Source organism: Rhipicephalus microplus, chromosome 4 (assembly GCF_043290135.1).
Source record: "Rhipicephalus microplus isolate Deutch F79 chromosome 4, USDA_Rmic, whole genome shotgun sequence".
NCBI classification, from domain to species: Eukaryota; Metazoa; Arthropoda; class Arachnida; order Ixodida; family Ixodidae; genus Rhipicephalus; species Rhipicephalus microplus.
The window spans coordinates 110,119,402-110,407,759 of NC_134703.1; the positions used below are offsets into that span (position 1 = coordinate 110,119,402).

A 288,358-nucleotide genomic window follows, 5' to 3' on the forward strand; every position below is an offset into this window, starting at 1 on the left:
CTTGGAACCATTGAGGGTGCCTCGCTCAATCCCAACGAGGAGGCACACTCGGCTGCACGAGGTTTGACTGACCGTGTGCCGGGTAACGCGTCATCTCCTGGGCGACCTGAGCCTCTCTGCTCGTACAACGAGATATGCAAGCACCACTATCTGTCAAGAAGACTGCTGCCTCTACCACACTCCTCGCTATGCAGGGCCCAAGCTGTTACTCTCCGACTGCTACAAACAAACACTTACCCGAGCCCTGCGGCACTGCACACAATGTACCCTGAACGGTTTCCAAGCCCGGACTGCCCCCTGTGTGGTGGTTATGCGGACTTCGAGCATGTACTGTGGGGCTGCGCCTCTGCCGGTCCCCCTTTCACCCAAGAGGAAATGAAGCGACTCATTAAGGCCCAGGACCAGACCTCTCAAATCCTGGCCGTCCAGAGGGCCCGCGCGAGGGCCGTCAGGTTTAACCTGATGGTCCCTGAGTGGGCCTAGCCAGGTGACGCTGAGTTTACTCGCGTCTATTGTGGACCGAATAAAGTTGTTTCACTCACTCACTCACTTGCCGGCGAAAGGCAGCCGGGCACCTTTAAGTTACGACAACCACTAGGATTGGCACCTTTTTGCGAAGACAAACCGAAGAAAAGGAGATTCAGGAAAAAGGTGCGGGGGAGACGGGCTAAATGGAGATAAATTTATATTGGACAATACAAACCATGTTAGGCCCTTGACATGCGCTGCAGTTTATTGTAACGTTCCATGTTTTCCTCTACTGCGTACATGTATCTGAAACCCAGCCTTGTGACTAGTCTATTTGACGGCATATACCCATCACATTAACGTGATGTTTTGCTCATGACTGTGATTGTACTACACAGAAGAGGAAGCGCACGTGCTTCTACCAGGCCAGTGATAATATAGACACAAACTAACGTTGAACTGCACGCAGTTCGCATGCGAGGAAATTGTCGGGTATTCATATATATTTCCACGTGCAATCACAGGCGGTTGCCCGAGGGTGGCCGAACCCCACTCCCTCCTCCTAGTCGTGTAAGAGCAGGAGTAGGGGTGCAAAGTAATCGATTTATTAGGGAGGCCGGTGCTGTGACGAACCTGCAACCCCCCGGATGGGAAACCTGAGCCAAGCTTATGTGTGCAATGACATATTTCACTCCCATGATTGTTGTTGTTTTTTCATCTTAAAATGTGGCTTACTAGTAGTGTAAGAGTCCTGGTAATTTATGATAAATATTTGCCGTCGTAGTTTCTAAGGCTCGTAAAACACCACTCAAATAAAGAAGTGCCATATTATGAGTAGCGCTCCTACTATGCAGTGTGCGTTTCTTTCGTCCTCGTGTGTAGCGCTGCATCAAGCATGCAACTATTCTACTACTATGGGACAATGAGCCAATGTCCATGGTGCAGACGAGAAACCGGTCCGTCATCTAAGAAAAATTATGGACCATCTCCCCGAAGGAAAGGAACCGTGTTGGGATGCGAAGCAGGAGCGGTGTGCACGCCGTTGACCCGGTTTAAATGGGCTTCGATGTGAGTGCTGGAAGAACGGTTTGAAGTGAGACTCTACTCGAGTAAACGTTTCTTTGAAAGGCAAAGACACAAAAGGTGGCTTGGGTTTCGTGAAAATTTCATTGCTAATAAATGAGACGAAAGAGTGTTTCCACTCGAAGTGCGGGCTGGCGTAGTTAGTGGTGGAGTGGGTGAAGGGAGAGAGGGAAGTGTGTTGGGAGTGGGCGGAGGAGCAACACCAGCTGGGGGTGTTGAGAAGACCGTCACCGTTCGGTCACGGCCGGGCTAGACGGCACCTGTGCGCTGCGCGCATCCTAGGTTCGGACAACCATGGCGAGGGGAACGTGGTGCGGCGCGTCGGCACGGAGGCACGGAGGCACGGATGGACAGCGTTGCGCAGGCTACTCGAAGAGCTGCATCACGTTTAAAAGCTAGCTGAGCCGGTCTAGGAGAGAAGAGTTAACCCTAACGACCAGTCGAGTGCCATCAGCAGTTCTCATTGTCCGGCTTCTATTTGCAGTACCAGCGTTTTTTTCCACAACTGTTGCGGTCTGTGTCTCTTTCTTTCCTTGTATCTCTCTATTCCTGTCAATCCACGCTGTTTTCACCTGGTATGAACAAACAACTTGCACCAAATGTGTTATTTTTCCGGCAACAAATTTGGAGGTCACCGCACTGGAAGTTTTGAAAGATTTAGCTGATCGAATCGCACAGCCGCGGACAGAATGATGAAAGAGTTGGCGTCGCCTCCCCTGTTGACCCTGACTACAGAGATAAGCGAACAATAGGGCGGGGAGGGGGCAAACACAGCGTTGTCAAAAATTATCGTGTTAGTGCCTGGGACTCCGGCCGCCCACGTGACCATGCTCTTGCGATGTTTTTTACTCCCAGCTGCACCTGTTGAGAATACAAATGAACGCGGAAACGTGTCTTGACAGCCAACTTGAAGTACCCCGTCTGAAGTTCTACTCGTTGCTGAAGGACGCGTGGGTTTTTCGACAGTTCAGGCTGAGAAGCGGGCCGACGCCGGTGGTACTTGAGAGAGGGCCGGAGAAAGGCAGCTGCAGTTGCGGACAACTCTCTGTGGCAATGAAGGGAAAACTACGGGGGTGGTGGCGGGTGGGAAAGGGGTGGACTTACAGCACATGTTGTCCTGTGGGAAGAAGTCCGGCTCGACTTGCTTTTCAAATGCCGGCCATGTTCGAATAATACAATGGCATAGAATTCGCTACGTCTTTTACACAGCCATTTATGTGTGAAATTCCCACACAAGCACTTTCGGTAAGTTGTCGGAACAACTCAGCTACATTGAGTAGAAAGGTTAATATATCTCGCCTAAAGATGAAGGTGCCATTGTGACTGTGTAGTGCGCCTAAATATTCGGAGCAATCAAACATGCAAAAAAGCGAAATGGCTCTTCATGACGCAAAACTAATATTATTATCTCCTTGATTCGTGTAGCGTGGCTTTATAAGCAGCATGCAAGATAAAGTAATGTTTTAGGGGCGAAGCTTTTTATAGCAGCACCCGTTCGTCCCTCGTAGCCGTTGTAGTAGTAGTGTGTAACACATATACGTTTTGACCTCCAAGGTGATGCCGGTGAGAGGTTTCTTCTGTGCGTTGTTGCACAATAAAAGATTGTGGTCAATGTACATGCCAATAGCTGCTAAGGAGGAATGAGCGACAAGAAAATTTGGCTTTTAGTTAACACACGCTGCAAACTTTTTATTGTTCAACAACGCACAGAAGACAAGAAAGGGTTGCTACGTAATACTCGCTGGGCGTAACCTCCTAGGTTTTAGAAAGGTTTAGCGAGCGTAGGGCCGCAGTGCCATGAATACAGTGAACTTGTATATACCATGAACTCGAGGTGGTTAAAGGTGGGAAGTAGACACGAAGCGCAACCCGTAAGAAAGTGTGCGTGTGCCCCCTCTCATTCAGTCCTTGGAATGTCCGCTGGATGGTGGTGCTTCTATATGAGGAATATATGATGAAAAGATGCGAGATGATGTATACTTGGAGTGTTGAATAGGTGGACGAACGGACACACAGACAGATGCATGGACGGACGCATTGATGGCTGCTCGGACGGATGGACGCACGGACGGACGCAGGAGTGGATGCATAGACGAAGGCAGGGACGAACGCACAGATGAACGTGCGGACGCGCGAACATACGCACGCACGGACGGGCGGATGGACGCATGGGCGGCCCCACAGACGCACGCATGGATGGACGGAAGCAAGAACGAATGGACGGACGGATGCGTCGCCCCACTATCCATCATTCGCTCCGTGGATATGCTGCCATTTTTTTTATTATCTGCACGCAGAAAACACAAACGCATTTGTGGGACTATATTCTTCAATGGCGGCACACGCCCACTTTGGTTCCGTAGCCTTGTCTTCATTGCCACAGAAAGTTGTCCCCGAGATTATGTCGTAGCAACAGAAGTCTTCGTAGTGACACCTGCCATCCGAAGATTCCACCTACGCTTCGCATCAAACACAACCTCCATGTTATTCCAGACAGCCGTTTCTACAACACTCTACGGGAACGGCGCGTAATACTACATGCGTACGCGAAAACGTCTTTGACAGTGCGGCACATGCGTGCGGTACTTGAAAGAAAGTCGCAGCGTACGTTCTGCATACGCAGCCCACGCAACACCATGCTGCTGAAGCGGCTAAATGGCGCCCAGTGCCTCATAGTTTGGCACTATCGTACCAACTTCATCTACCGACGGCAACCAGTGCGAAATGCAACATGCTGCATTTCGCGCCGATGCGTTACCCAGACAACACTGTGTCTCCTTCTTTTCGTGACGGAGGGACACCGGACGCGCTGAAACGCGCATGCATCAAAGCAACGCAGCGCGACGCCCGCCTGCGAGTATATGGCGTGCAGGACTGGCACCTGGCGTGGCAACGCCGGCATGACGTGATGACTCGAACGCCGGCGAGAACGCGCACCGCGTCCCGTTTAAATGTATTGCCGCCTTGACTGTGGCATGTAGTCATGTTCTCACATGACACGCATCTCATGATTATTATGTTTGCACCAGTCACATAAGTTGGTCATCCATTTGCGTCACGTAATACCAAATTTGGCGTATGTGAAGTTAGCGAAACGGCCGCTGCGCATAATCAGTGTGGCACGTAGTCATTTTGTTACATGAAACGCATGTCGTGATTATCATGGTGTAATGTGTGATTTACCTATGTCGTCCATTGTCGTCGCGTAATACTGACTTTGGATGTGAAGCTAGTGAAACGGCCGCAAGCGCATCATGAGCATGGCATGTAGTCATGTTGTTACATGACACGCATGTCATAATTTTCATGTTAGGGTCTTTCGTTAGTGTTCACCATGCAATCATGCCATACCATACCAGTTTTCCAAGATGCCATGTGAACGAAACCACCGCAAGAGCTGCAGGATTATATAATGTAAATCATGACATTCATGGCATACATGTCATGATTTTCTTGTTATGACTAGTCAAATATGTTTTTCATACAGTCATGTTGCACCATATCACGTTTAATATCAATACCATTATCGAAACGGCCAGGAGAGCTAAAAGTCGTAGGCGGCAAGATAGATAGATAGATAGATAGATAGATAGATAGATAGATAGATAGATAGATAGATAGATAGATAGATTTGATACGCTCAAAGTCGCTCAATTTCGCTAAAAAATGCTTCGCATTTAATATGCAACATGGCAACAAGTGACTGCCGAGAAGATCAACTCTAACCAACAGATGGAGTTGTCATTGTTCGAGCATGGAATAGGTAGTGAAGAAGTCATTATCCACGTAAACGTCTATATAACTTACCTTTTTGGACCCTCGGTGGCCATTGTCGTGCGGTCGCCCTTCTGTGTAGACATCATGACTGTCACACGATGGTCTGTGCCGTGCCTCGGTACGTCAGGAACACAATTAATCGCTGCACTGATCAAAGACTAATGCTGATAGACCCGCGGTCTTCCGCGCTTTTCCGATTGAGGCAACGCACTGGCCATACACGAGCTAGCCGCCTCGACTATACAGACGTCGTCACGTGGCCAGTGACGTAGCAAATATTAGATGACGGAGGCCATGGGGCACCTTCTATTTGTCAGGAGGGGCCAACCGGCCTATAGCAGACGGTCCGCGTTCTGAGCCAGGTCCAGCATGTGGGCGTTTCTGAAGTTTGGGCAAACACAAAGGATACTTGCCATGAGAAACAGCGGTGAATCGTCCACGCTCGTGTTTGATATCCGCGTTCGCTCAAGTGTAGTTTGCTTATATATAGTAAGTTGTGTCACTATACGGAAGTATGTAATGAGCCCTATCGGGCACTAATGTGATAGAAAATGTATAGGATATGTTATTCGAAAGTTGCAGGTTTAAATGCTGCCAATGGAAAGTCTTTTCGTTCAATTTTCTTTCTTCACAATTGAATAAAATCTTGGTCTGGACGTCCCAAAAGCACCATATGATTATGAGAGACGCCATAGTGGAGGGCTCCGCAAATTTTTGCCATCTGGTGTTCTTTCACGTGCACTGACATTGCACAGTACATGGGCCTCTAGCATTTCGTCTCCATCGAAATGCGACAGCCGTGGCCGGGATCGAACCCGCGACCTTGGGATCAGCAGTCGAGCACCGTAGCCTAAATTCTACCAAAGCTGACTCTACAAAATTGACTCTACGACTCTACGACTTGACTCTACGATTGACTCTACGATTGACTCTACAAAGCTGACTCTACGATTACTTCTAGCCAAGATCACCTATACTTCGCATCACCTTATTGTCTGTTAAGGCCCTTGGCTGTTGTGTCTTACAAAGAGAACAAGCCTTACCGATTGCAGAATTGGAAATTAGCTACCAAACCACTGTTGAGGTCGAAGTCGGTCGGTGATGTGCGGTGTTGCAGCCATGGACGGATCAGACGGCATAGCGAACGCTGTCAATATAGAACGGGCAAACTGCCCGAGGTCACTTGTGTCTTGAATCATGTGATATTGGAAGCAGGGGAGGAGGAAGGGAAGAAATGAAAGGCAGGGAGGTCAACCAGACGCACGTCCGGTTTGCTACCCTGCACTGGGGGAAGGGGTGAGGGGATTAAAGGAGAAGAGAGAGAGAAGTGAAGGGCAACGTGTATGTTGGTGGGACCTTGTCCATTGCACGCTTATAAGCGGTCGCGTAGTCCGGTCGTCTTCAGAAAACTTAGCAGTGCCCGCGTCGCTTTGCTGGCCAGCGACGTGTAGAGCCATGAGCCAAGTATCTTCTCTTCGGAAAAAGGTCTACTGTCTAGTGTCTCCAACGTTTCGCGTAGCAAATTGCGTTCGCTCGCAAAACGTTCACATGAACACAGTAGATGTTCTATTGTCTCGTCAGTGTCGCACGATTCACATCGGCAGCTATCCGCCATTCCTATGCGAAAGGAGTACGCCTTTGTAAAAGCTACTCCTAACCACAGGCGGCACAGTAAAGTTGCATCCTGGCGGGAGAGGTCCGATGGAACTTGAAGCTTTCTCGATGGGTCCAATTTGTGTAGGCGGCGGTTCCTGACACTGGGGTCACTCAGCCAAGTTTCCGACATGGTGTTAGCGAACGAGTGAAGGCCCCTTGCAGCGTCGGTTCTCGACAATGGAATTGGGGTTGTCTGGGCGTCCGCGTGGGCGGATCGGGCAGCATTATCAGCAAGGTCATTACCGACAATACCACAATGTCCCGGTAACCACTGGAACACCAAGTCATGTCCTTTCGATAAAACTTCGTGAATCACTTCTCTTATTTCATTCACTAGTTGTTGGTGCTCCCGCTGTCGTAAAGCTGATTGCAAGCTCTGAAGGGATGCCTTGGAGTCACAGAACACAGCCCATTTTTGAGGTCGGGCCTCCGCAATATAAAGTATAGCAGCACGTAAGGCGGCAAGCTCCGCTGCTGTGGATGTTGTCCTATGCGACAGTTTGAGCTTTATAGTGACCTGGTACGCCGGGATGACAACAGCACCTGTGGAGCTGTCAGCCGAGACCGATCCATCGGTGTAAATGTGGGTCCTGTGACCGTATTTTTCGTTGAGTAGAGACAATGTCACCTGTCGTAGAATAGAACCACTGTTGAATGATGGCTCTTGTTCGTTATTCCCGGAATAGTGAGGCACACCTGTGGTTGTTGTAGGCACCACGGGGGTGACGCTGGTCTTGTTGCGGGAGTGAAGCCAAAAGGGAGGCATTCTCTATGGGCAGAAATAATCTTTGAAAAGATCGCGTGTGGTCTTTGAAGTGGCAACACTGCAACATGGTGACCAGGAACTCGGCAGAGGTGTCTTATGTGGGCTCTCAAATTGTCAGTGGTGATGTATGTTCGAATTGGATGCTCCCTTGCGATCATAATTGCCCCGTAGGTTGAGGTGCATCGCGGCAATCCTAAGCACACGCGTAGTGCTTGTCCTTGTAGACTTTCGAGAGTGCGGATGTTCGTCTTGCACGTACTTGCCAGTAACGGCAAGCTGTAGCGCAAAAATCCCAGAAACAGTGCTCTGTATAGCTGCATCATTGACCTTATAGATGCGCCCCAAGATTTTCCGCAGAGGAACCGCATTATATGGACAATGGAAGTTAGCCTTCTCTTCAGGTAATTGCAGTGGGCACTCCACGAAAGGTCCCGGTCAATGATCACACCCAGGAAGCGATGGTTCTTCTGGTATGGAATATTTTGTCCATTGATGGTAACGGGGTATTGTGTCATAGCTCTGCGGGTAAACGCAACCAATGCACATTTCTCCGTTGAGACGGAAAGACCTTGCTTGCGGAGATATGAGCATGTCAAGGTGGCAGCCTGCTGGACTCTTGCACGTACTTGTAGACGAGTTACAGCCGAAGTCCATAGACAAATATCGTCAGCATATATGGATATGAGGATGGTACTTGGCAAAATTTCACGAAGTCCTACCATCACGAGGTTAAATAAAGTGGGACTTAATACGGCGCCCTGAGGGACGCCACGGGAGATATAGTAATTGGTGGTAGGTCCATCTGAGGTTTGTACAAAAAAGGACCTTCTTGTCAAATAATCCTGGATCCATTGGAACATCCGACCACCGATTCCAACAGCTTCCAACGAGTCTAGGATGGCTTTATGTGTTACGTTATCATAAGCCCCTTTGACGTCGAGGAAGAGTGCCAGTGGTATGCGCTTGAGGCTCTTCTGTTGCTGGATAAATGTTGTGAGATCAATCACGTTGTCAAGAGATGATCTACCTCGCCGAAAACCCGTCATGCAGTTTGGGTATACGTTGTACCGCTCAAGGTACCATTCTAGGCGTGTAAGTATCATCCTTTCCATGACTTTTCCTACGCAACTTGCGAGGGCAACAGGGCGAAATGATGTCAAATCAAATGGTGACTTTCCTGCTTTGAGTAGTGGCACAAGTCTACTTATCTTCCAATCCTGGGGAACATTGCCCGCCAGCCATGAGTGGTTGTAATAGCTTAACAACTGTCCCCTTGCCTCCTGTTGAAGGTTGGCTAGAGCGGCGTAGGTGATGCCATCGGGTCCTGGTGAAGATGATCGTCGGGAAGCCGCCAAAGATGCGTCAAGTTCTTCTATAGTGAAAAGATTGTCCATTTCGTAGATGCGGGGTTCAGGGATAACACTCCTAATGGTGCCAGCAGACAAGGCGGACACACCGGCGATTCGCGTACAAAACTCATTTGCCACTTCAAGTTGGGTGTGGCCTGAATGTAGGGCTAAAGCCATGAAAGGATGTCTTTGTTGGGGAGCCGAGCGCAGGCCACGAATAGTGCTCCAGATGCGGGACAACGGCTTTCGGGGATCCAATGATTCGCAGAATGATTTCCAGCGTTCCTGTGCAAGTTTGTCTAAACGTCGTTGGACTTTTTTTTGTATGCGTCGTGCCAGCCTCAAGTCGCATATTGCTTTCGTCCGCCTGTATCTTCTTTCCGCCCTTCGGCGAAGCGCGCACAGTTTTTCCAATTCAACGTCGAAATATGAACGCTTGCCGGTGAACGGGAGGAGACAGGAAGCTTCCCTCATTGCCTCTTTGATGACATCCTCCAAGTTCTGGTCAGGGTCTTCACGGCGTGTATTTTCCATGAGTCGCTGAAACTTGAACCAATCAATTCTTCGTATTGTGGTCTTAGGAAAGGAGTTAGTAAGACCCCTTATTCGCATATAAGTTGGAATGTGGTCACTCCCATGCGTTTCGATGTCTGAAAACCAGTGCACTTGCGACCGGAAGTTTCTGGATACCAGAGTCAAATCGAGGCAACTGCTGTACGTAAGGCCCCGCAGGTATGTAGGACTGCCATCATTTAAGAAACATAGGTCATGCTTGGAAGCGAATGACACGAGGTTTCTTCCTTTAGCGTTGATCGTCGAACTACCCCAGATTAAGTGATGTGCGTTGAAGTCTCCAGTTATAACCCACGGGCCCGTAGTTGTTGTCAGTATGTCTCGTAGTCGGCCTTGTTCAAATCGTCCGGATGGTGATATGTAGACACCAATGAGTGTGAATGACACTTTTTCCTTTTTAACACGTAAGCAGACATATTGATTGTCATCATGCGGTTGAACTGCATGATGCACATAAGTGAAATCTGTGCGAATGTAAACAACCACCTTGCTGCGTTCCTCGCACGTTGAAGAAACGAAAGATTCATACCCTGATAGTTTAGGACCACCGCCCTTGCCTCCCAGACCTAAGGCGGCCAGCGCGGTCAACAAAACAACGAGCTGCACAGTTGCAGATGAATCAGTTTGGCCTTCATTGCCGAAATCACAGCCACCTGCAAATCCCAAGCGCACATCGACAGTCACATCACTCCAGCCAGCCGCTGACAAGCTGCCTGAGGAGGACACAGAAGTCATCAGAATGTTCCGAACACTGCTGGATGCCATGCGAACGCTGTGCAGCAGCCTGAAGTCTCCACTCGCTCAGAGTGCACTACAAGTACTGGATGCTCTAAGTCCAGTATTTGCAAGTCTCCAGTAGCAACCATGGCTCGACCAATTTTCTCCTTCCGCAACGAGGTCCGACAAGCGTCGATAATGCAGTGGAACGCGAGAGGCCTGAGATCCCGCATCTCTTCGTTCCGTCAGTATATGTTCATGAATCGTATTCCTATGATAGTTATATGTGAACCAAACGTGCAACAACCTCCTAAACTATCAGGGTATATTGGAAGCATGTGACCAATCCACCTGCGAGCTGAGGCGTGCATGGGCCGTTGTGACCGGCCCAAGCTTCGTAAATCGAAGTAGCTCAGCCCACACAGATTACCTTGAAGGTATATGAGCGTGTCAAACAGGACGAAATTCACGTGCTCGCTTCCTTGTTCTTCGGTTGTTGGCTACTGCCCAATACGGCACATCGCGAGAGAATTCGACTGACAACAGGGATGAAAACATAAAGCAGGACAATTGAGATCCAGTTTTGAATTCTTCGCGAAGTTAGAGACCAAAGTACCCTTAACTAATTTTGCGCGTGGGACAGCGTTGGCTGGGACAGCTGTGCTTGTTTTCCACCATCGCTTGATTCGACGGTGACCTCCAGTATTAGTAGCGTAAAAGTCGCAGAAATTTCTTACGTGCAACGCAAAGGAATAACACAATCGATCCAATATAATCCAATGATGTGGTCACCAGGTTGAAATAATGAGCTAATAATTTGGTGATACATTGTGCGCTCTGAGGCATTAGGTAGAACACCTCTTTGTATTGCCATTGTATAATCGTTCATTGCTCGAAATGCTTGTGTAATAATAAAAAAGAGACAGTGCGCTTTTGTACTGTGACCTAATATGTATATTTTTTACGCTGAGCAGTTTAACAAATAAAGTTGTTTGACTCACTCGCCAAGTTGAAGAAGTAACGAGTAACGTGACACTACATGTTAATGAAAAATGGTAACGTAAGTGCGTTACTCGTTACAATTCCAAAATGATTATGAGTACGCTACTAAGTTACCGAAAAATGGTAACGTGTCGTTGGCAATGGCGTTACTAGTAAGGCGTTACCAGTCACACTGGACCATATGGAACACGCAGCAAGCAGAAAGTGGCCGAACAGGCAAGGAAGCCTGTACACCTCCCAGAATTCTAAAATGTGTGAACCATAGTTATGGCTCGGGCAAGTCCACATCATGTGAACCCAAATTGCTGCCTACACACAACTTGCACTGGTACCCGAAAGCTTCAGGGTGCCAGTTGCTGTAAAATACGGGGTGTGGAAAATACCCCTGCTCTCACTTTCACAACAGAGCCCCGCCACTGTGTTATATAGTGTCGGAGTCAGCACATGGCCCGCTGTCCAATGCGTGCTGTTTCAGCGTGCTTCTTTCCTATAACTCTGCAAGCAATACTTTTTTGCAGACTAGTTGGTTCATACTTGAAAAATTGAATTGCTGCACAAACTTGAAGAAAAAAACAAGGGAGACAGGAAAGAGCGCCGCTTTTTTTGCGGCGCCTTTGCTTTTGTGCGCATCGTGGAAGCGCAGCGTAGCATGCATATATTGGCTTCAAAAAACGACAATAAACAGTTGGTACTGCGTTCTTTCCTGTCTCCCTTGTTTTTTTCTTCTAGTTTGTGCAGCAAATCAATTTTTCAACTCTGCAAGGTCCAGCACACTTGTGGATCGCTTGAGGTAATTTCGGTTCAAGAACGCTCGTTTCGACCTACCGGCAACTATGTGTCTCGAACAGCAAAGTGATTTGTATTCGCAACTTCCAGGTACTGCGGCGCCACTGTGAGGTGGCGGCCGGAAACTCTGATGAGATGATTGAAGTTTTGGACCGGCTTCAAACAGCAGTTATAGTGCTTAGAATATACTGCAGTTGTCACTGCTTGTTTTCCCGCGCTCGTGGTTCTGTTGCAACGTTGTGAATGACTTTGATACTACCGGGACCCTTTGAGTTTCTCAAGTGAAAGAGAAAGTAAAAAGAAAAAAAAAACTGACTGATTTCAGTCGACAAAAGCCGACTTATTGTGAACCTCGATGCTCACAAGTATCACTTTCAAGTTAGTGCCCCAAAACATCTTGAGTGGTTAAGATGGTTTAAATTAACAGGCAAATGACCAGAGCCCTTGAATGTATGTGAAACCTACTTTTTGTGCGATTACAGCAACTTCCAGGTTTGCAGTTATCGCGCTTCGATGATCTGCTCGACACTTTCGCTGTGCAAAAAGTACGAGAACTAAATTAAGGGTGCGTTCCGCCTCAAGAATAGAATGAAGGGACCGGCTTCAAAACGTTCATCGCATCATTACACATCGGAGGCGTCTTCGAAGTGCCTCCATGACCTTCAGATGTGCAGCCATTTGTGTTGAGTTTTACTTGCTGATGGCGCTTTTTTTTCGTTTCTGTCCCGCACCATGCTATCTTTAGAACTTCTCGTACACTGAAAGATAGAATAGTAACGAGAACGTCCTTTCTTAAACGTGAAAATTCTATTTATTAACACTGGTTTAGTTCGCGCTACTTGCCGAATTCATTCTCTTGATATTAGGTCGTTGTTATTTTAGTCAAGAAAGCACCCTAAACTCATATTGCCGGTAGTACGACATGGTGCTTGTGCTTCGTCCTTGAAAAGAACAAAAAAAAACATTTTTGCCAGCTTACTCTGTTTTGTGCTTTTCGGCGAGCTTAACAAACTTTGCACCGAATACAATTCGAGCAAATCTATAAGACGAAGCGCGTCTGCGAAAATGTTTCTGGCATTACTGAGACTCCCATTGTAATAATTTTCCAACATGACGCCAGGAGTTGCGCGTGACTACGCACAACGCCTGGTGAAGAGCGTACGTGTGTGCCGCATTTACAATTTTGCGCATATTTATCTACCCAATGTGCTAACCAGAATTTTTTCCCTAATATATTATCTTAGCACTCCCATATTTTCTCAAAAACATAAATCGAAGAGCCACCGAAGCACGAAAAATTGCAGTCCTCGCCAAAAGTGTATTTTCCGGTATCTTCTCTCTCCGGGCGATCATCTCAACCACAGCCATGTTGGATGTACACTCGCGCCACCTATAGGTCGTGAAAGTTGCCAATACACTTGAGGACGTGTAAAAAAATAAATAAACAAAGAACAAGGCTATACCTTTCAACTGTGCCGCTCCTTCTGTGTTCAGTTTATGCAAACGATCGCAAAAACCAATTTTCTACCTCCTTAATTCGAACAAAACAAGAAATGTAAACGAGGGCTTTGCGAGTAACGCAGTAACAGCGGACAGGTTTAAGTGGTTCGAAGGAGGCCTAAAATTACAATCACTACTCGTGAGTTTGAAGCGGAGAGAATATAATTAAAAGAGGAAAACGCTGCTGCTTAAAAGAGAGAATGGGAAATGAAGCAATCGAGTGCATAATGACCATTGACGGTGCTTTTGGAACATCATTGTTGAGCAAAGTGCAATGCAGAAAGTGGTACCCGCGTTTCCGGGTCAATAATTATAAAAAACAAAAGTTGTAAGGAGCCTCACTACTCGCTTTATGCAAATTTTTTCTTTTTTCTTGGAGCCTAAGCAGGTCAATTACTATGTTCCTGCAATCTTACTTTTTGCCTGGTCGATGCACGTACGTGTGGAATAGGAAGCAGCTTGGTCCACGATACGATATATGAAATAAAATAACAAAGAAAATAATAAAGCAGAAAAGAAGTAAGCACACGATTTAAATATGGGCCCCACAATGCTGGGAGTTTCTAGAGGTGTTTCTAAAGTTTGCCTATCTGTTGGCCAGAAAACTGCGAGCCACTAACAGCGGCTGAAGCGTGCGAGGATGCTCACAGAGGCTAAAATATAAATAAATAAAAATATTTCTGGTCGAAAAAAAAAGAATGTGCAGACTTGCGGCGAATCAAAAACAGCTGAAGCAAGCAATACGGAACCAGTTTTGGGGATAAGAAGCTCGGTTTTTATTTTTCTCCTTCGGTTGAATTCATTGCTTCTTTTTTATATGGCTAGCAGTGTTTGGAAGTTCTTCAGGGCCCTACGCCAGCCACATCACTTTCAACCCGATAGTTCTGGTTTAGATGGCGGTGGTGCAGAGGAATTGAGATCAAAGGCTCGGCTGTTTCGGCCGAGGAGATCCTGAGACATATAGAAGAAATAAAGAAAGTTAAAGCTTCTTCATGCGGTCACCTAAGATATCTAGACGGTGAAAGTGATCTTCCTGTTTTTTTTTTCTCGGCCTACTGAATTTACTTGCGTAATGATCGTACTTTCTTTTATTTTTCCTCAAAAAGATCACCGTGAAAGAGAGTGTGATGATTACGCGAAGTAAAAATACTATAGAAAAGCTAAGTTGTTGGTCGGAAAGAAGGAACAGCAGAGACCGGACAGCCATGAGATGCTAACAAGTCTCGAACGACTTGTATGATACCCTACACCGGAGAGATGGGTGGGGGAGTTCCAGAAAGACAGAGGGAGAGCAGAGAGAGAGAGAGAGCACGTGCACACAAACTTGCACACCTCACCAGACCCATAGCTAAGAAACTTTTTCGGGGAAAAAAAGGGGGGGGGGCATTGGTTAAAAGCCTTAAAAACGCCGATTTTCATTACTTTTCCTCGGTATGGAATGTCCCCTCCCACCGAATTGCAAGAAAAGCTTAAGCCCGTAGCCCCCCCTCCCCATCCCGCCCCCTGAATATGGGCTTGCACTTCACAGTTATTACAAACCCGTCAGTTTGAAATCGCTGTCACGGTGGAAACCATTCTGGATAGTCGGTCTTGGAGGCCATCGTTGTTAAAGGCGCGGAGGGAGGTACTGTTTGAAGTCATAAGTTTCAGGTTGCAACTCTTACGTTCGCTATCGTACGCATAACCGAAGAATCACGCTGACTAAGACCTACCTCTATATAAAAACCAGGCGTCGACTTTGCGTTGCACTAATTTAATCACGAATAGCATTCGACATATTCAGGAGATATACAGTGACAAGTGGAGGATGGGTGATACTAGTAAACCGCCCTTTTGGGCATTTCCATTGCATTTATTTTGGCGCTTGCTACTCATATAATAATGAAAGTTATACTTTCATGTGATGCACTGTTTTTGCAAGAATGTACGTTTCATTTATTTATTTATTTATTTATTTATTTATTTATTGTCAATGTGCATGCAAAACGTAACTCGCTGTGCTGCCATGAGCCTTCCTTTGTAATGGGGATGGCAGGCTCGTCACGCTGTCGAAATACTGCTTTTATTCACTGCTCCTCTGTTTTGCAAGGAAAAAAAACTAGGTTGATTGACTGATGTAATGATGGATTCGGTTCAGCTATACCAAAGTAACTTTAGCCTAAAACCACATCATGCAAGGAAAAGGCAAATAATTCGCCGCGAACGATTTGAAAAGAGCTACTTATCGCGCAAAAATCTACTTTAACGCAGGAGTTTCGCCTTCCCGCCGCCAAGCACCACCATCTTGGAATGGATCTGAAGTTCTAAGTATGTCTTTCCGTCGTCGGCGTCTTCGCACGACACGGCTGCATCAGGACGCGGGAGAAAAACGACAGAGGTTGGTTTAAAAAACATATCGTGATGTGCGCAAGTCCTATGTACTAATACCCCCAAGCCTGCGTCCTTGTTTCCTATGAATGTATCTGCACCTCACGTGGTTTTTGACCTGGCTCCGTGAGCGCATAGGCTTCGCATGCTTTCTGCACCTCACCTGTTTTCCGAGAATAGCCTAAGAGATCGATCAGCCTTTGACCAAGCGATGATGCTGTGTGATGATGCCGAGCAGAGATGATGCCGAGCAGCGATGATGCCGAGCAGAGCAAGCAATTGAATAATCATGACAAAAGAAGTGGAAAAATAATGAATTTTCCGTTCTTGAAAATATTTCAATTTGAGTTAGAAAAATGTCACTCATGTGCGCAAGCAAGTTAAAATTATCATCGAGTTGTTTTGTGTAGCGCAAATAGGCACAATACGAACAAAAGCACCTACTTTTTAACATTGTCTTCAAGGCAGTGTTCATTCTGTTGAAGGCACGTTTGCCAACGCACGATTAACGTTACTTGTTGATTCCGCCAAGGTAGGTTTGATTTTTACTTCAACACTCGACCATATACGTATGCACAAAGAATGGGGTGTCAGCCCCTCACCCCAACCTGGTTGGTCGCCTATCAGAGAAAAGGGGGGGGGGTTGCAAAATCTGTCCCATTACTCGAAATTGTAGTTTGGGAGAGTCACTACGATAAACCTTTGCCCCCCTCGTCCACCCAGCTGGATGAAGAAACCTCCACATGCTATACACTTCACTCAAAGCCATCAACAAGCGTGCCTTGGTTGACATGGCGATAGCTAAAGCAACTATATTTGCTAAGGAAACGCAAATAAGACAAAAAAGGGCAAAAGAAAAGCGACTGGAAATTTCTACCAGTGACTATGCGAAAAAAAATGCAAATCCAGTTATTATAGGTGGAACTGGTAACTTTGCCTTCACGTGATGATGAATTTAGCACTACATGTGTTGAGAGCACCGATGGTTGATTTTAGCGTTTCGTAAGGCATCTAAAAGCTTTCGCCCTAATGACTTGTATGCTGGTTATGCCGGTATTTGACGAGGATGCGGCCAACGGGTATACAAGGATGCAGAGAGAGAGTCGCGCCCTTTGCATATACGTCGCCTCTAGAACGACCTTCATAAGGAACGCGCGTTGATATATAGATGACGTAGGCTGTACAGCAGCTGTAATCCTTGTAAATCCGGATTACGCTCGGCGTTGACCCCCTCGTAGTCCGTTTAATCTTGTCTCTGTAGCAAACAAGCTGCCTTCGGCGATCGTGGCGCCTACCGTAGAGCGCTTGTTTACCCAAGGTTTCTTGACAGGCGCGCGCGCTTCTGAAGGCGGACGAGCGAGCTTTCTGCAGGCGTGTGTACATTCCGTGTCGGCTCGTGTATTGGCTGCCCTCATACAGAAGAGGGTTTAGCTTGTGGTCCCCTACCAGAATGCATTGAAACAAATAATTTTTTCTCTATACATCGCAGTTCACTCAAGTATACAGTACCAAAACATGAAACACGCGAAATTTGTATCACGCGAAATTGCATTAAGTTTACTATATAGGAGAAATTTGACGAGCAGGTGGTGTCTTCACACAATGAAAAACTTCTAAAACAGGATGTGTCGCTGGTGCTGACGATACGACAAGTGGTCCTGGCATCTACAAGGCTGCTCTTGCCTATCCAAGCTCTAGCCCACTTTTGTTTAAATTTCTCCTAATATTAACGTGTTTCTGTTTTACTCACCCAATTTCGCACGCCTGCGTTGCATACATTCAACCCACATTGGGAGTGGGTGGCATTGAATAGGTGTCATGACCACCGCCGTGGTCTAACGCTCAAGGTGTCTGGAGTGTCCGTGATGAGTGTAGAAGAAGCGACCTATGGGCACTCCTCTTTTACACTCGAGCCTCCACGAGGTGTAGACAGTAGCGGTGGTTAAGCGATACGTCCAGTGCCACCTACTTCATGGTGGCTCTTGTCAGAGGAGACGTGTAGACATAGATATTTTTTGTGGAGCGGGGACGAGGGAAGGGAGGAGGGGTGGCACTTATTTTATTTTGGAGGGGGTACCACCTCGAAATGGTCTCTCTATGCCACGCCGAAAAAAAAACTCGAGGAGGGCGGCGGAAGATGGTGTGCCACTACCTGGCAACGCCCCTGGCTCTTGTGCACTACTTTTGCAGGAGTGCACAGGGGTTGACTGCCAGATAATAAAATCGTACAACACTTCTTTAGCATCGATGAGTCCAAAAGTTTCTCATGAGACTCACCTCCTCTACACTGTTCGACCACAAAAACCACAATAGCTCAACGGAACGTGTTGTTTGACTATAGTTGGTTTATAGTGAATAATTATTAGGAACGCAATCCACATTGACAAAAAAAAAGAAAGGAGACAGGATACGGCGTCAGATTCACGCCATGTCCTGTCGCCTTTCTTTGTTCTTTCTATCTGGGTTGCGTTCCTAGTATTTATTCAGCATGAACCACGATCGGATGGAGCCACGTAATGTGTACAGGACGCAAAATAACTCTTCTAAATTTTGTTGTACAGTTTATATTACAAAAATCAGTCTATATCGGTGTATCCGTTTTTTCAAAGACCATACACCTCACGGTGAAGATTGACGTGAAGGCTAAAGATGTGCGGGATAGCATACGGCAGCTACACACAAAGAGACACACTAAACGCCACACCTTCCAATTGATACTATTGATGGGATCTACCTTTCACAACCCACAAAACACAAGGAGAAAAAACCTTTATCTCTATTTAGTGCTTAATCATGCAAACCTCCTATTTTTTGTTCGATATGTAATGTACTTTATAATACACGCAAGTGCCTTTTCTATTGATTAACACCAAAGGTGTACTCTCCGAGAAATAAAATGTTTTGATTCCCTTACGAATACTCTTTAGGGGCAAAGCTCATTAAAGCGGCACCCATTCATCTCTCGTCGTAGTAGTAGTGCGTAACCAGTCTTACACTTTGATCTGCAAGGTAGTTCCGGTGGAAAACTTCTCCTGTGTGTTGTTCAACAATAAAAAATTCGCAGCGTGCGCGTTAACTAAAAGCCGAATTCTCCTGTTATTCCCAATTAGCAACCATTGGCATGTACATTGAGAACTATCTGACATGAAAGGATTGCTACGTTATACTCGCTGAGCGTAACCTCCTTGGTTTTAGAAAGATTTAGCGAGCGTTGGGCCGCAGTGCCATGAATACAGTCAACTAGTATATACCATGAACTCGAGGTGGTTAAAGTGGCAAGTAGACACGAAATGCAAGCCGTCACAAAGTGTGCGTGTGCCACCTCTCGTTAGTCCTTGGAATGTCCGCTCGATGGCAGTGCTTCTATATGCGGAATATATGATGAGAAGATGCGAGATGGTGGTACTTGGAGTGTTGACTAGATGGACGAACGGACACACAGACAGATACATAGATGTACGCACGGATGGCTGCACAGAGGGATGGACGCATGGACGGACGCAGGGGCGGATGCATGGATGAACGCAGGGACGGACGCACGAATGGACGTGCGGACGCACGAACAGACGCACGCATGGACGAGCGGATGGATGCATGGACGGTCACACAGACGGACGCATGGACGGACGGAAGCAAGAGCGAATGGACAGACGGATGCTTCGCCCCACTCTCCATCATTCACCCTATGAATATGCTGCCATTTTTAAAGACGATAGTCTTTCTTGGGGACGTTCGACGGAAAAATTTTGGTCTGTCTGTCTGTCTGTCTGTCTGTCTGTCTGTCTGTCTGTCTGTCTGTCTGTCTGTCTGTCTGCCTGTCTGTCTGTCTGTACAATTGTCTGTTTGTCCGCCCTACTGATACCTCAAACGGCACCAAACGGCCAACCCCATCCGCATCGCCCTCCAATATTGCTTAAGGTTTAGCGTTCATAGTTGTGCGATTGTCAAATAAAAAGCAATTATTGCTCATATCTGAGGCGCCACACAACGCTTCGATGTTTTCTATGTCTGCCTTAATGCTAGAGGAAGGAAGGAGGAAGGAAAATAGGAGGGAAAGAACAGCAGGCAGGTTAACCAGCCGGTTTGCTACTCTGCGCATGGGAGGGGGATGGAAGATAAGAAAGATAGAGAGCAGAGGCACACACAGGTAACATTAAGGAAAGTAGCGTTTAATCGTGCTGCGCTGACAGTGCAATGCGATGCTCAAAAAGGTGTTTGCAATGCTTTGCTAAGACGTCACGGTGGTGGCACCTGCCCGTGGCTTTGTGTTCTACACTTTATCACCTCTGAGACTGGCGCGCATCTTTCTCCGTGGGCTGCACGCTTTCGTTTCCGAAAGCGTGCAGATGCCAGACACAACTGCCAGATGTCACTTGTGTCTAACATGCCTAGATGCGTCGTTCGCCTCCACCACACGCTCGAGGCACTCTAACGCAGTGCCTGCAGATTACTATTAACCGATTTTCTTGCACAGAACGTCAAATAAACCTTTTTTTCACCCTCTCCAGACGCAAGACGATCGTATTTCAACGACATTTACAGTGTAACATGTAGATTCGGGCTAATTTTTTTATTTCTTAGCCTTTATTGAGGGCAATATAAACTTCGCGTACAATGAAAACTGGTGAAAAATTGTGGAACTCATTCAGAGTCACTCACAAAATATATTTTGAGCTTTGGGCTTACTTGGACTTACAAATATCAAAGTACTACTCACCCTCACTCACTCTGACTCAGACTCACGGCTTGGTCGAAATGAGTCGACTCGTGACTCCGTTAGTCAAGAATTGGATTTTTAGACCACACTGTCTGTGATCTACCACGCTAATACCCCACAGAATCGGGGTTCTTCTTAGCACCTTTTAATTTAGTACCTTCGGGTACGAGTAATGCGCGTTTGCAAACCCATAAGGACATTTGCTCGAGAGAGATGACCACATAAGATTTCTTTATCAAGAACTTCCCTTGGAGAGTTGGTGGAGGGGAGGGGGGAGGTCAAGGCACGCCACTAGGCAATTCATGCCTCTCATCAACAAATATTGAAATAGTGTATGAACGATTCTGTTTTCGAATACGTCTGAGTAGACGTTACTATGAACGTGAATCCAGGAAAGGCTGATAGTAATGCTTAAAATGAATAGGTAAAAGCCTGATAGATCATGGGTGATATATGTGTTGGGAAATTGCGTGGTGAAACGTATTGTTGAAGAAAATAAGACGCCGCTCTTACACGACTTCATGCGGTATACGTCTTGCACGGGTGCCTACGTGTGCGCGCATTAGCTTACGTTTCCTCACATTTCTCACCTGTTTTTATCAGGCGTAATAGGCCGGTAAAGATTAACTGCGGTCGTTGTTTCACCGTGAGGCGCGAGAAGTTTCCTATATAAGTTGCGTTGGTACGAAGCTCACTAGTTCACGTCATACATGGCGTCCAATGAAGAACGCCATGTATAAGCGCCTGAATAAACGCCGTCTAAACCCTGATGTCGTAATATTTTTTGTTGTGCATGGTTCGTTTTTTTTTACGCTCCGGGTCTCAGTGCCTCGCTCCGTTGGCGGCGTAAGCGATAGAGCAAACGAGGAGCCACCTCGTGCCAGTGAGATTGAGATAGCGTGCCTGTTCGTGCTTGTGACAGCGCAACGCATGCCTCTCCGACCTCGCGTGTACAGGCATGAGAAAGTGGATTGACCTGCGAAACTTGGGCGAAGACGTGCGTTGATCGAAAGGACACTGCGTGGAACGCCGTCAGCGATCGGCAACGAAAGTCGGTGACGCAAGTTTCACCACGTTACGTAGACGCATTTTATACTGCCACTCACGTCGTCTACATGCATGCGCATTTGCTCAGTTTGCAGGGAACTGAAAACGCCAATGTATCTGCGGTCAGAGTTCAGGAAGTTCAAGGTGAAACGTCATAATTGACCATTTGCCGAAACCTGCATGGTGGCTTTCCTGCAAGATCATTTTCCAACCAAAAGGGAAAAAGAAACTCTCGTGCCCTGAATGCTTTTCTCACTCACTGTGCGTTTACCACTCCTATTCCTATGCAGGCACGAGAGGGCGACAAAATCACTTTTACCCTCAACAATAACTTTTCGGTTGTCCCACCTCAAAGGAAATCTCAGATCGCCTGGCGGGCGAGACATTCGTCGTTCTAAAGAAGGGAGTGGGGGGAAGGCAAGAACATAGCGAGTGAGAAAAGCAGTCTAGGAACGACCCCTTTTGGTTGGAAAACAACCTTGTAAGAAAGCCAGCTTGAAGATTTGCACAAATGGTCAATTGTCGGTGAATTTTGTAGGAGCGAAGCCCCTCATGGTCGAGGCTTGTCCATTGGCGTTGGCCTCGGCGTTGTGCGCCTTAGCCACCGCTGACGATGATGATACTGGTGACTATGAACAACAGGCACGTTCCAAGCCACACATTCTCTTTCTGCCATTAAGGCTCAGCACATCGAAGATGCCCACTATACGTCATGAAGATAACCAATGAGGTGGTGACGATAATGATGATGATCCCGGATAATGACTGGCTTGCGCAGTAGATGACGTCTAGATGTTGTTGCTGTATGATGCATTTCGTAACAGTGCAAAAACCTAACACTTACCAGATGAACTAGCCCAGGCTTCGTATTTGCCAACTTCAGGTCAGATCCGATACCACAAAGCAGTAATAATAAAAACAAAACAAAATATTCGACTCAAAATAATAAACCATTTGTGAGCAATAAAGAATGTATATAAATGCACACCGCTTACCACTCATTTACAAGCGCGAGTGGTGAATGCCATGGGTGATTCACAGTAACACTGAACGATCTTACTGCTTCGCAAACTCATCATCATGCACTTTGTGGACTTGCCATGACTGTTTTTGTTATCGTTACGGAAACGAGAAGGCACACTGCGAGATACGTGCCAGGTTGAAATATCGTCCATGGCAATAAAAGATTGCGTGGCACGTCTGTTATCTACCTTGTTCATGAGAATACACTGCAAAATAAAGATAAATAGCACAGTGCCAAGTGAAGTTGAGTTCCGGCCTCCATGATTCAACTAAAGGCGGATTTGATTGATTTGTGGGGTTTAACGTCCCGAAATCACCATATGGTTATGAGAGACACCGTAGTGGAGGGCTCCGGAAATTTCGACCACCTGGGGTTCCTTAACGTGTACCCTAATCTGAGCACACGGGCCTACAACATTTCCGCCTCTATCAGCAGCCGCGGCCGGGATTTGATCCCGCGATATGCGGATCAGCAGCTGAGTACCTTAGCCACTAGACCACCGTGGTGGGGGGCACAGATAAAGGCTGATCAATAGAAACGGCCATCGTTGCGATTTGAAAGTACGGGCTCGGAGATCTTGGCACAAGCAGTGTTAAGTACAGAAGCAGTGGTTAGAAGAGGAACATATTTACAGCGTATTCACAGCTTCTAGCCGGCTACTTTCGACATCATTTAACTCAGGAAGGGCAAAGCACTCCATACACTCGCGGACAACTTTTCTAGGTAATAAAGGGACAGATACAGAGGTGACGCTACTGCACATGCGTACTCCACTGCAAAGCAGTCCAATTCGGCTCGTGTTTTGAATGACGGCCGCGTTCGAATAACAACACTGCATACGATTCTCTACTTCATCTTGGACAGCTATTTTTGAGCAAAATTAATGAAAATCTCCTTCTCCGAGTCGTAGAAATAGCTGGAGCGTGCTCAGCGTTCACCTAAAGATGAAGACGCGATTTCGACTGTGAGCTGCACGCAAAACGTGCGACGTTCTAATATGTGCAAAAACGCTAAATGGCAGTGTACAAAGTAAAAACAGTTTGAATGTTTCCTAAGTGTGTGCTAGATCTTTTGCTGAACAGTGTCTTGTAGGAAATAAAGTAATGTAGTTTTTTCGTGAGTTTTCCGCTGAAGATACGGTGGCAGACATCCACTTTGGTTCCATAGCCTTCTGTTCAATGCTAAGATAAGTTGTCCGCGAGTGTAGACATTTTTAACTAAGGCACCACCATACTGCCTAGTGTTCGGCAACGTCCATGGTCTAGCAAACCACTGACAACCTCCGTATTTTTATGGAAGGTATTTGTGAGAATGCAGTCGCAGTTTCTTTTTCGTTCTGCCTCGCTGAAATTTGTATCATGTGATGCATTCTATAGGCCAAAAATAAGTATTTGAAACACCCTGAAAGGTTTTGATCCTTTCTGGGTCAAATATTAAGCCCCCACTGCAGTGGTCTAGTGGCTAAGGCACTCGGCTGCTGACCCGCAGGTCGCGGGATCGATTCCCGGCTGCGGCGGCTGTATTTTCGATGGAGGCTATTGGCTCGTGTGCTCAGATTTGTGCGCACGTTAAAAAACCGCAAGTTGTCTGAATTTCCGGGGCCTTCCACTACGGCGTCTCTCATAATCATATTATGGTTTCGGGATGTTAAACTGCACATCATCATCATAATCATCATCATGATCAAGTATGATGATATGTTGGTATGCGACTACGCGAACATGTAGAAAGTGGTCGATGTCGTATGTTTTCGGCCCCCTTCGTGTTAGAATAGTGTGCGAATATTTCGACTCGTTGTTGCAGGTCAAACAAGTCCTGATAACCTACAAAGACCCAATGAATTCTTTCCCTGGACTCTTTATTTCAAAGTTTATTTTTCGCACTTGCGGTTTGTTTATGTTGTCGCAGCAACTACACTCTTAGAATAAAAGTAGTACTTGGTGACATTGGGGTAGTAACGGCTTGTCACATATGTTGCAACTCTGGTAGTAGGCTTGTCACACATGTTGCAACCCTGGTAGTAAGCGCAGTTAGTAACGGCGAGCATAGTAACAGTTACCACCTTTGCTGTTACTACCAGCATTTGCAACTGTTACTACCGTAGCCGTTACCACTCATGGGTAGTAACTTTTAAAGATTTCAAGAAAAAAGTAGCAACCGATACTACCCTGTTCATTTATCTTGGCATTGTTTTTCTTCATGATTAATGTTGATCAATCAATGTCTCATTACTACATAGCTTTGGGTAATCTTGCGTGGTGTGCAATGAACGCGAAGAACACAGGCTTTTTTTCTTTACTTCCGGCTAAACTTCACAAACGGGTTGCTAAGATAAATATATTGCAATTCACAACGAACAATACAAACACTTGAAAATAACTAAGCCCATCAAGCATTACTATAACACATCGCGCCCTAGAATTCCTTCATGGTCAGTAGGGCTTCTACCCTTTCTACCCATAAATCTACACATTCGTCTGTTCTTACTACCTCGAGTAATCTTGAGATGCTCTCTTTAAAATACTCTCTTGCTGGTCTTCTGTCTGGATCACAATGAAATCCAGCCATTCTAGAGCGCCATATACTGTGCAAGGCAGTAATCATCATAAAATCGAAAGGTAATCCATCCTCATTTTCTATTGCCAAATACCTGATCCCATGAGGGTTGAACGGGAACTATTTTTTGATTGACCTTTGTAATACGTCCCAAAAATAAACTCCTTCCCAACAGTGCAGAAAAACATGGTCAATAGTTTCCGGTTTCTTACAGATTAGACAGTGAGATCCCCAAGGCATATAAAACCCACGCTCCTCTAGGAAAGTTCTCACAGGAAGTGTTCCAGTGTGTAATTTGAAAAAAAGCACGTTTTCGCACTTGAAGCTGCTGGCATATTTTTGACTCGTTTAAGTTCATTCTGACCCTTGCGTGCTGTATATAGCGCTCTGTACAGTGGGATGGGGAGCATCGTGTCCCATAAATCTTTGTACAGTCTATTCTTTTCAACAGACCACAGATAGTCAGTTGAAAAACGAACACACAAAAACATTACTCTGGCCACAACTTCTTTCATGTATCCTTGCACAGCCCCTGTGGAAACATGAGTGCTCACAACAAACTCGGGCAACAGTTTACTTAGTCTTGTTTGACACACTGTTTGTAGGAAAGGATCTCTTGTCTCGCGAAAAAAGAAAAACCTATTTACTAACTGCTTTATAAACAGATGTCCTAGCCCAAGGCCTTCACACTTCACCCGTCTAAACAAATTCGTGCGACTGCACCTTTCCCAGTTAGACCCCCACACAAATATTGCAAACAGCCGATGTAATTTTTGCACATTGACCCGGGAACAGTACACCACCTACATCTCATACCACATCTTAGACACAAAAAACCAGTTGCAAGCAGTAGCCCTAGCAAACATGGACAGATATGTTGCATTCCACCTATTCGCTTTCTCTTTAATTTCTTTCGTTGGCTGTGTCCAATATTCATCAGTACATTTGTATGACTTGAGTGGTACTCCGAGATATTTACCTGGCGTTCTTTTCCATTTAATGGCTGCAAAAAATTCTGGTGTTGAAGGCCAATATCCATGCCAGAAGCCGAGGCATTTACCCCGGTTTATGTGGCTTCCTGTAACTTCGGCGAAAGATTTAGAAACTCTGATTGATTTTTCAATACCTTCAAAGGAAGTGCTACAAATCGCAACATCATCAGCGTATGCGAGTAGTTTGACCTCTGAAGATTGTTTTCTAAACCCATTAATGATGTCATTCTGCAATATGGACCAACATAAAGTTTCAATATAGATGCAAAACAACAGTGGACTAACAGGCAACCTTGACGCCCTGAGCGCTCAATTCTAATAGGGGGCCCAATGTCTTGTTGATAATTAGTTTCGTGCTACGATTCCGATATGCCAATTCTACTCCATCAATAATTATCTTACCAACTATAATGTGCTTCAATACTGCAAACAAAAGAGCGTGGGCAACGCAATCAAACGCTTTCTCCGGATCCAGCTGGAGTATGGCCACACGAGCTTGACTGGCGTCAACACATTCGAGCACGAATCGCAATTTATGAACGTTTGTAACTATGGACCGACCTTTGATTCCACATGTTTGGTGTGGACCGACGATATCTTTTATTACTGACTGAAGTCTAGCCGCAATAATTTTCATTAATATTTTGTAGTCAACGTTTGTCAGTGCGATTGGCCTGTACGCTGTGACGTGCCTGAGCTTTTCAACCTCGTCTGCTTTCGGAATCAGAACGGTACGCGATTCACCAAAGGATGGTGGTAATTTCTTTTCCTCATACGCCTCATTAAAAACGCCCCCAAGTATTGAAGACAATTCACTTTTAAAACATTTGTACCACTTGGCACAAAGACCATCTGGTCCTGGAGATTTCCCGGGATTTAACTTATCAATAGCCCATTCAACTTCAGATGCAGATATACATAATTCCAATGCGTTTTCACTTCCTCACTCACTTGCGGCATGCGTCCTAAATATTCTTCTTTAAATCTTTCTATGTTTACCTGTCTACACGCAAAAACATTTTCAAAATGACTTGAAAATACGGATAAAATGCTGTCCGTATCGGTTACTTCGTGACCATCCTTCTCTATTTTTTTGATATAATTCCGTCGAGTGTTCGTTTTCTCCACCCCTAACGCTCTTTTGGTTGGCGTCTCTCCAGCCGCTTAAGCCTCAGCCCTAGCACGGACGAGTGCACCGCGGTAGCGTCCCTCGTCATGCAGTGCAAGTTTCTGCTTATTATTGCGTATGTCACTGTTATACTCTCCCGGTTGTTTGCACTCCAAGTCTATTAGTCTTTCCAAAGTCTTTCAAGGTTCTTTTTCTTTCTTTTTTCTTTCGTAACTCAATGTGCAAGAACGATCAATAGCTTTTATGTTTATTCGCTGCTTGAACTCTTCCCATTGTTCTGCAAGTTTAGCTTCATCATCCATTTTTATTTCATTGACGCAGTTCATTACCTGATCTAAGAAATATTCGTCGGTGATCAAAGTGGAATTCATCTTCCACAGCTCCCATGAGAAAGTTCCACCTTTTGATTTCTCTCCCATATCACATTTAACTAAACAATTATCAGTGAAGTGTATTGGGTAGACAGTATATGTCTTACAGTGGGCTATTAATTCAAGCGACACGTAAATGCGATCAAGGGGCGCATGGCTATTCCCCTGAAAATGTGTGAAACGTACATCCCGCGTACCCTACATACAGCTGCCCACGTCTTCTAACTCAAAAGCAGTAACTACGTCCGATAGCGTCCTACTACATTTATCGTAATTGGCGCGTCCGTTTGCTCGGTCCCGCCTGTTGAGGACGCAGTTAAAATCACCAAGTAATACACATTTCTTTTCCAAATTGAAGTTCTGCTTTAGGCTTGAAAAGAAAAGTGATCGCTCCTCGCAAATGGTTGGTGCATAAATACACACTGTACGCCACAGACATTCATTGAATACAAAATCACAGGAAACCAATCTACCAGACGGCCAAGAGAAGGTATCTTGCACTTCCAGACCCGGTAACTTCTTAATAAACAAAACACAGCCTGCAGACGTGCCTATTGCTTGACTTACAATTGCGTAGTAACGCGCCGTAAACCTCAGCACCATGCCCTGGGTCTCCTCCTCACCATCTACTTTTGTTTCTTGTACAGCTAGTATATCCAGATCATGATCCACGAGCAGCCTGTAGACTTGGCTCTGTTTCCGCTTGGCAGCAAGACCTCCAATATTTAACGTTGCCGCTCTAAGTTTCGGTGCAAAAGCCATGTCCACACAGTGAAGAAGTTAGCCTGGGGCGTGATGCTTACCTTCAGCGTCTAGCATAGAGCTAGACATCTTCGGAGCCTCCAGGTGAACCCGTGCCACTGGAGGACAAGGTGGCCAGTGTTTGTCCAATATCGGGTTGGGACGCAGCCTTGTGCTGCTGCGCCTGAACGAAGTCGCCTTCGCAGGTGGCCCCTCTTCATGCTTTTCACTGGACACCTCACGCCGTCCTGCCGACTGCTCGCAGGGCTTTTTGCTTGACGCCCCACCATTGATACTCTCGCACGACACTGGAAATTCGGTTAATTCCACCGGCTCAGGCTCCTTCGATGGGGTGCTTGTAATGCCTTCTTCGGTTTGACCGGCTGGCTCTAGAGTAACCTCCCCAGATTCTATGTCTGCTTGGGCTAATGGTTCATCACCACCAGTCGGTGTAACTGTACCTGTTGAAGCTTCTGAACCTTTCGCCGCGTCTTCAGCCTCGGTCACGTCCATCACCAACTCTGCTGTGTCTTCACCTTCAGCTGATCCTATAGCCGATGCGTACGTGCACATGCACGCGTCTTCGCTGTGGCCAAACCGCCGACAACGCGAGCATCGGGGTACCTTACACTCTCTTCTAACATGACCGGTACCTTGGCAGCGCAGACACTGCATTGGCCGACCAGGTGCAACCACAAATGCCAGTTCACCAGCCACCCTGATTTGATACGGGAGGTCTTCAACCTTCACGCCACTCTTGAGCTTAAGAAGCACAGTCCGTGTGATTGACCCCTTGTCGCTGACTCCTTGAACACGCCAATTCTCCCTGGTGACATGTATGACCTTCCCATAAGCCGCCAACGCCGTTCGCACGTCTTCATCGTTGACGCCATACAGCAGCCAATGAAGACGCAGCCGCACCTGCTGATCCTGGGGGTCTACGAGGATGCAGCGTCGACCCTTGACTTTGAACTCCTTCACGTCCAGCAAGCGTCTCGTAGCGTCCGCGTTGTTCATGCTGACTGCCCAGACATGATTTATCTGGTAGGCCCCCAGTGCCAACACCTCCGGCAGCAGCATTGTAGGTCTAAGGGCGTCTCGGAAATCTTCTACTCGATACGGTCTACCACGCACATTACCGTGTAAAAACACAGTGTTTTGCACGACGCGTCCCTTGGACAGTGGTGGCAAAATTATCTCGTATCCTGCGTCTTGCTCTTCGCTCTTCCTGTTACCACGGCTAGTATGTGCCGCAAACGCCGCTCCTACGGAGCACATGATTCTTGCGTGCGACGCGTGAGTGCCGACGAAAAAATGCGAAGAACACATAGACCTAAGATGTTCACTATGTTTTTGGTTTTGAGTAGTTGAGCATGGTGCTCTGACGGCGGCGCCGGCCTCGCTACGTTTGCTACTTTTACTTTTACGACTGCGCACAGCAAAACTCCAGACTTGCTGAAATAAAAAAAGAAGGCAATGAGCAAGGTCGTCAAATGTACGATGAAGCAGTCAAGCGACACAGAAGCAATAAAATTGGAAGGAAGTAATGCGACATACTATTCAAATCGGGCTGCTTGCTACATGATGCTGGGAGACCACAGGGCAGCTGTAGATGACTGCCGCCAAGCCTTGCAGAGAGATCGACACAATTTCAAGAGGCTGCTGCGTGAGGCCAAGTGCTATATTGCACTAGGGAACCCAGCTGCTGCATTGAGGAACCCCCATTCGCGGCGTGTGGTGGATCCCGAGAATCCAGAACTTTTAGTGAATTGAAAAGTGCAGAGCTTCTGCAACTTTTCCTGGATGAAGGCGATAAGGCCTACAAAGCACAGAACTATAAAAAGGTCATCCACTACATGGATCGTGCATTGCAGCAAGCTGTTTCTTCTTCTGAAATCGAAATCCTAAGAAGTTCACTATTGTACACGTGGGGTATATATAGCCCCTACTTTGCAGATGCATATCTGGCACAGGGAAGCATTTGTCGTTCTGAATGAATTACAGCAAATGTGTATCTAGAACACTATGTCATACTACCTGGCTATGTGCGTTTGGGGACGTAGCACAAGACTTTTAATCAGCCTTACTCTAAAAAAATTATGTCATATCTATGTAATATAAATGGGCCACAAAAAGAAATTATTTACAGTGACCGAAACAAGGTACCTTACTCATTAATATATTCTCAGTGCATTTGAGTGCTTCACGCAGCTAGTATATCAGCGTTTAATAGGTAATAATCGTTTTTGGGGTTTGACGTGCCACACCAACGATAATATTTGGAAAAACGCCGCAGTGGAATAATTGTTACCGTCCTCCGGAATAATTGGAAACATCTTGTTATATTGATCCGCCAGTCTAGTATATGTTCTGTAATTTACTAAGTTTGTTGTTATTGTCTATTAACACGCGTATAGCACTTGCATATGGTTTGTTAACTTGTACTTCTTCGCTTCGACAATATCAAAATGACATTTACTTCTCTCGGTTCCGTAATTTAAAACAACTTCCTTCTTGATCTATGAATATCTCCTGCGTAATTTTTCACTTTAATGAAGATACGTTGAGACGATTCCTTTCAAATACTATCAGAATCGGAATCACACACTGTTTTGCATTAAATAGTCCGCAGCCGGGTAGCAAAAAGGTTGTAATAGAGCAAGATAGGTAGTCACGGATGCAGTTACTAACTGTTCACTAACATAGGTAGAAATCAGGTCGCATAAAGTTAGTAAAGGCTGCAGCTAGTAACTGTTTACTAACGTAAATAGTAAACAGGTTGCAAAAGGGTAGTAATGGAAGTGTGGCAGCTTGGGCTAGTTGGTATGGCATGACGATAGTTATAGCGCGAGAACAAAAGGACGACACAGAGACAAGAAGGCGCTCTTGTCTTTCGTGTCCTTCCTGTCTCTGTGTCGTCATTTTGTTCTCGCGCTATAACTATCGTCAGGTAGTAATCGTTTGAGAAAGGTAGTAAGCGCTGCAGTTACTACCTGTTTGCTTGTAGTTGCTACCTTTTTACTAACTTTTTTCTAAGAGTGTACCACTGTACATCCGGTGAATCGAGAGTGCGCAGTCTCGATTTCGTGGCGATGATGGCATCTGCTTATTACTCAATGACCATTCGTCTGTCTTGTCACTCGACATTTAGGTGACCCCTTATTAGTCATTCAATTATTTCCCATGGGTGTGGACGAATTCACATCTGTTTACAGGTAGGCACTGGCACCTAAAGAACAATGCTGATGTTCAACGCGTTCATTTTTCCTGTTCTTTTGAGAGTCAAGGCATTTGATTGGATTTCGGTGGCCATAAAGTGAAAAGAGTTAGAGAGTTTTCTATTATTTTTTTTTGCTGGTGAAGTATGAAGAGCGCTCAGGCTCGAGCCCTTGATCGGCTCAAAAGGCATTTTGACCTTAATTCTTTAATAACTTCGGCTGCTGGTTGCACTGTTTATGCAAAATTCTGGCTTTCGTTTGCAAAGCTAAGCAGTGAAATCGAGTAACAGAAACGCTAGACAACCATAACAGCGTCGCCTTTGTCTTGACAATAAAAGAGAATTAAGTACGTTTTGTCTCATTGCGTGACTTTTTGGTCAAGGTCCTTAACCATGTGGAAATCACCTTCCTTACGTAGCTATTCTACACATGTGACAGAAGTCTTTTTTTTTCTTGATTATTCGGCTTTTATATTGCACATTGTGTACGATACATTACTTCGTCGTACGTAAGTTGCACTCTCACGATAAGGATCTTGGTAAGTCATTTTCTTGTAGAGCTCAGCGAATATTCGGAAGGATGATGTGGAACGCCAAATAAATGCGTCATTCTGGTTACCGCACTGTGGAGTGAGGGGTTTCTCGTCCCTGTTAATACAGTGACATCAACATCCGTGATCACCACGATCAGCCGAGCTATGTGGCTAATTGTTTATACCAAGCACATCATACTAGAATACCATATTAAAACAAAGCAAAACAGCACAGGTGGCTGCTCGACTGGTGATTATATGTTTAGCATTTAAATAGACTGGGCCGTACTTGACCGCTTATGTTTGGTCGCCAATCTAACCATGCTCGCTTGTTATTTAAATGAGTGGTACACTGGGCGATTAGGGTATGCTGTGGCACTTGCCGATATAGAACTAGCCACGTTACACAAACAATGTACCATGAAGCCTCAGCAACCAAAAAGGCCACGCGTTTGGGGATGTGTGTCGCATACTCAATAATACGGCCATTTCCTTTTCTTTAGTTGTTACAACATCCAAAAATGGCAAAGTGGTTCCTCTTGACGTTTGGCTGGCTGAAATTGCAATCAGAGAGAAGATAACTGCAGTTCGACCTAAAACAGACTTAAATAGTTTGCGATTTCCACTCACTCAAGAAACAGACCGTCACACTTTGCGTCCTCGGCACGAGCCAGAAAGGAAAGGGGAAAGAAGCGCTAGTTGCCTCCTCGCCCGCTCACACGAGGCATTTCTTTTTTGTTTTTGATCGCGTTTTCCTCTTAGAAAGTAGTGCACCTTCCTCTGCTGCAGTCGTGTGTTGACATCGATCTTGGCGTCCCTGCAGCTGCACAAACGCACAATGTGCTCTACAAGAAGCAGAACGACGTTTGTGCCCGCTAGCACGCACACGAGAGACTTTGCAGCTAATGGAGCCGGTATGCAGCACGGGATGTCTTCACTCTGCGCCACTCGCCCCATCAGTGACTGACTTCGAAGTGGTGGCATTGTTATTGCTCAGGTTGCCGCCGTCAGCAATCCCCTCATCCTGTCTGTCTGCGCGGAGTGATGTTGCAGCGATACTGGCGACATGGCTTTCCCTGACTGGTTGGTTTCTGAGAGCCTTGAAGAGTATTCAAACGGGGGAGAAATCATCGAGGAATGAAGGTGAACATGGTGGCAAGCAGTGCGAAAAAATAGGGCGTACGCACAGGAAGACGGACACTACGATCGAGTTACGGTGTCCATATTTGTTTGCGCATGCTCCCTACGGCTGGGGATGTTTCACTTCTGAGAGAAAGAAAAATAAACGTTTATTTAGAAAACTGTGTTCCGAGCGAGGCCTGGTGTCACCCTAAGGTGGGAGGGTTCCCTAGTCCAGAAACCCTCTGGCTTCGACTGCCCCCTTGGCCCAGGCGACGAGTTGTCGCTGGTCTTCCAGGTCCTCGAGGACGAGCTTTGCCTCCTACGTTTTCATTAGGTTTCACTTCTGATAAAACTTTTTTGTTGAACGTCAGCGCTTGTGCTCCTTTTTTTGCTCCTGTGAGTCTGTCTTGTTTTTTCGCGCTCAGGCTTTCTGCCATTGATCCATACCAGCTGGCCCAGCTATTTACATTTCAGCGACAAAGACGAGGCCCATTGGCGTCATGTCGCGTGGCGAGTTCCCCACCATTGTCCGCTGCTCACACAGGCGAGGCCCACGGAGAGGGATACCAGTGTTATTAGACTACCCTAGTGGCTTTTAACGCCATTTTCACCAGCTGCTGACGGCAAAACCATTTGCTGACGGCTGCCACTGTCAGACGGAGCAAGTTTAACATTCCAGAATGTTCCCGTCCCGCTCAGGATGCGGGAAGTGACGCTGAAAGTCTCTAGATGCTCGCCGTGCCTCAAGTCACTAGATTTTTCAAATCTAGAGAGTTTAATTGTGGCTGCTCGCTAACCCATGGCGTCTTCGTCTCGTGATCCACAATTCTCGCTTCGCTGCAAGGATTTATCTATTTTGTGAATATCCATTTAGAGCAAGCGTCAGCGTATTAAATAAAGGCAGACACCGACTTCGGAGGACCTCTCGAGTATCGACATCACCTTACAGCAGCTGTGATATTCAGAAATGAAAAGGACGTTTTGTTAGAGCAATGTTACTATGAGTAGCAAAGGGCTTCGAATCGGTCACACTTCACATATGTTTGAACTTTCAAGAGCTTTGAGCGCAAAGTTGATTGATGGGGGTTTAACGTTCCAAAACCACCATATTATTGAGAGATGCCGTAGTGGAGGGCTCCAGAAATTTCGACAACCTGGGTTTTTTTTTATCGTGCACCCAAATCTTAGCACACGAGCCTACAGCATTTTCGCCTCCATCAAAAATGCAGCCGCCGCATCCGGGATTTGATCCCGTGACCGCGAAGTTATAACGCTTAAAATTCTTCCGTAATGGTGCCCAAGCAAGGGTTATCCAGCATGAAGATAATGAATAAAACAAATTGGTGAAATGACCTCATTGTTGTACGTATTACTTCGGCCTGCCATTATTTTTGCGCCAAGAAGTAAGCTTCTGTGCTGTCATCAGCTGGAATGCTCGAAAACGTTTGAAGAAGAAACAGTGGTTTTCGATGGCAAAGCCGTCGTTTTGTCTAAAAACCAAATTAAGTTGCTATCTTGAGTTGCGTACAGCACAACTACTTTGTATTTGGTGTTATAATTGTACTTGGTGGGGAATTTCTGTCCTCCTCACTGCGTTTTTGAATCATTCAAAATGGAAGTAAAACTTTAAAAAAATTTTTAAAACTTTCACTGGAGTGCGCCCGTACATCATGCCAAAGGAGGTCCTAAACACTTCTTTGCATTGCTTCGCTCAAAGAGTTAATCAGTGATCTCCCCTGTTTATCGTATGCTCTTTGGTAGACACGTGAGACGCTCGACTTGCGATTAACGGATTAACGATAACCTAGATAAGCACCCACAACCTGCCACTTTGCTGCGTTTGCCAGTCAGCTAATGAGAGTACCTCCAAGTGAAACAGATGAGTCCGACAGGCCTGCAATTTTCGAAAGAAGCATGAGCAGTAGGCAAGATCGCGTTAAAGGAATGCGGAACGAAAATGAGAAGAACTGGCGCAAACTTCAAAATTCTATGAGAAAGGTGCTACTGCTGTTCCGATAAACGGAGTTGACTTCCCCTATTTTTGAACAGTTGGTGGTTTTTTTTTATGAATTGACAGCACGTGGCGGCTGCACACGAGTGGTAACGTCACAATCGAAGTAAGTCACAGGGTGCACGTAAAATCCCTAGATAGTAGCATGTGCTTCGTTCTTCTTGATTTTCTTTCTCTACCTCTCCGTGCATTCCATTATCACCCTTTCACAAAAACACTATTCTTTACCGCATGCAGCTGGGAATGCTGTTCGCTGCCGGTGCTGTTAGTAAAAGTTCTGGGGACTGTAGGGGGAACTGAGGTGTCGAGAGATGCAGATGCAGGCTGGTATTGTTTGCCCACCTTGCCTGTGTGCGTGACTTCAACAAATTTCACCCACGGCCACCTGGATCCACGGCACACACGGTGCCCCGACTCAGGCAGAGGTTTGTCACCTTCTCTGGTTCACGGACTTGACTGCTAAATTGGGCAGGCAGTGCGTGAAAACGTTTACTTGACAGGTTTGCTCAATACTTGAGTCTCTGTCACGCAAAACGGAAATTTGACCGATGTTCGTGTTCCTTACAATCCTGCATGTTGACGATGCGAGGCTGAGCTCCTTCACCGTGACCTTCCTTTTCCGCTTCTAGTTTACCTTTCATAAGATATCTGATTGCGAGAAAATGGATTGCATCAGCGTGGCACGAACGTGTATAAACATCGCAACATCGGTGCCTTGAAAACAGCTGCATGCGTCGGGTAAGAAAAAAAATAGTTGACCACGACACTATCTGTAATCTAAATAAGAAGGCACGCGAAAGCGCTTTAATACCTTCCAGATTCGTATGCACAATTCGCCATGTGCTCCATGGCAACTCAGGCAATATCTGTCCAATCTAGTGGGGTACCGTACGTTCGTATCAAACATCACAGGGGGAAGAGCAATTTTCAATAACCGTACACTCAATACCCTGCTGGGTAATGAGCCTTGGTAGTGACTACAAAGAAATTTGTGTCACCCTGAAATTTATTCTCAGTATTACTATCCTCTCTTGTCAGTGTTATAGTCCAGCAGTTTTATTATTCTTCTGGTCAGACTTTTCGTGGTAGTTCAGATAAACAAATCAAGTTTATACTTGTGTGCTGTTTAGCCAGTGAAATATATATGAAAAATATTGCCTCAGTGTAACCCTGCAATATATATCACTGAATTGAAATGTTGCAATACGGCGCATATAAAGTTCCCGTAGAGCTGCTTGATGTTTTATTCGTACTAATATTCTGGCTTGCTTTGTCTGGCTTGTTTTGCAATGCCGACGGTGAGATCTCCGAAGGAAGCCTGACGTAATGCAAACCCCTGAGTCAAAAAAAATTTCGTGATTGAAACAATTGTCTGATGCAGTTTTGGCCACATGTAAAAAAAGAAAAAATAAAGATGTGCCTGCTACACATGCCCCTATAAAGCGAGAAACCTTGACACAGATTTAATGCTATAGCATCATTGGCAGTTCACAAGTGAAATGTTGCACAGTGTGGCTTTCAAATGGACTGTAACTTGCGAGACACACTGGCAGCACAGCCTGTCTGTTGAACGAAAAAAAAAATATTTCACGCATCACTTCTGTCATAAACTTGTCCGATACAGAGGATTGGTTCATAAAGTAAAGGTCGTAACCCAAGAACGTTAAAATGCCCCTTTTATTTCGCGCAGTTTTTGTAGGAAAGCAGACATTCACTGCAGTTTTGCGATCGCCTGATTTATTTACGACTTCCTACGCTGCGGCCGACCTTCAACATTGGGACGACCGAGCAGACGTACAGCAGTAGATATACGGCAAAGAATATTTTAACAGGGAGCGATTTCGCTGTCTCCGCACTATGCGTAGCCTTGGTTGCGTTGTGTTACATTGACAATACAAAAGACGGGGCCTTGACAATGATTGTCGGAATAAAATAGGGTGATACGGTTCGCGGGAGTCAATAATAAAGGGTTGTCAAGTAACGCAGGAACAGCTCGTGTAAGAGCTGCGTATAGGACGATGTTGTAACATCTGAGGGACGCTTCAGATTACCGCACAGCCAGTTCTTCCATCGAAATAAGCATTGACTAGCGAAATGTGAAAACACAAGAAAACCACTTAGAAGAGATTGTTTGGTTTGATTTCTTACACAAGCGGACAGTACACGGCACACGTTCGTAGACGCGCCACAGACACACGAGCAAGACAGACGCACGATCGTAGCAAGCCACAGTCATTGGCCACTTTATAGCACAGAATTTCGCAAAAGACAATGAGGCCGAATTACGTCTCAAGTAAGCTTATGAGGCTTAAGAAGTGTAGCAGCACTACTGCTCGTTGCCCTGTTCTGTAACGTCTGACATGGTCGGCATTTCAATGTAGCCTCCAATAGATTGGGATGGTCTGTGAGAAGAATGAACTTGCACAGTCGCGAGCGGTCGTCTCTTTACGCTCCAGCAAGGGCTCTCACGCAAAATGGGTTTCTAGCTCTCCTGACGATGATAATCATCTCAAAGAGCCCTTCCAGTCATCCTATTGCGATAATAAAAGTACTTTTTAAAGAAAACTTGTTGGCTGAACAACTGACGAGTAATAGACACTTCATGAGTTCCGAAAAGAGACTAAACTCGGATCAGCAGGTATACAAGCATCAGATTTAAAGGCAGAAACAAGAGTTAAATGAGAAGTACTATTAAGTTTCGGAAGTTTGGAGTCTTATATTGCATGAAGTTGGAGAAGCTGATTTCTTGTGCAGGCAGTATATAGGTACTTTCGGAGGGGTCCCGCTTTTTAAATAATTTACAGATACTGCTGGCTCGCATGTTAAACATATCAGTAGTGGTTACAAGCAGTAGTGTAAGCGTTACCCATAAAAAGTAATTATATACATGACACGTTACCCTAACAAAAAACGAACGCGTCACCGCCATACGTCCCGCCTCCAATAATAATAAAAAAGGTAACGGGCTACCGTTACCGTTACCGAAAAGAAGTAACGGGCAATACCTCGGACGTTACTCTGCAATCAAATGATTTAATTAATGGGTATTTGCTGCAGAAAACCCACAATAAATTTTTTTAACATTTTCAGTTCATGTTTCGCATAAAATTCCGAATTTCAATAGGAATTAAACCCGAATTCTCATTTAACGAGAAACCCCACATATCTATCAATCAATCATTTAACGAAAAATATTTGTAGAAATGTGCAGCACCTATAGTCGGGTAAAACTTTGGAAGGCAGGAGAGGCCCCGCCCAGGTCAGCAAAGCGTAGCAGTCAATTCGCTTCGCGACTAAAGAAATAGTCCCGCCAAAAATATGACTGCTTCTAAAACACCTATTTCGATAATCAACGTCCCTCGCACATCATGCTCGATTTGAGAAGTGGCATAGAAACACATTGAAATACAGGCCTATCTGAATTAAAACACTATTGTTCCCTGGTTATCGTTGGCAAGCTCAAAATGCTCATTTGGGAAGTTGGATGCTGAGCTATCTTATCATACTGCGCCCAACGATCAGTCAGTTGCGCGCTAAGCTGGAAACAACAAGGGCAGCATGTTCCCTCTGTCGGCAGAGTCACTAGCACTGCAGCTCATGACGTCACCTTAAGTACGCGCGCCTATTAGTAGGGGCTCGTGTCAATCCACATTTGAGGGCGAAAATGCCGCTGCCTTCTAAAGTTGTACCCGACAATAAGTAATACTATGGTAGCTTAAAGATTCCTGCACAGCTACACACGATGGCTTCTGACTGTGGCACATGGTGAAGCTTAACACACTATAACATTCAATCATCCATGACTTCTGCAAAGAAAACATCACTGAACCCTAAAAAAAGTTACAGAGATCAATCTTTTCGCGGTTCAAACGGCACCTCTATTGAAGATCTTGGAAATTAAACCTAGTAGTGCTTGGCCTCCGAAAATGTCCGGCGTGCGCCGGCACAATCTCGGAGGCCTGCATTGATGCTTTTTTTTTTTTGAGAGTAGGGGTGGAGGAAGCAGGAACATCTCCATAGTTAGGACATGATAGACCTCTTCGTTTGCACCCGTCATCGCGTTTTGGCCCCCCAATGATCAGGCTACGTGCCTCAGCGATGCCGTTGCGCATACGTAGACTACCTACACGGAGAAGACCTATCGTAGCGGCGGGCTTGTGCTAGCAGCGTTGACGAACTTTTTTTTGTAGTAAATATTTGTTTAGTCACGCCAATAAATATTGGGGCGTAAACACTTTTTTGCTTCCTTCAACGTCCATAATTACCGCAAAATTTTGCAAGCGTTTATGTCAGCTTGTTCAAGATCAGCGCCTGACTCACTCATGACTTCAATAACCCGAAATGTAGCTGCCGTTGGAGAGAGAAAGAAAATAAAATATGTTCTCAAAGCGAAGTTGAAACGAAGTAGATACGTGTTATCAAATGTGTAGCAAATATTATGTGGAGCAATTATCTTAAAATATTTAGACATTTTCTGGCAGTATTTCTTTAGCCTCACCACTTTCAGACAATATTAAAACTCTTTGTTACGCATATATTTCATGCACTAAATTTGTTCCTCGTAACAATAATATGTGTTTTACGCCGTCACGAACGTTCTAGAAGGACGAATAATAAAATTGGTTCTTCTGTGTTTGAATATTTTTGATATTTTGTTTATACGTAAATTATTCGCCTAAAAAGAAAGCTATGTTCATCTTTTGGCTACGGAATGGTACGTGCATAAGGTATAAAGTATTGTATCAATTTAAAATATTCTTCCTGGGTGCTGTGACAATCTTCCGTGGAATCATCTGATCGTATGCGATGACCATAGTTTGGAGGAACATATCAAGGTAGCGTTTCTTTTTTTCGACGTGTCACGTCCAGTCCGCCTCAGTGGAACAGTGGCTACGGTGCTCGGCTGGTGAGCCAAAGGTTGTGGGTTCGATCCCTGCTGCGGCGGTCGCATTTCGATGGAGGCGGAGTGGTAGAGGTCCGTGTACAGTGTGATGTCAGTGCACGTTTAGGATCACCAGATGGACAAAATATTCGGAGCCCTTCAATACGGCATCTGTCATAATCGTATCGTGGTTTTAGGACATCATACCCTGATATGATCAGTATCATGTTTCACTTCATGGTGTCTCGCAAATTCTCCGTAATGGGCGAAATTCCGTTTCAGACTTTCGATCGGCAGCGCACCTTGAAGACCAGCTCTCTCCTGAATTTTTCAGGAATCCACAAAAAGCCGCTTACAGCAACGGGATTCTAAGTCAACGACGCAGAACTATAGTCCAATTAGCTGAGGTGCTCGTTCACGCTATGTCATAATCAGCGAGTGTACTCTTTTTTCACTGGAACTTGCGAAGGTTGTATTTGTGTTGCCGCAGACTCTCGGGGAAGTTTTTTGCTTCTCCCACGAACGAAGTAAGCAGTTGTAAATTCGCCCTTGAGTTGCCCCGTTTCTTTCTTTCTCTATTGAGTTTCTTTTATTGCAGCATGCAAAAAAAGTTTACACTAATTTCGTAGTACCAAGTGTCAAAATCAGTACGTGGTATGGAGTAAACTGGCCCATACGCTTTCCCTTCGGAAAGCCTGTCTTTGGGGCATAGAAAGGAACATGTGCAAGCAATACCCCTACTGCAATCCAATTTCTTGAAATGTACGTCCGTAAGTTCCTCGTGGTGTAATCCACAGATTTCTTCAAGCTTTTCGGGGCAATGACCCAACTCTTACAAAAGAAAGTCAGCGTGCCTTAAGAAAGTTGTACCCGCGATTTCCACAAACAAAAGCGACTGCACCCACGCTTTCTTTACCCACGCCTGGAAGGCCGATACAGCAGTTCCACGCCGCGACAAAAGAATTTGTCAGAGCGAGCTGTGGAAAAGTGGCATGCAAGAGGGTGGTCCGGTTTAACCTGACCGTCTCCGAGTGGGCGTCGCTAAGTGGTGGGGGTCGTGGTTTGAAGAAGAAGGCGCCTGATTTCTGATGCCCTGTAGGGAGCATGGCACAGCGCCTGTAGCTACGTGACGCGCTGTGCTTATTATAGAGCTAATAAAGTAGTGTCACTCAATTACAAGATGAAAAAGTAGCAAGTAACGCGACACCACACATTGCCGTAATGTGTTGAGTTAAGCATTGTACCCGTTAGTTCCGACATTGTAGCTAGTACGTTACTAGTTAGCACAAAAAGTAACGTGTTACCGGTAACAAGATTTTACGGTAAGCATACTCCCTGCTTTCCCTCTTTTTTTGTGCAGCGAAGAGCAGGTGGATAGTCTTCTTACCTCGGGTTGGTCGCCTCTCTTGTTTTCATGTAAATTAGGCTAACGAGTAAGTTGTAACGCGTTACCGACAATACTGACTTAGAAAGGCACAAAGAAACAACAACTAAGAACGAAAACATGGAACGAAATGTTGGACCCTTATTTTGTGAACTGTGCATGTGGTTGTCGAAAGATTAAATGATGACCGCACAGCGTCGCTAACGTCAAAGAGAATTCACTGCAGCTAGTCAAGCGGATATATTACTAAAGCGTAGTCCATCGAGATGCGAAATGCCGAAGTACAAGAAAAGAGACTGACAACGTCTCTAAATTTGATCGTAGCCTTGCTTTTCATGTATATAATACTGATGAAATTATCGACTAGCAGGCATGCAAATAAATGTGGCTGATCCCTCTGATACAGGAATCGGTATGACTTATAAACGTGAAACGTGTCTTCACAGAAGAATATCACTGTTCATTACACAGAGATATATAATGATGTTTTGTGGCTACAGCACCATTAGATATTGATGCACCCTTGTTGAAACCTGGTGGTACATCTCCACCACGACAGTTAACAACCCGCGACCGCTATACACTTTCCGGAGATACTGCACGCAACTGAGCATCGCGCAAATCACACTTCAACCCTAGCGTTAGTAAACCATGCGAGCGAAACCAAACGAATTTTCATTCTAATGTTTTTTAACTCATGGTTTGCTACAGTGAAGGAGCGTGATTTGCTGTTTGGCGGCCATCCTGTGGATATGTGCTTGGCAAGCATCGTCGTGTTGGCGAGCAGCATCCTGCTGATAGGTCGCTTCAGTAAAGACATACGATTATTTCGGTCCTGCATCGGTGTCTGTATGACAGCCAGTTGACTTGAAATGCGCTCAACCTCACAAAGGCGAGAGACTCAGCTTGTTCCGCAAATGCGCGAAGGCCTCCCCCTTCTCCCTGTAGTGCCCATTGGTGCACCGAACTCACATGCGCGACATTAACCCGTCGACCCGTGGTATTAATGCGGCGCCTAATGTCACAGTTCTATTATTGCACTCATAACAGTAAATGGTGGAAATATACCATTGTTGCAAACTGAAGCTGCACGACACGGCAAACGCAAGCACAATCCGGAAGACGAGGCACGTAACTTACACCAATACAACGCGAAAGACGAAGCAAGTAACTGCGTCGTACCCGAGTCAAATCAGTGCGTAGAGCACGTCGAAATAAAGGACTGCGTTTGTAGTCTGCGAAATCAGCCGAAGAAACCTTGTCGTAGCTGATCGCGGAGACAACCACACACTTAGTTTCAACTAGGGCGAAAGCCACCAAAGTGGCATTGGTAGGCGCTGATACCTTGGGAGTCTTCATGTGCGTGCACGTGAAGGCTACCTGCTGATGCCGAAGCACCCGTTCGAATGTTAGCATCGAGGCGCCGCACTCAGACTACCGCTGCTTCCTCTACCGGTGTTGGTTAGTGTCTTAACGCAGTACTACTATTCTCCGCTGTTAAGCCGTGGCACCACCCCGACAAACGAAGAGGGCGAATACACAGCGTTGGCGTGTGATACATATTTGGTACGTCCAAGGAGTCTCTCGCATATAGCTCAGCTGTCTAAGCGCTCGCTTCCTATTTTCATCGTATGTTTCATTCCCGGGTCTCTTTCTTCTTGTTTATTTCTTTGCCCGCTGTTCGTTTAATTTTAAACAACGTCATATCCGTGACAAAAATACGACAGTGAAGTCTTTGTGGACCCCAGTATAAAACACTTTCGTTTTAAAAGCAGTGGATCTTGCATTTAATTTCTCTTAGGCACCGTGAATTTCTCTTAGGCACCGTGTTCACTTTTGTTGACATCCCAGAGAATAAAACAGTTGTTGAATCGACCATAGTCTATTGATCTCACCAGTCTTACTTTCGGCTCTTCTGTAGTGATAATTCTAAACCTCTGCACGCAAAACATGATAACAATAATTATAACTGGTGGGGTTTGACGCCCCAGACCACGATATGAAAATGAGAGATACCGTGGTAGAGGAATCCGGTAACTTCGAGTCTCTATAGCCAAAATCTAGTACACGGGCCTCAAGCATTCACGGCTCCGTCGAAAATGCGGCCGCCGCAACCGGCATTCGACCCCGCTACCCTCACGCAAGTCTAATGAACGACTGCCTGACGATAGTTATAGCGCAAGAACAAAACAACGACACAGAGACAAGAAGGACACCTCCTTCTTGTCTCTGTGTCGCCGTTTTGTTCTCGCGCTATAACTATCGTCATGCCATACCAACTAGCCCAAGCTGCCACACTTCTAAGAACAACTGCCGTATCGTCCCGAGCAAGCACTCCTCTCCTTTCATCAGGAGATTTATGTGAGGCCTCTTCTCTTTCCCTACCAATCCGATTGTTTTGTTCGCTGCTTTTATTCACCCAACCATGTCGAATGAAAACAGTGAGTGGCCCCGTCACGGTGGTCTAGTGATTATAGCACTCAACTGCTAACCCGAAAGTCGGGGGAGAGAATCCCAACTGCGGCGGCTGCATTTTTGGCATCGGCGTAAGTGTTGGAGGCCTGTCCACTTGGATTTTAGGGGAACGTTTTAGGTGCGCGTTAAAGAACTTCAGGTGGTCAATATATGCGGAGCCGTCCACTACGGCGTCTCTCATGATCATATCGTGGTTTTGGGACGTTAAACCCCAGATACTAAGAATATAGTCAACAAACGCGTATTCAATAAAACATTTATTCACAAGCACAAGTGTCTATTTTTTATTATTAGTGGCTGTTGCGAAGCCGTCTTCAATTTTGATTCACGACCGAGCAAAATTACCCTCCCCTCTTTCCCCACTTCCTAGAATCTTATTGAATTAGCCGTCACCGTAGAGGGGTGGCTGCTCGAGATTTCGCGGTAAGCATGCTCCAACCTTTCCTTCATTTTGTTTTCCTCGGGCTGGTCGCCTGTTTATTTTCGTGTAACTTAGATTAATTCTCTGCCTTTGGTCCTATAGAATTACGTTTATGAGAATAAGGGCGGAATAATGCTTATGGCGCTTGGCACATTGATTTGGGTAGGTTGACTTGTCTCCTTTGTGTGTTTGTATGCAACACAGCCCATCCGGGCGACTTTTTCGCAGAAGGTAACGGATGTTCTGACGTGTCTTGTCTGGCTAGGGCTCACATGGTTGAAAAAGGCATAAAAATTGGGAATCATCAAGAAGTCAGTTTAATTTTTTATCTATTGTGGGTCTTACATTCATATACGAGTCGACATTTAGTTTTCCCTGCAGCCTTGCTAACAAAATATAGAAGCAAGAATGTTTTGTATTACACCCTCAATTTACAACTATCTGTTCTCTTACGATGTATTGCATTCCTTTTCTATTCCTACACTGTACTTTATAGTTGTGACAACGGCAAAAGTCTCGAGAATATTTTCGATGTTATATAAGTTCAGGAATAAAATGAAGCATACCTAGTAACCAACAAGAAAAAATACAGAAAACAGAAACGCATAGATATGACTTCAATGTACGATCGCTGAATTTGAGTAACTCGATATTGCGTCGCGGACTTCTTACGCACGCTGGCCGAAAAATGCATCAATCTTTCAATATTAACGCGTTACCCGCGGAGGATCAAACGCCGTATGTGTTGCTGTTCAATAAATGGAAATGGGCACGAAGAATTGCGCAAGCCGGTAACCTGCAGCCGTGTCGTATGCAGTTGCGAATCCTTGTCGCAATCCTCGGTAAATTTCAATGCAAGCAGGTGCACGTGTCGACACAGGGGGCCCGTTTCACAATGCTGAATTTAGCCGTGCGTGTATATACTTCGGATATAAGTAATGTTGTTAAGCTCGTTTAGCAGTCATCCTACGAATTTCTCTCTGTTTCTTTCTGTTTATTGTGGGGTAATTCCAGGCAGTTTTTTCTGAAGAATAATTCATGTATCTTATTGCAACAGAGCGTTCACGCGCAGCTTAACACCAATGGTAAGCTTTCAGTTTTTCTTGCAGTACATTGTCGCGTGTTCCGTAATGTGAGGCCTTCGCCCTTCGGGCGTACTGAAATATCAGTACAGAAATGTTCACAAAATCAAGGTTCTTCTCCGTGAACGCATTTAACAAAAGCTGGCGTCAAAATCAAACTGTGGACGTATTCAAATATTTAACTCACGGTTAAAACGACTGGATAAAAGAGCAAAGCTGTTGGCGTCGAGGTATGCTATGTGTCGTGGACAGAAAATTATTGTCATTGTGAACCAGCACGCATTCAGTCACTGAGAGAGCAAGTGGTATACAGTTGGTTAACAAGAGGAGCTGCAACATCCCGCTCCTAATCGGTGTTCTTAGACCGTGTATGCTCTTAATCGTTAATCTCTAGCCAGCTAATCTGATGAGTTGGGGGATTTGTCTTACTTTAATGGCACATAGGCACTGTCTGTTTTACAGCAGAGCTATCACGGTCGAGATTTGCCTGTGGGTATAAAGAGAAAGTGATATGAAAATGCCCATAAATTTGGTAAAAAGGAGAACAAGCATATTCTTGTCCATTATATGCTTGGCTAAGTATATGCTGTATACTATATAGTATGGTGTGGTATAGCATGGTATAGTACAACAAGTGCCATGGAAAAGAGAGAGATGAGTGCACACACACACACAAACACACAAAATCACTGCCCGAGCGCTCCGCACAATCGGTCAACCAGCAAAACCTAAAACATGCGTCCCCGGTGTCTCCTCCAATCTACTCTACCGGACGTCGCACAAAAGCCTTCCAAAATTACGAAGTACAGAAACCCAAGCTAGGTGGTATACTGCACTGTAAAATAGAGCAAAAAAAAACACTAGCGCTGCAGGAAGAAGATAATAGGAGCACTAACTTTAAATTGACGTTTGCCTTTTCGAAAGAGAACATGTATACATAAAAACACCCGGTCATGCGCAGACCTACTAGCTATGTGTCGATTCATTGCGCAGATTGCAAATGTATGACGTGTTTTGATGAAACTACCATTACTCTTTGAAAACAGTGATGAAACTGCTATAGAGATATAGGAAAATATTTTAAATTTCAAGTTTTTTTCACAAATGCATAAGCCGCTTATGTTTATCTCCGTCCGACAAGGAAACAGGTTTGCTGGCATAAGGGCTGCGAGAAAAAAAAAGAGGAAGTGAAAGTGCTCATTATGTTTATATAGTTTTCGTGTTGTTGGACAGTGTCACTGCGCATCACCAGATGTTTTCTTTTATATATGTTATCTTTCTGAAATAGAAAACGTCAGTTCAAAGTGAGCGCTTGTGTTATCTTCTTCATGTGTCCTAGTGTTTTTTGCGCTATTTTACAACACTTTCAAAATCATTGGTTACATGTTCGTGGTTCTCATAACAGAGTTAGACATATTTGGCATGGGCTCATGACAGCGTTTATTTTCTGAGATGCCGTACATTGTGCCTCACGTAATCATGGTAATAGGTCACAGTAATGATTTATTAAATGAATTTTGCGATGCGTTGAACTCAGGTTGTTCTCAAACCACAGGCGGTCGCAGCCGACGCCAATGTGCCGCTGGAGAAAGTACCGCTAAAAACGGTAGTTCGCGCCAGCGAACGCGCTCCCGCCGTCGTCACGTGGACGCCGCAACACCACTTGTTCAGCACTGGCAGTGTCACCTATATAGGTAGAGAAAAATTTAGGTGCCTTTTTGCCTACTTCAAGAACCATGTTCGGCATGGCGTTGTTGCAAGCATTTAACATCGCGGGCTAACACAGGATCCACCCGCCACGGCCACTTGCCTTCCCGCTCGCGATTCAGCGTGTCTTTGAAGGCTGCCGGATTATCAGTGCGCTGTTGCTGCCGGCACTCGGCTTCACTCACTCGCTAGATTACGTGCTGACCAAATTTCCCCGCGATCTCCGACGACAGCGCAGCTCTGGCCGACTGGCAGGCTCTACGCCATCTCCTGACGCCGACAAGAGCTCTCGCCGAGTGGTGGGTGCCCCGTCCTCGGACTCCTGCGAGCGTGTCCGTCTTTCCTATCTCTTTTTTACTTCCGTATGTGGCTGTACTTGCGCTCTCTGTATCTCTATAACTTTAATTCCTATCCTTTTAGTCCCTCCTTACCCACATGCCCCGTGAGCTACTGTTGAGGTGTGCTCCCCATGAGAGACAGTTACGGGGCTCACTTTTCTTTTCATTTAACAATCACGCCCTCCCCTCTCTCTCACACACACACACACACACACTCGGCTTACTGGACCTGCTTTCGTCGCTGGACTGCATGCACCATCGGCCCGGCGAATGCAAGCTCTTAAGCGTTTCCACTGTCGGCGCTCTTCAAGAGTTGTCCGTGGCATGCCATGTGGAAGGTTTCAGGAGAAACTGATGCGCACTTGCACGGTGCCATGATTACGACGAAATGAATGACGTCACTCACCACGCAGCCAATAGCGCGCGTGCTTGGGTGCCACGCTGAGAATAACGTAACTTGAATAACTGATGCTTCACGTGTGGCGTGATTGATGCACTCATTCGCCTACGCTGCACGCTCGAGGAACTCTAACGCAGCGCCTCTAAAACACAACTCACCGATTTTCTTGCGCAGAACATCACATAAACGTTTTGTTCACTCTCTCTAGAAGCAAGACTATCGTCTTTCGACGACATTTGCGGGGTAACAAGCACATGCAGGGCCACTTTTAAAGACGATAGTCTTTCTTGGGGACCTTCGACGCAAAAGTGTTGGTCTGTCTGTCTGACCATTTGTCTGTTTGTCCACTTTTAACGGCACTGGGCACTTTAAACGGCACCAGAGGGTATCCCAAATGACCGACCCCGTCACCAGCGCCCACCAATGTTAATCAAGATTCAGCATTCATACTTTTGCAATTGTAAATTAAAAGCAATTATCGAGCATATGTGATGCACCATAACAATACGTATATATTCTGCATGTGTGCCTTTTACTACAAAAGGCATACATAACTAATTTTAAGGACCGTGGCGTTTATCACGCTGCGCTGACCATGCAGAGCTTGCACGAAAAGGCGAGTGTTCCCAACGCTTTGCTAAGACGAGACAATGGTGGCACCTACCCTTCGCTTTGCGTTCAACACCTTATCACCACTGAGATTGGCGTGAGCACCGGTCTCAGAGCCACGCGCTTTGTTTTCTAAAGAAAACTGCCAGATGGCGCTCATGTCTCACGTGTGACGTGAGACAGCGGAGGCGCTCATTCACCTCCGCTGCACGCTCGAGGCACTCTAACGCAGCGCCTACAGAATACCATTCACCAATTTTCTTGCGCAGAACATCAAATAAATGTTTTGTTCACTCTCTCCACATGCAAGACTGTCGTCTTTCAACGACATTTGCAGATTACATGCAGATTACATGCTTCTCCGTTCCGTGCAAGCGTTGCAAAGTAAGCGCAGCGTGATAAGCGCTACGGTCCTTAAATTACTTATGTAAGCATTTTATAGTAAGAGATGCATATGCAGAATATGTGCGTGTTGTTATGGTACCCCAGACATGCCCAATAATTGCTTTTTAATTGACAATTGCACAAGCATCAACGCTCAACATTGAGCAACATTTGTGGTCGCCGCGGATGGGGTCGGCCGTTTCAAGTACCCGATGCCGGTAAGAGTAAACAAACAGACAAATGTACAGACAGACAGACAGACAGATCAAAATTTTTGCGTCGAAGGTCCCCAAGAAAGACAATCGTCTTTAGAAATTGCTAGACGCGCATGTGCATGGATTCAGGTGGTAAAAGTTTCCGTAGCCTTTCAGTAATGCAGCGTCTCTCATCAATTAATATAGCGTTTGGGCTGCATAACACCAGACAGTTATCATTAATAATAATAATAATAATAATAATAATAATAATAATAATATTAATAATAATAATAATAATAATAATAATAATAATAATAATAATAATAATAATAATAATAATAATAATAATAATAATATAATAATAATAATAATAATATTATTATTATTATTATTATTATTATTATTATTATTATTATTATTATTATTATTATTATTATTATTATTATTATTATTATTATTATTATTATTATTATTATTATTTTTAGTTGTAGTAGCAGTAGTAGTACATGTAATATGGAAGTTGCAGAATTATCACAACTGTGTACTTTGTGATTATTTGTATAACTCTTTTCTATGGGCTACAATGCAATTTTTGAATTCTTTTACTCGGAAGCCGAAGTTTATTTGTAAATGAGGCAGCCAAATGAAGTATTGACTGAATCGTTACAATGTTGTTGGTTCCCCTTGACATGGCTATCATGGCCGATATTTTAGGTTTTAATCAATATACTCTCGTCAAGTACAGCAGTAAATTCAGTGCGAAGTGCCAAGGGGAGATATATTTCTTGTTTTTGTCTTCACACGTTCTACGTATACGTGTAGTGAAGCAAACCACATATGATACTCATTTGATATTCAGCCATTTTCTCTCTTTTTTTTTGATCCGCTTCGGCTTCACCTCAGATAAAAGAAATAAGAACCTGTCAGTCTACGCTGGACTTCGATACGTAAATGCACACCTAACTGCTTACGAGACGTGGCTGAATCAGTGACAAAAATACTTAAAGATCAATAAAGGATAAAAAAGAAAGCATAGTAAAGCTTGCTAGCTTAAATATTTCATACTGCCAATATTTCACGAACTAAGCCTTCCCAGAGAAACACGCTTAGTACAAGGATCAGCCACGTAACAGCATTCGCTGCCTGTGGAAATATTTCTGCTTCGTACAGTAAGCTGCTTGTCAAGACTGCCAAGGGATTACTTTTGCGCATCATTAGCCGCGTTTCACCGCTTGCACCGCTGTTTCATTAGCGTAACAGTTTTACGTTTCTTCTTTTGACAGAAGGCCTTCAGTTGAAATTTTGTGCAGCACAAACGAGAAGTTAGATTTATTGGACGGATGTTCGCGTACTCGGGAATGCTCTACACGATTCCAAATAGTCTAAGAATTGGGCTATTTCAGGTGTAACCATTGCTAAGTTGCGATCCTCAAACGCCTAATCTATGGGTGGTCTCTTTGATCATATTCTGTTTATAACATAAACTAAAACAGGAGCCCCCAGGCACTAAAGTTAATACATATAAAACATTGACTCGTCCTTGAATGGAATACGGTAAATAACAGTCATTTCAACATGCCTCGTCGTATGCATCGTCGCAAGGCACGCAAGCTCGGTGATGTGCCAATATGTTCTATATCACGACCGATCCCAGCATACGCCCACGCATAAAAATATAATGTAGGAAGTACGACACCTTAAATGTGGCCAAACAAGAGTAAAGATAAAGGCCGATCGGGATGACGCTTGTCATATCCTGGCGCTGCTTTTGTCAGCCCTAGACAACGGGCTGAATAGAGCGCCGTCGGGAAAACGGTGTCCCTCCGAATTGCTGTCCCCTGTTCGGCCAATCATTGACTTGGCGGCGGGACACGCTTTGCCTCGGGTTAACGCTAAAGGCTTTCTTTTCTCTAGGGAGGGGGTAGTAGAGAAAAGGGGAGTAGGAAAGGGTGGGAAGACAAGGCTCTATATATTGCCGCAAGCATGACCGAGGACGAGGATAGCGCGAAGCTATAATCCGACGTCCTGTCAGAAGCACCGCTAGCGTCAGTACGGGCCGGCTGTCGAGAATAAACGGAAGGTCCAACTAGACGGGCATGTTATACACCGGCCCATGTTTAAGGCAGTGCCCGAGACGCGGTGTATGAGATAAACAGTGTGGACAAGACAGGTTTTCTAACAGGGGCCACCGCATGTGCGGAGCTTCATGTGGGAGTAGAGTTAACAAATCGGTAGGCCACCGCGTTCTAACAACGCTACTGGGAATAAGCACCCCGTTAAAGGGCTCGTTGAGCAGAAATTTTGGTGTTAGCGTCGGCGTCCGCATCGATGGTTGAGAGCGAAAAGTAGTCATCTTATGCGCGACCGATGAATCACGAACAATGCAAGTAAAATAAAATAATGATTGAAAAACCTGAACTAGAGTGCTGACAAAACCAGGGTTGTTTGGGTCTTAGTGGGGATAAAACCCGGGTCGTTTGGGTGGCAAGCGGATGTTCTGCCACAAGGCCACGCCTCTGCTTGTGAAAACAGTGAAAAAAACTTCCTCTGCTTGAAAATGCAGTGAAAGTAGCTTTCATGCTTCACAAGCACACGCATCCTGTATACATGCATCAAAATTAAACATGAAATACTGCAGTAATGATTTGTGGTACAAGCGTCCATTGCCAGCGGGCGTCAGAGTATGTGATTGTCACAATGGCACCGCGGTTAAAAGCCGGTACCCTACTACAGAAAGCACACACGCTACTACGCATATCCCCTCAAGGTCATGCATAGTGGGTAAATGCAAAATCGAAAATGTTTCACGCAATAAGCGTTTGAAATAGCAACAGGATGTCGCTATTGAGTTCAACTCCTAAAGCGAAACTTTAGGGCTCCCTAGAGAGAGAGAATAAAATGAGGGAAAGGCAGGGAGGTTAACCAAAAAATGGAGCATCCGGTTTGCTACCCTGCACTAGGGGAAGGGGGAATGGGGAAGAAAGATTGGAAAGAAAGCGCAGAGGGAAATAGACGCGCGCGAAAAAAAAGGGGGGGGGGGAGCTGGGGTGCTACAGTCTATACAATAGGCCGCTGCCACGCAAAAAGTTCAGTAGGGCCTTCACTGATTTTCTGTGAGCGCACAAATCATGTCGTCTTTCCAGCACTGATTGTTCAGACAAAGGTCTGTCGTCAAGGCGAGCTAACGCAGCAGCTAGTAGCCGTCTTTGCACGCTGTAACGAGGGCAGTGACAGAGAACGTGCTCTATAGTTTCATCGCTGCCGCAATGACCGCAAGCAGCACTGTCTTCCATGCCGATTCGGAAGGCGAAAGCTTTGGTGAAGGCGACACCAAGCCATAGTCGGCAAAGCACCGTTGTCTCGAGTCGGGAGAGTCCAGACGGAGGCCGGAGTCGACGAGACGTGTCCAGTCTACGCAGTCGCGTGTGCCGTAAGCACTCAGTGTTCCACAGAGATTTTAATTCTGCATCAGCGATTTTTCGGATGGTCATTGCAGCATCAGTCCTTGAAAATGGTATAGATTTTTCTTCACCATCTTCGTGTGCTGATCGGGCAGCTGCATCGGCATGTTCGTTGCCCAATATGCCGCAGTGACTTGGAATACACTGAAACGTGATTCTGTGTCCTTCGTCGAAGAGGTGGTGAAGCAGCTCTCTAATTTCCAGCACTAGTTGTTCATGAGGTCCCCGGCGTAAGGCGAATGTCAGACACTGTAGTGCTGCCTTAGAGTCCGTGAACACGCTCCATTTCTTGGCTTCTTGGTGTTTAATGACTTGAATTGCGCTACGTAGAGCAGCAAGTTCCGCAGCTGTCGATGATGTCTGGTGGGATAAACGAAACTTCACCGTTGTCGCAGTTGCAGGAAAGATCACCGACCCTGCAGACCCATCCACTTTAGCTGAAGCGTCAGTATACAGATGAGTATGGTCACTGTATTTCTCATATAACAAGAGAAGAGAAAGCTGCTTTAGCGCTGGAGACGAGAGCCGGGCTTTTGACCCTATGCCTGGAACCGTGAGTTCCACATGTGCACAGGTCATACTCCATGGGGGAGTTGAAATCCTCTATGGAGTTGTATATCCCGCAGGAATGTGTGTGCGATATGACAAGACTGTCTGGCAGAATGAGGCACGAGGTCGGGCTTCTGGCAGTGAAGCTAGATGATGGGCAGGGGCACGAATAAGATGCCTCACGTGTGCTCTGAGCACTTCCATCATGATATGCGTCTTCAGCGGGTAGTCATTAGCGATCTCGATTGTCTCAGCTGATGATGTACATCGCGGTAGCCCCAGACAAACTCGCAGAGCCATGGCCTGGATGCTTTCGAGAGTCCGAATGTTGGTTCTACAGGTGTTGGTCAACACAGGCAAACTGTAGCGCAAATAGCCAAGAAAAAGCGTCTTGTACAATTGCATCATTGCATGTACTGAAGTCCCCCAGGTTTTTCTTCCGAGATACTTGAATAAGTTAGCAATTTCTGTCAGCCTCTTCTTCAAGTGGGCCACATGTGGGCCCCAGCAGAGGTCTCTATCAATGAATACGCCTAGAAATCTGTGCGTCTTGACATACGGTATGACTTGGCCATCGATTGATATAGCGTATGGTCTCATTGGCTTTCGACTAAAAGCAATCAATGCACATTTCGCTGGCGAGAGTTTCAGACCCTGGTCCTTGAGGTACAATGATATCAACGTCACAGCTTTCTGAAGTCTTGCGCGTACCTGAGGCCTTGTCACGCCAGATGTCCAGACGCAGATGTCGTCAGCGTACACGGATAACTTGACCACACTTGGTAATCGTTCTACCAGACCAATGAGAACGAGGTTGAAGAGGGTTGGACTCAAGACGCCACCTTGCGGGACTCCACGATGCGTTGGGTGTTGGGAAGTTGGACCATCTGCAGTGTTCACAAACAAGGTCCGCCCTTGTAAATAGCTGCGTGTCCAACAATACAGTTGCCCGCCTAGGCCCACTGACTCAATGGCTTCGAGGATGGCGTCATGTAGAACGTTGTCGTATGCTCCTTTTACGTCAAGGAACATGGCTGCAGATAGTCGTTTACCTGCCTTTTGTTGCTGGACATATGTGACAAGATCTATAACATTGTCGATCGAACATCGGTGACGGCGAAAACCAGCCATGGCGTTCGGATATATCTCATAGTATTCCAGGTATCATTCAAGCCTGGCCAAGATCATTCTCTCCATTACCTTTCCTGCGCAACTTGAGAGTGCGATCAGTCGGTAAGAGGCAATGTCCAGGGGAGATTTGCCAGGCTTAAGGATCGGTACCAAGCGGCTAATCTTCCAATCTTGCGGAACGACGCCAGCTTGCCAGGAATCGTTGAAGATGTTAAGGAGTGCTTCTCGTGCCCGTTTACCAAGGTTGCACAGCATCTTGTATGAGATGTCATCCGGGCCAGTTGACGACGACTTATTACATAAGACGAGCGCCGCATCGAGCTCCTGTGATGTAAACGGTAGATCCATTCGTGGGTCCCGTGAGTGAGGGATTTGATTCACTGTATGTAGGCTTGTGTACGCTGTCTGGCCCACGGTCATAGCGCAGAAATCTTCTGCTACCTCAATTTCATGCCGGCGATGAAAAAGTGCGAGGGCTTTGAAGGGAAAACGCTGCTCTGGAACAAAACGTAGGCCTCGCACAATTCTCCATATCTGAGACAGTGGTTTATGAGGATCAAGCGACGCACAAAATTTCCTCCATCGTAGGGTGTCTAATTTGTCAAGGCGCCGTTGTATCTTCTTTTGGATGCGCCGGGCTGTCCGTAGATCGTCTGTAGAATTGGTGCGTCGGTATCGTCTTTCGGCACGACGGCGTATCGCACGAAGTCGCTCCAGCTCGAGGTCATATTCAGAATACTTCGAAGAGCGTGTTATTGTGCGCGTAGTCGCATGTGCAGTTTCCTTAATAGCTTGCTGAAGACCATTGGACAGGCCTTCTTCACAAGCATCCTCAAGTTGAGTCTTGAACACACTCCAATCTATTCTTTGTGTTGTGGTAGAGGAGTACGTGTTCGAAATACCTTTGATCTTCAGGTAAGTGGGGATGTGGTCGCTTCCGTGTGTTTCAATGTCCAAAAACCACTTTACCCGTGTAGCAAATCGGCGTGAAACAAAGGACAAATCAAGGCAGCTGCTATATGTAGTGCCTCGTAAAAACGTAGGACTGGCATCATTCAGAAGGACGAGACCATGGCTGGAAACCAATGATGCTAGACGTCGTCCCGTTGAATTAAGCCTTGAACTTCCCCAGATGGGATGATGCGCATTGAAATCCCCGATGATAACCCACGGACCCGGATGTGCCCTTAATATGCCGTCTAGTTTGTTGGCGTCGAAATGACCTGATGGGGATATATACACGCCTAGAAGTGCGAATGTCCATCACCATCACCAGCGACGGCTCAAGAGATGCTCCTGCTCTCGTGCCCATGGACGAAGAACGAACTGCTGGCCCGTCTGGCTACAGCTCAACATTTGTAAGCTCCGCAAGGAAACGAGGCTCTTGGTGCAGCTCCAGTGAAGACACGGACATCTACTCAGTCGACAGCGACGACTCATCAGATGGCAGCTTCGTGTCTGTGATGAGCCGCAAGGCCAAAAGGAGGCTCATCAAGACGTCATCACCAGCAAGCACGTCAACCGTGAAGGCAAGGAATGAACGCTGGCCGCATACCATTCTCTTCATGCCCGTGGATCCTTCCGCCAGCCTTCGAAAATTGAACAGGCAAGCCATTTCCAATGTTCTTGAGGGAATAGCACAGAATGAAATCAAAGAGGTCCGGCTAAACACACGTAAGAACGTTTTAGCCGTTGACACAACACATGCAGATACGCTGGAGAAGCTTCGAATGATGACAGAGTTTGAAGATGTCAAAGTACGAGCGGTCGTACCGATGACTGGAACCTGCACTGCAGGTGTCATTTACGACATTGACTTGGCAATCCCAAACACGGATCTGCCCATTCTGATAAAACCAGCGTACGAAGGAGTGGTCATTAAGCATATAAGCCGCCTCGGGAACAGCCGCTGCGTTAAGCTAGTCTTTGAGGGTGACTCAATCCCTACGCACGTCGGTAGGACATTTCCGGCATGTGGTACGGCATTTTGTCCCAAAGCCGCTTCAGTGCCACAAGTGCTTCAAGATCGGTCATGTCAAAGGCGTCTGTGCAAACTCCACCGTATGCCCCCGGTGCGCGGAGGCGCACACGGTAGACACCTGTTGTGCAACAACTTATAGGTGCGGCAATTGTCGAGGTACGCATGAGGCCACGTCTAAGGAATGCCCAAGACTCAAGAAAGAAATGGGTATCCTGAAAGAAATGGTCAGGGATAACTCAACCCATAGAGAAGCTTCACAGAAAATCCGGCGTCGACGTCGCCACCGACGGAAGCGCTCCAGTCATGGTGATATTCATGCACCACTTCGGTCTACACCACCATCAACATCTAGTAGAAAGCCAGAGAGTACAAGAAAACCTCCACCGAAGCCTCTCTCCCCTGAAGACTGGCCGGTGCTTGCGAACGCACGGCCTTCCGAGCAGCCTTCCCGCTCTCTGCTCCCAGTGAAAGCCAAGGCTGCTGATGACGAGGCTCCAAAAGCAGATCGTCAAATTATTCCTATGCTGCGATCCATTGTGAGTGTCATCAGAAGTCTTCTGACAAGCATCGACACGCCAACTGCTAGGAGCGGCCTACAGGTGCTGGACGCGTTGAGTCCGGTCCTTGCAAGCCTCCAGTAAAGCCATGGCCGACAATAACAAGTCGTTCCGTCAGGAGGTCAGAGAAGCGTCGATCTTTCAATGAAACGCAAGAGGTCTGAGATCTCGCATATCTGATTTTCGCCAGTTTGTTCATCTGCACCGATTTCCCGTCATGATTATATGTGAACCGAAATTATCGCACCCAATCAGATTATCCGGCTACGAGTCATTTTTCTCTTCAAGTGACATCGAAAGTAGCAAAGTTGTTGTATTTATTCGCCGGGAGCTAACTTACGTCGTCCAGCCAGTGCAACCTCACGACAGCAATCAGTATGTGTGCTTGTCTGTTAAAAAAATAGGGCTCCCTATTCTTCAAGGGTGCGATACGGGCTTCATAAAGGCGATGAAGCCCACGGGACAGCTTGGTGCATCAATAGTTTGAAGACAAAATGCTTGTGCTTGCTATATATATATATATATATATATATATATATATATATATATATATATATATATATATATATATATATATATATATATATATATATATATATATATATATATATATATATATACATTTAGCGTTCTTTCGTTTTTTTCTTGTCAGACACGATATAATGAGATATAAAATATAAAAGACAATACTGCAAGGAAAGCATAGGAAAACTAAGTAACCTAATTGTAATGGAAATGTGAAGAAAGAAACGTTGATCAAAACTTGACGAGCCGTGAGCAGGAACCGACACTGAGAACTTTGAATAACGCATCCGATGCTCTACCAACTCAGCTACCACGGTGGTCGTTCCCCCACCCACATTATTGGATGTATATTTGAATTAAACTTGGGAGTGTCAGTCAGCGCCACCAGCAGCCATGGCTGCAAGTGTGGAACATTCTTTATCAGCCTGTTTGGCGTCACGTAGCACTTGAATCTATTGCGAGCTTGCAGCTCACCAATAATCCCTCGCATTTGGCAGTCATCGTCGAATAAGTGACAATTACTGCAACTTTGCAATTTTTCAATGTTAGGTGGCTTGGTGAAAGAATCAAGAACTTCGGAATACTAATTTTCCTCCGGTTTGGTGAAGTGAAGGGAGGGAGGGGGTCGCGGTGGGTTAAAAATGTTTCACTCCCCATGAAATGCATGTTTTGCACGGGTACATAAGTAGCAATTTGTAATACTATTCTCGTACACGTAACTCTGCAAATAGTTATTTCAAGTATCGGTGATGTCTGTGATATCTACTATGCCAGTCATTGCCGAAACTTGTTGCGAAAAACCTTTCTTTCGAGTGCTGAATAATTATTCACGTATCACTGAAGCTGCGCGGTACTGCATAGGCAGATAGATGTGATATTTGGCGGAGGCAGGGTTGCTTGCGCTGTTTCTAACGCCAGTGGTCATGGGTCCATGACTTTTGTGGCGCGGGTTCCATATGGCATCCTTCAAAAAATGGCGTCATGATGCGATACCAACCAATCTGATTTGCCGGTAGACCTTTGACGCTTGCATCTGTTTTCAATAATTGAAAAACCAGCTATTTTTTTTCCTGTTTGTCCATAAACGCCACAACGATTTGATTGATAAGTGGGGTTTAACGTCCCAAAACCACCATATGATTATGAGAGACGCCGTAGTGGAGGGCTCCGGAAATTTCGACCACCTGAGGTTCTTTAACGTGCACCCGAATCTGAGCACACGGGCCTACAACATTTCCGCCTCCATCGGAAATACAGTCACCGCAGCCGGGATTCGATCCCGCGACCTGCGGGTCAGCAGCCGAGTACCTTAGCCACTAGTCCACCGCGGCGGGGCTAAACGCAACAACGGGCCACTGCTTATGTTTGCGGCAGTGGCAGGAATCGTACTTTGCGTGCCATTTTTTACTTTAGCATTACATCTTGAGCTTTGCAGCTTACGAAAAGGCCACGACCTGGAGTCATTAAAAGTTGAAATCGTCTTGGAAGTTCTAGCGGCTTAACGAAAATCCTCTTCCACAGGCTCGACATCACACGAGCGTGAAAAAAAAACGTTGAATGTCGTGGTTGCATTGTTTATTGAATTATTCCTGTACCGAATGCATATTCCGTTAAAATAATGATTTGAACGTCTCACGCCTACTATACCGACCACGGCGAACGAACGTAATACACGCCTAACAGGAGAGGCTCAAATCAACTACAGTGCGTGGAACGGCCCTCAAGCGAAAGTGAAAATAAATGGATACAATATTTCTTAAAGACAAAACAAACAGAAAAGAACATCAATTTGAGTTAGCCGTAAGGCTCACAATAACAATCTAGGCCTAATGCTGTAGTTGTTTTGTAGCGGTGTATAGAGCGTGGTGCACGGAAATATTTGCACAAACAAAAACCGAAAGCAAAGAACGTCAGCTTAGAACAAGCCAGGGAAAAAACGAAGAGTGCCGTAAGAACACAAGTACTTTGAATTGTTCATGGCGTGAAGCATACCAGAAAGTGCCGACTAAGCTAGACAAAAAAAAAGAGTCCTGGGTCACTATAAAACAAGATCCCACAGTCGAATCTATTCTTAAGGGAATCTGAGGAAACGAAATTTTCTCGCTTTCTAGGGCCAATTTTTGAACCACTGTTTTCATTTTCTTGTTTTGTTCAACAGCTTGGATGCTTTTTTGCGGTGGCTTGGTTTCTCGCATAGCGTTGCCGTCTGAGTGCTCCCAAAGCGAATTTGCCTGATCAGCGGGCATTGAAAAAAAAAAAACGGGATTTGCTTTTGACTCGAAGCTGCGAAGTTTGTTTAATACGGTGTTTTTATTTGCGTCAGTTTAGGCTACATAGAGCTCTCCAGAGAAGTCAATAAAAACGCAAAAGACAACAACCGATCACCAGTTCGTGCAACAAAAATGTGCGCATGTAGAACAAATTAGAATGAATGTGACATGGTTCTTGCGTATATCGACTGAAATGCTGCCAAGTGCTCGAATGCAGCATACAGAAGCTTCTACATCACAGAGCAAAGTCATCCTTTATGTTGTTCAAACAAACCTGACTATGCTTTTTTTTAAGAAACGCTACACAAGTCGCCTCGAAAACCGTTTGGTACACTTTTATTTCTATGACAAAAAATAAATATATGCTTGGGAATAGAAAAAGCTGCTAAAAATTTACTTACTATACGGAACATTTATTCGGATATTCGAAGTGCCCGCAGAGAAAGAGAGATAAAGAGAGAGAGAGAAAAGCAGCAGTTTTATACACACTATTGTCACGGTAATAAAATTAGTACAAGTAACAATGCGGCAAACAGCGGAACAGCTTCGATCGAGCAGCGCAAGTTCATCCGCGTCTTTATTCAGTTCATCCGCGTCTTTATCTTTATTCATCCGCGTCTTTATTTTTGCGACGCACAAGTTTTGATGAAACTAGCCACACAACAGCCAGATAGATACCCACTATGCGCCTGTGCCATTACTCCCCCTCTCCAAAAGCATCGACTCGATGTTTTCAAATAAAAGGTTGAAGGTTGAGGACTCCTCAATGCTTAGGCGTAAGACAGAGGAGCAGCTTTTGCTCGCATTGAGAGCAATGGTTGGGTCACATTCTTAACTTCATAGCGATTGATGTCACCAGAATTGTCACACATGGGTGAGTAGGAGTGGGCCAAACTTTGTGAGCTCCTCGTGGACCACACTCTGCAGAAGCTCGCGGAGTGCTGCTAAACCCTGTCCACAGGTGAAATGTGACACCGCGGTGACAGAAGCTTGGCGGCCATACTGCAGAAAGCGTTGCTGAACGGCTCGTTCTATGGTAGTAGCTTCCGCGATGAACTCATCGTCAGTGGTTGGGAGCTTGCGTATGAGTCCAGCAAAAAGTTGCTTCTTGACACCTCGCAAGAGGAATGGAAGTTTTTTTTTTGTCTCAAGCGCGTTTGAACAAGCGTGGCATGTCTTCCACAAACATAGCCACGTTTTCATTTGGCTTCTGAACACGGCTCTGCAGAGCCTACTCGGCTTTCTTTTTCTTTCGGGATTTACAAATGCCTGGCGTGACTGTCGCTGAAATTGTTACCAATTGGTGATACACATTTCATGGTTTTCATACCAGGTACGAGCATAGTCTTCAAGTGCAAAATATAAGTAGTGAAAGTTCATTGGTTTCATTCGTTGGCGGCTGTGACCTGGTTGAAGTGGTCTAGCCAGTCATCCTCGTCATCATGGAACCGCTTCGGAATGATTGCTTCGTACATGACGCTTGCGGTGGATGTAAGTCCATATATGCCACTCTTTTGCGTATGACTTGCCGTTGTGGTGGTCATTCTTGCCGAGATCAAAGGATCAAACTTAGGAGGTAGTCCTAGCAAGCGGCGGCTCTGGCGAAGTGCCGGATTTTTCTCCGAAATCATTGAAATGATGGCAGGAGTTCGAAGCGGCTTGAGTTCAAAGTTGTGCATTGGGATTGTACTCACCAGCTCTACCAGCTTGTCACGGTAATAAAATGAGTACAAGTAACAGCACGGCAATCAGCGGAACAGCTTCGATCGAACAGAACGAGTTTGTCCTCGTATTTATTCAGCCGAAACCCTTCCACACGCAAAAGTAATGATGAGACTAGCCACGCAACAGCCTGATACTTACATCTGCCTCTGCTATTATGCATAGGTTACCGGCCTATTGGTGTTTTCAGAGATTGTAAGCTAACTTGCAGATATCGTACCTGCATTTCATTTTAGTCTGGCGAGGTGTTCTTATGCTTTGCTATATAGAGCTGGCTTAAAAAACACATAATGCAGCGAGACACACAGAAGGGAATTGGGATCTGCTGCTGGGACCTAATGGCTTCAACGTATACGCTACAGAGCACTACGTCGTGAGCTTGATTCCTTGCGGCGACACTTCTAGGCATCAGAATTTGGAAAAGGAACATGTGCGACCATTTTATTGCTCACTGTGACAAAATCAATCAATAAATCAATGAATCATTCAATAAGTAAATGAATACCTTGCCAATAAATTAATTAATCAATCAAATCATTATCCAGCCAACGAACCGACCAACCAGTTAACAAATAAACGAACGAAAGAATGAACGAATGAATGAATTATTCAATCAATCAGTCGATCAATCAATCACTGTAACACTGTGAATATATACGCGCAAGGAAGCAATCGAAGAACAAAATATTTCCTGCAAGAAGTGGTTTCTATCTCGGATGCCACCACCCCATCCTTCCTAATAAAATCGCTGCTATCCGTCGACAAGCTCGATTCAACCGAATTCACATTTATTTTAACAAGAACTGCGCCAAACTAATGTAAGTGTAATATGAAATATGTATGCCGCGTCTCAATAGCATATCTTACAGACACCCCGTTTCATACAAACAATAAGTAAAATTAGTCATGCTTTCTTTTTCAACGCTGTAACATTAGTAGCTCTTCCCTTTTTAATCCGGGTTGTAATTCGAATAAGCTGTAAAAAATAAAAAAAATCTTATATGAAACAAAACCTGCACTTCTTTTTTTCTAAAGTCGCCAAACCTAGACACGGACGGCACATTCAGGCACGTGTCCTTCATGTGATTCATCAGTCTGAAAGCTTTCGTTTTGCAATAACAACGTAAAACAACTGCTGTAAATGAGCCTATAAAACGAAGCGTTCACTTTATGAACCACTTTTGCAGCAGAAGTAGTGAAAGCGCGAGCAAGTGCACTCTTTGTTACATGTGCTTCAGTCGTAACGCATACACCACCAGTTAAAAAAAGAAAAGAAAAGGAAACGGTGGCAGATGACGTATTTTACGCACAGAAGAAAAACTTTGACATCGAAGGACAGCGTGACGAAAGGCAAAAACAAATGATTTGTATTTCACTGCAACGCAGGTTATTATTACGAATAGCTTGGAGGCATGGGTACAGCTTCAGTGTACTAACTAGCGAGTCAGGTTATGAACAGTGATTGTTTCCTCCTTTGAAAGTAAATGAGAATGTTCGTAATAAAGAATGATTGAGAGTGCCTTAAAATAACTAGAGAGAAGTGCACCAGGATGAAATAAAGAGTTGGTTATTGTAGACGTTTAAAGCAAAATAAGGGAGGTGTAGCCCTTTATTATGTTCGACGTAAATTGCTAGATATAACCAGGAAATTACACTTTAGCGTCTAGTTTTCTGGCTGTAGCTACCGATTTAAGGTGGCATTTGATGAAGTGTGTGGAAGTAATTGATCCGATTCTCGATGTGTTGCTACGAGCATGCGTGCGAACTGACAACACTGCTCCCATGGCTTGTTTACAGGGACAGTTTCGTAGCTGACGCTGTCTAACGTACAACCTGACTTGAAGGTGGGCACTTATTTCGGGTGCCGGTGCTACAGTACGGAAAGTCGGCCAAAGATTTAGCTATTGTGCATGAGGGGCAGTTTTTAGGGGCGAGGCTCCTTATAGCGGCACCCGTTCGTCCCCCGTAGTACGTAACAAGTATAACATTTTGACCTCCAAGGTGGTGCCGGTGAGAGACTTCTTCTGTGCATTGTTGAACAATAAAGAATAGTGCTCAATGTACATGTCAATGGCTGCTGATGGGGAATGAGAGACAGGAGCATTCGGCTTTTAGTTAACGCGCAGGCTGCGATCACCATTAGCAGCCATTGGCATGTACATTGAGCACTATCTGACTGAAAAAGTTTGCTACGTCATACTCGCTGGGCGTAACCTTCTTGGTTTTCGAAAGGTTTAGCGAGCGTTCGGCCGCATTGCCATGAATACAGTGAACTAGTATATACCATGAACTCGAGGTGGTTAAGGGCCAAACAACGGAACGTTCCTTTCCTCAGTAAGGAAGCCTTCATTTTTGTGAGGCCGCCTTATGTCACTCTGAAAGCTTCCTCACTAAGGAGCCCTCGGTGAAGGCTTCCTTGGCGCTTCCTCAGCTTAAGGTTGCTTTGGGGCTACCTTCGTGCGCCCTTAGGTCCGCTCCTTGCCCTGAACGAGCGCTTCGCCTCACAGCTAGCCCACGTGATGTTTTCGTTTTCGAGGCTACCCTCTCACCCCACCCCTGTGGGTGGTGGTGGTAGTGGTTAGAAGATGAGAAAAGGCACCTAATTTCTGCAACCCGGTCGGGAGCACGGCGCAGTGCCTAACCCCTGTGGGGAGACGCGAGCGGCGAGCGTGCGTGCACTGCACCACGGAGGAAGAAAAGGAAACCTGTTTCCTTCCTCCGTGGGGCGTTTCAGTGTTGCTAGAATGCACCATGTTTTGCGCTCAACTACGGTGGCTTTTCACATTCAGTAATCGTAGTTTGAAGAAAGCGTACACGCGTCTCTTGATTAACACTTCAATTTGGAAGTGATGTGGTGACCCAACTTTTTTTTTACATAATAAACGCTTGTGAGCAAAGCTTATATTCGATAATCTCGAACGCAGGAGCGCAGCAACCATTCCTCCCGCGAGGACGGGTTAAGGGAGCTTTCAGAGTACGCTTGCTTCCTCCGTCGGTACTTGGTTGTAAGGAAGCCTCACGTAAGGAGAGGACGCGGTCGAAGGAAAGGAACGTTTTGTTGTTTGGGCCTTAAGGTGGGAAGTGAACCCGAAGCGCAAGCCGTAAGAAAGTGTGCGTGTGCCACCTCTCGTTTAGTCCTTGGAATGTCCGCTGGATGGCGGTGCTTCTATATGGGAAATATATGATGAAAAGATGCGAGATGGTGGTACTTGGAGTGTTGAATAGATGGACGAACGGACACATAGACAGATGCATGGATGGACGCATGAACGGACGCAGGGGCGGCTGCATGGACGAACGCAGGGACGGACGTACGAACAGACGCACGCACGGACGGGTTGATGGACGCATGGACGGTCACACTGACGGACACATGGATGGACGGAAGCAAGAACGAATGGACGGACGAATTCTTCGCCCCACTCTCCATCATTTACTCCGTGGATATGCTGCAATTTTTTTGTGTATCTTAATCATACGGCTGAAATAAGTTTCACTGGAATTAAGGACAAGTGTATACTCATAAAGCACATGTCCACAAAGCAATCTTTTGCAACTTCGTTCTATAATATGGCGCTGACAGGAAAAAGAGTGGCCTCTGCGCACAAAAGCCAAAGTTTTGGCTGACTGTGCATAATGTCGTGGATTGGCCGGAAAGTGAGTGTTTCAAGATTGCTTTAAATGAGTAGTATCTAAATTTTCTAAATATAATTGGACTTAGGCCTGTATCCAAGATACGTGAGATCTGCCGAAATTTCATCTTTCACGGAATTAGTGCCACTGTTTCTTTTCGTCATTTGTGCCATCAGGTAAAAAAAAAGAAAGATTAGAGAGAGAGAAAGAAGCCGCCCCAATAAATTGCGTTCTTTACGTAGCTTTTCTCATTTCGCCGGCACTCAAGCCCCCTGTCTTCTATCCCCGCTCATTGCCCGGCTGCGTTTAGCCGTAATGATTTTTTTTTTCGCTCCGAAAGACCACGTTATCCCAGCTCTGAAGAACTCGCCTTTGTCTTTCTGTGTTCATTTGCATTTCTAGAGCACGTGGCTCTTGTTGCACACGCAGCTCTTGCGGTATCCCGAGTCTTCTATCTCGTTCTTCGCCTCAGCATGCACCTGCTATCACGCGGAAAGGTTTCTTCGTTAAGAGTTTTGTTTCTTGTTTCTATATCCTACACCCCTTAATGCGCGTTCTGTCGCGCACTGGCAGAGGAAACCAGATGTAAATCTGGCTCTTTCAGCTTCGCTGCTTTTAATGGAAAGACTCTCCCACGTGTTGGTGGTATAGCCGCAGCGGGCCTTCCCCATCCCAGACCGACCAAGTCTTGCTTTGTCATTTGGACACGACTTTTCCTATTTCTCCGTTACCGGAAGAAAGAACGTTCTTTTCTTTAACTTTGTGGGTTTCGTTGTCGCAGAGTCGGGAGTGCGAAATACTGTGATTTTTTCTCGTTTTCTTTGCATTATTACGATTCAAGTTTAAATTTTGGCGCAGCGATCTTTGTCACGTTGAATGCGCATGTAAATATTAGATACAGAAAGAAGTATTGCACGAAAGTATAAAGCAACCACTGTCCATCATTAGCCACGACTATGAGGAGCGGCGTGAAACATTCCAAGGTTGGCACACTAACACAGCTGCACCTTGGAACATGGATACACGCCTTGTGCATTGCTAATTTTTCCGAGCAACATCGAGTGTCTGTCCCCTCAGATTGAAGGGGATGCGAGGTTTTAGGCTTCAGAAATAGCAATTTTGTGCCCCTTCCTCGCAAAACTCGTAGCTTCCACAGCATTGGCCTTCCGTTGTTTAGCTTGGGCATTGTTTTGAACACATTCGGTTATTTCTGTTAACGCAAACGTAATGATGCTAGGCATTTATCACTTCTTTGCAAAGGTATTTTTGTTGCGTGTTTTCTGAGAGTCGGCGCTAATAACGAGCACGGCAGCCATTCCCCCCCCCCAATCTCAGCTTATAAACCTTTTAGCAAGTGATCGAGGTGCTGGGTATTGATACAATAAAAGCAGTGCTAATGCCAAAGAGTTGTTTACTCGAATTATTTTTAAAGACGATAGCCTTTCTTTGGGACCTTCGACGCAAAAATTTTGGTCTGTCGGTCTGTCTGTCTGTCTGTCTTTCTGTCTGTCTGTCTGTCTGTCTGTCTGTCTGTATGCATGTATGTATGTATGTATGTATGTATGTATGTATGTATGTCTGTTTGTCTGTCTGTCTGTCTGTTTGTCTGTCTGTTGTCTGTCTGTCTGTCTGTCTGTGTGTACATTTGTCTGTTTGTCCGCTCTTATCGGTTCACCGTTCTCTAAACGGCATCAAACAATACCCCAAATGGCCGACCGCATCCGCAGCGCCCACAAATATTGCTCAAGAATCAGCGTTCGTACTTCTGCGATTGTCAATTAAAAGCAATTATTGCGCATATCTGAGGCACCATAACAACACGTCAGTATTTTGTAGTGTGTCTTTATAGGTATATAAAAGGTATGAGTGAAAGACAGAGAGAGAGAGAGATAAAACGAAGGAAAGAAAGAAATCGAAAGAAAGAAACATAAATATTTTTCACGACGCGGAATCGTTAGAACCAGCGTACCCGTGATCCGAAGGCTACTTAGGCACGCTGAAAAAAACGTAGCATAGCCTTACGTTGTGAAATGCATCACCGTCACATAAACGAACAACGAGGACGATGAAGAGGATATGGAAACGTGCAAGCACGCGTCCAACTCTTTTCGATTGATAGATAATTTTTTGGTTGACCGCCAAACAAACAGAAAAACAGGCAGATTGACAGAAAGACAGACCAAAGTTTCTGCGTTCAAGTGTTCCAAGAATGACTATCATCTGGAAAAAAGGAAAAAAAAAGAAAAACGGTGCGCACATCAGTATGACAGACCACGCCAAGCTTCACTTGCCACCATGTCCATGCTTGTGAAAGGGCTGCAAATATTTTATTCTGTGCTCCCATGGCAATTTCTCATTCACCGACAACACCATCGACGCCGCCGCTGGATCTTCTGCAACACTGGCTGAACGCAATCGCATAGGGCTTGCCACAGCGTATACCCGCCATCCCCTAGTCGACACAGCCTGCGAGTCACTTGTGGCACGTGCCTGCATAATAAGGGCTGTGTTTTTCAGGTATGTGACTGGTGAAAAGGTTTCCATGGCGTAAGCGACAAGCAAGTCACATCATTCTGGTCATGACTTATAGAAATGGTCATTGCCACATAATGATTCTATAGATAGATAGATAGATAGATAGATAGATAGATAGATAGATAGATAGATAGATAGATAGATAGATAGATAGATAGATAGATAGATAGAAGTTGTCAGAGTACCTTTTCGCAAAGAACTGCTTCACATAAAAAATCGACTGTGTAGTTAGTGGTTAAACTTTCACGACGAGCTGACACCTGAAAACGCAGGCGTGAAGAATAAATATGGGAGGGGAATACGGGGTTATATAAGTGGACCAACGTTTTAAACCCAACTACATACCCGAACGAATCTCATTCTTTGTGGACGGTGCAATCAGTCTGAAAATGAGTGGACAGGACACGGACAGGTTCGCTTAATGGCATGGGTGATGGACAGCTCAATATTGCCGGGTCCAGTGGTCACTGAATAAAACAAAAACCGGTATTCGCGGGAATGTAGGGAACAGACATTCATATACTGTCCCTATAGTTTTAGGAAAGGCCTGACTTCTACAGATTAAGCTGTCTAGAGGAGCACAGATGGGCACGTAATGAGAGGCTCTGCATCTAGAACTGCGGCGAGCGACCCTTTCATCGAATGTACTGCATTACTTCAACCTTTCTTGACCCTTTGCTTGACAAAAATTGTATTTCAAAACTATTTTTGTGGACAAGTAACAAGAAACCTCGCTGAGAAAATAATTTTTGTTTTGTTTATCATGCTGTGGCTATGTGTTAGTGAACCTTTGCCTCTCAGAAAAGCGTTCTACCTCTAAGAGCCCAAGACATTGTGCTCTAGAGAAGAAGATAAAGAGGGATTCAGGAAGCTAGAAAGTGAAACAAGGAAAGACCTGGAGATGCTTTCTAGATCGATCCCTAATCTTAAGCACACAAAAATGAGCTTCAGAAAGACACGCTGTATTACAACGTCACTGTATTCTGTTCTATATACGATTATATATAGGAGGAGCTTTGATATATTGTTCAATATTGCACAGCTCTTACAGTGTTGTGGCATGTTATTAAGCTTCCAGTGGCTACATAGAACCCATATTGGTTCAGCGAACTGGCAGCGCAGGCATGGACAATGAACGAGGAAGAATCGCAAAACACATGAACCACACTACTCGCGTGCTTTCCGTTCCGGTGCTCCCACTTCGCTGAACAAAGATTAATTATCAGCTATAGCCCGTCTGTCGCATATAGTGCACTTCAGCAAAGTGTGGCCGGAATACTATACTGAGTTAACCATGGCGCCTTGTCTACCATGTAGTCCCCTTCTCTACATTATACCCTGTTTTGATGTCTTCCTATCGATGTTAGCGCTTTAATAGCTGTAATTTGTAGAAGTAAATATTCGGAGCTTTACGAAGCGACCGTAGTAGTTCATACGATCACTTCTCGCCCGTTTTTGGAAGAAAGGGTGTCAGGACACTGGACGAGACGGTCCTCGACACGCAAGACATTGAGAGCGTCGTTGCATTTTTGTTTTGCAAACAAGTGGTCTCCGAATTGCACTTTATGCCGTGTCGTTATATTACTCTTTCATATTTTTTACTACTCCTTTTTGTGACAATTTTTCTGTCATATTTTACTTTCCTTACCCCTTTCTGCAGCGCTTAGCATCCATGGTTACCAAGTGCTGCAGCCAGTTTTCTAACCAGCTGCAGCCGGTTTGAAAACTGGCTAACCTCCCTGTGTTTCCAATTTTCTTTTACCCTTCCTGCTTCTAATAACCATAATTAGTTTGTCTTTCATTCCTATGGTATTACCAAACGTCGACAACTCATAATTTTTGTAGTGCTCTGAAACTTTTAATGTTGCTTGCCCTGTACTGATATTTCTATCATATTTTTACCGAAGAAAAAGCTACGGACACTTCTGTAAGCTTCATATACCACAAACAACGTGTTCCTTTACTTTGTCGCTGTTCTTCTTTGCAATCACTACTCACCTTTCTCTCACGCGAGGCAGTCAACCAGGCGTTCGTCTACTTAAGTTGTCTGATCGTTCCTGTTTTTCTATCCATGACATAAATCTCTGCGGGGTGAAAAACTGGTTCTGTAATTCATCACTACCTATGCCACATACGCTTCTGAAAGGTAAGTGCAGGGTGTGCATTGGACGCAAGGACATGCATTTAATAATCGGGACGACCGAAAATCTTGCTGTTGATGGAGCTAAAACAAAAGTGTAGGCGACGTCCTGGTTTTGGTCGGAATAAATCTACGTTAGTTGGGAAGTTCGTCAATGAAAACGAGTTTCTTTTCAAGTATTTCATTTCTTCATCTGAGCCTACTAGCATCATTGTTTAATTCGTCACTTGATACGAGGCCGCTGGCAGCGTGGTACTGTTGACGGCATACTACACTATAGCTTTATTTATTATGCGTGCTTTCAGGTCTATATATCATGGCATTGGTCGGTGAGAACTTGCCGCAAGTATTGTTTACGTTCGGAACATGACGTGAGGCGTAGCTGTTTGTTTTATTATATGCCGGTAAGAAGCAACACATTAGTGTCTGCGGGTGTGTCGAGAAAACGGCATTCACTCCTAGCTTTCATTGTATTAAAGAACAATTGCAGCTTCACTGCATTGGTCGTACAGACTGACACTGATTGCCTTTTTTTTTTTGCTCATAGAGGGCTGTCCTTTATTAAAGGGGTTTCCAATGGCGATGTAGGTGTTCCAAAATAGGTGTTCCTGTGACACGCGCGTATAAAATATACAGCCGATGCACAGCAATGTGCACCTGAGCAGTGAGTGTCGCTGCTCGCTGCTGTACACCCACGCATCCATTGCTTTTGAAATGCAGTGGTTTTTTCGCTCTTCGCTTCCATGATAGAGCAAAATGTTATTGGCACTGAAAAGTCTGCTGTATATGCAGGCTTTACAATCCCAGGTGAGGTTTATTGTGAAATAAGATAAATTTCACAACACCAATGCATGATAAACAAAGCCACAAAATATAAGCTGTTTTACTACCTGGATCAACCTAACACAACAAATGAAACAAAAAGTCACAAGAACAACCATACACATGGACACATTGCTGTATCCGTGCTTACTTGATATTGGTGTGGTTTTAATTGCACGTTAGTCTTAATCTCTTATGCCAGTCGCTCTGTGCCAAGTCATCTCACTTATTTAACTGGTGAACTCCTGACAACTATATTCTATTATCGATATCATAAGTTATAATTTAGATGTACAAAAAAATAAAATAAATAAATATGTAGAGAAACTGAACCAGCTAGGCGTTGCGGACACCGATGAAACAGCAAGACTGATGGCATTCCCCTCATCAGAGTAACACATTTCGATGTTTTGCAAGTGTTTCAGATAAAATCTATTACTTGTATATAATAAACACTCCTTGTTAAGCTCCGAGGTGGTAGTATAGCTACCAACGTTTATAATCACGTGACAGTGGAATGACTATGCTGTCGCGCACCACTTGTTTGGCAAACTGCTGCCTTCTTCCTGTTCAGTGAAAGTTGTGTGCAGTGGAATTGACCCAATTTTTGCGGCACATACGCGTTGATGATGATAGTTTTCTGATAGTCGATGATAGTTTTCTGATAGTTGGTGATAGTTTTCTGATGATGATTGTTTATTTGAATATCTCACTGGCCACGCAGACATCCGTACACATATCTGTTTGTTGGGCTAACTCCTGCCTTCATTTTTAGTTGACCTGTGGTGAGTAGCGGCACTTAGCGAAGGTGTATGGCAGATACCCGCTTATTCTAACCACAAGTGTTACCATGGATCCTGGAATTCAAAAGGCTCTACCGTACGGTAGTCAAAGTGGCCTGTATAGAGTAGTGTAGGAGAAGTCGCCTGACTCATGCGAAGACATGACTTGAAGCTACTACTAACCTTTTACATCCCTTGCCCCTTTCTCCTGCCTATTTCCCACCTAATCCTCTACAGCACCCAAAAGTCGTCCTTTTTTTAATAAGGGTCACATTCCAAGAAGAGCTTCGCCGTTGTAAATAACACGCAGGCCTACGCTACTCAGGTTAATTGAACGAAGTTTCATATGTTGCAGAAGACGTTCATTCGACCACTTCATCTAGTATTCTAATTCAATGAGCGCTAATACCTCACAGTTACATCACGAGCAAATATAAAAAAAAACATTCTATCGCAACATGATCTTCTTGTTTGGTTTCCCACGACAGCTTTCACACGTTGATAATTGGCACTGATGGTCGTCTTGAGCGCCTAATACTCTAATAGAATATCTGGCTGCTCTTCTCAGCGTACCCAAGGAGTGCTATGAATGTCATGAAAGGCGTCAATAAAGAAGTGTGCTGGAAATTAGTGTAGTTACAAATAATTGGCTCCTCTTTCTCTATTACAGCCCTCGTGAAGCTGTGCCGCTTAATTGCTTTCTTGCACGACTTATCAATAGCGCGTATGAAACCTTCGAACATATCGATGAATCTGCCCGTGTACTTACTCCGGAACATGTTGCGTGACATTTGAAACCACGTCCACGCTATTTAGAGAAACTCACGAAAGCCTTTCGGGAAAAGCGACTGTTTTTTTGCGCTTTTTAACACAAAACTCTTTTATGCAGGGCTTCATCACGGCTTCGCTGACGTATTTCCGTCACGGAAAGGCCAACTGCAACGAAATTTTACTTGAACGGAAACGGCCATAAATTTGTAGGTAAGTTACGATAACTACAGTGAAAAATATCGCAGTCGTGTATTTAATTTATAATTGGTGCTCTAATTGCAAGCAGGCACACGACGTGGAGCTCTAGCGGTGTGCCCAGGCAAATCGGACAGAACTGGATATGATTATTACTACAGAACATCGCCGCGTCGCTCCTTGTGAGAAATCCTTTCTGCCACTGAATCGCTCTATGCGTTTGTGCTGCCTATCGAGACAGCGCGTTCGAAACGCGTTCGTGCTGCATTGTAGTCGATGGCAAGTCCAGTCAACTAGCGTTCATGAATACGGTGATCAGACACTGCTAACCCACGGATGGGAAGCCCGCACCAGTGTTCGATAAGAGGCATGTTCACGCAGATTTCTTAACATAGAAAATACACAAACACTAACGGGCGCATCTGCGATGTGCGTGCTCGAAGTGCGCGGAGCAGACGATTTTTCTGTCATCCACGTCACTTCCGGTCAGCCATAATGGCGTCGTTTTTTCTAGTTTCGGTCTCAAAAGCAACGTCGTTTCCAATCTTTTTTGTAAAGTAAGCGCTTGTATTTCGAAGGTGACACTCGGCAGGCAGCACCAAGGAGGTTTAAAAAAACCTCCTTGGGCCGCACCAAGATGTTTTAAAAAAGAATTGCTGGAGTAGAAGCTCCCGCAATGATTTGCCAGCAGCAGTGAAGCCAGGTTTTGCCATTCAAAGATCTCAGAAACATGCTATTTTCTGTTGGTGCCCACTTTGACATCAAGCGGCTTTGATTTGTTGGTCTAAAGGCTACGTTAGTTATAAATTAAAAGATATTTGTTTCCGAAGAAATAATCCGCAGAGACTAGTATTGGTGACCTAATGTATAATGAAATTCACATTGAAATTGAGGCTTTCTAAAGAAAACTAGTAACACAAGGACGCACTTCAAGCAATATTTGGCCTTAAAATATTACCAAGTTAAATTCGTTAGACGTGTGAAGAAAACGCTTCTTCAGCGAGGAGCATCTCGCCGTCCACCGCTTATATACACAGACTTAGAAACGTCATTAGTAGTGAATGGATATACATCCGAACCTATCGAAGTAAGTAGGGGAATTCGACAAGGCTGTCCCCTCTCCGCAATTATCTTTGTATTATGCATAGATCCATTATTGAAAAAAAATCAGAAATGCACTTCGATACACGGTTTTCCTCTTCCAGGCTTGGGTGAAGTGAAAGTAGCGGCATTTGACGATGATATCTCGTTGTTTATTTTGAACATAGATAGCTACAGAGCCTTCTTGCGAATACTTCACACGTATAGTTATTCCACCTGTCGGGAGCACGTCTTAATGCGAGAAAAGGCAAGGCATTGTGCTTTGGGATGCACATTAAACTCCTTGGACAATTTGGACACCCTGACGGCGTCCAAATCGTCCAAGGAGTTAAAGCTTTAGGTGTAACTTTCCTTTCTACTGGCGAGGTAGCCCGCACCACATGGAAAGAAATCCAACACAAAGTGGACAGACGCACTGAAGTCACCAGAACATTTCAGCTACCTTTTACTGAAAGGGCTTATCTAAATAAATCCAGCATACCAGCGCAACTGCTTTAAGCAGCCAGAATTGCTCGACCACCTCGTCGGGTTTTGCTGAGAGTGGCTACTACGTGCGGCTCCTTTTTTTTTGAGATGGCCACGCCGAAGCGGTCGCTAGAGCCTTGGTCCGCCTGCCAGTAAAATGGGGAGGGCTCAGTGTACACAACCTTGATGTAATGTGCCGCATGTTGGCTCTCAAAAACACCTGGGTACTCTTAGAGAACTCCTCGTATCGAGGCAGGCAACTTGTAGTGTATCTGCTAGGAACCTCCAGAAGACTTTTTGGTTTAGCAAACGACACGGGACCAGCTGCTGAGCAGCCACCAGCGTACTACACATGTTATAAAATTTTTGCAACAGTGGCGAAATGATTTTCCAGTTGAAGAATTTACGGAAATGTCCCCTACCGACATGAGCGAACTAATAGCATTTAAAAGCCTATCTGAGGAACAACGCCAGAAATGCCGGCGAAAAGACGTTGGACTCTTACAAACGCGTCTCTCCCTTCCGAAGTTCGTGGCCGAAACTGGCTTAGGGAATAGGAGGCTTTATTAACAGCCGACCGCCTTGCGGCGTGGGGCGTGGCGCCCTCCGCCACATGCCCGCAGTGCGGTCGCGTCGAAACACTGAAACATGTCTTCCATGAATGTATAGTAGCGCGTACCTTTTGGCGCATGGTTACCAGAATGTTCCAAATAAGTATGCAGTGGAAGTCTAGCCATAGGAATACCTTCGTCGTACTCTTAATGGCTATCGGAGCCTTCGTCTTTTGGGAACGAAAGGGAATAGCCTGCCTGAGGGGACGCCCCCGGAGAGCCATGTTTCCCCTACTACATCGGCTAATAAGCATAATGCTTATGCATCTTAATGCAGAACTAGTCATGCTGGGAGGGGAGGATTTCCTCCAACGCTGGTCTACGCAATTTATTATCGTAAAAAACAACAGAGTGTCCACGCCTTTCCTCCCCTATTGAGGAGGTGGGCTAGAACTTGTACCACTGTGACATTACAGTGTGTATTTTCCTTCTCTTCCTTAGAAACATGCCCTTTTGTGAAATATTGTTCTTGAGCGTGAGAGCAAACTGTCTCTACAGGTGAATGCTAAGCATCACCCTACACTATGAATGACCACCCCTTGTTTGTTCACATAGCCTTACTATTTATTTAAGTTTATTCAACTCGATGTCATGAATGTCATGTCCCTGTTGTACAATTTTGCATTGTACGTCACTGCATATGCAATAAGTTCTTTTCGCTGTATATAACAGCTTGCATTGTACGTACGCATTGATCACCATTCTCCAATTTTATGTGTGCACATAAGCTGTACGTCTCACTTGAAGTTGAATGAAGGAAGTAGATACACGTGATACAGCAACGTATTCATAAAGCGCTGGACACATATGCGAATTCAGATGCGATTTTTCGTACGGCTGTTCGTGCCAACAGCCACAACCGACAGACATCCTTCCGGCGGCATGCGGTGACGATTCGCACGTCACGCGTACATACAACTTGCTCAATGTAGGCATGCGACAACCGCACTGGTCTGGCTGCCACAGCCAATGGCAGCGCGGGAGCGCGACAAAGGGCGCCACTAGTGAGTGCCCATCGCAGGTTTGATCCTCACCGATCTGATGGCCCCGATTGCCCTGATATTGGTGGATATCGTTGTGGCCGGTGACTTAAAAAAACATCGGATAAACTGTTTTTGACGCGAAATAACTCATGATCGAATAAAGTTAAGTTTGAAGTGTAATATTTCAGCAAGGAACGTTTGTTTCAGAACCACCAACGAGATATCGAGGCGTGACGGAAGGCCATTTCTCAGGTAAACAAACAGTGACACCAGCCGTCTCGGTGAACCGGCCCGCTTTGCGGCCACCTTCGCTCGAGATCATCGAGAAAACATTTGCATGGTAAAAGCGTAATATAAGTGTAGAAGTTTTACGGGCGAAGCTTCTAAAGGCGTGGGTCTGTCCATCCCTTGTATGTATGTATGTGACCGCTTATTGTTGCACCTTTGTCAACTACCCACTACTTGGTGCTTGCAAACATCCCATTACGCCTCATCACCAATCCACCACGACCGCGACCATAAAGCAAATACTGTTGGGAAGTTGCCAATATTAAATGCAAAATGGTCGTGTTATTGTATCCAGGTGCGCGTTACAGAACCATAGATTATACCACAGCGTCCACCCCTTGTTTGTACGTGAACGCCTATTGTTCCACTTTTGCAAACTGCCCACTACTTCGTCCTTGCATACATCCCACTACGCCCAATCACCGATTCACCACTTCACCAACCATAGAGTCATTATAATGAAGGGGGAACAAAAGCGACGTGTCGCTACCACTTACGAATAATAAGATTTTGTGTATAAATATATACAGTGTTTGTCACGTCTTTGATGTTGTAGTGGGCGATATTCACGGATGGTTGACGGTTTAGCGATGAAACCCTTCAGCGCTTTGCCTCACTTATAACAATTCACTCCTTGGATATGCTGTGATATTTTTATCGTGTTGTCAAAAAAGGAACTCTCGACACTGGCCTAATGTTGGAAGGCGAGCGACGCTAACGTCGACCTAGCTAGGCCTATACGCTCGAAGTCGTGAATCAATGTGGGCGGCGGATGTGTTTGTAGCTCGTTAAGGCGTAGCTTGTTGATAATATTATTAAAGAATGGAGCATGACTGCGTGAGGTTGTTTTCTTTTTTGCCTACCAAAGGCGATACAATGTTTTCTAGGAGCGTGCAAGCTGAGGTGCCGTATGTGGGCGGAGCTTGAGTGCTGGTGGCTTGTTCGCCCCATGTGCCGTGAATTGTCGTACGCGGAGTTCCGCATCACTCACTTGATTGCATACCGAATCACACCATGTGTCCAGTGCGTCCTTTTATTCTAGTAATGCTAAATTCGGTAAGATTAATTCCTCCTAGTGCTAGTTCAAGAAATAGGGCTATTGTATAGCGCTCCTGAAGAATGATAGTTTTTTCTCAGGCCTACTGTGTTGTGGTTGCGTCATATGTTATGGCTATAGTGTAAATATATAGAATGCATTCCTAATGGCGATATTTTTATTGACGCAGATTGATTGATATGTGGGGTTTAACGTCCCAAAACCACTATATGATTATGAGAGACGCCGTAGTGGAGGGCTCCGGAAATTTCGACCACCTGGGGTTCTTTAACGTGCACCCAAATCTGAGCACACGGGCCTACAACATTTCCGCCTCCATCGGAAATGCAGCCGCCGCAGCCGGGATTTGAACCCGCGCCCTGCGGGTCAGCAGCCGAGTACCTTAGCCACTAGACCACCGCGGCGGGGCTATTGACGCAGATTGACATTCAGGGCAAGAAGTTGCCGAGTTTGGAAACCTAGTTTACCGTATCAACTTTTGTCGGTCGATGCATAAATCTTATTGAATACGTTTTCATTCAGTATTCGCCTTATGCATGTGTAGTGAATAGCGTATGAATGCTTTATTGTTATTTGGTCGGCATCTTTCAGAGCGATAAGGGCCGTTCGTTGCAGCTTTATCACACAATAGTAACGGCTTGAACATCGAGCATGCCACCATGACGCTGTTCAAGGGTTGCGATGTGCGTCGAAGCTTCTTCCACTTTTCTGCGAAGAAATTCAATTTACTAGAATGTGACACACATTTCACAAGTGACAATGCCGGGAACTGCAGTTTTCGTCGAAGATTGTGCCACTTGATGTTGCATCAGATGCAGGAGCCGGTAGTCTAAATCACATGTGTAGACAAAGAAAAAGTCGGCAGATCCCACGTACAGTGGGAATCGACGATACCAAAGCACGAATAAGGAAGTTTGATATGTCACCTTAAAACCAGCACAACGTTACGAGGCGGACGTAATTTACACCATACATGACTTCCCTGTCATAATTATCACGTTTGGACGTGACATTTATTTTCGTTATCTATTCACGTCACCTCATACCAAATTTGGTATACATGGAGCTAGCCAAACGGCCGCGACCACTCTTTTAGCGTTGCATGTAGTTAAGTTTTACATGACACGCATGCCATCATTATCACGTTTAGACGTGTCATTTACATTCGTAATCCATTCACGGTACGTAATAGCACATTTGGTATATGTGGAACTAAAGAAACGGCCGGGAGCATGCTATGAGCGTAACAAGTAGTCTTGTTTGACATGACACGCATATTATGATTATCATGCTTGGACGTGTCTTTACCTTTGTCGTCTATTCACGTAGCGCAATACCAAATTTGATATATGGGGAAATAGAGAAACGGCCGCGAGCACGCTATGAGCGTAGCATGTATACATGTTTTACCTGACACGCATATCATCATTATCATGTTTCGACTTGTCATATATCTTCGTCGTCTATCGACATCACGTGGCCCCGCCGGGGTGGTGTAGTGACTAAGGTACTCAGCTGCTGACCCACAGGTCGCGGGATCGGATCCCGGCGGTGGCGTCTGCATTTTCGATGGAGGTGAAAATGCTGTAGGCCCGTGTGCTAAAACTTGGGTGCAAGTTGACGAACCCTAGCTGGCCGAAATTTCGGGAGCCCTCCACTGCGGCGTCTCTCTTAATCATAAGGTGGTTTTGGGACGTTAAACCCCACATATAAATCAATCAATTGACATCACGAGATACGAAATCTGGTATATGTGAAGTTAGCAAAACGGCTGCGAGCACATCATGAGCGTGGTATGTTGTCATGTTCTTACATGACATGCATGTGATGATTATCAAGTTTGTACATGTCATTTACCTTCGTTGTCCGTTCGCGTTTTGCAAACTAAATTTGGTATATGTGGAGCTTGCCAAACGGCCCCAAGCGCATCATGAGTGTGGCATGTAGTCATATTGTTACATCACACGCATATCATAATTATCATGTTTGGACGTTTCATTTACCTATGTCGTCCGTTCGCGTCCTCTAATATCAAATTTGGTATATCTGAAGCTCGCGGAACAGCCGCGAGCGCATTATAAGCCGTGGCATGTAGTCATGCTGTTACAAGACACGTATCTCATGATGATCATGTTTGCACCAGTCACATACCTTCATCATCCAATCACATCCTGTAATACCAAGTTTAGTATATGCGAAGCTAGCGAAACGGCTGCGAGCGCATCATAAGTGTGGCATGTAGTCTTGTTGTTACATCACACGCATGTCATATTTTTGGTGTTAAGGTCTGTCGCTCGTGTTTGCCGTGCAGTGATGTCGCACCATACGAGTTTTGCATCGTGTCAAGTCAGCGAAATCACCGCAAGAGCAGCAAGACCACGAAAAGTAAATCATGACATTCATGAGATACGTTTCAATATTTTTATGTTATAACAAGTCACTTATACTCGTCATACAGTCATGTTATGCCATACCAAGTTTGGTATCGATACCATTATCAGCCAGGAGAGCTAAATGTCGTAGGTGGCTAGATAGATAGACGGATAGATTATAGATAGATAGATAGATAGATAGATAGATAAATAGATAGATAGATAGATAGATAGATAGATAGATAGATAGATAGATAGATAGATAGATAGATAGATAGATAGATAGATAGATAGATAGATAGATAGATAGATAGATAGATAGATAGATACGCTCAAAGTCACCGAAGTTTGCTAAGAAATGCTTCTAATTTAAACAAACAAACATACTCTTAAACAGGGACAGCGAAAAGAGGTGACGACTTTCACTATATTCATTGACTGATATGTGGGATTTAACGTCCCAAAGCCACCATATGAATATGAGAGACGCCGTAGCAGAGGGCTCCGGAAATTTTGACCACCTGGGGTTTTCAATATGCATCCAAATGTGAGCACATGGGCCTACAGCATTTTCGCCTCCATCGGAAATGCAGCAGCCGAAACCGGGATTCAATCCCGCAACCTGGTGGTCAGCAGCCGAGTACTGCTTCATTCATGTTGTCCGAATAGAAAACAATTATTGTCGCCGAGTGTGTAACAGCGACTCATTGACTGGTGGGTTATCGTAGGTTGAAGTACTTAAAAAGCCACTCACAAGGCCCCATACCAAATTTTTAGTTAGACCATTGAAGTAGTTGTGTTTCCGGGGAGGAACATTTGCCACAAAGAGTTTTGAATCGGTTCATTACGAGCTGAACCCCCCCCCCCTCCTTTTTCTTTTTTGAAGTGGCGCGAAATGAGGATGAGAGGAGGCGAGCTCAAAACCTTTGCCACACCTCCGAAGAGCCTTCGCAAGCCAAATCTCTTCCCTACCTTCTCTGGCATACGACCAAGAGGTCACGTCTGCATGGCATGCCCGAAGAAGCTCAACCCCCGTGGAAGCGAGCTGTGTTTATTTTAAATGCGAGGCATTTCTTGGTGAACTTCGGTGACATTAAGCGTATCTAGCTATCTCTATAGCCGCCTATGACATTTAGCTCTCCTGGCCGTTTCGATAATGGTATCAATACCAAACTTGGTATGGCATAACGTTACTGCAAGAAGAACATATTTCACTAGTCATAACATAAAAATTATGACATGTATGTCATCAATGCCATGACTTACATTTCATAGTCCTGCAGCTCTTGCGGTGGTTTCGTTGACATGGCATTTTGCAAAAATGGCATGGTATGGCATGATTGCACGGTGAACACAAGCGACAGACCACAACATGAAAATCATGACATGCGTGTCATGTAACAACGTGACTACATGCCACGCTCATGATGCGCTCGCGGCTATTTCGCTAGCTTCACTTATACCAAAGTTTGTATTACGAGACGTGAATGGATGACAAAGGCATGTGACTGGCGCAAACATGATAATCATGAGATGCGTGTCATTAAACACCATGACTACATGCCACGCTCATAATGCACTGGCGGCCGTATCGCTACAGGTTCACTTATAGCAAATTTGGTGTTACGGGACGTCAATGGATGACGAAGGTTTGATACTGGTGCAAACATGAAAAAACGTGAGAGGAGCGTCATGTCACAAGACTACATGCTACGCTCAAGCTGTGCTTGCGGCTGTTTCGCTAACTTCACTTGTGCCAAACTTGCTATTACGCGACGCGAACAAATGACGTAGGTAAATGACAGATCGAAACCTGATAATCACGACATGCCTGTCATGTAACATGACTACATGCACAGTGATGATGCACTCGCGGCCATTTCGCTATAGCTTCACATATGCCAAATTGGGTATTACGTGACGCCGATGGATGATCGGGGTGTGCGACTGGTGCAAACGTGATAATCATGAGAGGTGCGTCCTGTGAGAACATGACTACATGACACAGCCAAGGCGCAATACTTTTCGACAAGACGCGGTACGCGTGCTGGCTGGCGTTCATTTAGTCCCGTCACGCCGGCGTTGCCGCGCCAGGCGCCCGTCCTGCCTTATACTCGCACGCGCGTGCCGCACTGCGTTGCTTTGACGCATGCGCGTTTCAGCGCATTCGGCATCCTTCCGTCACAAAAAGAGGGAGACGCAGTGTTGACTGGGGGTGATTCCACCAGAGATCGACACGGGTCCAAAAGTTGATATTTTAGATTTCATTGAGTATGTTATATTTCGTGCACCTCTCACCAGGTAGCCCGAAAGTCAACTTCGTTTTATAATTAACGACATAACTTACGAGTAAAAAAAATCAAACTTCACCAACACGGAGGCACCAATTTCATCACCTGTCATTTTCGAAAATCGCAGATGCAATAAAAGGACAGATATTTTTTACCTGAAATGCATGTCTGATGAAGAATGAATTCATATGGTTTCAAGTTTGTAGACCTTAAGAAAATAGCTTTTAAAGATGTCTAATTTTGCGACAGTATAAAATAAGTTCCGTATTCCCTTTTTTTTTCTCCGAAGGTAATTCAAGCAGTGTTTTCAAACTTGACACGTTTTGATGATATAATGTGCTCATTAGGTACATAAATTATTGCTGCCGTAGGGCAAATGTAAATTTTTATACATTGCCTAAAAATTCTCATATTGGCAAAAGTGTATTCCACTGAAATTTGAATATTAAAAAAACCATCCTCGATTTTTCTTGAGATCTCGTAAATAGACAACCGAAGGCCATGTTGCAGAAAAACATGTTGCATTATTTTGTTTTTAGTGACAATGTTCGTGGTACAAATCAGAGCTTTTCGAGAATGCGCTGATAAGTTGAGAAATCTAGAAATCGGAACGGGAAAGCGGCAATAAGATTCAAACGCGAGTAAACGTGACCGCATTTGGTGAAGAAAGGCTGTTTTAGTAGATAGGCGCAACTATTTTGAACATGGTATTCTACAGTATCTAAATTCACTCTTATACGTAGAGCGCTGAGACTTCTAATATGTGGTGCCTCTCCATTACTGACACACAGATGGAGCTGCGGTGACGGCCATTTGTTTGCAACACGTTGGGTAAGAGAATTGAATGCTGAATGAGTTCATAAACGATTCATAAGAAATTTTTATCATTTGGGGCACGAAGACTGCCACATTAGACTGAAGAACACGCTTTAGGGCAAGTTGTCATCCGTCGTCTGCTCTACAGATGAAATGCTGTGCGCCGCATCTTGGAGGCAATGCTTTAGATTATATGGTTCAAAGTAGGGACAAAGATTACGCCTCCCGTAATTTTATCGACAAAAACATTGTGAAATTCATTTTAACGTACTATACTTCAGTTTTTCATTCGCACTGTGGATACTTGTGCGGAAGTATCCGCAGTTCGAATTCCGCACCTGATTCCGCCACGCGTAGCGTTGCAAATTTTGACAGACGTGATACTGAACACCTCATCTACGCATTTCGCTTGTCAGCTGAAAATTATCAAATCTGGTGAGTGGCCCTTCACTTTATAATGTCAAAATACGTAACATTAGCGCTTGTATATTGCAGCGCTGCGTCATTGCATTTTGACCCATTCTATTCAGATCAATAGTGGTGACATACGGGTTTTGACTCGGTCCACATAGATCGGATTAGTTGTGGTTAGCTTAATTGTCGTGTTTCAGTTGCCAATATGTACTTGTTCATTTGCATTTGCCACATAAAGAGCAGGCAATAGGCTAACTGAGAGATTCGGTAGCTCAACCTTATTACGCTTCCCTCTCATTCGTATATTTAATTATTTATTTATTTATTTATTTATAGTACCCTCAGGGTATAAATATTCTTATTACCATGTACATATTATTATATATACATAGTAAACAAAAGAATGAACACTAGTAGTACGAAGTAAAACTGGAAGCATTAAACCGTCTTTATACAAGAAGTACAAAAAATTATAATCTAGTAAAGTACAATACGCAGAAGAAACAAACATGTAGAGCTACAGAAGGCTTGATAAGAAATTTTTTTCGTGAAGTTGTATCAGTTATATCAGTTACGAAGGCTGGTAAGTGATTCCGATTCCCTGCAGTTCTGGGAATAAACGATTGCGACCCTGCAGTATTTGAAAAATGTGGTATGGTAACCTTATGATGATGATGATCAAGTCGATGTGAGCGGAATTGAGCTTAGAATCTCATCGAGGAATGAGAGTGGGGTTCTGCTAGTAAATTTTGTGAAAAATACAAATGCGTGATTGCTTTCTACGGGTTGCTAGGCAAGAGAGATCAAAAGCAGCCTTTATGTTTGTGATACTGGCATTGCGGTCATAGTTAGATGAGATAAAGCGAGCAGCGCGGTTTTTCACCGACTCAATGCTTTGAAATAATGTAGAGCAATACGGATCCCAGACAGATGAGGCGTATTGTAGTTGAGGGCGAACGTGTGTAGTATAAAGCAACAGTTTTAGTGACGGTGGGGCAAGACAGAACTTTATTTTCAAGTAACCTAAGGTTTGGTTTGCATCTGCTGATACGTAATGAACGTGATGTTTCCATGACAAGTTGTTATATATTTAAACGCCAAAGTAGCGATAAGGAGCCGTGGTTTGCAGGGGAAAATTGTTAAGGGAATAGGAGAGAGAGGTAACATTGCACCTGGTTATGCGCATGCTGTAGCATTTCGCGACGTTCAATTCCATGTGCCATGTGCAGCACCACTGTGATATGGTATCCAAATCATTTTCTAGTGATGTCAAGTCTGAGTCGCTGGTTATTTTCTGATAAAATACACATGCAAACAAACAAGCTTGAGAATTGATGTTAGTAGGTAAATCATTGGTATAGATCAGAAACAAAAGTGGACCAAGGACTGACCCTTGAGGTACGCTGGAACCAACTGTTGCCAATGAAGAGTCAGAGCCGTTGGCTGTAACCTACTGTACATGTAAAAAAAAAACTCACTAATCCATGCGAGTACTTGAAGGTCAATATTAAAAGCACTTAATTTATGTAACAGTAAGAAGTGGTTAACTTTGCCAAAAGCTTTCGCGGAGTCTGAAAAAATACAATCTAGGATAAAGCCACAGTCAACATAAACATATAGGTCGTTTGTGAAGGTGGTTAGCTGGGTCTCTTAATCTTGCCATCCTAGTCTGGACATTTTTATTTGAGTGGTTCGCTTTTGTTGTAACTCTTATGACTAAATAGGATAACGACAATATGGATATGGGTATAGTGTATTGAGCAGACACACGTCGGTACATGGCTTTTATTACCATTGAGCGAATGTGAAGTGATTTTCCGTGTTTGGTTTGTTTAAATTTCACTGCGCCGAGGCCCTAATGACAGAAGCTGACCTCATATACATTCTATCTCTACTTTGTCCCGCTTCTGATTTACTGCGCTAATAGCGTGCGTCATTAGAGATAAAACAAACACCAGTGCAATAATTTCAATATTGTTCTTCGCTCCTATCATCGGACCACTGGCAAGTTGCTTTAGCAGGCTGCTCGAAACAGGATCTGGCGCATTTACACACGCAACTCGATGAAACGAGATTCACGGTTGTTCCCTCGTCTCGCGTTAAAGAAATTATGAGGATTCTGTGTGGCTGAGGGGACCGAGTTAAGTGGATAGTGGAGGTGTTGGCAGCGTGAAAATCAATACGGCGCCTGTTCGTCGTAGAGCGTCTGCATGATTTCGTCTTATCGAAACAAGCTTGAGGCCCAGAGCGTTAGGCACTTGGGTACGTGTAGCTATCCCGAGCACAGCGCTCAGCCATTCGGAAGTTATTCGGATCGACTCCGGTGTTTAGCAACGTGCTCTCACAGATTGGGCAAACCCACGCAGTCGAGCCGAGAAAACGAATTTCGCCAGGCACGCGTATACGGTATTCGGGCATCCCGATTCGCAAGCTCGCGGCGTGAATGGCATTCAATCACGCGCCCTTTCCACAGGACCTCTGGCGTGCCACTATGCGATGCTGCACACTGTGTTAAGTGTAGCAGATAGGAGGTTCCATAACTACGAAATAGGGGATGAATAGCGTGAAGGCCAACATTTCTTGTATGTGAGGTTGCACGACGCGACCTTTTGACCTTTTGATCACCGTGAAAAAGCTCTCATATATAAGGGATAGTCTTGATGCAGGTTCTATAGTGTTGACTTCGTTTATCTACAAAGCCTACACCTTTTTAAATGCGCAGCATTTCCTAGCGACCTTCGCCGACTTTGAATCTATCTATCTATCTATCTATCTATCTATCTATCTATCTATCTATCTATCTATCTATCTATCTATCTATCTATCTATCTATCTATCTATCTATCTATCTATCTAGCTAGCTAGCTAGCTAGCTAGCTAGCTAGCTGACTTTTACTGCTCCTGGCCATTTCGGTAAATGTATCTACACCAAAATTAGTATGGCATAACATGACTGTATGACGAACATAAGTGACGAGTCATAACATGAAAATCATGATATGTATGTCATGAATGTCAATGTTTACATGTCACGTTTTTGCTGTTCTTGTGGTGCTTTTGTTCACATGGCATGTTGCAAAACTTTTATAGTATGACATGACCTCACGGTGAACATAAGTGACAGACCCTAACGTCACACGCCACGCTCATGGTGCACTTGCAGTCGTTTGGATTACGGGACCTGAAATATTAAGAAGGTATATGACTCGTTCAAACATGATAATCATGAGATGCTTGTCATATAAGAACGTGGCAACATGCAACGCTCGTGATGCGCTCGTTACCGTTTGGCTAGCTTCACATATACCGAATTTTGTATTACGTGACGTTAACGGATAACGAAGGTAAATGCACGTCTAAACATGATAATCGTGACATGCGCGTCATGTAAAAAAGGACTACATGCTACGCTCATAGTGCGCTCGTGGCCGTTTCGCTAACTTTATATATACCAAATCTGGTATTACGTGACGTGAATGGACAACGAAGGTAAATGACATGCACAAACTTCATAATCTTGGCATGCGTGTCAGGCTAAACATGACTACATGCTACGCTCATAGAACGCTCGTGGCCGTTTCGCTAACTTCACATATATCAAATTTGGTATAACGTGATGGTACATTTCCTATTGAGAGAAACCTCACGACGTGGCTCAAAGGGTACGAACATTTGCACGCACAGATATACGTCAATTTTTCGGGAGGAAAAAAGGTGAGAAGGGTTCAGTGTGTCACTGCTTGGCTACGCTATTGCCAGAAATATAGCGTTGGCAATAAACGCACAAACTTAAAGTCAGCGGTTGTCCTTGTCGCACATCTTTGGAGTTTATGTGGCCTGCATTCGCGTTATCCATGTTAAAGCGAAAAAATGCAACAAGACCTAAAGTTTGAAACATTGAAGCACCTCGTTGCAATGAGTCACAGTAACTGAAACACAGTAAATGAAATACGCGTTCTGGTTTGACTTCGCGCGAGCTTAATGGTCTATTGAGGGGTCTACATGAAGACGCTTTTATTTAGGTTCTACACAGGTAACACGCTCGCGAAAAGCGTAGTAGCCACGTCGACCCAGAGTGATGAATGGCCCACGCACCGTGCGAGGCGAGCTGAGCTTTGGGGCTTCGCACATCCGTTGCTAACAAAGGCATTGTTGCTCCACGCAGTCGACGAAAGGTGGGCAACGGGGAACGAGAGGAAGAAGACAATTCATAGCTGGCACTTTTGTGTACGCGTCAAAGTGAGAGCAACGTGAGGAGAATAAGGTCTTTTACGCGGGCTATATGAATACGTAAGCCAGGATTACAGAGTCCATTCGTGAACCTGAGATAGCGGGGTTGTCGACTGCAGATGTCTTGTGAGACGCGTTTTGAAGATGTGGAAGTGTCTTTAACGCAAAGCGAAAGTAGGAAAAAATGCCGCCTGCATCTTTCCCTGGGAAAATCCGAGTAAATGCACGGCAAAACGGTGGGGATATCTCCGTGAATGTTGCGTGATTGGGTATGGTTTGGGAATGCTTAATTGTTATTTTATCCTTAATATTCTTATTTATTCAATTGAATGAGAAGCGTTGCCTTCAGCGTCTCGTGAAAGCCAAAAAAATACGCCCTTGACTGAATTCCGAACGCGTGATTCAGTGCCTACATTTACGCAGTGGCCAGTGAACGGTTGCACAGCGCGAGCAGTGGTTTTAGGGGTGAAGCTCCTTAGGCCGTGGGTTGTTTTCTCCTCTGTAGTAGCAGTAGTATGTAGCCACCTCTAGTTTGAGTTAGTCAATAGATATAAGCGACTTTCGAAAGGGGAAAAGGAAGAAATAACACAGTTCCATTGCTGCCTCTCTCTCAATGGAGGGCAGCTCCACAGTTCTACGCAGGAGATAGGGGTAAGGGGGTATTACAAAGGATAGGGAGGAATTAAAGGTACAGAGATAGACAGAGAAGCAGGAAGAGGGAAAGGCGCAGGGACAGCCACATACGGAAGTAAGCAGATCATAGGAAAGATGGACATGGTCGCAGAAGTCCGAGGACGGGGCACAACTCAGCCAGAGGTATCGTCGGCGTCAGGAGATGGCGTAGGGCAAGCCAGTCAGCCAGAGCTGCGCTGTCATCGGATATCGCGGGGGCACAACAGGTCGGCACGAAATCCAGTGAGCGAGTCCACAGGTGTTATTGTGTGTATATGTGATTGCGTGTATATGTCCATCCGTCCATTCGTGCGCAGACGGATGGACGCTTCGCCCCACTTATCACCGTTCACTCCGTGGATATTCTGTGATTTTATTTTACTAGCAGACGCTGCCTGCGTTGGCCGTTGAAGCAAGAGTGGGGTAAGGGAGTGACAGTTAAGTGGGTGTCTTTCTAAGCCGGCACGAGACGCGTCTCGGCAGAAGACGCGAGCATACGCAGTGGGGGTGTGGACGGTGCCGCCACTGACGCCGATGCGCGAGAATTTTCGGCTGAGAAATTGTGCCCCGCACTTCAGCAACAGCCCGGCCTGCGCGGAACGCTCAGCGCTGTCACAGAAATAGCTGGATGAGCGGCCTTTCAGAACCTTTGTAAAGCTTTCTTCTTGTAAGCACCATGTTACAAAGTGCTGCATCATAAAATTACCCATGCAGTTTGTACCCATCCTTGCTATCATACATTTATAGAGTGCATATGTTTCGCAGTCCTACTACAGTATCATGCGTTACTAGCGGGTTATCAGACCATTTAAATGCAGCTGTATTTTCTCCGCCTTCTATTCTTCGCATACAAGGAAATCTTAAGTTCAATTCACTTTAGGTCGTGCTAGCTCCAAGTGAAAGGTTCATCTTTTCGAAGCTGTATGCCTTGTAGTGCCACGGTGCAACCAGGATACGGTGTCTGGCCATGATGTAGCTTACATGTCAGTGAACAAGTATGCAACGAAGCTGTTATGTTAATTTAGGTTCGGAGAGTGCACTAAATGCTTAGGTCATCACCTTGGATAAATGCGCAAAACAAACACAAATACTCTTACTCGCTGGAAACTGGATGGGTCGCAGGTGTTTTTACCTTCAGTTTCTTGCATTACATGACACCGAGAAAAAGTCATTGTGAGATGTACTTTTCATATGTGCAAAAGTAGGTAAAATTCAATTCGAAGAGTACTTCATTTACGCAGTTATTGCTCTTATTTGGACCACGCATCAGCGAAACTGATACATCCACATAACCCATGAAACTTAACGTTTCACTGCCTCTAAACTAACTCGTCGTGGTATGTCAGTATTCAAGTTTCTTCTGCGTAATCAGATAAACCATTCTTCATAGCAAGTCTCCAAAGTATTTTAAGTTCAATACAGCCAGAAAAAAAATATACGTTTTTGCTGTTTTACGTTTTACTGAGGCGCAAACAAGGGCTCTCGTGTAATGCTGCACGAGGACTATGAGTGAAAGAATGTATTGGGTGGCCAAATTAGAATGTAGACATGACGCGCTCGAACTGCCACGTGTGAAGCGTGTATACCCTGTCGTGTGGCAGTCAATAATAAAAGAGATTCGAAACTCCTTGAATATAAGCATAACTTTAGGCATCACAAGAGAAGGCGTTAACGACGAAAGGAAGAACCAGATAAAGTTGAGGCGACGGGAAGGAAGTTTAACCGGCACATAAATATAAAATTTACTATATTACTCTAAGTGAGAGAGAGAGGGATTAATATAGGGAATAAAAAATATGAAAAAGCAGGTCTGCAAGATAACAGAACAAAAAAAAGAACCAACTCAGCTATGACTGTGTAATAGTCACTCAGCGATGCTTATTGACAGCAGAAACTTCAGCAGCACTATCGCTCACACTGCTAAAGTGCGAACATTCCAGCATTCTACGATTCATCGCTTACAGAGCCGCTGGTCATCCAGTCATGGCATTGTTGCTGAGAGGGACAGTCTCTGTGATCTGTAACGAGTGCGATGACAACCCAAATATGCAAGGCTTTCGTTGCGGCTTTCATGATCACAGGCAGCTAGCCCTGCCGGAAACAGCTACCATGATTCGGTAAGCAAAGGTGTTCTTGAGTGACATTCATTAAAATCAGTAAGTAATATAGAAAAAGCTATGATTCTCTGAGCTCATCCGCATTCCCCAAACGGCAATGAATGATAGGTCAAGGTATTGTGTTAAAAGCATAATCTCCCATCCTATTATAACAATAAACAAAATGATCATAACGACCTTACAAACCGATCTATGTCATACGCACACACACAAAAAAACGTGGTCAACCCTTATAAGGAAACTGGTTTTTCAGTGGAATGCTACACCAGTTTATTATTATTTCGCAACAGTGCATTTTAAAAAGGTGTGTTTTTTTTTCTATTCTAAGCTAATACTGAAGAATATTTTGCGATATGTTTCGCCAATGACCAAATATTCCTCAAGGATTGTAATCTTCCCGTATTAGCACTTCACATTCTTATTGTTCCTTCTAGGCAACTTTGGCGAAGAAACAACGGAGAGGAAACTATATAAAGTAGATCTATAGCTTTAGAGTTAGATACAGCAATAACGACACTTCTTCCAGCAAACCTGTGGAACGTATGCCCAATAGAAGCGTCGTGCAGATAAAGCCACATTCTCCTTTGTGCCTTCTAGCCGTCATGCTGCTTTAATCGTCCATGAAGCTGACATGAAGCGCATCTGCTGCAAGCGATTATTCACATCAGTGAAAGAACTGTACTCGTAGTCTGTGAAATCAGCAGATAATAATTTAATTTAGCTAACGACACGCTAATAAATATTTGATCATGCGACGCACATACGCTCACCCGCAACGCTCCACTTTGTGCGAAAAGAGATCAAAAAAGCCGCCTTGTTGTATGCAAGGTTAATCGCTCGTGAAATAGGAGCGATTAGGGGTGTTAGGAAACTTCATGCTACCCGCTCCGGAAAATCGAGGGCTGAAAGGAGATGAGGGGGCACATCACCACACGCGGTTCGACGTGGCCCATTCTACTGGAGGGCATCCCACGTGGCATCGTGCCTCCTTCGTATTCCTCTTCTAACGTTCCCCTCCTGAAATGCTTAACGTTGCATTGCTGGGCGGGCAAATGTTCTGGGTCAACGAATCATTAGCGGAGCGTGGCAAAAACCTTCGAGGATTGTATCATGGCTTCCTTTAAATAGGAAAAAAAAGTAGAGCGAGTGTTGCGACATAAAACAGTTGTGAAAGTACAAAGAAAGAGAACCTTGCAGTGTGTGGCGAGGAAGACGATAAAGAGAGAGAGAGAGTAAGGAAATGAAAAATAGGGTGGTATGTGCGTGACTCGGCTGAAGAGAAGTCGCAGTGGTTATAAATAATGACGCACGGCTCTTTGCGGTCGCCGACGAAAACGGGGTCCCGTAATTTGGTGCCGGATTCATTATGCGTTGGCAGATGCCAGCCGCCCGGACGCAGAGGCCTCGCGCGCATTGTACCGGGGCAGAACAGTCACAGCATCGCGTATTGTTGGCCTCCGGAGGACGGCTATGACAGCCTTCAGTGCGGCTTCACCAGCGGGCTACTCGGGCGCGCGATAAGCAGGCGAGGCACGCAGCCGAAGTCAAGAGAGGGAGAGAAAGAGCAACCCGTGTTAGGAATGTAGTGGTGTGGCAAGCCAGCGCCAGATCGTTTATTGCCTTTCCCTCGCAAATTGGGCCAATTTTAGAAGTGTCAAAAGCATCGGGATGCTCCGAGAGCTAGTGGCGCGTGCTGCTAATGGTATGCGCGAGAAACATGCCCGCGCGAACTCGCATGCACAAAGATGGCGCGCAAGCTAGAGGCACGCTCAGACGCGGATACAAACGCAGACTTGCTAGAGGGGGCACGGAGTGCGTACTGGGAACGAAGGCATGCGTACTTCTCACCAGCGCGCCATTTGGCGTTCCCGAACCAGAGGCGTAATGACGGCCGTGCAAATTAGCGGTTCGAGCTCCGATGCGCCCATTCCCGCTGCCTGTAGCGTGAACCGAGGAGAAGCTCGAGAAAGTTATTGCGCAGCTGGCTTTATGCGGCAATGTACACCTGTCAACGTCCCTATTCTAATAACAACTTCCAGCTGCCATGCAACTTCTTAAACAACTGATCTATCTGTGTTGAGTGCGTTGCTTTGTTTTTGAGACCAACGTATAAGTAAAATAAAGCCGTATTCCGTAGCTCGTAGATGTTTTCCTACAGACATTTCGGTCTTGTTTTTTTTTCTTGCACTGTTCACAAGTGTGATTTTTAAAAGAATATGTTATTTTAATACGGAAACATGCCTTTCTGGTTGGGATACGATACTCTTGTGTGCATTGCCGTAAATTTTACTTGCCACAGTGTTTACGTACATATGGGGCGCTACGCAGGATGGCTTCAGCTTCTAGGGCAAACGAGTTTGCTCCGAGCTTGCTCTGTGGCAGTGATGGCATCAAGACAGTGCGGAGCACGTGGTAGGTACCGCTAATAAAAATGGCTACAAGATGGCAAGTGGCGTCAGTTACGCATGTCGGGAATTCGCAGCGGTTATCAAAGAAACACCACGTGCGTAAACGGGTACGTACACATCAGCGCCACCACTCAGTCAACATTTGAGCAGTGCAAGACCATCAGCATAATTGTTGCGCTCTCTTTCCCTAAACTCAACACGGACCTCCCACAGGGGTGTTCGTGGGTGTTCTTACTCTTTCGGGCAAGGTGTTTTGTTCCACCTGCTGCATGACAATTTCCGCTCTCGAAGCTAACAAGGGTGAACACGCAACACTGCCGTGTCGATTGTTTCGTTTCTATTATATGTTGCAGATAAATATAAGCACCGGTTGTCTCCAGGGGCGCTCGCACCATGGCCGCAGCGCAGCCCTGAGCGGATACATTGCGAGTGCATTCATATTGACTGCGATACATACTAGCCATGCCGTTATATATCTTCTACTTCGGCGTGTGTGTGTGCATAGTCTGCGCAATAAAGCTAATAGATAAATCGTGCCGCTCAATGGCTTAGCACTGCTCCTAGCTCGTCAAGAGAAGAATTGGTGGGTGTACCGGATCTTCGCCGTGGGCGTCTGTTAATCAATCTGATTGACGCGTGGAGTCGGATACGAGCTAGTTGATTCTGAGAAGGCTCCCGTTCAACTCTTGAATGTCATGGTGCCAGTTTTGGTGCAAAAGCATTTGATGCGGTGGACGCTAAGCAGCAGTTTCATTGCATATAAAATAATCTCGTCATCTTGCACTTGTACAACGCTGGAGCCATAGAGTAGCTTGCAATAACCTAGCTTCTCCCGCTTTTCAATTCGGACGTCTACTCATTTGCTCAGAAGTGAAAGCCGCATCTGCTCTGTAATGTTTAATTATTGATTGATTGATATGTGGCGTTTAACGTCCCAAAACACCATATGATTATGAGAGACGCCGTAGTGGAGGGCTCCGGAAATTTCGACCACCTGGGGTTTTTTAACGTGCACCAAAATCTGAGCACATGGGCCAACAACATTTCCGCCTCCATCGAAAATGCAGTCGCCACAGCCGGAATCGAAACAATAATATTTAATTATACTAATCACGAAAGGCTTGATGAAAATAGCTCTGCATAGTTTAATAAGGCTTCAAGGTAAGGTTGGGTTAAGGCAAGGTTTCAAGGTAAGGTTAAGTGGTAAGGTTTCAAATAAAATGGAAATCATTATCTCTGGTGCAATTAGCAATGACATCATTAGTATAGAGTAGTTTGTCGTAATTCTTAATAGCAAGATCCTGATAGCGTATTAGTAAGTTCTAAGTAGCATGGTTAAACTTGGGTTACTTGTAATTAACGTCGCGGTAATTAGAATGATTTAGTTAGTTCATCAACAAGCATGTTTTAGTTTGCATAGTTCTAGCACTACATGGGTTCAATACGATGCCCTTATAAAGCTGTGGCGTAATTTCCTTGGTCTTGCCATGACTTAGTCTAATTACCTTAGTCATAGCATGTCCTTGCCTAGCTGGCCAACTACACCAGCCAGCCAAATAGCTAATTAGCTGGTTGCACTTGTTCGGGTGCAGGCAGACGATGCATACGAGAAAAAAAGCGTGCATCGGCTGAGCCTCGCGCGAGAATAACGCCTCCTCTATTTTATCAATACTATCCAGATGCGCCCGATCAATGCCTTCTAGATAACTCCAGGCCTGCTCACTGTATCTGCGTGTCTGCCTTGATCTTTAACGTCACCCTCTTGTGACCGGCGTGTTTCGCCGCACAGGCGTGCCTACGCTTGCTCTCGTTGTTCGACAGACATGGATTGGCAAGCCCTACAAACGTTTTTGTGGTGTGCCGGTGTGCTTGATGGCGACTCGAGAAGTCCATCTTTTTCTGTGTCCGTTCTCTGTAACCTGCTGTGTGAATATGTGATATGTTTTGTGCACTGGACATTCGCAATATGTACGGCTGCAAATCCTAACATCTTGGCGATGCTGCTTGGCGAACTGTCGCGGCAAAGAGACCAAAGTTGCGAGCGTTCTCGTTTTCTAGGGACAACCGAAGAAGAAAATGGGAGCGTGTCGTTCGTGAAGCTGATGTCGACATTCGTTTTCTTCGTGACCTGAAGGTACGTGTGTTTGTACTGCCTATTAATAATTGGTTACGAAGGCCCCATCTCCACCATGTTTCATTCTTGCTCTAAAATTAAGGTGATGTGCGTGCTTCTGACTTGTTGGCGAAAGACTTGGCATTAAAATAACAAACGCGCGTGGCAGTAGATTTTACAGGTGGTTTTCCTTCGTGGTCGGTGAACAGTTTGATATTGGCGATTAGCGCTGCCGACTTGTGTTGCTTATGTTCAGTTGGTTCATAAAAATGGAAGCCATGATTTAATGCAACAGTTTTCAGCATAGTATTTTCTTACCGGTATTCATACTACTTTACTGCGGTATTATTGCAGCCAGCACCTTAGCACAATATGTTTCCTTGAATTGAAATTTAAATGAGTGTCTACACTTACGTAAAGTGCTTTCTTAATCGGTTTTTATTTGTGATATTTCTACTTCAAGCTACAATATTTAGGAACCACTACCAAAAATATACCATTAAAGAACCGGCAGTGAAGTAGAAGCGCCCATGGGAACTACACGGTTTATTATAGACCATATACTAACATTTTTTCCAGGACCTAAGTTATACGACCGACTGCGCACCACTTCGAGAGTGCCTAGAGCAAAAGAGGAAACGCTGCTTCGTGTCGGTCACTAGAGAGTTTGGTGAAACTTAACATTTTGTTTTCTCTTTTAATGATCATGACCATGACAATGCGGTGAATAACATTCGTGAGGCAGCAGCATAAATTCTGCTGAATAACTACGTGTCTATCAAGACAGATGTTCGAAAGAGTACAAATAAAAGCACAGAAACTTTCCAAATGAGTAGTACCAGTTTCTCTGCATGCTTTACATAGTGTGTGTGTGTGTGTGTAGTGTGTGTGTGTGTGTGTGTGTGTGTGTGTGTGTGTGTGTGTGGTGTGTGTGTGTAAATAAATAAATAAAGAATGAACAAAATTAACCTTATTTATTTGGTTACTTTCTTGGTCCATCAAGTTTTGTACTTCTAGATCGACCACACGGTCGATATATAGTGTACAATGTTTGACCTTTTCGTGGAAGAAATGGCTCACACGTGAATTTCTAAATGCTTTGAAGCGCAATAATTCACCTAAACCTGCGTTCTCTTTAACCGAAAAGGCAAAATAAAGCTGTTAAGCATGTAAAACTCTCCGTGAAGGCTTTATCTCTTATCGAAAGAGTACAAATAAAACTACAGAAACTTTCCAAATGAGTAGTACCAGTTTGTCTGCATGCTCTACATAGTGTGTGTGTGTGTGTGTGTGTGTGTGTGTGTGTGTGTAAATAAATAAATAATGAAGAAAAAAACCTTATTTATTTGGTTATTTTCTTAGTCCATCAAGTTTTGCACTTCTAGATTGACCACACGTTCAATCTATAGTGTACAATCTTTGACCTTTTCGTAGAAAAAATGGCTCGCACGTGAATTTGTAAATGCTTTGAAGCGCAATGGTTCACCTAAATCAGCACCCTCTTTAACCCAAAAGGCAAAATAAAGCTTTTAAGCATGTAAAACTCACCGCGAAGGCTTTATCTCTTATTGAGGGACGATGGTGGTGAAGTACTTACAGCCTCATGTATGCGCTCTCGCTCGGGCAAAACGAGTGACGTCACGGCGGCAGTGAGCAGGCCTGATAATCTTCTAGGTGGCATTCCCCCGATACAGCTGTTCACTATAGCCTCTCCTCTAGACCTTTCCTGCTCTCGCTCATCGCCTAGTCTTCGCGTGTGCTTTGCAGTAGTGGAGGAGAGCACCCCTCATGCAGTGTCTCACGACGGAAATCATATGAAGTAATTTTTTCTTCATTTATGTACAGATACGTGGGGCGGCGTCTTGCATTTCTCGTGTTCACAATATTGGCAGTCGCACTGGCTCTGTAAAGCATACAAAGGGGAAGCGTCACTACAACGTTACTTATGCAGTGCTCTGTGATGCGTTGGCGGCATTGCTTCGAGCCACTAAGAAGGAGCAAGACGGAAGAAATTTGACAGACTTGCGATATTAGAGTGCGAAACATGTGTCTTTCACATCTGTAGGGGAAAGTGCTGAGCAGCATGTGTGACGCAAGCAGCGCTACCCCTCATGTAGCGTCGCATCACGACCACCCCTTGACTAATGTGGACCGACAGCTGCCGTTGAGAAGCGACCGTTTGCACTGACATTCAAAGAACGAAGAGGCCTTGGCTAAAACGTACAGGCTGAGGCCTCAGGTTTACCTGTGGTGGCCATATTGCGAGGCGCTCGGCCGGAACAAATCTCAGAGGCCACCATGCTGGTTATATTGAAACAGTCTTAGTACAGACATTAAAAGCTTCAAATATACTTAAATAGCTCGTGCCTCGAAAAAATATCACCAGGGAACGTTTCTGGCACTTTGAATTAATGAGTGCACTTCTACCATCAGTGTAACAAAAAACCAATGAAAGATTTCTCTGGTTACAAAACAACCCCCAATTATTCCCGACCATCGTTGGCACGATGCCGGGTTCTATCGCAACCAATGAAACGCAGGGCTCCTAGCGGTGGATTGCACTTTTTTCGCACCGTTGCCCATTCAATTGGGGGTGTCGCTTAATTGAATCCCGGCGGCGGCGGCTGCATTTCGTTAGAGGCGAAAATGCTGTAGGCCCGTGTGCTCAGATTTGGGTGCACGTTAAAGAACCCCAGGTGGTCAAAATTTCCGGAGTCCTCCACTACGGGCATTTCTCATAATCATGTGGTGGTTTGGGGACGTTTACTCCCGCATATCAATCAGAGCTCTGAAGGATCCCGAGTTTTACCAAGCTCGGGCGATCCTGCATAGCGCTTCTGATATCATATATAGGTTAAGTGTGTTTAGAAGAAGTGGTTAAAAATTTAGTTTTGATACTTCACTATAGAAGAGCAGAAAGAGGTCCTGTGGGCCTCAAACTTCATGAGGACTGGTTGTCTTGCAATAAATGCCGGCACCAGCCAGGCCCCGGTGCACACTTTTTGGAATGTGCGTCCACATAGGATGTACAGGCTTTCACGGATATTAGAAAAGTGCCAACTTCCTTTGAATAGGTCATAAAGGACAAAATTGGATTCAGTGTATGCGTGTGCGTTGACAGCGCGAAAGTGTTACCCAAAACATTTGGCTCAAATAGAAAGTGAGCCACCGTAGCTGGCAAAGCAAGTAACCACATGGCATACACATGGGGCAAAAACGATTCAGGCAAGCGCTATTGCCGCGCTAAGGGAACGTAGCATACAGTCCACAAGGAGTCCTTATGATGAAGTCTAGACGACAAATAACCATAAGATATCATCGACGCAATAAGAAAGCTTGTCAAAAGAGCCGGTGTAACAAAATTCATATATATATACCAAAATCACGGTGTAACAAGCAACTGTAAGGAGCAGTGAATGCAACAAGTAACGTTTGCATACAGCCGGGGAGGAAATAAAGGTGGAAAAATACAATTGCCACACATAATAAGGCGTTCCAGAGAGTTTGCGCAACAAGAAGTCACACCATGAAGTCGGAGCAGAAACAAACCAGGACAACATAGTTGACGCAACAAGCAACCACATCATATTATTGGCACGCAAACAAAGCAGGCCACTATAGTTGAACTTAATCAAAAGCTCCACTCGCGAAAGAAGAGGCAGCGGGTTTTCATGCTGCATTTGCGTCGAACGAATAGTTGAAAAATTCTGGAAATAAAGAGCTGCTTACAGACTGCGGGATACGTAAACGAATGTACTGTTAATGACGGAAATGCAGTGTGGATTACATAAACAATGTGACCTTAAGCAAACATTGTTCTGTGGCTACCTAATAAAATTACGGAATCTATATCTGACGCTAGGCGTAATATTACCAAAAGCCACCGCAGAACTTTGAATATGGTTTGTTAAAGAAAGAAAATTTGTGCCTTCCCATTTCTTTGTTGCTGAGCATTGTTCTATTACTAAAGCCATTATTCAATAACCTCTTGCTTAATATATTTACGCTCGCACAAGAATTTTAAAGTTGTCTGTTTACTTTAAAAAGTGCATCAATGACGGCCCCGAAGTGCCATGATATGAGACTTCACAGCTGAATGCTTCTCAGTTTAAGACGAAATGTGCCTCTGCAACAGCAAGATACTTTTTATTTCTTAGAACAAAGTAAGAGAGTACTTTAAAGTGTTTGGCTTGGGGGAACAGCCTTTTACACAGCACATTTGAAGTGAACAAAACAAGCAAATAAAACACAGAAAACACAGATGAGCAACCTCACTATATTATTTTGTTTTCTTCGGAACTTGAAGGATAAAAACATGTGAAATTTATTCAGTACCACATGAAAAATTTTCGTTCACAGCGTTGATTATGCACATAATAGAGCCATAAAATTATTCATTATTTTCAGTTGCCGGGATCAATAGGCGTTGAATCATTTCTCGGCTTTTGTTGTACAAAGTGGGCCTTGTTCTGAATCATCGAAACATTTTAATGATAATCAAATAACAGTGGTAGACCTTCGAGACAGTCTGTAAAGAAACCCGCTACAAACTCGAGAAAAGTGCTGTTCTACTTTTTGAACATCTCTTGGTCCATGTAGAGGAAGAAAAAGAAGTTTATATTGCTCTGAACACATGGTGAGAAGTGAAACACATGTGCTTGTAGTGTGCTACAGACAACAGTATCGCTTGTGATTGCCCCGCAAAGCGAAAAGAAAAAAACAGCAAGTTCCCAGAAGGGTGTGCTATATTTTTGAAGGACATCCGTCACGACGATCGAAGAAAGCCAAGAGGATAAAAAAAGAATAAAAGGACTTATAAGTGCTCTTTGACGTTTGAAGAATCGCGTAACAAGATCACATGGAGAAAAACAACCTTTGGTGGTGCTTTGACAGGTCAGTAAAGGAACTTCTCACTCCGAGACGAACTCTCACAGTAATTTCGAGCTTTAAAGCCGATTCTGTATTGTCAGTTTTGTTTCACGGTAGTCGATTCTAACAGACGCGCAACAGTAGTGAGAAGTATCGACTTTGGGAGTGTCAACGCACACGGAAAAGTACCGTCGCACTGAGTGTTTCGCGTTCTTTTTTTTAATAGCTATGCTATCGTCAGTGCGCCCCCACAGTATGGCGACAAAACACCACTGGCTGTTTACAAAAAAAAAAGCGTAAGCCGACTTCGGAGCGAGACCAAATGAACCAATGAAGTACGTAAGATCCCAACAGAGTTACGACTGTATTGTCTTGCCCTGCAGCTATCGCAAACACTGAGTTCAACTGCTGAGCGGAATCAAAGATTCTTAGCTTATTTCTGCAGTTCGCAGCAAAAGTGGGGCCCAGATAAGAAGTAAGAAGTAGATATCAGTGTTTCTTTGGCCTTCCCTTTGACGGCGCTTACCCTCTTTAACGAGATCCGAGTTACACAGATTATTCCTTCAGGGTAGACAACACGTATGAAACCTAACCTAGCAGAGTAGTTACCTTGAATACGGATTCCAAAGAAAGGCTGGAAACGGAAGAGGGAAGCTTACGATAAAAAATTCGTAAACAGGGGTGTGTGTGTATTGGAGCCGGCGTTTCGACAAGTGTACTTTGTATTTTTAAAGCAGCAACCTTGATAAACTTGGAACCTTGAAAAAGACCAGTCCACCTGTCAAATCGCCAGCTCCAGCACAGACAGTCTTCTTTAGGAATTTATCTCCAAAATATACGGGGTAACTTGATGTCATGTTCAGTTGTTTTCGTGTATTTGAAGCCCGAAGCATTTCAAAAGCTGTTGCCTTACGAACCTGCACCGAACACACAGTATTTTTGGAATTTGTTCCGCAAGTAGCGGTCAGTGGAAATAAGTAAAAAAATGGTGTAAGTGTGTTAGTTTGTAGTTATAAGTATTGATTGGTGTTTTCTAATCTTTTGTTAATGTGTATTTGTCGACAAGTCACCGGAGACGTTTTCCGAGCTTACAAAAAGCACCAATATCAATTTATCAGTGAGCCTGGCACGATCCATAGTCTTTAGATGGAGGCGAAAATGCTTTAGGCCCGCGTGCTCACGTTATGGTGCACGTTAAAAATACCCAGGGGGTCAAAATTTCTGGAGCCCTCAGCTATGGTGTCTCTCATAATTATATGGTGGCTTTTGGATTAAACCTCACATCAATCATCATATGAATCAATTTAAACAGGACTGGCCAACAACGCTACTCGCGACGAATGTAGAGAGCTTCGATGAAATCATTGCTGAACATTCTCGGTAACTTCCCTGTTATAGTGTGCCAAAATAGCGTTTTCCAACGTGTTAGGCGGACTTCGTGATCACCCATTGTCGGAGGAAAGTGTCCTCTAACACTGGCCGAGGCCGCCGCTATCTCAGAAGGCTTTCAAAGCGTTGTTAAATTTTGAAAGGCTTTAAAAGAGTGTCATATTCTTCTTGCCTTATACTTTTTGTGTTCTGTCGGTTTCTTAACGTCTCTCTTTTGCTATGTTTATTCCCTTAAGCTCTATTTTCATACCAAGATCAGCTGGCCTGAGATTGATGATGATAATAATGATGATGATGATTCCTAGAATACTGGCGCACATCCACAAAGGGGGATCAGCCAAAAATCTGGCGGCAGGATCGAGAGGAAGCTCCCAGCCTTAACATCTATTTCATCTTCCTCCTTCTGTGGGATATGGCTAACTGTGATCGCATTCTATCTTTAAAATAATTGTTACGGGTCCAAAGTGGGGTTTTGTTTGCATCTGGAAAAGTCACAAACGCATATTCCAGTGTGCTAGCCTAAAAAATATATGCCATATCGGTGTACCACGCTACGCATATTCAGCAGAAAGCAGTTCAGAGTGAATTGACGTGTTATTTCAATGTTTCCGAGTATGTGCCACGCATATGAACATTAGAAATATAACGGGACGATGCGTCAGTCATTTCTACCTAATTATGCAGACAGTACGCATATTTTTCCGTTTATATGCAATTTATCCGAATGATATGGCTTTTGGATTGCGTGGTTTAGTTCCCTGTTGGCACGTGGATTAAATCGACAGTGTTTCAATGAACTTGCACTTCTATGTTAAAATAAGCACTTTTAACTTATGTCGCTTAACGCCCGTAATGTATGTGCTTAATGTTAAAAACAATATATTCAAAAGCATATAACGAAATTTTCGCCACGTGTCATTCCCTAGAATTCTTTTTTTTTACAGGAATGAGGTTATGGCCATCGAGAGCTGAAGCCGTTGCCTACTGTGGATTTAAATTCCGCAAGTAACACTTTTTATACTTCATCCCTGCACAAAATAATAGCTCGGTTATCCTAGCTTATCTTAAAGACACGTTTTCGTAATCCGATTCTTTATGCAAGGAATGCACTTAACGTAGTGCAATTTCAGACAGAGCAAAGCGAGCACTTGCAGTATTGCAGTGCGTCATATATTTCAGGACCAAGCCCTTGAAAATTGTAAAATTTCTTGCCAAAAGTGATAAAATAGAGTATTTGGTAACTTAAAAATCGTGTCATCCTTACGAATTGACTGGACAACCTTGAGAAGTAGTTATATTGCAAGTCTGCTCACACTGGAACTAATATTCACACAATAACATCAACTCTTTCGTAGCAAGATCCTTATTATTCGGTTTTTCAAGCTATATCTACATAGAAACTTTGAAAAAAGGATAATACGCTATTTTAAGCTTGTTCAAATAAACTGAAGGATTTATTCCTCTGCGTAATCAAATAATTGCAAAAGAATACGTAGCAAAGAATCTTTAGTTTGTTGTTTATTTCAAATATCTTTCCGCCTTGATGTAACAGTAGAACCGGAGTTGAGTTATACGCTGCTTCAAGCGACACGAAATGATGCATTCATGTGCACATTCCCTGCAGTACACTTCCGATACTATATTTGGAATCCCTGTAAAACTGGGCCATGCCTGGGCAGTGCTGTGGAATACGACCACGCACCTGTGCGGCTGCTGCTTCTATTGCGTCAGACGGGACCACCAGGCTAGGGGAGAGCGCAACAGCGGCCACCGGCGCGGCAGCAGTAGTAGCAGCAGCAGCATCAGCCAACGGCCGAGGCTGCGGCGGCGCTCGCCCGCTCCTCTTCCCGGCGGGATCGATTCGAACGCGAGCGCGCTCGGGCCCCGGGCCCGCGCACTTGCTGAACGAACCCCGCTCGGGTCTTGACGCACGCACAGCGCGCGCGGACGCTGCACTGCCACTCGCGGATCGGCGCGCTTACCTGCTTGTCGGAGTCACAACCGCGCTCCTCCCGCCCCCACCGCTGAAAACGAGGAGTGGGCAGTGCGCCTTCCCACTGCATCTCCTAGCATCTCCCGCCTCCTTGGATACCCGGGATTACCTGATGAAGTGTTTGAGATGTGACTTACACTTGCCTCGGTGGTCGATTTGACTTTGTGCGGGAACGGATGCAGAAACGACGCAGCTCTCAAGCGCGCGTCAAGGTGTGAGCTGGTTTAATGTAGCCTCGAGCTCCTTGGCTGTCTGGGACGTTGTATGAGTCTTGTCGACTACAGGAGATAAAATGCCTCAGAGAGTGTCTTAAAAATATAAAGGTGTTCTTGACCTCATCTCGGGGCACCTTTCTTCCTGAACAACCAGGATACACAGAAAACAAACATCATTTGTGTCTCAGATCGTCGTGCAACCTAATTCTAAGTGCTGGAATACACCTGAATTTGAAACGGTAACCAAAGGTCTGATCCTGAAGGCATCCTGTTGGATCCATCCTGTTGGCGCCCTTCCATAGCCTGGAGACTGGGACACTCTTGCAAAATCTGGAGTTTCAACGTGTGAGGCAGCATCTGCAACGTCAGCTGCGACTGAGTGAAAAATTTTCAAATCAGGCACCCAAGAAGCCTTCGCAGCATTGTGCAACGAAAAGCGCTCTCAGCGAGCTCCACTGTGGCATCAGTAGCGCCACTTCTATTTCGGGAGGGCGATTTTTCCCTAAACGACGTCTTCTGCATGCGGCGGGTGCTCCGTGTGCTAAACGGCAGCTGGAGTCTACGCTGCGAGGCTCGCGGCCCATAATTGGTCGCTCCTCCTCGTCCCTCGCATTCTTACCTACGAAATACTAGTGTCTGCCTGCATAAACACCTGTAAGTGACAGTAGGATCTCCACAATCACATCTAAGCACCCAGCGAAGAGGATTCAACATCCTGGAAAGTTCGTGAAAGTGCGCGACGACGACTTGTGGAGTAACCGACGACGGATCGACATATGAGTGTGTGTTGTGCGCGGAGCAGCTTCTGTGTGAACGAACGAATCGCCTGCAACGCCTCTAGATCATTTTCCTGCAGCAGAGTTGGTGGTACCTTCGCTTCGAGTGTCTCGCGTGTTCTAGCCTGGGTTGTGAACTCTATTACTTCCTAAGAAAGAATGCCGACTAATTATTTACTTTCAGGGTAAAGTGTAGCCCCCGAGGAAGAGCTATCGAGACAGGACAACTTGCTGGCAGCGATTTGTTGCAATATAGCCCCTGCGCTTTAAGAGTGTTTGGTCACCACCACTCGGGTTTCTTGCAAGCACTGGAACGGACACAATCGGGTCTCGGGTGTACTTAATTAGGCCAGCCCTCCAAAACATGTGCTTGGCGCTCACTTGCGGGAGCACGTTTTGGCCAACGGCTTCTCTTTGAAAGTACGTGGAGCCTGTGCAGTGTAATATATAGGGCCTCATAGTAACCCTCTGCAAGCTTTTTCCACCCTTGCGTTCGCGTAATAGCAGCGGAAGGTTACACCTCTGACTTGTAGGTGCTGGCTTGTGTCCCAAAAGCCACTGAAAAGCACTACTCGTTAAAAACTTTTGCTCCAGTTGGCTTCTCCCCTCGGAGTTTGAGCCGGTGATTACCAAAATATTACGAATGGTACGTACACTTCAAAAAAAAAAAGTTGTTGCTGTCCACGAATAATATGCTCTCTCTGGGTTGAAAAGGGATAAATAATCACTTCAAGGCTAATCTGCTGACAAAAAACGATTAGTTATAGCTGCCTTCACTTGCATTGAATATCTAGTAGCTGCCACCGGTATATGAATAAGCAAGGGCAGTGGTTCGTTAGCTACAATTTCTATTTTTTCGTTAACTCGTGTAATTTGTTGTAGTCACTGGTGTGCAGGCATAGTAGTGATTGTATTTTGCGCCTTCTCAGGTGTATCCTTACATAGAAGAGTTTTGCGTCCTGCAAATACATTTTATTTTATGTTGAAGCACTGTAGTCACTTTTATTCGCTCTTTAGTTTACTAAACCTTTAAAGCACAAAGGCTATGTGAACCATCAATACCAGTTTCTGAAGACAATTCTGTAATAGTTTCTCCACTATCAGCTCAATATTTTTTTAAATCATAGCCAGTTATGCCCCTCTCCTTTAGGATACATAACATTGATCATTCGCTCTACCGAACGAAGTTGTGCAACGATATTTTGAAGCACGTAATATCGGATGTGCTCGCGGCCAAGCAGCAGTACCTAGCAATTTCAGACATTTATTCGTGTAGTCACGTAGTGCACGTAAGCGTTTCTCAAACTGCAGTACATTAAGAAAGGTGAATAGCGATAAATTTGGGCGTTACAAGTGCTTCGGAGAGTTTCGAATGGCCAGTGACCTAAACTATTCGTACCCGATCAGCGAGCCCAGACTGCGTGACTTGTCCAGCTTTTGAAGAAGAGAACGATCCATACGCGCGTGGAGGAAACATATCTTGACGTTTTGGCTGAGGAGCCAGGAAATCGAAACGTGAACGTTACGGTGGCATCACTGTAGCTGATCACGGACGTCACACCGAAGAGACCCGTTTGAAGGAGGGAACATATTGCCGAATATCAAGGATAAGAAGCAGAAAAAAGTTCGAAGCATTCACCGGTGAACCGACGCGTGTGCGTTGTGGTTGTGTGTTCTTTTGTGTTTTTGCTCGGTTGTTGCTCCTCTTGAGTGCGTTGCTCCGTGCGTAACGTGTGCACTGTGCTCCTCTGTGCTGCAGTGCATCAGTGCGTGAAGTAGTCACGTGCCCGGAAGTGCTTCGAGAGAGACGACACGTTTTATCAATCCACCCAGACGGCCCCTGAGGACGAGACTGCAAAACTTTTCAAGCCTGGTTGGCCTCTCCACCGTTCGCAGGAGTTATAAGAGCGGGAAAGGTGGGGGCGGAAACGCCAAGTCTGCAAGGCCCAAGCGCTATATATGCTCAGCTAGGCGAGCCACGCAGCATCCTTTGTTGTGCAAAAAAATTAAGATACAAAGCAAAGCTATTTCCAGCATTCCCTCCTGCCAAGACTTCCACTTTTTTGTGAACTCTCGGAAGTACTTGAAAAACTGATTATAAAAACAATTAAAAAACAATACGAGAGGCTTCGCAGGACGTATCTGAACTCTTCGTTCAGCTTTTCAGGTGTGTTAGTGAATACATGGCGTAACCTCATGTTTTCAATGTAAGCGATCGCTCATCTAGCACACGCAGTAAGGGAGTTAGATGGAGTGAGACACTGGTGTCTCGGGAATATCACACGCAGCTCTATTATCTCGAGGCAAACGTTTTCTGAGAAGAACTGAAAGAGAGATGCCTCGAAACTTAAAAAGCAAAGTGCTTCTTTTGAAAAGCACAGTCTGACTGAAGGAGCGAAAGATCCGAGAGCGATCATTGAAATTTGTCACCCGCAGCGATTTCGCAAGATTGCTTTGTTGTAAGGCAAAGATATTTATTGCCTGCAACAGTTTTCTCCGCGTACTGCTTGTCACGATTTGGATATCAGCCAACTTTTCTCCAAGCTTTTGTCGATAAGGGTGATGCGTTATTGATCTTATTCACGTACATTGTTTAGCCAGTGAAGAGAAAAAAAAAGAAACAAGTCGGAATCTTGGACGTCAGCTACATGCCAAACCATAGTGACTCTTGAAGGCTACTTGAAACTATGGAAGGCGCTGAGTTAAGACGAAGCGCATTAAAACAAACGTAATCAACAGCCCTGATGTAACATACGTACAAAAGCTTTTCTTTTTACTGGTTCATTGCTTAGAAATAGGAGTCAGAATTCGTATGATTTCTTTTACAATACAGTGAACAAAGTCCGGGCAAAAAGGGTTAGAGAATGTTTGGAGAAGGTCTAGAAAGGGAGACTGGAATCCGCAGCTAGTCTAGTTGACGTCAGCAACTGCTGTTGTCTCGCAACTTTACAATCACAAACCGAGGCAGGTGTTTGTCTCCGCTTTCGGCTGTGAGGAGAACAAAGGCGCAAGTGAACAGCGCAAAGCCAGGTTGGCTGGAGAACAAACCGGACACCCGTAAAATCTCCGTCGATAAAAATATATAAAGATACATGGAGTGAGCAAGCTAGCGCAAACGGTCTAGCTGAAATCGATAAGAGCGAAGGTCTGAGCGAATAGTTTTTTTGCCTCCCATTTAAGCGTTTGAAGGCTGCACGATAAGTGTTGCTGTATTCATTACGACTTTTTATTTGCCTGCATGTTGTAAATTTTATATCCTAAACCAGAAAGCCAGTGCGCACTATTTAAGGGAATAAAAATACAAAGCGAAATTTATAGTAGCAGCTTTACAGACATAAAGTAACGAGAATGAATCGACTCCATATATCTTACAATATTTCCTTTTCTTTTGATTTTTGCAGATATTAGCGACAGGTAGGCACTTATCTGCTTAGGTTGCTGTGCCTTGAAGGAAGCTCTGAATCATCGTTACTTTTACTGCGCATATAAGCTAATTTCGTCACTACAGCCCAGAGAATCCAGCTGTATTTTCTGTACACATGTAATTCGACTGCAGTTTCTATACATATTTTTTAAGTAATAGAGGTAAGGTGCACGCAAACAGCGGTCACTGCTCACAAAGTGTATATGCGCTTGGTAGGCGCATTATTTCTTGCAGCTCTTCTAGGAGAACACTAGCAGAATCCAGGAATTAAGATACAGTGATCTGAGAGACACAGTAATGAGGAGGTATAGGAAATAAAAAAAACGAGTTGAAAAAGGAAGTGCTCAAACTACGACGGACAGGTTCGCGTAATCAAGACGAATAACAGCTGCGAACCCTTCTCGACAGGAAGTGGAAACAGGAAAAAGGAAGCCCTGCGGGACGAGCTTTCTTTCTTAAGTTTGCTTTTCGATCGTTTTTGTTCTTCTTCATATTATCAAGATAAACGCGCAGGAAATGCGCTGAACAAACTATTTTTTTATTCCTTAAGGAAAAGAGGCGCGAGATTTTACGAGGGAAGTGGACAAAGGAAATTTATCAATGCTTTTCTCTTCATAGCGGAATCAGGTGGCCTTAAAGGGGGAAGCATATTAGGGAACCAAGACAGCCAGAAAGCCGAAAAACGTTGTCTGTTACGGAAGAAGAAATAAGAAAATAAATGGATGGACTTGTTATCAGCTATAAGTAATACCTTGCGCTAACGACGGAAATAGCGCCTCAAATCTACGAGCAGATTAGGGAGGGAATATTGATTTTGTGATTATTATTGCAACGTAACTGGACGAGGCGGATGAATTCAAAGAATAAGATTTAGAAGGTAAAGAAAAAAAAAACACAAGACAAACATAATGCGTGAATGGTTCGCCTGAAGTCTGTTTGAAGTAGGTTTTGTGAAGAAAATGACACGTAATTGCACGGTAACGACCTCATTTCGGTCATCTCTCGTTTAGACAAAGGCGAGAGAGATAGCGAGCTATCAAACGAAAGCGCCAGCAAGAAAACGGGTCATCAGGGCTAACGCACTAAACGCTTGGGAAATAACGTGACTCGCAAAAGTGTGAGCGTACCTCCCCCCCTCTCTCCCGAAGTGTCGCCACCACCAGAAACGGCAATTAGGTTTTCCTCCCAGGGGTGGCGTATCTGCTAGAAAGGCGGATAACAGAGCTGCTGCTGTTAATCTTCGCGGGAAAAACTTTGAGTCAATCAGCCTAATCGACGCTCTAGAGCCGCCAGAGGTGCCGGTGGTTGTAATGATCATTGATTGAAGAAAACTGCGTGAAGAGACACCGATGGTGGTGTACTTGGAACATGCTGATGGAAAAGGGTACTTCAGTGCTGCCGTCTTGGGGAATCGCGACTGGACGTGACCCGCATCCTCCCGTCGCACAGTTACAGAACAACGAGTGTCGCCACCACTTAGTGGAGACCACGAGGACGACTACCGAGAGCGAAGTTTTATGACATTGCCGCCGAGCAACCACGTCGATCGAAAAAGCGCCCTCCGAGGAGAAGCGGAGCAGGAGTTTTCCCTGCGTGAAAGCGGCGTCCATTTGCATCGGGGAGCGATGAGCTCCCCGGCCATCACCGTCAAAGCTGCTGAAGACTGCCCGAAAGTCGCCAGTGCCCAAACACCCAACTCGGGACACGCGAAACCAAAGATGCCCAAGGCAGACGAGTGCCGCATCGTAATCACCGACTGCGACGGCGCCGAAGACGCCACAGACAGAGACAGCCGCGTCGCCGCCTGGTTAGGACAGGACGCCTCCGCGGCATCGTCAGCCATCGAAGAAGGCGAACTGTCACGCTGCGACAGCCAGCCGCGCCGTCACCACAAGCACCGGCACAAGCGGCGCCAACGCAAGCATCACCACCACCGTCATTCGTCGACCCACAGCCGGTCGTCCCGGTCGGACGAGCCAACGGCGAGTCGCTGCCAGAGCAGCAGGCTCGTGGTCGAGGTTGACGACGACTTCGCGTCCGAGTGCGACACCATAGCCACGGGGCGCTCCGAGGGCGCCTGGTCCGGCTTGGCACCACCCGACAGGGACGAGCGAAAGCGCAAGAACAAGAGGAAACGAAAGCGGAAGCGAAAGCCCGGCGAGGAAATCGACGAGGACGAGGACAGCCAGGATGGAAGCGGCAAGCGCGACAAAAAAGCCGAGATGATTGTGGTGACTGTGAGTGCGGTTATACTCACCATCGCCCTGCTGCTCATCGGTATTACCCTGGCACTGACGCCTAAGATCGACGAGATGGGTGAGTGAGTCAACGTTTACGGTTACATTTATTTGTAAGAGCTTAATATGGGAAGCAAGAGTTGGGCAATAGAAAGTTTGCAAACACGTCACTTTTGGTGACTTCGTTAGAGCTGCCGATGCAGGTATCGATTTTGGCTCGTGATACAAAAGCTTCTATCTGACGCAGGTGAGGTGGCAAATGTCGGTGATATATAGAACAGCAAGCTTTTAGAGAAGGTAATCAAAAATCACTTGCCTAAAAATAGTCCTGTTGAACTGTTCTGCGTAAAACAGTAGTCATAAACTGTAGCGTGCACGCAAAAAGTAACGCATCCTATGCAACAATATAAAGAGTATTGAGGTCGCAATATTCGAAGTCAAGCCAAAATTTTTGCGGGAAACTTTCATTTCTCAATTAGCCATGATATTTTATTTCTGTAACTTCCTCTGAAACCGGCTGAACATGGGAGCGTACTGGTATCGCTAGACTTCGTGTTTGCCATTTGCAAACATTTATCAAGTGGACTACTTAGCGTCATCATTTACGAAGTATCCTGTCTGTAGCTTGTGTAGACGTGTCACTGTGCTAGTGATAGCGTACGCATCATGCTTTGTAGATTACACGTGGAGACACAGAAGCACACGAAACAAAGTGGCAAGTCATACAGCTCGGAAAGACGAAACTCAGTTTGCTAAACTTTAGAATGTTTGTGAATTAGAACCAGGGCTGAGGGTACTTGCAGGTCGAGAAGACAGAGACTTTACTTTCGTAAATCGAGGAAGCCATAGCTGTAGGACCTCTTCCTTGCAAAATTAGTGGAAGTGAATTAGGAGCTCTTTCAAGTAACACAATATTGTTTAAACGAAGTTCTTTCAAGCAAGGTTTTCACAGAAAAATGTATTTTCTGCAATGGCGGATGAAGAAGAATAAGTTCTGTTGCTTCTGCGCACCATGCGCTCAATATTTTCATTCTTATAGGCAAATCAGTACGTTTTAGGTTATGTCCAAAAGCGTTTGTTATAGTATGTTTCTTTGAAGGGGTATGGCAAAAGACAATATAATGACGAGATGATGTTTCAGAGAGCTTGTGCACATTTTGCGTTATAAAAATTTTTGATATTGAAATAAGCACAACTGAAAAATGAAACGGCTGGGATTCTTAGTGGTTTGCAATTCACGGTGTTTCTATTACGCAATGTTTGCTCAGTTCGCTCGGTTCTCATTCAGCGTATTTGTAAGTGTGAGTACACGTTTAGTGTAGACACGCTTAAGCGTATTGCGATAGCGTGTGATGCGCCGACTGTGGTATGCTTCTGTTTGACCTACGTATGAAAACAATATGTCAAAAATGAGAAAAAAACGCTGGATTTTCATTAAGAACAAATTTTTGAGACTGCACCGCAAGAAATGTTTCTGACAGACACGTTATCCGGTTACTTGTGCACCAGTAGACACGCATATTTTTCTATTTTGGTGGAAGTGGTGGAAGTGCCGATTGCTATCGTATTAGAGCTCTTCACCCCAGTAGTGAGGCGACTTCACATATTCTATATTGCCCGTGGGGCAATACATGCGTGCACATCTCGACCGAAGCGAATGAATTGGGTTATTTTCCTTCCCTAAGGCACGATTTGGTTCGAAAGTACACTCTTCGTACTCATTTAATCGCTTTCACGCGCTGCACGACAAGAATACTCCGCTGGAAGAGGACAAGAGAACGTGATTCCCGACATGTTTTCAGTATAACACAAGACGTTTGAAGAGATAGTGACGCTGCTGTGCATAAATACAAACGGAGTGCAAGAACCCAACAACTTTCGAGTGTGGCGAGATGAGAGGAAGTAGTGGTGTCGCAGGGGTCAATCTGCCGGTCGGAGTCAGCAAACAGCACGTTTAGCATCTCCGGCATTGTCGTGTCAGAACCGCCGGAGACAATCACAGTCCGTTAGCAACAAAGCATTGAGCACTGGTACTAAACGCTTGGGATATGTGAGACACCAGCTTAGCCGTAATGAACGCACATTGCCTGAAACAGGTGGGCTGGCATGTCCCTGAAGGGTGGAGTAACATCTTGTCCGTGTACTCTCTGGCCTGTCGGGCGTTGTTTTCTTACAAATACAGCAGGGAAGAAGCAATAAAGTACCACTAGCCGAGCAGCTATCGGTTCTCGGCCAGCGCTTGTCTTGTTTCCCTGAAGTGTTTTTTTTCCTTTTTAGCGCTAAATTAAGAAGTCAGCTATCCCTACGTTCACAATGCTTTCTTAATTTTTCAGTTGTGTATGATGTAGGAATGACAGAAATACGCCTAGTATGCTTCTGCTAGAATATTTGTACATTGAGAACACCCCCGGTGCCATAAGGGGCCCAGGTTAAGCCTTATACGTCCCATGTATTTTTCGGAATTTGAAGGTACCGTTCTACAAGTGACTAAAAGAGATTCCAAATCATTCACATATCATTTCCTTGGCACATTTTCGCTTCTTCAATTAAAACAAATTTAGTGAAAGCTCACTAGGGTTGGAATTTTGGTCCATATCTATCCATCTATATGATCTAAATGTTATGTCAGTTTGCGTCTTAAAAACTTGCTACACAAAACTGTGAAGTGCTTATTTCGATTCCAATTCAGTATTTGTGTGCATTTATGCAGAATGAATGAAAAAAATATCAACTTTTTATCGCAGAACTTTTTAGAGGTAATGATTACTACATAATAAAAACGAGGGCTTTAGATTATCTGTATTAAAGTTGAAAAACTACTGAAAGGCAAACCAGGTTTGCGTAAACACTATACAACTTCTTTAGTATCAGCAAGCATGGTAATGATTATAAAACTAAATTTCTCACTTCGGGGCCACTCGCCTTGCTTGCCTTGCTAACTTTCAGAGATTGTGCAGCTCTGCACGTGATGTAGTATGGATTGTGGTCAACATTTTCCCGTACATTGAGTGTACTTTGGCCAAGCTTCGAACCTAATAATTTCAGAATTTTAACTCGTGTGATACTACATTTGTTACACAAAAAACTGTATCAAATTTTGTAATTCTTTAGGTTCTGAAGCCCAAAAAAACACCGAAAACATTCTTCGACGCAGTTCTCATTAGCTCAACACTTTCACTGCACAGTTTGCATCGACAAGAGAACTGTATTGGTCGCCACGAAATTTCGTACTCGCCGAACTCCTTCTTTGCCCTCAACATCTTGCTTTATCAGCAAGCACGACAGAGACAAGGTGTAATGAACCTATAATCTGCACGTGTTCGAACATACGCACTCCGACGAACAATGAGATATAAACAGGCGAACAGCCGTGTGAACTGCTGCAAGCTGACTGTATGCCATGTTATTTCTGCATGCCTCAGAATGCTCTTAGGTTTGGTGTTCTTGCTCATTGTTAATTTTACGTAAACATCTTCGCAATTTTTTTTTTCGCTGCAAACATTGTTAATATAAAGTAGCCAAGGTAGTATGAGCCTTAACCTCTCCTCAGCAAGACTGCTACAATAGAACAAAAGAGAGCAGGACAGCATATTTGGACTGCCTTAAAACTTACCTGACAATTTCATATACACAGCTGTCTTCGATTGATCTATATGTTGGGTTTAACGCCCCAAAATCACCATATGATTATGAGAGACGCCGTAGTGGAGGGCTTCGGGAATTTCGACTACCTGGGGTTCTTTAACGTGCGCACAAATCTGAGCACACGGCCCTTAACATTACCACCTCCATCGGAAATGCAGCCACCGCAGCCGGGATTTGAACCCGCGACCTGCGGGTCAGCAGCCGAGTACCTTAGCTACTAGACCACCACGGCGGGGCTGAGCTGTTTCCGGACAAACATTTTGCCTTTCATGCACAAACTTTTTTTAAATAAAAAAATGAGCCTAGGCATAGAGCACATACGAGAGGCTCCTTCTGAGTGTTCATATGCGCGTTCACTAACTACGTGCTTTCAAGAAAAAAATAGTTTTCGGCTACAAACAATACTTCTTCAGAATAGAACGAATGTGGAAAACACCCACAAAGGGGCACCCTCGAATTCTAAAGAAAAAGAGTGGTGTTTTCTGTTAAACTTTCCCGCACCATTCCGCTTGTTGGGAACCCTTTCCGCTGTGTGCTGTCTTCGCGACGCGACTGCAAGAAGGAATTGATGTGAGAACACAAGCAGTGAACTCCACTGTTTGCATGAAAAGTCTATTTAAAAGTTACAGAACCGGGTTATTTCCCCCAGAAAATTATGGGTGAATTTGGATAGGCCTAATGTGGTCGCAAAACCATCGTTTTCTTGGCTAGCACGCCGCACAGATATTGTTTATGTCTAGGTTCATTTTAAATACGGAGACCCAAGTTTACAAACGGCGCTGTCAAAAACACGCGTAGTCGTTTGAAAAAAAAAAGGATAGAAAGCGTGCCGTCAGCTGGTGTGGTGTCATGACATGAAGAAGCTTACAAACAGTGTAGCTAGTGTGAGCCTCAAAAACGTGATCGGAATGCTTGGTGGTTCTCGCTTTGATGCTTCGGTGGGTTTCAGTGGCGATTGCCCTAGATTCTTTCCCGGCACAACTTCCGAAAAACGACGTGCTTCCAGAAATAAAGGAGTACGCATTCGTGAAAAATGTCGAAGTGCCCACAAACACAAGAGTACACTAGCTTTTATAATATATCAGTAGGATCACATATGTGCTTTGGGATGCTACTCGAATGCGTATAGGCCGTTCTCTTCTTCCTTCTTTTCTTATTTCTCATTACTAGTCGATTGTGTAGCTTCCATCCCGCCAAGCCTCCCTGAAAGCCTTCTGCCCTTCACGTGGTTTTCCCATACAGTATATCAGTAAGTCTTGCGCTAGTGTCCATGGAAGCTGCAACGTATGGCACTTCAGCCAACATGGTAGTGAGGAGTGATGCATGAACTTCTATAACGTTTGTTTTTTCGCTTCCCTTTGACTCTGTGTCGCCGTCAGCTATTCGAGAGACAAACTTCGGAAAGCGTTGATAGTTCGTCTTCGCCGCTTTGACCTTTTAAAAGCGCACATCAATTCAAATGGGGTCATGAAGTTCACAATCATCTATTCTTTTGTTCTAAATAAACGCCAAAACACAGCAATGAACAAAGCCACAGGCGTGTTCGAAGCCACTTGCTCGAATATTAAGCTGCGGGGGACCTGAAGATTTGCCGGCTTCCAGACTGTTGTGTAGAGCAAGAGACGGCATGTCCGAAACACTTTAATTAAACATGGATTAAAAAAAAACAGAAGACTTCTCGCCCCCGAGTGATCGGGAGCTCGTGAGGAGCAATGGCGCTGATGATGAACAGTGTCGGCTAGTCTGGCAAAGAGGAAGTTCCAACATAAGCAAATCCTTGTACTAGCGCTAATTTTCGTGGGGGATGTACAATTGTAGTGCCAGTGTTTTATTTAGTAAATATTGACTCCATGGTTTGACAGTGCCTCCGTGATTCCCCCATACTTGACCAAGCAATTAAGTCATCACCTGACGTCATGTTTGGTGAAGTCATAGCCCAGGTATCACGAAGGCATAATGACTTTGCAGATATTCGCTATCCGTGACGTCACAATGGTGTCAAATGATGACGTCCTCACGCTATGATGATTTTTTTGCAATATTTCGTATGGTCAAGGGCGTCAATGGTCACACTTCACGTTTGATGAGGCAGGTAAAGCTTTCACCCTAATAGTAAAGACGACGAGACTCGGGAGCCATTGTAGCATCAAGTCAGCTTCTCCATTTAAGAAGTAGGAAACGCTTTGACAGTGACTTGGATTCACGTAACTTTAAGACTGACCCTTTTTGAAAATTGTTTCAAAAGTGAGCAGTTATTCTGAAGGATTAAGAGTCGAGCATTGTGAGCGCTTTTAAAAGATGTGTCAGTAGTTTGTTTGGTCGTACGTACCGGTTGGCGAAGCATAATACAATCTCAACATAGACTATGTAAATGTCACGTGCCACAAAAAAGTGCTCACGTTATTTTTTGAATGATCGAACTTTTTCATTTCTGAACTGTACAAAAATTAAACGTCAGTGGCTTCTGTTTGGGGGGAACAATGTTTCTCTTTTTTTTTATTCTGATGGAATACTATGAAGTTCGATGAAAGCTATTCTGCACTCATCTTCTGATATATTTCAGTTGTAGTTCTGTAAGAAAGGAAGTTCATTCATTTTCTTGAGGATCTTGCTTTATTTTTCTAAAGAAGTCTAGCCTGCACATTTGGCACACAACAGAGACGTGTAAAAAGGCTCAATTTATGAGGAACTACGAAAGCATATAATGAATCTTTGATAAGACGCTCCGGTGTTTACATTCCGCGTGCATGACGCAACATACACAATTATCAAACAGCTTAGGAGTTCGTCAACAGAATATGCTTACGTCGCCACAAAAGGCACCAAGTATGCTATAGTACTATGATAGATAGGTCTTATGTAGAATATGTATATAAGTAAAAAAGAAATATGATGAACACGCAAGACAGAAGTGGTCTATCACTAGTTCAAGGAACCTTAAGTGTCTTTGAGATTCATGGAAAAAAAAAACGCGTGCCCAATATTATCTGCTCTATAATATATTGACTACGCTTGTATTCAATGTTGTGAAATACGTTACACTGCAGTAAAAGCGAAGTCTTCATAAAATGTTGAATTGTGTTGTGGTCTAGGAGAGCAGACTTGGATTTTAAAACATCTCGATTGTTCAAGGCGAAAAGACATAGAATAGTAATTTGCGATGAAACAACCATCGACAGTCGCTGAAGAACACCTTGTTAGCACGTAGATGAGCGAAAGTTCAGAAAGGTTTCGTCAATAATTTTTCTAATGAATTATGTCAGCGCCTTCGTTCTAGTGAGTCAGAGATGGCTCCGCAAGTTCAAGTTTCAAGCACAGTGAAGAAAATTTGATTCATGGTATAGGTTAACATCGAATTAAATTTGAAGTACTGAACATGCAATGCGTCGAGAATCTTACATTTTTTTTTATCTCGACGATCGTTTTCGTTGAGAGCTGTCGTGGTGTTCTGTGGGCGCCTTAAGACTGCCGTTTCCTTTTATAGTACACGTCTGGCGAAAAAGAAAACAAAAAAAAACTACTTCGCTGACTACCTCCACCAGAACGAAATTATTGAGGAAGCTTTGTCTTAGTGGTACCAAGTCCGAATGAAGTGAAGAGCTTGGCGGTCTGCTTTATTGCTCGTTACTTTCCTCTTTCTTTTTCCTCTACTTTGGGTTTTCTGTGTCGTTTTGTCTTCGTTTATTTCAATTTCGTTGTTTTTCTTCTCTTCGATTGAATATCGCTTTCTATTTCTTTCTTTTCGATTTCTTTGTTTCTTCATTTTCCAGTCCTTTGCTATACGATATTATGCAAGGCTCTACTAGCGTGCTCTACTGCCTGCACAGCCGAGTGAGTGGTTCAGACGCATGCCTCGAGTCGTGGGTACGGGGTTTTTAATTCTGCTCCACTTTAAAGTATTATGGTAAATTTTCTTTTTCTCTTCCTCCAGCTTTTGTCTTTGTGTACTTGTCTTCGCTCCCATCAGAGTTATCGCATCTTACGCCGGAACAATCGGCGCACGTGTTCTGAGAGCGAAGCGGTAGTTTTAAGAGGAGGATGAAAAGAGTTCTGGCCGGTTCGTGATGATGATCCTTCCCATTTACCCGTCGCTAACCAATACTTGGCTTAAATGGTTCCGCCGTTAAAAAACGCCGGCCCTGAGCAGAACGCGCCGCAACGCCAGAGCGAATGTTTGTGGAGCACTCCACATGAAGGCCTTTGCAAGCTCTTTTCGTGGGCGAGTACAGCAGCGAAAAAAAGGGAAACAGGTCGATTTTATGGTTGATATATTCTGATCCATTTCTTATAAAGCTCATATTGATGACCACTGGCTGGATTAAGCCGACGAATGCGGTATTTCTAGACATAAAAGAATGTGGCTATGAAATAAAACACGCTTTTCATCACCTATGTATAGCTATTCCTACCAGCCATCCGCATCGACTTCTTTCGTAAGCCAATTCACATCCAGGCGCAAGGTCGCTTACTTCATAAAGTTGTGTTCGTATTGGAATTTTTCTAGGAATACACTTTGTTAAGTTCGCCGCCAGTTCTGGCCAAAATGGCCATGGTCTAATGCACAAGACGGTATTACTTCGTAAATTATTTTTTGCACTCACAAGCAGGTCGTTACGGGCATTACTGAACACAATTCGAGCTAGAACGCAACACAAAAAAGTAACTATGCGTCCGCGTTAGTTCAGAAGGAGTACAAGGTTTATGCGTCGATCAGATGTTCTCAGTGGAATTTCCAAAATGACTCTGGTCGTGGAGGAAAGATTTCTACGGCACACCGTGCTTGTTAAACTTATATATCTCGTGGATTAGCAGGATTTCTACTCGAAAATTAGTGCAGATGCAAAAGCTGGTCAAGAAACGAAATTCGATAAAACGGAGCTGCTTAACTGGCTGCGATGTTTGCATCATAAGTGGGAATTGCTACTATCAAATGCATCATTGTGTTTGGCACATTTGCATGTGAGCTAACAAGCTTGTGTGGTGCAGGTTGATATAAGCCCCACGCGGCTCGACCAGTTTTACGCTTAATCGCAACATTGAGTGCATTTATTTGCGTTTATATTTATTTATTTTAGTTTTGAATTCTTCAGCATTTTGAATGGCGTAATTTGGGTACGTTGTGAAGATAACTGAGCGTACTTTAAGCTTCTATGCAACTGAAACTCTTAGGGAAATGTTTGTAATCAAAAGAGATAAATGAAACTGGACAACAAGGAAAGCATTATCATCGAAGTTCCCATATAAATGTTTGCGGTGTTTTTCACCATTGCGTGTGCACCATAATATGTTTTAGCGTCACACCACCAAATAGACTGCTTGGGTGTCTATAACGTGCAATTTGGGTTAAATCTAAGAGAGCACCAGAACTTCAATATTATGTTAGGAAATCACGAATTCCAAATATTATTGTCAAAGACCTTGAGAGGGTATGGAGCCAGAAGTTATCATCATCCTTAGTAATGAACTCCAAAGAGGTAGCCCAATTCTTAATTAAGGTAACTTCTTGGTCGTGGCGAGACTGTTACGTCGGTATAAACAGTGGCTTTTCTATCATTTATACTTTTTTTTTTCCTTCCACAGTACAGGGTTGGTTGCCGGGCTCAGCTCAAGTTAACCTGCCCGCCTTGCTTCTATTGCTATTTTCTCTCTCTCGCTCTTTCGCTTCATCATACTTCAGGGTTCAGTGTAGATGCTAGAAACCTGTGTTATTCTTTGTCGTGTGACATGCTTTTAGTTTGTGTAAACAACAGGATAGAAGTTCACAACTGCGAGAAGTGTTTTCACAACAGATTTTGGTGTCTCAGTAACTGCCTTTCTTGCGAGCTTGAATTTATGTGCTCACCGTCAACAGTTACTGACCTGAAGAGTGCGTGCACAGGCCACTGTAGAAAATCTCTGAGCACCTGTACTGTGTTCCATTTCTTTGTGTGTCTTCAACTGCACCTTTGAAAACACCTTGGAATGTTTCGTGGTAAAAAACAAAATTTTGAGTTTTTATATAGTTGTATGTTTTTTGTATATCCACTAGGTGTGTTGACACAATGGTACATGTCAGGAAAACCAGAAAATGCGCTGTTTCTTTGTGACTTTTTAAAGTTTATATGTGCTATTCAGTGCTGCCTTCATCGAGATGCAGCACAATTTCACCCAGAAAACCACTTTTTTGTATTTCTCTTTGGCTTTGTTGGTGCTATAGCTGCACCGAAATGTTCATGCTTTGAGCTCCGAAAATAAATTGAACGTAAGCCGTTCTTGTCTTTGGCGTATAAGGTGCATTATCATGGAGTAATTATTTCACCTTATCATTCATCAAAGAAACGATCCTAATTGCGTACTGCCGCAGGTGTCTTCATATCTCAGGTACAGCATTATTATGCTTTTAGCACAGAAGACGCTATTCACGCGCAGGCTTGGTTCAGCGAGACGTAATTACTATTTAATAAGTTTGTGCTACTCGAGTATGAGTTTAACCATCACTTTTCAATATCGTGTAGTTTACCCAGTTCGCTCACATTATTTTAGGAACATAAGCGCGAAGGATTTTCTTTACAAATAACTCTGGCATGCATGCGCCGCCTATGGAGAACCTCCTGAACAGCGCAAAAGTGGATGACGGACTGAGGTTTCACACTATTTTCTTGTAATGAATCACCACGTAGCTCCTTACACACACGCTGCTTCAAATGCGTTTACCCGCAGAGCTATGACACAATACCCCGTTACCATCAATGGACAAAATATTCCATACCAGAAGAACCATCGCTTCCTGGGTGTGATCATTGACCGGGACCTTTCGTGGAGTGCCCACTGCAATTACCTGAAGAGAAGGCTAACTTCCATTGTCCATATAATGCGGTTCCTCTGCGGAAAATCTTGGGGCGCATCTATAAGGTCAATGATGCAGCTATACAGAGCACTGTTTCTGGGATTTTTGCGCTACAGCTTGCCGTTACTGGCAAGTACGTGCAAGACGAACATCCGCACTCTCGAAAGTCTACAAGGACAAGCACTACGCGTGTGCTTAGGATTGCCGCGATGCACCTCAACCTACGGGGCAATTATGATCGCAAGAGAGCATCCAATTCGAACATACATCACCACTGACAATTTGAGAGCCCACATAAGACACCTCTGCCGAGTTCCTGGTCACCATGTTGCAGTGTTGCCACTTCAAAGACCACACGCGATCTTTTCAAAGATTATTTCTGCCCATAGAGAATGCCTCCCTTTTGGCTTCACTCCCGCAACAAGACCAGCGTCACCCCCGTGGTGCCTACAACAACCACAGGTGTGCCTCACTATTCCGGGAATAACGAACAAGAGCCATCATTCAACAGTGGTTCTACGACAGGTGACATTGTCGCTACTCAACAAAAAATACGGCCAGAGGACCCACATTTACACCGATGGATCGGTCTCGGCTGACAGCTCCACAGGTGCTGTTGTCATCCCGGCGTACCAGGTCACTATAAAGCTCAAACTGTCGCATAGGACAACATCCACAGCAGCGGAGCTTGCCGCCTTACGTGCTGCTATACTTTATATTGCGGAGGCCCGACCTCAAAAATGGGCTGTGTTCTGTGACTCCAAGGCATCCCTTCAGAGCTTGCAATCAGCTTTACGACAGCGGGAGCACCAACAACTAGTGAATGAAATAAGAGAAGTGATTCACGAAGTTTTATCGAAAGGACATGACTTGGTGTTCCAGTGGTTACCGGGACATTGTGGTATTGTCGGTAATGACCTTGCTGATAATGCTGCCCGATCCGCCGACGCGGACGCCCAGACAACCCCAATTCCATTGTCGAGAACCGACGCTGCAAGGGGCCTTCACTCGTTCGCTAACACCATGTCGGAAACTTGGCTGAGTGACCCCAGTGTCAGGAACCGCCGCCTACACAAATTGGATCAATCGAGAAAGCTTCAAGTTCCATCGGACCTCTCCCGCCAGGATGCAACTTTACTGTGCCGCCTGTGGTTAGGAGTAGCTTTTACAAAGGCGTACTCCTTTCGCATAGGAATGGCGGATAGCTGCCGATGTGAATCGTGCGACACTGACGAGACAATAGAACATCTACTGTGTTCATGTGAACGTTTTGCGAGCGAACGCAATTTGCTACGCGAAACGTTGGAGACACTAGACAGTAGACCTTTTTCCGAAGAGAAGATACTTGGCTCATGGCTCTACGCGTCGCTGGCCAGCAAAGCGACGCGGGCACTGCTAAGTTTTCTGAAGACGACCGGACTACGCGACCGCTTATAAGCGTGCAATGGACAAGGTCCCACCAACATACACGTTGCCCTTCACTTCTCTCTCTCTTCTCCTTTAATCCCCTCACCCCTTCCCCCAGTGCAGGGTAGCAAACCGGACGTGCGTCTGGTTGACCTCCCTGCCTTTCATTTCTTCCCTTCCTCCTCCTCCTCCTCCTCCTGCTTCAAATATCTGTAATAATACCAAATTTTCAGCTGTTGTGTTCACTTTGAGCTCACTGTAGATCGGTGTTACGACCTCTGTGCCTTCGAAAATCTTCGCTGTTTGAGGTTAGGTTTCGACTTAAGGCAAGTGCGCTTTTGTTTCTCTCTTCTTTCGTACACTTCAGTGGTAAAGTGCTTACGGCACTACGCTGTGGACCCGAAGGTTGCGCGTTCGATGACAACTCAAGTGATCAAATTCCCATAGAGGTAAACTGCTAGAGGCCCTTGCATACTACGGGATGTCAGTGTGCAGATAAGAACACAATATGGCTGAAATTTTCAAAGCCCTTCACTTGGGCGTGCATATTAATCAGGGTTTTTCACGTCAAACCCCAGATATCGTTATTAATTTTTTTTATTTACTCGTTTGATCATTTTTACACATTTTAGAATTGAAATATACTTCACGTGCTTTTTAATTGTTGCCTCCTTTTATGTGAACGCTGTGAGAAGAGTAATAAAGAATGAGACCTCACGAGTTTTCCTAATCTACCGGTTAATGAAATTAGAACAACCACTTTATGTTTGAGGAAAAATTATGAAAACCAAACACTCACAAGCTTTTGTAACAGAAAAAAAAAACATGAAAAGAGCGTGAAGATGGGGCCTTTAATTTTTTGTCTGTGATCTCTAGAGCGTTAAGGGTATATTGGCATTCTCTGTTTATGCGTTGCGTACCATGCACGTTCCCCGGTGTATTCACGTTGTGTGCGTCTCGTTGAACATTCATGCACTCACTACCAAGGGAATGCGTTCTCCGCCGAGACCACGAAGACGCTTCGTCCCAGTGGCAATTTCATAGAGTGCAAGAATAAATCAGGAGATGGCGGGAGACGTTCTCGCCGCCACGATTGCACGCCCGAAATTGTGCAGCGAGGACGGTCTTGCAGTCGAACTGTATCATTAAATTACTCTTGCCATTTACTCGTCGTTTACGCAAGAAGATGGAGGCGTCCAGCTGAACGAAGGTCGCGAAATGTAGTCGGTTGCGAAATGCCCGCCCGTGTCCTCGCTTTGCGTGCAGGCGGTGCGAAACGGCGAGACCATGATTCCTGACAACGGCTGATGCTTGCGCAACAAGTAAAATAATGGCGGCGAATGGCGGTGACAAATGCGTACGGATTATGCGAGTACCAGACGCTGCGAAACTCTACGGCGAACGGAAGCAAACGCATCCATATTAGGCAAACTGCAAAGTGTAGAAGGTGTCACTGCCTGCTGCTTGAAATGTATGAGCTTTGGCAGATGTTCCTTCTGGAAGTGTTATAAGCAAAGTGATACTTTTAGAATCTCTTATTTCGGTAAACTTCATCGGGTGTGTTTCGTGCCGGATATGTTTCTGCAAGCAAGAAATTTAAGGAGTGGTTGTATAGCTTTTGTAGTTACAGGATCAGTGAAAGGCTATCATGGGCGCGCGCACAAACAACCACACACACGCACGCACAGACATACGCACACAGGTACACACACACACACACACACACACACACACACGCACGCACGCACGCACACACACACACACACACACACACACACACACACACACGTGCAGACACACGTGCAGACACACGCACACAAACATCCGCACAAACACACACATGCACACAAAAACGCGTGTGCGCGTGCACACGAAAAAAAAATCCTCGCAGAGACACACTAAAAGCTTATAATACACCTGCACAAATGGTGGGGTTTCATTATTCCATTGATTGATATGTGGGGTTTAACGTCCCAAAACCACCATATGATTATGAGAGACGCCGTAGCGGAGGGCTCCGGAAATTTCGACCACCTGGGGTTCTTTAACGTGCGCCCAAATCTGAGCACACGGGCCTACAACATTTCCGCCTCCATCGGAAATGCAGCTGCCGCAGCCGGGATTCGAACCCGCGACCTGCGGGTCAGCAGCCGAGTACTTTAGCCACTAGACCACTGCGGCGGGGCGGTTTCATTATTCCAGAAACTTTTGCTATGATTCACTTTAACCAGCCTGACAGCTTTGTATAGAAGGTCCTTTGAAATTGTAGGCAACTTCAATAGGCAACTTGTTAGTAAACAGAAAGCGCTGTTACTTCTTACGTATGTCTACGAAACACATTCACTAATTTTAATATTAATATCGGCAGTTTTACGTACCGAATCCACGATATAACTATGACACACGCCGTAAATGAGGGCTTCAAGAATTTAGATAATCCTTTGTTCGCTTTGTGCCCTAACGTCGCACAGTACACAGGCCTGTAGCATTTCGTCGCCATTGAAATGTTGCTGCCACAGCTGGGATCCAAACCACCACTTTCTGGTCAGCTGAGCAGCACAGTAACCACTGCTTTACCGAGGTGGACCCCACGGATTTCGGCCATTATTACATCCGCCATGATCTGGTAAGGGCTCTGCTAGGATTGATCAGACACGATAAAATCGAGAGGCAAGAGAAAGTGATGCGCGAGCAAAAATCACGATATTTTGAGCACAGGATGTATTCTGTACAAGCTCGCATAAAGAAAGGGAGAACATGGAAGAGGCAGGAGTTGGCAATCTAGAAAAAAGTAGAAGGTAGTGGGGAAAGGCATAGCAACTTTCGAGTCAGAAAGAGCGTGACCCGCACGTGTCAGGTGTTATGCATGCGGTAGCAGAAATGTGATGCCGAAGCAAAATCTAAAGATATTGTGAAAAGGAAGAATGGATTCTCAGTGTGCGAATGCGAGTACATGGAAAGGAAGTCGTCTCTCATCGACCTCTTCAGCGGGTGGTGTTATCTTCTATATTTTTGCGGGTGAACACCACTCCAATCGGCCATAGCTAGTTGGAAGCCGTGACGTGACGGCTCCCTCAATGGATAGCTGGCGGGCCTGCCACCATCTTTGGAAGCGTCAACGAAGTCTTAATGTGACACACTCAGCATTCATGTCGTTTTTTTTTCTACGAGTAATGAACTCACCTTTCGTAACACAGACCACTACAGCTTGCCTAAAAATTAGGTTTATGGGCCCCCTGTGCCGAGTGACGAAAAAAAGCAGGATGCCGCCGATGTGCCAATCGGGCAGTGCGGGACAGCAGTACGGTCCTATGTGCAGTGGCAGAAGTACATAAATCGAGGTTGTGGAGGATGTAAAGTGCGTTGTTTCATGCGCTTAGTTGAGAGTGAGAGAGAAGAGAAGAAGAGGAGACGTAGGGAAGTTAACCAGACAAGCATCGTCTTAGCTGCCCCGCATCAGGGATTAGAGAATGGGGATTAAAAATACGCTGTCTACCGCTAAAGGGATCCATGTGTGGATGCGAAGCAGCGGGTAGATTGTTCACTTGAGTGAGATATGATGATGAGGATGATGAAAACTTTGTGTACAGAGAAGACGCGGGGAAGAACCCGCACCCCCGTGTCTAATTTCACGTAGGGACCGACAAGGTGAGCTTGGTGGCCCGTTCACGGACACACTGGGTGGCCTGGGATTGGTCGTTAAGTTCGAGGCTGCGCAAGAGTACAGCCTACATGGGCTCTCCGAAGGCGGGGCCGATGGCTTCACATTCCACAACACATGGTTCAGTGTTGCTAATAGTCCAGAGGCAGGACAGTCCGCACTGGGAGACCGTTCGGGATATATGGCACGAAGAACCGCATGGCTAGATTCCACACAAACTTGTAATAGCCTAAGGATAACTGCCTGTGCCTTGCACAAAGCAGGGTGTTGAAGGTGGAATACCTGTCATAACAGGTAGAACTGTTTGCTTATCTCATTCAATGTGAGGAAGGGTTGCCTATTTTATTAATAAAGAGCTTGGGCTGACTCTACCGCGAACAATGGCGGTGGCGTTGACGCTGGCGCTGATATGCGGCTTTGCGCAGGGAAGAATGAGGCCTACGCGCTCCGTCGTTTTATAACGCGATACTACAGTGTCACCCCCAGCGGAGTAGGCAGCTTTCGCATCACCTGTCGTGCGCGCCGCTACGTGAAGGATTCCTTGAGGAGAAAAAAGCCGAGTGTTGAAGAGGAGAGATGGAAGGGGACCCGCATAGGCCGTGCGGTGTGGACGCACGTGAAGGGAGGCGAAGAGAGCGTAGGATAGTATAGAAAAGGGGAGGGGAAACGCCTGCACAGTGGAAGGTCGGCGCCGTGAGAAGGAATAAGTGGAGGACGAACACAGGCCCTCTATAAGCTGCTTCACATTTAAAACAGAACTAGAGAGGGAGAGCACTGCACGTACAATGGAGTACAGTCACTGGCCAGAGCTTCTCTGACGTGAACAACTGAAACGTTCTGACATGCGACTGGGAAATCGCGGCCTTTGAGAGGGCCGTGGGCGAGCTGCGATGAATACTGAATCGCATCGCTGACAACACTAGATTAAGAACCTCCAGCTGTTGTAGGGAACTTCGAGCCGGCAGAAAGACCGCTATTACGGCTGAGTCTAGGCACCGTAGTTCGTCACTTCGTGTTTACCTATGGCGTTGCCGTCCGACCACTCCACAGCACGTTTTTGCACACGAGGCACCGATGCGTGGAATTCCTCATCCGTTTTGTGGCTATGTGCAAGCTGCAGCTACTGTCAGATTAACGCTACCACAAGCTGTCTCTTTCGTCTGTCTCTTTCTTCTTCTGCGTTTTGTGGGCGCTAAAAATTATATCGTGAAAGTAGTTTGAAGTTTTGATTAATGGAAATCAGCTGCCTTCGTAATGACTAAGAGAACGGAATAATCAAAATGAAGCCTTGTTTGCCGGCATCACAGCTATCACTACCATTCCCCGTTTCGCTATCTTTTCCCCCTTAAGATGCAACTTAGTGAAGCGACAAAGTTTCCTGAGCTAGCAAAGAAGGTCAGTTTTGAAAGCGTCAAAGTTTGGGGTGGCTTAGCTGCACGTATCCAAAGTCTACGCGGCTTGTAATCTCTAGGAAACGTATGCGATGGTGTGTCGCAACCGAATATCTTTAAGTGATGGCCTTCAGTTAAGCAGGCAATTTTCGCCCAATGATGAACCCTCTGAAATCCAAGACCAACGGCGGCTAAGCTCATGCAACACTATAGGTAATAAGTTTTGCCGACGTGCCTCCATCTTTCCCCATTCCTCCATGTACTGTAGCAAAGCGGGTTCACCCTAATTGACCTCCCTGCCTTTCTTTTGTTTTTTCTTTTTCTTCGCTGACATTTTATATCAACTACAGTTGCAAGCGAGTAATGCCGACAGCAATCAGTAGAGACTGCGGCGACCGCACGAGCGCGGCGTGTCAATACATACTGCCATTACCGTCTCTGGCGGCTACTTAGGCGCTACGCACAACCCAAACTCACTGAAAAAAGCTGTTTCTCATCCATGTTTTATTTTTTCGGGGGGGGGGGATCGCTTCGTTTTTTGTCAACTTTAGCGGGTAAACTCTCATTCTATTACAAAGCGCCCTTTTTAAGTTATCGTTTCGTATCCTTTTAAAAATATTGCTTTTTCTATAAAACGTGCACTTTAGGTTGTTCATGCTAACCCACCTTCGCTGATGTACATGTGAAATGCTTGGGTGATTTCCCTCTGTTTATCAGCAGAGCACGCAAGCAATTTTGTGTCTTGAAACAATGCTTTTACATTTACATTCTGCGCCGAGAGAACCCAAGTGATCAGGGTGGACAGCAGCGTACAGGAGTTGAGTTATTCTCTCTAATGCACCTCCCAGTCCTATCTATGTACGTACTTCCTATAGCGAAAGAAGCGACAGCCGTACACAATGCCATCTGAGCATTCAAGTAACTTGCTTCTGTGCTTCCGCTTCACATTGCGACCTCTTTCCTTCCTTCCACTGTCACATTTACTGAATAACAAGCTTTTTGGGCTTATTCGGCGCCGAAAAAGACACCTTCTTCATAATTTACCTCACTCTTTCTTCGGTCTCTGATACTTGACTGCACAACAACAAATCAGGTCGTGCCAACAAGTCCCCATCGCAGCCCCATTAACTCGGCGTAGTAGTGTACAGTTGATTTTCAATTTAGCGAAGCCACTGGAATCCGTGAACTTGGTCGGTAAATCTGGAACTTCATAATATCGAGAACGAAACTTTTCAGTCCTTTTGGACATAAAATAGTATCGCACACACTCACAAAAGCTTCCACGTCAGTGTATCTGCCATTAACTCCCACCTGCGTGCGTAAGAAGCCCGCAAGTGAACACACCACCTCTATCGCCATCTGGTGTGACTGACTCAAACCCCGCAAAAATAAAGGCGCAGTTTGTCGTCCCGTTCAGTTTCAGTTTGTAGTTTCATAAAAACTGAAATGAGAGTACCTATGCAGCTTATATTGTACCACTGCTACCATAGAAGTGAACTGTTGTACATTCTAGGCACCACAAAAGCAAAAAAAAAAATCATGTTTCTATGCATCTTCCTTCGCCGAATTACTTCATGAAATTCTTTTCGGAGACAAAGTTTGTTTCGTTATCTCTATTTCATAAAAGCACTATTTCGATGGGCAACGGCGGACGTAATCCAAAACCTTCCCTAAATAAAGAAATTTGTAAAATTGAGCTTCAACTGTATACCTCTGTGTAGTAGTTTGATTGAATATGATGTATAAAATATACATACTCATACAGATTCCTGGTACTTCTTCCATACTCCGCATGCATTTCCATGAAAGGTCTTAAATACGGCTGATGTATGATATCTGCCCATGCACCTCACTTGTCATAAACACAGAATCGTACAGTGTTTCTAAAGAAAACTACCACTTCTATATACTTAACTTCGCCACGCACTCTTTAAAATTACCACTAGTGCACTTTTGCGTAACCAAATTTCACCTATCAAAGGCTACAACTGAGGCAGTGCACGCTTTACAGGCAGCAAAAAAATGAGTTGGCTTTGTAATAAAATTGATTAAATTGTGTCTATATTAACAATATTTAGCGCTTTCATTCCAACACCACAACATTAGTACAAGGCCCACCGAAGTGGAGGTCTACAAAAATTTCGACCATCTGCTGTTTTGTAATGTGCGTCGACATTACGCAGTAGACGGGCCTTTACGATTTCACCTCTATCTAAATGCGATCGCCCTGGCCGGGATCGAAGCTGTGCCTTTCGGGTCACTAGTAGACCACCGTAAGCACTGAACAACCGGGGCAGACTGAACTATGTTAACAAGAATTCACTGGCTACGAAGAGTTCCTGCTTAGCACGGTTACTGGTTCAATCTTCTATCATTGCACTTGGTGCTTTAATGACATAATTTACTCGCAGGTTGTGTTGCAAGCCAGATTAGTTCAAAATATTGAAATAAAGGTGATGTCGATTTCACGAATTTTTTGTGCCTTCTAAATAGGTATGAAAGATAGTGCTGCTTGCGATCATAGAGGCCGAGATGACACAATAGAGCACATATTTGTGTCACTACCCTTGCTAGAGCGCACACAGACTGCCGCTCGCTGCTGCGTTAGCTCGCCTTGACCACAGACCCTTGTCAGAAAAGCCAGTGTTCAAAAGCCGACACGAACTGTCTCCGCACGAAAAATCAGTCAAGGTCTTTTGAAATTTTTGCGTGGTAGTGGCCAATTGAATAGACAATAGCACCCCTACTCTGTTTTTTCTCGCGTTCACTATTCGCCTTCCTTCTCGTCCTTTTCCCCCTCCCTATAGTGCAAGGTAGCATACCAGATGCTACAATTCTGCTTTACCGCCTTGCCTTTATTTCAATTCATTCTCTCTCTCTCTCAAAACAAAAGCATACCCTAGGAATAAGAAATCGTAATAAAACCAAGTTATACGCTTTTATTTTTTTACTTTGTTTACTAATAGGCCAATAATTGTCTCCTCTAACATTGTACTTATGAAGGATTTTACAATCTTGGGTATTTCGTGTACAGTGTGCATCAGACACCTATTTCCCGTTAAACGGAAGTCAGAAGCAGCGGTGCGGCAGTGCATGAAACTCCCACAAGTTTGGTCATATGCTATACGTTGCAGCGTACTCTACGCCAGAGTGTAAATATCGCGCTTTTCGCGCCATTTCGCCCAACTGTGTCCCGTAAATGACACAAAACCTCCAGTCTCTTGTTATTCGTTTAGACAAAGGAACAACCGTATTTGTTAGCATATATACTCATGTAAATGTCAAAGTTGGGAGGTATTTCAACAGAACAAAATCAACTTCGGAGTTTATTTTCAGAGGTTCATTCTAGACAAACTTTATGAGTCTTCGTTTGTTAGAGATGGATACCCAGAATGTACTTGAAACGTGATAAAGTATTCAAGCCTACTTATAAATGAGCCGAAATCTGGACGCTTTCTGATCAAATTAGCATACGAAGCGTTTCGTCGAGATAGCGCCGCCTATTCATCAAAGTGCTCAGCCATTCAAATATCTGGACAATACAGCTGTGCGAAGACGACTAGGTTATACTTTCGTAATCAATATTTGCCATCGTAAGTGGCAGGGTTCACTTATAAAAATCAAGAGCTTGGCCAAGGTTTTGTGAGTTACCTATGCCGTCCTAATGAATATTATTGTAATTTAAATTGTAATTTCAATGAGAGACGTGCTCTTACAAAGCAGTTTTCACTCCATCAACAATGCAAAGCAAACGGGCTTCGTTGAATGCCTAAAAGAGAGAACCTTTTGAAAGTATGTTGAATGGGCAAAAAGTTCAAGATATAATAACGCGCACTTAAAGGCGCTATTTGTCCCACGTTTTCTTGAGAAGCGAACGGTCCTATTTTCGCTTTTGAATTCAGTTTGTGTCGACCATTTCTCCTTGACAGACGCAGCCTATGTCTTGATTGTTTTTAAATGCACACAGAACGTAGCGATCAAGTAAAAGCTAACATTGCTGGAACTTCGCGCTTAGCAAAGAAATGGTGCCAAATACTGCAGACTTCGAGTCGGTGCCATGGGGCACGCTAAATATTCAATCAGGTGCAGGCGCCATATCTCTGATTCCTAATGACATTGCACTTTTGATAAAAAGTGAATGGGTAGGTTTACAGCAAATTTGTATACCTATAGACAGGCGTGGTTTTGTCTACAATAAAAAAATAATACGCATCTTTACGAAGTGAATGAAGACAAGTAGCCCAAGCACTGATCAACCACCAACTAGTGCAAGTAAATGACAGACAGCGCGTGTGTGCAGTATTAAGAATTCTTTAATGGTCAATACTCATAAGTGATGGAGGGTGCTGCATTCCGTTTTGCCTTCTTTATTACCGCTTTGTATCCTGTGAAAAGTAGAGTGAATGGTTCTTAGATATGATCTAGCCTAATGTTGACAAAGACAAGAACTATGTACGTTTTCTGCATGTTTAGGCATATGCAGAGGGGTGAGTTTTCTAGGTACTTTGCGAACGCGCGAGTTTTTCAATTCTTGAGTAAGCCAACCTTCTACAAGAGCTTGCTTTTCAGCTTTTGCTTTATGTAGATGTCAATGGCTGCGTCGTAGGGTTTGTCTCCACGAAGGCACTGCACCATTTTCTGAACGTGTATTATGATAATGACCATTTGATATTTGATTCAGTACTGCCCATTGTTGTTAATTGAACGCATAGTTTATATGTACGGAAGCCGCGGAGTAAATAATCGCTGCTTCCCGAGCTCTCGACTTCAGAGTAGCGTGTTATCTGCTTAGATGTTGTGCCACCACGTGTCGGGCTTTGATCCCAGAATTGAAAGATTGTGGTCAGCATTACCGCATTGCCGCTGCTTATCTAACTCTCACATCCAGGTTAGCTTGTTTTCTGCATTAGTGTTTTCTTTCCGCGGGCGAGAGGCACTTTCACATTGGCTTTCATTCATACAGAAAGAAAATGTGTAGTCTTCAATGAAATTACTATTCATCATCATCAGCCACAGCCCAAAGTCCACACCTTATAGATTTTTAGCGGGCACCTCACATGTTAGCTGAGTGACAAATTACATAGTTACATAATGGGTGCTTCTCTACTTTACGAAATTTACTGTGGTCGTATAGCGGGCACGTTATATTTCTATGCTTGACGACGGACAGTGCTTAATGGACAAAGGACAAGCTCCGAGTCTAAGGAGCTTCGCCCCTAAAATCAAACAAAATGCCAGGCACCTAAACCACGAATTGACGTTTGCATCAATTTGCTAGCGGATGCACGCACTTCTTTCATTCTAGCCTTGAACGCTGAAGAAGGGTATTCGATGAGGTTGAAAGGCAATCCCAAGGATGCTTTCACTGTAGACTCGTGGACAACTGCGGCAGCCCAACTGAATTTTGACCTCTCGATGGTTTAGGGGTCTTTTAAGAATTGAGAACAGATGGTACAACTATCATTATTATAAAGCATGCTTTATCAAGTTCTTTACATGTTTCTTAAAATAAAACCATAAAAAGCTGGGAAGCTGGGAAGCTGGGAAGCTGGGAATCATAAAAAGCTGGAAAAATCATAAAAAAAATAAGCTGGGAATTCGAACTGCTTGAAAGTGACCCAAATAAGGCATACAATTCATTTTTTGGTAAAATGATTGCTGGTTACGATGAAGCCTTTCCGCAACATAGTGTTACAAAACGACCTGAAAAAATTAGGGAACCACGGGTTAATGCTGCGCTTCTCACAAAAATTAAAAGAAAAATCAAATGTACCACAGATTTGTTAAAACGTGGAATATAAATTAGTTAGCCGAATTTAAGACTTATCGTAACCAAGTAAATTCAGAGCTAGAAAAGCGAAGAAAAAATATTACGAAAGGGTTTTCTCGCGTAATATATACGAATCCAAGAAAAATTTGACAAGAAATTAAGAAGTATGGAGCGAATGCTACTTGTGAAAACTTACAAATCTCTTCGGTAAATGGTGCTCTTACAGACGGTGAAGCTGCGAGTGCCCTAAATACTCTCTTTGTTGAATGCTGTAACAGCAATTCCTTTGAAAATTCCGAGTTTGTAAGACTCGCTGTAACAAAACAATCTGTGCCAAATTCTTTTGTAATATTTCCTACGACTGCAGGTGAAGTTGAAAAGGTAATCAGTAGCTTTAAATGCAATACAGCTGCAGGATTTGACGGTATACTGGCATCTCCCATAAAATATGTATTGGATATCATATCTGCAGTCCTAGCCCATATTATCAATAGAATGTTTGAATGAGGAATTTTTCCAAGCAAACTTAAAATAGCTCGTGTCTCTCCAATTCACAAAGGGGGTGCAGACAATTCTGTAAACAATTCCCGACCTATTTCAATACTTACCACTCTTCTCAAAACTTTTTCAGGCTGTTATTAATTCACGACTGGAAGGTTTTTTAAATAAGTATGCTGTAAGTAGTACATCTCAGTATGGATTTCAGAAAAATAAGTCATGTGAGAGTGCACTCCTCAAAATAAAACATCAAATACTACAAAACATTGAAAATCGTTTATACACGGTTGGTTTATTCTTTGACCTCCGTAAAGCATTCGACAGTGTGAATCATGAAATACTGTTATCTAAACTTCATAGCTATGGGATACGCGGTACAACGTTAGATCTTATGCGAAGCTACTTACCGGATCGTTTTCAGTAGTTTCACTTAATCAGGTGACCTCTCCATACCTAAGAGTACAGACTGGTCTACCGCAGGTATCCATACTTGGCCCGGTATTTTTTAAAATATACATCAATGACCTCCCAAGATTTCACCTGCACCGAACATAGTCATGTATGCGGATGACACTAATCTTTTCTTTTCAAACTCATCCCTACATTAGATTAAAAAAATGATTATTCAGATTTATTATCTGACTGGCTGAAGTTAAACAAGCTTCAATTAAATATCAGCAAAACTAAGCATATAATATTTAAACAGATAAATAAGCCAATGCCTGTCGAGATTACAGTTTTATTTAAAGGAGAGCAGACAGAACAGGTAACAACGCAAAAGTTTTTGGGGGTATGGTTTCAAGAAAACCTCTCTTGGGACAATCATATCAATAAACGCAGCAGCGACCTCAGTAAAGTAGTAGGCTCTATGTATAAAATTAGTAGTCTTAACACTAAACACTAAAGAAGGCATTAACACTAAAGAAGGCAATGTACTACGCCCTCTTTGGCTCAAAACTTAGCTATTGTGCATTAATATGGGGAACAACAACTGCAAATATTACAACAAATTAATGAAACTCCAAAAAGGGCAATGCGAATTATCGAAAACTATTACGGTAGACCACGACATTTACCCACACACAATCTTTTCGAGAAACACTCGTCAATCAGAGCAAATCAAATCTACTATTATAGATTACTTTTGCACATAAAAAAAGCACAGGCTCCATGTTAGTAGCCTGCCCGTTTCTCCCCCTCGATATCAATTACGCCACTAAAAGAGTATGCCACCACTTATGCGAACTAACTACTGGCGTCAGGACCTTGAGTATTAAGTACCCCGGCTATTGAACATTGTTGAACATCATATAGATTTTCATGCACCCCGCTTTAAAAAATTTTTAAAGAATTTTCCGTTACATTCCACGATAACTTATCAATAAAATATATCTGTCTAATTTTCTACGTGTACCGCATATACAGTTTGTGCTACAATTTGAAAGTTCACAATTTAATGCGTATAAGTATATAATCTTGGAGTGTCTGTATATGTTTGTTTTCATGAAGAGTTTTCATGTATGATGTCTACCTCTAATGCTTTATTTGCAGTGACAATCATGTACATGCATGTTTTGATTTTGCTGGTTGCTCTATTGTTTCTATACTCGCATAGCATGCAAACATGTACACGCATGCCGAATGCGCATGGGAGTAGGAGCCTCTGTCAGGCAATACGGCCTTTAGCTGATACACCTCTTTCTGTTTTAGAAAGAAATAAAAATAAACTTCAAACTTCAAACTTCAAAAATAACAATAAAACAATCACCTCAAGACACAAAAATAACATAAGAAAACAACATAAACAAATAACAATAAAAAATAAACAAATAAAACCGCATTCTCAAATGTAATGTGCCTGCTAAGAACAAAACAATGGTAAGACCCTCCTACTGATTTCTGGTGAAGAGTAGGTTGAGGATCCTCTGTACTTCATACGAGGCTTTTGAACGATGATAAATGGCTCTTCCTTTCTCCCGGGTGTGTTTTCCGCTAGAATACATGAAATGAAGACAGGCCTAGCAACTCAATAAGTTCATTGATTCTTAGTTTGTCTTAGACAACAAAAATTTAAAAGACAACGGTGACTGCAACGCTTCACAAAAAGTAATTATATATATATATATATATATATATATATATATATATATATATATATATATATATATATATATATATATATATATATATATATATATATATATATATGTTTAAACAGATTCCTGCTACTTCTTTCAACGTCCCAATTCATTTCCAGGAAAGGACCTAAATATGTCTGATGTACGATATCTGCCAATGCAGCACAGTTTTCATAAACCGAAAATCATCGAGTGTTTTCAGAGTGAACGACAACCTAATGATACTTACTTTCGTGACGCATTTTTTAGAACAGTCATTGGAAAACTTTTGCACAAGTTTGCTTCACCTTTTAAAAGCTAATACCAAGGCAGTGCACGCTTTACAGGCAGCCAAAAAAAAGCAAGTGTTTCAGGTTTGTTTTGAAATTTGATTCAATTTTGTCTATACCAACGATATCTACTGTTTTAGCAGCAACACCACTACATAATACAAGGCAAGCCGTAGCAAAGGTGCACAGAAGCTTTGATTATCTGCTGTTCTTTAATGTGCACTGACATCACGCAGTACATGGGCAACTACCATTTCACCGCCATCAAAATGCAATCGCCCCGGTTGGGATCTAAAATAGGACTGTTGAATCAGCAGTCGACCTCCGTAAACACTGAACAACCGTGCGAGACTGAAATATGTTTGTAAGAATTCACTGGCCGTGGAGGGCTTCTATTGAGCACGGCCTGAATCTATGCGGTCGTTGCTTTATATATAGTCGCAGGTTGTGTTGCCATCTACATGAGTTTCAGGTATTGAAATGAAGGTGGTGTCGTTTTCACCATTTTTTTAACTTTCGAGTCGGCATGCAAGACAGGGATCTTTGCGGTCATGGCGGCTGCAATGAAACGACAGAGTTGATTTTGTGTTAGTTTCCGCACTACAGCGCACATAGACTAGCTGCTGCGCTAGCCCGCCTTGACGACAAACACCTGTAAGAAAAGTCAGTGCTCGAAAGCCTACACAAACTGTCTCCCGACAAAAAATCAGTCCATGTCTTTTTGAACTTTGTGGGTGGTAGTGTTCTGTTGAATAGGCAATAGCACCTCCACTTTTTTCCCCGTTTACTATTCCCTTCGCTTTTCTACTCATCCTTTTCCTCGTCCCCTAGTTAGGGGTAGCATACAGTATGTTACATTTCTGCTTGACCTCCTTGCCTTTCCCTCAATTTATTCTCTCTCTCTCTCGCAATAAAAGCATGCCCTAGGAATAAGAAATGATTGGAACAACTAGTTATACGCTTTTTCATTTTTTTTGCGGAACAGGCCAAATAGTGTTTACGCAAACGTTACTCGCGAATTATTTTACAATGAGTACAATCTTGGGTAGTTCGTGGCAGTGTACATCAGACACCCATTTTCAGTCAAACAGACGTTTTAAATTGCGGTGCACCAGTGCAAGAAACTCTTAGAACGTTGGTCATATTGTACACGTTTCCGTGTACACTACGCCACAGTGCACATATTGCTCTGTTCACGCCATTTCGCTTTACAGCGTCCCGAAAATAGTGAAAAACATCCAGTTTCTTATTATTTGTTCTAGACAAAGGAACTTACATATTTGTTGAAATATATCTTCATGAATATATGAAGTTTGAAGGAAATTCAACAAAAAACAGAAATTTAGAATAAAGTTTGAGAGGTTCACGCTAGACAAAGCTTAAGCGTATTGAATTCTTAGAAATGTACGCAGCGAGTGTATACGGAACGTGACTAATTACTCAAGTTTTTCTAGAAATGGGCCAAAATCTGGGCTGTTTTTGATAAACTTTGCATACGAAGGATTTCGGTGAGATAGCGCCATGTGTTCACCAAAGTGCTCAGCCTTTCAGATATTGGGACGAAACTGCTGCGCAAAGACAACAGCGTCATACTTTTCTAATCAATATTTGCCATGGTAAGTGGCAGTCTTTTCTTGCAAAAGGCAAGGGTTAGGCCATCGTTCTTGTGAGTTATCTGTGCCGTCCTAAAGAGTAATGCTGCAATTTATTTGCAAATTTAACGAGAGACACACTCTTATAAAGCAGTTTTGAATTCATCAGCAATGCAAAACGAATTGCCTTTTTGGAATTCTTAAAGGAGAGAACCTTTTGAAAGAAAGTTGAATGGGCGAGAAAAATACAAGACATAATAACATACACATAAAGGTGCTCTTTTTTCCACCTTTTCTTGATAAGTGAACGGTATAATTCTCGCTTTCGAAATAAGTTCGTGTCGACCATTTATTTTCGACAGACGCAGCATATACCTTTGTTGTTTTTAACTGCATAAGCAACGTAGTGAGCACGTGAAGACTATTATCGCTAGCACTTTGTGCTTAGCTGCGAAATGGCACCTAATTCTGCAGACGTCTTGTCGGTACCATGCGCCACGCTGATTTTTAAAGCAGGTGTTTGCGCCATATTCCTGATTCGTATTAATATTGCACTAATAATAAATAGAGAATCGGTAGCTTTACAGCAAAGTTGTATACCTCTACACTGCACTGGTTTTGTCAGCAAAAGAAAAAAAACTGTATCTCTATGAAGTGAATAAAGACTAGTGGGCAAAGCACTGACCACTCGCTCACTTGCACGAATGAGACACATCGCGTGTGTGCAGTATATACAATGCTTCATCGGTCGTAATGTAGTACGTTTTGTGGAGTTTTGCCTTTAATTTTGCCTTCATTATTACCGCTTTGTACTCTGTGAAACATAGAGTCAATAGTTCCTCGAAGGGATCTAGCATGAAGTTGCCAGCGAAGAGTTCTGTGCACGTTTTTTCTGTATTAAGACATATGTGAAGGCTGGGGCTTTGACGTACTTGGACAACACACGAATGTTTCATTTCTTAACTAAGCCAACCTTGCACATGAGCTTGCGTATCAGCTTTCACTTTATGTGCATATCGATGGCTGCGTCCTCGTGTACGTTCATAGGATGACGTTGCACCATTCTCTGAACGTCGGTCGGGTTGTTGACCATTTGCAATTTGACTCCATACTTCCCATTGTCCTGACTTAAACGCCTAGTGCACGTGAACGGGAACCGCGGAAAGATTATTTGCTGTATCTCGAGCTGTCGCTTCCAGAGTAGTTTGCTCTCTGCGCAAAAGTTGCGTCACCACGTGTCGTGATTTTGCCTCAGGAGTAACACCTTGTTGACAGTGTGGCCGCTTTGCCGCTGCTTCTTGAACTCTCGCCTCTAGGCTAGCTTCTTTTCTGCATTAGTGTTCTTTTTCGTGGTTCAGGCACTTGCACGTTGGTTTTCATTCATATAAGAACGAGAATGTGTAGCCTGGAATGCACTGACTCCTCATTATCATCAGCCACAGTACAAAGTCCACACCTTACAGATGTGTAGCGGGTACATCGCGTGTTAGGAGAATGACGAATTGCATAGTGGCATAGTGGGTGCTTCTCTACTTTACGAAAGCTACGGTGGTCGTTTAGCGGGTGTCTTTCATCTCTCTGCCTGACAACAGACAATGATCAACAAACAACAGACAAGCCCAGAGCCTAAGCTTCGCCCCAGAAATCAAATAAAATGCCGGGCCTCTAAACAACCAATCGCGTTAATCTGCTAGCAGATGCACGCACTTCTTACATTCTCCGCTTGAACGCTGAGCAAATGCATTTGGTTAGGCCGACATAAGAGCTCAGGAACGCGTTCTCTGTAGGCTTGTGAACAAATGCAGCACCCCAACAGCATTAGGACCTCTGGATGGTTTAGGGGCCTTTTAACAATTTAGGGCGAATGATGCAACTTTCATTGAATTTAGGCATGCATGATTACCTCAGTATTTCTTTCAATAAATAAAACTATAACAAATAAAAATAAACGAATAAAACGAAATAAAATAACGAATAACAAATAAAACAATAACATAACAAAACAAATTTACACGAATAACAAAACCAATAAAAAAATTGCAAGAACGAATAAACTAATAAAACTGCCTGATGCTTTATAATGCCCCCATTAACAGTGAAATAATGGGAAGATCCTTCCACTTATTTCTGGTGAAGATTAGGTTGCAGATATTTTGCACTTCACAACACGTCTTGGAACGACACCCAACAGTCCTTCCTTTCCCCCGCGTGTGTTTCCCGCTATCATATATAGAAGATAGAAGCCTAGCAAGTAATGAAGCTCATTCTAGTACTGTTATTTGTAGACCACGGAAAAAAGGACAGTAGCGTGAATGCAATGCTGCACTAAAGAAACAAATTACAAATATATATATTTAACCCGATTACTCATAGTTCTTTAAACATTCCTATCCAATTCCGTGAAAGGTCCTAAACATGAATAATGCATGATATCTGCCCATGCAGCTCACTTCCTATAAACAGAAAATTATACAGTGTTTTAAAGGCGAACTATCAATTCTTTCTACTTATCTTCGCGACGCATTCTTTAAAATGACCACTGAAGCACTTTTCCGCAAGTAGGCTTCACCTTGCAAATTTAATTGTTGAGACAGTGCACGCTTTACAGGCAGCTATACAAAAGAAAGCCTTTGGGTGTTGTAATAAAAATTTATTCAATTATGCCTATAATAACCATTTCTAGCGTTTTTGTCCCAACACGAAAACAAATATACGTTGCGCGCCGTAGAATGGGTCTGCAGAAATTTCAACTATCGGTAGTTTTTTAACATGCTCTGACATCACACAGTACACGGGCACTACCATTTTACCTCGATCCAAAGGGGATCGCCCTGCCAGGGATCGAAACTGCGACCATCGGGTCAGTAATGAACCACCTTAAGCACTGATCAACCGTGGTATACTGAATTATGTTGATAGCAATTTGCTGTTTATGGAAGGCTCCTACTGAGCATAATTACTGGTTCAATTTTGTTATCAATTAGTTTGTTACTTTATGAAAACACATACACACAGGTGGTGTTGTCAGCCAGAAAAGTTCAAGCTATTGAAATTAAGGTGGTGCAGCTTTCCACAAGGTTTTTGCCTTCCAAATAAGCATAAAAGACGGTGCTGCTTGCGATCATTCTGGCCGCGATTGAACGATAGAGCACATTCTGCGTCAGTGCCCTCGCTACTGCGCACACTGATGCTGCGTTAGCCCGCCTTGACGACAGACACTTGTCAGAAACGTCAGTGCTCTAAAACCCACATGAACTTTGCACAGAAAATCAGTCAAGGCTTTATTGCACTTCTTTACGTGGCCATTGAATAGGCAATAGAACTCCCTCTATTTTTTTTCACGCGTCAACTTTTCTCTTGACTTTCCTGCCATCATTTTCCAATTTTCCCTGCTTTTAGTGCAGGGTAGTGAACCAGATGCTACAGTTCTGTTTGACCTCTCTGCATTTGTCTCCAAATATTATCTCTCTGCCGAATTGAAAATATAACCTAGAAATAAGAAATCATTGTAAAATGTTATAGACCTTTCTTGAGTAATTAGCCAACTGGTGCATACGGAAACAGTGTGCTTCCTGAGAAATTTATATTCATTGATGGTTCGTGTACAGAGTACAGCAGACACCCATTTCCCATTAAACAGACATTTTGAATTGTGGTGCGCCAGTGCTAAAAACTATTAGAACTTTGGCCATACTTTACAGGTTGTCGCGTACCCTACGCCACAGTGTGTATATAGCGCATTTCGCGCCATTTCACTCAACAGTGTCCTGTAAATAGTGCACAACATCTCTTCCTTTGTTATTCGTTTTAGACAAAGCAACTTTCATACTTGTTGCAATATATCTTCATGTAAATGTGAAAGTCTGGAGGTATTTCAACAAAAAAATTATCTTTAATGTTTAACTTCAGAGGTTCACTCTAGACAAACTTTAAATGCCGTCATTTCTTGTAGATAGATAGACCGAGTGACAAATTAGTCAAGCCTTCCTGGAAATGAGCTGAAATCAGGACCATTTCCATGAAGTTTGCATACGAAGGGTTTCTGCGCGATAGCACCACCCAATTCTCAAAGTGCTCAACCTTTCAAAAATTGGGAAGAAACTGCTGCGCGAAGACGACGAGTTTCTACATTTGAAATGAATATTTGCCCTGGTAAGTGGCAGGCTTCGCTTATAAAAGTCCAGTGTTCAGCCATGGTTTTGTAAGCTGTCTATGTCGTCCTAATTATTATTATATTGTAATTTATATTAGCAAATGCAAGCAGAGACGAGCTTTTACAAAGCTATTCTAACTTCATCAGCAATGCAGAGCAAACGGCCTTTTTTGAATTCTTAAAACAGAGAACCTCTTGAAAGTACGTTGAATGTACAAAAAGAACAAGATATATTAACGCACCATAAAAGGTGCTCTTTGTCCCACCTTATCTTAGAGGTGAAAGGCCTGATTCTCTTAATTGAATTCAGTTCGTGTCAAAGATTTCTCTTCGATAGACGAAGTGTATGTAGTTATTGTTTTTAACTGCAGACGAAACGCAGTGAGCACGCCAAAACTATTATCACTGGTACTTTGTGCTTAAGAGAGAAACGGTTTCAAATACTTCAGACTTCTTGTCTGTGCCATGCGGGACGCTAAATATTCAATAAGGTGCGGGCGCCATATCTTTTTTTCGTAATGCCACTGCACTTTTGATAAATAGGAAATGAGTAGTTTACAGCAAACTTGTATACCTATAGACAGGAGCAGTCTCGTCTCATTGAGAAAGAAAAACGCGCATGTCTACGAAGTGAAGATAAACTAGTGTCCCAAGCACTGATCGACCACCAACTAGCACAAGTAAGTGAGAGACAGCACGTGCGTACAGTGTATATAAATGCTTTATTGGTCATGACACATAGACTTTGCTGAGCTGTGCATTGCGTTTTGCCTTCATTATTACAGCTTTGTATCGTGTGAAATGCAGAACCAATGGTTCTTCGATAGGATATAGCTTGAAGTTGGCAAAGACGAGGTCTATGCACGTTTTCTCTATATTTAGGCATATGCAGAGGGGTGAGCCTTGTAGGTACTTTGACAGCGTACGAATAATTTATTTCTTGACTAAGCCGACCTTGTACAAAAGCTTGCTTATGAGCTTTCAGTTTGTGTGCATGTCGATGGCTGCGTCGTCGGTTGTGCTTCTAGGAAGGCAATGAACTATTTTCTGAACGTGCATCGGGATATCGCCCACTTGACATTTGATTTCGTACGTCCCGTTCTTGTATTTTAAACGCCTGGCGCTCACTAAGGAGCGTCACGGAGCGATTATTTTCTGCTTCCTGAGCATTGCCTCCAGGGTAGCCTGCTATTTGCGTACACGTAGAGCCTTCGCCTTTCCCTTAATTTATTCTCTCTCTCTCAAAATAAAAGTATGCCCTAGAAATAAGAAGTCCTAATAAAACCAAGGTATACGATTTTCTTTTTTTGCGGAACACGCGAAATATTGTGTGCGCAAACATTGTACTTATGAAGTATTTTACAGTCTTGGGTAGTTCTTGTACAGTGTACATTATACACTTATTTTCAGTCAAACAGAAATTTGAACTGGCGATACGGCAGTGCACGAAACTCCTACTATCTTGGTCATATGCTAGACGGTGCCGTGTACACTACGCCACAGTGCACATATTGCTCTGTTCGCGCCATTTCGCTCAATAGCGTGCCGTAAATAGTGAAAAACACCCCGTTCATTGTTATCCGTTCTAGAGAAAGAAACTTCCGTATTTGTTAGAATATATATTGATGTGAATGTGAAACTTTGGAGGGACTTCAATGAGAAACTGAAATCCGGAATTCAACTTCAGGGAATCAATCCAGAAAAACTTTGTGTATTCAATTCTTAGAAATGGATGCACCGAGTGTACGCGGAACGTGATAAAAAATTGAAGCCTTTGTGGAAATGAGCCGAAAGCTGGGCAGTTTCCGATCAAATTTGCATAGGAAGGATTTTGGCGAGATGGCGCCCCCTATTCATCAAAGCGCCCAGCCTTTCAAATATTGGAATGAAACTGTTGAGCGATGACGACAAGGTTATACTGATGCAATCAATGTTACCATGGTAAGTGGCAGGCTTCGCTTATGAAAGTCAAGTGGTTGACCACAGTATTTATGAGTTCTTTGTGAATATAAAAGAATGATATTGTAATTTAATTTGCAATTGTAAGGAGAAACGCGCTCTTACAAAGCAGTTTTGACTCCATAAGCCATGCAAAGGGAACGACGTTTCTTCAATTATTAAAGGAGAAAACCTTTTGAAACCACGTTGATTGGGCAAGAAAAAAATGACAAGATATGATACCATGCCCTAGAAGGTGCTCTTTAACCCACGTGCTCTCGACAAGTGAACGGCCTGAATCTTGCATTTGAATTCTGTTTACCTCGACGATTTCTCTTCGACAGATGAAGTCGAACAGAACTTTATTTATTGTTTTCAACTGCGCACGCAATGTATGAAGCACCTGAAAACTACGATTGCTGGCACATTGCGCTCAGCTGCGAAATGGCACCAATGGCTCTTTGATGGCACTGAGCTTGAAGTTGACAACGACGAGGTTCATGCACGTTTTCTCTAGATTTAGGCACATGTAGATGGGCGATCCTTATAGGTACTTTGACAATTCGCGAATGTTTCACTTCCTCACTAGGCTGAGTTTGTACAAGAGCTTGCTCATCAGCTTTCACTTTGTGTGCATGTCGATGGCTGCGTCGTCGCTTATGCTTCTAGGAAAGCATTGAATCATTTTCTGAAAGTCTATCAGTATATTGACAACTTGACATTATTTGATTTCGTACTGCCCGTTGTCGTAATTTAAATGCCTGGCGCTCATTAACGAAAACCACGGAGCGATTATTTACCACTTATCGAGCTCTCGCCTCAAGGATAGCTTGCTATCTGCGTAGATGTTGAGCCTTTGCATGAAGCGATTTCATCTTTGCAATAACACACTGTTGTTTTGGGACGTTAAACCCCACATATAAATAATAGTAACACACTGTTGTCAGCTTTAGCTCTTTGCCACCGCTTCTCGAACTCTCGTCTCCAGGCACCTCCGGGCTAGGTTGTTTTTGCGTTAGCAATCTTTTTAGTAGATGAGGGCATAAAGTTTCGTAAATATACACCTGAAGAAAATCTGGCGTGAGGGTGTATGGCAGCTGCAACACATGGCAATTCAGCGAGCATGGGAATGGTGGGTAGTTCACGAATTTCTCTCATCTTTGTATTTCTGGCTCTGTGCTTGTTCGTGTAACTTGGAAGTATTTTCTCATGGAACAAACATCCGCAAATGTTCAGTGGTTGCGCATCACCAAATTTTAGGTTTACTATTTCAAATCGGGTAACAAAGTTCAAACGGGTTCGTTGTTTAATTCGAAACAAAATCGAAACACAGCAGTAAACGAAGTCACAAGTGAGTTTCACATCCTGCAAGCACGAAGACTATGCAAATCTATAGACTACCCATTATTGGCATGGTCAATGAACGATCGCAGTGCCAGAGTCCCCTCTAGGTGATCTTCGAAAATTATTTAGTTGAGGGTGCTCTCACCTTCGTTTTCGTAAATGGCATAAAGAGAATGTGTGGTCTATAATGCACTCACTCTTCATAGTCATAGCCACCGCACAAAGTTGACATAATGCCTTAAGATGTGCAGCGGGTAGCTCGCATGTCAGTAGAATGATGGATTGCAAAGTGGCATAGTGCATGCTTCTCTACTTCACAAAAGTCGCGGTGGTCGCATAGCGGGTGCCTTCCATTTCTGTGCATGTAAACGGACAATGCTCAACGGACAAGAGACAAACTTGCACCCTAACGTGTTTCGGCCCTAAATCTAAACAAAACTCCAGGCACGTAAACCACCAATTTATGTTCGCGTCCATCTGTTAGCAGATGCACGCGGTCCTTAAGTTTTCATCCCATACGTTAAGGAAGGGCATTCAGGGAGGCTGACAGACGTGCCCACGAACGCGTTCACTGTAGACTGATTAAGAAATGCAGTTTCACAACTGAATATTGACCTCTTGTTAGCATAGGGGCCTTTTAACAAATGAAGGCGAATTTGATGCCTTTCTTTCGAATAAGGCATTTAGCATCAGACTCAGTATTTGTTTCAAAAAATAAAACCAGGATACACGAGTGAAACGCTCATGCTGGATGATAATTGCCTGCTAACAATGAAACAATGGGAATACCCTCGCTCTCATTCCTGGTGAAATATAGGCTGCATTTCTTTAGCACTTCATACGAGATGTTCGAATGGCGCCAAACGGTCCTTTTTTTTTCCTCCGTGTGTGTTTTGCACAATCATATATGAAAAAGAGACAGGCTCACCAACTCATAGAGTTCATTCTAATACTGTCATGTGTATACCACAGAATATAAAGACACTAGCATGAATGCAACGCTTCACGAAAGGAACACATGATTAAAAATATACATTTAAATAGACTCCTGGTACTCCTGTCCCCATCTATTTTAATGAAAGGTCCTAAATATCGCTGATGTACGATATCTGCCCATGCAGAACAGTTTTCTTAAACAGATAATCTGCCGGTGTTTCCAAAGTGAACTACCACATTTTTGTAGTTATTTTTGCCACGCAATTTTTGAAATCTTCACTGGAGCAATTTTGCGCAAGAGGGCTTCACCTTTTAATAGCCAGTGCTAAGGCAGTGCATACTTTACAGGCAGCCAAACAAAAGAAAGTATCTCATTTCTGTAATGAAATTCGATCCAGTTATGTCTATACGAGCGATATCTATTGTTTTAGTACCAACACGACAACATGATTTTAAGGCAGCCGTAATGGAGGTACAAAGGAGTTTTGGTCATCTGCTGTTCGTTATAGTACTTGACATCACGCAGTACACGGGAATCTACCCTTTCCCTTCAATATAAATGCGATCGCCATGGCCGGGATGGAAAGTGCGCCCTTCGGGTCAGCAGTCGACCACCGTGGGACTGATCAAGCGTGTTAGACTGATACATGTTTCAAGAATTAGCTGTTTATAGATGGCAGCTACTGAGCACGGCCACTGGTTCAGTTCTCATGAATAAGGAACATAGCAAATAATATCGCCCACAGTACGATCCACAAAGGCGTATGCCTCGAGAAGTCATAGGGACCGCCTTCGCTAGACGAAAAAAACGCATTTTGTGCTCATTAGAATGCAACGATAACGCGAGGAAACGAGCTCGAAAGAAAAGGCTTCTTTGTATCCGTTCCCAGTCTGAAGCACCTGTATTGTCGACGAGCTTGAATTCTGAGCACGCCGCTCTACTAGTTTCGCACCAGGCGCACTTTGCTGGAACATTGCCCACAGGAAAAATTGCGAGGAAGAAGTTGGGGGTGGAGGCTACGAAGAAGTACACGCCGTTCAGCTCTCTTCAGTGTAACCACACGCGCCGAAGTGGTGGAGCAGTCGGAAAGCCTTCCTTCCGCTTTCCAACCCCTTTTACCTACCCTCTCGTGCCGTTGAAAATCGATTCTGCTCCACAGTCGTCGTCGCGACAGAAATTGTTCATGGGTTGTGCGCTCGAACCACGACATAAATAACGTGCGTCGCTCGCTCTTCCACCGCTTCGCCTCAGCAGTCGTCTCTGGCGAGAGAGTGGCTCGCTTCAACAGGCGATACAGCAACTGGCTCACTCGTGGGATCGTCCATATTCGCAATCGAGAATCGTAACCACCACAATCAGTGCTACTTTTCTACTTCCTCTTTTATCTCTTTCTTCCTTCACGCTCCACTATCCTTTCTCGCTTTGCTCTCTGATGACGCACGACGATCCCCCGAGTTTTGGTGCTCGGGCCTCGGCTCAAATGGCCCATGAAATCATGCCTAAACGATTGCCATCGTCACTGTACGAGAAATGACGCCGCAGTTCTCTGTGTTGCTTTGCTGGAGGGAAGCCCTGACTAGGAAAGAAGCTTGGTATCAGCATCTCATGTTGTCACAACAGCTATAGCTCTAACGGCTTCTCTCATTTTCTGCAGGCCGGACCGTCCGCGTCACGAGGAAAGCATGACGACGCATGGCCATCGATGGCAGTGACATTTATGGCTGGTGGCCGTCGATCTAGATTTGTTACGGCCATCTTATCAGTGCTTCGTCCTGAGTGTTTTTTGAAGACGTAACTCATCGAGGAGTCATGGTAGCTCCTCGGAGGGCAAGAAGTGTCACTATCCGAACATTGTATTGCGCACGCTCTATGTTTTCTTGCACATAAAATGATTTGGTCAAAATATACTGATTAGCTAGACACTCTGGTTTACCACACGAAAATTCAAGTTCGTGATCTACTGGTGGCGACAATATGCTGGTGTTCTGTACAGTAAGTAGGAAAGGAATGAATTTGCGTTGGTCAGATGGGTTATACAGGTTGCATGTAGAAGCTAAATTATTCAACATCAAATATTGTTATGGTGGGGCACAACATGAACCAGTGCTATGTTCGCCGAGGATGAAGGTGACGAGTAAACGCTAGACGTTTTCGCGTGGGGCTCATCGGCCATATCGCCTGGCTGACAATTCGTTGAGTGAATAAATCTGCATCTCGCCTTCGTCACATTTGGTGAAGGTGCTACGCGCACTACGTCTCACAACGGAACTTCAAAGCGGCTGTTATTGGAAGGGTCACTGTTCAACAATTACGGAAAATACGGCCTCTGCCTTGTATTGTAGCGTCTATACCTGCATGCTTGGCAAACAGACATAAAATCGTTTTTACGTTTATAATCACGCTGAATCATTTACTAGTGGCTTTTTGAAAGTTGGAGAAGCAAATATTTATTTGCGTTCACTATCACCCAAGTGTTTCATGACAGAGTTTTTTATCTATGGCTCGATGCCGTACATTTGATGGTTTAGTCGTGCATGAAGATGCACCAAACTTTTTGTTTCAATAGGCACAGCAAGAAAACACCAGTTCTTTTTTTGTTGAATAATCTTCATACAAAAATGGGGCCGTCTGGCTCTGTTATCTAGGGCACACACATTTCTGATTTACATGCGTGTACATAAAACGCTGTTTTCCTCAAACACCAAATGAATTCCGGTTCACGCTGTTTTAAAAAAGTGCTCTCTTTGTACACTCCTTTGAAATAGAATAGTGTGATTTCCTAGGCTGTGCAGCGTTTTGCTTGAAAACAATACGCGTCCGAGTGGATACTTGCCTAAATATTGTGTGCGCATGAGTGTGCGTTATTCCCTCGAAATATGTGGAGAAGTGCCGTCTCAATATACTAAATCTCATTTTAACCGCCAGGTTTGAGCTTAGTGCACCATTGCATATTAAGTGGGCCAAGCAGTACGAAAACTAGATTGGATAAACATTCAGTCTTTTGATGTTTGTAGCTTAGCTACGTGTGCATCAGATGGTAGAAAACTCACTTTGGTATAGTTGAATCACCCGTGGAGGAGGAAGGAGGAAGAAAGTTTAAGCGGAAAGACAGGGAGGTTAGCCAGTTCTTAGACCGGCTGGCTACCCTGTGCTGGGGAAAGGGGTGAAGGGGATGATAGATGTTAAAAAGAATTGTTGCGAAGAGAGGGAGAAATTACAAAAAAAATTGCGACAGAGGAAAGGCAACATTAAAGAGTATAAGACACTAAAGTCTGTCTCTGAGGCCAGTTGTCCGCAAAAAGCGCAGCAAAGCTTTCAAAGCCTTCTGGGCTGAGGATGGGCTTGGCCAATGACCCAGAATCCTTTGTTCCGACAAAAGCCGATTGTCTAGTCTATCCAGAGCTGCAGTGAGTTCTTGTCTTTGCACGTTGAATGGGTGCACTCACACAGAAGGTGCGCGATGGTTTCTTCGCAACTGCAGTAAGTGCATGTAGGAGAGCTGGCCATCCCGATGAGATAAGAGTATGCGTTCGTGAAGGCCACTCCAAGCCACAGGCGGCATAGAAGAGTCTCCTCAGCTCGAGATATCCTTGGGGGAAGACGAAGCTGCAGATCGGGATCCAAGTTATGCAGGCGCGCGTTTGTAAAGTCTGTCGAGTTCCACTGTGCCAATGTGAGGTCACGTGCAAGCGAACGAAGTCTTGTAGCTGCGTCGGTTCTTGAGAACGGGATGGCTGTGTATTGGGTACCATCGTGTGCAGATGTAGCGGCCTCATCTGCGCGGTCATTGCCATATATACCGCAATGGCCTGGTATCCACTGATACACTATGCTGTGCTGTTTTTCGGTTGCTTGGTGATGAAGAAGCCTTATTTCAGCTACTAACTGTTCATTGGGTCCATGGCAAAAGGGTGATATAAGACATTGAAGAGATGCCTTCGAATCCGAGAAGATCGACCAAATTCCCGAAGGTTCTTTCACTATAAACTTCAGAGCTGCACGGATGGCTGCAAGTTCTCCAGCTGTCGACGACGTCAAATGCGATGTCATGAATTTATTTTGTGATGTTCCTCGCGGGAATAACCACCGCCCCTGCAGAGCTTACTGAAGACACCGAGCCATCCGTGTAAATGTGAAGGCGTCCGATGGCCTCTGTAGTGTATAAAAATACTGATAGAAATATTGAAGCGAGTTTGAGGCCTTGCTCCCGCTTTGCTTAAGGGCATTGTAAACACCGCGTTGTCTCTTTTATTTTCTAGACTTCAATAGAACCCTTACGCTTTGCTTTTGAGCTCAACCTTATGCCCTGCGGTGCTCCACTTACCTAACGGAAAACCGAGTTAGTTAGTAGGTAGATATATGTGCCGGTTAAGGTCACTCGAGTTCTCGCAAACTAAGAGAATTCTCAACAAAATTACTTCCCCTTTGTGAACATGGTAAGATAGCATGAGCTTATCTATCTAAAAACATTTACGTAGTGCCAGGAACAAAATTATACATAGAAAAATATAAATTCTGATGGAAAATTTTTCTATCAAGATGCCGTTTTGCGAGAGTTTGCAGTGAAGCAATGCAGTTGCAGGGAAGCACGGCTGATTCTCGAAGACTTGTTTTAGCATACCGTTGTTCCAATCGGTGAAGCATTATTCGCCACAAGATGCGAGAACCTCGGTAAGTTTGTGCGATATCCTTTCATTTGTCTAGAAGCGCGTCTAGCACCATTGTCCAGCAACTCTGACCGAAGGGATCTTAACATTCGGGTGAAATCTTAGATTGCAGCGTATGTGCAGCCCACACTGATTACTTATTAAGAAGTTTCTATATGTCTTTACACTGAATATTCTCCTCTTTAACCAGGTAATGTATGTACACTCGACATTAAATTATCACGGACTTCAAAATTATCACGGGAACGATACCTTCAGCAGCCTTCTAAACTTTCAGCTAGGACAAATCACAACAAAACGTTTAGGCAGCCACCTAGCCACATTAATGCCCACAAGTTCGCTCTCTTTCCTCGCGCAATTTTTCATTGGAACGCATTACCTGCGGAAGTAGTGAATGCTGCCTCAACGGCTTCATTCACTCAACAGATAGAAAAGATTAATTTCACCGTATAAGTGATGTATGCTGAACATAGTGTCCTTTGAGTGCAAATCATCCGGCTACAAATGTTGAAAATATTCTTAGTTGAGCGCAGTTTTGTTGAACAGCGAGAAATTATATTTGACTTTTCTGTACTTGATAGTTATGTATTCTTTGATTTATGCCCTGTACTCCAGTGTATTACTAGTTATTGCTTGAATGTATTGTTTGTATCCCACTCCTGCATGGGCCCGGGTAGGGCCTGCAGTATCTATAAATAAATAAATAAAAATAAATTTCAAATGCTGTTATTCGACGAGGAATCTTTATTGATGAAATGGCTAAGCTATGAACCTGGTTCACCACTGTGGCGTCAGATTACACTCACAAAAATAGTCTTTGTGCGAAAACCGATTCTGGCGAATCTCACAGAAAATGACTGCCGGAATTCATCTTGCCACTAAATGAAAACGTTCAGCGTATTCACTCATGTGTCCGAACTCCAAATTTGTTAGTGCACATGCGATCAATTGTTGTTGCTGCCACAAATGTGGCTGTGGTACGGGAAGGAGAATGAATGAATAAATAAAAAGGCAAGACACAAAAAAGGAGCTGAATTACTTTGACGGTAGCAACAACTTTAGTTCTCCAAAAGCAACTAAAGTAATTAAAACACTACTCAATATACCCCAGTGTTCATGCAATGGTATATTATTTACAATATTGAACACACAAAAGCGCTTGGGAACACCTTGTTGTGCGAAATAACGTAACCGCTACGCAAAATAGTTGTGATGAACGCTCTGTCAGTCATGTATAAAACATGCTATCATGCAAATTGAAGTAAATTTGAAACGATATGTGCTTAATAGGGCGCGTATAACCACTTCAAGATTGGAATGAAACAAAAGATATTGGTATAGTCACGAAGTAAATGATGAGTTGGCGAAGCAGTGCGTTCATTTAGGGTTATTGTAAATCACCAGTGACATTTCCCACAAACACACGTAAATGAGTGACATGATAGGGTACAGTTGTATACAACGTTTAATGGTCATATTGGTATGATGCTGAGATCTGGATTTTGTTTCGCCTTCATTATTACTGCTTCGTAGTCCGTCAAATTTAGTACCAGAATATCTCCTATCATATCGAGCCTCAATTTGGCAAAGACGAGGTCTATGCACGTTCCTCGGGGGGTTGTATGTTGCGTCCAGTCATAAGGAATGCATCGTGCAGCACATCAACAAGTCATACGCTCTAAAAGCTAGCCATTTTGCGTGATGTCAACGTTAGTCTCCGAGAAGTACGAGTTCCTGAACCACAACTCCTCTTGGCGTTTTTGTCCTTTTGCTGTCGCTTCCCGCGCAAAACGTTTGTTTTTATCAAGGACATAAAGAGAATGTTCGATGATCGTCTTTGTAATCGGGTACCTTGCATGTGCTACCACGCCCCTTCTTCATCGTCAGTAGTGTCATCATCATCGCCGGACAAAAAAAAATCAACAATGGGCAAGCCTAGAGTCAAAGATGCTTCGCTCCCACCCCTACAAAAAAAGTAAAATTGTAGGACGAACCACTTGCATGAAACTTGTCGTGTTATATTGAGGGAAGCAAAACCTCTGCTCGATGTGGATACATGCGGTAAGCCGCGATATATCAGAAAAATATACTGAGGTAAAACTACGATGTGCAACAACTCATGAAAAACAAGCTAGTCTGATAGTATTCACAAAAATACTTGACTGCGGATATAGAGGCCCAAGACTACAAAGATGAGCCAGATGAGAGAACTGCGTCTGAATCCGTCTTTTGCTATGTTTGTTCTTTTTTTATTCTTTGTCACGTGACCTTCTTCATTAAATTCCTCGTTCACTCGCTGCTAGCAACCGCTTCCTCAAAACGCTGTTTGTTTCTGTTTTATCTCAGTCGCCCCAGACTATGTTGGTCGCCCTTTTAAGCGTATGCATATTGTTTTCGTTATTTCGCCGCTTCGAAAGGTCATGGTCCGAAAGGTTGGTGAAGCTCTGGGCGTGCTGAGTCTCCCCCTCATCGCCTCATTTATTCAAAAGGTTCGTCCATTAATGCAGAACGTGATGCGCTCATGGTCGACAAAACCTTCTTCATTCTTTTTCTTCATCACGGAGAACACACAGCTCTTTCTGGTTCCTTAATGTTTCGGAAAATAAAGTTCTGACAGCTTCGTTCGATTCGTTCGCAGTAGGAACAATTTTCTCAAGCTAAGTCTTGTCGCTCGAGCACATTCCACGCTTAAAAATTGAGCTGCACTCGCAGCTGTTTGCAAGTACCGGCCAGACAAATATTGAAAAATAAAACAAAATAAATATATTTTAAGTTTGCCGTGACCACTAGCTGTTCTTTGCACAAGTTCCTATTTAACAACTTCGCCGAAAAAACTTGTACTGCTGTCATTTTAGTAATTTTAATGAACAACGTTCACTGCGAATGGGCCTACCTGCCGGGTAATGAGGTTTGAACAGCAGAAAAATAGATAGATAGATAGATAGATAGATAGATAGATAGATAGATAGATAGATAGATAGATAGATAGATAGATAGATAGATAGATAGATAGATAGATAGATAGATAGATAGGAGAGCACACTCAGTAAAGTGACTACAGCCTTGCGTGCTCGAATGACTAAAATAATACTCCAACTGATTTCAGTGATAATTTCAATAATATACGCAAGGCATGCGACGTGCAATTGGAATACACTATCCGCAACGCACACACCTCAGAACATAGAGAAAGTAAAATATTGGCAGATCCCACGTACCCTCGGAATCGATGATATGCGAAGCACGAATTAGGAAGGTTAATTTGTCACTTTAAAATCAGCACAACCTTACGAAGTGGACGTAAATTATGTCGTACATGACTTCCATGCCATGACTATCTTGTTTTGAAGTGTCATTTACCTTTGTCGTCCACTCACGTTACGTATTACCAAATTTCGTGCATGTGGAGCTAGCAAAACGGCCACGAGCGTGCTATAAGCGTAGCATGTAATTATGATTCACATGAACATATCATGAATACCATGCCTGGACGTGTCATTTACCTTCATTGTTCATTCTCATCACCTGATTCTAAATTTTGTATAAGAGGTGCTTGTGAAACGGCCGCGACCGCATCATGAGCGTGGCATCTTGTCGTGTTCTCACATTTCATGATTATTTCAGCATTTCATGATTATGATGTTTGTGCCAGTCATATACCTTCGTCATTCATTCACGTCCCGTAAAACAAAATTTGGCATATGCGATGGCGTAGTTATTACAGCATCCGCCTTGCATGCAAAAGTTCCGTGGTTCAAATCCCGGTGCCGCGCAGTTCCAAACCGGATAAAAAAAATCCGCGTGGTGATGGAACTGCATTAAGAGGCCTGCGGTGCGGCCTCACCGGTAACCATCGCCGGGAACGCCCTCCCTCGCCAGAGAAGGATTGGCCACACTGGTGCAGTATCTGGCCACTACCTGCCACATGCATACGTCAAATAACTCATGGCCCTCAGTCCCCAGCAGCTGCGAAGCAACTGACCACGGCGGCGGTCAGATCTGCAACGCAGCAGAGGGTGCTGAGAATCTCTGGATCCGTACAGGCCGCCATTGGAACCTGAACTTGGCAACGTGTATTGCTAGAACCTTGTCTAGTGAAGGAAGTCTGGCAGTAGTATTCGAGGAGCTAGAGGGTGTTAAACGGGATATAATAGGGCTCAGTGAGGTTAGGAGGACAGATGAGGCCTATACGGTGCTACAGAATGGGCACGTCCTTTGCTATCGGGGCTTGGCTGACAGAAGAGAACTAGGAGTGGGGTTCCGAATTCACAGAAACATAGCTGGCAACATAGAGAAATAATATAGCGTTCATGAAAGGGTGGTAGGTGTCGTAATTAAACTGAATAAAACATACAAGATGAAGGTGGTACAGTCTTACGCGCCTACATCCATCCATGATGACACTTCAGTTGAAAGCTTCTATGAAGACGTGTAATCGGCAATGAGTAAGGTATAAAAACACAGTATACTATACTGAAAGGAGACTTTAATGCAAAAGTAGGGAAGAAGCAGGCTGGAGACCACGCAGTAGGAGAGTATGGCATCGGTACTAGAAACGCTAGAGGAGAGCTACTAGTAGAATTCACAGAACGCAATAATTTACGGATTTCGAATACCTTCTACCGAAAACGAGAAAACCGCAAGTGGACATGGAGGAGCCCTTATGCCGAAAATAAGAACGAATTAGGCTTTATAAGAAGTGCACACCTAGGCATCGTTCAGGATGTGGAAGTGGTTGGCAAGGTACGATGCAGTGACCATAGAATAGTATGCTCTCGAATTCACCTAGACTTGAAGAAGGAACGACAGAAACTGATACGCCAATCAGTGAGCTAGCACTGAGAGGGAAAGTACAGGAATTTAGAGTCTCGCTTCAGAACAGATACTCTGCTCTTAGTGAGGAAACCAACCTTAGCGTAGATACAATGAACGATAATCAGACGAGTATCATTACGGAGTGTGCAGTGGTAGTTGGAGGCAGGGTACTTAAACAGAACACGGGCAAGCTTTCCAAGGAAACGAAGAATGTCATTAGGAACCGTCAAATAATGAAATTCTCAAGTACAACAGACAAACTAGAACTGGCAGAGTTTTCGAAATTGATTAATAGGCGTAAGGTATGAGATGTAAGAATGTATAAGATGAAGATAATTGAACACGCTTTGAAAAACAAAGGAAGCGTCAAAGCAGTAAAGAGAAAACTTGGTATAGGCAAAAATCAGATGTATGCCCTAAGGGACAAATAAGGCAAAATAACTACCAATATGGATGGGATAGGTAAAATAGCGGAGTAGTTATACATAGATCTGTACAGTAGCCGGGACAACGACGACCTTAACACTATATGAAGTAGCAGTTACCAAGATGACACCCCACCAGTAATGATAGAAGAAGTCAGAAAAGCTTTGGAGAGCATGCAAAGTGGCAAAGCTGCTGGTGAGGATCAGGTAACATCAGATCTGCTGAAAGATGGAGAACAAGTTGTGATAGAAAAACTAGCCACCCTGTTTACGAGGTGTCTCCTGACGGGAAGAGTACCAGAGTCTTGGAAGAACGCGAACATCATCTTAGTATACAAGGCAGGAGATGACAAGGTCTTGAAGAATTACAAGCCAATCAGCTTGCTCTCTGTAGTATACAAGCTATTTACAAAGGTAATTGCTAACAGAGTAAAGAAAACATTAGAATTCCATCAACCTAAAGAACAAGCAGGATTTCGAACAGGCTACACAACAATCGATCACATTCATACTATCAAACAGGTATTAGAGAAATGCTTAGAAAATAACCAATCATTATACATAGCCTTCATAGATTACGAGAAGGCGTTTGATTCAGCAAAAATATCAGCCGTCATGCAGACACTGCGGAATCAGGGCGTAGATTAAGTATATAAACATTCTGGAAGAAATCTACAAGGGATCAACTGCTACTATAGTGCTTTATAAAGAAAGCAACAGAATACCTATCAAGAAGGGAGTGAGGCAGGTGAACGCAATCTCCCCAATGCTATTTACCACGTTCCTACAGGAGGTTTTCAGAACCCTAGAATGGGATTAGTTAGGGATAAAAGTTAATGAAGAGTACCTTAGTAACCTGCGCTTCTCCGATGGTATTGCATTGCTGAGTAACTCAGGGGATGAATTGCAACTCATGATTACGGAGTTAGACAAGGAGAGCAGAAAGGTGGGTCTTAAAATTAATCCGCAGAAAACGAAAGTAATGTATAACAACGTCGGAAAAGAGCAGCGCTTCGACATTGGTAACAGTGCAGTTCAAGTTGTATAATACTATGTCTACTTAGGGCAGGTAAAAATCGTGGAGCCGAACCACGAGAGTGAAGTAACTAGAAGAATAAGAATGGGGTGCAGCATATTTGGCAAGTACTCTCAAATGATGACAGGTAGATTGCCACTATCCCTCAAGAGGAAGGTATATAACAGCTGTATCTTGCCGGTACTTTTCTTCGGAGCAGAAATTTGGAGACTTACAAAGAGGGTTCAGCTTAAGTAGAGTTCAACGCAGCGAGAAATAGAAAGAAAAATGGTAGGTGTAACCTTAAGAGACAAGGAAAGAGCACAGTGGATTAGGGAACAAATGAGGGTTAAGGATATCATAGTTGAAATCAAGAAGAAGAAGTGGACATGGGCCGGGCTTGTAGCGCATATACGGGATAGCCTCCGGTCATTAAGGGTAACTAACTGTATCCCCAGAGAAGGCAAGCGGGTAAGGGAGAGACAGAAGATTAGGTGGGAAGATGAGATCAAGAAGTTAGCGGGTATGAATTGGCAGCAGGGAGCACAGGACCGAGTTAACTGGCGGAACATGGGAGAGGCTTTTGTCCTGCAGTGAACGTAGTCAGGCTGATGATGATGATGATGATGATGATGATGGTGATGATGATAGAGCTAGCGAAACGAACGCGAGCTCACCATGAGCGTCGCGTGTAGCCATAACTTACATGACATGCACTTTATGATTTCCACGTTAAAGGGCGTCAAACTGCATGGCAAACTTATGTTTGCCATGCAGTCATGTCATGCCATACCAGTTTTGCAATATGTTGTGTGAACGAAACCACCTTAAGTGTAGCAAGACAATAAAAAACAAATCATGACAATAATGACATGACATCCACTGCAACAGTAGCAAGACCATGAAAATAAATCATGACATTCATGGCATATATGTCCAGATTTTTATGTATGAATAACCAGTTATGTTTGTTCTACAGTCTTGTTACGGCATAAGAATGTTGCTATAAATGTCATTATCAAAACGGCCAGGAGAGCTAAAATTGTGGGTAGATAGATAGATAGATAAATAGATAGATAGAGAAATAGATAGATAGATAGATAGATAGATAAATAGATAGATAGAGAAATAGATAGATAGATAGATAGATAGATAAATAGATAGATAGATAGATAGATAGATAGATAGATAGATAGATAGATAGATAGATAGATAGACAGATAGATAGATAGATAGATAGATAGATAGATAGATAGATAGATAGATAGATAGATAGATAGATAGATAGATAGATAGATAGATAGATAGATAGATAGATAGATAGATAGAAAAATTGACAGATCCCACGTATAGTAGGAGCCGATGTTATGCGAAGAATGAATGCGAAAGGTTGATATGTCACTTTAAAATCAGCGCAACGTTACGAGGTGGAGGGAAATGATATTGTACATGACTTCCGTGTCACGGTTATCATGTTTGGATGTGTCGTTTACCTTCGCTGTCTATTCACATCATGTGATACCAAATTTAGTATATGCGGAGCTAGTGAAATGACCGCTAGCTTGTTATGAGTGTGGTATGCTGTCATGTTTTTACATGACACGTGTGTCAGGATTATCATGTTTGCACCAGTCATATACTTTCGTCATCCCTTGACGTCACGTAACACCAAATTTGGAATATGCGGAGCTAGCGAAACGGCAACGAGCGCATCATGAAGGGCCCAATATACTCCTATGTAGCGTTGACGCGGGCGCACGCTGGGCACAGCGACGCTACATTAGAAAAACGCGAGCACTCTATAATCTGACGCCGTGCGCGACCGACGCGACTAGCGTCCATCAGCGCGGCCCGACGACAACCGGCGCGAAATGCGACATACTGCATTTTGCGCCGATGCGTTACCCACAGAACACTGCGTCTCCCTCTTTTCGTGAAGGAGGGATGCTGGACGCCCTGAAACGCGCATTCCTCAAAAAAACGCAGCGCGGCGCGCGCCTGCGAGTGTATGGCAGGACCGGTGCCTGGCGTGTCAACGCCCGCGTGACCAGACGAAATGAACGCCGGTGAGCGCGCGCACCGCGTCGCGTCGAATTGTATTGGCGCCTTGGCTGTTGCATGTAGTCACGTTCTTACATGACACACATCTCATGATATACACGTTTGCACCAGTCGCATACCTTCGTCATCCACTGACGTCACGTAATACCAAATTTGGCATACGTAAAGCCAGCGAAGTGGCCGCGAGCACATCATGAGTCTGGCTTGTAGTCATGTTGTCACATGACACGCATGTCGTCTTTATCATGTTTGTGTGTCTCATTTACCTATGTCGTCTGTTCGCGTCGCGTAGTACCCAGTTTGGTACATGTGAAGCTATCGAAACGCCCGCGAGCGCATCATGAGCGTAGCATGTAGTCATGTTGTTACATGACATGCATCTCATGTTCATCATATTTGCACCAGTATTATACCTTCGTCATTCATGCACGTTCCCGTAATACCAAATTTGATATGTGAAGCTAGCGAAGCGGCAGCCAGCGCATCATAAGCGTAGCATATAGTCCTGTTGTTACATGACACGTATCTCATGATAAACATGTTTGCACTCGTCACATACCTTCGTCATTCATTCGCGTATTGTAATACCATGTTTGGTACCTGTGACGCTAGCGAAACGGCAACGAACGCATCTTGAGCGTGGCATGTAGCCATGTTGGTACAAGACACGCATGTCATGGTTTTCATGTTAGGGTCTGTCGCTTGTGTTTGCCACTCAATCATGTCATATCATACCTGTTTTGCAACATGCCACGTGAACTAAACCACCGCAAGAGATGCAGGACAATGAAATGTAAATTAATACATTCATGAAATCCATATCATGAATTTCATGTTACGAATAGTCAAATATGTTCTTCATACAGCCATGTCATGCCACACCAAGTTTGGTGTTGATACCATTAGCGAAATGGCCAGGAAAGCTGAAAGTCATAGGTGGCTAGATAGATAAATAGATAGATAAATAGATAGATAGATAGATAGATAGATAGATAGATAGATAGATAGATAGATAGACACGCTTAAATTCACTGAAGCTCACCCAGAAATGATTCGCATCTAACAGCTATCTGAGTGGTGTTGCACCTCAATATCGAAATCAGCTTCTTTGGGTTTTATGTACGGCGGTACAATACTTAGTTTACACACACCTTGTTGAATTTGGTCCTGTGGCCAAGGTGCTTATCTTTTGTTTTTGAGACTGCGGGGATATGGGGGATGAAAGAGGACGCAGAAATTCAGCGTTTGCAAGTTTTGGTTTGTTGAATGAAGTTTTGCCTGCAACAAAATATGAGCTTAAACACACAAAAAGAAACAGTGGATTGAAATTGAAATTTTTTCGCATGATTTGAAAAGACGTTTTTTTTCGTCTTTTCAACATAACCTAAGGCTGGCATGTCTCATAGTGAAATTTTTAAGACATGTGGCCGTTAACAAAGTCATTACTCTTGCCTCTCACAGCCTAATGTACTTTGACATAGTGCGACATAGATGCCTTCTCGGCTGTTTTAGCGAGCCTCACTCATATTAATATGCAAGCGCATTAAAAAATTTCGGCCACAGTCCTTCTATGGGTAATATTGAAATGGTAAGAAATATTGTGGAGGCAGAGGGGAGAGTTCCATAAGACTGGCGAATTATGCATTGTAAGCTACGTCGTACTGCCGGAGGTAACATGTAAACAGACGAGAATCATAGCTGAACTAGTAATTCATTCAGCAATTCCGGTACGTAGATGCTTTGAAGAGGTTAGAGCTTCAAATTTGTGTTTCGCGCAATAATTTCATACGCAAAAGCTTTTTCTCATAAAGGCTGGAACAACGTCGTCGACACTTGCTGCCGCCTTCTGAACAGATGTGAGAGCCAGCCAGTTAAGCAGCTCTTTTATCGTCGAGTACAGTAAATGAATTTCGACACTCTTCCACTTCAATCAATGGGCTTTACCACCAGGTTATTTCTTTCAAAACTTTGTATTCTTCTTATTTTTTGTGAAAACATATGGGAACTAGACGCAGTGGTGTTGGGTGCTCTGCAATGGAGTGAGAAAGAAAAGATTATAAATATGTTTTTCCCCTTTAAGTCACTTTAGGCAAATGTTTCAATTACTACCTAACTTTTCAAATAGCTAATAACCTATATTTTCTCAACAGTCCATATTTTGTCAAGTATAATAAGAAAAAAAAACAAGCAATGTAGCAACACGAAGTATATACGCCTTAGGGTAGACTTCCAACATGAAGCGCTAAGAAAATTCGCTTGCATAAAAAAAATTGAGGCGGAGTCACAAACTCTTAAGACCCACGTAAAACTTTAAGGTGCAAAGTTCATCCCTGCAGAACTTTCTTACGATTGTTTTCCTCCGCTAATTTTTAAATGCGAATTGTACTTCCGCAGCAATCCCAACATCCTCCGTATGCTTCTTCAGACCGGTTTTACCCATACCTTGTATTTTTATTATTACAAATACGTGGGGCCTATTTCAGCAGTGCTAAGGTATTACAGTCTCCCGTGCCTATTTAGGCCTCGCTTTACTCATCTGCATTTCCCTAAGCTGTGAATGCTCAGGTGCAAGAAGCAGGCTCAAATTGATTAGAAAAAATTTATTGCCACAAACGTCAATAACACTCAACAGAACATTTCCGTCTTAGACATACTCTAACGATGATGACAAGACAGACGTCATTTACATGAACATGGATATGAGATGACGTTGAAAAAACATGTACATTCGATGGTTCACACAAACACAACCACAAAATACTTCAAAGTAAACAAGAGACAAATAAAACATAAATATGTACATTTTGCATATTTACATGTTGGCATGCCATTTCTGTCGGCACATCGACAGATCAGCCTACCAATACCAGGCCGGCCGAAAGACAAGTTTCACTCGTCCGTCATAGACCGACACAAAAGGGCAAGACCAGTGCCGAAGAAATTCCTCTTCACCGAGGAAGAAGAGCTCCTCCGACAAAACAGACAGCAGCTCCGAGTACAATCGTTCTAGGATCGGGTAAAGCGCGCGGCGGCGGCGGCCCGCTGCAACCGCCTCGCAGCGGTTGCGCCAGAGGCAGAAAGCGCCGGCAACAATGAGAAGACAAGCGAAGCGGCCTCGCGAACAACGCCCAGAAGAAACGAAGCGATTTACTCTAAGGCAGTGAAATCCAGCATGTACGGCTCTCCAAAAAACGCGAGCAATGATACAATGCCTCAGAAAATGCTGATTTGTTTCCCGAAGGGAGCAGTTCGGACAAGTTGCTGACTGGACTATTCTCCACCTTTCGAGGCGGTCGAGAGTGGGAAGTACACCCCATCCCAGGCGCCACATGAAGTCCCGAAGGTGTCCAGGCAGAAAAGAAGCCGTTAAGGAGCTCCAAGACACCCGTCTAGAGCGAGCACGGCGGGCTGGCGGGACCAACGGAAGCAACAAAGCAGCAGTTGTCTCAACTATGTGGTTGTTCAAAACATCTATGCCAGGACAGCTCGACTTGACATGGCGAAAAAATGCAACAGTTGTTGCATAAAACGCAGGAAGTGTTATTGACTGTGGCCCCCTGTTAAGTTGCACATTAGGCATCAAATGGCGAAGGTGAGTACCCAGAAAGTAATATGCAAGCGTTCGTGCGGGAGATTCCTCCCCTTGCACTAGGCGCAAAAGGAAACGCAGTGCCAGCAGCCGACAGCGTATGGACACTGAAGGGAAAGCAAAGCCTCCTTGAGCACGCTGCTGTCCCAGTGCCGCGCGAGAGACCAACTCAGTGCCGCCTGACCAAAAAAAGGAACACAAAGCAGACTGCAGTGATCGCACGATACGTAAAGATGGTTGCACGACGTGAGAAAGGTACCAAATGCGACCGCAAAATACAGTCTGCGCAAGGTACCTCCGCTCAAGAAGCGGGAAGTCGAAATCCCGGGCATCCTGAATTTTCAGTCTTACTTCCTCGAGAGCGTTTAACCAAACAGATTCGCAAATGCCGTAGTGGTTGTATGAAATACCTAAAATACGAAGGGACGCGGCCGGCTGAATGGGAACACTGGCGCTAAGCCTGGAGTTTGGAGAGCCAATGAAGAAATACCGGGATTTGGAGATGTTCAACGCTGCACCTGAAATGTCGCCATACTGGGAAAATACATGCAGGCTGCGTGAAAGGCTATCTTCATCTGAAAGGTACAAGGTTATATCATCAGCGAAAGCTGTGACTTTCACGACACCGCTACCAGGAAGCGGAAGACCCCGGACACGTGAATCCGCATCAAGAGCACGCAAGTATGGCTCAAGGCTGAGGACAAATAGCACAGGAGACAATGGACATCCCTGATGGACCCCACGTGTTATAGAAAAGGCAGCACTTTCCCAACCATCCAGAACTAGTGTGCTTTTCAGACCGGTGTACGTATTTTTAATCATTTCCACAAACGAATGAGAAAAGCCGAAGGCTGTGAGCACATTAAAGATATACGTGTGCTCTAGTCGGTCAAACGCTTTTTCCTGGTCCAAAGACACAAGGATACCACGCGCAGATCGCGACAAAGTATAAGCTATGATATCCCGTGTGGTATATGACAAGCTGTGTATTTCTCGTCCAAGCACTGATAAAGTCTGGTGATAACCTATTAGGGTGTTCAACAGACCCCTCAAACGTTGAACGGCTACCGCCGCGAATATCTTATAGTCAACGTTCAGGAGCGTGATAGGTCTCCAATCTTCAGGATTAACAGAGGAAGCATCACCCTTTGGAATAAGCACAATGCGTCCATCTCGAAAACTTGATGGAAAGACACCGTCCTCGTAGCATCGCCGGATTACCGCGGTAAATGTAGCACCAATCTCATCCCAAAATGTCAAGTAAAACTCAACAGGTAAACCGTCTGGCCCTGGGGCCGTTCCACGTTTCATAGATTTCAGTGCCGCCTTTACCTCATCAGCCGACGGAGGGATGTGCAGGCAATCTGCAGCTTCTTGAGGAATACGGGGCAAACTTTTAAGCATTGGCGGTGTTTCATCACAGTTAGTCCTCATGGCCGAACACGACATTGCTTCAAAATGCGCCAAGAAAACAGATCGATCACGCGCAGGAAGCCGCTGCGCAGGTGGTATTTGTGCTGTCATAGAGACAGGTGGCTCTGATTGCCCAAAAAAAGGAATGTCTCGCGTAGCGCAGCACCTCGGGATGTGCACATGGGTTGTGTCTACAGCGCCATGCTGCTGCCGCCAGAGACGAAGCAGCAGTCAAGCGCTGAAAGCGTTCACGCAGCTCACGCTGCCACGCTCGCATCAGAGGAGAAGGCGTCTCGGCGCGCAAAGCAATGCGCAACTTCATCGCGGTATCAGCAAGCTCTTCAGAAACGCGTCGACGAAGCGAACGCCCCTCCACTGCGCAGCGCAGGCGCCACTGTGTTTTAAGCGCATCCCAATCTTCAGGACCAGACGCCGTGAGCGACACACGTATTGCGCGTGACAAATCTGATCTTGAGCGCGCGTCCTGCAGGACGCGAACATCAAGACGCCATGGCTTTTCTGAGAAAGAAAATGGAACTTCGAGCTTCAAGACAATAGGCCGATGATCAGATATGTACACAGGAGAATGTGGGAAGGACGGAACGCATAAATCAGAGACAAACGCCTCTAACGCTCGTGGGATATAAGCCCGGTCGAGCCTGCTGGAGGATCGTCCACGTCGCCATGTCCAAACAAAGGTATTTCCGTGCACTACATTGTGCGCGTCTAGTAATGAAAAGTGGTGGACAAGGCGGCGAAGCTCGCGTGAATTCCAAGCAGACCGGCCCCAGCCAGGACCTTGTACATCGGTTCGCGTATTTAGAACGCAGTTGAAGTCGCCAATCAAAATGACATCACGACCGTCAAGAAAAAACACATCCAGGTCTCTAAAAAAGTCATTAGACTGTCCAGCTTGCGCTGGCCCATACACACACAGTATCCTTAATCTGAAAGAAAAGTAGCTACAGTCTAAAGCCAAAACCCTGCCCACGCCATCGTAAAAAGCATGATGATCCCTTAATAGAGCTCGGTTAAAAATAATAATACCTACTCCCGTAAAACGAGATGTAGCAAAAGAGAAATAACAATCTAGGTTGAACCTTCGTTTAAAAGCAAGCACGTCGGATAGCGAGAAAAAATTTGTTTCCTGGAGGCACAAAACATCACAATTTGCAGCGCGGGCGACACTAATCACTTCAGCCTGCTTTGCCGGACTGCGAAAACCCTGAACGTTCAATGAAATAATATGCAATGTAGTAGCCATAATAAAAAGTAAAGACTAACCTGGACGCATAGTTCTAGACGGTGTCCTGGAAAGTGTCCAGGGGACACTTGCTCGACCAAATTACAACGCACTGTTCGACCCTCCAGAAGAGGGTCGAGGTTTTTTGGACCGTTGGGATTTACCACGGCCATCACTGCGTTCATCGGAGCAAGAGCTGGAAGTGTGCCCTCGCTTTGTTTCACGTGGAGCTCCCAATTCAACGTCAAAATCGGCAAGGCTAGACAGTCCGATGCTACTATCCAGTCCCAGGCTGAAGCCGTCTTCCGAAGACGTGTCCTGAGGAGGTAGGGACTGAGCCGCCGGCAAGCTTGGATCCACATTCTTGATGCTGGCAGCACTGTCCGCGTCTCGGCAGTCCGGTGTAGGCACCCTTTGTGAGGGCGATTTTTTACGTGTACGACGCGATGTCGAAATGGTCGGAGCGGCCGCAACAGAAGAGGCTGTGGTGTTTTCGCCACTGTTTTCCAAAATAACAGGGGTCGTAGGGTCAACTCCAACAGCAGCAGCCTGATAACTGGGGTCATTTGTGCACTGAACATCAAGTGGCGTCAAAGAAGAGACGCCGACGCCGTTTTCAGGGCAGTGCGTTGCGTCTTTCGAAGCGCACGGTTCCTGCACCAGCGGGGAGGCCGACGCGCCAAGCGTCGCATCGACAATCGCGCTTTCGTTGTGCGCTTCGTTTGAAGGAACTTGTAGGGGTGAGGCCAGCACAGCGTCGGTGACCTCCTCTGCGTCCCCCGAGTCGGTAGTTGGTTCCGTTGCCGGTGTCAGTGGTGGAAAGGCACCAGCGGCAGCGTCTGAGTAAGAGCGGCGGACAGGGCAAACCACAGTTGGGTGGCCATCCCCGCAGCGTCGACATGGGCGGTCACATCCTTCACTAACGTGACCATGCACACCACAGCGACCACAATACGGTGTTGTGCACTGGGCTCGTAGATGGTCCCCTGAGCCGCATCTTCGACATACACGCTGGAGACCACGGTAGTCAAACGTAGCACGGTGACCGGAGATGCGCAGGTAGTTCGGCACAGGATTAGCGGCGTTCATCTCCATTCGAACATACCGCGTTCCAGTGAGTACGCCGCGTCGCCCGCTCATCAAACCACTGGTGACAGTGAGCACCTTGCCATATGGGGATAACGCTTGGACGAGAGCTTCGTTTGAGACGAACGATGGCAGGAACAGGCAGGCGACGTTGGTCACTTGTGGGCCAACGGGAACGACTTGAACACGCTCGCCGCCAATCACCAGGCAGCCAGCATTGACGATTAGAGACATGGAGGCCATGCTCTTAACGGTGACTTGGAAGTTTCGAGCTCCCTGATGCTGCACGCAGTATACCTCTGAGAGGCCGACTATTGAGGCCGTCGCATCAACGACGGTCTCGGCACTAGTCCCCGTAGGGACAACAACGTCGAAGACAAGCGCCTTCGAAGGCGTCCAAGACGCGACGGGCACCATGACTCGTACTGACGGACGCCCCTGACGTAGAACGATCAGGGACGTCCTTACACAGGCTTGGTTCAGTGTGCACCGTATTCATGATTTGGAGCCAGCTCCCACGCATTTATTTGCACAAAAAAGGTTCTTCCTAGCAACCTATTGAAGAAGAGCCAGTTTCAAAGCAGGGCTGGTTTATCATGCCGCCCAAGAAAAGATTCTGGGGCAAAAAATTACGCTAAAGGATAACGAAGTTGTGCGACACCCACCCCTGCGCTGCGCTCTATTAGTTTTGTAAGTGCACGCTCCAGTTCTCCTAAACACCTGGCTACCTTTCAATGAATTGAGAAGCAAAGGGAGACTAGAGGAACGAACAATAGTCAAGGAGTACGTTCTTTTCTGGCCTATATAGCGCGTGTTGAAAGCCCCGTTTTCGCCACAGGTATTGTGGTGCGCGTATTCATCGGCTGCTGTTTGTATAAACAGCCGCGCTCACTAGCATCGTGTGTTCTTGGTAATGCGTGTTTATTCCGCTACTTTTGCATGAATTAGCGGAGCGAAGAAGCAGTGGGCTGGGAAGAGCTTTGAGCCGCTTGCAATGGCGCAGCATGCGTAGTTCGACTCTCTCGGGAACTCTCATGGTACAGCTGTGTATGAGGGCTTACTTCACCAGTTAGAATGAAAAAAAAATGCAAATACTTGAAGCGTTTCAGGGCTATGCGCTGGTGCACTCGTATTTTCTCCCCTGTGCTGCGGCTGGCTGAAGCGACGATGAATGTAGAGCCAGGCTTAAGCAGGTTAAGTTTATTTGGGTCAGGCTTTGTTCTCGTGGCGTTGGGATTCGCTGCATATTGGGAGCGTATAGCTACAGCACGAAACGAAGATTAGCTTTCCCCCACTTGCTCCACCAGGACAATGCAGTTAGAAATTCTACTTCACGGCCGGCGCTGCAGCGCTCTAAGTCACCGTGCGCGTCCCGCAAGCGCTAATCCTGCCTCTCGTGAGTTTGTGGGAGCGCGCCGTTCTTCAGGTACGACACCGAATGACAATTTTTCTCATAATATTTGCACACTATTACAGTCAATATGGTGTGGCAGTAGTGTTGGTTTGTGTTCACGCAACGTTTATTTTCTAGGGCGAACGTGAAACCAAGAACTAGACTTTGAAAAACGTGTGTTTGAACAACTTTTGACCAAAACAGCTTTGACAACATGTCTGAATATTTTTTATGCGCAGGCTACTGTGTTATTTGAAGTACTAATATGAGAAGTACTGATAAAACAATTATTTTCATACCACATTTGTCTCTTTCTGATGCAGCAGTTTAGTGTCATCTTTTATGTCGTAACGAACAAATGGGAATTTGGTAGTTTTATGAAATATTTCACGTCTTAATCCCTCGCTTAGTTTACCTATCTTGTTAACCCTTCACGAAGTGATTTCTACCGTAAGACTAAAGAGACGCGTTTGTATATCGCGTGATTATGTCTAATGTTCCACACGTAAAACATCAAAAGGTGCTACTAACAATGCAAGAAGAGACTGCAAACAAATATATTTCACGATTAAACTGTTTAAACTGCCACAGACATTTCTTTTCTGCTTTTTTGGGATGGAGGAGGAGTGGTGGAAAAACACGTACTGTGCGCTATGAGGGCACGTTAAAGAACGCCAGATGGTCAAAATTTCCGGAGCATTAGACTACGGCATCGCTCATAATTATATTGTCATTTTGCAACAATAAACATCAGATGTAATACTACTACTACTACTACTACTACTACTACTAATAAACGGGTCAATACACATGACAAATAGCATAGAGCTCAAAGGGTGCCCTTGCCGTACCCCTCTGGTTGCCCGTATCCTATCCTTGACTACACCATTGATGACCAGGGTACTCGTCATGCTGCCGTACATGCTACGAAACAGTTCAATCACACCTGACTGAAAACCGTACATACGTAGCGCTGCGAAAAGATACTCGTGTCAGACCTAGTCGAAAGCGTGTTCCTGGTCGAGCGAAACGCAGAGCTCCGGTATTTTTGTGTGCTGCATGTAGGCCAACAGATCGCGGGAAAGCGTTAATGCGTTAAAGACTTTTCTCCCTATGACAGAGCCTGTTTGTTGACTGGGAATTATTGCTGGCCACCAGTGCTTACGTCTGTTCACCAAAAGTGCTCAACAGAACACGATCTGTGTTTAGAAAAAGTGAATAACGATTTTGAGTACTATGTACTCTACTAGGGGAAAGCATAGAGCCGTCCCGTGCAATCTCAACTGAATGAAGAACCGTGTGTTTCGTAAGAAGCTGAATGTTAGTGGAATGGTCTCACGCCTTGCAATGAAGTACCTCAGTGCTTACTCAAGGTGAACAACTACTGTGTACTTACACCTCTCATAGGCGTGCAGGAGAACCAAAGCATTAAAGTCGAAAAGTCATGCTTGGTAGGTTTCCTGCGCATCCTTTTAGCTAAACATTGCGAGGAGGAAAACTAAAGCATATATGCGGCGTATAAATAGTCCTTTCTGTTTCGTGATAAAGCTGTAGACCACAGGTCCAAACAGTTTGATGAGAATGACAATACAGCATGTCGGACAAAATAAAAAATTGGCAGCATATTCACAGGGGGAATGATTGAGAGTGGGGCGAAGCATTCGTCCATCCATTCCTTCTTGCTTCCGGCCGTCCATGCGTCCGTCTGTGTGACCGTCCATGCGTCCATCCGCCCCTCCGTGCGTGCGTCTGTTCGCGCGTCCATCCCTGCGTTCGTCCATGCATCCACCTCTGCGTCCGTACATGCGTCCATTCATGCATCTGTCTGTGTGTCCGTTCGTCCATTTATTCAACACTCCAAGTACCACCATCTCGCATCTTTTCATCATACATTCCCCATATAGAAACACCGCTATCCAGTGGACATTCCAAGGAATAAACGAGAGGTGGCACACGCACACTTTCTTACGGCTTGCGCTTCGGGTCTACTTCCCACCTTTAACCACCTCGAGTTCGTGGTATATACTAGTTCACTGTATTCATGGCACTGCGGCCCAACGCTCGTTAAACCTTTCTAAAACCAAGGAGGTTACACCCAGCGAGTATAACGTAGCAACCATTTCCTGTCAGTGCTCAATGTACATGCCAATGGCTGTTAATGGGAAATGAGAGACAGGGGGATTCAGCTTTTACTTTCTTACGGCTTGCGCTTCGTATCTACTTCCCACCTTTAACCACCTCGAGTTCATTCATGGTATATACTAGTTGATTGTATTCATGGCACTCAGGCTCAACGCTCGCTAAACCTTTCTAAAACTAAGAAGGTTACACCCAGCGAGTATAACGTAGCATCCCTTTCTTGTCAGATAATGCTCAATGTACATGCCAATGGCTGCTAATGGGTATCGCAGCATGCGCGTCAACTAAAATCCGAATGCTCCTGTCTTTCATTTCCCACTAGCAGTCATTTTCATGTACGTTGAGCACTACTTTTTATTGTTTAACAACGCACAGAAGAAATCTCTCACCAGCACCACATTGGAGGTCAAAATGTTATACTAGTTATATAATACAACGGATACGAGAGATGAACGGGTGCCGTTATAAAAAGCTTCGCCCCTAATTGTTAAGCACCTTGTACTTTAAATGACGCTTAAGATCGGAGCTACTGAAGAGCCTATGCATATCCCTGATCTTTGTCCAGAGATCAGGGATATGCATAGGCTCTTCAATATCTCCGATCTTAAGTGAAATTTTTCTCAGAAAAATTGATGTAGCACTTCAAAATTACTTTAAATGGCTTAGAGTGAAGCCAACGGGACGGCTTTACGCTCTCCCATAGTAAAAGCACGTCGTACTCTAAATCGTTACCCCCTTTTTGTAAACACAAAATAACATCTGATGTTTCACTCTATTGGTGTCATCGCTTGACAGATTTGGGGTGGCCGACAAACTCTGCGCCGGAGCACTCCATTCTGCCGGAGGGCAACGGAAGGGACCTATTGGACACACGCACTTCCTCTGAATTCTTGCGTCAGTGGGCACGCTGGGTACAGCGACGTAACGCTAGCAACGCGCGAGCTCCGACGTGAGCCGCAACTGTCGCGACCGGCGTCCGTAAGCGCGCTCAAAACAAAGTTGACACCGTCTCAAGTCACGAGGCGCTTGCGACTTCCGGTCTAATCCGCGGATTTTCGCGGAGTAAGAAAAGTTGCCCCGTGGAGTGAATCTCGCTATGAAGCTGCTTCAGGTCTGCCAATAGAACATATAGGGAGCACTCTCTCTCTCTCTCTCTGCCAATGTAGTCGACTTGCTCCATGTGAAGCAAAAGAAAGTATTGCGAAAGTGCCCCGAATCTGCCAATGAATGGAACGATAAGATGGCGGTTGACCAGGGAGGTTTTAGACTAAGTTTCCTAAACATACACTAGAGAGAGCTCTGGCGTTATTGTCCGTGGAAGCTGCAACGCATGACGCTTCCGGGAGCATGGTAATTAAAGGTGGTACATTGGTTTGCCTTGTCTTCGTAATTTGCGTTCCTTCTGGCATCGCGTTCATTAGAGCTGCTTTGTCACAAAACAACAATGGGCAAATTTTGACCATTAGGCTTCGCCACATTGACCTTTAGGATGACCTATTCAAATCAGCTCACGAAGTTCACGAGAGTTTGTTCTTTCATTCAAGACAGAACCAAAACGTAGCAATAAAGTAAGACACAAGTGCATTCGCCAGCCGCAAGCCCGAAGACTAGCAAATGCATGTGATACCCACAATTTTCATGGCGTCTGAGTGATCGTTCTGCCAGAGTGCTTCTCAGTTAATTTTAGGAAACTGTATTATTTTGGTTGTGGAGTATCAGAGCATGTCTTGCTGGGCTGATGTCCCACGGCATAGGCACTCACACTACGCATGGGCAGCTTTCCTTTTAGGGGCAAAGCTCCTTATAGCGGCACCCGTTCGTCCCTTGTTGCAGCCGTAGTACGTAACCAGTCTTACGCTTTGACTCACAAGGTGGTGCCGGTGGGAGATCACTCCTGTGCGTTGTTGAACAATAAAGAATTCGCAGCGTGCGCGTTAACTAAAAGCCAAATTCTCAAGTCTCTCCTTCCTAATTAGCAGCCATTGGCATGTACGTTGAGCACTATCTGACAATAAAGGGTTGCTATGTTATAATCGCTGGGCGTAACCTCATTGGGTTTAGAAACGTCTAGTGAGCGTTTAGCCGCAGTGCCATGAATACAGTGAACTAGTATATACCATGAACTCGACGTGGTTAAAGGTGGGAAGTAGACAAGAAGCGCAAGCCCTAAGAAAGTGTGCGTGTGCCACCTCTCGTTTGGTTCTTAGAATGTCCGCTAGATAGCGATGCTTCTATGTGCAGAATATATGATGAATAGATGCGAGATTGTGGTACTTGGAGTGTTCACTAGATGGACGAACGGACACACAGACAGATACATGGATGGTCGCACGGATGACTGCATGGAAGAATGGACGAATGGACTAACGGAGGGGTGGATGCGTGGAAGAACGCTGGGACGGACGCACGAATGGACGTGTGGACGCACGAACAAACTGACGCACGGACGGGCGGAGGGAAGCATGGACGGTCACACAGACGAACGCATATATAATGAAAAGATTCGAGATGGTGGTACTTGGAGTGTTGACTAGATGGACGAATGGACACACAGACAGCTACATGGACGGACGCATGTATGGATGCATGGACGGATGGACGGATGAACGGAAGGAAGCAAGGGCGGATGCATGGACGAACGCAGGGACGGACACACGGATCGACGTGCGGACGCACGAACAGACGCACGCACGGACGGGTGGATGGACGCATGGTTGGTCACACAGATGAACGCATGGACGGATGGATGCTTCGCTCCACTCTCCATCATTCACCCTTTGGATATGCTGCCATTTTTTTCTTCTCTCCATCAGCTGTGCGTTACATTTTCCATTTCTCACCTGGTGGTGGTAGTGGTTAGAAGGAAGAGGAAAAAGGCACCTAATTTCTGTCTGCCTTCAGGCGACACGGCGCAGTGCCTTATAGGGGTGGGGGGAAGGAGGAATAAAAAATTGCCCGCAGCTTCCCTCGGGGGAACACTGAGGAGGATGCGGAGCATATAATTGGTTAACGGGGTGTTAAAGTGCGACTTACTTGGGTCGATGGCTAAATTGGTTAACGTGGTTGTGAAATGGGGTGTTAAATTGCGACTTACTTGGGTCGATGGCTAAATAGGTTAACGTGGTTGTAGGAGGGGTTGTTAAATGAGTGAACACGTACACACGTATGCGAAAGGGCGGCGCTGGTCGAAGGGACGTCAATCATTGTGTTTGTGGATTCGTTGGAATTCATTTCACCGCGACCTTGGACGTCGACGCGCCGTACAAACCAACCGACGAGCGGCAACTGAGCGAGCGAGCGCCGACCTTGAGTATATATACAGCGCGACGGCGCATGCACTGTCAGCTGTCGAATGTTCTCGAAGGAGAAACGCGCGCGGCACAGATGGTGGGCGACGGCGCGACGGCGCATGCGCGCGCGTCAGCTGTCGAATGTTCGAGAAGCGGTGCGGACGGCGCGGACGGCGCACTACAAGGCGCGACTATAAGATGCTTCCGCATCTAAAAGAATATAAGGAAAACAGACGAAGAAGTAGACAAGCAAGCGACGGAAAAAAGAAGGAGATAGGAAAGTGGGGATCCGGTCGAAGCAGTCCAAGGGCGGGGTGCATAATGCGAGAGCTGCACGGCGTCAGGAGACCTCGGAGGGCGAACCAGTCGGCGGGAGCTACGCTGGCGTCGGAGATCGCGAGGGCACAACCGTCCAGCTTGAAAGCCTGCGAGCGAATCTTTCTCACCTACCACCTGCTTGCACTTATCTTGCGTTCTCGCTTCTACTGTCAAGGCACATGCGCTGCTCTCCTCTCCTAGTCTCCTCTTTTTCAAGTGTGAATACAATACTCCTCCCCTACTTCGTCCTTTATGCTCCACCCTTGACTCGGCTGGCAACGCCGACGCAGGCAGCGTCTGCTATACTCGGTGACAATTTTCTGTGACAGCACAACCAAAACTTCGTGGGCGGAGCTTCTGCACATGTGTCACTACACCAAGTAGTCTGTTTTTGTGTGCTTTTGGTTTCGGTTTTGCAAGCGCATCCTACGTGTACTTGTTTTTTTGGACAACCACCATGCAATAAATGTTACATTTATTAGGGAGGCAATAAATAAAATGCTCATTTTTAAAAGAAAATAACACGAAGCTTCTTTGGAGTGCTGAGACTTATTTCAGAAAAAAAAGGGATGGTCGAGCAGGTACTGGGCCATTGTAACAACGCAATGCCAAGAAATCATTTCTGAAATTCAGTGCATGCTTCGTCGGCATCATTCTTTACTTTCTTTTAGGGACGCAAGAACTTTCTGAAGACGCTCATGTTATTTTTTACGGGACGTGAAGGCCTTAATAGGAAGTAGAAATCTTGGCACCGATCATTTATGAGCACGCGTCTGATTTTAGTAAACCTAAGCGGATGAAACGCAATTTGTACTGGGCCAAAAACATTGTTTCTGCACAGTCAACAGGGTAATAAATATGAACGCGTCTGTTTCCCAGGCAAATTTTAAGAAACAACTTTCTCTGCAGACGCAGACGGCAGTGCTGTTACGGTACGCCATATTCAGCGTTATCATATCAACAATTTTAGGCAGCTGAAACACTGACCACGTATGAAATGCAATTTAGGAAAAAGGTGATTGGTTTTACGTACAGCTTTCAATCGCACTTTTTCTTCCAAGCAGCGGGTGTTGCTGAAGACTGACAGGTCACCGGTGTCACTTTCTAGGCGGCTATTGTGATTAGAGTCCCACTTACGCTGATTGTATCATTGGCAATCAAATTCTGGGTGATTGAATGTGCTGAAAACAAAATATTTCACGACGAACTGCTGCCTTCGTTTCTCCCTGCTCGATGAATACGGAGCACCTAATAAACACGCACTAAAACTTACTGTCAAGCTTCGAGGTGAACTTGCTACAACCGAGCGACGGCATTGTTGATTAGCGGGGCAGCGAAAAGATGAAATGACACCTGAAACCAGAAAGCTAGAAACAGCAAAAAACAAAAACCTACACGGGTGATGCTTCCTAATATCATTGAAACAATCTTGAACATAATATTCACATCTTTTATTTCTATATTTCTCATTATGTTACGCTATATACAAAAGATAGCGTTCGTGGACTACATGCAGAAGCGTAGTAAAAAGAAAAATTGGCCCTGAATCTGCATGTTACACTGCAATGTTGTCGAAAGACGATAGTCTTGCGTCTGGAGAGAGTAAACAGAACGTTTATTTAATGTTCTGCGCAAAACAATTTGTGAAGGGTATTCTGAGGGCACTGCGTTAGTGCCTTGAGCGTGTAGCGGAAGCGAACGAGCGCATCGAGGCACGTTAGACACGAGCGCCATCTGGCAGCACGAAAACGAAGGAAGGCGTGCGCACCGGCGGAGGACGATGCACGCCTGTCTCGGAGCTGATAAGGTGTAGAAGGCAAAGTGACGGGCAGGTGCCACGACCGTGTCGTCTTAGCAAAGGATTGGAAGCACTTACCTTTTTGAGCATCACGCTGCACTGTCAGCGCAGCGTGATAAACGCTACGGTTCTTAGCATTCCTTGTGTGTGCCTTCTCTAGTACAAAGGCACACATACAAAAAACCGACGTGTTGTTATGGTGCCTCAGTTATGCGTAACAATTGCTTTTTGACTGGCAATCGCAAAAGTATGAACGCTAATGCTTGAGCAATATTGGTGGGTGCTCGAATGGGGTTGGCCATTTGATGCCGTTTGAGGTAATCGTGAAGGGTGGACAAACAGACAAGTGTACAGACAGACAGACAGACAGACAGACAGACAGACAGACAGACAGACAGACAGACAGACCAAAATTTTTCCGTTGAAGGTCCCCAAGAAAGACGATCGTCCTTAAAAAGGGCATGCGTGTGATTCCTAGCCGTAGCCCTTCTGCCACAGAATGTTGTCGCCGAGTGTAGTCTACGGTCACTCCTCCCCCCCCCATGCTCTCCCTTCTCTCTCCTCTAGTCATCCCTCCCCGCGAAGTTTACACCCCATCGCGCATGCGCACCCCCTTTTCTCCTTTCCTACGCTGCTCCTAACTGTCAGCTCGCAACGCGGACGCAGGCAGCGCCTGCTAGCGAGTTTCTGGATTAAAAATATTATGTTATCGCCTGCTAAAGGAAACCATGTCCAGATGCGAAGCAGTGGGATGCTAGCGATTAAACTGGGTAATGTTGGTGGCAAATTATATATTCAATAAAAACAGACACACAAACAGACAAACAAACAAACAAACGAACAAACAAACAAGGGAGGTATGCAGCGACCACCTCATAAGAGGACGGCACCTACAACTTATAGGTGGGGATCCCTAGCACATGACGCCAATGGCGTCGGCCACTGGCTAGTCTCATCGAACCAAGGCCTTTTGGGCCTGCAAGATAGAGCAGCCAAAAAGGGTCGCCTCCCACTCCTCCCAGGTAGTGTTGGGGATAAGGATTATAGCAGGGTTGCAGGGACAGGCTCACACGATTTGGTAGATGTCTGAAGACTTCTACCCACAGTGTGAGCAGCTGCCGAAAAAGACGGGATCAAAATGTTTGAGGGCGGCCAGGCACAGCATAGTGTTCGTGAAGAGTCTTAGTAAAAGCCAATCCTCCGCTTTAGGTCTTTGGATGGGCGTGGATAAAGGCCGTGATCAAATTTGTAATAGTCCCCAATTTCGCGGATAGAATACACCGGATCGAATTCAAGGTCTTCCTGATTGGGGGAGGTGAGTGGGAAAGCCCGGATTAGAGAGCGTGGGGGTGGTGGCATTGGCTGCATCATTCCTTTCGAGTCCCATGTGATCTGGCGCCTAGACTGTAGGCCGTTCTGCAGGGATTCGCTAATAGTCAGAACGTTGCAATAATCGGTATACCAGACACGCGACACAGCCGTTCCCAATCTTTCGACAGGCCCCTCGAGAGTTGGCGATGATAATTTGCGCCCTGAGGTGCTAAGCTGCCAATGGGATGGCGGTTTCTCCCCGGTTATCATGCCCCGAATTGAAACGTGAGCCCATTTACTGTTTAGTTCTCGTGTATGACAGCGGCCGTGTAGAACACAGAGACCGTGTCACACACAGCGGTCGTGTAGACATCCCCGTAGAACACGCCGGGTTTTGATTCATAATAGCGGGCCAACATTCAGCCCGTGCCAGGTGTTTCCATTGTGGTATTCTCTTGTCATATTGTTCGAAGGGAGCATCTCCACTTAAATGAGAGTTAAACGTAGTTTTCTGTGATGTGGATGTGTTGAATGTGTAGGTGGTCTATAATGATCGAGATGTGCGCTATAATAATAATATTCGCAAACAATTGACCATGCTTAGCATTTTTACAGTTTCTTTCGTCTTTATTGGTCCTGTCGCTTAGCTTATGATGACACGCCTGGAGCCAGAAGATATTAATTAGGAAGAGCTCAAGTGGGATAACATACACCAGGCATGTTCTAAAACAGGATATATTTACTACCTTCCGCTGTTTTTATTCCTACATTTTACTTTCGTGAGATATACCACTCACACAATTCTTTAAAAAAATTGAAAAAGAAAACATGACTAACCCAATAATAGCCGATATTGACCCAAACAGATAATGAAAGCGAGGAACGAATGGGTAAATGCATTTGTTGTTTTAATTGATGTGAAATAATAACAAAGAAATATAAAGTCTTCGCAAATATTTTGTTTTGCCGCTATTAGAAGCCAAACTCACACGTCCAGAATTAGGCGCACTTTTGTTTAGCAATCACGTTACCATGATATTTGTTTTAACATTTCCATCCTTGTTACTTGTGCATGCATACAAGATATAAAAAATAATCTGGCAGTGTTCGCATGCGGCAATCATGGCCACAGTTCTGACTGCGGCATCCTTACTATACGTGTGGTTGTACAAAAGCAGTTTGCTTGAAAGTACGCGTACATTTTGTTTCAGTTTTCATCACTCCCAAAATGATGAACATTAAAAAAAACCATCGCCATAGCTCAGTAATGCAAAACAGGAGATGCCTGAATAAAAAGGCTGTAGATTAGGTACCCACGGTCGCCCTCCAAACCACTGCACAACACGTGGAGTGCGCATACCATTGCACACGCAAAAGCGAGCACTACAGTGGTGGTAACAAGCAGAACTTGACAAGAAACAGGAACTATTCACAGCAGCGTCTCAGCAGCAAGTTCTAGGTAACTCAACAAACAAAGAAGCGAAGTTGCGACTGCATTATTGTGTTAGAGCGAGAGCATAGTGCGGTAATGTTTTGAAAAGCGACGCTGTGCAGCGCGATCCCCCCGAAAATCAAAAATCGAAACAAAAACCGCCAAGCACACGAAAAGAAAAAGCGCCAATATTTTTGGGCAGTCCGCTCAATCGCTGCCACTAGCCGTGCACAATCGCCCTCGGCCGTAAGCGAGGCGCAACAACAAAGGCGTAGCTAAGTGCCAGGCGCGCTACGCACTCGCAGAGCAATATAAAAAAAAGTCGGGATAGTTTCTTCCGGAAAGCGAGCTACACAGTCACTTTTTCTTTATATTTGACTCCCATCTCTCGTCGATGGAGAGATGCAGCGATGTGGTCAGCAGTCACGTCTCCTTGTTGAAAGGCCACAGCGAACCATGCCACCATTGCGGGAATGAAAGAAAAGAAAGAAAGGCTTTACGCTACGAACGCGGCTACGACGAAACAAATGGCCAGTTGTAACGGCAGTTCGTGACGCCGTTAGCCAGTCGCCACCACCGCGGCTGTGGTGCAAAGTAGTGAAGCACAGCTTCAAGGAGAGTGTCTCGTACGCGGCTCGCACGTGTGCGCGAGTGGGTACGCCGTTAATCGATTTACATATTAAGAGAGCGTCTTCTTTTCTTTTTCTTTTACCTCAATGCCCCGATCTCCCTCCTGCGGGCTCTTATCCCGTCCGTTCTCCTTCCCGTTAGCCTGAGACTCGCTCATTACCAGGCTTCCTTATTTTGGCCCTCTTTGGGTCAGCCCCTGGAGAGCCTTATTTTCTGGTCTGCGCTGTCATGCAAAAGCAGCGACGCCTGTATTGGTCAGACGCACCTATGGAGGGATTTTGCGAGTGCCTCCGTGCGAGGCCAGGCTTTACATTTATGCTTGTGCACTTGCGACCCCGCTACGTTTATTTTCTCGCTTTCTTTCTTCCCCGTCACTTTTTCTTTCGCGTTATCGAATCTCGCTTGAGCTGCTATCTCACATAACAAGGCGAAACATTTTCACTTGCTCTTAAAGTTTCTTTTTTATCCAAAGCATGCCCCTTTGGGCTCTGTGCAGTGGGCTTTCCTCTTCTGTACATTTTCTTTTCTTTCTTTAGATTTTGCCTAACTTTTTCGAAAACGGTAAACTTGTGGCAAGCTCCTCGAGCCTCAGGTGGTGTTCCGCGCTAATGATTTTTAATAAATACTGCGTGTCTGAAGACGTGCGTTCTAACTGTCTTGTTTCTTGGTATGACCTCCAAGACTGCTCGTTAGTTGGCTGAAACAAATAAATGAAATTTTGGTAATAGCCGGTATTTAGCCGGTATGATTTAGCCGGTATGAAGGTATACCACGACCGTACGAAGGGTGACGCTGGTTCAGACCCAAAACGCATAAGACAAAACGCCGAGTAAAATTTGTTCATGAATACACAGGCAGTAGAGACGTGCTAGTTGAGAACGGTAAGCTGCAAGACCCGTGTCTATATTTAGTTATTGCCATCTTCGAACATCGAGTGACATCACAGCCGTCAAAACAAGTTCAAAAGCTCCGGATGAACAATTTTTACCTTGTACAGTGACACTGCTTTTGCATTTTTTTGTATTCTTCATACTATATCGCGTTTACTTACAACAACGAAAACCACTAGATTGAAAGCTTAGCAGTGTTGCGATTTGTATTGTCTCAGAATGGTTACATTGCTTTAAAACTAACGTACTTTGCTGTATGTGTGGGTAGGTGTGTGGTGTCTAGAACTTCGGTAGACTGAGTTAGACGTTAAATGACTGAGCTACACTCGACCACAACTTTCTGTGGCAGCGGGGCCAAATTTACCTGGGCGGAGCCTCTGCACAAGTGTTACTACGCCAAGTAGTCCATTTTCGTGCGATATCGGTTTTGGTTTCGCAAGCGCATCCAAGATGTACTTTTCCGCCCGACCACCATGCGACAAATCTTACATTTATTTGGGAGGAAATAAATAAAATGTTCATTTCTAAAGCGAAAATACATGAAACTTCTTTGAGCGTTGCGATTAATTTCAGAAAAAGAAAGGTACGGCCGGGCAGGTACTAGGTGACTGCAACAACGCAAAGCCAAGAAACCATTTCCTAAATTGCAGTGCCTACTTGGTCGGCATCATCGTTTTCCTTTTTTTAGAGACGCAAGAACGTTGCTGAAGACGCTCACGTCATTTTTTTTTTTGGGGGGGGGGGGACGCGAAGGCAGGGACGACAAGCAGAAATCTTCACACCAATCGGTCATGAGCGGACGTCTGACGTTCGTAAAACGAAGTTAGTGGAACGCAATTTTTACTCGCCCGAAAACGATGTTTCTTTTTTAACAGTCAACAGAATAATATACTTGAATGCGTCTGTTACTATAGGCAAAGCGCAAGGAACGATTACTTCCGTAGACACCGACGGGGGTATTGTTACGGTACGCAATCTTCAGCGTTATCGTATCAACAATATTAGCCAGCAGAATCACCGACCACGTATACAACGAAATTCAGATATAACGTCATTGGTTTTACGTACAGTTCCCAATTGCACTTTTTCTTATACGCAGCTGCTGTTCACAAAGACTGGCAGGTAGGTGTCACTTTCAAGGCAGCTATAGCGATTATAGTTCCACTTTCGCTGGTGATATCACTCTCACACAAATTCTCGGTGATTGCATGCGCCGGAGAGAAACTATTTGAAGACGAACCGCTGTTTTTGTTTCTCCATGCTCGGTGAATACAGATCACCTAACGAACACGCACTGATGCTCGCTCACAAGCTTCGATGTGAACTCGCTGCAACCGAGACACGCCATCATCGTTTGCCGGGGCAGGGAAAAATTGAAATGGCTCCAGAAAGCCAGAACACTAGAAACAGCAAAGAACGACAAACCCTACACGAGTGATGCTTCGTAATAATAATTAGAACAGTCTTGAGCATAATATTTACATCGTTTCTTATTATATTTTTCATTATGCTACGCAGCATACCAAAGTAAGCGTTCGTGGACTACATGCAGAAGCGTAGTAAGAAAGGGCGCGCTTGGGCTTTGTAGCCTTGGTTGTACTGCCACAGAAAGTTGTCGCCGAGTATAGTGTCTGCCTTTGTCTACGGGAGCACACTGCGATGTAAAACTAATGCAGTGTTTAACACATTTTTTAGGGGCAAAGCTTTTAAAGCGGCACTTGTTCGTCCCTCGCAGCCGTTGTAGTGTGTAACAAGTATAACATTTTGATTTTCAAGGTGGTGTCGGTGAGAGATTTCTTTTGTGCGTTGTTGAACAATAAAAAATAGTGCTCAATGTACATGCCAATGGCTGCTAATGGGGAATGACAGACAGGAGGACTCGGCTTTTCGTTAACGCGCACGCTGCGATCCCCATTAGCAGCCATTTGCATGTACATTCAGCGCTATCTGACAAGAAATGGTCGCTACGTTATACTCACTGGGTGTAACCTCCTTAGTTTTAGAAATGCTTAGCGAGCGTTGAGCCGCAATGCCATGAATACAGTGAACTAGTATATACCACGAACTCGAGGTGGTTAAATGTGGGAAGTAGACCCGAAGCGGAAGCCGTAAGAAAGTGTGCGTGTGCAACCTCTCAATTATTCCTTGGAGTCCCCTCTGGATGACGGTGCTTCTATATGAGAAATATATGATGAAAAGATGCGAGATGGTGGTACTTGGAGTGTTGATTAGGTGGACGAACGGACACACAGACAGATGCATGGATGGACGCATGAACGGACGCAGGGGCGGATGCATAGACGAACGCAGGCACGGACGCACGAACAGGCGCATGCGCGGACGGGTGGATGAACGCATGGATGGTCACACAGACGGACGCATGGACGAACGGAAGCAAGAACGAATTGACGGACGAATGCTTCGCCCCACTCTCCATCATTCACTCCGTGGATATGCTGCCAGTTTTTTTTAGCACGTTGACGCCCAAGTTGCAAACATGCGAGCAACACAAAACGTTTGATTACTCCCCGCGTTACTGATTACCACCACTGAATCCTCTCTCGCAATTCTTCTCCATTCATCTTTCAATTCGACGTGGCTGTCGCAATGGCGAAACAAAGTTCCACGCGCATGATTGGTGATACATGGCACAAACTGTGGTAACAGCGTGAAACGCAGAGTGCATTCTGATGTTCCCACGCATTTACGAAATTAGAATTGAATGTAAGGCGCCCGCAAGCTGGAAGGTTGCCCCAGGTTGATGGCCACGTTTGACACAACCTTCATCTTGGTAAACAAAAAGGGTCTCCGCATGTACGTGCAACACACCGATAGCACCGTGTGTACGTACGTTTTTTGTCAGAAAAACGACAGCACGAAATAAAGTACGGTGCTCTGTGTGGTGGCTCAAAGCGAAAGCTCTAGCTGCTGGAAGCGATGTTGTGGAAACAATAGCCCATGGAAGTGGCAGAGTTCACGTCGTACATTGGAAACAAGAATAGTAAGGGTACGGTTGCTGGACGCGGTGGAAGGAAGTCACAATACTGAGAAAATATTTTACATAAAAGAATAGAAGGCAGTGAGCTATGTGGGGAAGACTAGCACAATTGTGGAGTCTCGGCCTCCAAATGTATCGCAATAAGCGACTCAAGGTTGAAGATTAAGCTTTTCATCGTAAATCATACGCGATCAAGAGAACGCACCAAACAGACTCGTTCGCGCACACGCTCAATGTAGCATGGCACACAACAGTATTCTTCGGCTGGAGAACAAAAAAAAAAGTGGTGGTCGAAGGGAAGGTACCTGAAAGGAAGATTAATGGCTGTTCTTTCGAAGCGAGCGCCGTGTGTGCGTTCTGTGTAGGTATTTCATTCTGTCGATTCTGCATGGTTTACCTGCCATGAATTTCAAGTTCCTACGTTTTAGTTTCTTCCACGCTACAAATCAGGACTTTTCTTTTTTGTTGCCATAATAAGCTTTGTGAGTGCATACGAAAAAGAATTATGATCAGCACCTCAATAAGTAAAGTACGGCGTGCGTTTGACATCATACAAGTCACGCTACTTTGTATTATTGCATTTTATCATAAAAAAAAACAAACAGCTAGAGCTTAGCACTATGATCGGTGCGTGGATTTCTATAATATGGCTCAAGCCTCTCTTCCATTGGTGTTCAAGGAAGAAAGTTTAGGCGGAAAGACAGGGAGGTTAGCCAGTTCTCAGACCGGCTGGCTACCCTGTGCTGGGGAAAGGGGTGAGGGGAATGATAGATGTTAAAAAGAAATGCTGCGAAGACAAGGAGAAATTACAAAAAAAACTGCGACAGAGGAAAGGCAACATCAAAGAGTATAAGACACTAAAGTCTGTCTCTGAGGCCAGTTGCCCGCAAAAAGCGCAGCAAAGCTTTCAAAGCCTTCTGGGCTGAGGATGGGCTTGGCCAATGACCCAGAATCCTTTGTTCCGACAAAGGCCGATTGTCTAGTCTATCCAGAGCTGCAGTGAGTTCTTGTCTTTGCACGTTGAAATAGGTGCACTCACACAGAAGGTGCGCGATGGTTTCTTCGCAACTGCAGTAAGTGCATGTAGGAGAGCTGGCCATCCCGATGAGATAAGAGTATGCGTTCGTGAAGGCCACTCCAAGCCACAGGCGGCATAGCAGAGTCTCCTCAGCTCGAGATATCCTTGGGGGAAGACGAAGCTGCAGATCGGGATCCAAGTTATGCAGGCGCGCGTTTGTGAAGTCTGTCGAGTTCCACTGTACCAGTGTGAGGTCACGTGCAAGCGAACAAAGTCTTGTAGCTGCGTTGGTTCTTGAGAACGGGATGGCTGTGTATTGGGTACCATCGTGTGCAGATCTAGCGGCCTCATCTGCGCGTTCATTGCCATATATACCGCAATGACCTGGTATCCACTGATACACTATGCTGTGCTGTTTTTCGGTTGCTTGGTGATGAAGAAGCCTTATTTCAGCTACTAACTGTTCATTAGGTCCATCGCGAAAGGGTGATATAAGACATTGAAGAGATGCCTTCGAGTCCGAGAAGATCGACCAAATTCCCGAAGGTTCTTTCACTATAAACTCCAGAGCTGCACGAATGGCTGCAAGTTCTGCAGCTGTCGACGACGTCAAATGCGATGTCATGAATTTAATTGTGATGTTCCTCGCGGGAATAACCACCGCCCCTGCAGAGCTTACTGAAGACACCGAGCCATCCGTGTAAATGTGAAGGCGTCCGTTGTGCTTCTCTTGCAGGAAAAGTAATGTGGCCTGTTTCAGGGCTAGATGCGAAGTAATATATGGGACTGACGGGCTGGCCTGATGTAGAAATCTCCTGCTGCGCAAAAAAAAAAACAGCTTGCCGGCAGCTACAAAACATGTCACGCCACTGTTCTTTGTTATTCTGGTGGCCCCACTAATCAAACAACCAAGAGCGCTAGAAGTAGTGATGCCATGTTGGCGATGCAGAATATAAGACAACCAGTAATCAGTGAGCCTCAGGGAGAACCCTAATGATATTTCCAGGTTTCTACTAGTGAAAAGCGCGAAATAATAATGACAGGCGCTGTAGTTGAAACTTCAGGTTGACTTTGGCAATGTGGAGTTTCTTAACATCTACGAAAACCTAAGTGTTCGGTGAGTCTTCTTTATTTCCCTCCCCATCCTCCACCCTCTCTCGTAATGAGCGGCTGCTGAGCTGTAAGAAAACGCCCAGGTAGTTTACCACGACGACTTGCAAGCGAGACATTGTTGGTAGTGTTCAATTTCATCTGCTGGTGATTGGCGCTTATTAGGGATTTGTTAGGCTTGGTATGACTAACTATGTATGGCCATTCCTTATACTCATGCTGTTCCAAGTTCCTGTGTTATTAAAATTGCAGAGTGCTGTATTTTTGTGGCACCTGTACTCATGATTGACGCAGCCGTAAACCTCTTCGCCAAGTTTGGAGTAGTGATGCCGTGATGCAAGGCCCCAGCACAATTATACCATCTTGGTGCCATAAAATCTCTGTCTATTGTCCACAATTCAAGGTAAATTATTAGGTTATTAAAGACTTTTAAATATTTAAATTAGATATTAAGAACACGTTTTTCAAAGTAATACAAGTAGCAGATAAAATGATTAAAATTCATGTGGATCTGTTTTAAGACTAACCATGGTCACTGAAAAAAACTATACTAGAGCATTTGTAAAGACCTGATGCAACAAATATTGTTAAAATTGCTGTTCTTTGGAGAACATAATGGAATATTTCCACTTATTTATTTTTAACGTTTCACGAAATGTTGGGGATTCTCGTCAAGCATTTCAGATGTCTTCCGGGATTTTGTTTCTTGGGACACAAGTTGTGTGTGTTTATATTATGGCTCTTTACTAGGAAACACATTAGGTTAAACTGGAAACCATGTAAACACATTTATGGTTCTTAATTCATACAGGAAGCAGTGCGACAAATCACGAACTAATGCGTTCAGCCACGTGCACGTATTTTCGGAAACAATTGTACGTGCTCAACCAGCTGGTGCATAGTGTATCACAACACACAAGGCTGCTCAGCCATGAACGAGAAAAACAACAACAAACACGAAAAATAAAAATATTCTACTTTGCCTGAATGCCACGCAGAGGGGTGTAGGAATCAAGCAAACATAAAAAACTGTGCTCGCTTGTGTGCGTGTATGTAAGTGCGTGCGAACGTGTGCGTGCGTGTGCTTTTGTTCGTGCGTGCTTATTTATGTCCGCGGAAGGAACTGCATATAATTCAGTGACCTGGCAAACGTGTGCTACTTCATTAAAATAGAACGAAACGTTTTACGTACAGCTCTCATAGCCTAGTTTGGTAATTAAGTGTCAGCTACGTACCTCGCCTCATGCGTACTTTGCCAATTAGATGCGCACTAATGTGGAGGGTTTCATGTTATAGCGTACGCTCAAGAGCTCAGGGGAAATTTTCGAGAACACAAAGACAAAAAAGAGCAACCGATAGGCGTGAAAAACAGAAACAAAAAAAAGAGAGCGCGTGAGACGGATGTAGCATTTCATAGATATGGAGAAACGAGTGAACAAATGTGAGGAGGGAGGCAGAAAAACCGCCTATGGGTGGCACAGCGCAAGAGCCACTGCATAATTAACAGCTGGAACATGGCGAGCGCAGAGCCTGTGAAGCCGAGTAAGTGGCTTCGTGAGCCTTGTGGTGTTCTGCTTTCCATTCTCTCGCGCCGCGGCTCCTCTTGTCATTGTTGTTACCTCTTCCATCATCCTGTCCTCTCGATTGACAGATTAGCTGCATAAATGGAGGAATGATAAAAGAAAAAAGAGTCACAGCTTTGCCGCAAAGGCGCAACAATGAACGTGAAAGCAACAAATTGGAAGGTGACGCGCAAATAGCAAGCAGATCGAAACATGCCATGCGTTTCTCACGCACAGATGACGTACGAAACGTACTCACAGGTACATATACAGATAACGCGAATAACCGTATCATTTGTTACTTCGCTGTGTCGGAAAAGCGTGCCCTTTTCGCAAACGTAGGCTGTGCAACGATTGGAGTGACCTTTGTGCGCCCCGTAACTGCAACAGAATCGTTGCAGTCAAACCGACCGGCAGCCAAGACGTGTGATCCTCTCCGCCGGGAGATAAGGATGCTCGAGAGATTGTCCACTCCCCTCCTCTCCGTGGCCCAAAGTACGCGTGAGAGATGAGAGCCGCCGCACGTTCTTGGCGCCGTCTTGCTGAGAATGCTGAAAACACGATAGTTACTCCCCTCCCCCCACCAACAGCGGTAAGTGGTAGGTATAAAGAGCTTGCCATTTGAACATTGAAGGAAGTACCTCTCGGTGGCTCAGGCTTCGCGTAAAAAGTTATACAAAAATCTAATGGAAACAGTTCTCCCTGTACTTCTATATAGAACATTATACCGTGTTGGCCCGGGCCAGAATGTCATAAACCATGTAAAAAATGGGGGTATCACCTGGAGCGAAATATTTTTTCTCTAAATTGCACACTGGAAACTCACCCGTGAAAACGTGGATGCAAGAAAAAGGCTTATTCATTCCTTGAGGCGATGAGTGTCTTCCCCGAAAAAATCCGAAACAATGAAACCTTTTTTTTTTCATTGGCTGCTGGAATGCAGTCTTTTTCTGGGATGTTCTCCAGAGGATTTTGAAAAAGGATCTGCCTCTTGTTGTCTATGGCATCATATATCTTACAGTATCAAATGAAAAAGAAATACCTTTTGATATATAGTTATGTTACTGGGCCCTCACAGTATATAGCTATACAGAATGGCGGTGCCCCATGCTGATGTTAATGCACTCCCGGTTCGACAATACTTCTTTCAATCTGTTTTTTCATTCTTGGAATCACAACAGGTTCAACAAGATGTGCCCGAATGGCTTCAAGTATAAAGCCTTCTACAAATGAAGAAATTTTAAAAAGCCTGATAACATTGACGCTTCTTAATTATTTTTTTCGTTCAAGTTTGTGCTTTGTTTGATGTATATTTGTTTGGGAATGTTGTATGTGCACAGGCAATAAAGATTAAAAACACATGTCTGTGGCTCAGGGATTAACGCCTCGAATTCACGAAGGAGAGGTGCCACGTTCGATTCCGTGGGCCAGAGTCATTTTTTTCTGGATTTTTTTCTTTGTTGCGTTTTCATATTTATGTATACGTATACATATACAGTGCAAGACGTCGACGCCGACGTCGAAAACGACGCCGGCGGCGTAATCCAGCCGAGAGTGTCTATATAATTGCTATCGCAATAAAAAAGTAGGTAGCTACACAGGAACACCTTTCATTTGTGCAAGCAATAATGATGTTGAAAAACTGAGCGGTGGGGTTGGATGATCAGGGTATTAATTGCAGGAACATTTATTACATTTGAGAATCTGTAGAATTATATTCATAGAGGTTCATTCTAGTGGTTTGCTTGCTTCATAAGTACTTCACGCGCACGTTATGCACGTGAGCAATGAGAGCCGAATTCCTAAATAGAATAGCTTACTGTTTTCGAGAACGATACTCGTGCAAGTCGCATAGACAATAAGTAAATAATTAATAAATAAATACCGTCGAGTTTAACACTAGTAGAGAACCACATGAGAGGCTAAGATACGCATGTGAAGAGTGATAAGGTATTGCAAAAGATATTACTTGTTTGTGATGTGGCTATACCATACCACAGCGCCTATGGCGGAGCGTTCTTGTACTTAAAGTCAAATAAACAGACGCTTATGTACTATTTGTGTACCATCACTAGGAGAAGTGTGCTTCCTTGTCTAATTCTTGTTGTTTTATGGTTCAACATTGGCGGTACGTTGGTGGTTGCTTAGCAACTGTTTTCTATTTAGCTGCTGAGGCACAGGCAATGTAATTTTTTTGGTGAGTTAGGTGCTGCTGTTAAACTCCACGAACACAACAAAGCACTCCGCTACATTGTCTGGTGCAGCCATGCGTTACGTTATGCAACATCACGCTGTTGTTTAGGACGTGGCTGCTAGGAGCCACACTGCACAGCATTCTCGTTTTCGCAGTGATCCGTATCGGAGGGCGCTGGTGCATACAACAATTTCACGGATGCGTAAAACTGTGATTCATTGTTTAAACTAGCAGCGCTTTCTCTAGTTTTCTCCTTAAATGTTTATTATGTAATGTATTTTATCAAATTTACTAGAAAGTTATTTTGTGAAGGCTTTTTTAACTTATTTTTTCTCAGGCCTTCGGGGTTAAATGTACGCATGGCCGCGTCGCTAGCAAGAAGCGCACCAAGGGTTGAATTATTAAAGATAAAGTGAATTGAGAGAGAACAATCTTTTCTTATAAGGTTCTTGTAGATAGATTAATTTTGTCACGGCTTGCGTTGCTAAATAATATCAACTCAGTGAAAGACAAAATTTGAAACCGATTTAAAGAGCTTCACCCCAAGGCACGAAGAAGAACATAGCTCACTCAACTAGACCGTAGGCATGTTGTTTTGTTCTTCAAAACCACTGGCCGGTGCAGCACGTGTGTTATAGTGAAATTAAAAGGACACTGATGAAAGAACGCCAGGCCTGCTCGGTAGGCGCAGCACAGTCCCAGCAAAAGCTAGAAGAGCGGCCTTGCAAAGCCTTTTCAAAACACTCATTTTGAAACTACTGCAATCACACTTGCTTGGTACGCAGTAGGGCATTACTAATAAACTTTTGGGTATTAGACCGGCATTCACTATGCTATTTTCCGTTATTATTCTGAGAAGTGTGGTATCCACTGAACACTGTCAAGGAATTTTATGCTGATTGTCCATGCAGTGACTGACGGCGATGATGAATTATGGCTGAAGTGGGTATGCGCCACAGTTATAGGGCAACAAGAACAAGCTTTTGTGATGATTTCGAGCATTGCATGGTCCACTGGTTATGCTATTTGCATTGTGCGACAACTGGTTGTTCTTTCGCTGTTGTAAAACAGTTTATAAGCTGTATTAACGACATTGCTTTCCCGACATCAAGCCTGCCTAAGGCAAGTTTGACAACAAGTCACAAGCCCTGGTGTAGCTCAGTTTTTTTTTTGTGGTAGAATACTGGGCTGGCACCAGGCGGACCCGGGTTCGAGCCCCACTCTGCCATTGGTGCTATGTCATGCCTGCCTAAGGCAAGTTTGACAACAAGTTATAAGCACCGGCGTAACTCAGTGGTAGAATATTGAAATGGCGCCGGACATGGGTTCAAGCCCATCTGTGTAATTGGTGCAAGGTTTTTTTTTCTAATTTCGCGCGATGTGGTTTTTAACACCGGCTGTGGCGGCGGTGGTGGCGGTGGCTGCAGCGGACAACTGCACGTGACCCGAAAAGTGATCTCATAACAGCTTTCGCTATAAAACCTGAATTTTCATGCATTCATCAATTGCAAATTAGGAATACCGAAAACACCACTGTTACCACGAGAAGATGCTTGGTAGGCGAGAAAACGCGTGAAAAGAAAACGTAGGTGGTGGCGTCACATTTATATTCTAGCCCAATAAACCATGGTGTCGGAGATTTTAACAATGTCTACTAGGTCATACGTAGTTGATAAGTGGCACGAACGAAATGAAACATACTCCAAGGTGGCCCGTGTAAGAACGTACCAAGTTTCAGCAAATTTCGTTACCGGCCACGGTGGTCCAGTAGCTAAGCCACTCGGCTGCTGACCCACCCCACGGCCGCGGCGGCAGCATTTCCGATGGAGGCGAAAATGCTTGAGACCCGTGTGCTTAGACTTAGGCACACCTTAAAGAACCCCAGATAGTCAGAATTTCTAGAGCCCTCCCCTGTGGCGTCTCTCATATTCATATCGTGGTTTTGAAAAGTTAAGCCCATATATCACCTTTGCCATCGGCAAACTTTATTGGCCAATGTCGCCAAAATTTGAAAAAAAAGCACCGTTTGACATTCGTGACATCATGCGTGGTGATTTGAACAAAAAAATTAAAGATTAAACTTTCACCTTGATTTTCTCTTCTTATTGAATCATATGCTTATTATTATGAGCATATGGCTGTGAAATTGACAGGGTTCTTATAGTAGAGTTTATCAGCAGAAGTTGATTCTTTGTTTCATTTTGGTATCTCTTTAAAGTGACGGTTTTAAACTGTAGCATGGCTCGGCTTTTTTGCATAAGAGTTGAAAGTGTGCTCACTTGGCCATTTGGCTCATTGATATTTATATTTTTAGAGCACAAAACATGGGTTCACGTCATTATTTTTCTCATGTGTTTGTTTTGTGCGATGAGGGAGTGAACATGGCCTACTGATATTTGTGTGCCTAAATACACTATGTGAAAGTAAATACGCTCTTCTTCAATGTGTCCTCAATATTTTCACGTCGGCGTGTGCGCAACACAAATATATACCACAGCGTAAGCTGCAAGAGATGGTTTGATGAGATCACCGTGAACTGACAAAGAGTGCCGACTGATAATGTTTACCGCTAAAAAAGAGTAATATAATTTGCACACGTTTGTCAAGATACTGCTTTCGTCATCCGAATCCGGTCTCTGTCATCCCAAAAGTACGTCGTAATGCTCTGTTTCTCATTACGGAAATTGTATTGTTTAGAAACGCATCCACGCACAGAGCATGGTATGCGACTGTGAACGAGAGTATTTAAACCTTGTCACTGCTATCGAGTCTGTCGATAACATTACAGTAACACTAGTGTATTCACGTAAGATGACTGGAAGGTGAAAGACATTTTCTTAGCCGATGTATTCATTGATATGACGGTTTTTATGTCCCAAAACCACCATATAATTATGAGACGCCATAGTGGAAGGTTCCAGAAATTTCGACCGCCTGGGATTCTTTAACGTGCACTTAAATCTGAGCGCACAGGCCTACAACATTCCCGCCTCCATCGGAAGTGCAGCCGTCGCCGCCAGGATTTGATACCGCGACCTGTGGGTCAGCAGCCGAGTACCTTAGCCACTAGACCACCGCGGCGGGGCTTAGGCGATGTATTGTTCTTGTCTCATCAACCACCGTAATATTGCCACTTCTAGCGAGGTTTCACACTGCCTTCAGGATGAGAGGCACCTCATCTGCCACTGTGATTGACCAAGCTTTGATCAAGCAATGAGGCAATACGCTGATGTCCTCACATGTCATCACGAAATGCGTAATTGCAATGAAGTCAGAAAATTTGAGCGTCTGTGACATCACAATCACGTCATATAGTGACGTGACTACGAGAGAACGATTTTCTTTCACCGCACCTGTTGGCGTCCACGCCGCAGACGCGGGTCAATTTTCGCACTTGACAAAACTTTTAGGCTTGCACCTTAATGCAGAAGGAACATTTGGCCGCTGCTTGTTTTCCTTTGTTTTTGCTTCCATGTACATCTTTTCTTGGTGCCCCGTATACCGGCTTAGCCACATGTAGAATGCATGTGCGGTGATGCATGCTTTACGAAAACTGTGTTGAAGAATGAGGGAGTCTTGTAAGCAAGCCTGGCGCTGTGATGTAATGTCTGCATTACTAATGGTTATATTGGGCCATGACGTTGACAAGCTAAAGATGGTGTGCTGCTGAGAAGCCGTTACCTGTTTAAATTTACTCCTGTTTTCTGACATGGCACCTAATTTATTGATATGTGGGGTTTAACGTCCCAAAACCACCATATGAGAGACGCCGTAGTGGAAGGCTCTAGAATTTTCGACCACCTGGGGTTTTTCAACGTGCACCCAAATCTGAGCACGCGAGCCTACAACATTTCCACTTCCATCGGAAATGCAGCCGCCATAGCCGGGATTTGATCCCGCTACCAGCGGGTCAGCAGCCGAGTACCTTAGACACTAGACCACCGCGGCGGGGTGAAATGGCGCCTATATAGGAAGAAATATTAGGATATGATAACAATTAGAGTCCGCAACTTTTTCTACACTCAACCATAATAGCAGAAATGTCACAGTTGGGAACGCCAAATTCATTTTGATCAGTAGCATATATCTAAAGCGCAATTAAATTTGTGTGCACTGGCATTCCTACATTTTGCCCCCACCCCGTAAAACGTTAGCCACCATAGCCAGCAAAAAAGCCCGCTCTCTCCTGATTAACATTGCCATGCTATAACATATAAATACTGACGTTTGTAGCCACACATATAAACCCTGACACTCTTTACCGTTTGCCTAGATTATATGGTGTCAAACCAGTTCACTGCAATACTGCATACAATGTTTCACAATATATATATTGTTGCAGTGCAATATATTGAGTGGACGTTTATTTGTGTCGAATTTGCTTGAAGTGGCATGACAGTTCAATGTTCATATCTTGCACTTGGGTCACGCTACTTAATCAAAGTGCAGCATTTGAAAGTGATAATTAAAATAATTAAACAGTTAGAAAGCTTTGCGTAGCACACGAAGATTTGAGAAACTTGCTTTGACTTTATCTTTAAAACAGTGCAACATACGAGGACTGAAAAAAAGTGCCTGTCCTGTTGTTTTCTTTTTTAATCGATCTCGTTTTCTGTTCTGTTTTAAAGATTAATTAGGAATCTTTGCCCCAGTTGAATTGTAGAGAAGTTCCGTCTTTTGTGAGATAGAAGAGCCGACACGAGTGCTATTTGTTACTTTCGTGTAATTTCATGTTATCAAACCATTATCAAGACACCCATAAAAGCAGCCAGCCGCGCGTAATATATTCATTGTTGAATGCAAAGCATACCGTGCTATGAAAGATTATGTTACTAATCTGTCCCTGTCAAAAGCCCAGCCCTCACAAGCTTGATTTGCAGCCCATGCACCCAGGTTGGAATACAATATGCATTATTACTTAATCGCCGATTATAAGCACTTTTATAACTGCACAATAAAACTCAACCTTCTACCCACTCCCTCTGTTTTCCTTGAGCAGAGCTCTCCCAGCTGCGTAGCGGCTGTTGCTACAGAAGGGAGTGGAAGGTTGGTTGCTTCTCGGTGTCCGTCCTGTTTTGTCGTCGCTGCTGCTGCTTGTTGGAGGATGGAGGCCAGCGCATTTCAAACGTTACAACAACTCGACTTTATATACAGAAACTTATGTACATATTTACAAGACTTGACCGTCGGAACCGTCGCATGTTGCCTCGGCAGAGCCGATAGTGCAGAGCACTCTTTGTTGCGACCAGACTCTGTGGTGAGGACTCGGAAGCCAGGTTTTAATACCTCGGTTGCCCCTCCGGATTCTCCTCACGGCCAACTAAAGCAATTTAGTCCGTTTATTGGACCGACCACACACTTGTTGCTGTCCCCTCCTCTCGCTCTCTTCTTCCCGCACTCGACTGCTCGGTCGGAAAGAGAGAGACGAAAGGACCGGCCTGCCCCCAACGTTCCGCGAACTGTGCGAACGCACACAATGGTGGCGCCGTTCGGCTGTCGGCCTCCTGCATTACCGCGAGATGACTACGCTGTACAGCATGACAGCCGTCCCGCGGACCCTACTGCTGACGGATGGGTGGCTATGCACTGTCCTCCCGTCACCCGCCGGCAATCCGCAGTCCGGGGACCATTTAGCTGGTTGCTAGAAGCGGCGACTGACCGCGGTATTCTTGCCAGAAGGGGCGCGCTTACGCCGAGATTATCGTCTCCCGGGAATCGGCTTTTTGGGAAGCGCGCCCTTTTGAGAACGAGAAGACTCGCTCCCATGGCCTGCGACGCCAGACCTTACATGCACTCTAAAGTGCCAACCACTGGCACGCGTATGCTCGCGTCTACGCATCAAAAGCGTCAAATGCGCCTCTCGGCGTCGGCTTCGGAGGGGCATACGCGAGCAGGCGCGAGGGATCAAGCCGGGCTTGATATTTCGCCTCGCGTACGCTACGTCACCACGCGTACAGCGGCGCCAACCAACCAGAGGCCGCGATGACTCCGAATGCTGTGCCTAATGGCCGCCGCTTCGAAGGCACAGCCGAGTGCTGAAAGCAAGCAAGAAAACTACTCCAAACGTTCCTGAATGACCGCTTCGTAATCTAGAACGACAATGAAACAACGAACGACTGCGAGTGCTACCAGCGTGACGCAGTTTCGTGCCGAGTTCGAGCGACGCCGACAAATCCACCAAATGCCGGCACCGGTCCCGAGTGCGATCGTCGGCCGAGCGAAAACATCGCACAGACTACTGGAGCATGTCGGTGTTCTTGTGCTTTGATTTGTGATTTTCTGTGCTAAAAATAAGTGTGAACAGACTTCGGAGGTTCGAAGCTTTGAGCGCGAGCCCTCGCCTACCGCGGAGGCAATTCAGAGCGGTGTCATCTGGATTCAGCGTAGGCCTCTACCGTCTAGTTCGTATGAACCAACACATGCGAGGAACATCGGCTGAGAAAGATCTACGGTAGTTTCCGTTGCAACATAGACACCGTATACGACGCCCAAAACATTGCGTAGTGCATACGGAGGAGTTTTTATCTACACTGTGTTTGTTTTCAACATCGGTATTCATCATCGCTGAAAGTGAACCTAGCACTAGCCAGCACATTTTGGTGATGTGAAATCGTACGTACTTATATACGTGTATTCGCGAATTGTATGACGCTGAAACATTCGTTGGCTACGGTGCAAATCGTTTTCGTGTGTTGCCAAGCTATTAACAAGCGTGCTCTGGTTGGTATCAGTGTGATGTGATTTCGTGACGGGTACCAGCGACGCTGACACATTCAGCTGTCAGCAGTCTCATGTCCATTCATATCCAAGATAGAAACTAGAGCGTGCGTTGCTGTGGTGATCGAAAAAGAAAGTTGCATGATTAAGTGCTGCTGGTATTGCCTGCTATTTCACTTCTCGCTTGTTCCGCTTCTCGGCCACGCTCAGTTGCACATACATTGTTTGGAGGCATTCTGACATACACATTCTTAATTTATAGTTCATTCTGATACTCATAGCTGTAGGCATACGATGGTGCTTCTCCGTCGTTTTACAGTTCACTATAATATAACACGCGTTTTGTTTACAGCTAGACAGATAACTGAAAACCTTGTGAGAAGCGCCTGATTTGAAATTAGCTGCACAATGACACAATAGTAGGAAGAGAAGGTCACCACATGTATGCACAGAAAGAATGAAGGTGCACTAGTACTATACTGCACTTTGTATAGAAGAAATGCAAAAAGTACCTCATGTGACTTATGAGAACTTTCAGAACTGTGCATGTATTTATCTGTTCCTCTAGACTATAATGAGCTGAAGATATTATTAGATGGTTTCAAACATTGAATCTTTGTATGTGTTTCCAAGGACTGCTTCATTTCTTTTCAGGTTTTTAGTATACACATTAACTTGGACTATATATGCATGCACTTAAGAGAAACAGAACATTAAAATGATACAAGTGCCTCCAAAAAGTCAGACACACTGGTATCACGAACATAGTCAAGTAGATCATTCCAGTGTTCGACAACTTTATTTGAACGTGTTGGAGAGCACTACAAATGACTTCTAGGCTGGACTGTCATTGCAGATCAGTGCTCTGTTGGAGGTTTCTGCACTTTGCAGCTAGTTTCAATATCTTTGCAAAGTTAGGCTATGTTAAGAACCTTGCCAAAACTTCTGTATGGTGCTCTGGTGCAATCCTATGACCGGTATCTGTCCGATCAAAAATTTTGGGCATGCTTTATTGCATTCTAGGGTATTTTGACTATTTATGACATGTGAAAGCCACAGTGCTTGGCTGCCGTCTCAAAACCAATTTCTGTCTCATCAAAAAGTGTCAGATGCACTTTGTAGATGTTAAAAGATATTGAAACTAGCTGCAAAGTGCAGAAACCTCCAACAGAGCACTGATCTGCAATGACAGTCCAGCCTAGAAGTCATTTGTAGTGCTCTCCAACACGTTCAAATAAAGTTGTCGAACACTGGAATGATCTACTTGACTATGTTCGTGATACCAGTGTGTCTGACTTTTTGGAGGCACTTGTATCATTTTAATGTTCTGTTTCTCTCATTTCTTATTGGGGTGCACTCAGGGGGTAGTGATATTTGTTTACGTTGGCACACTTACTGTGATATCACTGTTTAAATGCTTTCGTTTTGTATATATGTACACCACTTCTGCAGTAGCCTCACATTGGGCTGCCGTATTTGACAATAAATAAATATACCATCTGAAAGTGTTCCACGCTGTGCTTGGTTACAATCTGATCACTAATATCTGTTGCATCATGAAGTGTTATGACCGATATCTGACTTCATGAAGAGTTGAGTGCAGTTTGTCGTTTAACAGAATACTTTAACAATAGACAACATCCAGAAGTATTCCATACAGGGTTCAGTTGCAGTCCTATGACCAATATCTGTCTTATCATGAGGTTTCAGGTACAGTTAATTGCGTTAAAGCATATTTTTACCACAAAAAATGCCCAAAGGCATTATATGTAATGCTTGGTCCCATTTCTATGACCAGTATCTGTTGTATCATTAAGAGCGAGGTGCGGTTTATTGCATTAGAGGATATTTCCGATGCGCTTATCATTCGAAAGCCCTCTGCGCAGTGTACAATTACAGTCTCATGACCTATATCCGTCACATCATGAAGAGTAGGTGTGGGTTGTTGCATTGGAGAACATTTTGGTTGCAGACAACATTCGAAAGCCTTCTATACAGGGTTCAGTTCCAATATTATGACCGATATCTGTGACTTCATGAACAGTTGGGTGGGGCTTGTCACTTTAGAGAATACTTTGACTAAAGACAACGTTCAGAAGTCCTGCATTAGGGCTTCAGTTCTAATATTATGACCGCTATCTGTGACTTCATAAAAAATTGGATGTCGTTTGTCGTTTTAGAGAATACATTGACTAAAGACAACGTCCAGAGGTCTTGCATTAAGATTTCAGTTCTAATATTATGACCGATATCTGCGACTTAATAAACAGTTCGGTGTCATTTGTCGTTTTAGAGAATACTTTGACTAAAGACAACGTCCAGCAGTCTTCCATACAGGGTTCAGTTCCAATATTATGACGATATCTGTGACTTCATGAATAGTTGGGTGTCGTTTGTCGTGTTAGAGAATACTTTGACTGAAGACAACGTCCAGAAGTCTTTCATACAGGGTTCAGTTCCAATATTATGACCTATATCTGTGACTTCATAAACAGGTGGGTGTCGTTTGTCGTTTTAGGAAATACTTTGACTAAAGACAACGTTCAGAGGTCTTGCATTAAGGTTTCAGTTCTAATATTATGACCGATATCTGCGAGCTTAATAAACAGTTCGGTGTCATTTGTCGTTTTAGAGAATACTTTGACTAAAGACAACGTCCAGCAGTCTTCTATACAGGGTTCAGTTCCAATATTATGACGATATCTGTGACTTCATGAATAGTTGGGTGTCGTTTGTCGTGTTAGAGAATACTTTGACTAAAGACAACGTCCAGAAGTCTTGCATTAAGGTTTCAGTTCTGATATTATAACCGATATCTGTGACTTCATGAACAGTTGGGTGTCATTTGTCGTTTTAGAGAATACTTTGACTAAAGACAACGCCCAGAAGTCGTCCATACAGGGGTCAGTTGCAATATTATGACCGATATCTGTCACATCATGAAGTGTCAGGCACAGTTAGTTGCGTTAGAGCACATTTCGATTATGGAAAATGCCCGAAGGCATTCTACGCAGTATTTGGTTCCTATCTTATGGCCAATGTCAGTTGTATCAATAAGAACCAGGTGTGCTTTGTTGCATTAGAAGATATTTCGAACACGCACATCAGCCGAAAGCCTGCTACTCTGGCCTAAATTGTAGTCTTATGACTGACATAATTCTGTCAGATCATGAAGTTGCAGGCGTCAATATTAAGTTGACTGATATAAAATATGTTGGTAAATATACTGAAGGTACCAGCATATGCAAGATATTGTTAGTAAATTTGGTAGTGCAGGTATAGAAACCCGGTGGTTTGTAAACCTGATCAGGAGGGCAGCCACGCCTCATTCACCACAGAGAGGAGGGGGGGGGAGAGCTCAATGTCAACTCCATATATTAACATAATAGGGAGGGGGTGCTAAGTCAGCCCTGGGGAGGGGTACTGGGACAAACTCCCCCCCCCCTCCTTAAGAAGAACCCTGCACACGCCTATGATAGACGTACAGTATGCTAGACGCGAATGTTCATTCGCGGGAGCGGCGCACGCACCGATGTTGATTTCTGGTGCATACGGCTGTATACATATATATATATAGTTACTTTGGGCACTGAAATGTCAATTACTTCTAAAATAGTCTAAACTGTGGTGTTTGAAGCACTATCAACTTGTTAACGTGTTCTCATATCCTCTAAAACATACATTCCCGCTCCAGTTGAGAACGTACCATTCTGTGCTGAACTTGGACAGTTCTAAGCCAAAAGATCAAGCAACATTGTGCATCGGCCTTGGACGCGTGGGCGTCAACGCGGTCGACGCGTGCCAGTAGTTGCGCGCCCTTTTCCTCCACAGGCGCGACTAGACGCTTTTGACGCGTAGGCGCGTGCATACGCGTGCCAGTGGTTGGCACTTAAAGGATTACGCGCTAGAAATTTCATTCCAATGGTAAAGTAACATCTGAATACTTGGAAACCTAGCTTACACAAAATGCAAATAATATTTTTTGACACGAAATTTCATAAGTCCTTGCTACTTTCATTCCTATGTGATTAAGATTTATATGGTTACAAAAGAAGCTCACGTAAAGGTAACGTGCTATACAAAGTGTATACGTAAACTTGCAAATGGCTACTTGCGATAAAGCTCTTATATGTATGTATGTATGTATGTATGTATGTATGTATGTATGTATGTATGTATGTATGTATGTATGTATGTATGTATGTATGTATGTATGTATGTATGTATGTATGTATGTATGTATGTATGTATGTATGTATGTATGTATGTATGTATGTATGTATGTATGTATGTAATTGAGGTCGGTAGCGCATCGTTTGCTAGCCAGCGCAGATGGCTCACTGATGTGCGTATGTTGCAGGTGTAGCCCACCACAGCCGTGCAGACCACATCACATCATAGCACAGCTTAGCCGGCTGTGCAACCAGTTAATCAAAACATTGCACTATCAAAGGGCACAAATTCTATCACTTGCATCGAAAGATGTCCCGTTGCGGTGGTCTAGTCGCTAAGGTACTCAAGTGCTGACCCGCAGGTCGCAGGATGGAATCCCGGCTGTGGCAGCTGCATTTCTGATGGAGGCAGGATTTTGTAGGTCCGCGGGCTCAGATTTGGGTGCACGTTAAAGAACCCCAGGTGGTCGAAATTTCCGGAATTACTGGAGCCCGCCACTACGGCGTCACTCATAATCATATGGTGGTTTTGGGACGTTAAGCCCCACTTATCAATTAGCATCGAAAGAGAATGCAGCATTGTGTATCAGTGGATACCAGGTCATTGCGATATATTTATGGCTACGACCACGCAGATGAGGCCGCTATGTCTGCCCATAACGGTACGCAATACACAGCCATCCCGTTCTCAAGAACCAATGCAGCTACAAGACTTCGTTCGCTTGAACGTGACCTCACACTGGTACAGTAGAACTCAACGGAATTCACAAACGTTCTCCTGCATAGCTGGAATCCCGATCGCAAGCTTCGTTTTTCCTTAGAAATATCTCGAGCTGAGGAGACTCTTCTATGCCACTTGCGGCTTGTAATGGCCTTCACGAAAGCATACTCATTACTTATTGGAATGGCCAGCTTTTCTACATGCAATTACTCCAGCTGCGAAGAAACAATCCCCTATCGTCTGTGTGAATGTGCCCTTTTCAACTCGCCAAGAAAAAAAAAACTTCCAGGAGCTCTAGATTCACTAGGTGATCAGCCTTTGTTGGAACAAAATATTCTGGGACATTGGCCGAGTCTATCTTCAGCCCAGAAAGCCTTCAAAGCTTTATTACGTTTTTTGCGGAGAATTGGCCTTAGCGACAGACTTTAGTGTCGTATTCTCTTTGATTTTGTTTCTCTTCTTTTGCCATCTTTTGTAATTTCTCTCTCTTTCTCTCTCTCTCTCTCTCTGTCTCTCTTTGTAACGTCTCTTTTTATCACCTTTTTTCCCGTCACTTCTTTCCCCAACAAAAGTTAGCCAACCGGTCTAAGAACTGGCACCCCTCCCTGTCCTTCCGTTTATTTTTCTGCTCTCTCTATAACTCGATTGAGAAATTAACTTTAACAACTCTACTTATTGCTCAGCACTAATACTTCAGACGCAGGAGAACTTCCAAGACGATCCGGTGCAAACGCAACCTTCTTTCTCAAGAAATGGCTCACCTAGCGTGGTCTGAAGTACTTGCCAGCCACTGCGAAGAAATCCTGACGAAGTGAGGTGTCATATTGTCATGAGCTGTATAAACGCATGCATGACAGCTGCAGAAGTTAGCGATGGTATTATGAAGAAGCTATATAATATGCATGCCGATATCATTTATAAGCACTACCAGTCGTTGTAAAAAACTTGGCACGTCGACAAAATAAAGTGTAACTGTGTACTTATTCAATTACCCAACAAGAGCATGGAACCTAGAGGAAGACGGGGAAACAGAAAAGAAAGGCAGGAGGTTAACCAAGATAGGTTCAGTTGTCTATCGTTCATGGGGGTGAGCGGGGATAATAGATAAGATAGAGAAGAAGTTAAAAAAGAAGCGGCTAGCTTCGTTGTTAGCGTACAGACATTATAATTGTCCGGTTTAAGCAGCACATCAAAACGCATTCGAAAATCCTGTGAGGCAGATATACAAAACATTACATTCATAGTTCACAATTTCATTGCCTATTCCCTCTTTCTCGTGTCTTTGCAAGAAAAAGAGCTCGGAGGGGATGGGAAGGTAATTCCGTTGAGCAGAAACCTTGCTGGTATGAAAGAGGTCTTGGAAGAGTTAATACCAAGTGAAACAGCATTACCGCTTTAAACAGGCTTATGCTATCTCTCTAAGCCAAGCGAATACTATAAACCACTTTTTGTCAAGCCGCCCTTGCGCTCACGGCCTACTGGAGCACTCCTGACAATGTTTTAGAAATGTAGTGTAAATGATCAGGAAACCATACTAAACGTTGCGATGTTGAGCTGAGTATCACTTTGTAAAGTACAACACTGAATAGTTAAAACTGTCGATTTGGCATATAAATTTCGTGCGTATCAAAACGGAGTACTAAAATAGAGTTTTTATTGGGCCGAACGATGAAATGTATACGTTGTACACATTTTATTGATTTTTTGAAAACGAGCACTTCTATATAGCGAGAATAAGGCTCCAGATACGTTGCGGGCTGCTCTAGGTCTGGTAGAAATGGGGAAGTTCGGAAACGCAAGTAGGCTTTTTTCAGTTTTCTGGATGGGCAGCTCCATGCACTACAGTCATGTGTGCATTATAATAAGATACTCTGTGTTGTTGCAGTATGGTATTGAATTATCAAAGTATCGGTTGATATCGATGCAAACACGCAGTGATTGTGTTTTTCTGGCTATTTGAGCTCTCTCATAATATCTGTTCCCGAAGCCTTCTTACAAAAGTTTAGCGCACAATAAAAACAAAGCAGCCTATGTGCAAAAGAGCTATAGTTGTAACTTATGATCATAAAGTAACTCACAACTTTTCAAACGTGGCTAGCAGGTATAACGTTCCTTCAGTTTTCCTGCACCATGTAAGTTGGCTAGCCTTTGTCCACGCATTTTTAAACATTCCCGAGTAGGAAGGAGCGTGCTTCGTAATATGTAGGTTGCTTGGTTGTCATGGTTTGTTTAATGTTGTCGGTGTTTGAACGTCAGATTTAGGGAGCACAGAATGTCAATCAGTTGCGGTCGGTGTTTGAACGTCAAATTTATGAAGCACAAAATTTGCGTTCAATACACTTTGCCGACATAGTTGCTTGCTCATTGTAATTTTTTCTCCAGTGAGGCGAAGTTTTTTGGCGCTAATGTTTTTGCCAAAAAGTCAATCCGTGTACCCCATAAGCATAGTCGATATTAGGCATTGCACGCCGCTTTGTTTGGGTGTAATGAAAATGACGTTGAAAAAAAGCGAGCGTTACAGCATCTTTAAAGCTCTAGATTCGCAATGATGAAAAAGACTTAATTATAAAAACTACTATGACAAATTGTCAGTCAACCTTGATAATGGGCTAGTTACTATTGAATCGGGTGTACCACCTGCAAGGAAAACTTACGGAAGGAAATATTTACAATGTCTGGTTTCTCCTTATTGGTGAAAATAATACTATTGAGCAGACCCAGCCTTTAAGAATGGTTTAATTATGTTGGCTGATTGCCATAGCAATAACAGTAGTATTGGTTGAAATTCCATTTTACGAAAATGCAAGCGTAATATTATATAGTACGTATGCCGACTAAGCCGCAAAATGCAGGTAAGTGTTTAAAGGTGTTTGTTTCAGTGAGAGCCAGCCCGAAGTGTAAAGAAGATAAAGAAATTGTCAATAAGAAATTTTCAAATAAAAGATCAGCTCCAATTCTAAAAAAATAATCAAGAGGTTTTCACATGGCCTCGTTTTTGAATTCTGTAATAGAAATGATGAGAACCGGCGCATTGAGCATAATATGGCCGATGGAAGTAATAGAAAGGGCCCCACTGGAAGTTTTATAGAAAAAAAGTAGCTTTATTTGCGGCCAGTATCAGCAAAGTACCACCACACACTTTTGGTGTGCGAAAGGTGAAATAAGCTCTGTTTTTGCGGGTGTAGTATTAAAAAAATGTTATTTTTGTTTCAAAGAACACTAAAAAGGCGCTTCGTGAGAGTTCTTTTAAAAAGGAGGGAACGCGGTTTAGCCACAACGTTTGGAAAATTTTCAAGAAAAGATAATCGCTGGGCGTGTTCGGGCACCCAGGTCAAAAAAGAAAATCCTAATATAAAACTGTGAAATGAAATAAAACTGCGCAAGTTATCAAAGACCATAAATTTTCAAGGCTTCGGATACTTTCCAGCATGTTCGCTGAGGTGCTCCGTAAAACCGTTATATCGCAGCAGTAGATAAAAATGTATTAAAAGCAAAAGTGGAATGCCTTAGGGTGTTCCATTTTATGGGAGATATAGCAAAGGTATGAAAAATGCTCTCTCGCATTCAGGGTGAACTTTGGACCATTCTTATTTTTTTAAGCGAATAAAAAACTTACCTCTTCATGAAGAAAATGTATATTAGCTGTGAATATGCTCGCGTAGCTACTTTATTTGTTTTTTTAGATATCCTCACATATAGAACGTGTTTTTTCTCTCTTTTCTTGCCGATGTCGTTGTTACTGGTGAGAAGAAGGCGAATGATTACAAGTATAAAAGGACACTTTCAAATATTTACCACTACAATGCGATGACACTAACTCTGATCAAGAGGTAAACATGTACGTTTCACTGCATATTTGCAGCACTCTAGAAAGCAGGAGGCGCTGGCAATAATGAAAAAAGAACGCGAGCTTTATGAACGCGACAAAACCTAGAATGCCGGTGCTGGTCTATGTTCATGAATTACTTACGTTTGGCATCTGTTTCACTATTCAATTGTTATTATGTAGGGCATCCTCTATTTTCACCTAAAAAGAATTAGATCATAGACCATGTACTTGTGGGCAACTTGTCTTTGGTTATATTCATAATGAAACAAGGAAAATAATACTTTTGACGAAGGTCCTTGAGCCAGGCACGTAAAATGAGCCGCCTTGCTAAACTAATCAACTGAAGTCATGGGCAGCACAATTAGGTTAATGCTAGACACATTGACTATTATATATTGAATCCTTTTTTTTCGTTTCTTCACTCGTTTTATTCACATCTGTGGAGTCAGAACAGGAACAGCTTATCGGTTTCCCATTTTAAAGTGCACACAGAACTCTCAGGCATTTTCAATTTTTTCTACACAGATCTTGCTCTTCCTCTGCCCCTAAAAAGAAAAAAAAAAGTTGTTACCACTTGTGCGAACGTTGTGCCTGAAGGAGACGAAGCGCTGTTGTGAAATGCAAAGCGAGATTTGCTTGCGTTAGTCACGCATCAATTCAATCATAGCTGTCAAACCACAGCTACACAGAAGCTTGCAAGCTAATGGTGGCTCGTGTTTTTTTTTTTTTTATAGAATGCTGGCTGAATACACGATGCATTCATATCAGGTGAACTGCGGGCAACTGCGCAGTAGATAATACTTTGTGAAGCAATAGAAATGTCTTGTTGATGCAAAATGAATATTTGATTTAGATTCTATCGTCTCATAATAATGAAAGAAAAAGCAAAAGAGGTGCACTACCATACAGAGATGGTGAAAGGCAAAGGACGCTAATTTAATGTGAGTTGGCAACATGAAAACTAGCAATTTACTGAGAGATAATATTTAATAGTGGCATTAAGTGATATGTAGACGTAGAAGAATACATACACAAACGTCTAATGAAATTAGTAAGAACAGGAAACAGCCGCCAAGTGTGGCGCAATGTTTGGTCACTCTTCATAAAAGAGGAAGTAAAAATATTATTTGTTCAAAAGAATATGGTCAACATGAAATAAATAACCCAATGACAGAAAATATAGAAAAAAGGTGCACTGACTGCACGAAAAGAAAAGAAAGAAAAAGGAAAGCACCCTAAACGGACAGAAAGGTCATTTTTGTAGAGGAAAGCTGACAGGACACGGTGTGTCCGGTCGAGTCAAGAAGGAAGGCCACTCGGAAATTGGCAGTCGTCAAGTGGCGAACCCCTTATCACGAGAAAGCTGCATTCCCTTAGTCGCGATGTACGCCGGTTAAGGAATATGAGACACCCAGATATAACGTGTTCAAACACTTCTCAGGAGTCACAAGACTCGCATGTCCCCACTTCCTTGTCAGTATAGGTGTTCGCGTGTGAGAAAGCAGCATCTGTAGCAGTCGAAGACATAGAATGCTAATCTGCACATGCATTCTATACACGAATAACAAAAAGAAACATATTTGCAGATAGACTACCCATGCGGATTGTTTTTTCGTGTCTTACACCGCTACTGATAAGTGTCCTCAATGGTGACAGCGTAGAAAAAAAATGAATAAAACCACGCAAGTGTTCGAGTCGTTGTACCATACTGGGAATCGGGAAAAATTCGGCCGCTCGTGTTTCGGCCGTGCCGGAGAAAGGTGATAGCGACGAAGCTTGCTCGGCAGAAAGTAGCCCGCTCCACTGTTACCGCGCGATAGAACAACTGGACGCCCTCTCGTTGGCTGGCCTCTGTGCGGCGGCTCTCTGAAACCCTTGGTAATCGATACCAATTAGGGTAGGCGGGTGGGTCACTACGGTGGCAACCCATCGGAGCGTGATGTCCAGCCATGAGAGAAACTGCCGACGAGCGAGCTTCCACGGCTACTGACTGCTCAGCGTCCCTTGGGAATCGGCGCGAAAGGGAACCACGCGTTCCGAGCACAAGGTTGAGGGAGAGAAAGGGGAAGAGACGAAGAGATATAAAAAAGTGTTCCTGGTCTACGATACGGGGAGGTGGGCTGAGCTATGCTTCTAGTCGTTATCCCCCGGTCACCGCCGTGGGCATCTGGCCCGAAGCTGCTGCGGAATCGCTTTTCGCGTGACCGCTCCATTTTTGCGGGTCAGGTCAGGTTGACCAAGCGCGCGTATACTTTCCGCTTTGAAGGATCGAAGACGTGACAGGCTGCCGCGCCAGGAGGAAGCCCCATAATGTTTGTTAGCACGCAACCAGAGTTGTTTTCTTTTTTTTTTCAACTCCCGCAAGCAAGGCGAAATGTGAGGGTTCGCAGATACGTGTACGTGTGGAGTCGGTACTTTTGAAAAAAAAAAACGTCCCCAGAAATAGCGAGGGAAATGAGGTAGGTAAGGGAAGAAGACTCACTGAAAGTATGGCACAAATTATTTGAAAACCACAGTTTCGTAATAATAAAAAATATAACAGTGGTGCATCCGATGGCTTTGCAAAATGTAGCTGTGGCAACAACCACGAAGTAAGCAAGAAGTACTGTATCATTATTGAAAGTACGCGATAAAAAATGATTTTAAGACACTTGAAGGGCTTTCTTAAATTTGCAAAGGTTACATCACTGCCTGAAAAAAAAAGTTGCTTTTGTAGTAGGTTCTTGAAAGTGATCTAGTTTCGACAAGGTACCAGTCTTTATTTCGCTACATAACAGTTATTTTCATTAATTGTTGATATTTTCTGTTTTTATTCCGAGTGCATTCGCATGCCAGAACTACTCCTTTATAATAATCACTCCTAACTAGGAAAGCTTGGGTGACAACGTGTACTATGTGCCAGAATGTTAAAAAACTACAAAACGTGAAAAACATTGCTTTATGCTTCTGTTTTACAGTAAGAACTAGTGAAAGAGCAATACTTAAGTAACCTGTTAGCGTCCAGAAATGTTCCGTACTCTCTCACATGTCGCAAAAGCACGGGTTGTCATATTTGTATATACTGTAAATATAAAAAGAAATAAATGTGCAAAGCAATCACGTTATTGATGTGTAAGTTACTACTGGAAAATGCTCGGCCATGGGTTGACTCAAGCCCTTGTTGAGCCGATGAAAACCGAGAATTTTCACCTCCGTGTTTCAGCTGTAATGCCTACAACAGAGACACATTATGCCGTCGTTATGCAAGGCACATCGTTCGTTAGAACGGCGCCTCGTTCCCCATAAATGACGCAGGAAAGCAACCATTCAGATCTTCCCGTGCGTATTTCTTGGCATTTATTATCAAAGTTATACCAGCAGTGAACTGACATCATCTCTATTTTTTAAACGTCTATACAACGTAGCAGTTTTATGTGCGCTAATAAATGCTACCCTGAACAGAACTCGCTGGATCTCATACATGTGCTGGTGTCCTGAATGTGACCTCTTTATTAGAATGCGTTAAAAAGAAACATTCACCCGAAAGAATTGTCCACTGATATTTTTTTCCTTGAGAGTAACCTTAGATTATTCCTCAAGTAATGAGTTAAAGCATACACTAGGTCGTAACTCGTATCACTGCCCTAAGAAAACGGCAGAACAGAAACATCCCGAGCTTTTATGCGCACTGCCACTCGTCTCAGCAATGAAAATGCGCTGTTATGTCATAGGTTGTTACAAGGCGTAAATAACGAAGCTTTCATAATGATGACGAGCCGTTTCGTAAGTCTTACCAGGATAGCAGGAAAATATGATCTCATAAAAGAAATGTCACAAACACCATCTCTTGTATCGCAAGGCACATGCATAATGAAGAGACACGCTCAGAAGAAGCGTTTCTCCACAAATAGGTTGCCGGAGATTTTTGAAAAGAAGCCCAAACTCAAGCTGAAAGTATAAAGTCAAAAGTAGACAAGTCATCGCATTTTATAGCTAAATTTGCAGCGGAACAAAACAGTTATCACGGATAGTTTTTTTATAAAACAGCAATATTGATACTATGTGGGGCTTTACGTCAAAAAAGCAAGATGTGAGAACTCGCTTATCACGCCCCACAGATGCCGTGTTTAGTGGAGCGCTCCGGAAGTTTTAGCCATCTGGTGCTCTTTAAAGTGACCATGAAACAATTTTTTAGTTTCGTCAGTGTTTAAGCGGGAGCATCTTCAAATCATTGGCACAACAAGTTTAGCGCCACAGCAGGTACGAATGCTTTTACAGAAAATTATATCTATATCCGTTCTTCTCCCCACTGCCTCGCCTCCTCAACTAATAGGACACACTGGCATCCCTGGCGATCGCAGCGCTCTCATGAGCACACTTGACGGTTTCAGCTTCACGAAGTCATGGCCTCCGAGATCGCACACCGACAGATTGCACGTAATTAGGGTAGCTAGAATAGGAAGTTGTGAGGAGCGCCGGGAGTTTTCCTTGAGAGAGAGGGTCCCTCTGCGCGCCGATGCTGCTAAGAGCGCTACTGCACGGGGCGCTGCCAAAAACCCCTGGCGCTGCACAAAACAGCCGCCGCCATCACAAATTGCCCGAACGAAGCCCAGCACTCAACAGCACGGCATCAATACTCCCCCCCCCCCCGCCCGAATTTTTTTTCGGTATTCACGTGGATGTTATTGCATGTGGTTCATGCATATTTTAGCAGGAAAGAAATAGAATGCCCTGTAAATGGTCGGTGTCTGCAAATGTTCTAAAAGCTCTAATAACGAATGGGATGGTGTTTTGTTCAATTCACTTCTCATGAATTGTGTCACACGTATTCGAGATGCCGAGTATATTTTCTAATATTGAGCACTGGTGGAAAAACACCTGAAGAAGAACGCAAATTAGAATGAGACAGCACTTATTTGCATTCAACGGTGGATTATAAAGATGCATGCAGGTAGAGCAACCTTTTAAGGAGCTATTGATTCCGCACTGATCCCAAATGATGATGCTTGTATCTAAAACCTAATGGTTGCCAAGCGATAGTTGTATTCTTCAATCTGCTATGCATGAAATTTGTTATGTTGATTCAGCAAACATATTGTTGCTTTGTATGCCTCAATTTTTTTTAAAAGGCGGCTACAAAATACTCTATGAATTGTATATTATCCGCTGTATTTCAGCGAACACTTGAACATTTTTCATTGGCTGTCACTGCTTATATGAGTTTACGTCGGTTAAGCTAATAATGGCATTTTTAAATATTTAAATTAGTCATACCGATCCTTTTGGCAATGTTTCTGACTGTTAATTTTACATTGTATGTTGTTGAAGCAACAATTCTGAAAGTTGTTCTCTTACTATTTGAATAATATGCGATTCATATTTGATTCGTTGTCATTATGCTATTTCATTCGCATCCGATGCAGTTCTAAAATTTAATATTTGAAAAGCTCTACAAGTACAGGTCGTTGACAGAAAAAGCTTCTGTTTCGAGCACAGACGTGCAAAGAGCTGTTTGAGACGCGACCTCATGCGATACTAATAGTTGACGCCGAATAACTGGTGCCCGTTTTGTCTGTTACATTGAGCGCTATATGTGACAGCAGAGCATTTTCTTTGCATCAACTGCAAACTATGCCAAGTATCTTGCCTCAGCATGAAAAAAAAAATGGCACCACAATTCGGCTGGCGGGGGTACAGCGGGACCACGGGGGTTTCCTTTACTTGTCAGGTGGGTTGTATGAGTCACTTAATTCCGTCGCTTGAGAACAAGCTGACTATTTTTAAATACACAGCAGTCCTTAGTCGCACAATGTCGCGAATCCAGCTTTGGTAGTCCACAACCCCACTGTCCATGCTGGCCACGGATGCATGGATGGATGGATGGATGTGCCCTTTAGATCGGGTGGTGGCTCACGCCACCTAGCCTCTGCGTACAGCGCCCCTTGTGGCATCGGTGCACTTCGGGGACTGATTTCACGAGCGCTTTTCACACCTCCTCATTCTAGACACCCTTACGCAATATTGAGGACCAAAGCCCAGAGCTGGATGGATGGATGGATGGATGGATATGGCTGTACCCTTTAGATCGGGCGGTGGCTAGCGCCACCAAGCCGTAATACTTAATGAACCAAAAACTAGATTTATTTTTTTTTCTTTAAAAAGTGAGTTTGAGGATTCGTACTTTGCAGTGAAGGGTTTAATTTTCACTCGTACTTTGACTTTAGCCACCAATCAGATAACCTTCTTCTAGTTAAGTCTACCCGCTTAAAGTCTATTTTGCCCTCCCGGTCCCTAAACCCCAGTGCTTTGAAAAACTCAGCGCCATCATCCTGAACTATAGGGTGAAGCCCTTTACAGAACATTATCAAGTGATCGGCAGTTTCTTCTTCCTCTCCACACGCACTGCATACTGTGTCTACCCCTTCGTATTTGGCCCGATATGTCTTGGTTCGCAGTACTCCCGTCCTGGCCTCAAACAGTAGAGAACTACCCCGAGTATTGTCATAGATCCTTTCCTTGGCAATTTCCTGCTTAAAGGTTCGATAGGTCTCTAGTGCGGACTTCTTAATCATGCCCATTGTCCACATGTCATTCTCAGTTTCCTTCACTTTCTTCTTAACCGACAGTTCTTTTTGGTTTGGCCACCTGCTGTTTTCTAAGTATTTACCAGTCAATTTCCTGGTTCGCTTCCTTCATTTTGTATCGACATTCTTCATGTACAAGTAGCTGAAAACCTTCCTAGCCCAACGCTTTTCCCACATTTTTCTCAATCGCTTCTCAAATTTTATCTTGCTGCTAGCTTCCCTGCCCTCAAATGATGTCCATCCCATATCACCTTGTACTCCCTGATTTGGTGTATTCCCGTGAGCTCCTAAAGCAAGCCTACCTATTCCACGTTGCTTAATTTCTAATCTTCCTTGAACTTCTGATCTCATGCACAAGACCGCATTGCCGAACGTCAGCTTAGGAACCATGACCCCTTTCCATATTCCTCTCACAACATCATACCTATTGTAATTCCACAGTGCCCTATTTTTCATCACTGCTGCATTCCTGTTACCTTTAGTCGTCACGTATATTTCGTGTTCCCTCAGGTACTCGGTCCCATTGCTTATCCATACGTTGGCATATTTGTATTTATCTGTTATCTCTAGCGTGACCTCCTGTATTCTAAGCTCACTACCTTCGTTATCATTGAAAATCATGACTGCTGATTTTTCCTTACTGAATCTGAAATCTAACCTATCTCCCTCATTACCGCAGATGTCCATCAATCTCTGCAAATCTTCCTTGTTGTTGGCCATTAGCACTATATCATCTGCGTACATTAATGCTGGTAGTGTCTGAGCACCCGACAGCATGCACGCCCTCTGTCATCAGAAACGAAGATAGATCATGGAGTGGTTGATGTGTGCTCCAACAGGTGCCGCCACTCAACCAGCTGATATCATTTCCGCGCATCTCACAGCCAATCAGATCAGGAGCCTGAGTGACATCGTGCTACCAGAGGATGTCGTTGTGCGAATGGCTGGTTGAAAACGTATTTCGCTAAGCCACAGTAATTTGCAGCCATTAACAGCTTTAAAGCATTGCAAGAGATTACACAGTTTATGCAGAGAGCATACATTAGTTTGTAAATGAACCTTAGGACTTGGTGCATCTGCCCAATATATGTTCGTAAAAAAATTGGCCCGAATCTACTTGTTACACTGTAAATGTCGTCGAAAGGAACATGTAAATGTCGTCTTGCGCCTGAAAAGAGTGAACAATACGTTTATTTGATGTTCTGCACAAGAAAATCGGTGAATCGTGTTCTGCAGGCCCCGCGTTAGAGTGCCTCGAGCGTGTGGCGGAGGCGAACGAGCACATCTAGACACGTTAGACACCAGTGCCATCTGGCAGTCATCTTAGAAAACGAAGGCGTGTAGCCCGTTGAGAAATATGCGCGTCAATCTCGGAGGTCATAAGGTGTAGAACGCAAAGCGACGGGCAGGTGCCACCACCGTGACGTCATAGCAAATCATTGGAAACGCCTTTTTGAGCATCGCGTTGCACTGTCAGCGCAGCGCGGTTAAATGCTACGCTCCTTAGAGTTACTTGCGTGTGCCTCTTCTAGTATAAAGGCAGACATAGAAAACATCGAAGCGTTGTTGTGGCGCCTCAGATATGCGCAATAATTGCTTTTTATTTGACGATCGCACAGCTATGAATGCTAAACCTTGAGCAATATTGGTGGGCGCTGCGGATGGGGTTGGTCGTTAGGTGCCGTTTGAGGTATCGTTAGGGCGGACAAACAGACAAATGTACAGACAGAACCAAACAGACAGACAGACAGACAGACAGACAGACAGACAGACCAAAATGTTTCCGTCGAAGGTCCCCAAGAAAGTCTATAATCTTCAATAGTCAAAACCGTTTCAGGGTCCCTTTGACGTGCGCTGACATCGCACAGCACATCCCTCTAACATATCATCCCTCTAACATATCGCCTCCGTTGAGGAGGAAGTAGAGGAAGGAGAGGCAGGAAGGTCAACCAGTAGAGCGTCCTGTTTCCTATCCTACTCCAGGGGAAGTGTATTGAGGGATTAAAGAGATTGAAAGAAGAGAACATAAAAAAAATGTGAGCTTAATCTACACTGCTGCGTTCTATAGTAGTGGACTCAGGACTTCTGGCGTGTCACGTTCCACCGTAGGTCGTCGGTTTATGATGCCTACCGAAGGATTTTAAGCACAGGACGTAGAAAGTCCAGTACCTACTGTACGGTCTCAGTGTGTGGTGATTTCAGTTTGCCTACAAACACTTGAAGTGCGTCAGGCAGTGATTAAAGAACTATTAGGATAAGTCTGTGTACTGGCAATGCCAAGGTGCGCTGTGAATCAGCATGAAGCTGCGACTTCGGCAACGAAGACCAAACTGTGTCAATTGTGTTTATGGTGGTCTTGTTGGTATCGGCTATCACTGATTCATGTGACTGTGGCTTTGGCAATGTAGGCCGAGTGGAGTTCGCCGACACCAAGCTTTTCACGGCGTTCTGCTTCATACCAGGCGAGTATAATTCGGGTTGATAAGGAGATGGTGAAAAAGGACGTCAAGTGGCCGCTGCCGATGCAGATGCTTTAAATTTTTATGACTAACTTCTGCGCCGATGGCGCCAACGCAGCCAGGATTGAATGTCCGACTTTTAGCCGATAGCCTCACCTAAATTTTCAAAGTGGCGGACCTTATGAAACAATAAACAATACAATTCGCAATGATCTCCAACATAGAAATGAAAAGAATTTTTCCCCTTCTTGCCTGATCGTCGAGAAACTAGTAGGTTTCAAATAAATTATGTAAGTTATGATAGACTCAGTGCCCACCATTTAGCGTATGAAAAAGACAAATTTTTGCCAAAAATAGGGTAATCTTCAAAAAATTCCGAGAGAAATTCTACGGAATGAATAAACGTTGAAGTAGATCTCCTCTGGAGCTGCAGGCCACCAAACCTTTATGAATTGTGCAGAGTCGACGTAGCAGTTGCTCCTCTCGGTGACGCCATAACAGATTGCGCTGCTCCTCTTGCATCCAAAATATGGTCATTTTTTTCTACTAGCACCCCCTCATGTCTCTCGTTTCGTCCATAATATTTTGCACTTTCATCCCTTCAAGATGTGCTCAATGTCCCACGATCAATCTCTACCGGCTGTTGATCGCACTTATTTTGTACGACTCTACGATCGCACTTATTTTGTACGGTCACACTTTTCCACGTCGAGTCTCCAATATACTTCAAAATTATACCCCGACTGCTTCGTCCTATGTCAAGGTAGATACGGGCAGTGCACTTTCATTCGACGGAATCACGGAAGAAGACTTCGGTGCTGACATTACAGAAGACCTCACTCCTAACAAATGTGAGGTGTATACAACATTTCGGGGCTCGTAAAACTTCTGACGGCATAAAATATGGAAGCGTACATTCGCATCGAAGCTGTATATCGGTACTGGTTCTGCGAGCATATTTTGCTCGGGGACAAATAAATCAGAACATTACGATGACAAAATTCTCTGTTTTTTATCTAAGATCTCTCCCTCTTTTTCTAATTGTTCTATCAGAATAGCATTCCCCAATTTGCGCAAGCAATAGTGTAAACCAGTAACATTTTCTGAAAAGCCTACTGAGACGTCGTGCTTTTATAGTGGAAATTTTTTTTTGTGATTGATGGGGAGAGATCAAGTTGTAGGCAGTCCACTGGACTCCTGCGGCTTTTTTTCTCAACAAATTTTTATCCATTTTAATCCTTGAAATGCGAACATTACTGCCTGCTCTGACACAATTTCTGCTAAAAGACTTTATATGACTTAATAATCGCGCTGTAATGAAGTGTGTTTAGTGAAGCTGAGTTCTCAAATTAAACTGGGATATGAGGGCAGCACCTCGGTATTTCTTTATATTTCTCATTACTTATCGTGCAGTGGCTTGTAACAATCTCGTCAGCTTGCAGCAAGGTGTTGACACAAAAAAAACTTTGTTCATCAAAAACAAGCACGTGAAGGCTGTTTGACGACGTTGCGATGCCATTTAGGATATTATTTATATGAAAAGAAAAAATCTTTTTACTAGCAGCTACAAGCAAATTTTTGCGAAATGAGCGACACATTATCGTTTTCTATTCTGTTTGGGCGGTGTCACTTACTACCCAAGAGTGTAGGTCTTTTTCGGCATACAAATGACTGTTTAGTGATTGAACGTCATTGTAACGTCACATGACAGCGGGATGGTAACAACGCATCGCAAAAATTTTCTCCTAATGTCGAAGAGGCATTCACGAGGGAAATGAAGTACTATAGGAGCTTGCTTCCTTACGCTTCACCTAAACATGCATGAGCTATCATTACGCGATGGGGCGTTTTTGTGGCGTGTTGCATTGCGTGACGCTTAAGCATCGTGGACACCAGCTTAGGAGATAGCGTGCACTTATCGCGAGGAATATGGAATAATTATTCGTTATTCCACTACATGTCTGTGCTGTGTTGTGGGACATGCAACACCCAACTTCTCCGTGTTGTGTTATCAATGAGATAATAATAACATCTAGAGTTCCCCTTCCCAAAACTCGATGCGATTACGAGAAACGCCGTAGTGGAGGGCTCCGGAAATTTCGACTATTCTGTGTTTTCTAACGTGCATTGACATCACAAAGTAAATGGGCCTCAATTTTTCTCCATTGAAGTGCGACTACCACGGCCTGGATCAAACCCGCAATGTTCAGATCAACAGCCAAGACATACGTTCGCTACAACACCGTGGTGGACTCGCCTTAATGGGAGAAATGATGATATGGTTCATTGAAACGTTATTCAAACGTACGAAAGTCCCTAAGTGCCTTAGCTACTAAATGCATTTCCTTGCGTACTGCTTTTTGGCGTCTATCTACGTATTGATTTGTTTATCTATCTAGCCACCTACGTATGGGTGATCACATGATCACCCCCTTAACTTGGGATGCAATGATATTAGTACGCTACAGTAAGATGGTTTTACGAATATCACGCATGGTTGATGACATGAATAATGTCGTAATATTGTCGCGTATGTCATGAAAACATTTTTCAAAGAACTGTGGCACATACCTGGGGGCGGGAATGTGCCACAGGTAATATAAATTTTATATCTACCCAGGAATGACGAGAATACACATGGTTAATTTTAGCGCTTGGGCGTAAAGAAAAAGCTGACATAGGCAGCGTTGACCGGACGAATGAAATAAATAAATGTCAGTGTCCGAGCAGCAGTCGAATCCTTCTGCGTGGCCATCAAGTATTCTACCACAGAGCGACGCTAGGTCTTGGAACTACTTTGCAAATAAGCCCTAATATTCATGAAACGTCTATTCTGGGTACAGTACTGGCTATCGAATATTATAAACATTACATATGTGCTCATGTGATACAGCCATTACGTCGGGTTAACGTTAGTTCTAGTTAGGCGCTATCTGCTGAGGTTGGTTTGTGTAGCAGTGTTGAAGGCTACCATACTCGTAAGCCCCAGCGCGAACACCAGTGCAAACACCAGCGCTTCATATCAGCTTACGCTTCTCGTGTTTCTAATATCTATGTTGCTGTTGGCATCATTACGCAGCTGCAAAAGACTGCTAATATAGAACATATGCGGCTTTTTATTGTTTGCGTGTGCGTGTATTTGTACATATATTGAGCGCCACTGCATAAAGTATTGCTCAACAAAAAATAAATGAAACACATTCACCTTGCATCCACATGCTTCGCATAACATTAATTCCCAAGGCACGTGGTATCTGCTGAATGTTTAGGTATAGCTTAAATACATTTCGATTGCTCTTTTCGTTCATTATTGCCGGCAAAATAAGATGTCCCAAATGGGGGTTTACCATTCACATCAAACCAACGATTCTCATGACCTATTAGAATTTCGACGGTGTTTTGATCGTTAGACTTAAAGTTGAGTATTATGCAGGAAGTGTTAACGGAAGAAATAGAGCTTACAAATTGAGCATTTATTAATCTCTACGAAATGCACAATCAAACAGTTTCAGATTCAGTTTATTGGATTTACTTGTGTGTGTAGCCGGGAGAGGGATATATGGGACCTACTTGTGTGTGTGGCTAGGAGGAGGGGATATGAAATATAGAGAGATATATTGAGAAAAAGGTTTCCAGTATGAGCACATTTATGGAACCTCATACTAAAAGTATTCGTCACCTTTAAAATAATACAAGAGAGTGGGAAAACTCAGCGGGTCTTTTATGCCTTCACTCAACCTTTTGGAAGGTGAATATCATATTCGTTTTTCGTCAGTCGATTGTACTGATACAGCCCCACCACCCCTCGAGAGCTTTCTGCACTGAACGGGGTTTCACATTGCCTCCAAGACTGAAGGCAGCTCACCTGGTTTCGCGTTGCCTCCGTGAGCGGACCACAGTTGATCAAGCTACGGTGTGATGTGGGGGGCGGGGCGGAGTCTCCTCAAGTGACGCAAAAAAATTTTGACGCTCTTTGACGTAATCGTGACACAATATGACGACGTCGTCCCGTGACGATGACTGTTCGCCTTTATTATCCCGGAAGGTGCCAACGCAAGCCGCCTAGCGTAAAGTTCTGCATTTTGTGAGGCATTTGAGTCTTTCGCCTTAACATATTTTGCTAATTCGCAGCTTCACACCAAATTTTTCGCTGCTTTTATAGTAAATTTTTTTTCTGAATAAAATTGACAGTTTTCTAAAATCACATTTCTGAACACTACGTTGACATGACGGCAGATATAGCGCGAGAACAGAACGACGACAAAAAGGCAAGAAGGAGACGAGCGCTCCCTTTGTCGTCGTTCTGTTCTCACGCTATATCAACCGTCATGTCAAACCAACTAGCCCAAACTGCCACACTTCTAAACTACGTTGACGTTAGGGTCTCCCTGCTACGCTTAAACAAAAACTTCTCACTAGAACTTGAAAAGGGTAACACATAACTAAAAATAGGCCTAGAAAAGAACTGATCGCATTGACATTTCCAAAGGCACCCTCGTATATCACTTTCGTATAAACCAGACAGAAGCTGAGGAAATAAACGGGGGCCGAAGTCTATCTATAAACGTGGTAAGCAAGAGAAATGTTTTTTTCTCCGGGTCAGGCCAGCTTCGACTTTCTGATTATCTTAGAAGGCGCAGTAGGGTCATAGAAGCGAAGTGCTTTTCGCTGTAAACGTCACGAGCGAACGCATTTCTGGGAAGGCTAGCGATAAGCGAGCTGTCGTGGGTTCACGTGCATCTAAGAGAAGATAGCTTGTCAAACTTTAGACACGCTAGAAAACACTGACTGCACGGTTTGGCACAATTGCAAAACGCACAGCACTGCCGTTTTCTTCTGCTCAACGGTGAGAAAAGAATGACGCGAAATGAAGAAAAACCTCACCAGAGCTAGCGTGAGAAAACGCGAAAAAGTATCTAAGTGCATTTAAATCAAGGTAGTCTTCGAAAAAGCCCAAACTTGAGCTTGCTATATATAGGCACCAGAGATGGATTGAGAAAACCGGCCAGCCTAACCCTTCTTTTCTGAAGTGCTTTTCTTTGAAGGAGTTCATGGATCAGTACTGTATGTAATACAAATAAAAAAAATTGAAGGCTGAAAAAAGGGCATCGGAATGCTCACAAAGTGTTGGTATAGGACGACATTTCAAGATGACGACGAAAACATGTTCACGCAGTGGAGGCATCAAACATTCAGCGCCTCTTTGGACGGAGATCGTCGTGAAGTATGGTCGTCAACGTATACATGCAGACGAAAAGCGGACAAAGCAGTGAGTCTCCCTCTTGAGCGGAGATTTATGATTGGAATTTCCGGAGGCCATATTTTTGGCCGTTGTTGTGACGGCGTCGGGACGTAGCTTTCGAGCTACGCATAGCTCTGGGAATGCTCGTGTTCTGCTTTGTTTGTTCGTGTTTCGCTAGGGTAGAGTGAAGATAGATGACCTCTTGAATCAAAATTATGGGGAAGGCTGGCAAACAACAAGTCCAATGCCGGGGTGAAAACTTGTTTGTCTTGGCGATACTTTGTCAGTGCCTATATTAGTGCCTGCCGATAGAAAGTAATGTCTTTTTTGTGTCTTCAAGAGAGGAAGTGGCATTTTGACTACGTGCTTCTTTTGACCTGAATGCATAGATTGAAGAGCATAAAAAAGCTCGTACATACAACACGTCGGAATCAATTATGGAAATGCTGTACAGATATCTATATTACTTTATGCGTATTGTACAAGATGGAACGTAATTGTTTACCCTTTCAGTTAGTGCAGTTGCTATATTCATGTTCTTCGCGATAGAATATATATAATATGTAAGAAGTCGAATTATACATGTGAGAAAGTTCTTTATGAGCGAGTTCTTATATAGTTGTTCGAGAATAAATTGGCGGAGCTTGAAGAGACTGTGCATATCTAGCTGTTTCCATTGCAGGTAGACAAATCGGTCGGTTTTCTTTGCAGACACAGATTAAGACTGCAGAGATAATATACGAACTGTTCTCACACTTTGCATCAAATACAATGATTGCTTGAAGAAATCCACCTGTAGTAGCCCCGTATCTTGTATTGCAGTAAGTGCACAGCAATATGTACCATTTTTTATGATCGCAGTATTTAATAGACGCTCCTTCAGAACATGAACTTTGATCGATTTGATACCACATGGAATATGAAAGGACATATTTTTTTCATTTCACCACAACCGACTTGTATTTTACCCTAAAACGCTCTATTTCTTATAAAATGTAGATATTGAACTTTAAAGGGTCCTGAGTTTGGAGTTCTCAAACAGATGTTGAGAATTTTTCTTGTGGTGATCCCACAGAGATTTTATTTCATCTTTCTCACTCTCTATTTCTTACGCTTTCCCGTCCCCCCCACGTGTAGTGTAGCAAAATTGATCAGTCTAAAACTCCCTAGCTTTCTTATTTCCCTTGTCTAGGTCTTCTCATGGTGTTGCCAAGTTAGACACTTCATTATCAATTTAGAAAACACCACCCTGATGATCGTTCACTCTTCACCTGGGCCTTTCGGGTGAATTGGTATTGCGTTCATTTGATGTATCTGTGGCTTCTTACAACAGAGAACGCAGAGATGCCCTTTCATTGCCAAACTAATGTCGCTATCATTTTAAGCTTCCTTTCATTACATTGTAGACTGCCTAAATTCTTCAACTATTTCACTACACTTGCTGCATAACCATTTTTTATTGTTATGAGATCTCGCCTCATGTTACCGCGAGGCTGGAACTCAAGCTTTGAAAATGGGGCCGCAATGCTGCGTTTATGAATCGGCGTATGAGGCACTAAGAACGTCGTTAGGTCAACATTGCTGTAACCACGAAAAAAAAAAGATAAAACAGTCACTTCTCGGGCTCATTCGAAAACATTCTCTTAGGTCACCAAAGTCTCCATTGTTATTTTTTTTGCGTATCGCAAGGCAAGTGGCAGTGCATTCGTAATACCAATACGTAAAATCTACAAATACAGGTGATATATATGGTCCTCTTGAACATTTCGTCGGATAAGTTACTATTGATGTTCCAAGCGCATGGGTACTGCCATTCGAGTGGACGAAGAAGCACCTCTTAAACCCACATAAGAAGGTGTACTTCGTTTCTTTCAGGATCACGATGGCATGTCGAAACCACTTGCAACCCACAATATTCGCTGAAATTTTGTGGCCATGCGAGCTGCGTGCCAAATGTCTGCATTTCCAGAAGCAATATTTTGCCTGCGTACACCACGCATGCCGGCTTCGCCTTTTTTTATTGTTGTTGCGTAGATTTATAAACTACACTTGTTGCGCGTACGCGTAGGTTCGAGCTGTGGCGGTGGACGTGACTCGACAGATTTAGTTGCGCGTCCGCAGCAGCCGTACGGCCCAATAGGATTATAAAAAAATGCTGGAGTGGAAATGATTGCCCAGGAGTGAAGCCGTGCCTCTGTAAAGATGGAAGCTGCGGCGGCCGTCTTACTACGGGCAACATAAAGTATCACCGTTCAGCTATTAAGAACGGAGCGTTTCCCTCGCACGCCCAACGAGTTTAATGTGAAAACTTTTTCGGGTCACTTAGTGGTCTAAGTGCGTCTTCGTGTTACTAATTTTTCTTAGTAAGCCTTGATTGGAGGCAAAATTCTTTGGAAATTCAGTCACCCATACTCGTTTCAGTGTGTTATTTCATCGGGAACAACTATCTTTTAAGAGAGAACTAACGTATACTATAGCATTTACATTACCATATCAAAGCAACTTGATCTTCAAGTCGACACTAGTAGAAAAGAGCATGTTTCCGCCATCTTCGCAGTGGCAAAAGCTGGCTTCACTTCTGCTGGCAAAGCATTGCGGGAGCTTCCACTCCACGAATTTTTAATTAACCCTCCTTTGTACGGGCGCAGCCTTCCGCCCTTCGCAATGGGAGGCTGCTTCCGTATGGCTGCTGCGGACGTGCATAAATTTGACTATTACTTATACCCCGATCTGAAAACGGCAACGCAACTGGTGTTTACAAACGCAACGTAGAATTTTTCTGAAGTAAAGCGTGGGATCGGGCTAGTTGCTATTTTATGAATAAACTGCTCAGTGCTAAAACTTTTGAGAACGCACACAGTAAGCACACGCTGGTCCTTGTCTTTTCTGTGCACGCTGGATAAATTTTCTGCGCTGAGCAGTTTAATTGTAGAAATCTTCATCGGAAATTGATATAGTTTCAGAGTGGATGAAGGAGATGTTTTGATCGAGATACAAAGGATAAGGACAGAATTATATAAAACCCATGCTGGCTAAAAGACGGTAGTTTGCCTCAGAAAATTTTTGCTTACGTCAACTTTTTCCTCGTTCTCTAGGGTGTTATCTATTCATATTATGGCATTGATCCGGTGACAGGCGCCCTTGAAAATTCCTGTTCCGGGAAAAAAATAACTGTCAGCTGGTATTAACCGAAGAAATAAGAAAGATATATGCCATTCAAATATAGACACTTGTCATGCAATGAATTCATGTGAAGCTGGGCTTCTACAGCAAAAATAAAGCCATCGAAATGTCATTATTCATAATCTATTGTTACTCAATATATAATGCTTAAAAGAATAATGAATACCGTTTGCGTAAGGATGCTTTGCCGAATAACGCTATATGGGATGGTCGTCCAATCGAAGATTCGCGTTTTGTGTTGGTTGCGGAAAGTGAATTTTACTCATGTCCTCTCATGGCACGTTTTTTTTTCCGGCATTACCTTATGCGCCAACGACAATAAAACTTGCTTTTAAATCAAACTTTATTTACCTTTAAATCATTTACCTTTAAATCAACGAAGAATCTCCGTTCCAAACGTAATTACACAATTGTGCCGTAAAGGTGACACCTCAACCAACAATACTAAGCAGACATTCGTTGCGTTGCAGAACCACAGGAATATTCGCAGCCCTTACAAGCTTGTGCTCATTATAAGCTTACTTATACTAATGACCTTACTTATCCGTAAACAACACATGTCATAGCCTTGCATATTTTAATGTAGAGCAACATGAAACGTAGTTCATCTATTCTAATTTGTGTATTTTTATAGAAGAAGAGCCCGAAGTCCTGAACAGAGTAACGCAGCACTCAGCTCGCCTTCCTTCTTCGATGAGTGATTACGTTTTACTATATTGCGCGTAAAGCAGTGTATTTCGAGCAGTTCGAGAAAAAAAAAGACCATCCCCTAGTAGCTCGCGTCTTAAATTTGTACATAAAGATGCTCACAATACGCTTCAAAAAATATAAATGAGTGAAGCAACTGGCGAAATTACAAACACCTGTGGTGACCTGCAGCGTTTTGCTGGAAGCCGCTGCGCTGCCCTATCGACTTTGCGAGGAACGGAGAAAAGAAGGACCCTTTGCCTACCTGGTTGCGGCCGTAATTTGTTTAGTTTCTGTATTTACCTCACGTTCAGGTTGGATGACGGCAACCTGGCGCTCAATCAAGAATCCTCCTGGGGATCCGAAACGAACTCTGCTCTTATTCCATAAACAGTATTTTTCTTCTCCTATTTTCCTTGGTTGACGTCGGCATGATCGGTGCCACTAGGGGCCCCTCTGCCTTGGGCCGCGTTGCTATGGATAAAATTAGTAGTGTGTGACGCTCTCATTATAGGAAGGGCTGCTTCCTGAAAGGTCACCCCCGATACTCTCGTACTGACGTGATAGTTGTAACACGGCCCTGACCAATAGGTACAGCCAAGATTGAGATAAGGCTATTGAAACGCGTGAGTTACTTGCGGTGTGTGGTCATGGTAGAAAAATTTTGCATCCCTATTTTTTTACAGGGAAAGCTATTTTAAGATCACAACAAAGGTTGCGTGTGCCGTAGTTGTTCACCCCCACCACCGGTTCACCACTAGTTGTTCACCACTATCACACTAAACAAAAATAATTAATAAAAGCACAAGAACAGGCACAACGGGATATGAACCCGGTTAACCTGCTTGCTAGTCTAGTACTTTACCGCAGAGCCACGCCGGTTCACAAAATTCCGCTGAAAACCTACCTTAGGCAGGCTTGATGTCAAAGAAGGAATCTTGTTGGTATGAGTAATAAGGCGTTTTAAAACAGCAAAAGAACCACCAGGCCTCACACAATGTGACATGCGTAACCTGTGGGTCGTGCGATGCGCCAACCCGTCACAAAATCTTGATCTTGTTTACCAACTAAATGTGGCGCATACCCAATTCAGGCATCAATTTTCATAATCGTGAGCCACTGTATAAAAAAAATTCACAAAATTTCTTGAAAGTGCGCAGCGGATTGCACCCTTCTCCGAAGAAAGATGAAAGTAGCACAGTGAACGTGGGTCTACCACAAAAAAAAAAACATTATGACTATTTATGGTTTAGTGGGTACCCTCCAAGTGTGCTTCTAGCAGTTACCCAAAGAGTTTAGAAAAGGCTTTGAAAGGCCGCTGTTCACGCTTTCGCTGTGACTGTGCTGCCTGTTCCACGCAGGCCTGGCTGTGTTTTTTACATAAGAAGCATTACTGAGCAAACTTGCATGATTTCGAGCGTATCTATCTATCTATCTATCTATCTATCTATCTATCTATCTATCTATCTATCTATCTATCTATCTATCTATCTATCTATCTATCTATCTATCTATCTATCTATCTATCTATCTATCTATCTATCTATCTATCTATCTATCTATCTATCTATCTATCTGGCTATCTGGCTAGCCACCTACTACTTTAAGCTCTCATGACCGTTTCATTAATGGTATCGATACCAAATTTGGTATGGCAGAACACAACTATATGACGAGCACAAAATATTTATTCAATTTATTCAATACTGCCAGCCACCCTTTGGCAGCCAGGGCAGGAGGCTACTAATGATAACTCGAAAATTATGACGTGTATGCCATGAATTTGATGATTTATATTTCATGATCTTGCTGCTCTTGCGGTCTTCTCTTGCGATGGTTTCGTTCCCATGACAGATTGCAAAACTGGTATAGTAGGACATGACTGCATGGCGGAGCCAAGTGACAATACCCTAACGAGGAAATCATGACATGCATGTCACGTAAGTCATAACTAGACGCCATGCTCATGGTGCACTCGCGGTCGTTTCGCTTGCTTTACATATACCAATTTTTTTGGTTTTACGGGACGTGAATGAATGACGAAGGTATGCGACTGGTGCAGACATGATAATCATGAAATGCGTATCATGTAAGAACATGACTACATGCCACGCTCATGATGTGCTCGCGGCCGTTTCGCTGGCTTCACATATACCTAATTTGGTATTACGTGAGGTGAATAAACGAAGGTAAATAATATGTCCAAACATGATAATCGTGACTTGCGTGTTATGTAAAACATGACTACATGGTACGCTCACAGTGCACTTACGGTCTTTTGCTAGCTTCTCACTTACCAAATTTGGCCGGCAGCGGCGGCTGCATTTCCGATGGAGGCGGAAATGTTTTAGGCCCGTGTACTCAGATTTGAGTGCACGGTAAAGAACCCCAGGTGCTCAAATTTCCGGAGTCCTCCACTACGGCGTCTCTCATAATCAAATGGTGGTTTTGGGACGTTAAACCCCACAAATCAATCAATCAAATTTGGCGTTACGTGACGTCAATGGATGACGAAGGTATATGGCTGGTGCAAACATAACCATGTCATGCGTGTCATGTAAGAACATGACAACATACCGTGCTCATGATGCACTTGCGGCTGTTTCGCTAGATGCTGCTATACCTAATTTGGTATTACGCAACATGAATGGACGACGAAGGAAAATGGCACGTCCAAGTATGATGATCATGGCATGCGTGTCATGTAAAACGTGACTACATATGACGCTCATAGCACGCTCGCAGCCCTTTTCCTAGCTCTATTTTATGCCAAATTTAGCAACAGGTGACATGAAAAGATGACGAAGGTCTAAACATAACACATCCAAACATAATAATTATGAAAAGACGTCATGTACGGCATAATTTACGTCCGCCTTATAACGCTGTACTGATTCTAAAGCGACATATCAACATTCCTATTCGTGCTTCATATATCATCTATTCCCACTGTACGTGGGATCTGCCAATTTTTAAATCTGCATCATTTGAGGTTGTGCTCAGTTGTGTCCTGTGTTTACGTAGTTTTGAAGCTCATTTAAGACTTTCACCCTTTTATAATTTCCTTCATGATCTGTGGTGACAACGTTGGTTACCGATAATAACTTTGCGACCATAACACCCTCATGTGGCGGGTGCAGGCGCATGCACGCAACAATGCTTCATTTCGAGTGCACTCGAACATAGCCAAAGTTTCTGAGTGGGATTGTAACGCAGCATGGAAACCATCAAGTGTCATTGAGCACTGGTGTGGTGCCTATCGAAGAACTTTTGCTGTTGGCATTCGCAGGGAAAAGTGTTTTTCAATTCTGTCACCCGACAAGTAGTGCTTATTGTACCGTCCTCTTTGCGTTATGAGAGGAAGTCAGAGGACCTACCTAAAACAAACAATTGAAAAACAAGCATGAACAATTCGCTTTAGAGAATTGTTGAAATTTAGTGCACCTTTTCTTTTATGTAAAACTGAATGCTTATACACATTGATGAATGGATGGTCAAAAGTTTATTTAATACCTGCAGGTTAGTAGCCATGGGATCTGCCAACTTTTTTTCTATACACACTTATTTATTGGTTGTACGTCCCAATGAAATCATTTTGTTATGTGGTGCAGTTGTACTCACATGAACTGCTGTTACTGGTATGCAAGAAACTTTCCTGTTTCAGTAAAAGACCAGTTGGTTTTGTCTTGCGTGTATAAAGAAAGCACCGAATTATACGGTACTCTTTAACGTGAACTTGGAGCAGACTCTAGAATCGTTTTCATTTAGAGGTGTAAAGAATTAAAGTTTGTACAAAATGAGCTGTGTAGCTGGTGATGATGTTAAGAAAAAAACCTGCTGACCCACACCTGGTGTGCGGCTAAGAAATCATAAAAAAACTAAATGAATTCTTTTGCCGGGGTCGGAATTCGAAACCGGGTCCACTCAATTAGCAAGCACTTGTACCTCTAGGTCATGTACCCATGGTTGCCCAATTTAAAGTAAACTAAATCATACGAATGCGTTTTACTCCCAATGAAAAATGGAAGTCAGAAAACCATTTATTGTTTCAATTTTCATATTCTTTTTTTTCCAATGAAACGCCCATAGGCGCTTTATGGCAATGTTTCCTTTTGGTAGACTGAAATAAATCTGCTGGACGATGCGTAAAGTCTACATAAGAAATAGACATTTATAGCAACTTGTGAAATCAAGAAAAAAAGTTGGCTCCGTATCTGCAGTTAATCTGCAAATGTCGTCGAAAGACGATAATCTTGCGTGTTCAGAAGGTGCACAAAACATTTATTTGATGTTCTGCTCAAGAAAATCGGTCAATGGTATTCCGAAGGCGCTGCGTTCGAGTGCCTCGTGCGTGCAGCTGAGGCGAACGAGCGTATCAAGTCACGTCAGACGTGAGACATGACAGCCATCTGGCAGTTTTTTTCAAAAACAAAGCGCGTGGCTCTGAGACAGGTGTGCGCGCCCGCCTCAGAGGTGATAAGGTGTAGAACGCAGGCGACGGGTACGTGCCGCCACCGTGTCGTCTTAGCAAAGCGTTGGAAACACTCGCCTCTCGTGCAAGCATTGGATGATCAGTGCCATGCGATAAGCGCTACGGTCCTTAAAGTTACTTATGTATGCCTTTTCTAGTGAAAGGCGCACATGCAAAATATATACGTGTTGTTATGGTGCCCCAGACACGCGAAATATTGACTTTTTAATCGACAATTGCACAAGTATGAACACTGAATCTTGAGAAACATAGGTGGGCGCTGCGGATGAGGTCGACCGTTTCAAATACCCGATGCTGTTAAGAGTGGATAGACAGACAGATAGACAGACCAGTTTTTGCGTCGAAGGTCCCCAAGAAAGACTATCGTCTTTATTAATTGCTAAGCAGCGTTTCCTTGATCGCTGGACGGGTCTTTCGTTCGGCACTTTCGTTGGCCGACGGACGCTGGTAAGAACGTGAAAGACGTCATGCGTATTCAGGCTTGAAACAGCGTACCAGGGACGAATACTACCTATTATAAAACTGAACTAAAAAAAAGAAAAAAGAAGGACGGGAGAATGAAAGAAAGAAGAAAAAGAAAGAAAGAAAAAAAGAAAGAAAGAAAGAAAGAAAGAAATGAAATGAAATGCATTAGGTCAGGCATGCCCGGGCGAGTCTTGTCCTCATATCCCCCTAGGGGAAGGGCGTCTCGTATTTTCAAAAACTGCTCTTCTTGAAGGTATTGTCCGCGTTTGCTTCACCGCTTCTTATGCAGCGATTGCTTTATGTATTATTGTTTTGTGTCATTTGGTGGCACCGAAATAAAATAGACAGCTAGCATTGTGAAAGCCGCTCGTAACATGTGTGCCGATTTGTTTTATTCTCTCTCTTGCAGTACGCAAGGAGAACGAGGTGATGTTCCGGATTCCTACACCACCACCTGGATTGCTGTCTTCCACGGGTTCAGTGGTCACAGTACTGCAAGAGAACACAACGATGGCCAGCCTTACGGCAGCCGGCTGAAGTCAACTCTGGCATTGTATTGTTGGAAATCTCATTCATCTTGAGGGCTGGCAGGCTCGGGAGAGCCGTGGGCCTTGGCTTCGCCGGCCGGGCATGTCTTGGTGCCGTCCAAGGTTGGCGTTCTTTGTCACCAGGAGCGGTGGGTGGCTTTGCTCACAATGAAAACGCTGTGGCCCCAAGTGGCCTCCTTATCCATTTGCCTCGCTCATCTATGGCAACTCGGAGGAGGTAATGCTTGGTGAAGGATCGTGGTTCCAGCATTGCGAGATTGTACGCCTGTTTGTTTCTCGTTTGCGCGGTGCTAGTGAAGATCTTCGAGACACTGCCAGCGTTACGCGGCACGTGTTTCAGGGACAGTATTGCTTTTCCCTAGCATACATGTCGTGCACTCGTACACTTGCTGTACCACCACATAGCCTGGGCACTCCTATGAACAGCTGAGGTGTTCATAAGAGGCACAAGTCTTCGATGGCAATCACTTTTAGCCGGTGATGAGGAGCCATACTGGAATTAACTGTTTTCAGCCACTTTGCGAGCACTATCTGCGCGCTGTATACTCCTCAGAGCGTGCTTTGATGTCTTTGTGCAAACAAAAATGTGGCCTGTGGTGATAAAAACGAGTGTTCTGTTGTTGTTATTTAAACCATGTTGTCAGAACGCTTTCTTCATGTTTAGAGTTAGATCAAGTAACAATATCTCGTTTCTAGTGACGAATACTGATCGGCTCATTAGATGGCCTGCTGCGCTTTTATCTGCTGCAGTAATAAGGGTGCCAAGAACAGTGAATTGTTAAGGTCATGATCTAGAATATGTCGCTTGAACGTTCAGCTTTCTCTTTGCCGTAGTAACAGTGTAGCCAGCCGTTAGTGGCCGAGTTGCTGTGTGATGCTTGCTAGGAAAAGAAATGACCACAATCTTCTGCATATCACAAACGAAGTAACTCTATTGGGCTAAATTATTTGTGATAACTATTGCTGCTTGCTCGTATTGCCAGTTGCTTAGTTTGTTTTTTTCTGCAAGAAACTAAAGAAGAAAAGAAATGGGTCAATTTTATACACAACTCACAGCGAGTTCGTGCAATTTTCAAAAAATAACGTCTAAACTTTGGCCCTTGTTTGTGCTCCATTTTTTAGTAGAAACACGGTGGTTTATTTCAACACGTTAAAAATCGAATAGCTTTACGATGTCCGGTATTGTAAATTGATTCATACTTACTGCACTAGCGTTTCCTGCCTGGAATAGCGGTCATACCAAAAAGAACACAACGCGAAAGTATGCGCTTGCTGAGCTGCAAAAGAGGGCCCCAGAACTATATATTTAGAAAGAAACGCTTGAGCACTGTTCACATAGGGTGCTTCACTGTAATGAGTTGTTGTAGCAATTTCTATATTCATTGCAAAATAATTCCTTAGCCCTAACAAGCACATCACATTGACAACCAAAAACTTTATTAGTGTACGTAACCCATTGCATGAATATACACTCCCTGCTGTGCATTTGCAAGTGCTTTCTCATACTCGGTGTCATGTCTTAAGAGCCGTTTGAAGAAATGCACACCGAAGCATTTGTGAATGCCTGTCTTAAAAGAATGCTGCTTCGTCTAAGTAAGCGCTAGTGTATTTGATTGCAGACAAGTTTAATGTCTCGGGATCGACTTACCAAGCTTGCCTGTGGTCTTGGACAGCGGACAAATTTTCATGCGCTTTTTTGTTTGGCCAGCCAAAATGTAATTAAGATACTACTAAAGCGATGAACCACACATCGTTTTCGCACCTAATGTCATCGCTGAAGCTGTGTTCAAGAAACGAAACTATGTAATGCAGCTTAGTACAGCTCAATCGCTAATCTATCAGAGTATACGATGTCACTTGCCCTCTCAGCCTATCTTGCATTTCCCTTGTCTCTTGTGATCTCTCGCTATTTCTTTTTCTCCTTATCTCTGTGCAAAGTTAGTCGTCGAAAACTAGAATTGAATTTGTGCTTCCGATTTTAACAGGTGCTCATGTCCTGATTTCCTTTTCTGGGCTGGTGTGAAATATTTGCCTGAATTTTTGCGTGTAGAAACAGTTCTGGCTAAATATAAATGATGTGGACATCTTTTATTAAGCTAGTACTGACCACACCACTTACGGAATAGCTAAGAGATTGTGTTCACAATTCGCTAAGGCATAATGACACGATATGATCTTCACGTTTGTTGTTACTCAGTGCTGTTTTTCTACGTCGTGAAAATCGGCTTGTGAACACTGACAAGCAATAAAGAAAGTCGAACCATCGTGAGTACTGGTTTGTCTATTTCTCTTTTCATACAGTGATTTCAGCCATCATTGTCCCTGAGTCCTTCAACGAGTGTTACTTCTTGATGCTGATCGCGTTGAAGTGGGCACATTCTCTGTAACTATGCATTTCGAGATTTTGTTTGTCCTTGCATGTGAATCAGGCTGAATCAGCTAACCTATATATTTAAGTAAGGTCATTCAGCAACTTCTTGTGTTAATCGATTTACGGATTCTTGAACGTTCCGGGTTCGGCATGCCAACACGCACGCACGCTCTCCTGTGCTTTGTAGGTGTCATTAAGATCATATAATAAAATTAACTAAGATCGTAAAACAAGATATGTTCGAAGAGCTTGATTAAACGAAGAGCGAATCAACAATATATGTGGTAACTTTCCAACTAATGAACAAATGTGCAAATTTGAAAATACCTTCAGAGAACGCGGAAAGCTGTGTGTTGGCCTTATGACCAGAGCCACTGCTGTTATGACGCTGATATCCAGTCTGCCATTGCTTTACGAGCAATGCGACCTATTGGGGGATTCAGGAAGAAGCATACCGATGAAGGTACATGCTGATGGTGGACGCATCCACAGTCTGAGACTCGATAAGGTTAATGTAGACAGAGTGCCGCGTTCAGACAGGTGAAATGATGAGCCAGTGACACACGAATTAGAAAGCAGCTTGAGTAGATGTACAGTCAACTTAGCATGGATCGCGTACCTCTACATAGCAGGCAGCTTGCCCACATGGACACTTCCAACCGCAACTGCTGATGCTGGTTTCCATGTGTCTTCACGTTCAGTAAGCCGCCATTAGCCAAATAGTTTTTTTTGTTTTGCAGGCAACATCATACACTGACTGCTTGGCGCTATGCTTGTTCCAGATGACCTTGAGTAACGTGCCATAAGAGCACTACCAAAATGAAGAACAAAGGACAAAGCTTGGTTTTCTGTGTTAACTGGCGTGAAACATGGCAACCTGATATGTTGTGAGCGTCTGTTTTAACAGGTCAGAACAGAGTTCAATTGCACTAATGTATGGAAAGTTGGAGCCACTCCACTACGTGAAGGTGAGTGGCCAGCAGAGCAGGCCGGCAGATCTCTCTGTCTGCTGTCGCCGGTGTTTTAGGGACGAAGCTCCTTATAGCGGCACCCCTTCGTCCCGCGTAGCCATTATAGTATGTAACAAGTATAACATTTTGACCTCCAAGGTGGTGCCGGTGAGAGATTTCTTCTGTGCGTTGTTGAAAAATAAAAGACAGTGCTCAATGTACATGCCAATGGCTGCTAAGAGGGAATGAGAGACAGGAGAATTCGGCGTTTAGTTTACGCGCACGCTGCATACTTTTTATTGTTCAACAACGCACAAAAAACATAAATGGTTGCTACGGGATACTCGCTGGGCGTAACCTCCTAGGTTTTTAGAAAGGTTTAGCGAGCGTGGGGCCGCAGTGCCATGAATACAGTGAACTAGTATATACCAAGAACTCGAGGTGGTTAAAGATGGGAAGTAGACACGAAGCGCAAGCGGTAATAAAGTGTGCGTGTGCCTCTTCTCGTTGAGTCCTTGGAATGTCCGCTGTATGGTGGTGCTTCTATATGAGGAATATATGATGAAAAGATGCGAAATGGTGGTACTTGGTGTGTTGAATAGGTGGATCAACGGACACACAGACAGATGCATGGATGGACGCACGAATGGCTGCACGGACGGATGGACGCATGGACGGACGCAGGAGCGGATGCATGGACGAAAGCAGGGACGGATGCACAGTGAACGTGCGGACGCATGAACAGACGCACGCCCGGGCGGGCGGATGGACGCACGGGTGGCCACACTGATGCACGCATGAATAGACGGAATCAAGAACGAATGGGCGTACGGATGCTTCGCCCCACTCTCCATCATTCAATCCGTGGATATGCTGCCATTTTTTTCAAAAGCGTACTGCTGCTTGGCCGTTCCCAAAAGAGTACCATGGCGCCAAATTTCGAATGTGAAACCCATTTTGAGATGCGTTTGTGCCGACATGAACCGCTCATGATGGAACAAGCACCAATATGTACGAAGACATAGAAAATACACAGGAAGAAGCGCTTCATACATATTGGTGCTTACTTCATCATGAACTTAAACCAACATGCTCAACAGCCAGTCATCCAAGACGTAAACAGAGCACCCACAAAATATTGATAGCTAATATATTTTAGAAGATGTTTAAAATCAACCTTGATGTGCGTATCGCCTAACTGCACGCGAACGGCCCAACCTCACGACATCGACACTAAATTAGTTCCGTAAACAACCACCAGCCTCCTGCATTACTACGATGTACTGGCTGTCTTGATCACTGCCAGCGTTCTATCCTAGCAAACCTCTACAACCAAAAGAGGGAGCTTTTCCTTTAAAGACTTGCACTGCCGTGCGGTACCTGACGTCCTTGCCTCAACAGTCCACTTTTTTTTGAAGGGGAGTGGGTCACGTTCATGCACAACATCCTTGAGTATATACAACAGCTTACTGGTAGACTAACCTTCGTTAAAAAGAGTGTTCAACGCGGTGCTTATGTGGTTCTGTGGGTTCAGGAGGCCAGATATATTTACATGAAAACAACTCTGGGCCCCGCTTAACTGACGGGCTTTCTGAAACCAGAACTGTTACTGGCGCTCGAAAATCGTCTCTAAATAACTGACCGTCGTGCGTTCAATCAGCTTTATACCCGAGATAAATGAGTTGGAAGCTTCATATCACAGCAAAAAAACAAAACAATACTCAAAATTTTGTGTCGGTGTTCCTTTGAAATGCGTTGTGTACGCATACCTTCCAAGCAAAACCACGACAACGCAATGCCTAGACTGGAATTAAGAGGTGATATAAGTGCTTAAGGCATGCCGCCCCAATAATGCTTCCTGCGCTTTACATTCAGTCGCACTGCCTTTCATGAAAGGCTTTCCAGAACAACTCTCTGAAATATCTTCGTATAAATACCTGTTGATTTCATATACATGTAGCATGCTTTCTGCATGGTGATTATTATAAAGATTATGGTCTTTACAGTATTTATTTTGTAGGGGCCAGAGTGGAGGGCATGTGAAATAGTTGCAGCTAATTTTGAACTACGCAGGAATGACAGAAACACAAGTAGAGTTCTTAAGCTAGCAACTGGCGTTTATGAAACCCTGCGAGGAATATATATACGTGCGAAATATACAGATAAAACTTGTGAAAAAGACTACAACGACTAAACATGATTAAAAAGTATAAAAAAAGATGCAAACCATTTAAACCGGGCCTATGGAAACACCTTTTTTTTAAATCTCACGTGTATGTATAGGAAGTTCTCTATATTACGAGAACGCCAAAACCATACGAGATGTTATTATAATGCTCAATCAGAAGTTGCAAGAATTAGCGTTCCGTTTTGTTCGTGCAACACTCGAGAGTAACAAAACCAAATGAGCGAAATAACAAGACATCGCCTGGGATGGCGGCTTTGGTGGATACCGAAATATTAAATCCATGTGAGATAAAGTTGATAATGTCATCGACCTAAAATGTCAGTGGAAAGAGTGAACAGATGTACAGAAAGAGCACACTTGCTTATTATATCCTTCTCTTCGTAGTCTCACTTTCATGTGGCATTACGAGCATTAATGGCAGCGCGCCACCAAGCCAAAAGGAGTACTTTACTAGACCAGTTCTGTAGCCTTGGCACTCGAAACTGCAAGCTTCTTTCGTATATGAGAGCTTCATTCATAAATCGTGATGCCGCACTCATTAAATGCACTCCATATCATATTTTCCTTTCTTACCGTGCTTCAGGTTTTGCTGGAGCAGGCAAAATACCACTTCGGTATTTGCTCATTATTCCCCGTAAATAACACGCAATTGATTTCCACTTAACCAGCAGTCAGGATTCTCTCATTTCTTCATAAAAATATTTCAATTGTGGGTCCGAATGTAATGCGTGAGGTGATTGTTGGTTCAAGGCATAACTAAAAATGAAGGTCCCCTACTAACAGCCATGCGGTGTTTCTTAACTTTCTTTTTGTCTTCGTTTCACGTGCGCCGTTTCCTGGTCTACGTTTTACACACTGTTGTTGGAATTCAAATTAAACAATTCGTCAACTGAATGAGGTAAGACTTGCGGTAAGCTAATCATATCGATCAATAATTCTTTCTCTCTCTCTCTGATTCTCTATTGTGGATTCGAATCGCATGCTGTGTTAAGAAATAGAGAATGCACAAGAAGTACGGGCAAAATTGCCCATTACAAGTATGAGTTACTTCCGGAGAAAAAAGTATGAATTTTCTGGTATGTTTGTGCTGCCAACGAGTGTACAACAATTTTTACTCACATAACCCACCCGTGACCTCTCGGCACACCGCCGAACTCAATTCCTGAACGAAAGGTGGGGAGGTTAACCAAAGATGAAATCTGCTTAGCTAACCGATACTCGGAATATATTGATTGATTGACTGATGAAGACGTTAGGTTTAACGCCCCAAAACCACCATAATAATATTAGAGACCCCGTAGTGGAAGGTTCCAGAAATTTCGACCACCTGGGGTTATTAACCGTGTACCCCAACCTGAGCACACAGGCCTAAAGCATTTTCGCCTCCACCGGAAATGCAGCCGCCGAAGCCGGAATTCAATACCGGGACCTGCCGGCCAGCAGCCGAGTATCTTAGTACTAGACCACCACGGCGGGGCTACTCGGGCAGTTTAACGACATACGAAAAAAAAAACGAAAAAAAGGAATAGAAAAACAGGCAATGAGTTTGACCCAAGGCTGTTATTCCTATAAGAATAATCAACAAGCGCGCAGAAACATCATCGCTGCACAGTCCGACTGTGTCGTTCAATCCGGCTTTGAAGTGATTAGATAAACCTGTAGCTCTGACTCTGAACTTGTCGTTGTAAGCGTAGTAGTGCGCAGGGTTCCACGTTGGTATTGATATGTGGGGTTTAACGTCCCAAAACCACCATATGATTATGAGAGACGCCATAGTAGAGGGCTCCGGGAATTCAGCCCAAATGGGGTTCTTTAACGTGCACCTATATCTGAGCACACGGGCCTACAACATTTCCGCCTCCATCGAAACTGCAGCCGCCGCCGCCGGGATTTGATCCCGCGACCTGCGGGTCAGCAGCCGAGTACCTTAGCCACAAGACTACCGCTGCGGGGCTGGGTTCCACGTTACAAGTGGTACTTTTTCCAACCCCTCTCAATCATGCGCTTGTGGTTAGAATGCTGCGTAAGGACGGAATAATAAAAGAGGAGGTGGTGAGCAGCCACCCTCACGGCCCCTTTGCCATCTGTGCGCACACCTATTGTAAGTGTACATACCCTTTCAAGGTTTACAAACAAAGCCCTTCAATGACTTCCGGTTTTGTCCACCGATATGCTTAAATAACATCGAAGGACCACAGGAGCTTCAGGAAATTACCCGCTGATTATCTACGGTTTCCTTCCCTTAATTTGCAAAGTATATTTAAATAAATGTTTTTTGACCTACACAAAAATTACAAAACATTCCGTTGTACTTCGCACACGTTTCTTTTATGTGAAAAACGAAAGAGGGACTTTTCTTACACTTGAAAAGGAATTGAAAACGTGCTTTCAGTTTAAATGTTAGTAGCTGGTAAATGAGGTGACCGGAAGTTTTTTTGGGTACAACGCTTGTGACCTTGAAACCGTCTGTATAGTTGCGCTTTTGGTGCCCTGCTTCATGGCCTGCGTCATTTTTTAAGCGTCAGATATACACTGGTCAAGGTTGAGCAGGTTCACGTGGCTTATTGAGAGCTGTGCTGCGCATGAACGACGAGAAGTACGTTAACACAGCGCACAGCGGGTGCGCCGGAGAAGGCCTGGAAGTTCCTAGAGTGACGTGTTACCGTGGGTTGGTTCTTGACACACGTGGGCTTGCTCAGTAGTCCATCCATCCGTCCATCCGTAGCTCAGCAAGTATATTTGGGCATCGCCGAGCTAAACCACTTCTTCTCAACTTTTTTAATTAGGAAAAAAACTTTATGCCGCTGTAAAGGATGCGTGTTTCACGAAACGCCAGCCACATGGTAGCTTTGGCAACCAGCAACGTCGAAGCTTTGAGGACGCCTGCAATAAAAACGAGACGTCTTGCCAAGACATGCATGCGCATTAGTCAGAACCAGGCAGCTGTCATTACTATGTGTTACGCCCAACAACCAAGACAACTGTCGCAACACAGCTTCTCCGGGCTTTAGCCATTCGATCAGATATGGTCATGGGACGCAGAAAGCGCGTACTCGCGAAGAAGCAGCGGGACGTCGCAAAGCTAGGCTTGCAGTTGTACGAGAACGGAAACGGCAGCAACGAGCAGCTCGATATTACGCGTTCATGGAAAAGTAGAACAAGAGACGACGAGAAGATACTGCCGGCCACGGTGAGTGGAATGCTGCCGTTGTGCGAGCTGTACATACGTCAGGGTTGCGGTGTAAGTCTAGCCTACCGGAGAATCAAGTACGAGTGGTGCCATGCTCGACCAGCCTCGCTTTGTCTCAGGCCTAACGCAGCAAGCTTTTGCTCCCCCCTCCCCTTTTATTTAACTAATTTAAAAAAGCAATTGCTCGTGTGCTGTCCTGCGCATTTCGTGAGTTGTTACAAACCAGTTCTGTGGAATCTGGCAGAGTGACGGAAGGATAAGGAAAGGGAAGTCAACAGCCACCCATTCGCAGCATGAAGCCACAAAGAGTAACACAGATCTCTTGGCCGAAGTTGCCGAGAAATTTGGCCTGGTCTGAGGATCGAATACGGAACCAATGCCTTTTCTGGGCGTTCGCTCTACCAATCAAGCTAAGGAAGAACTTAGCGATTGAAGGCGTAAGGTCGAACGTGTTGACAAATTGAAGTGAATGGACACGCGTTATTGGAAATAAGACCTGCTGAACTTTGCGCTATGTGCCCACGTGCATCGTGTTGTCGATGAATTCATCCTCACGCTGCCATTTGATAGCTTCCTAGTAGGCTCACTCGGTAAAGCAGTCGCTCTACGTATACATAGTGCAGTGTACGAAGTGATCTACGAAGAGTAGTAGCTCCACGCAGTGAACTTTTCGGCAACTAAAATAGCTTCTTTCTAAGAAACCCGCATAGTTTTTCGCAATAATACATGTGAGTCTCGCGAAATCAAAGAACTGTAGTGAAGAGGAATGCCCACTACTGCAGCGACATCGACACGTTGGCGCGAGGCACGAGCTAAGACTGCCTGATTGCTGCTGCGACGCTGCCCGTACATCCGGCTAGCTCTTGCTGCTTCTGCACGGACGCTGATACCGCTTTTGACCTTGCATCCACATTATGTTTTGGTGGAGAGTCCTCCCCAGTCCTCCCCAGTCCTGGAACTGCATAGCCAAAATCTGCCGTCCGTCATGCCTGACGACGCTGTCTTCACACCCCCACCGGCTTCGCCACGCAGGAGCTGTTCCTGTGCCCAGCTCTTGCGAGAACCCGACATCTTCAGCGTCACCGACGAGAAAGACATTGAAAATTGGCTGAAATCTTATGAACGAGCCAGTGCTACTAACAAATGGGACGATCGCACAAAGCTTGGTACGTGATGTTTTATTTAACGGATGTTGCCAAGCTGTGGTACAGAAACCATGAGGCGGAAATCCCCACTTGGACTACCTTCAAAACCTGCATCGCAGATGTTTTTGGACGCCCTGGTGTGCGCAAACTTCGCGCAGAACAACGCCTACGAGGCCGGTCCCAACAAACTGGTGAGACATTCACCAGCTACATAGAGGACATACTCGACCTCTGCCGACGTGTCGACCCGTCGATGGCAGAAACTGACAAGGTGCGACATATCATGAAAGGCATTTCCGACGACGCCTTTCAAATGCTGCTCTCCAAGAACCCTGTCACTGTCTCTGAGGTTATCGAGTTGTGTCAGAGTTTCGACGAGCTGCGACGACAGCGTCTTCTCACGCAACGCCCTGACGTCCCGTATGACACCCTCTCAAGCCTGACCACCACATCTGACCTTCAGTCGCTGCTATCGCCGATCAAGGAGTTTGTTCGTGCTGAGGTCGCTCGTCAGCTATCGCTGCTATCAACAGCCGGCCAACCACCATCACCTCTGCCAGCAAACATTCGCCAAGTCATCCAGGAGCAAGTTTGCGCGGCTCTGCCATCTGCCCGTGACACTTCACCATTGCCAAGCCCTGTTGCCTGTGCCGAGGTAAACGCACCTCTAAGCTATGCTGAAGTAGCGGCTCGACCACCTCTTCATACTTTTACGTCACTTCCCTCAGCCTGACGCTCCGACCCACTCCTCGGTTCGCTCAACCAAGGTCCGCCCAGAGTAGTGGACAATGGCGTACACTCGACAATCACCCAATATGCTTTGCCTGCGGGCTACCTGGCCACATAGCGCGATACTGCCATCGGCGCGTCCCTGTCTACCGCCAAAGCTACGACCAGACCTTCGAACCTGCCCTTTATGTGCCACCGCGCCCATCGTTCACAGGCTCTCAACACCCCGACCAGACGTCATCGTACGCCGACCATCGCCCTCCTGTTAACCGCCGCTCACCATCACCTCGACGCCACTTGCCATCGCCGATGCGTCGTCGTTCTTCATCGCCGGAGCGGAAAAACTAATTGCCGCAGTTCCAGAAGCAGGAACTGCGTCGCCAGCGAAAAGACAAGGGCCTCTCACTTCACCAACGAATGTTCTGGACGTACATGTGGACGGCGTCGCTGCACTCTCTCTTGTCCACACTGGTGCCGCAGTTTCAGTGATAAGTGCTAGACTCTGCCGCTTGCTCAAAAAAGTTATGACGCCACTAGCAAGTATATCACTTCGTACAGCCAGCGCAGATCACGTCACACCGGCCGCTGCCTGTACTGCTCGCATCGCGATTGATGGCCTCATTTAGGTCGTTGAACTGCTGGTGTTAGATTCCTGCTCCCATGACATCATTTTGGACTGGGATTTTCTCTCCGCTAATAAGGCCGTCATCGACTGCTCTCGCGCTGAGGTGGCATTTGAAGTGTTTGACGACGCTCCATTATATGATGCTCATGAAACCGGGAACAGACTATTTGTTGCTGAAGACTTGATCATACCGCCGCACTCTTTTGCCCTTACCATGGTGTCTTGCAACTCTCTCGCCGAGTCTAGTGCCCTTTTCACGCCATCTGCTCTTTTCGTTCATCGCAAGTGTTCGCCGCTACCATATGCCCTTCTAGAACTTCATGACGGCGCCAGCAGACTGCTCATCTCGAACCTGTTGTCATGTCCTGTAACACTACTTCGGGGTGAGTGCGTCGGGCGTGTTTATGGGCTCGACCCTTGTGCAATTATCGACATGCCGGCTGGTCTTTCCGCCGAACACGAAGTCGCCGGAGTGACCTGTGCCTCTTCGCCGCAGACTACTAGGCCGGACGTACTGAGCAGCTACATCGCCGACACGTTAACCCTTTCGCAACGTGCTCAGCTTCTACGACTGCTGGAGAAGTTCCGTTCTTCCTTCGACTGCCAGCATACTCCCCTCGGCCGCACGTCAGCCGTGTATCACCGCATCAACATGTGTACCAATGCGCCATTGCGTCAAAGACCCTATCGCGTGTCCGCAGCCGAGCGCAAGGTTATCGATGGCCAAGTAGCTGATATGCTCAACCGTGGCGTCATCCAGCCTTCGAACAGCCCCTGGGCATCTCCAACCGTTCTCGTTAAGAAGAAAGACGGGTCAATTTGCTTCTGTGTTGACAACCGTCGTCTTGACAAAATAACTGAAAAGAACGTTTACCCGTTACCGAGAATCGACGAGGCCCTTGACTGCCTCCAAGGTGCGGAGATCTTCTCTTCTATTGACTTATGGAGTGGCTACTGGCAAGTCCCTCTGGCACCTGAAGATCAGCCTAAGACGGCCTTTGTCACACCTGATGGCCTTTACGAATACTGTGTCATGCCTTTTGGTCTTTGCAACGCACCCGCAACATTCGAGCGGATGATGGACAATCGTTTGCGTGGCCTGAAGTGGAAAACATGCCTGTGCTACTTGGATGACGTGATTATATTTTCACCGGATTTTCCAACGCATCTCCGCAGGCCAGATGAAGTGCTGCAGTGCCTAACTGATGCCGGCCTTCAGCTCAACCTGAAGAAATGCCGCTTCGGCGCAAGTCAGCTCACCATCCTCGGTCATGTGGTATCTAAAGAGGGTATTCTTCCTGACACCGCCAAGCTTCGGGCAGTTGCAGAGTTCCCTAAACCTGCATCTCTGAAGGATCTGGGCAGCTTTCTTGGCCTCTGCTCGTATTTCCGCCGCTTTATTCGGAATTTCGCTATGATCACCGCCCCCTTGACTGAACTTCTACGTAGTGACTCAAAAAGTTACGCTTGCTCACCCGCCTGTGACGATGCTTTCGAAATGTTGCGCCGCCTGTTAACCTCGCCGCAAATCTTGCGTCATTTCGACCCGACTGCTCCGATGGAGGTACTGTGGTGATCCCGCCGCTGCCACCAGTTGTGGTGATCCTACCGCTGATCTCCAGTTGTTGTGGCTCGGGGTGTTGAGTCGTATCCCACCTCTGCCAACCAGTTGTTGCGGGTCGGAACGAAAATCGCTGGAGGATACGAAAACAAAACCCGGTCTCTTGTGGTAGCGTGGTGTAGCTTCGCGTTGAGGAAACGACCGCTTACAAAATGGGGATAAGAAAGACAAACAGGTTTATGGCACTATTTAGAAATATTTACAGCATGAGGTTAAGAGTTCGCAAACCACGAACGTGGTGGTTGAACCGCTACACAGTTCAGAGCCTTCACAAACTACGAACATGGTTGTTGAACCTTTACTTGGTTCAGAGCGACGTCCAGCACTCTGCGGCGCCGTTATAAGCCTTGTCGGGCTCCTCCTTCTTCAGTGGAACACCAATCACACACACGCACAACAGGTGAGGGGTACGAGCATGCACGGCGCACGTGAACATCCAATTTTGAGTCGAGATCACTGCACTGAAAGTTGGCGCCAGAGAGGCTCTTGCTCTTCGTGTATGTCGCTAGTCGAAGGGTCCCAAGCTTCGGACAGCAGACATCAAACGGTCCGCCAATCTGTCCGCTCAATTAGCAGGGCACTTTGTGGCGGCGGTCGCCGTTTCTTCAAAGGAAGACGCTGTCTTTGTTGTCCCCTCTGGAACGGCTTACAGCTTCGTGGCGACACGACGTCTCATCCGCCGGCTAGCAGGGACAATACCTGGCGGGCATAGGCATCCGGCGAGTCGGCTACTTGTTTGAGGATTAAAAGAGCGCCGCTCCCCCGTCAGCTCTCGACGCTGGTTCCAAGAAAACCTGGGTTCCAGGCGTGGGAACGCGGCCCGGCTACGCTTCTCAGCGACAGCATGGCGCCTACCGATGGCGGTCATAACAGTACACACCGATGCCAGCAGTGTTGGACTCTGCGCCGTGCTCGCGCAGCGCAAATCGGGATTCCAGGAGTACGTAGTCACATACGCAAGCCGTACCCTCACCAAAGAGAAGAACTATTTTGTGACAGAGAAGGAGTGTCTGAAAATTATATGGGCTCTAGGTAAATTTAGACCGTACCTATATGGTCGCCCTTTCGACGTAGTCACCAATCACCATGTGCTTTGTTGGTTATCCACGTTCAAGGACCCCTCCGGCCGTTTAGCTTGCTGGGCTTTGCGGTTGCAAGAGTTCGACATGCGTGTTGTCTACAGGTCTGGCCGACGACACACTGATGCCGACGCTCTATCACGCTCACCTATGTCCTCCGAAAGCTCTGCATGCTTATCTGCCGTGGACGAAATGGTTGCGTTCCCAGAAAACTGTGACATGGCATCTGAGCAACGCAAGACTAGATCTGCTCTCTTCTGCGATTCCTTTCAGATCCGTCGACTTCTCCTCTTCTCGAACGTTGCGCCGTCAAGCGGCTCACTTTGAGGTCCGCGATGGCCTCCTTTATCGCAGGAATTACAAGTCTGACGGCCGAAAGTGGTAACTGGTCCTACCTCGCTATCTTCGTGCTGCAATATGTTCAGCTTTCCACGCTGACCCTCAGTGCGCACATGCGGGCATCTTCAAAACATACGCTCGGCTTTCCTCCCGGTTTTATTGGCGAGGCATGTACACCTTTTTGCGCAAGTACATTCAGTCATGCCCGCAGTGCCAACGACGGAAAGCTCTGCCTCATCATACCTCTGGTCCGATCCCGCCAATCCCTTGCCCAGCCAGGCCTTTTGACCGCATTGGGATTGATCTGCCAACGACGGAAAGCTCTGCCTCATCATACCTCTGGTCCGATCCAGCCAATCCCTTGCCCAGCCAGGCCTTTTGACCGCATTGGGATTGATCTATACGGGCCTCTTCCATTCACGGCTTCCGGAAACCGTTGGATTGTTGTCGCTGTCGACTATTTGACGCGATACGCAGAAACAGCCGCTTTGCCTGCTGCCACAGCACGCGACGTATCTTCTTTTTTCCTGCGGCACTTCATTCTCCGTCACGGCACACCGCGTGAACTTCTCAGCGACAGAGGACGTGTATTCCTCCCTGAAGTCGTCAACGCACTCCTTGCCAAATGCCGTATCATTCACCGGACTACCACCGCCTACTATCCGCAGACGAATGGATTGACGGAAAGATTCAACCGTACTCTAGGGGATATGATATCAAAGTATGTTGCCTCAGACCACTCCAACTTGGACCTCATTCTGCCTTTTGTGACAGACGCCTACAATACTGCTCCACAGGCAACTACGGGTTTTTCACCATTTTTCCTGTTATATGGCCGAGACCCTTCCACTACACTAGATAAATTCTGCCCTACCACCCCGATTCCTCCGAGTCTACGCCCATCTCTGAAGCTGCCCACCACGCCGAGGAATGCCGTAAGCTCGCCCAGTCGTTCACTGTTCACGTACAGCGGCTGAAACCTTATTACGATCCGCTCGTACTCTGTTCACCGTGACTCGCCAGGATGGCTCCTTTTCCGACGGGGGACGAAGTGTAGTGAAGAGGAATGCCCACTACTGCAGCGACATCGACAAGTTGGCGCGAGGCACGAGCTAAGACTGCCTGATTGCTGCTGCGACGCTGCCCGTACATCCGGCTAGCTTTTGCTGCTTCTGCACGGACGCTGATACCGCCTTTGACCTTGCATCTACATTATAAAACAATTTTCTCCCTCTCCAAACTAGCAATAAAACATAACAACACATCAATGCGTATCGCGTTGATTTCTTTTTTTTAGAATAACAATTTTCTTGGCGAGATAACATTGAACTCCAGCGAGTGTGTTGGAGTGTGTTTGCGTGAAGCGCATGCACCCTGCTACACTTGCTTCGGGTACAAGTGGAGAAACAAAATCAACTGGCATAGCGCATTACGGTAAAGAAGAAATCGCTGATCATACCGACAGAAGAGGAAACAGGGTGTTATGCGTTATACCAGTTCAAGTATGACGAACTAACTCGCCGAATCTTCAACACTTGTGGAGCAACACAGGTTTTTCTTTCCTTTGCCACATGGGCATGGGTGCGTTCTTTAATATGCGCTGGCAACTGCGCACGTTCGACTGATGCTTGATAATAAAGAAATTCTATGTTTTGCAGCTGAGCTGAAAAAATATTGATTTTTGGTGGTTCCATACGGCTACCGCACTTCTTTCTCGCGAATGAACAAATCCAGTCGCAAAGCACTTCTCCGCCTGTACAATGACTCATGGCAGACTAGTACGGTTCCCCAAGAATGGAAGTCAAGTCGCCGCATTCCGCTTACCAAAGCTGGTAAATATCCTATGGATATTGTCTCATACCGTCCTATTGCGCTTGCTAGGTGTGTGGGGAAAAGAATGGAAAGAATGATTGTGATGCGAATAGAGTTGTATTAGGCCACTACGAAATTTATCTAGAATCCATTACTGGATATCTGGCTGTACAGCTACTTACAGCTGAGATCATTCTACGTGACGATGGCGCATAGCCCAACACCTGAGTATTACAGCAGCTGAGGAGCTCCTCAGGGAGGAGTGCTAACCTCTACGCTTTTCAATCTAACTCTCATTGGACTAGTCAAACACCTACCAAGCACTTAAGAACTTTCTATCTACGCTGACCACATGTGTATTTGGAGATCAGGTGTGACAAGGCTTCAGCTTCGCACCCGCCTGCAGAAGACTGCCACAACGACGTCAGGCAACCTTCATAAACAAAATTTCGGGGTATCCTTCGGGAAATGTGCAGTGGTTGCATTCAGGCGGAAACCAATGTCTGCTTATGGCATATCAAATAACGCAGAACACATATCGTTCAGCAGGTGCCACAGGTTCTTGGGAGTCATAATCGATAGAAACTTGTTGTGGACTCCTCACGTTAACTATGGGATGAAGCGGCTGATCGCCACAACTCACTTGTACAAATTCTTTGCAGTAGAGAAATAGGGAGTGCCCATACCATCCTTGCTACAACTGTATGAGGTGTTGTTTATCGGATTCTTGCGGTACAGCTTACCGCACCGGCAATACTAACCTGGGCACAATTCAGGGCATTCAAGCTGAAGCCCCTAAGATATACCCTGGGTTACGCCGCGGTACTCCAACGGCTGAAACTATTGCCATTTCTCAAGATTACTCAACCAAGACACATCTTATTACCGAGATAATGTGTATGCACCTCAAACATTATGCCCGGACCCTTTCCCACTACCTGGCAAGCCTCGCTGATGAAAGGCCCTGCATGACATATGGCACCATTGTCTGCAAGCACCGCTTATCATTTACTGATGCGTACGCACCTGCATCAAAACAACTGCGTCCTCCTTGGGGCTGGAGCCGGTCGCGAGTTCACTTACTGATCCCAGGGATGCGTAGAAAATCAGACCTACCGACACATGCCCTGAAACAAACGAGTCTATTTCTGCTGGATCAGAACTAAGGTAACGACGTCCACGTCTACATATATGACTCGACTACGTCGTCCCGTTCTGGCGGAGAAGTTGTTATAAAATCACAATGGGTAACTGGGCGTTTTAAGTGTTCACATGTGACCATGTTTACGGCAGCAGAACTGGAGGGTCTGCGTTGTGCACTGGAACTCATTAATTCTGGAGAAAGACCAAGTAAATGGGTCGTCTTTTCTGACTCCAAAACCAGCGTTACAGTGCCTGTGGTCAGTTCTCCAATGAGGATACTACAATCAGTTGACCTATCAAACTGTGAAACTTCACCACCTCTTATTACAAAAAGGCCACGACATCATCTTCCAGTAGTTACCTGGGCATTGTAGTGTCAGCGGAATTGATTCCGCCAATCATGCTGCTTGCACGTCATATGCAGAAGCAAACAGCGTTCCAATTCCGCTTTCAAGAGCGGATGCACCGAGGCACATTCACCAACTGGCCTGCAGTCTCACAGTGACTCAGTGGAACACACAAAGCATATGACGTACCAGACTACATGAACTTGAGCCTTCAGTACAACTCGGGCCCCTACCCGTCCTACACAGAGATAAAGCTTTGCTTCTCTATAGCTTTTGGCTTGGAGTTGCTTTCACGAAAGCTTATACGAAATCAATCCGATTGCCTGACAGTGCGGCAAGCGATGTTTGTTGCACCGATCAAAATATCGAACACCCGCTGTGCCACTTTCCTCGACTTGCCTCAGAGAGACAAGTACTTGCCAATGCCTTGCGGTGACTGGATGATCAGCCTCTTTTTGTGCAGTTTCTATTACACCACCAATAACATCCCTTGACAGCCCACAGATTAGTGAGAGCCCTACTGTGCTTTTACAGCGAAATCTGTTATCAGATCACTTTCCGGGTCACGCGCAGTTGTTGTTGCCCACAACCGCCGCCGCCACTAGTGTCCGTAACCACACCACATGAAATTAGAAAGAAAAACTTGCACTTATGACACAGTGGGGCTTCAGCCCGGATCCGCTGGGTGCCAGCCCTATATTCTACCACTGAGTTACGCCGGTGCTTGTAACGTGCTGTCAAACTTGCCTTAGGCAGGCATGACCTAGCACCATTGGCACAGTGGGGCTCGATCACGGGTCCACTGGGTGTCAGCTCAGTGTTCAAACCATGGAGCTACACTGGTGATTGTGACTTGTCAAACTTGCCTTAGGCATGCTTGATGTCGGGAAAGCAATCGCAATAATACGACTTGTGAAGCATTTTACAACAGCGAAAAAACAACCAGTCGTCGCGCGATGCGAATAGCGTGACGTCCAATACTGCAAAATATCACAAAAGCTTGTTCTTTTTCCCTTAGTAATTGTGGTGCATAGCCACTTCAGCTATAATTTCTCATCGTCGTCAGCCACTGCATAGACAATTGGCACGAATTTCCTTGCAAGCATTTAGCTGATACCACGGTTCTCAAAAGAATGACGAAAAATAGCATAGCGAATGCCGGCCTACTACCCAAAAGTTTGTTAGAAATGCCCTAGTGGTTACCAAGAAAGTGTGCTTGCAGTAGTTACCCAAAGAGATTTTTGAAAAGGCTCTGAAAGTCGCTCTTCTAGCTTTCGCTGTGACTGTGCAGCGCCTACCACGCAGGCCTGGCGTTTTTTGAGGACGACGGGTATGTGTATACGCCTCTGACTTGCGAGTGTGGCAGCTTGGGCTAGTTGGTATGGCGCTCGTGTCTTTCGTGTCCTTCTTGTCTCTGTGTCGTCGGTTTGTTCTCGCGCTATAACTATCGTCTGACTTGCGGTTGAGTTCAACATGATGCATCAAATTTACGGTCTCTCTCCATTTTTCTTTTTCCTCTTCCTCTTTCTCAGGCTTTTCCCCTCCCCTTATTCCCCAATGTAGGGTAGCAATCCGGGTGTCTTTCTGGTTAACCTTTCTGGCTTCTCTCTTTCTTTGCTTCTGTTTTCTTTCTTTACAAATTCGTAATTGTCCCTAAAGTTGTGACAGTGTTGTTCTCCGTCTTATGATTTCTCCTGACTTGCAGTCTACCTGTTTTGCATAATACGATCGTACACCCGGAGACACGCCCCTGAGTTAGCACGGATATTGTATTGCAAGTCCACTTCATTTGAAGCATGACAATTGATATACATGAGGAGAGGGAAAAAAGTAAAATACAATTTATATATTGCCTCCACATGTAAAAAAACACACGAGTGAATGCTTTAGAAACATAAGGCGAAAAGGCTAAGCAAATGCAAGTGCATTATTATGAGACGCATAATTTATAAAAAAACGATGTTGCAACTGAAGAGTAGAGATTGCTTGGTCTATACGGCCATCTACTTTGATACATGCTTACTATATGCTTACTATATACTGCTCTATGTTACTATAAGCTTCGGTGTGTGTCACTGCAGAATGATCAATAGAGGACAACATGTATGTGCAGTAGACATTATATATGCTTCCAGCAACGCACTGCTTGCGAGTGCTGGAAGTATTCTGTGAATAAGTAAATATTCCTTATCACAGCACACGTCTTTATGGAAGTGCTGTGTGGGCCATGCGTTTTCTAGAGGCAAAAAAATTATCCGCAAAGACAGAGGGTTTCTATTGTCGGAGAATAATTGGACTGGCACAACCATTAGCTCTTGGAGGATTATTCGACAAATCCATTGGAAACTAACTGTGACTTCATAGTCAATAGTGACTTCCGTATCCTTTGATTTCTAAATTCCTATTAATGCGTTCTCTTGCTTTTTACAATCTTGTTCAGTGGTTTCTTCAAGAATTTAGTTTTTTTCACGTGCGTTCACTTTCCGTCATAACTTATCTTTGTCTGTGCCACACGGGATCTCTAAGTCAGGGTTGTAAGGCGAAACCGACAGGGAAAAGGCATAAAATCGGAAGAACTAGATTGAACGTAGCCAGCTTTAGTGAAGAGCAGCAAATGCAGCCAAAAGTAGCCACGAGTAGGTGAAAGAACAAGGCAGTTGGTATTAAAACTCGTATACTTCATAGCCCCTTAGTATAAAGGTTCGAGTCAAAGCAAGAACCTTTCAAAATCATACTTGACGTGATTAAAGCACAAATTGCTGCTTTTAGCAATCATTTCAGGCAGGACAACAAACTTTCTTACGTCGTTGCGTATATGACACCTTCTTCATTCGTGTTGCATGGTTTTTCTTGAAAGCACTAGAAGCACCACATAGGTTGGCTCCAGATTACAGTTTCTGCGACTAGAGCATAAATTGTAGAAACTCTCGAAACTGTTTGTCATGGGATGACGGTGTCCGAGCAAATGATATGACGAAATCGTTGTCCATAACTAGTCAAAGTTACTTGTGCAGTTCCTCAGATATTGAAAGTATAATGTCGGCGAGTTCAGAGTGTCCTCTATGCAGAAGACTACCGAATGTCCTGTTCCTTTTCAATTAAAGTCAAAAGTCGCCTTCAGTAATAAGCGGTCAGCAACATGAGACCCCGATCAAGTTTTCTCTCGAGTACCAGCCATGAATTCAAAGTTTTTTTTAGCGCAAGGCAAGTGTCAAATTGATTTCAATTTTAAGAACTAGAAACAAGCCTGGGTTGCCATATTTTGACACCGGATATTCGAACGCGAGGGGCTTTGACGTTGTAAGATATTAACAGTGTTATTCACATTCAGGGAACACGAAACTAGCCAAAATGCTGCAAAGTAGCCGAAACCTTTTTTCGTGTCGACAATGGCCATAAACAGAGTAGCCCAATCGGTGCATTGTAGCAAAACCTGGCAACTGTGCTCAAAACAATTTTGTTCAAACGAAGTTTATTTAATGAATTAACGGGAATGTGATGCATTTGCTTAATTGGACCAGCTCCAAATTTCAGCAATGAATGCTTTTTCTATGTAAAAAATGTTTTTTTGTTAGATGGTCTCGACACAACAGCGACATTTTTTCGGAACACGTAGTTTCCACCTTAATTCCTGTTCGGGGAGCAGTAAGTAGTGGCATTGAGCTAGGAGAGTGCCTACTAACTACGTCACCACTTGCGCTCTTACGCCACCATACTAACTAGGAGCTCCTTTCTAGGTCACAACAAATAGCCCGAAGAGTGCCTCTTCCTTCGCTTGGATGCGCTAAGATACACTTGCTTGCTAACGTACAGCTAGCGCCACCTATAGATTCACTGATGAAATGACCGCTGAAGATCGTCTGCCGTTGTTTGCCGCTACTGTGGCGTAATATATAAGGGCGAAAAAATGAGAGCTAGAGGAGAAGTGATAGGCTCAAAAGAAAACGAACTGACTAGCTATTCAAAAAGAGAGTTAAAAAAAGCACTTTGTTCAACAGTTTACGCCACTATGACGTCAACAGCATGCCCGCTCACGTGAGCGCAGTTCATCGATTTTTCAAAGGACACTCGTCGAGGGCGCTGGCTGTCGCAACGTGCTGCCTTCCGAGTCCCAAACCACGCACGTTACGACCCCGCCATAAGGCAACTGGCGGTGCCTAGTGATAGAGCCTTGAACGACTATTGTGATAGTGTACATTGTCTGCCGCCAGGGAGCCCAAACGCTCACCGATCTCTCTCATACGTAGTGGGCCGCAACTCTAAAATACCAAAATGCAGCCCCCCCCCCCACGAGACTGGCTCCGATATTCTCATTCTCATTTCTTTTTACTTCTCTTCCTCCTACTTAGCGAGGTTTTAAAAAAAGCACAGGCTTCGGCATCTAGAGACACAAGATGTACTCCTGCAAATTCGTTTAGAAATTTCCGCGTCGAAAATATTGTTGTAGATAATTTTCACATTGAGAAATCAATCCTTGACCATCTTCTGTGCTTACTGCCCGTATATTTTGCGAGTGAAATGCTTCACCTCCTACAGAAACACAGAAATCACGCCCAACCAACAAGGATGGTCAAAAGACAAAACAGAAAAGGGCATTCTGTCTGTGTCCACCCTTGTCGGTTACGCATTAATTTTTTGCATATAAGAAAGAATGGAGCAACTAGCCCAACCACAAGTTCTACTAAAGCTTCAAGTCAGTACAAATCCCGACCGCCTAAATATAAAAAGTCACAGTTACACCAATAGGGTGAAGCAATTAATGTGATAGCATCATACTCGAACGTTTTACGAGACAAGAATGGCTTTTCAGGAGCAATATTTATTGTAGTAAACATGCGCTTGTTGAGTAACCAAGTTTACTGTGGCGTAGCCACAGTAAATGACCAAAACAAGTATCGTGCGTAGTGGCGGCATTGATGAGAAGCGGCTCCCTTGGGCAGTGCTTGCTGGTACTAAGGGCTATACGTCGCGTTTAGCCGCTGGGGGCAGTTCGTTATCTATAGAGCACATATATATGTGGACGGCCGCTCCAGGTACACTTTTGTTTCCATTTTTTTTTGTGGGCAGGAACCTGCCCACGGCAAGTTATCTTTTTACCCACTTTTCTTTCTTCACATTTTCCTTACAATTCGCTCTAATAACCTCCCCTATTCTCGGCATTATTGTCTGTTAGATTTCATAATTATAGTGTCAAAGCACAGAGCCCGTGTTTACCAGATTGGCCGTAGTCAGTGGACAACACGAGGCCTTATTGGTGATCGAGCTTAGAGATGCGCTGGAAGAGCATCGTATAGTCACAAATTGAAAACGGCTCTTCTGTCAATGACGAATAAGTCGCTGAGCACAAGTGAACGCCGAAAATTGGCGAATTTACTTTCGAAGCACGTCTCTGAATTCTACTTTGCGCAGAAAGACAAAGCACCCTTAATCCCTGCTTCTCTGACATGTCACACCATCAACACGGGTTTGGCCAATCCGATCAGACAAAAACCATACCGTGTTTCACCATCCGAGTGGCGGAATATTGATGAGCAGGTGAACGAAATGATTCGAAACGGAGTCATTCAAGACTCAGTGAGTCTATGGGCCGCTCCAGTGATTCTCGTTATAAAAAAAGACGGATCCTGATGATTTTGCGTCGATTATCACCGATTGATAGCTGTAACGAAAAAAGACGTGAACCCACTTCCACGTATTGATGATGCCATCGACTGTCTACATTCGGCCTCTTACTTTCCCTCTGTAGACTTAAGATCAGGCTACTGGCTAATTCCCACGCATCCTGAAGATAAAGAAAAGACAACCTTTGTAACCCCTGACGGCCTTTTTGAATTCAACATGATGCCATTTGGACTGTGCAACGCACCGGTGATGTTCGAGCGATTTATGGACACTGTTCTCGGTGGCTTGAAGTGGAGCATTCGCATGTGCTGTCTCGATGACATCGCCATCTTGGGCCACACCTTCAGCGAACACAATTCACGTCTGGATGCTGTACTGACTTGCATAAGAAACGCTGGCCTTGTTCTTAACTCAAATAAGTGCCACTTCGGAGAGCGACAAAGCCTTTTTCTCGGACACCTAGTCGATAAAGATGACATCCATCCAGATCCCCAGAAGACAGCAGCCGTTGAGGCGTTCAGTGCACCACACTCTGTTAGGAAGCTCCTTAGTTTTTTTGGGCTTTGCTCCAATTTTCGCCGCTTTATACCTAAGTTTGCGGATGTCGCGTATCCGCTGACATGTGTGCTACGGAAAAATATTCCCTTAGAGTGGACTTCGGAGTGCAACTCCTCTTTTTGTCAACTGAAGTTCCTCCTGACGTTGCGGCATGTTTTTCAACACTTCAACCCATCAGCTCCAACAGAGCTGCACACGGATGCCTGCGGCATAAAAATTGGTGCCGTGTTAGTTCAACGCTATGGTAACCGCGGGCACGTGATTGTATACTCAAGTCGCTCCTTGAGTAGGCCCGAGCAGAGTTATACTGTCACAGAACAAGAATGCCCCGCGGTAGTATTTGCGATTCAGCTGTTTTGGTCTTACCTATATGGACGCCCTTTTACAGTTGTCACCGACCACCACTCATTGTGTTGGCTCGTCAACCTTCGGGACCCTTGCGGCCGTCTAGCACGCTGGGCACTTCGGCTCCAAGAGTATAACTTCATAGTCTAGTACAAAAGCGGTGGACGACATGCCGACGCAGATTGGCTTTCGCGCATACCACTGAGCACTCCAGAGTGTGACGCCGATGACCTCGACCACTTCGTAGCTTCTTTGTCACCAAAGCTTCCCGACCTCATTACTTTCAAAGGTGAACAGCGAAAGGACACCTGACTATCATCGCACTTCACAGCTCTTATGGCATGCCATTCCTGTGTACGAAACGGACTCCTGTATAAGAGGAACTTTTTCACCACTGGCGCACGTTTCCTCCTGGTGGAGCCGGAAAGCCTTCGGACAGCGATTTTAAGTGCTATGCACGACGATCCTATGTCCGGACATGTAGGTTCTGCGCGGATTCTCTACTGTGCTAAGGAACGCTTGTATTGGCTGGGAATGCGACAGTCCGTCGAGCTTTATGTGGCCAGCTGCACGCAGTGTCCATGCTACAAACGCCCATCTACTGCTCCGGCTTGTCTTCAACAGCCCTTGCCACCTCCAAGTACGCATTTCCAACAAGTGGGCATTGACCTCGTGGGCCCTTTTTCAAAGTCGGCTAAAGCCAATCGCTGGTTAATTGTATGCGTCGATTACCTCATGCGCTACTGCGAGACGGCGGCCATACCAACCGCAACTGCCAGCGACGTCTCTGTGTTTCTGCTGCAGCACGTTATCCTCCGACATGGCCCACCTCCCGTGATCATCAGTGATTGCGGAGCACAATTCACGGCAGATTTAGTTGAGGAGCTGCTTCGATTGAGTGAGTCCCACCTACGTCACTCGTCGCCATACCATCTGCAAACAAATGGGCCCACGAAGTGCACCAACCAAAAAATTGTAAACATGCTCTCTGTGTATGCGCAATCCGACCACCATAACTGGGGTGACATGTTACCGTTTATAACGTACGAATTCAACACGGCTATGCTCGAGACAACAGGCTATAGCCTCTTTTTCTTGATGTACGCCCAACTGCCGTGGCAAACACTCGACACAGTTGGCACATTATCGACGCACGACAACCTCTCTGTCGCCGAAATCCTCTGCCTTGCAGAAGAGGCGTGTCGTATCGCTCTTCTACGCACTTTGGCATCACATGAAAAATCGAAGGCACGCTACGACGTCTGCCACCGGCCTGTAACTTACCATTCAGGTGACAGTGTGGCTCTGGACTCCAGTATGAAGACGCGGGTTATGCTAAAAGTTCTTGGCCACTTATGACGGACCGTTTGTTGTTCTCAACAAAATCACGGAATTCACGTACACAATAGCTCGCCTCACGAGAAGTGGTAGAAGATCCGCTAAAACCCAAGCAGTCCAAGTCGCTCGACTGAAGTTGTACACACCAAGGTAAATCAATTAACTCGCCCGGTGGGCTTCGCATGCGAGGGGAGGAATGTTGCGCATGATTGGAAAGAAAACGAATATGGGTGAACGTGCTGGCCGCCCCAAGCGGGAGGAAGAGGGAAGACGTCGACGCTGCGATCATCAAGCTGTTGGCTGCTCCGGCGCTTCTCTTCGCGACCAAAATAAACGGTCCCTTCAGCCGTGTACGTCCAGGTCCTCTTTGTGCGTAACAATATATGCGTGAGTGGCAGTGGTGGTGGCGGTGACGACAAAAGCCAGCAGAAACTGTCCTTATCATTGCTATTGCAATAAATAAAACGTCTTCAGCGATGACCAGGATATAGAGACATTTGCACGTAGTGCCTACAGCACGGCCCAGGCTCTCAATTGCGGGACTACATTGCGCGACGGTAACCCGCTGGCTGAGGTCCAGGAGGGGAATTCTAGACTCCTATTATGTTATGTCCACTGCAGGAAGAAGGCCTCTCCCAGTGATACCAATATGTTTCTGCGTTTTGCGTGTTGATTACTGTTGACCCTGGGAAATATCTCAACCTTATCGCCCCTCCAACAGGCCGCCTTCGTCGGCTACGTTTCTCATTCCTTTGTGTAAATACTGTCGCTCTATTTGTCTATCGGTTATCAGTACTCATGAGTTGGACTAGCTATAGGTCCATTTCTTCACTTTTATTATCTGCAAGAAGGTCAGCCACACTGGCCAGTTCCATGGTCTTACTTGCTGTCTTCCTGAACAAGACCTTTTTTGTTCTCGTCGGCAGTCCATGAATCATGCACACTTGCGAATGACAAACGCAATTGCTTTTCCCTAATTGGGAGGCAGCATTTTTGCGCTGATGCACGTTTTCTCAAGCCAGCTAATTGCATGCAATTCCTGACGATACCAAGGCTGCATAGCGTCAAACTCAAATGCGTCACATATTTCCCGAGTGATATGACGCGGGTTTGCAACGTGTGATGTAACAAAAAAATAATAATAAATGGTCGATGTCCGCAGACGAGCGACGCATACAATTGGAGAGACAAGCGTCCATTGGGTGACCATTCTTACCTCTTCGAGACTGTTCAACGGTTAGGGCCGGTTCGCGCTAGCGGCAAGCATGCCTTGCCGTTCCACGTTTGACGTTCTGAGGCAGCTGTGCGCGGCTGTTTCCTTCACTTTTTTTTATTGCACGTCTGCCGTTCGTCGCCGTTCTAAAAATGGGTCGGAGATCCATATTTGCGCTGCTTGCCGTTCCCAGGAGAGTGACGTAGCCAATCAGCGATAAGGGAGCGACATGGCTGAGCTACGTCGTCTGCTTTTGCCTCTCCACATCGTCTGCGTCTGCTGTGGGACACTTCAAGCTGCTTGCTTCTTGCTCCGCAGTTTTTACGCTACTGGCGTCCGATAGTGGACCAGAAGGCGCGAAAGAAGCTTTTTGGGTTACCACAACATTGTTGGTACCGACCGCCAGGGATACCAAGAAACTGAAGCTCTCACTGAACACATTGAGACACTGAAGTGTCGGTGCCCTTTTTAGCACGTTTTCAAAGAACGCTTCCTGGGCGCTTACATAATCAGCCGTGACCCCCTGCTAACAACTAAAAAATAAATTGCACGTGCAAGTCCGGTTTTACTGCGTGTACTCTCTAGGCTAAGCATTGGAAGACTCGATTTTGCTGCACCTACTCGCTTCGCTAGGCTGTGTGTCCTGACGCTACCATCAGATCTCGTAAACTGCATTGACGGGTGCCTATGTCGTACGTGTCGTTCCCAGATTACGTTCTAGCAGTGAATAGAGCATTTCAGCCTGTTTGGTATTAAAAAAAAAGCGCGCAGCAATACAAAATGACGTCTCCCAAAGCAGGCGTTTGGACAACTGGCGCCAGCTACCAAGTGTTAGCAACAACTAACATACGCGCATTGTATGCCCTCCGAGATTTAGAAAGGTATACTTAGGCCTAGAACATAAATTCTTTAAGTGTAGTCCTTAAGAACGGTGCCATATCGAATCGAGTACTGTGTCGTTGAAGCTAAAGGACGTGAGTCTAAAGTGAATGGAAGCACCAGTTCGAAGCCTACGAGCCACAGCGCGCACGGCGGCCGCTTGATAGATTCGAGGCGGTTGACAACTGCGTTTCGAAGGGCAGCCATGTTTGTCGGAGGCTGGAATTGCTCGCCGGCGAAGCTTGCCGTGCACTTTGAACAGCTTTCCCGCGGACGGGGGAAGCCGACGGTCTCATGCACTGCGCCGTTACGGCAGGCTTGCTGCTAGCGTGAACCACCCCTTACTCGTAGTGGCATAATGCATTCACTTTATTGGGGAAATATACAATGTTTACCACCGTAATACTTATTCTTTTTTTCTAAACCAATAGGGCCACACAGCGTCGCCATTGTGTGGGCTTGAAAAGTAGGCACAGCTGAAGTTAAAACTTACGAATGTAGTCATGTCATTCAACTTTATATCAAGAAGTTAGTAGCCAAGTTGAGCAGAACGGAAATATGAGTACAATTCTTACTATAGATAAATAAATAATGCCATTCGGAACAAGAAAGAGCATTGCAATATGAGCTCACGTTTTCCCGTTTATTTGGTGACATAGAAGATAAATGTGTGACATATAAATGGTACATAAAAGAATAAGTTACGACAAATTCAGTGCGCTATGCGTGTAACCTGTGTAGAAAAGGTAGAGTTTTCACTAGACATAGAGCAACTTTGAAACACCTCATTCGTGAAACCAGTGCCAACATGAAATTTTAGCGAAGGTTTTCCTGAAGCTGCCGATGTAAATTGAGAAGAGCTTACCCCCCCCCCCCCCCCCCTCTAACCAGTCCAGCCCAGAACGTTAGATCTGGTTTGTCATAGATCTCTGTTTTTGTCGAGTTCATACGGGAATACTCGCTGTGCCTAATAACTGGAACCTCGCGTACGGCATCAGTATAGATGGTAAGCAGCGCGCACTTACACATTTGCCAGCGTGAATTTTACTCCAGCACGTCTGATTTGCAGGCGCACCGAGCATATCATCGGGGAGAGTCGATGCGTGCCAGACTTCTGGTGGGGAAAGTGGCGAGCGGACATCAGCTGATATGTGGGAAGAGCTTTGCAAATAGTGTGTTTTATCTTGAAGAAACTGAAAAGCAGACAATTAATGTGCCAAAAAAATAACTTAGAAGAATCAAGAAACTAGCCATGGTGACAACTTGAAATTCATGCCACTAGGCATGGCCGAAAACTTGAAGTGATGACCGTAAAAGCGGTCACATCTTTTTTGCATACCACTGGTCAGTATGCGTCACTTTAGCACTGCGCCAACCTGACGGACTGTACATACACATCTACTTACCTACCCATCATATTCATCGTCCTCCAATCCATCATCATCATCCTTTCCCTTCCCTTTGCACTCCTCCGGGGTAGAGTAGCAGTCTATAGAACATAAAATGACTTAGGCGGATCTCCGTGCCTTTTTGTAAATGAACCCATCTCCCCCCCCCCTATCTCTCTCTCTCTTTGCTGGTTTGCCACGTAATAGTAAAGCTGCGGCCACCCCACGCCCACATACTGCGTATAAAAGGGTAGGGTCAGGTGTTTTATTTTTGTACGGAGGGAAGTTAGACAAAAAGAACGGCATCGCGGTACGGCAAGAACCAGCAAATGTGGTGCTTCCGTAAACAATACGTAAAGCTCACGGGGCTTCTTCGGCACTCACTTGAGACGAGTGAAAGAACGACTTATTATCCTTCTTATGCTTCTTAATAGGCGTATTATTGCGGCCCTGAATAAAACCTAGAAAGACAATGCCTTTCTAATGATCTAAAAAAACAAGATGACGAGCCGCTGTCAGAAGAAAGTATACTGCGTCATCGTCATGACTCATCATTAGAGACCGGAATATAGGCAAATGCCTAATTTGTTCCTTGTGTTTATATCATGCCATTTTGATATATGAGCATGAATTAGAGGCTAAGAAGGGCTTTTATGGTGTTCTTATAGTGCCTACAAATGCCTATTTTGGGTGTTCATGTCTGAATGCCTATAAGTGCCTATAAATGCCTATTTTCTGATTGAGCGCCTATATGAGCGCTATTCAAGCCCAAATTTTGTTTTCGAGCGTGGTGTCGAACTGTTATTCATGTAGAAAGGGCAACATCAATATTTCCACACACTCCAAGGTTCAATGAATACAAAGCTAACATGGTGCGAGCGATTTGAGGAGGAGCATGAGGAGTGCAAAAAACACTATTTCTGCAGCCTTAAGTGGATGCATGTCTCAGCGTCTGCAGGGGCAGCAGGAGGGAGTATTATAGATCGGGTTAGAAAATAAAGTGACATCCATGGCCGAGGACGCAGCGACTGCCTTCTACAGACAGTGCCCTCAAGGAACTGAAGAACCGCCCTGAAGACATGGGTGTTGCGATGGGAAAGGAAGAGCAGGTTTTTCTGGGCAACCGCGGGTAGCGGAAGAACGAATGAAAAACCATGAAGGGCCACTCATGGAATGCTCATGTTGGTTCAGTGGTGGCGAAGGCCGCCAAATCTTCGTACGTTATCACTGAAGCCTGAGACAGGCGCTGGCCTGTTTAAAATCAACGGTGTATTTCGCATACATTCACCGTATGCTTGAATACACTTGTTCTGTATGAGATTCGTTGTCATACGTCTTTATGTGACAAACATGAAAAAAATACAGAACAGGGCTTCAAGGTTTTTCCTACGCCATTTCTCAAAAAAATGACAGCTGTAACAATATGAAAAATGAACTAGGATGTGAATTACTGTCATTGCGTCGAAATAAATTGTGGTTAAAGCTCCCATGTCCAGCATTTGATGGTAAAACTCGCATTCGAAAATGAAAGTACCTAAACAGTCCTTCTCGCGCATAGGTAATTAAAATTTTAAAATGTCGTTTCAGATATAATTTTTCTAATAACTTTTTTGTTAGTTTCATGACAAAATAAAATGGCTGATATATAAAATAAAGTGTGTTGTGTCAATGAAGGCCTGCTTTTTTAACACTGTAATCCATCTGCTGCAGCGCCTTCGGATGAAAATTGTGATGTGCATGCGGCTTTTGCTTTGTTTGTAATTTATTTTTTAAGCGTCTCTCTCTAGGTGACGTAATAAGTTGTAGTTACACATTAGAAACTCTTGCGTGCCCAATGAAAAGCGTTCCACCACGATGATTTTTTTTTTTGGTTCACTACGAGCCAGCAAAGCATGATGCGAAAAAGCAAGCTTGAATTCATTGCCTTTTGTCCCATGTAGCCATCGCGAGCCTCATTCCTTTCCTGTTCTCTTCGGTATCGGAGCTGGAGAATCACATGACGCATGCGCAACAAGAACATGCATAAGCGAGGCCCTGCGTACCTGCCGTGGCCCAGCCTACTTGTCCACGTACGCAATCGATGTTGTCATTTGGCGTTGTCATTTGTGTATTAGGAGTTTCTGTGGAATGGATCAGTCAGCACTCCATGAGAGGCTTGCAAGGATCATGTATTGTGACCGCGATACAACATGTCGCTCCGCTGAAACTGCGGGCAGAGACGAAGCACCAACTACAAGCTAAGCGTTGTCAGGGTTGGCGAAGGCACCATGCAGCAACGACGAGAAGACGAACGCAAGCAAAATGTGTTAGTAGTAGTAGTCGTAGTAGTACTAGGTGTAGTAGTAGTAGTAAGTATATAGTAGTAGTACGCCGCTGCCTTACGATATACCGCTAAAGCCTGTTTCTGAAACCGCCAACAGAACGTCAGCTGCCATTACCGTTTCCGTCGACTGTTATCCGGTGACTGCGCTTGTCGACACGGGAGCCGATTACTCGGTGATGAGTGCTTCATTGGCCACCCGTCTACACAAGGTGCTGACCACGTGGGACGGCCCTCAACTAATCACTGCTGGAGGACACCTCGTATCCCCTAAAGGAAGGTGCACCGCCAGGCTTGAGATTTGTGCGTCGGCTTTTGTAGCGTCATTCCTTGTACTACCCAATTGTTCTCGGCTGGTCATTTCGGGCATGGATTTTCTGCAAGAGTATGTAGCGATAATTAATCTGCGTGATTTGTTCGTCAGTTTTGCCAACTGTGTTTCTCCGGATTCCGACATCGTGAACGAACATCATGGCTTCGCCTTATGCGTAGTTGATTGCTTCACGTTGCCACCTCGCAGTAGTATCTTCGTGCTTGTTGAGTGTCCACGGGAGCAGTCAATTACGGGCATCACCGAAAGTAACCTGAAGTTATTGCTTGATCGGGAAGTCGCATTGCTCAAAGTCTCCTTCAACTCCGAAATGGCCAGACTACGCTTTTTGTTACGAACTTCAGTGGCGAATGCAAGCATTTTGCGAAACGCACAACCACAGCTTACTTGGATGCATTGGATGATTTGGACGCCTTCCCTTTGATTACGACGATCTCGACTGAGCCACGCTGTGTTGTGGTAGAAGAGGAGAGCGAAGAAGTGATTGGCTGCTGTGGCTTAGTAAACAGTCGTCCACTTCGAGCTCCTGTCTATCGTTTCCTCTCGCGACAATATAGTAGTGGTAGCAGTGGTAGTATGTGTGGTTTTAGGTTAAAAAAAACTGGTTATGTATATGAGGGATGACATGGTGGAGGACTCCGCGAATATGGCCCATCTGGTGTTCTTTAACATGCACTGACACCGCGCAGTGCATGGACGTCTATTTTCTCGCCTCCATCTAGATGTGACCGCCGCAGCCGGAATCGATCCCGTGGCATTCGGTTCAGCAGCGGAGCACCCAAAAGCAACTGGTGCACCGAGGCGGACGCAAAACGAGGGTCGATTAGTGAATAGCATCTTGAGGCTATTCAAAACAAAATTAAAAAAAATGGCAGCATATCCACGGAGTGAATGATGGAGAGTGGGGCGAAGCATTCGTCCGTCCACGCGTCCGTCTGTGTGACCGTCCATGCGTCTGTTTGTGCGCCCGTCCCTGCGTTCTTTCATGCATCCGCCCCTGCGTCCGTTCATGCGTCCATCCATGCATCTGTTTGTGTGTCCGTTCGTTCATCTATTCAACACTCCAAGTCCCACCATCTCGCCATCCAGTGGAATGTCCGCCATCCAGCGGACATTCCAAGCACTAAACGAGAGGTGGCACACGCACACTTTCTTACGGCCTGCGCTTTGGGTCCACTTCCCACCTTTAACCACCTCGAGTTCATGGTATATTCTAGTTCACTGTATTCATGGCACTGCGACCAAACGCTCGCTAAACCTTTCGAAAACCAAGGAGGTTACGCCCAGCGAGTATAACGTAGCAACCTTTCCCTGTCAGATAGGTCTCAATTTACATGCCAATGGCTGCTAATGAGAAATGAGAGACAGGAGAATTCGGCTTTTAATTTCTTACGACTTGCGCTTCGTATCTACTTCTCATTTTTAACCACCTTGAGTTCATTCATGGTATATACAAGTTCATTGTATTCATGGCACTGCGGTTCAGCGCTCGCTAAACCTTTCTAAAGCTAAGGAGGTTACACCCAGCGAGTATAATGTAGCATCCCTTTCTTGTCCGATAGTGCTCAATGTACATGCCAATGGCTGCTAATGGGGATCGCAGCGTGCGCGTTGACTAAAAGCCGAATGCTCATGTCTCTCATTCCCCATTAGCAGCCATTGGCATGTATATTGAGCACTATTTTTTATTGTTAAACAACGCACAGAAGAAATCTCTCACTGGCACCACCTTGGAGGTCAAGTGTTATACCTATTTCGGGTATGTGCCACTGGTGGTTACATACGAGGGACGCCCAAGCCACGCCATAAGGAGCTTCGCTCCTAAAATTATAACAAGCCGAGACTCCCTTTGCGTGCTCTATTATTTTTCTCAGCTTTCAATCATTATACTGATTTCGAAAGGGCAGTGCAAAGACACAGGGAAAAGAAGGACAGAGACAAAGCGCTCTCTTTCGTTTTCCTTTGTCTTTGCGCTTCCCTTTCAAAATTATACGAAGCAGCTAGCCAGAACAAAAGCACTCCTCATTCAAGCCACACAACAGAATTCACAAATTGCACATGCCAAGTAGACTAATGCCGTGTTTAACGCTCTTAATGAGGTACCATTTAAAATGCAGGATATGATCAGGAGACGAAAAATTTCATCTGTTTTCTAGATATAGCTGTCATTTAATGAAGTTCTGATGAAGAGCATACGGCATGCGACGTAAGCCCACCAATGTCAACGTAAAGGAGCGAAGTAAAAAACAGGACCTCTACGTCACTTCCTAGATCTTGAAGCGCACGCCGGCGAGAAGGGCAAGTGGCATTCATTAGAAATTGAGTGTTTTTCCGCGACATGTAATTTTGCAAATCTTAACAGCAATGATTCGAAGTGCCCAGTGCACCATTACGCTTATCAGCTCGAAATGCCCAAACCCATTGAGGGGCCCTTCAAAGTGTTCACCGATAGGGGAGAAATTAGTCCTACGCGATTAGCCCTAGCATCCCTGTCTTCTGGGGTATCGGTGGTCTGGGTATTTGCTTCAACGCTGACCTTTCCAGCCTAAACGAAACAAAAGAGACGCAGGAGAGTGTTAATTGAATGGTGGACACTTGCCGCACAATGCTAGACAACAAAACGATAGACCGCATACTGTGAATCACGCGGATGATGCATGCCTAGTTCAAACTTTGGTACATTTATACTATCTCAAATAATATGATTTTTTTGCTTCTTGCCGTAAGTACAAGTCACTGACGTTGTTGTTTTGGAATTTTTCAATTTTCGTAGAACTTTATTGGGCCTATAAATATTATTTTAAAGGATTAAAATGGTGTTTTACCTGCCTGTATTTGGCCCCTAAAGCACGCTTTTTTAGTGCCTAAAAATCCGGCCTCTACTCATCATCATAGAAGGCCGTGCAAGAGCTTCTGGGGCTTCTTGCGAACTACTGGCCTATTGGAACCCTTTTGAGTGGTCTGATTGTGTGTGCGCTTGTGTGTCCATGTTTTGCCTTTATTCATTTTTTAACTCTCTCCCTCTCTTTCAGCCCCTATTCCACAGCTCCAGTGTAGGTTAGCATACCAAACACTAGCATCTGGTTGACCTCCCTACCTTCCTTTTTCTTCTCTCTCTCTCTCTCTGCTCCGGATATGGTTAAACACTGGCTACGAGATCGGCTCACCCTTGACAAAGCTGAAATATGATGTGAAAACGTCTTCATGAGAAGTAACGTGACCTGACAATATTGCCGATTTCTTACGCCTTATTATGATGTCATTCTGTGATGATTTCTGTCACCACTCACTTTGACACCGCCAACAAGAGACGCCGCCCAGTCATAGCGTTCTATCAGGCACCTAAGGTTTTCGTCTTAATAAATGGCGGCTGCAGGCACGTAACCGTTCGTAAATAGTGTCTACTGCTGCAACAAGTACTGATTCGGCTTAGTCATTGATGAGGCAGGATGTAAAGCCATACCATGGGCACCGCAAAATTTCTTTGAGCGTGACATGTAGCTCGTGTTACCTCTTCAAAAGTTTGAAGGTGGGTTTGAACCAGTACCACGGTGTAAGACAAAAAAAATTGTTTGTATCATACACCGTGGTCAGTACTCACGCGCTCTGTTTGCGTTATAGCGCTCCTCCACGTTCGTATTGCTCCTCCACTCATTCACTACCCTTTTTTTCAACCCACGGTTTTCTTCACTTGCAGCAGATTGCCTCTTTGTAGCTTGTAAATAACGGTCACTGTTTTAGGCAACCATCGCACCTTTATATTCAAAGGAGTAAGTTCTACAAAGTATACCACACCTAAGAGTGTACGGCGGGTCTAACCCACTGTAGCATGGTTAATTTTCTCTGCCTTTGCGAAATTCTTTGTTGTTCTCTCGAAAATGTCCTTCACACGTTTATAATTCAATTGTATCCCTTCAGTACCTCATTCATATTACGAGCTGTTACCTCCCTCACTCCGAACGCCTTTAGCAATTACCAGCTCAAAGCAAGAGCAGCCAAGAACCGGTGCTTTGCTCCGTACCAAAATGAACGCAACACAAATTTTACAACGCACTGATGATGAAAGTAGTCCCTTCAGAACAGTTACTTCGAAGAGCATGAAACAACAACGCATACATTCTACCGCTTAGTGTATAGTGATTGCGCAGCCCATTAGCCACCCAGTCGGCAAGGGACAAGTCGCAGTGAAGCCGCCGTCAAAGCGGCGCCGCAGGCATCACCACAGTGCATCATTAGCGTTCGCTCTCCCTTGCTACTGCTTAATGAGCTGCTGCAGACGTGACGAACGATAGTGGTGTGGTGCTGACATTTTGGCGAAACTCTGAGGTCGCTAAGCAAAGCGCTGCTTTCCGGCAAGTGTTCGTCCCCGTGAATGGACCTTGCCTTGACAGTTGCATAAAAGAAAACCTCGTTCAGTTCTCTTCTGCCATTGGCGCTGTGATGTTTGGCATCTCTCATGATATATATATATATATATATATATATATATATATATATATATATATATATATATATATATATATATATATATCATGGCACTACGGCAACGTTAGGCTTAAAAGTATTGCTCTCTCGAACATGTTCCTGCTTGTTTTCGTTTCACACGTACCGGACCCACTGAGCTCTCCCGCTTGATTTGGTTGTGTGTGTATATTGTAACAACCTCACAACAAGGATGTTCTAATTACATTATTTTTTTATTTATTTATTTATTTTAAACATACTTCTAATCTGGAAGGGATCATAGTGGGAGGGCCGATGCAGTAATTCAATAATGTTTCACAATTTGTGATTAAATGGGAACAATAAGTAATTACAAAAAAGTGCAATGATATTGGTAGCTTGTGAATAATGAAAAAAAAAATGCGCTCAATTAGTCACATGTCAATAAAGGGCAAAAGGAGAAGATAGAAACGAAAAAGAATGAGAAAAAATACAGTCTAGCATAATTCGGGGTTCGCGTCAAGTGCATTTAAAAACTGTGTTAGTGATGTGCTTTCTATGATGTGTAAGGGGAGGTTATATTCCATTCTTTCATGGCCAATGGAAAAAAAGTTTTTTCGAAACAGTTCATATGAAGGGTGTATTCCAGGAGCATCTGAGTATGATTATGATTTGTAGGTAGTGTTCGTAAACTTGTTATGGTGTGAGTGGCATCAATATTCACTTTATTAAAAATAGGTAAGTAGATGAATTTAACTCTAGCTATTTTGGATCGGACCTGGAGGGAATCTCTACTACGACTTTCTATCAACACTGTAAATGAAATATGGGGCTCGTATTTGTTAAAAATGAGCCTTAATGCCTTTTTCTGTACGCCTTCAAGTTTAGAGATATCTAGTTTGGAAAAAAGAATACCATACGATGTTTGCGTATTCTATCATTGGCCTGAGGAATGCGCTATAAACAAGGAGTTTGGTATCTATAGCAGCTAATCAAAGGCAGCGTCGGACGAAAAAGAGTAGTTTTTGCGCGGTAGGTGTTTTGTTCTTTAAGTTATTAGTCAATTTAGGGTCTTCAGACATAGTTAATCCCAGGTATTTATGTTCATTGATGACACTTGATAAAGTGTCATGAATTTTATATGCAGCAAGGGGAAGAACCTACCCGCAGGTCGTGGGTTCGATTCCCGGCTGCGACGGCTGCATTTCCGATAGAGGTGGAAATGTTGTAGGCCCGTGTGCTCAGATTTGGGCGCACGTTAAAGAACCCCAGGTGGTCAAAATTTTCGGAGCCGTCCACTACGGCGTCTCTCATAATCATATGGTGGTTTTGGGACGTTAAACCCCACAAATCAATCAATCAAGGGGAAGAACCTTCCGTTTCATTGAAATTCGACAGTGGTACGGCATCATAGGATGGCGTTTGCACTTACGCCAAGTGACCTTCGAGAAATACAGTATTCATTACCGCAGCCTATTTATTTTTGCTATTCACCCAGTCTCTATTTCGTTAGGCCTTATTTCAGAAGACTAGAATGCGGCGAAAGTCATTCCAATCAACCAATAAGGTAACTGCCCGTTGAACTACATTCGCTATCATTAGCAAGCATACCACGTAAAAACATAGAAACTAAAACTTATTTTCTTACGATAAAATGCCTTGACTCAAGATATCTTTTTTTTTCAACCCGCACAGCGTGAACTCCGCAGAAATTTATGACGTTAAACTCAACTTGCTAACTTTATACATGACATTAATATTATTCTTGATATTTTTGTACATACTGACTTAATATTCCTGGACTTCACCCCGCCGTGGCGGTCTAGTGGCTAATGTACTCGGCTGCTGACCCGCAGGTTATGGGTTTAAATCCCGGCTGCGGCGGCTGCATTTCCGATGGAGACGGAACTGTTCTAGGCCCGTGTGCTCAGATTTGGGTGGACGTTAAAGAACCCCAGGTGGTCAAAGTTTCCGAAGCCCTCCACTACGGCGTCTCTCATAATCATATGTTGGCTTTGGGACGTTAAACCCCACATATCAATCAATCAATGTTCCTGGACTTCGGCAAGGCCTTTGATTAGGTTATTAATCAGCGAGCCATAATAAAGCTAAGGAAGCTTAACTTGCATGCCAATGTGTTGAACAAGACTACTGCATTTCTCAGTGACCGCCCGCGATCCGTAATTATAAATAATCACCTATCTGACTCTGCACTATGAACATCGGGTGTTTCTCAAGGACCCATTCTAGCCGCTCTATTATTCCTAATATGTATTAATGGCTTGCCTTCACGTGAGTTCTGTAGTATTAAAATGTTTTTGGTAGACTGTGTCATTCATCACGCTATATATAACACCGCATTCAAAATGCTTTTAAAGAATGCAGACCCCTTGAGAATGTAGGTTTGTAAAGAAACTCTAGAAGTCACTATCTGTAACGATCTGTTCTGGAATGCTCGTATTTATAATATCATATTACGAGCAAACCAAATGCTAAGTTTCCTTAGGCATATTCTTCGCAAGTCATGACGAAAAGTAAAATTACTGGACCATCAGTCTGTCGTGGCACCAGCATGGGATATGTATTAAATCTGCTACCTTGAACTCAGACCAGCCATATCTTATTAATTCTCTAAATCTCTTGACAATAGCAGCTACTAAATTCATTTTCTCAAAATACTCATACAATATCGGCATTTCATAACCAAATGGCGAATCTGGTTTAGTTCAGCTCTGTCATCCTCGACGTACTAGTCGCCTTACGCACCATCCGTCGCTTATCTATCAGCTAGCACCTAAGTCTGGCGCATCTGCTCCTATCGATAATCTGTTATCGCGCATGTACCTTGATGTGCATTACCACCCTCTTCGTTCGCGGCGTGCCATCATAATCGACTACGCACCACGCCATGGGTCATTCTTTTGTACACCTTCTTACGGCAAGTATGCCGCGTCAAAACTTACGTTCTACTTTCTCATGGCGTCATCTTCCCCGGCTTTGAGCCCGTCTCGGTCAAACGTAACAACTGATGGCACCGGTGGGTTGGCGGACCTCAGGAGCTCTGTGGCAGCAATATGTGAGGCTATGGCTTTGCAGTCTAGTACGCCGAGTGTTATAATTTCCAGTCAGGGAAATAGGCAAGGCGCCTGAAGAGGACTTTTGCCACACTCACGGGTGTGAACATAGATTTGAGTAGATTGCTAAAAGTAGATTTGCTGGCCGTAGCAGATGAGCTTGGTTTAGAAGTTAGCAAAGCTATTCGGAAACCCCAAACTGTGGGAAAATTGAAGCCTGTTGGGTGAATGCTGACGAAATCGCTGAAGCAGTTGATGGAGTTCTAAGGAAACGCAAAGTGAGAAAAAGAGAGGAGAAACTAAAACAGTACAAATTAGAGCAGCTAAAGAGGACTCTGGCCACTGAGGCAGAGCGGAGACCCGTCAGTTATGACAAGAGAGGTTTTATTCAGCCCTTTGTTATTGGTAGTGAATTGGGGCTCTTTTTGACACACTTTGAGCACACTTGCGTAAGAATGGTCTTCGAGCTGACGTCTGGCCTCAAAGACTTCTCAGTTTGTTGACGGCAGAATCAGCACAAATTCTGGTGACGTTAAATGCAGAAGAAGCGGAATGTTACGAAAACGAAAAAAGGGCTTTGTTAGCGAAGTACCAGTTGTCACCTGAGGCTTTCCGGCTGAAGTTTCAGAAATCAGTTAGGATGCTGAACGAAAGCTACTCAGAGTTCACGTACAGGCCAGCAAGCTTCCCAGAATATTGGCTAAAAGCGCTGACACTTTCGATGACAAAGCCAAAATGTTTGAGGAGTTCTGCCTAGAACAATTTTGTTCGACACTTCCTCAAAAATTGAGAGTGGATTTTGGATAAGCCAGATGTAAAGAAGGCTCGCAAACAGCAGAATATGCAGATGACAACTGCGCGAAACACCGTTCTTTTAACGCAGAAAGAAGCACCCAAGGTCCACGGGGCTCTGACTCTATCAAAAGAAACCTAGAAAGTTGGAGAAAAATAATTCCACAAAGCAGGAATCTTTGGATTCACATGTAAATAAATATTTTGAGCTGCGGAAGCCTATCGTATGCTTTTAGGTCCAGAAACCAGGACAAGTAGCCGTGGGTGCCGCGCTCCAAAACTATCACCCATACAGTTCGTTATGGCGCAGGGCGAAGATTTGCTGCAGCCTTACCTACACGACATGGAAGTTACCGGCCGAAAATGTAAAGTCTTGGGTGACACAGGTGCGACGTGTGACGTGGTGCATTCTTCTCTACTAAATTTTGATTTCTTGGGTGAATAAGAAGTGTGCTTAAGGCAAGCATTAGAAGTAGGCAATCTAAGCTTACCAGTAGGAAAAGTAAATTGAAAGGGGCGTTTGGTGAAATTAAAACCGAAGCAGCAGTCTCATATCTATAGCGTACTGTCACAGTGCCCATATCTGCTATTGAAGGGAACGGCAAAAGAGTTGCGGAATGCAGGCGTCAAACTCAATATGAACCCGGAAATGGTTGTCACGAGGTTGATGGCGAAAATGTCTCCTCACCAAGAGCCTTCGTCACGCGATGTCAATGCTCAGAATCAAAAATGCAGTTAATCAGATAATAGCAAATCGAAGCTCAGACGCGCATGAATCTGCGCACGAGGAAGGCGAACAAGCATCGTTTTTCATTCCTCCCACGAGCTGTGATTTTCAGATGTTATCTTCCGTCGAGAAAATGACGTTGATCGAGGATTGAGAAATCGATTTAACCTTGAACAAATGCCGCTAAAGTGTTCAAAAGCAAGTTGCAGGCAGTGGTTTGTTTGTTTGAAAAAAAAAGGCATTTTATACTCAAAGTTTCGTGGCAAGAAAGGCGCGAGCACTGACCAAATCGTGGTCCCGCTGAAGTACGCGAAAATATATTAGAACTTTGTCATCGGGCAGGCTGGTCAGGTCATCTAGGAATCACCAAGACAAAAGCGAGACTGCTGAGTGGATATTACTGGCCGGGCTGTTTTAAAGACGTGGAGCTGATTGATTGATTTGTGGGGTTTAACGTTCTAAAACCACGATATGATTATGAGAGACGCCGTAGTGGAGGGCACCGGAAATTTCAACCACTTGGGGTTCTTTACCGTGCACCCAAATCTGAGAACACGAGCCCACAACAATTCCGCCTTCATCGAAAATGCAGCCGCCGTAGCCGGGATTCAGTGCCACAACCTGCGGGGCAAAAAAAAAAAAAAAAAACGTGGAGCACTTAGTTCCATGTTGTGATGTTTTGTCAGCGAACTGGCAGACCACACGAGAAACACAATGCCCTTCTTTTGATCTTTTCCCGCATAGGTTGTCCGAGCTAAATACAGTTCGATCTAGGCAGTGTTTTCACAAGACAGTTAACAACCACCTTTTTTAACAGGTGCGGTATCAAGATACACCACAGCTCTTTTCAGCATCCGCAAAGCAATGATATAGAGAGTTCATTCTGTAATGACGCGCTGATATTGCGGCCTTTGTGTTACGAGCAAAAAAATAACAATGGGACACTGCATTACCAGCTATGCTTGTTGCATTACCTTCGGTAACACACGAATCAACAGGTTTTAGTCCAGCGGAGCTTGTCTACTGAAGGGCGCTGCGCTCCCCGCTTAGGCTAGTTTGTGGAAACTGGGAAGACAAGGGTAGCGATCTAACTGTCGTATAGTACGTTTGCAACCTACTGCAGCGCTTGTACGACCCACAGGCTCTGGTAAAGCGCAGACAAAATCAAGAGCGTTACGATAAAAACAGCATTGATTTGATTGATATGTGGAGTTTAACGTCCCGAAACCACCATTTGATTATGAGAGACGCCGTTGTGGAGGGCTCCGGAAATTTCGATCACCTGGGGTTCTTTAACGTGCACCCAAATCTGAGCAAACGGGGCTACAACATTTCCGCCTCCATCGGAAATACAGCCGCCACAGCCGGGATGCGAACCGATAAAAACAGCAATTGATTGATATGTGGGGTTTAACGTCCCAAAACCACTATATGATTATGAGAGACGCCGTAGTGGAGGGCTCCGAAAATTTAGACCACCTGGGGTTCTTTAACGTGCACCCAAATCTGAGCACACGGGCCTACAACATTTCCGCCTCCATCGGAAATGCAGCCGCCGCCGCCGGGATTCGAACCCGCACCCTGCGGGTCAGCAGCCGAGTACCTTAGCCACTAGACCACCGCGGCGGGGCATAAAAACAGCAAAGTGCGCCAGTTTAACGTGGAGAAAATGGTGATCATGTTGCATACATCTAAAGCTAACAAGTTGGAGGTACACTGGGAAGGCCCCGGGACACTACAATAGAAACTCTCCGACACAACCTTCGTAGTTAAACTGACAGGTCATAGAAAAGCAGTAGCTATCTAGCACAGCAACCTTATGAAGCTCTACGTAGAGAGAGTGCAACTTGTGAATTTATTATTGAATCAACCCGAAGAAGTTGCAGCTGAACTTCCTGATATTCCCTTTGGCATGACTTCTTTTTCTGTAGATAAAATCGTTAATTTGATAGCAGATAGGGCTGCTCTGAGTGAGTCAGCTGGCCGATTTCAGAGATTTGATAACCGAGCACACACAAGCATTTTCAAAACTTGGCGGTCGGACCACTTCACGACTCAAGATATATAGCTTATAGCTACAGCTCACCAACCAACGTTACACAGATGAAGGTGACGTAAAGCTTGCAGATGCTCGCCACGCCACAAAAGGTTGATGAGAGAAGAAGTCGATCAGATGCTGGCGCTTAAAGTGGCTGAACAAGGTGAAGGGGCCTTCATGTCGCCAATGAATATTGTACAAACTAACGGTAAACAACCGCGGCCGTCTATAGATTGCCGTAAACTTAGCTCCTTAACTGTACTAGAGTGTATTCCTTACCACACATAGAAGACGGACTTGAAAAGGTGAGCAAAGTGAAGTTCATCTCTACGCTCCATTTAGTGCGAGGGTACTGGCAAGTTCCGCTAACAGAAGGAGTGAGTGAATTGGCGGCTTTCGTCACTCCTTTCGGCACCTTCCGGCCTTTGGTTCTCCCATTCGACCTTAAAAATGCCCCCTTCGCCTTTTCGAGACTTTTGGGTCAGGTGCTAGCCGGTGCAGAGGCGTTCGCTCTACCGTATCTGGACGACATTGCAGTATTCTCGACTACTTGGCCAGAGCACGTGAACCATCTGCGAGAGGTTCTAAGTAGGCTTGGCGAGGCTGGCTCAAATTTAAATAAAAGCCCAGAAGTGCAATTTAGGGCACTCAAAAGTCAACTATACCTAGGTCACAGTTTGGGTCAAGGGTATCAACGCCCACATAATTTAAAAATTGCGCCAATCTAAACCTTCTCTCAGCCACAAACAAAAACAGAGCTCCATACTTTCTTGTGTATGGTAGGCTACTACTAACACTATATCAAGTGTTTCTTTGAGGTGGCCAGGCCGCTTACAGACGTGCTGGAAAAAACACGCTCCTAATCGCGTAGAATGGGACGAAGACAAACAAGGTACGTTTAATTCTTTGAAGGTAGCTCTCACTGCCAATCCCATCCTGGCAAGCCCAGACCACTCGAAGCCGTTTCTTGTGCCGTGTGACACAAGCCAAAAAGGACACAAGCCAAAAGCCTTGAGTCGGGAAGGTGAGCACGGTCATGAGCATCCCATTTTGTACGTAAGCCGAAAAATCTCTGCTCGCGAACAAGCTTACAACACCATAGGAAAAGAATGCGCGTGTCTCGCTTGGGCTCTAGAAAAACATTCCTGTAATTTGGCTTGTTCCGAATTCATTTTCACCACGGATCATCGCCCTCTGACGTGGCTTCAACAGATGTCTAACAAAAACGGCAGGTTCTTACGTTGGAGCCTCAGTTTGCAAGCGTGCTCGTTTACGGTTAAACGTAAAGGATCGCTGCATGCAAATGCAGATGGTCTGAGCAGGGCTTTCTCTCTCTCTGCGCCTGTCGGCGTAGTGGCACTAAAGCCTTGATTGAGAATCGATAAGTAACTGTAACTGTCGCAGGTCCTCGCGAGTCAATTTTGTTTCCGATTGGACAGTTTCCGAAACACTCTGCGTATGGAGAGTATGGCCTGGCAGAGCTAGGCAGTTTGTGGTGTTCGTGTGGGTGCTTGCTGTTTCGCCTGTGACAGGACACTGGCCCGGCACTCTTGAAATCGGCGGTGACTGCAGTTTTCTGCCACGACCCTAAGGGAAGCACCCTTTGACTTGGCCACCGACCACTGCGTTATTTGACCTTGGAGGGTCAGAGGCCACATCACCGGATTCTTCAAGACGTGGGTCGCCGAGTATTTTGACGTCTGTGTGCACCTCGAAACTACCCATCAGAAGCGCAGCCAGCTGAACAAGTTATAATCCCCAAAAGTGCCACTACGTCAAAAACTTCGGTGAACTTTCCAAAAAAACACAATTAACCAGTTCGTGTGCAAACGTTTCTTTCCTTCTTGATGCTCTTCCGTGGGGAGAGGATATTGCGTTACACCCCTCTCGTCGCTTATCAGCCAAGTCTCTCTCATCTGCTCCGGACGATAAACTGTTATCACGCATGTGCCTTAATGTGCGTTCCCGCCTTCTTCGTTTATGGCGTGCCTTTATAATAGACAACGCACCACGCCGGGGGTAATTCTTTTGCATGCCGAAATAAAAATTGCGTTCTTCCTTCACATGGCGTCTTCCTCTCCCGTCTTGGAGCCCGTCTCGGCTAAGTGTAACAGTTTTGTGCTCTTTTACAGTTTTATCTACAGCAATCTTAATGGAGCACCGTACATCGCATCCACAACACGCCATTTTCACAGCACCTGCCAACCTCAGCAGGTCACATGCCCACGTGACCGAGCTACTCACTTCACTGCCTCGCTCATTCCACGAAGTACCAAAGACTGCGGCAGCCTTCCAGCTGACATTTCCGCATTTACCTGACCGTCCTTGTTTCAAAAGCGTGTAATTATTCTATACGAAATCAAGTAATTTTTAAACGATGGGAACTCTTCTAAATTCATTCCTTAGCAATGTTTGTCTCAACAGAACACTAAAGTGAATGAACTCAACTGAACTCAAACGAACTGAACTCTCTCACACGTGAAAACACTCGAGAGTTTCACTGTTGCCCCTCTTTAAAAAACGCGCCCAACTCCCTGCAGAACTTTTCCTATAACAACGGCTTGCAAACAGCATAGGTTTTAACCTTTCAGCTCATTTATAAGCGCTAGTGAGTTGTCTTCATTATAACCAATTCTAAACGGCTTGTATTTTTAAGATATAAAAACTAAGGCTTAATTACGTCCTAGCGCTGTGGATTATATCGTTGAATAAACGGTGAAGAAGATTTTGCACAGCTCGTTCGTACATGCCTATTGGAACTTAGTAGAATGACAAGCCAATGCGAAGCTTTCGCATGTGTAGTACTGGGAACCATTGCTGCAGTGGACGGGGCTGTTAAATGAGCAATAAATATTACATCCAACCACACGATTTATGATCGCGCGATGTTTTGGTCATTAGCTTTCTTACTATACGTTTTTTTTTCATATTTAAAGTACACGTATCTATACAGAGCCCAAAAAGGTGCGCTGCCTCATCAGTTTTCGGATAAATATAGCAAAGGTAATTTGCTAGCCGCGGGCGGATAGAGAGGTGCACTGCAATTAAGAAAACCGGGGCTCTCAGTGGATTGCGATCGAAGGCCATGAGGAAGACGCCAGATGCGTTCGCAATTAGTAAGATCGACTCGAGTTCGGGAAACATAAGCTTCCGAAAGTAAGTTCCTCGGCAACAGAAATAGATCTCGATGCACAGGGTCTTGTTCACATGTCCCAGAGAGGAACACAAGAAGGTATAAAACGAAGACGGTGGTTTAAGAATGTGGCGTAAGAAACTCAACATTCCTCGCAATTTGGAGACCATAGGGATTTCCTAAGGGTGTAACTTTCTCCTTTCCGTGCTCTCTGCTGCATTTTGATTTCTTTGACGTATCAGCCGCCCTAGAACTCACAAATAAGTCAGTTCAACGTCGCGGAAGCTATGGCCTTGCACGTATTGAAAAACGTGATCAGAAAGATGCTCCCACTTTCCTTAAAAAAGTGCCTTTCTAAATTTTTTTCGCACGCCGAATTTAATAGAAACAGCCTACATTATGAAGGAGTATATGCAAAGGAAACTTTTTAAAGCTTTGTTTTTTTTTCTTTCGAGAAATTTCAGTGATGCTTTCCCCCATTGGCAGTAGACAGAGCTCCCATACTCGTGCTCACAATAACTACGTGACCATTCAATGCTATTTTGCACTTTTTTACCAAGCGCTGAGTTATATGCAGGTGTCCTACTTAAAGAACATACCGTATCAAAGTGGGCACACATCACTTGTACAAGTGCCCTCGCATCTACATCAAACTGTTGGAATGTAATGACGTTGTTTGAAAAACTACAGGTGTGAACCAAATTATAAGAAGAAAGAGTGACAAAATTGCCAGGTTTCTGATATTACCGATATCTAATAGGGGACGCATAGAGTATAACTCGTACATACCCTTCAATTGCGTTTGCAAGATAAACGACCCTGGTAACTGCATTCACCGCTTAGTACATTAGCTTTGAAAAACACAGAAAACATAATTCATTTGGTGTAGTCAGATATTTCTAAGCAAAATGTTGATATTTTCCTGGGGCCGCCACCACGCTAAAGTTATGAACAGTGCCTTTCCTTGTGACACCAAAATGCAGTTTATCTGATTGCTGTTCTACTAATACGCCATAATCTAAACCCACGGCTATTTTGGTCGCGTTGGGAAACGCAACCTCTCGAAAAGAGGCAATTGGCTAAGGTCGCGTCAAGCCTAATTAATTTCTATTACTTAATCACCAAAGCCCGCTTTTCGACGCGTTGTTTATCGACGCAACCGAGTCCATTGAGCTCTCCTGACTTTTTCGACCAAACTTATCTGATCACCCGCCCATAAACTTTTTTAGGGGCGAAGCTTTTTATAGCGGCACCCGTTCGTCCCTCGTAGTCGTAGTAGTAGTGTGTAACTAATCTTACATTTTCACCTCCAAGGTGGTGCCGGTTGGAGATTTCATCGGTGCGTTGTTGAACAATAAATAAATTGCAGCGTGCGCGTTAACTAAAAGCCCAATTCCCCCGTCTCTCATTCCCCCGTAGCAGCCATTGGCATGTACATTGAGCACTATCTGACAAGAAAGGGTTGCTACGTTATACTCACTGGGCGTAACCTCCTTGGTTTTAGAAATGTTTAGCGAGCGTTGGGCCGCAGCGTCATGAATACAGTGAACTAGTATATACCATGAACTCGAGGTAGTTAAAGGTGAGAAGTACACACGAAGCACAAGCCGCAAGAAAGTGTGCGTGTGCCTCCTTTCGTTCAGTCCTTGGAATTTCCGCTGGATGGCGGTGCTTCTATATGAGGAATATATGATAAAAAGATGCAAAATGGGGGTACTTGGATTGTTGGATAGGTGGACGAACGGACACACAGAGAGATGCATGGACGGACGCACGGATGTCTGCACGGACGGATGGACGCATAGACGGACGCAGGAGCGGATGCATGGACGAAAGCAGGGACGGACGCACAGATGAACGTGCGGACGCACGAACAGACGCACGCATGGCTGGGCGGTCACACAGACGGACGCATGGACGGACGGCAGCAAGAACGAATGGACGGACGGATGCTTCGCCCCACACTCCATCATTCACTCCGTGTATATGCTGCCATTTTTTGTGTTTACTTATGCTTGTTGAAGTTTTCGTCATTTTATTCACTTCCGTCTCTTCTTTTATATTTTTCTCTTTTATTTCTTCCCTGTTCCCGAAACGTAAGAAGGCATTGTGCCCCCACCCCCCTTGGTGGCAGGTGCCTCCTTACTCTATCCCTACTTTCTCTGTATCCTAGGGTATCATTGTGTGCAAATATATAAATGCGACCTCCCTGGTCAGTAGTAAATCCACGTCCTCTAGATCAACAGTCCAACACAACTGCCGATAATCTACCGTAGCGGGTTTGTCTACAGTAAAGTATATCTACGTTGAAATTACAAGTCTATCACGGAGTTCCGGCTGGAGTGCCTTTATGTAGAATCAATATTGTCGCGCGTGAACAAGAGGGACTTCAGGTAAAGAATACCGCGTAGTCACAGAGGCGCAGGTCAGGGACACCACAATTCAAAAAGAACCAAAAGCCTCGGCGAGAGCGCGCTAGCCCAACAACTTCTTCCTCCTTTTTCTCCTCGATGCGGGCTCGTGCTCGCCGCAGTTCATGGCCAGGTGGCATTATTCCCCCACTGAAAAAAAAAGCATCGCCCCGATGCTCGCGTGAATGGTAGTGGATAAGCGGAAGTAAAGCAGACATGCACACTGTGGGCACACTCAAGAAAAAACAACAACAAAAGAACAAGGCTGAGGCACGGTCCCACTAACGTACGAAGTACGGCTTGAGCCGTACAACGTGAACAATCTCTGGGTAGTGCTTTCGACGCTGGGGTGACATGGTTCCATATGGAACCACCTCATAATTCACGTCACTGATGCGACGCACTACTTTGTAGGGTCCAAAGTAGCGACTCAGGAGTTTTTCGGACAACCCTTGGCGGCGAACCGGAGTCCATACCCAAACTAGATCTCCTGGGTGGTATTCGACCTGTCGATGGCGAAGATTGTAGCGGCGTGCATCTGCAGTTTGTTGTTGCGTGATATGCAGGCGTGCCAACTGTCGAGCTTCTTCGGCAAACTGAGCAAGCTGCTCAGCGTCAGGTGTGAGCGACCCGTCGTAATCGTGTGGCAACATAGCGTCCAACATGGTCTGGACCTCACGCCCATAGACGAGACGGAACGGTGTGAATCGTGTCGTTTCTTGGATGGCAGTGTTGTAGGCGAATGTTACGTATGGAAGGACCTGATCCCACGTCTTGTGTTGAACGTCTACATACATGGACAACATATCGGCGATGGTCTTGTTAAGTCGTTCCGTCAGGCCGTTAGTCTGCGGATGATACGCCGTCGTCTTGCGATGGCTCGTGAAGCTTAGCTTGAATACATCGTCAATGAGCTGAGCCGTGAAAGCTGTTCCGCGATCAGTGATGACGCAAGACGGGGCGCCATGGCGAAGAACGATCTGTTCGACGAAAAACTGGGCAACATCGGAAGCTGTAGCTCGTTGCAGGGCTCTTGTCTCGGCGTATCTCGTTAGATAATCTGTCGCTACAACTATCCATTTGTTACCGGCAGATGACAGAGGAAACGGCCCCAGTAAATCCATGCCTATTTGATCGAACGGCGACCTTGGTGGTGTGATTGGTTGCAGCAGGCCTGCAGGCTTCAGTGGCGGAGATTTGCGGCGTTGACATTCACGGCAGCTTTTCACATATCTCTTGACGTACATAGCAAGTCTCGGCCAGTAGTACGCCTGTTGAACTCTGGCGAGAGTTCGTGAAGAACCTAGATGCCCGGATGTGGGTTCGTCGTGGCAGGCCAGAAGAATGTCGTCTCGCATGTCAGATGGGACCACTAGCAAGTAGGCTTTCCCATTGCCGTTCGAGTTTGATTTATACAAGACACCGTTCCGCAGGCAGAACGAAGAGAGATTGCGAGAGATGTGCCGAGGTACGGGTGTGTTGCGTCCTTCTAGTTGGTCAATGATTGCGCGAATCTCGACGTCATCGTGTTGTCGTGCGATCAAGTCTGTTGCAGTGAGGACTCCGAGGAAGCCGCAGTCATCGTCATTGTCGGGATCACAAACTCCAGTAGGTGCACGTGACAAGGAATCAGCATCTTCGTGCTTGCGGCCTGATTTATAGACAATGGTAAGGTCAAACTCTTGCAAACGAAGGCTCCATCGTGCCAGACGCCCAGACGGGTCTCGTAAATTGGCTAACCAGCACAATGAGTGATGATCAGTAACTACTTTAAAGTGACGACCGTAGAGGTAAGGCCTGAATTTCATAGTGGCCCACACTACTGCTAGGCACTCTTTCTCCGAGGTGGAATAGTTCATCTCGGCGCGAGACAGGGCACGGCTGGCGTAAGCTATCACGCGCTCGGTGCCTTCTTGATGTTGGACAAGCACGGCGCCGAGACCTACATTGCTCGCGTCGGTATGAACTTCCGTGGCAGCATCCTCGTCGAAGTGAGCAAGAACTGGTGGTGCCTGCATACGCTCACGTAGATCGATAAAAGCCGCGTTCTGTTCTTCATTCCAAACGAATGGTACGTCGTCACGTGTGAGACGAGTCAGAGGCTCGGCAATTCTAGAAAAATTGGCGATGAAGCGACGATAGTAGGCGCACAGACCGAGGAAGCGGCGTACTGCTTTCTTGTCACGGGGAACGGGAAAGGAGGCTACGGCGGTTGTCTTGTCGGGGTCAGGTCGAACACCGTCTGCGCTCACAACATGCCCCAGAAATTTAAGTTCTCTATAGCCAAAGTGGCATTTTTCTGGCTTCAGCGTGAGGTTCGCAGAGTGGAGTGCTTCCAGAACAGCCTGCAGACGTTTCAAGTGTTCCTCGAAAGTGACCGAAAATACGACGACATCATCGAGATAAACTAAGCAGGTGTTCCACTTCAGACCGGTAAGAACAGTGTCCATCATTCTTTGGAATGTCGCTGGTGCAGAACACAGGCCGAAGGGAAGCACCTTGAATTCATACAGGCCGTCCGGTGTAACAAAAGCAGTTTTTTCTCGGTCTCTTTCATCAACCTCAATCTGCCAGTATCCGCTTTTCAAGTCTATGGATGAAAAATACCTTGCTCGCCGTAGTCTGTCTAGTGAATCATCGATGCGTGGCAGAGGATACACGTCTTTTTTTGTCACGTCGTTCAGCTTTCTGTAGTCCACGCAGAAACGCAACGTTCCGTCCTTTTTCTTTACAAGAACGACTGGCGATGACCATGGACTATTGGACGGCTGTATAACATCATCCTGAAGCATCTCTTCGACTTGAGCATTGATCGCGTCACGTTCTTTGGCAGAAACTCGGTAGGGTTGTTGCTTTATGGGCGAGACATCGGTGTGTATAATAATCCGGTGTTTCATAAGGGGCGTTTGACGCACCTTTGAGGACGAAGCGAAACACTCTTGAAATTCAAGCAACAGCTCCTGCAGCGCTGCGCGTTCTTTCTGCGTGAGGCTCGAATTGATGTCCACCTTTTCAAGAGCCTTAGAAACGCCGGTCGATGTCGATTGTAGCCCACTATTTATTGATGCGGCAGAAAAACATTCAGCAACGTCTTCGATGGGGTAGGCGAAAGCGATAGCGGTGCGTCGAAACAGGTGCCGCTGCTCATTACTAAAATTTGTCACAAGCAGCGTGGCACGTCTGTCGTGAAGCGTAATGAGGCTGCGGGCTGCGCAGACACCTATGCTAAACAAAAGTGTCAAGTTGCCTTCGGCGACTGCCTCACCGTCACGTATCTCGTCACACACGACTTCAACCAGGATGCTTGAACGTGGAGGCAACGTGATTATGTCGGCCGAAACACGAAGCGAACTGAGATGGCTGTCATCAGGCTTTTCTGCTTTGTCTGTAGAGAACGTCACTGTGCGCTGTCGGAGGTCAATGATAGCACCGTATTCACGTAAAAAGTCGACGCCTAGGATGAGGTCTCGGGAGCATTCAGGAAGTATAAGGCAGCTGCAGAGAAATGTGCGTTTGCGAATGCCGACTCTAATCGTGCAGATACCGAGAGGGGTGACGACGTGCCCGCCGGCTGTACGGATTTGTGTCCCGTACCACGGCGTACCCACTTTCTTGAGATGCGTCGCCAGTTTTCTGCTCATGATGGAGTAGTCGGCCCCTGTGTCTAATAAAGCTGTAATATCGTGGCGGCCGTCGAGCACTACAGGTATATCTAGGGAAAGTCGGCTTTCTGATTCGGGAGCTGTCGTCGTTGAACCACTGCTGGTACGTACTCGCATGGATTGGGGCCCTTGTTCGTGTCGTTTATCAGCGGCCCCGCCCCCGAAGGTCGCTGTCGTTAGTTTTCCCGCCTAGGGCTGAGCGGCCGTGCTGGCGCCGCCCCTGGGTAGTTCGGGACACTTGACGAAGACCTTCTTGGAGATGGTGATCGTGACTGGCGCCGCGGGAGCAGTGGCATGCGCTGCTCGGACAGGTACTCCTCAATCGCTCTGGGTCTTTCGCCAAATCTTGGCCTGGGTGAGTCGACGGCGAAACCCTGAAGTCCGAGGCGACGGTACTGGCATTCGCGGTACACGTGTCCGGCTTCGCCACAGTGGTAGCACAGCGGCCGCCTGTCCGGTGTGCGCCATACGTCCGATTTCCGCGGGAGGAGCTGCCGATTCTCGAAATGCTGGACTGGTTGAACTGCTGGGAGTGGATCGCGATGTGCAGGGTGTACGAAACGGCGTGGAGGAGCGTAACGACTCGCAGCTTCGGCGTACGATGCAGGAGCGACGTAACAGCTCACAGCCTCGGCATAAGACGCACGGTGAGGCTCGATCGGTACAGGTGGGGAAGCATCGTTGGACAGCGGGACTTGCAAAGCCTGCTGTACTTCACTCCTGATGAGGCTGGAGATGGATCCCGCAGCAGGTGGAGGCGGCCCGTGAATCTTCTGCAGCTCGTCGCGTACCACCGATCTGATGAGGTCGCAGAGAGCTTCGAGATTGACGTTACTCCCCGCAACTCCAATCTGGTCCACCGGCGAGGCAACATTCACGTGGCGGTCGTACACAGCTGATCGCTGCTGCAGCATGTTTTCCATTGTCGTTGCTTCAGTTAAAAACTCTGCCACAGTATTCGGGGGACTTCGCACGAGACCAGCGAAGAGTTGCTCCTTAACTCCTCGCATTAGGTGGCGCAACTTCTTGTCTTCTCCCATACCTGGGTCAGCGCGACGGAAAAGGCTCGTCATGTCCTCCACGTACGCCATCACGCTCTCGTTCGGCATTTGGATGCGTGATTGGATGGCCCGTTCCGCTCGTTCACGGCGATGGGGGTCAGCGTAACTTGCTAGCAGCTGACGGCAAAACATCGTCCACGACGAGAAGGGTTCGCGGTTCTCGTACCAAGTACGAGCTCCGTCCTCAAGGCTGAAATATACATTCCGCAGCTTGTTGGCGTCGGTCCACTCGTTGAAAGCCGCAACGCGTTCAAAGTGAGCCAACCAGTCCACAACATCCTCCAACATGGAGCCGCGGAACACCTTCGGCACTCGTGGCTTCTGCAGCGTGTAATTAGCCATCGGAATATTTTCCGTACCGCTCTGGGGTGGTGCAGTTGATGCCATCTCCGGTAGAGGTTCACGCTCGGGGGACAATCCTCGGATTCTCCGGCTGGCCCGGTGGACAGGTGTTGCGACTGCGGGTATAGGGCTCCCAGGAGGCGTTTGGATCATTGACTGGGAATACCCAGCGACTCCACCAGTTGTCGCGCGTGAACAAGAGGGACTTCAGGTAAAGAATACCGCGTAGTCACAGAGGCGCAGGTCAGGGACACCACAATTCAAAAAGAACCAAAAGCCTCGGCGAGAGCGCGCTAGCCCAACAACTTCTTCCTCCTTTTTCTCCTCGATGCGGGCTCGTGCTCGCCGCAGTTCATGGCCAGGTGGCAATATACAATGAAGCCGGGCGCCATGGTGAGAATAGAAAAATCGAAATTCATTAAACTTTGGAAGTCTGCGCTTCGCTAATTCATTACGCATACCATTATTTGCGCAGGGTTTGTTCCCACGCCATACAATAACGTTTGAGCAAAACCTGGCTTTTAATTAGAGCTGCGTATAGTTTTCAGACCGGCCATCTTTGAGAAGGCTTCAGCACACCATTGAAGAAGTTCAGTGAGACGGAAGCGACCCTCCGCTCCGCCCTCCTCTACAACCTGATAATAGAAATTCGTATATTTTTGATTGTGCGTGTATTTTTAGATTAGAAATTTTTACACCAGTCGGGTGGCCCATAATCCCATAGCGTTATTGTAGCACTCAACTATTGTTATATAAAGGCGAGGTCAACTCACAAAGGAACCTGTACTACTTGATCGAATAATTAGGTCAAGTTTGCAATGTAACTTTGTAGTTGACTACTTGCTCAAAAATCATTAAACAGGGATTGTCGCTTGATTCAACGTTTCTACAAGTACGCGGGTCTTTGCCACTTGAAACGCTGACTACGGTGACATTTCCCGGTTCAGCAATCTTTCGTCCTTTCAAGTCTCTACCTTGCCTTGGAACTTTAGCGTCAATTAATTTTTTGCGGTTCGTACTACAGTTGACGAATTACATTCCGAGAGCTAAGTGAAATGCATGCGTTGGTAACGACATTTGATGGTGGTACCGATTCTGACATGTGCGCCATAGACTCCGGGTAAATACGCACTTTGGTTCCACTGCATTCTTTAGCAGTAAATCTTCTCTTGCTTTGTGCGAAGTGTAGGACTGGGTCCGAAAACTGTCATTGTGTGGTGGCCGCCGAGCGCGTGCCATCGCACAGCGCTGTAGTCCACGAAAGTAATCATTAAAAAGGGCATGCGCCCACAAATGTTGGCAAATCCCACTACTCAGCGTTATGACGCGGACTGTAATAACTTGTACGCGGCTGAGAACAAGTACATAGAGAGGGAGAGAGAGAGAGAAAATAGAAGATCAAAAAGAAAAAAAGGGAGAGACGGAACGAGAGATATAAAAAGAAGAATTTCTTGCTAAACATAGTCTTGAATAGGCTTGTTTAGCAAAGGTGTAAGGAAAGGAAGTGAGCGTGAAAAGGTATGATGTGATAGTGAAGAGAAGGGAAAGGATGATAAGAGAAAGCGGAAGGCGTAGCAGAGAAAAAGAGGGAAATAGAAAGAAAGTAATGCCGAAATAAAAATAGAGAACACCAACGAAAGAGAGAGACAGAAGCAGAGAAAGTGAAAAAAGACACATAAAAGAGGCAGCAAACATTGCGTCGTCAATCACCAAGATACCGTCCCACGTGCTAAACCACGCATGCGCACTAACTAGTTCAGCAACGGCCACCGACGGAGACATCACACGCAACCTCTGCTCTATAGTGCATCGCGTTGCAGAGCCCGATCGTGCCGAAACAGCCATGGCGCATGCCGAAATGATGCGTACACGCGAGGAGGCAGCCGTGCATTTCGGAACTAGACTTGTCGGTCAACGGAGAGTATTAGCGACGACGGGTTCATGCTTCACTGTGCCGTGTTTTGTGTACCTTAGTGCAAACTACCCGCCTTTTTCAGTTGCGGAGCATCTTATTGTCAAGCTCGATTCAGTGTGCGGCGTGACCATCCTTGTCTGCTAGCCTCCGCTCACTCCCCCTTTCTTTCCTCTAGGAATTTTTTCTACCACTATTGCACATGCGCCTTCATAGCTCTATTGCGCATGCTCGTCACCTTCTATCTCTCTCCTTTGCTACGGTACCTCACCTCTAGCCTCGCGACTCCAACAAAGGCAGCGTCTGCTAATAATTCTCTTGATTCGCTTGCACTGCAAAACTGTTCACCAGCCACCACTTATATACAGGCACTGGATCTTGACCTCCAAGGTAGTGCCGATGGGAGATTTTTCCTGTGTGTAGTTGAACATTATAAATTCTCAGGGTGTGTGTTTGCTAAGAGTGGACTGTGTGTAGATGGGTCCAATCAGAATCTGCTGTCGCGCACTGCCAATTAGCAACGATTGGCATGTTCTAGTAGAAAGCACCGGTTTATCTCTGGTTGCTTTGCGCCTCACCAGGTTTCCCTCTGGCGCAACGCCGCGATGAGCGCCGGCGTCAACGCCAGCACCAATGTTAGCGTTAGCACCCACTTCTTCACATCTACACGTGGTTCCCTCTAGAGGGAAATGATGTCATTAAAAAAAACCATGTTTTCCTGCAGAAACAAAGAAAGTACTGACAAGCCTGTACGGTTTACTCTGCAGTTTGGACATTCGTATATCGAGGCTGGTGTGTCATTGAAAATTTTTACATAATTGGTGTTACCTTTCCAACTCACCACCTACAATTACCTAGAAGCGTCGTGTAATTAAAATAGTTGATAAAATGACTAAATTTTAAATACTTGTGTGCCAGTAGGCATTTGCATCACTCTAGAGAACAACTTTAACCTATTTGAATTATTTATTTTTATGGCTACCAGTATGCTGTGTGTCCAGTCACCCCTTGAAAGTTTGCATTCACTTAAATCATCCTTTATATACAACAGATCTCATCTACCTGCACACTCGCGAAAAAGTAGGATGGGGGTGCAGTTTCCGTGGAGGTAAATATTTTCTTAATTTACATGCAATTTACAAAAAATCTTGTTACGGTGCGATGGATGCCTTTATTTATAGGAGATGATCTATTGCGAGAGTCCAGGGATCTGGCCGATCACCGCTCGTGCCAACCTCGTTCTCCTCTTCTTCCACGCGCATCCTCAGTATCGTAGCAATTCCCCCTTTGCAGACGATGCCCACCGGGCGAGTTAGGCTTCGTTGCGATGATGATAGCGTTTTAAACGGGCAACATGAACGATGTTGGTCTTGCTTGAGCGGCGGCCAGTTGACAACAGCTCAGATATCACGTACGTGACATCGCTTAGACGTTCCAAGACAACAAACGGACCGGTGTAGTTGGCCAGAAACTTTTGGCAGAGGCCGCGCTTGCGAAGCGGCGTCCAAAGCCACACCAAATCCCCTTTCTCAAACCATACGTGCCGGTGACTTCTGTCGTAACGGTTTTTAGAGCGTTTCTGTGAGACTTAAAGTTCGAAGACAGGCGATGCGCCGGGCCTCTTCTGCGCGGCAAATGGTTTCGGCGAGAGTAGGTTGATCAGTCTCGGAAAAAGGAAGAATAGTGTCAAGAGCTGTGCGGGGTTGGCGTGCGTAGAGCAGATAAAATGGACTGTATCTCGTTGTTTCGTGCTGTGCAGTGTTGTAGGTGAAAGTTTTTAATGGCAAAATCGCGTCCCATGTTTTGTGTCCAGAATCAACATACATGGAAATCATGTTCACGAGAGTCCTACTTGTTCGTTCCGTTAAACCATTAGCCTGCGGGTGATACGGGGTAGTGTGACGAAAATGGCACAAAGCAAGACGAAGGAGGTCTTCAACTACATCGGCAACAAATTGCCGCCCGCGATCCCTGATGATGACACGGGGGGATCCATGGCGTAATATAACGTGTGACAGCATGAAATGTGAATCTTGAGTGGCCGTTGCCGCAGGAATCGCCGCAGTTTCGGCGTAACGTGGGAGGTGGTCAACGCCCACAATAATCCATCGGTTGCCGTTCGTTGATCGTGGAAAAGGGCCGAGCAGGTCGACACCTACGACGTCAAATGGTGAACTCGGGGGTGCTATGGGATGAAGTAGTCCGGCTGGCGGAGTTGTAGGACGCTTGTGGCGTTGACATTGCTCACAGCTCGCAACGTATGCAGTCACACTTTTACGCATCTTCGACCAGAAGAAGCGTTCTTGCGTGCGATAAAATGTCCTAGAAAAACCCATACGGCCAAATGTTGGGTCGTCGTGCATTGCTCGAAGTACGTGTTGTCGAAGACTTGTAGGCACAACTAGAAGTAGGCGAGGGCCTACGCCGGAATAATTCTTTTTGTAAAGAACGCCATCCTTTACGACGAAACCACGTTGACCGTTCGTTCCGGAAATAAAGAAAGAAGCGAGACTGTTGTCATTGCGTTGCTCTGCTCGAAAAGTTGTTAGGTCGGGGAACGGAGTATCCACTACAGCCAAATATTCATCAAAGTTGTCAGCGTCACACTCGGTTGTCGGAAGGGGAAGTCGTGAAAGGCAATCAGCATCGGCATGACGACGACCGCTCTTGTAGCAGACTTCAAAGTCGTGTTCTTGCAATCGTAATGCCCAACGAGCAAGACGACCAGATGGGTCCCGTAGTCCAGTGAGCCAACATGAAGAATGGTGGTCCGTGACAATCGAGAATCGGCGTCCATAGATATAAGGGCGAAACTTGTGCACGGCGAATATGACCGCGAGACATTCCTGCTCTGTGACAGTATAGTTTCGCTCCGGCTTACTTAAACAGCGACTGGCATAGGCAACGACGTGTTCAGCAGCTCCATGGCGTTGTACCAAGACGGCGCCAATACCTACACCACTGGCGTCGGTATGAACTTCTGTGGCAGCAGATAGGTCATAGTGGCGAAGTACGGGCCCTGACGTAAGAGCAAACTTGAGTTGCGAAAAAGACGACTCGCATTCCGCTGACCACCGAAAAGGTGCGTTCTTGTTGAGTAGGGACGTCAAAGGGTAAGTGAGGTCGGCGAACCTGGGCACGAAGCGACGGAAGTACGAGCATAGGCCCAAAAAGCTTCGCAACTCTCGTACCGACTGAGGTTGTTTGAAGCTGCTGACTGCTGTGACTTTCTGGGGGTCGGGTCGAACGCCATGCTTGTCCACCAGGTGACCGAGAACGAGAGTCTCACGGCTGCCAAAGTGACACTTTTTAGAGTTCAGGGTGAGCTTAGCTCTCTCAAGGCAGGTGAGAACAATGTCTAGACGATGGTTGTGTTCATCGAATGTACGGCCAAATATTATAATGTCGTCCAGGTAGCAAAGACAAACTTCCCACTTTAGTCCCCGTAACACAGAGTCCATGAAGCGCTCAAACGTGGCTGGAGCGTTGCATAGGCCAAACGGCATTACATTGAATTCAAATAGACCATCTGGGGTTATGAAGGCCGTTTTCTCTTTGTCATTTGGGTGCATGGGTATTTGCCAATAACCAGATCTCAAATCCACGGATGAGAAGTACGATGCCGAATGTAAACAATCGATGACATCATCAATCCTGGGAAGCGGGTAGACATCCTTTTTAGTAACAGAGTTGAGCCGTCTGTAATCCACGCAGAATCGCCATGTATCATCCTTCTTTCGGACAAGAATCACAGGGGCAGCCCAAGGACTACACGACTCTTGAATAACCCTTTTCTTTAACATCTCTTCTACCTGTTGAGTAATGACCTTGCGCTCCGCCGATGAGACACGGTATGGTTTCTGCCGGATAGGGTGAGCGGATTCTGTGTCAATCCCATGGCGAGTACGCCACTCGGGTACACTTATTTGTTCTTCTTTCTGCGCAAAGTCAAATATAGTAGCGTGGTTCACAAGGACTTCGACCAAAGCTTGACGTTTTTCTGATGATAGCGACTTGTTTACCATACTCAGAAAGTTGGCTTCTGTATGGTACGTTGCACGAATAGGATCTACTCTCTCGTCACTTAAAGATGCAATAAAACTGGTCGCATTTTGTTCGAAGCGGGCGAGTCGCATTCCGCCGGGTAGCATAACAGGTTCATTTGAATAGTTCGACACCCATAAGGCCGATTGCCTATCACTGATCGACAGAACACAATGTGGAATGAGCACATTTTTCTTGGCGCAATTAAGAGGAATGGGCTCCACAAGAACATCAAACTTTCCGGCGTCCGAGGCAGAGGCGTCACGCGTACGGTCTTCATAGAGTTGGGCGGCAAGACAACATCCTCAATGACGGTGATAGATCCTTGACAGCACCTAGGATCGTCAGTAAATGCCGATAGCATAATCTCGCCAGCACCGCAATCTACAGTAGCCCCGCACTCGCGTACAAAATCGATGCCCAAGATGATGTCATGGGTGGAACTGGTCAGAACGGCGAATTCAGCCTCGAAGATTTTGTGACCCAAAGTGACACTAACAACACACACACCGATCGGGCACAATGTCTCCCCGCTCACTGCACGAAATGATGCACAACTGTCCCAGCGAAACATCACTTTATGTCTTAGCCGCAATTTGAAGTTAAGACTCATCACTGAAACAGCTGCTCCAGTATCTATCAAAGCCATCGTAGGAAGTCCATCAATAAGCACGGGGACTCTGTTTTGAGCCATAAAAACGGGTGGAGGCATAGGCGGATGTAGTGGCAAATGTTCGGCGACCTCACCTCCATTGGCCGCACCACCTAGTTTCCCGGAGGCGGGGAGGTGACGCGTCGACCAGGAGATGGGGAAAGGAACCGGCGTGTTGGGGGGGGGCGTCAAGCTTCGCACGGAGGAAGGCGAATCGTTGCGTAAATTCCGGTGGAAATTGCGTCCGACATGTGTATCACTGTGGGTCGTTTGCTGGAAGCCGTCCCCAACGTACGCGTCCCGCATTGAACGCATACCACCGCGCCAGCGGTTTTGTCGAGAAGAAGGTGATCGTACCTCGTAGTAGCGTTGCTGGGGGCGACACCTTTGACCACAGAATCGAGCCACATGTCCACGGAAACCGCAGTTATATCACACAGGGGCCTCACGCACGTCGCCAAACCTTCCACGAGGCGCCATGTGCCCATGATCGTCCCACGAAGACACCATTGTAGGTGGTTGGCGGGAGGCGTTCTGGAAACCACGGCGATGATGTAAGTTGTCGGTTGGGGGCTCTGGTGCTCTTGATTGGGGCACATCATATAGCGTGGCATCAACGGCAGCACACATTGCGTCGTATGGCGGGGAGGTGTTGATAGCAGGTGCTCTCGGCGGGTTGACAGCATCACGTCGTCCAAGTTCTTCGCGTACGATTTGCCTGATCATTGAGGCAAGATCACAGGGGGATGTTGGAGGGACGTCGACACTTGCAACGGTGGTGACGTTGGCAAGTCTACCAAATTTGGGAGTGATGCGCCTAGCCTTCAGGGTCTCAAACGTGCGGCAGTGTTGTATTACGTCCGCTACAGACGCCAAGGTGTCCTTGCCGATGAGGAAATTGTAGACATCCTCAGCAACCCCTTTGAGAAGATGCCCTACCTTGTCATCTTCTTTCATTCGTGGGTCTACAGACTTGCACAATTTCAGGATCTCTTCAATGTACGTTGTGCATGTTTCACTGGGGACTTAAGCACGCTGCAACAAAGTTTGCTCAGCGCGCTTCTTCTTCATCAATGGGTCCCCGAAGCAGCTCGCTATTTCTTTCTCAAACGCTTCCCAGGTCATTATTGTTTCTTCGTGGTTTTCAAACCATACCAACGCCGTCCCTTGAAGAAACAATCCGACGTTGGACAACCGGGAGGCCGCATCCCGGTTGTCCAGCCAGCCAGTCGGCGGCTTCGGCGTAGTTCTTGAGGTAGCGCTTCCGTGATCGTTGGCCTTGGATCGCTCCGCTGTACCCCGCACCTCCACCAATCTTGTTACGGTGCGATGGATGCCTTTATTTATAGGAGATGATCAATGCGAGAGTCCAGGGATCTGGCCGATCACCGCTCGTGCCAACCTCGTTCTCCTCTTCTTCCACGCGCATCCTCAGTATCGTAGCAATATCAATGATATTTGACGCATTGGTGCATCTGTCGGAATTTTAAATAATGCATCCATGCTTGAAGTTTCAAGCTAGATGCTTCTTGAGTCACGGCTTGTGTTGTAGTACATTCTAATCAGGTGAGCTTGCAGTTTAAATAATACAGAATGTTTTTACTTCTTGATGTACAGAAAGAAAGTTGGTAACAGGTGATAGGCAATATTCTGGAGAAATTGTTGTTCCAGAAGAGCCTGTACCACCACCTCCACCGGAGCATTTTATGATAAATTTTCTGATGCAAGATCTTGCGTTATGGGCGTTATGTTCATTTTCTTCCAATATTTTTTTTTGCATCGTCCCTTTTTTAGTACGATGGCCTAGCGGTTACGGGGCTCGGCTGCAAATCAGAAGGTCAAGGGTTCAATGCTGACAGCTACGCGCGCTTTTAGATCTAGGCAAAATGGAAGTAGTCCGTCTGCTGTGCGATGTCAGCACGAGTTGAAGGTTACCTAAAGGTCAAAGTTTGCATAGCTCTCCACTACCGCGTGTCTCATCTAGGTTTTCTAGATAATTCGCTTAAAATGATAGACAATACTTCTATTACAAGTGCGTCATTCTTAACATTTCTTTTGGCTGGTCCCTCATAAGCGTTCTGTCAAGAAGCCAATAGTCCACAAAACGGTTCAGTTTGCAGCTCCTGAATCTCTGGCGGCCACGCTATCAAACGGAGCAGCCGGCCGGGTGCTACAATGACGCAGCGTCTGCT

The 288,358-nt window shown here is 44.9% G+C and overlaps 1 protein-coding gene across 1 annotated transcript; it reads left to right on the forward strand.

Annotated features, from left to right (window-relative positions):
• The first annotated feature begins 102,574 nt into the window (after positions 1-102,574).
• On the forward strand, positions 102,575-228,611 carry LOC142814569 (uncharacterized). Its single transcript, XM_075893492.1, has 2 exons — positions 102,575-109,377; positions 226,204-228,611. Exons 1-2 carry the CDS (start codon positions 108,579-108,581, stop codon positions 226,329-226,331), a joined length of 927 nt encoding a protein of 308 aa, XP_075749607.1. The 5' UTR covers positions 102,575-108,578; the 3' UTR covers positions 226,332-228,611.
• The last annotated feature ends 59,747 nt before the right edge of the window (positions 228,612-288,358 follow it).

Bases quoted from the DNA above. Each gene is read 5' to 3' on its own strand.
- LOC142814569 (XM_075893492.1), top strand. From the start codon at position 108,579: ATGACATTGCCGCCGAGCAACCACGTCGATCGAAAAAGCGCCCTCCGA. The intron at 109,378-226,203 runs GTGAGTGAGTCA...TCTCTCTTGCAG, and splicing joins GCCTAAGATCGACGAGATGG to TACGCAAGGAGAACGAGGTG.